Source organism: Cinclus cinclus, chromosome 4, assembly GCF_963662255.1.
Source record: "Cinclus cinclus chromosome 4, bCinCin1.1, whole genome shotgun sequence".
NCBI lineage: Eukaryota > Metazoa > Chordata > Aves > Passeriformes > Cinclidae > Cinclus > Cinclus cinclus.
In genome coordinates, this window is record NC_085049.1 from 61,410,681 (window position 1) to 61,631,219 (window position 220,539).

The following is a 220,539-nucleotide window of genomic DNA, read 5'->3' on the forward strand; positions in this document are numbered from 1 at the left end:
AAGGGGCCCTGGTTCAATTCTTGACACACCTAGGCCAGTGACTCATCTATTTCAAGTCAGTGTCCTGCTGCAGAGCTGAAGTAGGTGGGCTGCACTAGCTCCATCTCCTAAAGGAAACTGAACAGTGCCAGAGCACAGGGAATGTCCACACCAATAAATCATCACCACAATCTCTGGCACAGTTTTGATTTGTGCCGATTTTCTGCCCAGTAGGAATGCTCAACTGGGATTTTTTTTAGGGTTTGGTTTTCGGTGGATTTTTTTGGTTGGGTTTTTCTTTTGTGGTTTTTTGTTTTGTTTTGTTTTTGTTAGTGTTTTTTTTGGGTTTTGTGGGTTTTTTGTTGTTGTTGTTTGGGGTTTTTTTGGTTTGTTTTTTTGAGTGAAGAAGAAATTTTTGAAATTTCTAGGTGTTAGAAAGAAAAAGGGTCTGATTTCTGCACTGACCACATGCATACAGATAGCCCCAGGACAGGAGAGGTTTGAAGTGGTGGCTACTGCTGGTGTTCCTCATCCATTGCTCTGCCACAGCAGCAGCAGCAGCAGCAGCAGAACTGGCTATGGTCTTGTTGAAAGCAACAGTCATAGAAACAGCAGGAGGAGGATTCACAGAGGAATCATGGAGCATGGAAAGGAAAATTAAAAGGCAGGATGGAGTCTTGTTCCCCAAAAGAGACGTGAATGCTCTCCTGCACTTCATGGTGACCATTAAAATGAGGGGCATTTGGATTTGACAGAAACCATCTGGATTTCAGGCTGTCTGTCATGTGTCTGGGACTACTAACAGTCCATTTACAGCATGCCATTCAGGGGAAAATAGGACCAAGCTCACTGAAAGGAACGGTATGTTCCTGGCATGGAATAGAAGGTAATGTACAAAGCAGTGGGTACTGTTCTTCATATCTCTGCATCCATCTCATTCATGCAACAAAAGTTAGGTATGTGGGTTTGATGTTTTGGCTAATTAATTTGTTGCTTTTTTTTTTCTTATTTGAAGTTTGAACTGTCGTAGTATTCATGCAGCTTTAACTTCACTCTCAGGTTCCAATAGAGTCAGTACTTCAGTTATCCATTCTTGATCTCACAGATCCAAGAGACATAGTGTACAAAAGCTGAAACTTTGAAGAAAAGATCTAATAATATCAGCTCCGCAGTGTACTGTAAGGAAAAAACATGTGAACATACATACTCTTAAGCTGCGACTGCTAGGAAGCAGTCTGATTTTAATATGTTCTGTTGAGTGAAATATTTGTGGGTGCCTTCAAAAGAGTGGAAGAATTTGTACAACATCAAGAGACAAAGCAGCCCTTCTTGGTACTTCCACTGTGTTGTAAGCTGCTGGTACCAGCTGCTAAATGATAGATATTCATGAGAAATTTCCAATATTCTTCTATATAAGGAAGAAAAAAACCCCAACAAAACACAGAAAAATCAAACCATACCAACCAACCTACCAACCAGCCAACCATCCAACCAAAAAAAAAACCCAAAAAAATTAATTGATGTTGTAACTGTAGAGATGTTGCTAACACTAAGAAAAAAACAACCAGACAGGACTGTCCTTTCTTACCATAAATTTAAGTAAGTTTTTGGACACCGCTGCTGCTCTTAACACCAATTTGTGGGCCTAATTTATGAACAGATCAAGTAGGAGCCATTGAAAGAACTGTTAAAACAAACATCCTGAAATAATAGATCCCTGTATAAAGATATCTAGGTGGAGACTGACACTTCAGCAATAAAAGAAAAGGAAATGAGCCTCAACCTGCAAGTAAGAGAGAAAAAACAAAAGTTTCTGGAGCAGATGAACTGGTTGCTTGAACTGGGCAAGCATTGACCACAGGGATGCAGTTCACCTCTCTGGCTATAGCTACTGGCTGCACAGAGGGCTAAATTTCACCTGGTGTTCACAGTCAGTAGAAGAAAACTTGCAGGGTGCCCACCAGTGCCTCTTTTGACGTGAGATTAAATGAGCCCCTTGTACCATTATGCTAATGGTACTGTACAGATATAAAGCATCTGCTGTACCAAGAGGTGGAGTCCCTTAAATTCAGCTGCAGCCAGAGTGCTTCTCCTCCTTGATTGCCATTTACTGCTGTGCTTTTTGTGTATCAGATCATTCATCAAGTTTGCAAACTGCTAACACTATCAGATGGTATTAACCTGACTGTTCAGAAGCTGTGGAGGCTTTATGATGCTTTATGTATCAATACAATTTCTTTTTGCCTGTTTACAAAAGCATGTTAAAGTTACTATTTCTTCCCCATTGCCTTAGCCCCAAATCCACATCTTCATCAAACCCCACTCAGTAGTCTATTTGAACACGTGCTAACACTGGATACCAATACACTAAAGCAACAGACATTAGTTTTAAGAGTCTTAGTGTGCCTGGATTAATAAAATCCCCCTGCCATGGAGTCTGGTCATGAAACATGACACATGTCCACTGTCCCCCACCCACCCACCACAGATGACCCACCTCTCCTTAAGCATGCTGCAACAGCCATAAGACTACAAGAAGCTAGAAAACCTATGCTGTGTCCCAGTAGCATATTGGGAGAGACCAAGGATGCTGTCAATGTTTCCATTCTCCAGAAAAAAATAAGGGATTTGCTATTTTAAATGTCAAGATAGCATCAGAAATAGGTGCAACAAATCTCATGTTATAGAGGAAAACAGAAGAAACAAACCAAGCCAAAGTCAACAGATGCAGATGGTTGGACCTGAGGGAGAAACCTCATTCCTTATCTACTTTTGGTGATGGATGTTACTTTGAGGATGTCTCACAAACAAAGCAATTAAACACATAGAGCTGGTGTAAATACGCATAACTGCCTTCAAACATTTCCAAGCAGTATATGTGTCTGTGTGATCTCAGCATGGGCAGCCGTGACAGAGTAGGAGAAGAACTGAAGACGATCAAAAAGGGGTTTTAAAAAGAGACAAGGCACTTGGTTCCTAAAGACATTAAAAATTGGAAGAATGAAGTGGATAGGAAACAGCAGTTTTGGGGGAAATGCCTCATGGGACTGTGGGTGCAAAAAGAAGGGGATTCTTGCAGAAGTGTGAGAGGGAGGAGAAAGCTTCTCAATGTGAAGAGATGGGGGTGGAGATGAAAGGATTGAGGGAGCACAGGGGATTTAGCAGTAGCAATTACAAAGAAGGATGGGAGGCAGATAATGAGGGAGATGTCAGAACTGGTGATAGACACTCTGGATTATGAATAGAAAAATAAATCAAAATAATAAAAAAGCTAGTTAGGTCACTGGGGCAGTGGCAGGCAACATTTTGCAGAGTATTTGGAAGAGGCAGAGTTAGCAGGCTTTTTTCCAGAGGCTTCCTCTGTAGAAAATGCAAAGAGACAGGCTCCTCCAGGGAGCATATCAAAGCAACAATTTCTTTCTGAAGAGCCTGTCTCTCTCCTTCAGTAGGGAGCCAAGCTGCATAACTGAAGTACCTACACGGTACACCTAAAGCAAACACATATCAGAATAACGCCAACTAGAACATGTGAACTGAGATAATTTGGATAGCAGGTAATGAAAAAAAAAAAAAAAGAGGGAAACTACCGAAACAAAATACACATATTCAGAAAAATTTACTCAGGAAAAAAAATCAATTTTTTGTACATCATTCTGGTGAACATTTGACAGCCCTTTCTCATACATTAACTGCAAGTAAGCAAACTAGTTGAATTGTAATTCTGTTGATGCAGAATCGAACACCTTAAATAAACAAAAGATCCCAAAGCCATGGGAATAAAGTTCAAACATGTAACTTATTTATCCATTTGAGTTAAAGAACTAAAATCTATGCCACAATTTTATTCCCATACTAGTTGTTCTCTTGAGCAAGTATTTATCTGTGCTGCATCTCACTGCATGGACAATCCATAAATAAATTTTGAAATTTGTTCTTTTAGATGAAAGAGGAGAATTCTCCAGCAAATGTGTTACAGAGTTCTAGTCATTCAGATTTAAATGCTCAGGAGTCAAGGGTAACTTAAGTACTTACTTCAATCCTGGAGCACTCACTACTGGTTTTAAAAGGTGTGTTTGTATTAGTGGGTTACACAATCTGAATTTGCCTTCTCAAGACCATCAATGACTCATATTTAAATTATTTTTCTTGCAAACTGCATTGAAATTTCAGTGGAATGAGAAAATAGAAAAAACAGCTAAAAAGATGTCATTCAAAATGCCAACATAAACCATGACTTTTATGTTTCTTTGGCTCTTTTCTCCTTGTTGGTATCTTTCTTTGCGAGTCACTCTTTCTGCCCATGCGTCCCAGACATGCTAATTATGAGAGGACAAGCACTTCAAGGAAACAAGTTGTTACCCTGAAAGACTTCCTGATGATTAGGGTCTGAAGCAAAGACCTTTCCCAAATCTACACCTCTTCAAATATAGGATTTGGAGGGGTTGAGGTTTGGAAATGCTACATACATGTAATTAGGGAGCCATGCTTCTTGAAATATTTAACTTGTTATGTTTATGGTGTCTTTTTAAGACATAAGACACTTGCAAATATCATTGGTTCCTTGTTATTGCCCACAAACAGAACATAGTCTGTGCAAGAGGCACTTCTATAAAATTACTGCTGGAAAAAAATTCTAAAAGGGTGCTTGGAAATGTATCCTAGTGATATTGGAAATAAAGAGGTAACAATTATGGTACATCTCTGTAAGAGAAAATCCCTGTGCTCAAAATGCATGTGCCAGGTGACTAGTTATAAGAAACTCATCCAAATTTCACAAGGAATAATGATGATGATGCTGCTCTTCTGAATACCCTTGCAGGGCAATTCTGTCATATCCAAACACTATTAACAGAAAAAGGGCTGACAAAAAAAATAACTAAAAAGAAAGCTAAGAAAATCACTAAACAAGACTATGGGAGATTTCTCTAAGACATTTGCTCTGGTTTTGGTTGGGATAGTTTTAGCAGCTTTTTAGCAGCTGATACAGTGCAGTGTTTTGAATGTAGTATGAGATGAATGTTGATAACACACTGGTGTTTTTATTGTTGCTAAATTGTGCTTACCCTAAGCCAAGACTTTTCAGTTTCCCATGCTCTGCCAGTGAGCAGGTGCACAAGAAACTGCGAGGGACCATGGCCAGGACAGCTGATTTGAATTAGCCAAAGGTATATTCCATACCACAGAACATCATTCCCAATATATAAACTGAGAGGAGTTGGACAGGAGACACTAATTGCTGCTCGGCTGTGGTCTGGGCATCAATCTGTGGATGGTGAGCAATTGTATTATGCATTTCTTGCTTCTTTTGGGGTCCTGCCACCCCCTTCAATTAAAATTATTAATATTGTCATTATTATAAATATTATTGTTAGATTTTATTTTGTTTCACTTATGAAACTGCTCTTGTCTCAATCCATGAGCTTTACTTTTCTTTTTTAACATTTCTCCTCTTCACTGCAAGGTGTGAGGCAGGCAGTGATTGAGTGACTACAAGGTACTTAGCTGCTGGCTGGGATTAAACCACATCAGGGACATTAAACCCAGAGAAGCAAAGCCAATGATCGTGGTTGACAGGTAACTTTGCCCAGCAATTCAAAACAGCAGTGTGTGGAAAAGCATAAAAAGTAAATGAGATTAGGGTATATCCAAACACTCGAACTTGTTTGCACTCCTTCAGGAATTACGTTCAGAAATATGAAACACCATCAGCAATAAGCTTCCTTTACACCAACATGCAACAGGCTTCTCAAGGTGTCAAGTGATTCTGTATAGGAAGCAGTTGATGCAATTAAAATCTTCCGAAAGTAAAAGAAGTACATTTGTTTTAAGTACTACATTGTGAGAAAGATCAGGCAGTCCAATTAGGAATAAATTATTGACTTTGATTTCCTAACAATGTGTGATGTAAAGGAAATTAAACAGGTTGCTCTATGAACAGAGGAGTAAGTGGAACCTAGAGCCTCGCATCACTGTGTCTTAGTGTTGGTCGGCTTGTGAACTTAAGAAGGTGAGAACCTTTGCCTGCAATTTTGTGGTTTTTAAGTTCTTTCTCTCAAATGGTTTTACCATTGCCTAATAGAGGTTCAGCTCCTGCAGCAGTCTTCCTTTCTACAGGAACATTTATGGGATCCTGCATTTTTTCCCATCTACTTTAATGCAACTGGTAGCTCCTTAATCTTTCGGAGGCCCCAGTCTCTCTAGATTTAATGATGGTGTACTGTGGTCATTGCATGAAGTGCAAACATCTTCCACATGCATACATGTATATATACATACAGGGCATGATCCCACATCCCTGATTTCCTAACAAATCATCCATTTTTGCAGATTTTGTTTTCAATTTGTTTGTTTGTTTGTTTGTTTTTACCAACAGCCAGCCATTTTCTGGCAAGGTTTCCAAACTGATTCCTGTGTTAGCAGCAGAGAACAGTGGCCAGTCCTGGCACTACACAGGAGTAAAATTGCCATGTTCTTCATCTGCAAACTCAGCTCAGCTGGTGTAGGTACAGCTGAAGCCCACACAGTCTGAAACTTCACACAAAGTGTGAAGAATTGCTGGAAGTTGGAGAGCTCCCAGGCTGCCAAAATGCAAAGGGTCTTGCATCACTGCTGAACAATGGTTACCAGGTCTCCAAGGCTCTCTTCCCTCACTTACAACTATTTTTGGCTATGCCCACATTTGTCTACAAGCAGGATAATCCCTCAAAGTGTTTTTTTTTTCACAGCTTAGTTCAGAGAGATGGGCAGCATCGCTCCAGGTTCAGGGCTCAATATTTTGTCTCATCTACAGGAGAAAATCCATCCCACTGATCTCCCAATGCACTGTCCCATCCACATCAAAAATAATGGGAAGGGAATGTCCTCACCTACAGACTTCCAGTAGCACCTCACAGAGCTGTCCCACAGTGGAAATGAACCCAATACAATCACAAGGAAGGAACCGTTTGGAACCCATAGGGCAGTCTGGTGTTTGGTCAGATCCATGGCCCTCTTAACTGGAGAGATGTGAATCTTATCCCTCTTGCTATTAAACACTGAATCCCACTGATGTCAGTAGATGTTACAAAAACAGAGTCACAGTGGCAGTGAGATGAGACACCACATAAGGCCAGTGGACATGGAGCAAAGTGTTACAAGAAGACAATGAAATAACACTCTCCGAGTTTGGAAGCCATTTACATATCTATTGTAGCAATGAGAAAAAACAAATCCCTGTAGTTCTGTCTCTGTTACACAGCAAAAACCAACTGAGCTAATTTGGTTCCCTGTGTGAAAAATCCAGAAAAAACATTTAGTCCTATTCTCCAGTTTCACTTGCTGTGATTTAGAACATGGCCATCATACAGATTTGCTGCTCGTTCCAAAAGTGGAAACATCCTCATGGGAGGATCCAGCCTTTCACGCCATACTAGTTATGAAAGACAATTTGCCTGACACTATTGGTAAAAGACCCAAGGAAACCAGAGTGATGTGCATTTCCTCATAGCTGCTTGTGTTTGAGTTAAGAATCATGATTTGTTTTCCAGTACATGTTATCGCTTGCTGTGTTTACATCATGTCAAAAATTATAAGGAAACAGAATCAAAATTGTATTAATCCTATGTAATTAATACTTTAAATGCATGTTATTGTTTGGATGGTTTGAGCAACGTAATTCCTGAAGGAGTGCAAACAAGGGACACTGAGCATGAAGCTCTGAACAGCACAAGCTGTGGATCTGGGCCAGAGCCACTTTATATCCTTCCTGAGAAAAAGGGACCATGCTTTTTGAGAACAAATACTTTTTTTTGGACACCAGTTCATTGCACTGAGTGGGGATGTGCTGGTTTTGATCGAAGCTTTCTTTGGAAGCTTTCTCATCTTTCATGTTGTTAAAAGTTGATTTAGGGCAGCCACTTCAGATCAGGTAAAGTGGTACTTTAAAGTGGTACTAACCACTTCAGGTCAGTAAATCAATAGCCTAATTGGTAGGTGTGGAGCATGAGTTTCTTTCTTGCTCTTCCTCAACAGGACATCTGGAAGCTCTTACTCATTGTATAACTAATTAGAGAGTAATTGGGCTAGAGACTGATGCCCTAACCTGCTGTGGTGAGATTAGGACATACCACTTGCACACCATGGCCAGCTTCTGTCTCTTCAGGGACATTCATACTCCTAGATAGGCATCTAGACACCAGACCAACACAGACATGATTTCACAGCTCAACTTAATAATCCTGCCAGGCAGACTTCCACCTGCTCCCCCTCCTTTCAATATGCACTCAGAAATGACTACAGTAGGCCTGCAATTCCAGAGCTCCCAAGGAGAGAGAAGTGTTCCATCATCTGTGCTTGGCTGTCAGGTGTCTGCCCATTTCTGTCAAAGATACAGAAGGCTGCTGAAAACCATGTCTCAAAATGGTCAGATACAGGCAGGTCAGAGGACCTTGAGCTGAACCCAGAGCACTTGCAGCAAAGATTACTTCCAGCTTATCCAGCTGTGGATAAGAGCCAGAAGAGGCTGGGCAGGAAGGAAAATTATTCTACCTTCCATGAAGGAAAACAGGGCAATTTTTAATCCTCAAACTGGTTCTGACTTTTACTAGGTAATCACCTCCAGCATAGCACTTTGCCAATGTACAGCTCAAGATGGAAAGCTACTCTGCAAAGCTTCTGAACTCTGCTGCAAGGTGTGCTGTGTGCGGCTGCTCTGCTGTCAAGCACATCTCAGTCAGCTTTGACATCCTTTCATCTTCATTCCCCATCTGGGGTTGCTAATATATGGCAAAGTGGCCAAATGCAGTACTTGCTGTGTTAGTCCTGTGTGTACTGCTGCTTAAGAAACAGGCACATCTCCACCACTTGACATGAATGACTTTAAAATCCCATAGGTGTTTTTGATGTATTCCTCTCTGGGTAAGGTGAGTGAAGCTCCATTTGTGATATTCCTGTGCACTTTGACTCTTGAACCTGTGATTAGTTGAAGACTGTCAGTAAAACTTCTGTGAGCACAGTGCAGGTAGTAGGGTTTCCCTGTTGCACAAGTGCAGTGTTTAGCAACTTGCCTTGGTAAATCTGATTCAGTGAGTTTCTTTCCAGACTGCACAACTCACGGAAATGTACATATTAAACGACATAAATATACGTATTAAACGACATTTTTACCTCCGCCTTTTGGGGAGATGGTGGAATATGTTAACAACCGAGGGTAGGTTTCCCATCCTGCGGCAACTCTAGTGTGAAATGCCTTCCCTCCAAAAAGCTCTGGACCGCGACCCGAGTTTGCGGCGTAACCGCGTCCAGGCAGGGCTGTGCCACGGCGCCATCCCGCAGCCCGGAGGCGCGGGGCGGGCTGTGCTGGCCCGGGACCGCCGCCCCTTCCCGCTCCGCGGGGGCGCTCAGCACCGCGGGGAGGAGCGGGCACCGCGGCTCTATAAAGCCCTCCCGCCGTCCCGGCTGCGGCACTCGCACCGCGGCACTCACACCGCGGCTCTATAAAGCCCTCCAGCCGTCCCGGCTGCGGCACTCGCCCCGCGGCTCCCGGCGCAGCCCGCTCCAGCGCCCGGGACCTGAGCACCGCTCCGCGCCTGTCCCGGCGGGACGCACCGCATCGCACCTTCTTGCTTCTGTCTCGCTGGTGTCACCGCACCTGCCCCAACCCCCGGCCGGGGACATCTTCCCCGGGGACCCGTTCCGATCTGCTTTCTCCTGCTTATGCACCCCGTGCCGGCCCTGCGGAGGCAGCAGCAGCCCCTCTGATTTTTTTTTTTTTTTGGGAAGATCCTTGGTTCCAAGGCACAGTTCCTCTGGTAGAATGGCGCGCTTCACCGTGTGGGACTATGTGGTCTTCGCGGCCATGCTGCTCATCTCAGCCGTCATTGGCATCTACTACGCCTTCGCGGGAGGTGCGAGGAAGACCTCAAAGGATTTCCTCATGGCAGGCCGCAGCATGAGTGCCCTCCCGGTTGCGCTCTCCCTCACGGCCAGTTTCATGTCAGCCGTCACGGTGCTGGGCACCCCTGCTGAGATCTATCGCTATGGTGCCATCTTCTGCATCTTTGCCATCACCTATGCCCTGGTGGTACTGTGCAGTGCTGAGATCTTCCTGCCTGTCTTCTATAAGCTGGGCATTACCAGCACCTATGAGGTAAGGTGGAGTGGAAAGAATCCTGCCCCAGCTTTTAGGTTGCTGGGGGGCTTCTCATGCCTACTTTCTACATGTCTTCCCTCCACCTTCTCTTCCCTGCACTCTGGGCTGTCCTATGTCACCTCACTACTGAGAGCAGGCTGCAATTCTCTCTGTTCATGAGTCTGCCCACACTGTCTCTGCAGACAGGTGATGCTCAACCCTGCTGCCTTAGCTCATGAACTGTGTGTCATACCAGATTTGTTTCCTTATGCCAGATACTCAGTTCAGTAGGTGGATTCATCCTAGTGCAGCTTGCATGGTGACATGTCATTAATCGTCTGTAATTAACATATTTAAACCAGAGCACAAAAGCCTCTGCTATAGGAACCAGAGTTATCACATCATGCTCCCTCCAGACTGGTTGCTAAGCTTAGATACAACCACAAAAGTCCCCCTTTGGTGAAGCATATATTTGTGCGGTCCCTAGAGATTTTGAAGACAACCCTTGTAACCTGAGGCTGTTTACACTACAGAATGTCCTCTCCATCATGACTATACAAGGAGGTCAGCAAGTGCTCTGTGTCTGTGAAAGTTTTCTGACTTCCACCAAAATAAGGCTGATGTGATGATCTTCAGCCCAGTGTGTAAGTTAAAGCTGAGCCATCGGCACAACGACAGCTGGGGTAGTGGAATAATCACAGGTCAAGTCTGACAGGGATGAAGAAGTGTCTGGTCAGTGCTTTCCTTCGATTCAGAATGTCCATGCAACCTGTTTATCTTCCTGCATGGAGATAGTCCCTAGCTGCAGATTTGGAAATAAACTGCTCATTTTGCAGAGAACTTTGGGAAAGGAGCATTGGTGCAGGTGAAAGTCCTTGACTTGCTGCTTTGGTCTTTAGCATTTTATTACACTGAACAGAGGCATTGCAGCACTGGAGGCTGAAAACAAGATTTCTGTTGGTAGATTTAGATAAGAATTCACCCACAGAAACCTCTGGTGTCTTCCAGTGTATTTTAATCTACTCATCTTTGGATTGTCATGATGATACTTAAATAGGGCTCTTTTAAAGAAAGGCTTATGATCATGACTGGAAAGTCACTGATTATCTTGGTGCTGAATCAGTAATGCACCTATAGAAGATATAATCTTCTGTTTGTGGACAGAGTTCAGATTTTAACAACCTTTCGTGTCCTGGGGTTCAAGTCTGCTTCCTTGTGTGGACATGCTCACAGATCACATTTTAAATGCTCAGTTAGTGAGTGAGCCCTTTGAGGTGCTTCAGTGTTTGTGTCAATTGAACAGATTCCTCTGGCAAATGAGATTTCTTTTGTAAAACCACACACCAAGAGGGTTTTTAGGACAGATGGTGGTGAAAAATCTGCTCTACAGCATGACAGACTCATTCAGAGGTTGTACTTTTCCAGGCCTGATATCAAAGTGAGGGCTCCTGTTTCATAAAAGGCTAAATTTTGACTTACCAGTAGGTATGCAGGCTGCCTAGGGCAGTGCAGAAGGTGAGGTTAACACTGGGGGAAGTTGCTGACCACTGAAAATCTTTTGCTCTGTCTTGCAGCAGTTCAGATGGTCACACATAATGCTAGAGTTTCCACAGTGACTAAGATGTAGGAATAGTCACAGTGTTTGCTTTTTGTCTCTGATTTCACAAAACTAGTGGGTTCTACTTTTTAGCTGCTATGTCACTGTCAAGTTTTAGGTTTCCCTGTGCAGAGTCAAGAGCTGGACTGGATGATTCTTGTGTATCTTTGTCCCTTTCAACTCAGCATGTTTAGAGGTTCTGTGATAATATGTCCTAGTCTTTTCTGTAGACTCCCTTGTATATTCACTGGCTTATGTCTACTTCACTTGTTTGTATGTTATTACCCAGTGGTGAAGTCTGTAAACAAATACCAAACCAAGTTGTAAGGGATATCAAACAAAGGGGCTCTAGGAGTTTTGGCCATTCATGAAAATGTAAAAACTTCACTCTGCTCTTTCTGTACTGCTCATCACGTCATTCTAGTCCTGTCAATAGTGCCAAATTTCAATAAGCATTTGTTTTTTTCTTCTTTTTTTGCAGTATTTAGAACTTCGATTTAATAAATATCTACGCCTCTGTGGAACGGTCCTTTTCATAATACAAACGGCAAGTAAACTTTGAAGCTGTTCTGTGGCCCTCAGGGCCACTGAAATTATTGGGCTGAGTGTTACTGGCTGTTTTCTCTGAACAGCTGATGAGGTTAGCACAGTACCTGGGTGGCTGGGAGCAGGAGGAACAAAGCTCTTTCTGCTCCACAGCCATGATGTGGGGGAAGGGTGCTGGGCTTACCTGCCTTTTGGGTCTCTGTGGGCACTGCTGATCACCCAGAGTAGTCACTTGACATCAGCACCTTGCCAAGAGATGAGCGACCCTTCACTACAGCGTAGCAGTGTGAGGAGCAGTCCAGCACTTGTCTGCTGGAGAAACCCCTAATGAGTTCAAAATGTAAACGTGTGCCAATTATCTACAGCAGCAGTTTTTCATCCTCTGGTGTGTGGATTCTTGGAGTCTGACTAATTCTCAAGGGTCAGTGAGAGGTGACAAAACAGACTGTCAGGAGCTGTCATTTACTTACTGCACAAGGGTTTTACTCCACCACCACTGGGAAATCCTTAGGTGTCTGCAAACCGAGAAGTAGAAAATTACTGCTCTGGGGAATGTTAAACTAAAGTAATCTCTGAAATTATTGTTGGCACAGTTTGCTGTATCTGGCCCTTTCAAAGAGTCAGTATGGAACCACAGCTTTTAAATGTCACTGAGCATATATCAAATGCACCAGAACAAAAATGTGTTCTTTTCACAGTTTTGAAGTGGACTTTTGGGTTAATTCAAAGTAAGAATGACTATGCAGTTGAAAGCTTTAAGTTACATGATTGTTTTTCTTTGTCCATTTTTGTATTTTTTAAGGCACACCAGAAGGTACAGGGCAATCACACTTGCACCAGTAAGATGGTTCCCAATCCAGTGCTCATTACTTATTTGAGCAGTGCTGCTTAGCTGGTTTTTACAGATACACAAGCTCATGGAAAAAGTAGAGTGCTGGCATGTGTGAAACCTGACACTGTTCCACCAGCACATATGATAACATCACAGTTGCATAAATTGGAAGAGCTAAGCCTAATTTTTGCTTGCAAAGACCAGAAAAATAATTATATGCAACTTAATTATATACTCAAGGAAATTAACCGAAGATTTATATGTGGCTTTCTCTGCCAAGCACTTACAATTTGACCTGAATAAATTAAATACTAGTGAGGAAAGAAAACCTCCTAAGATTTTAGTGGTGCAATTTTAACTCTTCTGTGAATATTAATACTTAAAAGAAGGTAAAGAAAAGGATCTATAATAATTCAACAAAAAAAATTCCTACTGAAGAAGCAGAAAGATTGTATCAGTCCTATTTAAATTGACACAAAAATGTGATCATAGTTGTAACACATTTTAATTTCTGATGCTTCAAAGCTTCTGATGCTTATTCACAAGCTCTCATGTTGAATCCCTTGAATTAACAGGCTTGAAGAGGTGAGAGTTTGACTGAGAGACTATTAGAAGGAAAGAGAATTAACTTGATGATTGCATCCAAAGCATTGCAGTCAACAGCTAAATATTCAGATGGAAACCAGTAAAGAGTGCTGTATGTACTGGAACCACTAGTATTTAATACCTTCATTAATGACATGGATAGTGAGAATGAGGTATCCCTCAGCAAGTTTGTGGGTGACACCACGCTCAGTGGTGCAGCTGACTCACTAAAGGGAAAGGACACCATCCAGAGGGACTTTGACAGACTTGAGGAGTGGCATCATAAAGTTCAACAAACCTGTGGGCAAGGTCCTGCATATGGATTGGGGAAATCACAAACATCAGTACAGACTGAAGATGAACTGATTTGGAGCAGCCTTGCAGGGGAGAACTTGGAGATACTGGTGGATGAAAAATTTGACGTGAGCCAGACAGTCTGGTCACAGCCCAGAAAGCACAGTCTGCAGGTTAAGGGAGGCAATTCTCCCTGTCTACTCCACTCTTGTGCAACCCCACTTGAAATACTGCATCTAGCTGTGGGGTTCCCAGCACAAGAAAGACATGGATCTCTTGGAGAGGGTGCAGAGGATGACCACAAAAATGGTCTCGGGGGTGGAGCACCTCTCCTATGAAGAAAGGCTGAGAAAGTTGGGGTTAATTGTTAAACTTGGAGAAGAGAAGGCTGTGGGGAGACCTGATTGCAGCCTTTCAAAGGGGGATTATGAGAAAGGTGGAGAGAGAATTTTTAACTAAGGCTGTAGTACAGACAGGACAAGGGATAATAGTTTTAAACTCAAGGAAGATAGATTTTGAGTGGATATAAAGAAGAATGTATTTACAACAAGGATAGTGGGATCCTGGACCAGGTAGCCTGGAGAAGTGCAATAGCCCATCCCTGGAAGTGTTCAAAGTCAGGCTGGATAGAGCTCTGAGGCCAGATTTGACCTAGTGGAAGGTGTGCATGTCCATGGCAGGGGCATTGGACTGGATATTCTTCAAAAGACCATTCCCACACAAACTATTCTGTGATTCTGTGATCAGCAGCACATGCTGACAATCACTTTATGGAGAGCAAGTCAAAGATTGACTGGGCTAGGCAGGTGTCAGGAGCTGGCTGGGAAGTGATGTAGGTAGTTCTGAGGAGATATTCACCAGGGGTTAGTCAGGACTGGCAGCTTTCTTGTCATACAAGCTGTATACGGACGCCTAGAGAGGACTTGTGGCACTGAGAGGAGCAAGCATCCACACACAGGGGCAGGGAGCAGCACACAGGTAGGGAAAGCTATTTCCCTAATGGCCCTCCTATCCTTTCTGTCATGTGCTTGTAACAGGTGTGCAGCAGGGGGTCAGGGCCATTAGGTTGGGCTGGCAGATGCAGCTTCTTCATACTAATTTCCTCATACAGCTAGAGCACTGCTCTGTCTCCTTACCTCTTGGCTCTGTCCCCAGCATAGCCTCTGGCCATGTGGTAGAGCTCCACCTTGGGGACTGGCTTTGATCTGCTCAAAAGCCATGGCAAGTAATTCAGTGGTTAGCAATCCTGCTCTGGTTTGCCACCTGTGCCTAGGGTGGACACTTGCAGGAATGGCAGAAGCTGGCTAAATCCTGGATGACATCCGATTCTGCTGTTTTTCTGTGCTCGAATCCTATCCCTGTAAATCAGAAAGTCAGAAGAGTCCAGCCATGGGAAGCTGATGCACGTCAGCTTACGACCCATTGGTGATCCAGATGCTTTGAATCAAGACCACTGACCTTCTCAGAAGTCATTAAGACATTGGAAGCTGTATTCTCCTGAACCATGTCACAGCTGAACTTGTGGCAGTAATAACAGTGATAAAAAAAACAAACAGGGTTTAAAACCATATACAAAAAATTGAGGCTATCAGTGTATGAATCCCATTGTGCCCACAAAGGTAGAGGGAATAGCTCCTTGATCTATCTATGTCTTTACTGTGGTTGAAAATATAATCATGTATGGCTTCATTTTACAGTCTGAAGGTTACAATTCCTTATAACACTATCCATAATGACTAACTAATGTCATATTTTGTGTTCTTACTCACATGAATTACAGCTGCGTACTGAAAGCCATATTGATCTCAAGACTGAGAAAATGATAGTAATAGATTCCCTGACAGACCGTGTGTAAACCTCATTGACTTCCTTTTGCTCTTGTTTCCTTTGCAGTTTTGAAGGAATAGAATAAGTTAATTATAAAAGCCAGGAGAAGATGAAGATAGATTTTATATTTAAGAGCCCCTGGCATATTTTTAAGAACACTAGGCTGTGAGGCTGCAGAGCTTAATAGCCTTAGACATTTGTCTTCTAATTGGAATTATTTGTCAACAGTTATGAATTTAGGAAATGTAGAGTATGTAGATGATTGAAAAGAAATCATCTCAGAAACTTATCACCTTTCCAGGAATTAACATTTATTCTGATCTTTTTTTTTTTCTTCTGCTCTAGACTTTATACACTGGTATTGTCATTTATGCTCCAGCTTTAGCACTAAATCAAGGTAAGATGAGTATACTGCTACTGATCCTCTATTAGTGTAATTTCTTCTGCATACAGTATTTTTTTTTGGTAGTGCAACACATAAAAATATAGCTCAGGGCTTGACTGTGAAGACTTTTAATGGGAACTCTGTAAGCCTAGTCCCCTAATCCCTGCCTGTAAGGAATTACAGAAGAAATTTATGGCAATACTGGCTCTCATTTACTCTACCTCTGATGCAATACCTGTAGAGAATGGCTTATTCAGAAAAGTTGAGAAGACTTAAGTAAATTTTGAAGGCAATGCAGGCACTAAAGACAAATTTAATTCCTCCAGTTAAGTGCTATTCTTCAAGATTCTCGAGAGCAAGGCAAGTACTTAATATATGATTTTGGGCTGCCTGTAACTGTTTAATGCGGTCTGTCCTTTTTCCAGGAAAACCAAATCAACAGCAAAGAGATTGTTAACTTAAGATTTTATTGTGATATTTGCAAAGTTAAATATTTCCATTCTCTACTTCACAATGACTCTTTGATTTGAAAATGAGCCACGTTCATTTCTAAAAGGGCAAAAGCTTTTTTATGGAGCCAAATTAAACTTTTAATCTGAGACCATTAATTTGTTCATTTGGCAAGAAAAGGGAATAACAAAATGCAAATAAAAAATGAATCATTTTAGCTAGAGTCAAGTCACAGTTTTTCTGCTTGTTGAATGGGTTTTTTTTTTCCCTGTTTATTGGACAAAAAGGAAGAAAAATCCCAACATTCTCTGTATTGGTTTCCTCCAGTGTGTAAGTCCCACAGGTTTTGTGTCTTTGATATTTATATTTGCCTTGCAAATACATGCTAAACCAAGCTATGATTTAGCTGGCTCCTAATTAGAATAACTTCTGTTTTTGACTAGTTTTGTTTCAGTGTTTCTCGTTAGCCTGAGCTCTCTGTCAGGGACCCCCTGTGCCCTGCCTGGCAGCAGGTGAGCACGCCAAGCTGGGGCAGTGACAGCCTGTATGGCAGCCACAGCACAGTGTGGTGTAGCAGAAGCACATGATACTTAAGAGAAGGAACAGTAAAAGAAAGGCTTTTACTCTGATGCATTTCTTCCAGACAATGCTCAAACAACCTTTTCTCCATGGAGAACTGTGCTGTTTACTTGCTTAGATCGCTGCCTAAGGGCTGGGTAGCAACTACACAGGTGTTTCAAGGAAGGACATGTATTTTAAAACCTTCCTGAGCTGGGACACATTGGACGTGTTGTTTGGCAGAGTTCACATTAAAAGCAAATAGCTTCCTAGATCTTGAAATGAATCTCAGCTTTTTAGCAGTTTCCAAATCTGTAACAACTGTTTCGGTTTTAGAACTGGTTAGGGTGAATCCCACTAATCTTTTAATTGCCGTTTATGCCTCATACTTTTGCATTTAATTTATTTCTAGATTTTTCCAGTAATTGACCTTCAGTGTTTTGTCCCCAGTGCCTCATTCACCCTGGTGCTATTTCCCTCTCTTCCAGTCACTGGCTTTGACTTGTGGGGTGCAGTGGTGGCGACTGGCGTGGTCTGCACATTCTACTGCACACTGGTACGTGGGCCCTTCAGTTGAGAAAAATCTGTCCCTTTCACCACTCACATCAAATATGGAATTTATTTAAAAAGTAGCCTAATAATCAGGTTACTCTGTGGAATTACATTTTACAGGTGCAGCCACAGGACCATATTCAACCTCTCTGAATGCATAGGCAGCCACTATGCAACTGAAATATTTTCTGTTATCATACACTCAAACTTCTGTTGTTGCTGAAAGAATAGCAAAAAAGGTAGATTTCCCTTTTCCTAGAAATCCTCCTGTAATTTTTCTTCTGATCTAGTAGGGTTTTGCTGTTCAATTTGTAAAACACCTCAATGCAACTGTAACAGTCTTGTGTGCTATTGAATAGAGCCACTGAAAATAGCATGCCACATGAACAGATTGGTCTTTAATTTACTGTTAATTGCCCAAGTGTCTAGAAATTATGAAACGGAACCTCAGTGACAAATTTATTTGCATATGGTGGATTAAATAATGGGTTTTTTAAAAATTCAGATGAATGGTATACCTTCAGGAGTTAGTGGTGCTGTATGTAAATTAAGATGAGCACTGTCTGAAAATTAATCTTTTGATACAAACTTCTGAAACGGGTTATGTGGTAAAGGAAATACTGGATTAAACTATGTGTATGGCTAAAGTAAATTCCCATGCACTTCATAAAAGGGCCAGGATGTCCTGAATAGCTTCCAGAATATAATTCCTAAAGACATCACTACAGAATTAGTTCCACTAAAGATGAAGATGAAATTCATCTATTACCCATGATACAAATGTCAATGTTTCTGCTAGCTGAATGAGAGTGCAAAGCAGGAGTGCTGATGCCTTGCTGTACCTGATACGTGCTGTTCCTCTTGCAGGGTGGTCTGAAGGCAGTGGTGTGGACAGATGTTTTCCAGGTTGGAATCATGGTTGCTGGATTTTCATCTGTGATTATACGAGCTGTGGTGGTTCAGGAGGGAATTGGACGCATTGTAAATGATTCCTACCATGGAGGAAGATTAAACTTCTGGGAGTGAGTTTGTGCTTGCAGAGGATGTGCCTTTCTGTTCCTGCAAACAGAGCTCGTGTGACTAACTGTGAAATTAAACTGCCACTGAAGGAGGAGGAAGGAGGCAGAAGTTGTGACCCAGTTTCTGTGTATTTTTAAACAAGCTTACCTAGTTTGAGGGGTATTTTTTAAATTTCACACCATGCAAAATGCTGGAAAGAGAAAAACTTTTTTACTTTGTCAAGTAGGTGTTTTAAGGATACATTTTGGATTCCACTGAAAGAGAATGGTGAATAGGAGAGCATGTTTGTTTTTATAATTGCAATTTGCAAACAGCTGTTTTGGCATTTCAGCAACTGGACCAAAACAAATGGGAAAATAATAGTTTTTATCTAACCTGAAAAAGGGAAATGTTTCTCTTTTCCCTGAAAGGAAAAATAAAAGTAGTTTAAATAGTATTTAACCCTCCATTATTGTAAGTAAACATAGCCTAAAAAATCACTTTACAAGTTCAAGAATATTCAGTCTGACAATGTTGAATCAAAGACCGTTTCAAGTAAAAAAGTTATTGTACCTTTGGTGAATACAAGATTCTTCTGAGAACCTTCACCCAGTGCTATTAGTGAAAGTTTAGTATGACATATATTGTGATTTGTCCTTTGTCTATCAGTTCACAATATTAATCAGGTTGTTCTGTAAAATTCTTCATCAAATTCTTCAGTATGTAATTCATCTCTGGATATTTTTTCTTCTTATGAACAGTAATTTATTGCAATCTGTTTGGCTCATTTGCAGTGGTTGTACTGCACTTATTCTTCTCCCAGTCAGAGTTCACAGATGGAAAAAGAAAAGGAGTAAAGGATGTAATAGATGAAATAATACTACAACATTCACCAATTTATTGCTATGTTAAAGTTCGATTTTAAAGTAATTATTGTTCATGGCCACCTAAAATCTGCTATGTACTTAGAGCTAAACCAGCAAAATGTTTTATAGAGGCTCTGTCCACAAAGGCTGGGATTGTAAACACACCTTTATACTGGTGTTAGGCTGATGTCCCTCTAGATAAGCAGGCACATTACACTTTTTACTGCAGCATCATTTCATCACAACCATCACAGGCATGATACAAACTTACATAAGACTGTAGTTTATAGGCAAATAAAGCTCTCCAGCTTTACCTTTGGACAGTTCAGAGTGTTTCATTGGCTCAGGATATCAGCTCTGAGTTTTAAAATTTGCTTTCTGTGACTTCACATAGTTAGAGTAACTTAATGTTCAAAATCTGGCCAAATTAAGAAAGTTTGTATTAGAACAAGCATGGAGAAGTTACTTCTTCTAAGCATTAAGATCTTTAAATATTAAGAAGACTTTCATATTCTGAATTTGTTTTCTCTCTTTCCTCTCATTGTAGCTTTGATCCCAATCCTTTGCAAAGGCACACCTTCTGGACGATTGTTATAGGTGGGACTTTCACGTGGACTGGGATATATGGGGTTAACCAGTCTCAAGTCCAGAGATACATTGCGTGCAAAAGCAGATTCCAAGCAAAATTGTAAGTCTTTCTGCAGTAACTGTCTGAATTTAGCAGTTATTAGTCTGTTATTTATAGTAGAGCTTTTCTTAAAAGGAATGTGGGAGTATTTTATCTGTATAAATTACATTTATAAAGGCTAGCAACTTTTGCCTTCTGTTTTGTGGACCAGGTAGAAGAAATTTGGAACAATAAGTACTGGTATGTTAATTATATGTGATTGCTGTAAAATTGAACTTTGTGCCTGAATGTTTCACGGTGCTAGTATTCTCATATAGAAATAGCTGCTTTAAGTTGATGTGCAATCTAAAGACCAAATATTGTAGTCCTTACACTGAAGTCATATCAGGACAGTATCCTGAATTGCTTCTCTACTAAATCTAAATCATTTTGTGGGGATTTTGCATAAGTAAAGACTAAAAAATTTTTCCATAACAATGAATATAGGTGTGAGGAAATCTCAATGATTTATTCAGTGATAAAATCAGTGATAACTCAGTGATTTTGCTGAGTAATCATGTATTTTGTGTTCATAATAATCATGACATATTTTTTAAGGAATTATCTGTGGAAACTGGCAGAGGGTTATGTTTTCCTTGAATGTAAACATTTCTGAGGAGCCTTTACTCTAGAATGGAGTATATTTACTAGCTCTATTATCTTATCTTTGTCTTTAGATCATTCCATTAGCTCACAGCTCAGGGTTTAAGAATTACTAGTGATCCCGTAAAGATTATTTATAGAAGAAATATAGAAGCACACATCATAACTATAGTCCCTATACATTCTATCATTCTATGGCACAGTAATATACAGAAAATAAGCTTTATGAGGGCTTGCAATTCATAAAGTTAGTGAAATACCCACAAAATCATGCACAATTTACAACTAAAATATTTTGGTTTTATCAGTAAAGAAAATCTGCTTTTTAGCCATTTGTGCTGCAGACTGGAATGAGCTGATGCTTGTTATCTCCAGCATTCCCTGCCACACCACCAGCATACCAGATCACTTTGGCATGTGGCTGGCTTCTCGGTTCTCAGCACTGCAGGGGCAGGAGGCACATCCCACACCTCCCTGGAATGACTGTGCACAGAACATATACGTTGTGCCAGATTTGTGTGCCAGTCAGGCTGCTCTTCCCAGCAACTGCTCCACTTAGGGCTGTGCCCCTCTCTTGTGCCCTCCCTGCCCTCTCTGAGAGCAGAGACATCTCCAGAATGTCTCAGAAGCAGAGTGTGACCAAAGGGAATCTGACACCATGGCAGCCTCAGGGTAGGTTTTTTTGAGCTGTTGCAGCAGCTTTGGCCAGGGCTGGAAGTTATCTGGTTCTGTAGGGGATTGGATGGAATTTAGACCCTTGTTTTAATGGTTGCAGAGCCCTAATCAGTAGAGCCCTGTCCTGCTGGCATGGGTGGTTGGAATCTGTGGCACCTTGCTTGCCTCACTTGTGCAAGATACTTTCTCTGCATGGAGAAATAATTTTGGACAATAGCTGCAGCTTGTCACAACCATAAACACTGCTATTCTGTGGTGATTGTCTGGTTCCTATTCCAATGTAATTAAATACATTTGACAGGTAATGTTGTTGGTCTGCACCTCTTATTGCTATTCAATCCGTACACAGAAGTGCAAAATGTCATCAGGTCAAAGTAATAGGGTTTATTACCTCCATGCCATTTACTGTAAGGCTTTTTAGGAGACAGCACAATAACATATCAGAGCTTAGAAAATAATTCCTTCACAGATCCCAGCTTGCAGGTTTTGGGAAGGCCTTAAACAGTGCCACAAGAGCAGGAATTTTCTCAGGCTTTGGGAAAGGATTTCATCCCATTCAAGAAACACCAGTAGGTAGGAGCACATTCTGTCATCTTCTAACAGTCACTAGGCAAATTGAACATAATGCTTATATCTGAATGATAAGAGGCACTTACAGCAGGAGAGCTAACACTGTCAGAAAAATATGGGCTACTAACACATTTTTCTCTACTTTCTTTCAAGGTCATCAGCTGGCATATTTCAGTGCTAAATTCTTAGAGCCAGACTGAAACAAACAATTGAAAAAGCTTTCTGCAGTCAAAATGCCTACTTCACCCAAACTCCACCCCATGTGACTCACACAGAATTAATGAAAGCACCTCCCTCCAACAGTGCTGTAATTATTATTCTCCAGTGCTTAGTCATAGGGTGTACCATGAGCTGGGATGCAAATTAGAAGGAAAAAACCAGCTCTCTGTCAAACACTGACACAGTTTAAAAACAAGAATTGCTTAAAAACAAGACAATTTATTTTGCTTCCATGTGTTTCTCTTGACTTTCTAAACTTCACTACATGCTCTAGGGTAATTCTTTTATTAGATCTGTTCAATGGAGTTGATTTTACTCATTGTTTAAGTTCTGTGTTACTCAGTTTCTAGGGTGTTGTATAGCAACAGGGATTATGCCAGTGCAGGAATGGCTTCAGCTAAGTGAATGCAAGACATCCAATCGATATGTAAGCATCTATGAGAAGAGGACTGTTCAATTTGTTCTAAATTAGTTTAGAGAAAAATTTAAAGTGCTGTTGGTTTTGTGTTTAGACCACCCCTAATTGCAAGTACAAGGCAAAAATGTGGAGCTTCTGCTACTATGTATAAGTCAGTTTTTATTTATATAGGTCTTTTTTTCTGAGAGTTTGCATTGTGCTTGCCAATAACTTTTTGATTGTATAAATCTGATAGTTCAATTAATTAATCTGTATTATGCCTTTCTGAAAATGTCCATTTCAATATCTAACAAAGCTTATAAAGTTAGGTTTATTTCTTTGTTCTTCCTGCTGGTCCTCTACAGAAATACAAAGGCTGTTTCCCCTAACTTTCTTGGGAACTGAAAGCACTAAAAGTCTTCCTGAAGCATTGCAAGCATCAATATATTCACACAGAAACCAAACATCCTCCCAGAGGAGGTCTTACCAATTGGCACATGTCCAGGGTATGTGATCTGTCAGGAAGTTAAATCACTATCAGTGATACACAGATTACCAGGAGGCACCTGCTGGAAAGGAACGCTGTTTTTCAAGGCCTTGCTCCCAATGGGTATGTTTGCTTTAAATGACCACTGTAGGCAAGAAGAACTTGTGACCCTGGAGATACCAAGTGACCCAGGAGACATCAAGAGCTTAGAAATATTTGAGAAAACAAGAGACGTAGATGGAAAACAAAAACCCTCACTGAGCAAGGAGAGCAATGTGTTTTTGACTGCCAGTAGAAGTTGCCTGTTGTGTGGCAAAGACAGCGTTATTGCCTGATGAAAACACATTTCTGGTCTCACCATTACCTGAAGCTGAAGCATCAGGACATGGGGAGCCGATGGAGTTTCTGGATCCCGGACTCCAAGTTGTTTAGTTACTAAAGGGGAAGCCCTGGGTTTGTTGAGAGTCCCTGCTTTGTGGAAGTGGCAGCCAGAGGCAGCTCCAGACCAGGTCCCAGGCTCCAGTTTCTCATTGCTGCTTCCCACAGAGACCATCTCAGGAGGAAAGGGAGATTTGTAACTTTACAAGCCAACTCCAGCATTGTGTAAGCACGCATTACAGCTCCAGGGGAAAAAGAGTGCTAGTACTGACTATAAGGTACCCCACATTTAGATCTGGGACACCCCGCCTTACAAATCTGCTTGGGGTTTGTCAAGGGGTGTAGGCATGGGGAAAGAGCATCCCCTGGCCTGCTGCTTGCAATGCACAACTTGCACACATGATGAAATGTGGGGATTGCTGTATTGCTCCCATCATCTCCATTGTCAGGGGACTGTGATACCAAAACCAGAAGTGTCATTTGTACATTCAGAAATGTGTTCTCACTCCAGGTGAGATGCTGGGACTCATATGGTGACCCCCTTGCCAGTAAGCAGTCACTGACCAGAGGGTCTCCTCAGTGCAGGCATAGGCACTTCCTTGCTTGGCCCCAGCAGGGTCTTTTGTGGGATGTTGAGTTCTAACATGGTGTTTCCATGTGTGTTGGTGCAGGTCCCTCTACATCAACCTGGTGGGACTCTGGGCGATCCTGGTCTGTGCCACACTGTGTGGGCTGGCCCTCTACTCCATCTACAAAGACTGTGACCCATGGATGGCCAACCAGGTGTCGGCACTCGACCAGGTAGGGCCCCACATTTCAGGGAAGGTGGCGGAAAGGGTGTCCTTCCTCTGCAGCCATAATAAGCAAACAAAGGCTGTTCAAGAGTCAGGGGTTTGGAAATAGAGACGTGCTGGAATCCTGTGTCAGGCTGAGACCACAGTGGGAGGGAATAACCTGGAGAAAGCAGCAGCCCCATCCTTGGCACTGTTCAGTCCCTGCATTCCCCAGTTATTGTGGAGCTGCAAGTCCTTCAGCACTTGGTAAGGTGGGCAGCAGGCAGAGCTGTAATGTGGAGAGAGCTCAGTCCACCCACCTCTGCAAATGTGTGGGTTTTTCACCCAAAATGGGTTCTGGAGTGCCAGCATTGCTTGAAACTGATTTGAAGAGAAGTGAGGGGAAGAGAGCAGCGGTGCTCCTGTGAGTGAGTGTGGGTCCTGGTGAGCTGCTTTGTGTCATCCAACCTAAATTCCCCTGTGCTGACTGAGGCAAAATCCATTTCAGATTTAAAACGTACTTGTGCCCAAAGCACACACCTGGAGGAAGGCTATCAGCAGGCAGTTCTTTGTTAGTAGTGGTGAATCCTTCAGTCCTCTGGAGGAAAGGTGGGCAATCAGACTGTGCTGCAAAGGAACCACCTCACCACTGATGATGACCTCTCCCTAAAAACACCTTGAGCAACAGATTTACCTGAGGAACAGAGCTCTGGCAGCCCACAGACTGGTCGGAGTCAGAGCCCAAGGAAATCAAATAAGTTTTATTTGTATCTTTAAGCCTAAGGTAATCACAAGCTCTGGATAAATGGTCCAATGAACAGTAGCTGGAAAGCCAGGAGAAGAGCATGTACAGTGGAGCACCTGAGGCAGGACCACTTGGTCTTTAAAGGTAGAATAAAATAAGAGCCAAGGTGGAAACTGGAAGGAAATTAAGTTGTTCATATCAGTGAAATTAATTTGGTAGAAGCTGAAAGCAAGATACTAAAAATACCAACTTGTCTGTGAAAAAAAAAAAATGTTCATAGGAAGAAAATCTTCAAATTCCTCTCTCCAACATTCAGATCTTGCAAATGTTAAAAAAATGGCACACAGTTTCCAATAAAGAAATTTATCTCAATACCAATTGAGATCAGGCAACAGTATCTGAGGTTATTGAACTATATATAAACCCCTTTTTGTGGAGCCAACTGCAGAAAAAGCATCTGTGGCACCCAGCCCCCCCAAGGGAATGACATACAGTACAGACTACCTGCTGCCCAGCCCTAGCTTCCTCTACAATTGTCACTGGAAACCAAGGTCCTGATGGCATGGCACCCCAGCTAGGTGGTCTCAACAGACTCTCTGTAGCTCTAGTGGACATTTTAGGGTTGGTTTCCTCTGTAAAAAAAAAATCAATAAATAGAAAAAGATAGGGCATTAAAAATTAGAATAGCTGGACAGAATGCCAGTGAGAAGGCTGTAAAGAAACAATATAGTCATAAAATGAAAAATTAGGGCAAGATGGTAATATTTCTTAACCTGAATTTTTCAGTTAATGCCATACCTAGTGCTGGATATCCTGCGTGATTTTCCAGGAGTGCCAGGGCTTTTTGTGGCTAGTGCCTACAGTGGGACATTAAGGTAATTTAATAGTCTGGGAACTACTACCTTATCTTTTGTACTTATTTCTTTGTCTGCCTGATTTCTATTCTTTAAAAAAATCACTATGACCTCTTTGATGATGCAGCTTAAAAATCCATGGTTTCCAGTATTAGGGTCCTAGGACTTAAAGCTGTTTGGATTTCCCTGCTAAAAACATGAGGGAACAGCTAGCCCCATGTCATATAAAACACTAACAAATCCTTCTCTGTGCTTTTAAAGCCCCTCTGCTATAGGGATTTTTGAGTGTTATAGATGGGTGGTTACACCAAATAGCTTGGCTGGGGAAATTTCCTATTGCTCACCTTTAATTTTCCAATTTCAAACCTGCATAACTTCAAAGCCATCTGCCTTTCCTTACCCCTGATCTTTAGAGACTTCTTTTCCAGAGTTTCTGGGCTTCCAATTGTCTTGAATGAATCCCATGAAACATCACTATATATTTGTACTGTAGGAGACAGATTGATACCCTTCTATCCCACACTGGGGAGTGTTTTGTTCAGCTTTCCCAAGGAGTATCTTTAAGAAATATTGTCTCTCTCAATGAAGGCTCTTAGCCATAGCAAGCAGACAGAAATTAAGAAATTTACTAATGTGACACCAGAATAACTTTTTTTTTTCTGAGTACTCGTAGCCACATAAATAGAGGAAACAGCCAAAATATTTGTCACACATGTTGAAGGAAAGCTGGTGGCTTGCAAGAGGAGTGTACACGCAGACAAAGGATCACCTGGTTTGTGCTGGTTTCTCTGATCCCACAGGGAACCTAGAGTAGTTTGGTTTGGACTAGATGCCTAATTCTTAGTTGATCATAATTAGAATATCTGACTCCTCCTCTGAGAGTGCATTTAAAATAAACAGTGATATGGGAATTTTACCTACCCAGATGTATACTGTAGATCATTTGTGAAGGTAGCAGTATACCAGTAGTATTTATAGCCTAGCTAAATGTAATAGATATTTCTATTCAGTTCTCTAGGCCCAGCCCAACTTTTCATCAGTATGTGCCTTGACTTCACCAAGGATAATTACTTTAAACAATTTTTCTAATGAGTTAACAGCATTCTCTAGAATAATAAGTTATTTAAACCTATGCAGCACTTGCATTAGTCTTCTGACACTGTTCTAGAGAGTGGCAGCTTCTCTGTGCCAGTAACTTACGTGTTATCTATGATTTCAGTTTTTAAGATATAAAAAATTGTGTAAATCTTGCCTTTTGTAGTACCGTGTCCTCCAGCATCAATGCTCTGGCTGCTGTAACTGTTGAAGACCTCATTAAGCCCTACTTCAAATCTCTCTCTGAAAAGAAGCTGTCATGGATTTCCATGGGGATGAGTATGTCTGGAAAACAACTTTTCTGCTTTTGCTTTACAAAGTGAAGGTTTGATTCAGATCTTGCTTATGATGGTGTATGTCAGGAGTAAGTAATTCACACCAGTGGGACTCTGTTGCAAAGTTTAGGGGAGACAAGATCAGCTGGGTAGGTTTTACACAAATGTGGGACAAGTGAGTTTAAGGAAAACAGGAAACCATCTTGTTTGGTCCTTAATAAGGAAAGATGCACTGCATCTGTGTTCAGTATTGATTCCCAATTTCAAAAAGCCAAATATCTCTGACTTAAACACCCGCTATTTTTCTTTCATCTGTCAAAAATGAGAAGAAAAGGAAGCTGTTTGTAACAATTTTTTAAATTGATATGCAAGCAATAGCATTGTGTCCCAAAAATATTCCAGATAACAAGAAATTTCACATCTTCTCTGATACACTCTCAGACTGTCACTCTGTTTAGCTCCTCTGCTTAATGTAACTCAAAGAGAATCAGAACTAGACTTAGCAGATGGTTTAAATCTATGAAGTGCAATTGCCATGTCTGCAACTTGTACTGTCTGTGACCAGCTGCAGGTGTAGCCCAAGAAAGTGTTTGTAACAAGAATGAAAATTCCTCAGATCCCATGTAGTGTCATAGACCATACTAGGGAGCACAGCAGACTGGTGGGAGGGTATCAAGGGTTAAATATTTTCACCTGAGAGAAGTTTCTTAAACATTGCAAACAATGCTTATGCGAAAATTGTTGTTTGTGGTTTGAGTTGCCTGACATCACAATGGATAGTGAGATTAACCTCCTGCTAGAGCAGTGAAACTCATCGGGGGTGGAGGAGGAAAAAAACAAGAAAGCCTGTGTTATGGCTCCTGGAAAGAGACACTGTATCCTGGTGACTTGGGATGCTCTCTGTCACTGTGCCAGTTCCCAGTGATCTGCCAGCATTTATTCGTTTGCTTCCTAGCCTTTAGACTGAGAAGTGAAAATCACTCCCTCAAAATGAGGACAATGACACAGGAGATTAGCTGAGAAATATGAACAATAAGTGGGTTATCACCACTATGACTAATCCATATGGCTGACATTTATTAACTAATCTTTAGTAATACACAGAAAGAGGATTTTGTCAAGTTTCCATTATCCCTTCTTAATGTAAACAGAAACCTGAACTTTTGACCAATTCAGGCTCTCTTAGAAAAACTCCAGAAGTTAGTACATTTATTTGGGAGCTGTTGAGGCAATGCTGGCTTAGACAGAAACTTTTCCATTATTGATTTTCACACTTTGTCAGATTTATACATTGTTCTGCCTACATTGTTCTGCCTTCCACACACAGGCCTGTTTTATGGTGGAGTCTGCATTGCTATGGCTGCGGTGGCATCTCTTTTGGGAGCCTTGTTGCAGGTAGGTGTGTCAGGCAGCTTTTACATGCCCATGTTGAATGACCCAGAATAAATTATGTAAGAAAATAATTGCTGAATACCATTATGAGATTAGGTTTTATTCTTTGTTGGGTACTGATGTGAAACCGCCCATGGCTCAGCCTGTGTTTTAAGCATCCATGTATCAAATCCTGGCAGCTGAGTACAGCCACTTTTAAAATCCTCATAATTTCTTTCTGAACATCTTCTCCTCTTGTAAATTTGGAGGCTTTATCTTCCTTGCACAGCAGCTCATAGCAGACTTTCTTCCTTCCTCAGGCTGCACTCAGCATTTTTGGCATGGTTGGTGGCCCCCTTTTAGGGCTGTTTGCCTTGGGAATCCTCTGCTCCTTTGCAAATGGAATTGTAAGTAGACCTGTTCATCCAAAATTTGTTGATCATTTTGGGCATCTCCTTCCCTCTCTCCCACCAATAAGTTGATGTTGGGCAGCAAGGGAGGTGTCTTTGGTACTTTCTGTGAGGACATTTCCCCTTGATCCCTTTCTTCCTTATCCCAACGAACTGATAAATGGAGCTGTATAGGAGCTTGAATTTCCATCCCCTGAAGACATTTACACATCTGGGTGGGGGGAAAATAATATGAATAAAAATTAAACACTTTGACAAGGATTTCTTAAAACTAGTTTTAGAAGCAGGGACAATGCATCTTGAGATGTAGCTGAACAACCAGTAGACTCAAAGAATGCTGGCCTGTCTTAGCAAAATGGGGTCAGGCCAGAAAAATGGGGTCTAAACACTTGCAGAACCAAATTGGGGTATTCTCAGAGTGTTTCCATATTGCAAATTTATCATTTCCAGAGGAAAAACCTTTTCCATAAAAAAAACCCAAACCCTTGTTATTATGGTCCATGGTTTAGTCTGGTAGGATTACTAAATATTAATACTGCCAGGTTTACTAATCACTGACCTTTACCTCTTTGCAGTTGCAAATTTTATATATGTACTAAAGTAAAGAAATTTTAAATATTACTAGTTCTCAGCCAAAACCCCACATACCTCTGATGTTCGAGAGATGTTTTTGCTAAAAAAGGTCACATGAGAAAATTGAAAAATTGCTTCTGTATTTTTCAAGGAGGCACTCCAATAAAGCAGGATTTTCCCATATACTATGCAGGCCAAAGTTATCCTTTGACTGTGAAGACCTAGTGGCCAAATAAAGAGTTATACGCAGGAGCTGTGAGAAAGCACTGCATTTCCCCAAAGCAGAATTAAGTAAACTCCCCAGCACTTTCCAACTGTATATTTAATTTCTGCTATGGAAACTAAAGTTTAGATTATCTTGACTACTTCTTACTCATCTGGTTGTTGTTTCTTTCAAACATCTTTTGCTTTTCATGTAAACCAAGTTTCACGTTTTGTTTCGCAGGGAGCATTTGTGGGTCTTGTCAGTGGCTTTGTTATTTCACTTTGGGTTGGAATTGGATCTCAGATTTATCCTCCACTTCCAGAGAGGACCAAGCCACTCGATCTGTCAACTGCAGGCTGTAATATATCTACAGGAAATTTAACATCAACAGCAATTCCATTAACAACGGTTTTCAGCACACCAGGCTCAGAAAGGTACATGAGTTCATCAAGTGCAGTAACAAAGCGTGTATTTTTTTTTTAAGAAACACAAACATCTGCAGAGTATTTGGGTTGCTGCAACTGTCCTTCTCTGGTTTATCTACCACAATGTTTGCGATGCAGCAGTTTTCTCTGATTTTTTTTTTTTCCTATCAGACTGAAGTTTGTCTGAGTTATCCCACAACAGAAGTCAAAGTGAATCTTCCTATTGATCTGAAAAGCTTCACTTCAGTATCTGAGTTCAAAGGCTTGGAATGCCTTACTTGTGGACCACAGTTTTAAACAAAAATATAATTTATAGTTATTGGATTAACTTCTGCAGTCTGTCTCATGAATTAGGGTAATTGGCAGTTAAGGGGAAAATGCTGGTTAGCAGCTCTACCTACAGCAACTTGTCTGTGCAGAATAGTTCTATTCAGTATATTCAGAATGGCACAAAATAAGGGATTTTCTCTGCTCTGCAGCTACCAAATGTCATACTCTGTATGATCAAAATTAAGTTTAACATGAATGACAATATAGGGAACAACAGGAACAGAATGAAGCTGAAAAAACACATTTCTAGGGTTTCCAAATCCTTAAACTTTAGAGCATTGTACAATCAAGAGATACCCTGACGCACACCTGGGTGCCCAGCATCCAGTTTCATATACCACACCTCCTGCATAAGCCCTCCAGCATTACTCCTGGCTGCTGGGAAGCACCTGTTGCAACAGAGCACATAGTCAGGTAGAACAGAATGATGTGCAAGACAATTGCTCTATTGTTTCGGAATGGTTAGAGCTGCATTGGTTTGATTTCCTTGTTGTTTTTTTGGTGTTTTTTTTTTTGTTTGTTTGTTTTTTTTGTTTTTTTTTTTTTTTTTGTGTCCCTTCCTTTAAGTAACATCACCCTTGCTAAAGAAATTAATCCCTCCATCCGGATAAGTATTCAGCTGTGCACTAAGTTCATAGCAGAGACAGGACTGTGCTGTTTTACTTGCTCTGTCTCATGTATTGCCTCACTGCACTGATTAGCCTTGTCTCTTAAAAGGGAACTTGTTCTGCAAATTTTGGAACAAATTTTCAGTGTGCATATGATTGTATGGAGGCTACAGGCTCAAGATTACCAAGCTGCTTGGTTCAGAAGTATCTCTGTATTTACACACTGTCTGGAAACAAATATTTTCAAGTTGTTTGGGACAGAAAAAGAGAGATTAACACTTTTTTGCTTTATTTTAGGCCTGCCCTGGCAGACAACTGGTATTCCTTGTCTTACCTCTACTTCAGCACACTTGGGACACTTGTCACTGTAGTTGTGGGAATAATTATCAGCCTCCTAACAGGTACTAGTTTCAGAGCTGTGATTGAATGTGTCTCAGATCTCTTTCAAACTAAGATGTCCAGAGAGCCCCAGGAAGTACCAGTAACCTATTGAAACACTGTATAAAGGTTACTATCCTAAATCGAATTTCCTCCCCTCAGTGCTTCTGCATCCCACTCCTGGTCTTTGCTCACAGCAAAAGTTACTACAGATCTCTAATGAGAAAGAAATTTCAGCATATTTTTAAACCTAAGGGGCAAAAAAAGAAGAAAAAAAGACGTCTGTCTTTCCTGTTTTATTAGATGCCTGCAGGGGCTGGAGGTTTAAGACTTGTCCCTGAACGTGGCAACAACTCCGAGCAAGGATATACACCCATGCTTCTAGAGGACAAAAGCAGTTTTACTTTGAGTGAGTTCAGAGCACTCAAGGGCTGTTGTCTGCATCCATAGAGCGCATGCTTTCCACCACATTCTTCAACAATATGCCTAGGAGCTGCAGATCCTCTGCATGGCTATTTTAGCTTCTTTCTCAGTTTCCCAGTACTTTTGTGTAAAGGGAAAAAGCAGCTTGCCATGTGTAAGAGTGAGGAGTTCAGTTCCAGCCCATGGCCTCACTACTTTTGCATCCAGGTCAGATGAAAGCTACACTTGTCATTCACCTCATGCATGGCAGAAACAGCAAAAAAGCAGCTGCTCTCAGAGCTTTACCCAGTATCCCCAGCCAGATTTATATAACAGCCCTCATCTTTGAGGCTGTTTGATTTCAAATTTTTAGACTGGTCCAAAACAGCTCCAGGACAATCAAATTCCAAGCTCAGTAGACAAACTCACTTCCATTAACTTCCCTATGCCTTGCAACTAATAAGCACAAGTTACATTTTTCTCATTTTCTTTTCCTTCATAGTTTTTAGAAGATATGCTCCACACTTTGTTTCAAGCACATGCTCCTCCCATTGCTATAGTGATGCTTGAACCCAAATTTTGCTTTTTACCAGGTAGGGATCAGGTTACCTATAAACCATGAAACAAAGCATGAAAACCAGGCAACTCATTAAATCCAGATGAAAAATACTCAGCTCAAGAGCAGAATCACTTAAGAATTAACCCAGCCACAATGTCAGCCTGCTTCTCATGGAGCAAGATTCCATTTAAGCCTCAGGTGGCAAGCAGAGCTAATTCCCAGCACCTACATCTCTTTCATTTCACTCCCAAGAACAGCTAATCTTCCATACCTTAAAATGCCCAGACATTCCATTAACCCTCATCCCTGCATCCTGGGGATGCCCTTAAATAATTCACTATAAAAATTGCTGGGTAGTTTGGACACAGGAACTTGCTGACAGGGAGCTGAGAAATGGAGCTCAGAGTTCAGGGCAGCACCTGGTCCCACAGTTCCTGAAATGGCAGAGTAGTCCCAGACATCAATGTATGTGATTCCTTCTTTTCTGGTGATTGCCAGATTCACTTTTTTCCAAAATAGAAAATCCGAGGAGGATCTAGGATACTGGGAAATAGCTAAGGCATTTCAAATAGACTTTGAGGGATCATTTTATATATTGAGAGGAGCAGGGTATACATCTTTGTAAAGAAATGATCCCTAAGGTCTGTGATTGCTTGATGACTTTTGCTGCATGACTCTGTCCTGCTTGCTTGGTGCCCATAGCCGGGGTCTGACATATGGCTTGCATGTATAAAGCTGGCTGAATGAAACTTGCCTATTTTGTAGGAGGACTAAAGCAGAACACAGATCCTAAATTCCTGCTGACCAAGGAAGATTTCCTGTCCAACTTCTCACGGTCTGAAACTGAGCAAGTAAGTGTAATTGGGCATCTCTGATTTAAATCAGTCTTTCCTCCTGGGGATAAAGGCAAATAAATTCTTGCTTTACGTTTTTGCAATCAGGATGAATAGCACCTGATGCTGCCTGATAGGACCATCTCCTTTAAGGCAGTAGCAGAGCAGAAGGCAGGTGGGAGCAAGGCAAGAGAGCAGTTTTGCAAAGCTTAGGTTCAGTCCACAACAGAGAAGTAACTGAGAAAAGAGACAGTTTTCTCCACGTTTCTTCTAAAATACTCCTTAACTGGCCTCTGGGAAGTTGCCCTAAGGCACACCTTGGACTCAGCAAAGCTTCCTTAGTTTGTGAACATATGTTCTTTAAAGTCTGAATTTTTTTGTTACTTTGGCTCCTGTTTGAGAGAAAACATTTCTAATCAGTGTATCTTCTTCCTAGCTCTCATCCCAAGAAAAAAGAAAATGAGAAACATTATTGAGTAATAACATCCATTAGAAGGGAGAATACAGGGGAATTATTTTTAAAAAATAAACTACAGATCACTTTTCAATCAATATTGTCAGCTGAACATTGAAGCTCAGCTTTGTTCAGTAGTTCAGACAATCATACCTTTAAGATGGTCCAGCTTGCAAAATGTTTTTCCTCAATACTGACAACTCCTTCTAGAATGGTCCTATGTATTTCAGCTTCTGGATAGAAGCACCAGTGGAAAAAAGGGATATTTTACCATACTATTGTAATGCTGTTTGCCCATGTCAGTACTGAAGATCAGCTATCCAGTTACTATCAGTGTCTTTAATGGGTCAACTTCTTTTTACATTATCTGGGAATTTAATCCCTGAAGTCTTTTAAAAAAAACAAAACAATCCACCATTGACATGGAAGCTAATGTCCACAGCCATGCTTATTTTATGCCTGGAGTCAGAAACAAGTATCTATCTCTTATATGGCTAAGAGCTAAATAGCAAGTGGATGGCATCACAAATAGTGCAAAAGGTTGATGAGATCAAAAAAACAGGACTAACTAAGCAGCTTTCTGCCCATGAAGAGCTCAATATCTCATTCTATTTAACAGAAATGTGACATCAAAGCAATGATGCATGTTAATCTGCTCTTCCTGTCATAGATGGGGTAAGGATGAAGGGTTGGGAGTCAATAGCTCAAAGACCTGGTGGTGACATATCACTAGACATGAAAACAGCAATTAGAGCTTTGCACACCCAAAACCACTTTAGACAATTTGCAGGACAAGAACATTTTGTGTGACGAGAACATTTCACAAAATTAATACCTTATGCAATACAAAACTTTCCATGCCCCTAGAAAAATACCATCCACTGCAATGAGTAAGTATTTGTGCTCTGTCAGCAACCAGCATGTTTTCCTGCAAGGCACCCTGTATTTCAGGCCTGACTGCTGGCCAAAGAGAGGTCAAAGAGAGGAAAACTGCTTCTTCTGTTTCACAGCATGGCTTTTGTCTTTTGTTTTTCAGCCAGAGAAAGTGGAAGTGTTGAACTGGAAACCGTTTACCGTGGCAGACGAAGGAACTGACAACCCTGCCTTCAGCCACATTGAAATGGACGTTACCAGTGACAAGAACAAACTCAATGGTCTTCATATATGACACACGGCTGTGTCAGCCCATGAGGACAGTTTTGTTCATGTAAAGCACTGCTGATATTCCTGTTCTGGGTCAGTTACCAGCTCTGCTGGGTCATGGGCAGGCGTCAGCAGAGCTTTGTGGCACTATTGCCTTTGCTTGACCTTGACATTAGTCAAGAAAGGAATCAGGTTTTTCTTGCACTTCCTCACTCTCTCACTCTAGTTCTTGGTGACAGAGCCTAAAGCATTGTTTCTATGTGAAATATTTGCCTTATATTCTTGAGTGTCCTGGAAAATATCTGCTTTTAATCTCATTTCACCCTCAGAGTGAATTTTTTATTTCTAAAGAGTACTCTTTTCCCAGACATGGCTGTTTTTCTGGCTTGTTTTTTTTTCCTTTTTTATTTTAAGGCATTGAAAGTATGAAGAGATTAGGGTGTGGAAACTTATCAGATTGCAAGAAATAGTGTCTTTTTTTTTTTTTTTGTATGGGAGGTATATTTACTGCTATCTGGTTCCTCTGTGGAACTGATTCTGAGAGCATATTTATTTTGCTGGTTTTGTCATTTATGTTTTTTCTAACCCACTTGATTCTTGGCTACATGCACCTTCTCCTCTGTGCTCACTTCTGGGAGCTGCAAGAATGACTCTGGTGGTGGTAGAGGCAAGAGTCAGTACTGTCTTTCCCTTCATGCCCTATCTCCTTCTTCTCCCCTGTCTTGCCCTTACAGAGCTGGTCCTCATGAAGGAAATAATCTATTTACACTTTTTATTCAGTGCCATATATCAGAACCACAGTAGCCTTCTACTGCATGCCCAGCTTGCTGGCCTAGGATTGTTTTTGCACTGGGCTGGGCACAGAGCAGCAGAGATGTTAATAAAGAAGATTCCCTTTTGGCTGTAGTGGACAAGAGTGAAGGCTGTATCTTCAGTTGCCATAGCAGTTCTCTCCAGGGTTATGAGTTGAAACCTTCCTAGCCCTTTGTGTTCTTGCTGTCCTTGCTTTCACTCTGGGGATTCATGTTCAAGGTTGGTTCAGATCAAGCAAGTGCACACTGTGTTTTGGCAGGTGTGCAGAGTCCCCTGCACAATTCTCCAGGATGGAGAAGAGATCATGGTGGCTGTGATGTGGAGAAGGGTTCTCCAGGGCTGCAGAGCTTATGGAATGGTGTATCCCCTGGTGGGGCTGCCAAGGTTAACAGCCCATCCATGTGAGACCATGCTCTGTGCTGGTGTTTTGGGAAGGTGAACACCCTCTGTTTCTTCTGCTTGCTTTTGGGTACAGTGGGGAACAGACTCTGACCCACTGTATTGTTTTTGTACTTTAAACTTTTACTATGGCTATACAAGAGTATTTAAAACTCTTCTAAAGCAGAAAAATCAAGTTGGAAAATTAAAGCCATTGCAGGAAAGCTGAGCTGTGATGCTTAGAAGGCAGTCATGCTTAGGAATAAGGTGAAAAACTGACTGCATGCCTTAAGTGCTTTCTAAAAGTTATACTGCATTTGTGCCAAGTACTGAGCTGCTGAAACTTGGAATATGACACAGTGCTAGCTTAGTGCTTAGTGACTGGTGCCCTGTAGCATGTAAATAATTTTTTTTTCCTGTGCCCTTGTGACAGAGGGCACTTGATGATCTACTGCATAAGATGGATTGCTAGGGTCAGAAAATGAAGGTGAAAAATTTGGTTCCAAGGACCAGACCAGGAGAACAGGCCAGCCAGACACTCTGTGGGTCCCACCAAGGCCGTGACTCCATCAGTGAACTCAGTGTAAAACTGTGGTGGAGGCAGGTTTCCCCCCATGCTTCCTGAAGCACTTTTTTGTGTTATCCAGTGCAGAGTTTAGGGCCAGCCCTTCTTCTCACTCTCCTCTGCTGCAGCTCTGGGTTCAGTTCAGTGCCTGAAGCCACTGTGTGGAAGGGCTATGACCAAGTGGGATAGATCCCATTACTTATGTCTTGTGTCCCTATATCAAAGATCTGAGTCAAACAATTGCATCCTGCTTGGATTCAGGACAGGAATATCTCTGGTTTGGGACACTGTCAGTTGCTCTGAGACAATTATCCTACTGACTAAATCAATTAGCTCTGCTTTTCAAATCTTAGAAGATAAGTGCAGCTCATTCAGCCTCATGCCTTGTCTTCATCACCCAGAAACAGATATTGCATTCTGTGCTATGAAATACTTCTTCAGCCTTGGAATATAATAATTTATACTTACCAGGTACTTTGAGCCCACAGATCTGAAAGAGGGCAAGTACTGCTATCTCCACGCTGCTGCAGAGTGCTGAAGTGGACTGGTGTGCCTCTGTGTACCTGTGCTTTGTTCATGAGAGTGAGCTGTGAAAGAGAGCAGAAGCCTGCAGCAAGCACTTGATCTGTATGCCTGCCAGTATGGCTAAAGCCCTCCCAATCCAAATGCTGAATTCCCATCTGAATGTGCTTCTTTTCGTTTCCATCTGAATCTGAGTGTGACTTGTCACTGCTGTGTAAAACAGCATCAGCATGTCCTTTCTGCATCACTCTGTGCTGAAATTACTGTGCTGTAGTTGATGCTGCCTTAGGCTGTCTTAGATCATCTGTAACTTCTGCCTGTGTTGTTCATGAAGACTAATCTTCCTGGCTGTCATACTTTAAAAATGTAGTTTCCTTTACTGTGCCTTGAATTCACTTAGTTGTTTAAAACAGAAGAAATTACCATCTTACCTTTCCTTTATTGCTGAAGTCACTATTTAAGCACTGAGTAGTCATTTAACTTGAATTTAGGTATGAAGTGAAAGTTTGTGTCAGATGATATTTATTGGTCCACAATAACAACATCAAGATGAGTTTTCACTGGGAAGTATATCTTGCTGTAAGCGGTCTAGAGACAAACACCCTTACACTTTGCAGGTGACCTCTGCAACTACCCCATTTGTTGCTATCTAAACTCCATGACTGCTGCAGAGCTATAAGATGACTCTTTTGGCTTTATTTTTTCCTATGTTCTTCTTAACTGACATCATTAATTAAAACAATTATTCAATTTTCAATGATATTTTCTCCGGGAAAAATATACTGTCCTCTGCTAGCTGTTCTCTAAGCCTGTGCCTTCCTTGTCTTTGTAACAGCAAGATAATTCTTGGAGTCTTCACCATACTCCTGCATCCTGATCCTTCATCTCTCCCAGCTGAAAGCTCACCTGATAAAGAAATGTGGAATGTTCAAAACTGATTCATTTCACAGGAGTGGGAGCACTCCACAGTGTCCAAATTACATGCAGCATCTGGCAGGGCTGTGAGACAAAACAATTAGGAACCTCTTTAAGTAAAAACATTAAAAATCCCCACGCCTATAACCACAACAGTAAGAATATTTGACTATGTGAATACATAAAAGAACCACAGAGAGAAAATAGTGATAAATTGTCTCTTTTTGGCCTGCATTTAAATTTTACTTCCATATGACTGGTCAGTTTGCTTGTTGACCCAATACGGTAAACAGAAACTCATCATTGACAAGCAGTAAATATTCCATATGCATAATTTATTTTTAAAGTTTATTACATCACGTTATACAAGCATTAAACATGGCTTTATGTTGATGATTTTTTTAAAGTGTGAAAACTTGACATTCTTCTCCATAGAATTTTTCTATTTACAAATAAACAATCTCTCTATATACTTTATATATATATATATATATATAATATATATATGGTCAATAATGTAACTCCCCTCAGAAAAATTTAAAATAAAAAAGAACTGATTTGTAAACACAGTTGCTATTGTAATATTTGGTGGCTCGAATGTAGATGATGTTCTATTCCTAGATTTTTCTTTTGTCAGAGTATCCAGGTTGTTAATTTAAATTTTTTATTCTAAGACCTGTAAAACCAGTGTGGGACAGAATGCAAGAAACTTAGCAAATGGGCTGAAAAACAGTCCCAATGTACATTTTCCCCCTTGGTTTTAAAAACTGGTGTGTAACTGCTCATGGAGTACATGCTGCTGTCAAGAATGGCCTATGGAGAACAATCCTATGCTGACCGCAAGATGATTTCACAGTAAATCGTCTGATGTGTGCTGTCCTGCTTGCTATGTAAAATGTCTGTACCATGCATTGAGGTTGCATTTTTTCTCATTCCCTTGAAGGAAGTAAAGTAAATAAGTAAACAACATACAGGACTGTCACATGGAGATTTAAACAAAATCCGTCATCAGATCAGGCAGAGAATGGCATAAATTCGTTCTCTAAAGACTATTAAAATTAAATTTATTTTTTATTATTATTGTTATTATAATACTATGATTTGAATTTTTTTTCTAATAAATAAAAAGGGGGCATTTTTCCTGAGTGTTCAGCTATGTAGCTCTGAAGGACTCCAGGGAAATCTATGCAGCAGAACAGCAGCAGACAAACCTCGACGGGTTGACTGGTCAAACTGAAGTGACAGAGATGTATTCAGGGTCTGCCAGGGAGGTCAGAGCCCCTTGCAGCATCATATTCAGCACAAGCTTGGCAAGCAGCCAACCTATGGTCTCATTTAGAGCAGAGCGGGACACAACTTCTAGCAATGTGTTGTCAGGAAAATTCATCATTACGTAGCTATCTTGAAAACTACTCTCAAAAGCAATTATTATCTATTGCACTTCTGCTGCGCATTATTTGTTTTGGCACACTTTGTTGCAGTGGTTCCTCTGGAGTGGAAGTCAGTTTATATTCTGCTGTGTTTCAGTTAGTTCTCGGAAGTTACTGAGATCTAAATTGACAAAGCCTCATCTTACTGCAGGGATTTGCAGATGTCCATTTTGGTCATATGGGTGGCACTGATTTTATGCTTGGCTCATGTCTCAGTTTACTATTTAGCAAACAGTTTCTAAGCTCTGGTCATCTGTTGGTTTAGATATTAAACAGAGGGTTTCCAAAATAGTCCAGTTGTTCATGAGAATTTGGTCTGAATATGATTTTACACAATGATCCTGCCCCAGAATCCTCAGGCTGCAACTGTAGGTGGTGGATACTAAATAAATACTAACCCATCTGGCATGTGTGTATTGGAGATCAACATTGCGTGATCCCCACCCTTATTTACAGAGACAGAAATACTCCTATTTCCCCACTGTCCTGTGGGATGTGTCCACAGCTGCTGTAAGCAGAAGCAAAGATGAACAGGTGAAAGATGAACTTCCCCATTAGTCAGAAATGTACCCCACAACCACTAGTTATGTTCCCCACTCAGTTTGTCACTGAGCCAACACAGAACAGACTAATCCTGAAACTCCTTTGGTGCTTACATTGTCTCATGGAACTTTCAGGCTTGGGCCAGCTGATAAAAGGGAGCTGCTATGTCATTTATCCTCTTCAGGTAGGATGGTGGGTTGCTACTGGAGGAAGTTCCTTGCTTTTTGGTGTAGGCAGTCAGTGGCTAGAGAGAGGAGGGTGCTCACATTTTCTTTCATCCCTCTCCTTCCTCAAGTCATATCACCTTTCTTTAAAGCTTCCCCCTCTCATGCAAATAGCACAGTTCTCCTTTGCAATGGAAAAAAGTTAATAGATGTAATTTGGTGATATTTGTCTTGATACAAATGGTCTTGTTGTCATGTGGAGCTTGAGGTATCCATCCATAGGATCTTGCATTGTGTGGTTTGTCCAGAAGGGCAAATTCTACTCCTTCTATCAAATTACTTCCAGAATAACTTTTAGGAACAACTGATTGAAGAGTTTTCACAACACTCAATATTTTGATTCACATTGCTCCATCCAACATTTACGACGTCTTCAAAGCTACAAGTCCAGTCCTTTGGGTTAATAGTCTGGAAATTTTTAATTTCTTAATTAAATCAGAAAATTCAAATTTCTCAATACAAAGGAATTTGCTAAAGGATATTGACAGTGATTTATTTTGCCCAAGTCTAATTTGCAGCCTGTGTAGAATTGCTCTGCATTAAGGATTTCAAGCTGTTTCATATTACAGTCTGTTGTTTTTTTCCTCCACCTCTTCATAGATAATGGAATGATGAATACAGAAAGTGCTACAAGTGTAGATATTCTGGATGACTGCATTTTATTCTGCTGGCCTAGTTCGTCTGTCTTTTTGTTTGTTGATTTTACATAGGCAGATAGGTCTTCAAGACCCCATCTGACATCTGTTACCTAAGTACACCCTAATTCCTGACTATGCCTCACAAATACATGGGCAGTTCTGGGCAAAATGCTCCAACCTGATTTGATTCCTTCAGACACCAGACAGTCCTATAGCTGAAAAGGCACTGTTCAAAGCTTTAACATATATTACCAACATTTCATAGTGTCATTTCCAAATAAAAATGACCCTATAGCTAGATACCTCTGGGCACATTTAGATGCTTGGCTATCTGTCTGCGCTTCTGATGCCTACATTTTTCACCATTGTTAGACCAGTTGCTTAGACTCATGATCATGCACCTCCTTCTAGATAGTACTTCAATACTGTTGAGTAATGGAAATGGTCCACCAACGTGACCTTAACTGGTGGCAAATGCAAACTAATGCAGTTGGGTCCACTGTGGAAGAGAGCAACGCTGCCATGCACGTGCTGCAGGTGGTGGCCACACACAGAGACAAACACTGCCACTTGCCAAGGCGCAGTCACTGCTTGTGAAGTAGCAACTTCATGAGAATGAGCCGTAAGATCACCAAGTTCTGTAGAGCACTGTAAGTTGTGTAACTGCTTTGAAGTTCAGGGCCACGAATTCTAGTCAGGGCCTGGGAGCTTCCTGGCAAGAGTGCAGAGACTTAGTAGTGGTCTGATGTGCTCATGTTGACATCAGCTCTGGAGAAGACTAAGCCTTGGAAACACCTCTGATTTCAAAAGGCTTATGGCAAAATCCACCCTATTGAACAGGGGCACACGTGCTAAGTGCACACAACATTACTGACTATTCCTTTCAGTGCACTCTCTGCTGTAGAAAACCAGGATTTTTTTTTTAATAAACAAGAGTTCTTATTTTCTTTTAAGCAGTTTCTTCCCCATCCTGTCACGGCCACTCATTGTGATATGATTTTCCATTCTTTTTCCTTTCCTTCCTCTCTTTTTGCAGACGTTCTAGTTCAGCTTCATACATCATTTCCTGAATCAGGTACTTTTCTCTCCTCATTCGATCTCTCAGATCTTTTGGAAGATCTGGAATTAAGTAGGAGATCAGATGCTTTATGCAAAAGACAAGGTGCTGTGAACACAAAAAAATGAATGAAAAATTTAAAACCTCAGGAAGAAAATAAGAACTTCTCATATCTTCCGAAAACCTTCTCTTTCCAATTTGCAGACAGACACCATGTTTAAACTGAATCCATTACTAAATTTTAAGAAAACAAACCATGAAGCTTTTTCCCCATGCAAACTCCAGCCAAAGTCAGTGGAGTACGGATCAAGAAGAAACTATGAGCAGGTGGGTTCAAATAAGGCTCAAACCGGTACTATGACCTGTGTCTTCAAAGCCCAGAGGTCATGACTTGCTGTACCAGTATTAGCTCCTGCTCTGCAGAAGAGGAGGCTCAAATGATGTACGACTTTCCTGTCGCCATAAACACTTTGATAGAAATTTGAACTAATGTATGTAGACAGAAGTAGTAATGTATCTATACAAAACCTAAACATTTTTCTTACACTGTGCCTCTTAGCCAAAGACATATATCTGTTTAGCAAACACAACAATTAAATACAAGTTGACTGATCCTTCTGGTCCCTCCTATTTTAGGTGTGACACAGCAAAGCTAGAGTTTGATGCCTGAGGATTGCTTGAGTGTCCTTTCGCATTTGATCAAAAATGCTGCTTGGGGATTTACTCACTTCACTTGAGAGGAGGAACAGTTAAACAGAAAAATCTCCATCTCAGAAAGGACATACATTCTAGATTGGAGGAATAAAGGTATTTCTTCTGCTCCAAGCAGAACCCTTCTTTTGAAAGCCACAGAAAAGAGAATGTAAAATATTTGCCCATGTATTCTTCCTTCATGATAAATAAACTCACAATACTATAATTGTGGGTTTGTTTTTTTTTTCTCTTGCCAAGCCTTAAAAAAGCCTCTTCTGTCAGTTTAGCCTGTACAAATAATTCCTTTTGCAGTGATAGAAAATCCTTTTGTTTGTTTTCAAAGGAGGTTAAGTTATCCAAAACAAACCACCCTCAAGAGTGCCAAAAAGGGGTCTGAGCCTAATTTATGAAAAAACCTACCTTGAGTCCCCTATCTTCTAGGGCAATCTTTATCTAAGCATTTAAGCACTGTAGCAATCACAATACACCCATTAGGGTTCTCACAAAAAAAAAAAAAGCTCATTGTTTCTGCTGCAATTGCCTTTTTGACTTCATGAATATATTTAAGGAGGCAGCTTGCAGTGTCAGTGAACAGTGGCTCATGTGGAGGGAGGCAGCTTTAAGCCAGCCTATGGCTTTGGTTGAGATAAAGCAAAGCCAAATCAGATGTGCTGGTAACAGGAAGACACAAAATGCTATTCCAAAGTAGGTCACAAATTTGGCTGGACACTGAGACTTGAACAGGGCTCAGTTTTCTTGCCACACTTCTCTTTGTGCCTACTATGCTGCCTTTATGTCAAGGGTGTATCGAGAGGCCAGACTCCCTTCAGACTTTAAAATTCTTAGGCTGACCTGCCTAAATTATTCTTGTAGTCCTTTTTGGAGATGCATACCATGACTTTCGGTACTGACTACTCATGAAACTAGAATAGAGTAAGATCAGCAGACTTTTTCTTTCTTTCTTTCTTTCTTTCTTTCTTTCTTTCTTTCTTTCTTTCTTTCTTTCTTTCTTTCTTTCTTTCTTTCTTTCTTTCTTTCTTTCCTTCCTTCCTTCCTTCCTTCCTTCCTTCTTTCTTTCTTTCTTTCTTTCTTTCTTTCTTTCTTTCTTTCTTTCTTTCTTTCTTTCTTTCTTTCTTTCTTTCTTTCTTTCTTTCTTTCTTTCTTTCTTTCTTTCCCTTAATATTTCCCTGAGATGATGGAAGAAATTATTTCCTTGGGAACCAACTGTTAACAAGTTACCCAGTATAAAGGAAGAAGAGAGCCCAACCTGGAGTGCCATATTCCTTCAACTGGAAGGTCTGAAAATTACAATCATGGGGAATTTGCTGAAGTGCTTGGGTTTCTGCTGAGCCATAAAGAATAGAATAATAATCTAGAAAATTCTTCTTCTACACCTTTACTCTAACATAAATGCTTCTGATGTGTTATCCAAAGAGGTGCATTGAAAGCTGAGTTCAGAATGAATTTACATTGTTCTGTGAGTCAGATGCAATATGTGCTCATGAACATTATGCAATATTCCAGTATGGTGACTACAGTTTCCATATCTGTGTTGAATGCCCTCTTGCTATGATTTCAGAGTAGGGGATTGAGTAACGAGTTTTTTAAAATAATGTGTTCCTTCTTTGGCTTCTTCACAGTGTAAAAGGCATTTCAAACTTCCTGTGCTGGAGAGATGTTGAGCTCCTAGATTCTGGTGGGGATATTCAGGCACTTGAAATAAGGCCTTAAGAGCTGAATTTTTTCTTTTTTTGGTAAATCATCTCATCCTATTTTCCTACCCTTCTGTCTCCCTTTTTCAAAATCAGCATGGGAATACCAGTCGTGAAGTTGGTATTATCTCCCTTGGTTTGCATTAAATATGTCTGAGATACTAATGTAAATACTAATGCTATGAACGTAGAAAAAGATATTGAATCCTTTCCATTGTCATCATCTTTGTGATGACAATCATTCTGGATGAATGAAGGGCATTAAAAACAAAACCAAACAAGAACAAAAGCTAGGTGTGCAAACACTGTAACTTTAACTATCATTGTTTCTCAGTTGCTCAGATTTAATATTTTCTTCTCATGCTCCTTCACCCCTATCCTCACACAACAGTCAGCATATGGCTTCCCAACCTAGATAAGTTACTCAAAAAGCAAATAAAAGCTTAATTTATTTCCCCCTCTTTCAGTGTTGTATTCCCTTTTCTATGAGAACCTACATGCCTGTGACTGTTCAGAAAACAAAGCTGAGAATACAAAGCACAATGTAAGTAGAAGAAATTAAGGCAAAAAATGCCTCGACATCTGCCACCATAGATCAGCCCAGTGCAAAGCTTCATAGGGAAATTTGTTTTCTTTTTGGTTTTGTTCTGCCAGCTGAATGGCCACTGACCTCAAATACAATGATGAAAGCCAAGCGTGCTGCTAAGACGTGCCAGAACTGCAGGGTGTAACCGTAGGGCACTGGGGAGTGAGGGGGGTCTCTGTAGTCCCTGTACCTGAAAAACAAGCACAGGATGGTGGTTAGCAAGATCTGCACTGCTGCCTGGCTGAATGCAAAAACAAAACTCATCTTCCCTTGATCACTACATTTCCTGCACTGGAAATGAGCTCAGTTCAAGCTGTACAGGTTACCCCGATACTGCTTGCTTCTAAGGCTGGGCCTGTGCTTTTGAAATCGTGTCCTGATCACTTACCACACTTTTCTACCTGCAAATGGACTTATTTTCAGCTGAAGCCTACCTGTAAGATGCACTCCAGGAGTGCTAATGGAAATTGGGTACAAGGGACTCCAGCCAGTGTCTGTCTGAAGGAAACCCCTGAAGCAAATACACAGGACAGTGGGTGCTTTGACCCTACAGCATCTCCCTTGGCAGCACTACATGTGCCTTTCAGGCAGCTCCTCAGAACCTGGAGAAGGGTGGGATGCTCTGCTCTTTTAAGGGAAACTTTATTCCCACTTCAAGGACATTTTAAACCTATAAATGTCTCCAGTTTTGTCAGCCTTATAGCTCTCCCAAAATCCAAACAAAAATGCCCCATGGACTCCACCTGGCCCTTGGTCAATTAGTTGTCCTTCCCTGGTGTAAAACATGATTTATCCTGACTTCAGCAGAGCCAGCACTGCACCTCTTGGTGTACTGACAAGGTGAGGACCATATGAGAAAGTGAACTAGTGTCTTGTCTCACAGACTGTTTCTTGGAAGACTTTAAGTCTTCAAAATTTAACTGTAGATACCTATTGGAAAAGTTTGATCCAGGAATACTACTCCAAGACTGTATTTACAAACCATGAATCTGTTTAAGTCACACGTTCTTGATTCCTTTTTTACCAGAAATTTGTTCACTCTAAAATAGTACTGTGGAGACCTTATTTAAAAGTAGTGTAAAAATTGTTTGCTTCTTAATCTGTTTTTGAGATGGGACATAAAACCCACTGTAAAAAATATTGAAAATACCATAGTAAATAATACAGGTTGATCACTAAGTTAGTTTTAAGAAACTAATGAAAATTCAGATGAATAAAATAAATGAACAGCTATTTAATCTCTTTGATAATCCGTATTTCTCCATGAAACTTCACCTTCTTAGATTGCAGAGGGTGCTATACAAACTGAAATAAACTGTCTTGACATCTGAGTCAGTACCAAATCTCTCAGAAATTGTAGTATTTCTAGAATAGGTTCTTAAACCTGAGATGATCTTTCCGTGTGCAAGTAGAATTCTGACTTTCTAGTTCAGAATGTTTTACAATATCCAAAGCATCCCAAAAAAAGAGAAATCCCTCAACCAAGTTGCAGTAGAGTGTATATTTTTTTTATTTTTACTTGCTAGGAATCCATTGTTGCACATGAAAAAATGGGGAAACCTTTTATATACAACCAGGATAGCACAGCACCATCTGTGTTTCAGGCAAACAGAAGTTAACTGGGATTTTTTTTTCAGACAAACTTCCTTCCTGGTAAAATGCCTATACTACAACACAGCAGAACATAGTATTTCCTTACCTCTCTATCAATATCTACCTTGAAATACAATTAAAATGACTGATATTTTAGCAGAATGCAGGTGGGTAAGAAGCTGATAAACTCAGCTAAAGAAAGATGTTAATTTTCTTTCAAGGGTGGATATACATAACAATTCAGTGTCTCCCAAAAGAACAGATGTATCTTTTTGGAGATTTATCACACCAATTTTAATAGTGTTCTGTTTAGGGGATATTTAGCAGATTTTTTTTTTTTTTATTGTGGGATTTCCATAATCAGATTTAAGGAACAGCAACTTCATGCTAGAAGTTGGGGAAGAAAGGAATTAAGGGAGGGGAAGAGAATGGTCTGAATGACAAAAAATTTATTAAATAATATTATAGTAAACCATGTGGAATGGAATATTCTCCCTGTGGTTCTGCTCTACAGGTGAATTCAGCATTGGAATACTCTTTCTGCCAAATAAGTTGCAACAATATTAAGTATCAGTTAGTTAAATGAAGGTATTAATGCCACCCCTCCCCACATTTATTATGTTATACTACTCATAATTCTACCTGTTCATAAAAACCTCAGAATGTTGAAAATATCACTGACTTCTGCTGTATCACAGACCTCTGTGGTATCACAGAATATCTTTTGTTCTTTAGGCAGTCATAAAAGGATGTTTTAATTCTTCACAGTGAAAAATACTGGGACTAAGCATATCTGCTAAAGGACCACCAGGTCTCGTGATTGTAATGTAAGATTGCAATTAAAAAATGGTAGCTGTATTTCTTCGGTATTTTTGGTTGGGACACCATTTAAGACCTTTATGTAGATCCTTGATATCTGTGGCCATTAAAATCACTCAGGTGCAAATCTGCCATTAGAGACTTCCTCAGACTGTAATTTCTCCAATCTGTTGTTGAGGTCAAAGACATGCAGATAATTAACTGCTCATCTTCTTTTGCTTCAAACCACAAGAATATGATTACTACTAATAATTACATCAAGTAATAATATTTACATCAGTAAGCAATGACATAAACATAGTAAGAATTCAACAATTTGGAAATGCTGGATTTGAGGTTTCCTAAAGATAGCTTATGACAGAGTCTATTTATGTCTGTCAGACCTGTGAAATAGCTCAGTGTGGCCACTCCTGTGCAGCCTTGACTTCCCTGTGCATGTCCTGTGATATAATCTCATCACAACTGGATCTCACTGGTACCTAAGCAATCAGGCACTTATTACTGGCCTTTTGATACCATATTTAACCATGATGATTGTGTCTGAGTCAAGCTATGACACCATAAAAGTCCTGCATTAGGAACATCCTCCAGATGCCAACTTTTCAGCTTCTCTCTTATCTAAGGAAGGAATCATGCAGGTAACAGCCAAGCAGTACCAAGAATAGCATGACCCTGAACAGAACATATTCCATTTTAAAAAAAATTAGTTTCAACTCCAGACTTATTTTGATGCTTCCCCATTTCAATGTCCTGAAGCAGAGAATTACCTTGACCAGAAACTTACCTGCAATATTTTAATGGTGAACCAGAGAATTCACTTCCATTTGATGTTGGCTCTGAACGGTTTTCAAAGTCAGACACCAGAAATACTGATAAACTGGCATTAACATAGCCAACCATACACCTAGAGAGGACAAAATGCTGTCAGCAGGACACAGCAAGGTTTTTCCATTAACTGTTGTACCCAGGAGGATGGTCTTTGAGTTTCATAAAATCCAAAGTACAATTTTGATGCTTATTAATATTTGAAAGGGATGTTGAGGCAATATAAAAGAAATGCTGAAGTAGGTCAGATGAACAATAAAAGTGAAGCAATGGTAGATTTCTATGGGAGAAGGAATGGTGAAGATTTGGACTGGTTACTTTTTAAAAGTTACCTAAATGGTGACACAATAGGGGCAGAGAAAATAATGAGGAGTGTTAGGAAGATAATCAAAATATTCCCACTGTTACACTCATGGTGCTAGCACAAAGGGAGGCTAAATCAGATGGAAAGATAATACACTTAAAACAGCTTTTTAGAAAACGTCCAGTTAATCAGAGGAACTCCTTTCTAGAAGATCCCAGGGCGACTGAGCACTGTGAGGGCTAGACAAAATTTAGAGAGTACTGAGTAGGAGGAATTATGTCCCCTGCTGAAGCACTGTGGGTGTCAATAGAAGGCTCAAGCTTACTGTCAGTAAAGCTGAGGAGATCTGGCCAAAATGTGTTGTGCTGCTCATGCTGCACTGCCCAAACACAGGTAAGTGTAGACACATTACTCAGCTTGGTGCAGAGTATAATGTATAGTAAGGGCTGGGGGATTTTGGTTTGGGATTGTGTTTTTCTAAATATGAATTTTACAGTCCTCAAGAACTTATATTCAAACACCATCTGGCTTGTCCCCATACTGATTAGATTTTGAAATTAGTTTAATTCCAGTGTTTTCCTAGTATCACTGTGTGTCATATGGATCTAATACCTATAGATGTCTTTTGAAAGAAAAGAGTGCCTCTCTCTTTTAAGCTATTCAATAACAGATGACCTTCACACCTTAATTTGAGAAAACTCACTATTCCTGTGGATTTTTGAATATGCTATTCTTTATGCTTTCCTTAGCAATGAGAGTTGCTTACAGTGCCACAATATCCTGCAGATCTTTATAATGGCATGACCACTGGCACACACTCAGGAACAACTGGCACCAGACCACTTTACACCGATGGGATTTTAACTCTTCATGAAAGTAAACAGAACACCTTCCCTAGCCCCAGCTAAAATGCCCAACTCCTTGCAGGACAGCAAGTTAGCAGATCTGCTAATTGGGAGCTGCCACACCAGATGCCCTTCTTCCATCAGTATGATGAAATGTATTGACTGTCAAAAGATGTCAAAAAAGCAGCAACAGATGAACTCACTTTCTGCAGCAGGGAGTAAAAAATCAAACTGCCATATGTCCAACAGCAGAATGCAAGCTCTCTGTCACTGTCTACTGTTTAGCCTGGGTTTCTCTCAACAGCAGAGTTCCTTGCTAATGGCACTGCTAGAGCATTTACAAACTCTGTCTGTGTTTGGCTGGATTCAGTGACCTTCCTGGAGCCCAACAACTGAGATTTCACAAGTGGCCATGCAGCAACTATCTCATACTTGCTGGTAGTGTGCACATGTTAATATAATCTCAGTGTTTACCAACACTGAAAGGAAATCCACATAGGCAGCAGATCACAAATGTCTCCTGGAAGATTTAATCTAAGAACTCTAGTTTCATAAGAAAAACTAATTACTTTTCTCTGTAAGTATATCTTGATGTATTAGTCGGAAATTGCTTCCTCTTGCTAGACACTACTTTTTTTTGAATAATACATGCTGAATATTACATCAGGAGAAAACCCCAGTGTACAAGTTTAAAATGCTCAACAAATTCTTTACTGATTAGTATCAGCATTGCTTCAGAAAAAAGAGAGGATTGTATCCATGTACTACCAGCTGGGAAGTGCAGCTTGGGCAGCATCCCGTCACACACACTAAATCTGTGAAATAGCTCTGCCATGTTTGCCTTGAATTAACGCCATGAATCACAGCCACTCAGCAACCCATTCTGTGAATATGCAGAGCATCAGTACCTATGGCTGGCATCTGTTACCTAAACACAAACAATACATTTGGTTTAGTGGAATCAGAACATACACAGACAGTAATACTACATCTATTCAAATAGTAAGTTATTTTCTTGCACATCTGTTTCCTCCCCTTCCCCTCCCCTCCCTCCCCCCGCCCCCCCCCCCAAAAAAAAAGTCTTACTTTTGTCCTGCTTCTCCTTGGCCAGCACAAGGTCCATATTTGTAAGCATAAACAAGGCGAGGGATGAAATCTGATGTCACTGCTATAACAAATGCATTTGTGATAACAGAAAGAATTCCAATGCCTTCCAGGATCCCGTACCAGATGCCTGTTCAACAAGGACAGTATGTTTGCTCCAGGAAAAACAAGAACCAAAGCGCCTGAAACACTGCATGATCTGAAGTTGTTTCCCCCACTGCACAAGGTGTTTTTATGCAGTTTTTATCCAAGAGTCACTGAGTAAAAATAAATTTTCTTATTGAACAGCTTGTCATCACTGTGAATCACACTAAAGGAAGGTTAGACATACCCATTGATTAAATGAGGCATCAAACTGCCCATGAGAACATTGCTGAATGCAATTTATTTTGAGAAATCACACCTGAATCAACACGAAAAAATATATTTTTCTGTGCTTCTATTAATTACATTATATAACCTGATTTTTTTTAGAAATTATGTCTGCAGTGCAGCCAGAAATGATGTCTGGCTGTTGTCCAGGCTTATGCCAAAACCCACAGATTCACACTGTTTGCATTAAAAGCTTTAGTCAGACACAGAGTTTAGGCACATGGTAGAATGTTGTAAGAGCACAAAGCCTCAGCTTCTGCTATTTCTTGGTGTGGGCTACGGATTTTTGCAAAGCAGTTGGTTGGCGAGGTTTCCTATTTACCCTTCTGAAAACACCAGGGATTCAGCGTTGGGCAGATGACTTTGTTTTAGAGTTCTTCCTAAAGGTGTTCTGCTTTTGAATACTGCAAGGACAGAAGAGGTTTGCAGTCAAAATAAGTCCAGAGATCCTTTGCAATAGCGTGTGGCTGGATGACCTCGAAATTACATGGACTTTGTGTTTAGCAATGCAGGTGTGAGTCGCTGAGAGCAAGTTGTCTGCTGGGATCCAGACCCATCCTGTCTGACCCACCAAGGACCAGGTGGGAACTGCCCCTGAGTCACTGGGAAGCTTGGTTTCAGCCAGGAAAATATAAAACATACAGGTCCCTTACAGGATGGAGGCCATTTTAACTTGACTTTCAAGTTTTATCTGATCTGTCTGGTTATTATATTCAAGTTGAGCAGCATGTATTTGCACAGTGGGTCTGCTGCAACAAAGCACCTGCAGACAAGACAAAACACTTTATACCTTGGCTGTTAAGTCCCCCAGAAAATAATTAAAAGTCATTTCCCAACATAGACTATTAATTGCATAAGTGGACTGGCATCAGATACTTGAAGTTTTTTGACCAATCAAGGGGTGTATCATTAATTGGGAAAATGTCTGAAAATACCTTAATCTGCTCTTACCTGAAGTGATCAAAGCTTTGACAAATAACAGATATATATATAAAACACCATACAAAGAGCTCACCTATATCTTTGGCTCTTGAAGCTAAAGGTCTTCTCCACTGAGTAACAAATTTGTAAGCATCAAGCCGAATTTCAATAATATTGTTTAGTAAGGCCAGAAGTGGTGCCAGTGGAAAAGCTGCCACAAAAATCGTCGTGAACCCAAACTGAAGAACTGGGAGGAGAAAAGGAAATATCACAGCGTAATTGTTAGGATCTCATCCCAAGGTTTAAGATACCAAGCAGTGTACGCAAATAAGCAGAATGTACAAAGTATACAGACATTTCTTATTATGTCATTCTATATAATGGTCTAGTGGGAGCTGTGCAGCAAGTCCTTGTCAAAAGTTAGAAGAAGGAATGAAAAGAGCAAATGCACATCTGACCTGGAATGGACAGCACCATCTAAATTTTGTCATTTGCATTGAAGTTCAGAGGTGGACAAACCATGCTTTTATAAAGGGACATTCTTCTCTAGCATCAACTAGTATTACTCAATACTTGCAAAGATTAGGGGTGGATATATCCCTTTTAATAGTTCAGATGGGAAGCCGTTTAAAATTCTGTTTAAGTTTCTAGAGGCAGATTTTCAGATTATCAGATTTTCTGTTAATTTGAAAATAATTGTGTGAGGGAGAAAAGAAAAAAAACCATCATGACATATGAAGTTCAGTCACCGAGGGCAAAAGTTAAATTTTTTTAGTACTTCTTTTTTTGAGCAGTTATTCTCCTTCCTCCTCTGGACAGAGCAGTGCCTTTTGGCACCAAGTTACTTTGTAAATGTGAGGTAGTAAATGAGGGAGGATTTTAAACATAAACAAGCATGCAGGTCTGTACCATTCACTTCAAAGTAAAAGCACAAGGCAACTTTCTTTAGCAAATAACAGCAAAGTTCTCCAGAAATGTATGCAGATAAAAACTTGGGCTCTGGTTTGGAAAAACAAATCCAGAATGGGAAGTTTTTCATAGCTGGGAGGTTAGCAAACCATCAGCAGTGTGCTTAACTACATTGGTTTGGTTCTTAAAAAACTTACTCCCATTCCTCACCTGACCTGTAAAAATGAAAACCTTTTTGCAGTCTCCTTAGCTTCATATAGTGATAATTAAAAGAATTCACCAGCTCACATCAACAAAAAATCAACAACATTAAAATCTAGTGAAAGAGAGAGAATAAAGGTTAGAGCCATACTCATTTCTAGGTATTCATCAAAGAGTCCATAAGCATTCATAGGCTGCAGATTATAGTCCTTTTCCCACTGTGGGAAGCTTGTTTTTCCCTGTGTGCCATACTCTTGCCGTAGTTTTCTCCTGGTCCACCAGTTTTGAATTAGCCTAAATTTTAAATTAAATAAAAGAAACAAAGTAAAGAATATTAATGGCTATTTATCACAAAATTGGAAGAGGTTCACTGGGCACAACATATCTTGCAAAATTAATTTCCCAGTGTATAGGAAAATAGGGCATACATGTGGCTGATGACACAGCATAATAAGTATGGAAACAGATACAGCTGATGAGCTGTAATCCCAGCCTAGATTTGTTAAAATCATAAAAGGATTTCGACATATTTTCATTATTTATTTATTTCTTTTTCTCTGCACAAAATGGCAAATCCCTGCAGGGTCTGTTTATACGGCAGAATGCAATGTGGGGATAGCTGAGCTCAGTAAATAAGAGGGCTAATGCTGCTTGATGCTCTCCTGTGTGTGTGACCTGGCATCTCTGAATGGCTCTACAGTGTGCAAGGTAACACTGGGGTGTCCTGGAAGGGAAAAGGCAACCCTGAATGGTGTCTGCAGCCAAACATTCAGAGGACAGAGGGGCAGGAGGAGGTATCTGAACTACAGACAGCACGTGGTGGCTGAGACATGGGTGGCTGACACATGAGCTACCTCCATCTCAAGAAATGGGGGACCTGTACTGGACATCACTGCAAAAGGCAGTGAGCCAAAAGTAAAATGAATTCTCACATCTGAAATAAACACCTTTTTGGGGAGTTGCACTGGTTTGGCCAATAAATGACATTAGTTAAGAGTTAGTATAGAGAGCAAATAAATCCCAAACCACAGTGACAGAGATTTTCTCTGAAGTTGTGGTTGGCCACTTTGCCTTAGCAAGAAATAACATGATAGATAACCCAAATAATTCAGTCCTATTCCTGACAATGCTTCACTTCTTGCCCTCACAGTGGCCTGATCTCTTTGTGAATGGTGCAAAGTGACAAATGGTGCAAATAATCACTGGATTTGGATAAGGGTTTGGCCAGCTTCTTGTTTTCTTGTATCTTAGAGATTATTTTTGCATTTATGTAATTTATCAGAAAGGTTACAGCTTTTCCTGTCTTCCTTAAAGAAGAAGAGTGCAGTTCAACTGAATTCAGCTATAGATTATAGGGTTGCCTCCAAGTCCTCTGACCATCCACATTGTGTTGGCTGCCATCAAGGTCTTAGCAGAAAGGTGTTGTCCACAGAAAAAGATGCACCTGTTTGCAGCATCTCAGGGCTAGAAGGTGGACTGAAGAGTCTGGAGAGCAAACACATCTCTCATCAGAATAAGTTGAAGCATTTCTCAGTGTTATGACTGTGTCTTTTATGTTGTGATTTTCTTTGCGGCTCTGAAGATTCACTTCACCTGAAGCAGTTCATTCCTATTCAATCATTTGTTCTTAAATAACCTCCTCCTATCTCCATCAATCACCTTCTTTTATTTCTCTTCTGTGCTCTTTGTTAAATTTCAAAATCTATATTAATATAAAGCAGAGAGTTCTAATGAAAACTGACAAAAGAGGTAGGGAATGAAAAGAGAAGGATCACTATTGCTGCTACTGTTCCCTCCTGCCCATCCCAACTAATCCCTGCAGCCCTAACAGCTGCAAAATACTGGAAAGGAGAGCTAGACCCAGGAAAGATGGAGAAATAGCAAATCCTTCTGAACTTTGCAAGGGCAAACTTTCTGACAATGTCAGCTCTCTCTTAGATTTTCACACTTGCTAATTTCCCTTGATGACCATCCACGTCTCCAGCACCAACTACACTGATCATATTAAACCTGTATTAATAATAATGAACACGCTCATTAAATACTAGTCAATAAGGAATGAACCAATAGGAAGGGAATGTTTGCCAACCTTTTAGCTAGGGCACAGCTTCATGTTACCTTGAAGATCACAAGGGAACTTGTCTACATACCAGTCAGTATATTTTTCTATCTTTCAGAGTGCATGAGACAGCAGTGCATTTTTTCCAGCTCGTACCTGCTCTTTCAGGCATCTTTTATCACCCAACAAGAAACCAAATTTAGAATTTACCAGTACAGCTAAAAAATGACACATATAATACTTTTCACATAAGTAACACAGTGGTCACGCAGTTATTTTTAAAGAGTTTTAGAACACAGAATACAATTTAACAAAATCAAGTACTTCCTATGTATTACTTACTTGTTAACATTTATATTATATTTTCACTTTTGCAAACTGTGTCCAATGTGGAAAAAAAACCCAAACATCACCTATATATCTGGAGTTCTGTATCCTGGGGGGGGGTGAGGGGGCTTGTCTGTTATAATGACTACTGCATCTTGCTTTTATTAACTGGTGATAAGGAAAGCATAAACTTAGTATTCTGTGACCTACAGAAGCATAGCTATTATATTTACTTACGGATATCCCAATTCCATGAAATTATTCCATGTCTGTTTTAACACCATTATAATACCCATTTGCATACAGAGATCAATAAGGCATCCACTAGGGTGGCACTACCAAAAGGAAAAAAAAAAAAGTTAAACAGGAATTATACTGAGCCTTAAGGCATTTCTTAAAGGCTATAAATGATATTGGATCATTTACTAAAAGGAAATTAAATGCATTTTCTTTATTTTTTAAAGGTGTGTGAATTCATGGGAACAGATGACACTCTGTCATACTGTCAGCATTTTAAGCTTATCAGCTAATTCTCTGCAGAGGTCATAGTCAGCTGAAACCAATGCAGTTTTCAGATTAGTGTTTCTAACATGCTGTGCAACTGTGGGCAGGGCAGAGGCAAAGGCCACCAGGTTTCTCCATTGATTTCAATAGTTTTTGGGAAGGGTGACTATGCATCAAGTCAAAGAATGAAGAGAAAATTCCTCCTGGTTGCACATAAATTAAACAGTTATTGCCTAGAGGATAGGCCTAGAACTATTAGTGGAGCACTGTTTAACATCTATGACTGAGTAGAACACGCAAAGCTATTCTCTCCTTGAAGAACTAAAAATCTCTAGCTGCTGAGCAACAATTCTTAGTGTTTCTTGCTGAGTGTTTGCTTGCTTTAGCAGTGGCTCCAGACCTTGAAGCTGTGGTGCTGCTTTTGGGAGAGATGTTCACCTAGTAGAAATTTAGGTAATTTTTTACTTAGTATTGGAAAAAACAGAAAGGGGTAAAAAACTTTCTACCCTCAAAGAGCACTTTGTGCAATTGGCTTTGCAGATCCAAAGGGTGGAGTTCAAGCTGTATTTTATTATCTTGGGTACTACAGATAAGTCAAACAAATCACTGTCACAGAACTGGAATTATTTCTCTTTAACTTTTAGGGATAGAAATTAGTTATGACCCAGAATAAAATGAGACTTTAATTTCTTATACATACTGCACTATCCAGCTTTCAGAACTTGGACCCCTGCAGAAGTTTCTGTTGACCTAATTTAACATCTCTTTAGATTAATGGTGTGACAGGGTTGTTTTTTATTTTGATTTCTTTCTTTTTCTTATTTTTTTCTTTTTTTTTTTTTTTACTTCTTTGTCATGATTATTAAATCATCATCCTTCTCTTTTTAGGAATCAGTCCTAAATATTGGCAAAAATGTTACGCATATTCAATGAATGAATATACCCTGAGAGAGGCAGGTGAATTGTTGAAGTAGCAGCAATGTTACAACCATAACATCAATAATTTGTAAACTGTGGTCTGAGCATATCCATGGACACTGAACTAGTGTTACTGAATATCAAGCCTGGCTAAATAAAACAGGTGAAGAGAGGAGTTTTGGAGGGGTATCTGGACATGGTATTCTAAAGCAGGTTAGTTCAAATAAGACCTAGCACAGATACAGCCAATAAAGTGAAGACTTTTTTTATTAGACTTCCTTGAATGAACAGAATTCTCTGCAAAATACTTTTGCTTGTTTGTGTTTGTATTTTTGTATTTGAATGGCCTTTATTAACCAAAATATTTATGTATCCAGAAGTGTTTGAAAATTCAAGTTGGCAGGCATTTTCCGTTTACCATTTGTCATTTATCTGCAAAGTTGTTTCAATTACTCATCTGTGAAGTAGGAAAGAAACCATGGGATTTCAGTGTGCACATAGCAGCACTGGAAAGTAAATGGCTGGTCCAGAAACTGGTGCTGTTCACCTCCTATAACTGTCGAACAGACTTTGAATTCTGAATGTACTTATTAAGAAAATAAATAAAATGGGATTGGTCCTTGAGTAATTTGCAAAGCCAAACTCTCATTGCTTTTCATATTAAGTTGATTTTATAGACATAGAACAGTCTGACATTCATGCCAGTAGCTTGTTTGGGAAGTTTGTTTAGTTATTTTGGTCCAATTTCACATATATTTTATGTGTCTGGATTTTTAATTTGTTACTATATTATTTTACTTCTCTGGTCCACAAGGCTAGAAAAACTGAGAAGAAAGGATTTTTATAGAAGCAAAAAGTTGTCAGATTCATATTTGACTTTGATTCATTCCAAGGATAAAATATTTCCAATGTAAATATGTGAGTAATCTTCAAACCATCTGATACCACTGCTCAAATGTGATGCAAACCCTAGAACTGCTAGCATTGAAAAGGGAATATATATGACAATATGTAGATGCTTTTGTAGCAGATGGTAGTGTCAATAGTGTGGAGTCAGACAGCAACTGAAAACCCAATAACACACTCAAAAATGCCTAGGCAGATTAATGTGTCTGCTTCTGCTTGCATTCATGGCACCTATGGGCAGCAGATAAATCAGTGTGCAGTTATCAAACACTCACCTCTTCCAGCCTCCACCGGTTTATCAGCCTTAAGTAGGCACCAGGGTGTCCTGTAAATCTTTAACATAGGAATATATATCAACTACATTGTGTAAGCAGTCTGTTCACAGTAGTAAAAGAAAGCTCACTGTCTTATTTTAATCTGGTGCTATCTTAATGTGACTGGTATAACTATAAAAGATGTTATGCTGTAGAAAGTTTTATGGGTATTCCTGGAATAATCCCTGTGAAGGACTACAGATAATTTTTACTTTTACTTTTATTTCAATACCAATAATCTGCTGTTGGATATTCAACACATGCAGAGCAGAGGGAAAATCTTGCTGAAACTGCTCATGTCAGTTTGGAAAATGGATTTCAGCTGCCAGTCCATTTCCTTACACCATAAAATGTCCTGTGATGCCTGTCTTCCTGTGAAACCAGTGAAAATTTTATTTTTCATTAAAAACCATCATTTTCTAACTATTCTCCCATGCTTACCCCCAAAATTATTCCCATATGCAAATAATCCATACCAATCGATTCTTCTATTCAAACCTTATACTAAAAAGGTCTTTTTTAGGAGAATGACAGATAGAGATATACAAACAATATATATTTAGATAGATACATAGATACACACAAATACATGTATACAAAATATACATTAAAATATAATATATACAATAAACATATATGTGGGAAAACCTCCCAAATGATAGCTCCTATCTCACTCTTAACAGTTCAGATCATGTAATTGGAGCAGGCCTTTCTTTTCCTTTTATTTTCCTTTTCCTTTTCCTTTTCCTTTTCCTTTTCCTTTTCCTTTTCCTTTTCCTTTCCTTTCCTTTCCTTTCCTTTCCTTTCCTTTCCTTTCCTTTCCTTTCCTTTCCTTTCCTTTCCTTTCCTTTCCTTTCCTTTCCTTTCCTTTCCTTTCCTTTCCTTTCCTTTCCTTTCCTTTCCTTTCCTTTCCTTTCCTTTCCTTTCCTTTCCTTTCCTTTCCTTTCCTTTCCTTTCCCTGTACAAATAACACATATAAAGACAGAGTGAAATGACCTGCATGTATAGTATTTTGAGATGCATCTGTTTCTAATAGTGAAATTGTTAATTTAATATTGAGACCATGTGGTGATAGGAAATGAAAACTGCATCTGTTTCTAGGCTTTTGAAAGGAATATAAAACTGCAATCTGTTCTGCTTTGCTAATATGGAATTTGCATTTTGACATGTGTGATAACATGGTCCATTTTGTTTCATTACGAACAATTTTATTTCTTCTCTCTACTTCATTTTGCACATATGAGTGTGCAGACATCAATCCTACCTTCCAAGGAAGAATGCTATATAAAAGGTAGAGCTGTTCAGATTGACAAACTGAAAAAGAAACATTTTCAGAGTGAAGCTGTTCTCCCATTCCGATTCGGTGCGAGGCTGCTCTGTGAAGAAAATTATCAGAGTTTCAGAGGCTTACTTAGATTATCAATTTCCCTTAGCACAAAGGCTGCACACACCTGTAAGAGGTGGCAATGTATTTGTAAATGAGCCTGCTGTTTTCAAAATATAACCTGGCAGAAGAAATTTTATCCAGAAGCAGGACTCAGCAAGTGAGCTTGTGGAGGACTTAGAAATCTATTCTGGTGTATATGTACGTTCCCATGAGACTGTAAGAAAGTGTTTGAGCTAATGCATATATTAAACATCCCATGTATCCCATATATAATACATCCCATGTATTTAAGTGGTCTTTACAGGCTCAGGCTCTTCTCTTTCTTCCTTCTATGTATCCTACCCTAATGGCATTGCCACTCCACCAAAGCCATTTAAGTGTCTTTTTGTTACAGATGCCACACAGAACTGAAGAAAATCTTCCTGGTAATTCTGTTTCATGGATTTGCCCACATGTATCAGAGGAGTGCCACTGGATGAATCTCCTTCCTTGTCTCAGGGAACTCATCACAGAAAACCAAGAAAAGATATTTTGCAGTGGATGGGCTAAGGCAAACAGGAAAGGGGAAGACATATTCTTGCCTTTGGGTATTGTTTCCTTATACTCCATCTCAAGAAACATCAAGACAGAAGTTAACAAAACAATGTCCATGCCAACCCACCAGTACCATATTTTGGAACTACTTTCCAGCTGCCAGGAGCATGTTGTTAGCTGACCATTGCTGTGGACGGGAGTAATCAGAGTGCAGCTACTAATGGGGATTCTGAGTATCATAATGATAGTACTCATATACTGCTTCCAAAGCAGCCTCCAGCAGAGTACTGGAAGTACAGAAAAAAACAATAAACTTGATTCTCTTTGCTCAGAGCTGCTCTTTCATTGGATGCCAGTCTGCTGGAAGGACAAGTTTGACCATAACAAGGTTGCTGCAGCTGAGGCTTTGCTCACATGCCCATCAGAGACAATGGTGATGCTCTGGAGGAGCATAGATGTGAGTTCAGAAAAAAAGTTGTGTAAACAATGAAGAGGAACATCCTCAATGTAGTTCTGCTGCCAGTTCTACTCTGAGTTTATTACACTCATAAAGATAATTTAGATCAAATCAGTTCCTTAGGCCACCAGAATATAAATCACAAAACAGTCTGAACAGGATTGGAAAAACTTGACCCACTGAATTTTCATACAAGTGCTTTCTGCAAAAAAAGCAGACCAACCTTGATGGCAGCCTAAGAGAAAGTAATCAAGCTTCAAGGTCTCTAGAATAGATATTTACTGTCCCCAGGCTGTCAGGACATAGCTGGTACAATTCACAAACTTGGAAGTCCTATTTCTCAGCTGTAGCTAGCAGGTATCTTCTCCATGGGTACAGGATAGCAAAAATATTGTAAAACTACAGCATAAAAATGATGACTCTCAGTTTTCTAAGAAAATTCTATTGTACACAGACACGTTTTGAACACATTACCAATGATTTCTGGGATGTAGAAAAGCCCTGAGAGTAGCTAAAATCAGTTGTTTGCTTTGAGCATCAAAACATCAAAATCTGTCCCTCTGGTTCAAAATAATTTACTGAACATCATCAATGTACACAGGTTTCCAGGAGCTCAAAATAACCTCCTCAAACCACTTGTATACATGTAATAATATGGTTTGCTTAATAGGCCTTCAGCCATGATCTCATTTCTGGCTTCTTGACAGTAAGGAATCCTTGCCAATTGCTGCCAACTACTGCAACCTTCCAAATACATCAGGATCTCCACAGATTTTCTGGGCCATGGAAACACCAATGTTAGCCTAGTATTACCCCACTGACAGTGGATGATCTCCTTAGAAAACAGGTATCCTTGCTGTAGCATAAAAACTGCCTTTGTGAGTGAGCTGAAAGGATTACTGAAATTTAGAACTTCATAGAGTTTAGGTGTAGGTAGAGTCAATGATTCACCTAGTCGTTTTCCCTCCTTTCAGCCCTTCTTAAAGGCAAATGTTTGATAGCCAATCAGCACCTTAGTTTCAAACTACGAACTTGTTTTCCAGAAGTGACTCCCCTTTTCCATGTTTACAAACACTGGAGGTTGTGAGTGCTAAGTCTGTGGGAAAACTCATGCCTTTTCCTCCAAGGTAAAAATTTTACATTTATTTGTAGTAAACAATTTGTTTACATTCTTAGATGGTAGAGGGTTGAAACAAGAACAAAGGTGGATGATTGTTGTCACCACTGGTTGAATGGCATAGTAGTTCAGATTATACATTTTTTTATTAGAAACTTAAGAAAAACATGAATTCCTATAGATTGCAAATCAGTTTGGATTTTTCATATTTATGCAGACCTTTTGAATTTTATCATGGTGTATGAACCAATAAATCAGTACAATATTATTCAATTTTATATTTAACATTACTTACCTAAATTTGTCAGGAAAAGAGCAACCTTTTCATACAGCTGCAACAGAGAAGGAACAGCCTCTTAGTTACACGAGTGGCTCAAAAATATAGAACCGCTTTCTAGAGAGAGAACATGTTAAATCTGACATGCAAATGATTTCTGTGATGTCCTGATAATGACAATAAAACTACATAATAATACAGTAATGATATAATCAAACAAGGAAATGTAAAGTTTTATAGCTAATGCTCATCCATAATATATGGAGAAGAAATGTTGTCACTATCTTACACACAGAGTGAAACAGAGTGAAAAAGGGTGAGAGAACTTTTCCAAAAAGAAAAGCAAAATCAGTAGCACAACTGAGATTTTTGTTTTAGTTATTTACAGAACATTCACTTCACAAGAAAATAAAACAAAATCACCCTAGAAGAGCATGCTATGATATGTTGGATATGTTGGTTATTTGGGTTTTTGGTTTTGTTCAGCACTTTGGTGCTGAAAGGAAAGACACAGTGGGGGACAGGATTACTTCAGAGAAAATGTTAGTAATCCCCACCACCAGACATATTTCCAGCTCTTAGCCAGGGTCATTTTTCTAAGTCCTAAGTGGTACTTTCTGCACTTTCAGGTACCACGCTCTCACACTCTCCAGGAGACTCCAAACCTCATAAAGGTTACAGAACTAACTTGGAGGGTTTTCACAGTCAGTATTTGGAAAGGAGTTTTGAACCTATCAACTACATCACTAACACCATCAGTATCAGAGTAAGTTAATACAATTATTTCCATTTGCTTTAAATGAGTCTGGAGCCTCTTCCTACAAATTGCTAAATGTCCTTAACTCTCACTGATGCCTGCAGGAATACAAACCTTCTCATATTTCAGGCTCAGGTGTTACTTACTCCTACAGTGCATATCAGCAGTTTCTTTTTATTTGCGGTTATTCTTAGAATCTCTTGCTTAAATTGAGTTCTGTATTGTTTACAGAACAAAATGCCTGCTTAAGAACTGTAGTCATCCTGAAATCTCTCATCCATGTTAACAATCACTTCATGCTTAGAATAGCTTTCCACTTCCTTTGGAGTAAATGGTTTTGTTTCAAGTAATGAAAAAGGTGGTTCCTTTTGAGTTTAAAAGCATTTCTTCTGGGTAACTGTAAATGTGATAAATTTCTGGGTCATTTATATCCTGATCCCAGCAGGGAGTGTGTTTTTTTCTTTTTTTTAACAAGTATTCACTGCTCTGCAGAAGGGTTTACCAAAACTTCAACTCACTGCTATTCCATTTGGAACAGTAAGACCGTTAGAGATTCTGTTAACAATGTTTGGATCTAATTATCTGCTACTGTAGTTTATCATTGCTACCCACAAGGGGTCGTGTTTGGGATTATATTCTGTTCTCTGTTTGTATTTTCGATGGGCAGTATTACTGGAATTAACAGTTTTACACAGCCCAGGTAGAACTGGTGAGTGCTTTCAGGTCAGGCTGCAAGAGTATCTGGGAGGCATTATGCTTGAGGGTCATTTTGTTTTGTTATGATGGATGTGTCAGAACAGGTACCTAGTGCTCAGAACATCTGGTCTGGAATTTACTTGTGGTCTAGACCTTTCCTCTGATGCCTTGAGAAGCTGTCAACTTGTATCAGAATCATTGCTGGTTTTCAAGGCTTCTAGCAGTGAATTCTCTACTGCTATGCACGTCTTGGTCTGTTCTGGTTGTATTACTGTATCTTTTCCTGCTCTTCTTGCAATTTTCTTGAGTCACAATTCATGCAGGATTCAACTACCTGAATTGCTTCTGGGGATTTTTCTTCTCCCAGAAGAAATCCACCATTGCCCTTCAGTAAACTAATTAATCCATCATGGGAAGCAAGGGATTATGTTCCTAAAGCCTTCCTTTGAAAAACTCCTGCAGTTTCATATTTTGTGGATCCTTTTCTTCCTTGAGCTATATCCACATCTAAGGTTGTGGTGTTTATTGAATGGTGATGAGTATGAGGCTTAGGAAATCCATCTTTGCAGTTCTCCACTTCTTTGATATTTTAGGTAATAAAAAAGTTCCTCAAAAGGCACCTTCAAGCAATCTTCTGTTATTTAAAAGAAAAATCTCTGAGCTGTAAAACTCTTTGAGAATGAAAAAGTTTCATTTGTGCAGCGTTTCTTTGTTGGTGCTTCACTGCATATACAATGACATACACTGAGAGCTTGAAAATGGATATGGTACTGGCATAGATACATATAGTTTTCTTTTTTTTTCCTTTTATGCTTATTGTGTGCTCTAGGTGGAGTAAAGAAAACCCCCAAAAGCTGGAGACAAAACACAATAAAATAAAAATAACATAAAAGAAGAGAGTCCTCAGTATAATCTCAGACAGAAAACCAGCTTCCTCCTTTCTGCCCATTCCCAGCCTATAGGCCCACCTAAGGGAAAACATAGGAAAAACAACAGTTCAGATAAACTGTCTCAGACACTAATCCAGTCTTGCCTATGCTAAAGGAAGAAGCAAAGTCCTACAGCAAAGACTCTTGGAATTTCCTGCCATATAAAAAAGAACCCATCAAAAATAATTTTTAGATTATGGAAATGCTTGGATATTGCATAGGAAAGAAAGAAGTCTCTAAGCCAGGCTTGGAAATGAGCAGAGTTGAAATGGCATCTCATCTTTTTCCTAGGAAGTAAATCAGCATATCTCCTGGAGTGAAGCCTAACAAGATGCTTGCTACTGAGTAGGTAGAAATACTCCACCCCGGCTCCAGTACCAGGCTGGTTTGTAGGTTAAACTCTCCTTCCCCCTAAAAGGTGTTCTTATAATGTCAGTTGACAAAACCTGACTGTGAAAGGCCATACACCTCTTGCCAAGAGCAACAACGAGCAGACACAGCCCTATCAGAGCAACATACAGGAGTATCAGCATCTCAATGGAGGGAGGAAACTCATTCCCCATCTAATCTATGCTATACTGTCTTACTGGGACTATTGCCACATAGAAATTCCATTTTTTTTCTTTGTCCCAGGTCTGGTTCCAAAACAGCTCACAACAATTACCTGCCATTCCCACTGCAGTACACCCAGACCATGTCTCTGCTGCAAAAGGCTATGGGCAGCTCTAGAACAAATCATGTCTGCTCAAGCCTTGTGAAGCTTTGAGCTCAAGAGAGTTCTGCTTATGGGCATTGTGTCTGCATATGCATATCCTCACTGGAAAACTACCATGAAAACTGAAATTGGAATTACTGAAAACAGTGTCAACCAAAACTAAGTCAAGAACTTAGTTTTGTTGCTATATTTAAAAAATAACATCAAAACATCATTTAAAAGAAGAATATTAATGAAGTGGACTGAAAACTGCAAACCTAAAATAAAAAAGAAAGAAGTGGCAGAGGATAAAGCAGGGATATGATAATGTCTCCCTAAAATATTTTCAGAATATTCAGATATACTTTAAATAATATTTTGGGTTTGGAATTACACTTTATATAAACAGTGAATGATGTCCATAAAAAAAAAAACCAATAAAAAAAAATGTCTGGCTTAGCAAGACACTCCACTCCTGCTGGGAAAGGAAGTGAAAGCATTTGGTTGTCTGTTGACTGAGATATCTACTGCTCTGGTGGCTGAGCTATTACTTTGGATGTGTTAATTTTACTCACCACATTCAGTAGCATGATGATGCAAAAGTTGATGCACACTGCAGTTCCTGTAGTTGCAACCTGAGAGTTGTTCCTGATTAAAGCCCACTTAAAGGCAGCAAAAGTGCTGACAGTCACAACACGGTAAATAACAATGCCAAAAACAGCAGCAATCACCACACAGATCTAAAGAAAGAAAAAAACAGAGAGAAGAACCTGAAAACTTCCAGTGGAACGGGAGTTACCTTCTCCCTGAAACTCTGAAAATGAAAATAAAGACTTTAAAAGTGCAATCCTTTTGATTTCAGAGAAAGGTTTCAACATTATGATTTTTCTTCTTGTTAAGTTCATTTTATTTCTCATAATGAAAAATATAATTGAAATAATATTAAAATAATTTTTAGTTTTAGACATTTTCTTTAAAGTGTTTTTCTTCCTTATCATTAATGTGGGAAACGGTATTGCCAGCTCTGGGAATTAGAAATTTTCCTTATCTGCTCATGATGTGCAAAGGCTAGTCTCAAGCTGATGCTGCAGCTTGATTGTATCATACTTGGGATGGATTTTGTACTTTGGTGGACTTCACACTTCATACAAATGTCTCCATTTGTAAGCACTGCCTCAAAAACAGCCCTGCCAAGCCAGCCTAGCTAGCTGTTTTTTTCCTACAGTTCTGGGAAATGTCTGTCTACCAGGTAAGAAGAAGGTAACCAGTTCAATTGCCCTTGTGATTCCTCCTCTGAAGAAACTTTCAGCAGATGTGACAGTTCAAATGAGAAAGCCACAGCTGAGCCAGGCTGCTTAGTCACTTTATGTTCATTATGCAACAATTGAGCTGTGTTATTTACTACACTGTGAGAGACTATGATGAGAAATTTTGAGAACTGCTCTAACCTGAAGCTTGGTAAGCATTCTTCTGTTAAAGGTGTAATTAAAAAAAAGTATTCGTATCTAAATGGTAAAAAAGGTGGAGTTTTTCTACGTTGCTGGAAGCCCATGCTATGCCAACAGTAAAACTAACTTCAGTGAAAATAATTTGTGTCCTGTTTCAAGGGCTGTTAAGGGGACAATAATTTGTGGTGCATGCAATTTAGAGCAAGGCTACTCTCTCTGGCATTTTGAGTAAAATCTATCACTGGTCTAAGAAGATTAATGACTGAGTTTGCATAGGGTAAAATACTACCACCCTCCAAGAAAAAAAAAAAAAAAAAAACCCTTGGGGAAAATACACAAAATATCAGAGTTGCAGTATGAGTTCTGAGCAGAGGCTGCAGTCCTGAATACATGTCCTCAAGGGTTGAGTCAGGGTGTCCATCCACCTGATATACCAGAACACAGTTCACTTCAATAATGCTCTTGCTTTTCTTGACCTGGATTTTTTTGGACAATTTTGAAGCCATCAGTTTCTTACTGTCCTTTGCCCTGTTGCTGGGTTAGCTCACCTACCTGGCTCTCCACAGCTCCTGAGGCTGTGCACATCGATCATTTTCTTGTCTCCTGGAAAAGCCCTAGTAAATTCCAGGGCAGCCTGTTGATTCCAGACCAGCATTGTGTTTCCAAGACCAGCACTACCATGCCTGTTTTCATGTGAGTAACAGCCCCCAACAGCTCCACTGAAATTAGAGGGTGAGGGTGTTTCTGCAGAAGTGCATGCAGCTCTCTGTTAGGAGAGATTTTGCTGCTCATTTTAGTTTTGCACTTTGCAAAGGGGATAAATGCATCATTTTAGTCAAGGAACATTGGCTTCTCCATTTCAACTAGGGATACAAACTCTCTTTCCTCATCTCCTCAACAACCATTGACTACCACTGAATGTGACAGTGCCACTACTGTGGCATGTGTCACTTCATGCCGTGTCACAGGTGTAGCCCTGAAGGAAGGGATTAGCTCTCTGTGAGACTCAGTGAAGAGTGAACCAGTGTAAGACTTGACAAAAACTCAAGTGATTTGCTATGTAGATTTTCAGCATGCATAGAGCTTATTTCACTTTCAAGCAGTCTTATCTAATATTTATCTACTCTACCAGCAGAGATAATATTTTGCTCTTTTTCAACTGGTAAATAAGTAAAAGTTCTCAAACCATAAAAAATATTCCAGATGCAGAAACGATGAGTCTGCTGCATTTATCTGCAAATGCTTGATAAGGCTCTGGCTTCCCGGATATGGGGTTCATTCGTTCTTTCTTGGAGTATTTGGCTTCAAACTGCGGACGTATTTCCTCCTAAAGAGCAGACAGAAAATGTTCACATACAGCACAGCTAGGAAAAACTCTGTACGAGACTTCAGATCTTTTATCAGATCACTGCTCTGGGGAATTGCATCTTTGAATTCAGCAGCTGGCACAGCTACTATAAAAGCTGAGCTGGGAAATCAGGTCTCCTTCGTGAGAACTAGAGTAAATCACTGTACCCATACAAGTAAGTACTGAAGTATTTAGTAAAATCCCCAATTAGCTATTCCTCTAAATAACGCTCTTTCAAAACTGTGGCCGCTAGACAAATAGTTTTAATGTTGATACCACAGAATTTTTCAGTCTGATATTATCCTATTGATACTGGAAATTTACAACTAAGCAAAAAACTCCCCAACAACCAAACCTCATTTTTCCAAACTCAGTAACTGTTTGTTGGGCATTTGGTTACATTTCCATTTCCAGCAAAACCTCCTCAGCATCTGAAGAAGGATCCATCCATCTAATACTGCTCAATTACTTCTTAACTTGGACAATATTATTAGTAGGATCAACTTTCTGCAGCAGAAATGTCAAGGCCTGCTTTGCCATTAAAAACCCTCTTGTGAAATGAAACCTGGGGATTACTTGGGGATAGGTTTGGTTTCACCTGTTTACAGCACTGCCAGAAGACAAGGCTCACCCCTGGTGCAGGTGACACCTGCAGTAGTGTTACCCCACTGCCCTAGCACGTGGATGTTCCCCAAGAGCCACGTGTCCTGTGCCACCTCATTCCAGCCTGGCACCCAGGACACTGTCAGAGGTGAGATAAAGCTCCAGCCTGGGAACATGGACTCTCACCAATGCTGGCAGATATTAGAGCACTGTTTGTAGTACTCTGCTGTACACTGCAGAGTTGCTCCATGGTGCAGCTAGCTACAGGGGAGCAGACAAGAACCAGCTTACTAATTTCAGTCATTTCCAGCCCTCCAACTGCATGTAACTGAACTCTGAATAACTAAAGCTGGAAATGCCCAGACATTAAATGACTGCATTGGAATAGGTGAATGTAAACTGCTCACACAAGTCTTCAGAATGTGAAAATGTGAATAAAGGTGAGATATCCTAAAAGCCTCCTTTTTAAAAAATTCCCCTGAAGGGGGTGGGGGGTGGGCAGCAAGGATGACAGGGGGTGGAAAGAAGTAATGTTTCATTCTCCTTCTTCCAGGTTTTGAAGATGCTTTTTCAACACAGTTAATTTCCAAATTTACCTGGTAACAAGTTATAAAAGCAAATGAAGAGGCATGCATACCTAGCTGCAATGCTTCTGTAACTAATCATGTGCTTGAGGGAACCAGCCTATACAAAAAGCTAAGCATGTTTCTGTGGAGGTAGGGTAATACCTTGTTCTTACTCTATTTTGCTCAAGCTGTTCCTCCCATATCAGGGCCGAAGGAAGTTGAGCAGACCATAATCTGGCAAGAGGAACAATGTGAGTAGTATTCCTGTGTGCCCAGGGGCATGAAAAAGGACAGAGAGTGATAGCAGTGGAGCAGGGTTCCTGAGAATTTCACCCTGTAGATTGTGCAAGGGCTCTGCCAGATGGCTTGTCAAGAAACCTTTACTTCTCTGCAGCCCTCTCTGAGCCAAAGTTTGATTATCTTTTATAACCTGCAGTGTAGGAAAATTCTTATCATATCCACATGTCCTATAATCTCCAGTTGATGCAGATAATTCAAATGCTATTTTTACAGATATTCTTAAAAAAATTGGAAATCTGGCATGACACTTTGTACCCATTTAATGATACTCAGCAATGCTTGGGCAAGTAAACGCTACTGTGTCTGGCTGAGATTAGTGATACAAAGAAGGTGACACTGAAGAAAAAATAAAAATATGCTACAAATAGCAACAGAAGCTAGATTTCATCTGGGAGTGCCAGGAACTGCATGCAGTTGGTTTCTTGTGGCATGCCACAAGACGCTCAAGACGTAGTTGCTCTCCATGTCTCCCACCTTGCACCTGGCTAACAAGAGCAGGAAACCCAGACAGGTAGGGTTGAAAGAGCCAGAACACATTTGGTTCTTATCCCTAGACTGAGAGGTCTGAACATTGCAGGGGTTGCTGTATGCCTTTCTCGGCTGAGAATCTAAAGCAGTGAGGAATTCACAGTGTTGCATATCCAAATAAATGCAATCCTCCTTTCCATCATCTTCATTGTTTAATTTATTTGTCTCTTCATTTTGAACAGGAAGGTGGTGTTTTTTCAGCGTATATCTGCTAGAAATTAATAACTTTCCCTCTGTAAAAAAACCTTATTTTTCAATTTGACAATTAAAATTAAACCAAGCAAAGGCTAGACACATAATGTTAATAAAAATAACAATCTTCATTATCAAAAGCTTGAGATTTAAAATCATAATTAGAAGTCTAATCGATGCCTTTGAAATAATTACTAAAAGGAATCAGCTGATTTTGTCTAGTGATAACTGAATGGAAAACAGAGAGAAAATTTAATTAGCAGTGATTTTATTAGAAAGTAGCACTTTTAGAAGAAAAATTTTCACCTTACAGAGTCAAAATTCTCATTGACTTCTCACTGACATATAACTTACCAGTGAAACTCCACAGGGAGAATCTTTTCCGATCTACATAAAACAGACTGTTCTCCTTCCTTTCTATTTCTCACACATCAATAATATCAACTTTTTCATAAGAGAAACCATATTGATTTTTGGAGTGAGAAGTATAGATTAATGTGAGTTGCCTTAGACCAGGTATTTGTGCTCTACAAACACTACTCTAAATTTCTCTGTGAAATATCTCCTTTTTTCCCCAAAAATTTTTCTAATCCCTCAACAAGTAAGTTATTGAAATAGTCCCATCCTTCCTAGTCCAAGCATATTTTTGTCTATAGTCCAGAGGTAGAAAAAGAATTTATAGATTGAAAATTTGAATCTTAGGTACAAGCATAACATCCCCAGAAGTAAGACTCCAAGCAAAGCCTATGGTTTGCAGGTGAAGATAATGGCAGAGAGAAGAGGCAGGATTTGAACCAGAGGGCAGGGAAAGATCTCCACACTTGTTCATCCGGAGCACCTGCTTCCAAACTGTGTCTTTCCCAGGGGGAAAGTGCAGTTCCAATGGATAAGTGCAGCGTTAGATACTCAAGCAGAGGAGGCAGTGGCCCATTGGGCTGACCCTGAGGCTGGGACCTGCTTGAGCTGTGCTGTAGCAATGGGCACTTGGGGCTGTAGCATCTTCAGAGAAGATACTTCTGGGAGCCAGTCAGCTCCTACTCTTTGGGCAACTGAATGCTGAACAAAGGAGGAACTGATGCCTCAAATGCCAATGAGATAGTGATGTTCTAATTACTGGACACACAAATCTTTGAGAAGCAGCCTGCTGAGTTCCTGTGAGCATCTTTAACCTCTAATTTGAGAAAGGAACAGTCTGGCACACTGCTTCTGAAAAAAACTTCTACCTCCTGCTGTAGAGACATAAGATTCCCTCTAGAACTCTAAGGAGGTGCACTGAATAGCTCTGGAGTGGATACAATCACCACTGCTCCTGACAGAGGTCTTGTTGACACAGCTTACTGGAAAAACTCTGGTGTGAGAATAAAAGACCAGCTGACAGCAACAGGGACCAGGCATCCTCTGAAAATTACCAGCACGCAAATATCATCCTGCAGGCCAAACTGAAATAATCTACCAGATTAATATAAATATATTTAATTTTAAAAAAAAACAAAACCAACAAAACCAAAATGAAGTGTCACTTAAAGACAACCTTACCAGGAAATTCAATATTTGTAAATGAAATGATCATAGAAGATTCAGGTGGATGGCTTTATAAATCAGCATAATCCCAAATCCAGGTAGGTTAAATGGTGAAAGATGAAGATATATAACATCCCAAACTATAAACATCTGCGAGACCAGGCTTCCTGAGAAAAACATAAAGGGGGTCTCATACTGTACTTTTGTATTTTGTCAGTTTAAAGGCTCCTTCCCATTTCAGGGACACAGAGGAAGCTATAATTATAACTTGCAATTGCAACTTGATACAGCTTATTCCTAGCTGTCAGCACTGGCAGCAGTGGTTTTTTTGCACCTAGCCATGAGAAGACAAGATCCGTGCAGGCCAATCCTGACCTCTATGTGAACCTCAGGAAGGACTGTCTTAATCCCTTTGTGACTTGCCAGCACTGGCAAGAGCAGCCTGCTAATCTCAGAAGAGTTGAATTGGTACTGGAATATTTCCTGTATACATGAAGAGAGTCCAGAGCTATCACCCAGAACTGACTGCGTATGTGTGCAGATAACAATGTTCCTGTTGTTAGAAAGAAATCAATTTCCAGCTGTGTAAGTTATTTCATGTTGCATTCTTAGGTTATTTTCTTAGTAATAAAGCATTTAAAAGAAAATCCTACCAGCAATTCCACCATTTCATGGCCTCATCAAACTCATACAGACAAAAATCCTATAACTCAGAAGTCTATTTCTCTGCTGGCAAGATTGATAAAAAAGAGAATCTTCCACCAAAGCATCAATGTAAAGGTTCAGCTTCACTAAGACCACTACAGCAGCCTCTTACCATCACTCCAAGAGCTTCTGTAGAGTAAGGAGAGCAGATTTGTGGACACCTATATATCCAAATCCAGCCCACAGAGCACTTTTCCTTCAACACTCACTGAATCTTGCTTTTCTCCTGCATAATAAAACGTTCTAGTTCTAGTTCTAGTTCTAGTTCTAGTTCTAGTTCTAGTTCTAGTTCTAGTTCTAGTTCTTCTAGTTCTCACTCCCAAGACCAGGTTGTTTCTTCCTGGTGACAACCAGAGGAAAAGATTAAGACTATTTTCTGCAGTTTAGTTTCCTCCACAGAATGAATTAAGTCCTCTCTCTCTCTCTCTCTCTCCCTCTCTCAGATAACCAGCACCTGAATGTTCAGAATGTTCAGAAGCTGGTAAAAGCCTCAGCACTCTCAGTACTTCCATCTTCCATCAGTACTCTCAGTGATAAATGAATAGATAAAAGCCAAAATTCATGGAACCCTGGGCTGTCAAGAATTTCCAGCTTTCAAAATAAAAATGCATTTCTCCCATAGTGCATTTCTTCCCTGAAATCTCTCAAATTAATTTGTATTTATAAAAGTGTGAAAAAAGAGAACAGTTTGGCCTGGAGAAAGTTTCTTTACATTCCAGAGGAAATATCTGAGGAAAAAATGCTTATTTCATAGTTTATAAAGATTTAAAGAATGAACTGAAAATAAATGCAAAATAAAACCATATGTTTTCAACCAAATAATTTTGTATTAAAAATTAAGGAGTACATGTTTTTTATACAAACCTCTTCTTCTTCCCAGTCTATCAAGTCCCAATCATAAGCAATTACTGCTCGCCTTCTTTTCCAAAACTCCAGAAAAACAGTGGCTAGAGCAAGTAGAAAAAAAAAAAGAGAAGATGCAATATTTTTTTAAAGTCAAGAAAATGTTAATGACTATCACAGAACTGTTGAATGAAGCTGTTACATTATTTTAATTTCTTTGCATAAATGGGTTCCTTTGAACAGCAAATCATGCTGATGATCAAAACTGCTTTCAAAAAGCATTGCTTTCTAAGGATTAGTTTGCTTGCTTCAAGTATGATTGAGGCTTTAGAGATTTCATTTAATGCTAAATGAGAATGCATAATTCCTTACCCACCAAGGGAGGGCTCTCAAAGAATAAAATTTTTCCTGTGAGTCATCACTGCTAGATAAAGCAGATTTGTGATGAATCTAAAGGTTTCTCAGGGCCACTGCACATAAAAGAGTAACTTTATTTCTTTGAAGACCGTTTAAGTTACACAGAAACCAGAACCCAGAGGAAACACAGCCCAGAGCATTTGAAAATCTGTAGAGTACTACTGCAGAAATGGGAACTTCTGGTTTACACTTTTTCAATCCAATCCCTTTTTTTTTTTTTTACACTACGAGTTCGTATATGGTTTGTGGTATTTACATCTGATAATTAAACATTGTGTAGTACAGCCCTTATTGATATAGTTCAAGATGGAGTAACAGGCCTGCACATGACTGCTATGGGAAGATGACTGGGAGTAAAATTAGAGAAAGCTGGGAGGTTATACCCACATCCTAACAGAAGTTCTCACAGTATGGAAATTATGGGGTAAAACACAGCTGTTGCTTTCTGGATGGAATGTGATTGGCATGCCTGAAACCTATTCCACCATGACTCCCCATATAGCCAACCTATAAACTAAAGCACATACTAAGGGGAATGGAATGGAGGGTGGAGCAGGATGGGGACACAGAGGTCAGGCTCTGATGTAATACTTGCAGGGGGGAACTTAATGGTACTTTGCAGCTGATAAAAGGCACAGCACCTGTCATCCAGGGGAGATAAGAAATGTCTGTTGCTGAGCCAGCAACTGTGGTGACATTGTTGTCCTTGGATGAACTGAGTTCATTAAAACCTAACTGTAATATTAACACGCACCTCCATCCCATAGTCACCCACCTTCAAGGTACAGCCTCCCCTCACATATTTCATTGACTATATATTTAAGAGAGAAATGAGAGAATTTTACACCTATCAATAACAAAGGTGTGCATCACTAGAACTACTCGAGCTCCACCTAAATGTAAATGAATAGTATAAAGGTAAGTTAAGAATGGGGAAATATTAGAGAAGACTCCATCATAACTTCTGGGATCAGGGGACGGGCTGAACCTGTCTTCTCCAAAGGAATGTCTATTGGGTCATAACTGTATGTAGGAATCGAGCTGGCTGACATCCCAAGCCAGACCAGTGTTTTTGGTGAGGAGCTGCCCCTCGGCCCCAGACCTTGTAGGGTATTTGTTCAAGTTTATAACAGTTCCTAAGAAGGTTGTCAAAGGTTTTAAAACTGTTCATGTTAAAGCTTTATAACCCTCATTTCCCATTGGTTGCCTCTATTCCCAGTTATGTCATCCCTTTCCTCCTCCCAGTTCTGGAAAGTTCTTGTATCCTTGTACCCCCCATTGGTTTATGTTCACTGCACTGTTCCACCCATCCTACCTTATCGGCCCCTGCCCTGTATTACTCCTCCCTTGCACCACTTTTCCCTTTACCCATTGGATTGTCATCCTGGACCCACCTCTCATCATCCCTTATAAATACCCTGGATTTTCCCTCAGCCTTGTCTTCTACCCTTAGCTCTTACAGTGTGTGCACGTGTTTTGGGCCTCGTCCCACATTTTCTTTTATGGTTATTAAAGTATTTAGTTCCAGAGTTGTGGTGTGGACCCATTCCTCGTTTTGCCACCTTAGCCCTGATATCAGGGGACCCTTAGTGGTTGGTCAGGGAGACTGCCCTCGAGTCTTGCATTTTAAATATTAAAAAACCACAACAACTGTATTCTATGCTTACTGAATGATCATCTTGAGCTAGGTTGGTTTGATGATTAGAGCATGTTTGGCTATTGCTTTGAATACATTTTTGCAGTCAGCTAGTGTCGCTGTCAATCTCTGAACTTAAACCTGTTACGATTTCCCACTCACAGTGTGTATATGAATAGAGTGTTGTCCCCTACACTGTTGGTGTGAGTCCTTCAAGGGCACTGGCCATTGTCAGCAGTGGGTAACACACTTGAATAGACGTGTGGGAGGGGGTTTCTCTTCTGCTGTTGGTATGTGTCCCTGAACAAGTCAGTCAAACCATCCTCTGACCCAGTGGGCAGCTCAGTGGAGAGTCAGGACATTGACAGAGTAATCAGACACAAAGGTATTGGCTTTCCTGGAGCACTGACAGACCAAACAAATATAAAGGATTTGAGGAAATCCCCCCTCTGATGTGACAACTGGTCTTCCATTTTGCGATGGAAAGAACAATAAAGGAAACAGTAATAACATAATATGCTCATAATCCAAAGATTAATATCCAACCTGCTTAAAGCTACAGGGATTTTAAGCATTTATTTTGTGTAAAGGATATGGAAAGTACCTAAAGCTATCACAAATCAATGGGCAGGCTTCCTCTTGCACTGTGAAGTTTGGCTTCTTTTATTGCTCACTGAGAAGCAGCAGATTGATAACCAGAGAACATGAACCTCTTTGTTTCATGAGCTAGCACACTATCAGCTAACAGTAACACTGTCACAATAGTCTGGCAATAGATTTCAGATCCAGTCAGAAAAGCATCTCCTTAATTGACTGCTTGCCCTATCGCAGCATACTGATAAAAAACTGAGTACTGGCATCTGTTTGGCAAAAGTTAGTTTTTAGACAATAAGAATTATGTTTTATTGTACTAGCCAGTGCAGTGAAAGTATGCTTAGAAAATGAACACGACAAGCAGACAAGGTAAGGTATCAAAAGCATGTCTAAGGAAGAAGATATTTGGTTTGAAAGCATTTTCATGTATTATGTACTTATTTTTCTGAAAGCTGGAATTATGTTGCAGCAAGTTAAGAACTACTTTGATTTTAGTCTGATAGAGAGTCATGAGCCTAATGTTTCTATAAATGTTTGTAATAATTGCAGTATGAATGGTTGTGATCAGCAAAACTAGTAAGTGCTAATGAAGCTCCACTGCTGCTGAACCACAACATGGTTCATTCCTCGATTTTATTTCCTGGTAGAACTGCCTCTCTCCCATCAGCTAATATTGAACTATTTTCTTCAGGCTGAACAAGTATTCCTGCACTGTTTGCGAACCTAGGAGAAAGAAGCCTGATTGATTTCTACCACCCTGTTTTCATTCCAAAAACTGTTGGTAGCACAACTCCAGTAGGTGTTTGAGTCCCAGCCCTGAACCTCTCAGATATACCTTTGTTGAACAACACTTCTTTTCTTTCTTGTTTTTTCCACACCTGGAGTGAGGATTTTACACATATTATGTATAGCACATTTAGCACCTGTCAGAGTAAGTATGTGAAATTCCTGAAGCTTCTTTAGAATGTTACTTTCTAATAGTTAAGTAGCAACTATGATGTTGTGTACAATGCTGTTTTAGCTTACACTGTGTTACTCTTTTCTCCCTCTATTCAGGTCAGTATGCATTTCTCCCTTGATAGATATTTTTAAACGTGATATAAATAACCATCTTTGATTGATTCACTGGGCTACTAAGGTCTTCTAAAAGTACTGCATTTTCAAATTTCTCTACTTATTTTCTAATTGTAATTTGAACCACAAATACTCTGTACAAACTTCAGCATTCTTTTCTGACTTTGACATTCAATAGGACACAGTTGTATTTTCCCATTTGTGTATTTTCCCATTTATGTAATCCAGATGCTGAGTTTTCTCAAAAATTCCTGCTTGGAGCTTTGCATTTCCATTTGCCTTAGCTCCCAGATCTTTTACTAGCTTTTCTTATATTACATTTTTCCTACTTCAGAACTTAACCTGGCAGCTGGGTCCTCAATATCCACTTGTACAAACAGCTGTCTTAACATAATTTCCTCGGATGCTTTTGTAACAAGTTGTGATCTTATCTCGTAAAGCAAATGGCCTCTTGTAAGAAATAGCTTTACCCTGACCTTCTCTCAGAAATTCTCTCTCTATTGTATTTCAGAGCACCATTTAACATATCCATCATGATTCCCAGAATATATTTTATATACCAGGAGTATTGTTGAAGAACATCCTTAAATTCTATCTCCTCAGAGAGCAGATCAATGCCAATGTTTTATGCTAGAGGCAAGATTTGTGGGAAAGTAGTCTCTTTTATTAGGCTAACAGATACATACAGAAAAATTGTTTTATGTCGGCATTTATTATTGCTTGAAAAAAGTGTTAAATTCTTCATGTACCAGTATCCCCTGGTACACTTAACAATTCCAACCTTACTTTGATGGGTCTCACTTATGCCACAATGAAGCATTATAAAAGATGGGTCCCTAAGCTTTAGAGCCCTTCAGTCAGGCTCATTGCAGCTCTGCAAATCAAGCACCCCCTGCTGGCACTTGTCGTGGTAATTCCTCTCTGCAGCCTGGCCTCAGCAGTTTGCTTATCGCTTGGAGATGCATTTTATTTAAATTTAAAATGGCAGTTAACCGTTTAATTCATCAACTAAAGATGTCTTTAGAGCAAAAGGATGAAAGCACCATACAGATCTCCTGCTCATGGAAACACCAATGGCCACACCTGGATGTGAAACTCCCAGGCAAATGGCTGAGGCTTCTCTCTCAGGACAGGAGCTTACTAATGGATCTAAAGGCAGTGAAGAAAATACTTTAGATAATAATAAAACAGCATGTAAGCTCTGGCTAAAGAGGTAATACAGCTCTAGCTGCCTTCTTTTTTTTTCTCTTTTGTTCCATTTTTATGAAAGCACTGCCGTAATTATTTAATATGTCAGTGTCTGTCAAACTAGATCATCTGGAAGGCTGAACTTTTCACAGCCAATATTTTATACACTTGCCAGTTGTTTCATGCTGACAGAAAAAACATTTCCACAATCAAACTGCTATCATAGATTCTTCTCTTCCTCTATGATTTACTGCAATGATGGCAATGCCTGCAGCTGCCAATAGGCCTACTGGAGACTGAAAACCCATTTAACACTGGCAGTAAGCCAACTCCCAAATACGCCACCAGAAAATCCCTGGAAAGTGTGTCTTCCCTTATGTGAACGCTGCTTTAGCCCTATCTGCATAGAAAATATCTCCAGAATCTCACTGTTTTCTCTGCTAAGTCTTCTTTATGTGGAGCCAGGGGATTCATTCCCCAAACCACCCCACACTCACAGCTCTTGCTGGTGCCTCCCCTCCCTCCCTCTTGGCAGTCAGCTCCCAAACTCTCACAGTGTGAGCCAACAAAAGTGGTGGTGAAAGTTCCCACTCCAGCTGCTGTCCTATAGGAGTCTCTTCTCCAGTAGCCAAATCATCCAAGGGCCAGCTTCTATTGTATTTTTTTCTTATCTCATTGTGGTCTTATGTGCTGTAGATGCATGGGTGGGCAGTGCACTGCTCAGTCCTGGCATGCTGGTATGGAGATTCCCAGAGGGAATTGGGTCTGGGAGTCTGGCAGTGATGCTGAAGGAGGGGGATGAAGGAGAGGCTAACCAGAGTGAGATGTGGCTCCTGTCAACTAAACAGAGGAAAGAGAGAGGGCCTACAGCATTTTGTAGGAAGGCTTGTTCAGCCTCCTCAGTCCTCTCAAAGGCAGGACCTGGCACAGTTACCTCTGTGAGGGACTCCCCTTTCCTACTTTTCCTACAGCCCTGGATCTGGGCACTGCTAAGACACAGAAGCCATGCTGTGAGCACAGCTGTTTTATGAAAGCATTGTTGTTGTTAAGGAGAAACAAAAGCACTGGTGCAAAAAAATCTGCACTCCAAAGAAATGCTCACCAGCAGTTAGGAACACTTACATATATGTTCAGCAACGTTAACCCATTAATTTTCCTAACTAGAGATGTCCCTGGTTGTACATTGTCTTGGAAATTCTCAACTTCAGTGAACACATGGAGAGAGGGTTTGGAAAATCTGAGTAAGCATCTAAAAGAAATCCTTGAGGCTTAGAAATTTTTGTTGATTCTTAGCTATATGTAGCTCTAAAACAAAGATGAAGTATCAAGCAGAAACATAAAATCTGTATGATCTGTTGATTTTGCTTAAATGTGATTTGTAGTATTTGAATATTGTCAGTATTACATGAAACACCATAAATAGGCTTGATTGGTGTATGCCCTAATTTAATTGGTTAACTAAGACAAAACTGGAGTTTTGGAGGAAGGAACTGAGACAGATAGGCTAATCTGTGTTGTTCTGGTGGCTCTCATGCAGCCTCCTAGACATTTCTTCTGGTTCAGTAAAGAGATTTGCATCTTTAAATTAAGATTATAAGGACTTCTTGGACACTCTTCCAAAGTAGTTGGAGATGTGTGAGTAAGATAGCTCAAGGATTTGGAGGCTGTTTTTGAGTCACCTTATTGAGCCATTTTCTACTGTTGTTAACCTTCTCTCAGAATGGCTTGGTAGCAGCTAAGAGTCTGGGCATGTTTAGAGATTGTTTGAAATAATTTTTTGTGCTGCCAGAAATGATTGGTTCCTCTTGCCTTTAATTCTGCCTACATGACATAGTAGGAAAAATACTTGAGCCAAAAATAGAACATTTCTATTGGCAAAATTCAGCCTCCATGGCAACAGTTAGACCACATTCTGATCAATTTGCTGTTCAATGAAATCTTTTATTTATTTAATCTGAGTTTTGCTTTAACTGCAACCAGCTTGCATGGATTTAAGTTTTACTGCCTTTCTGCAAGGTGGGGAAAAAGATGTTATTTTATTTTAATACTGACACTAAACTGAACTGCTCTAAGATAGGAAAAGCCCTGGGCAGTAATACAGAGAAGGCCTTGGTACCAATGGATTTTTAAATGGTCAGAAATTCCCACAGAATTATACATATATAAACTACATAGACACTACATAACTGCATTAGTTGTTTTGTTTTAATTAAAATTATTTTAAAAACCCCTTTAATTCAACCAATTCCATCTTCCTTCTGCAGAAACAGAAAAGTCTCAAGACTATTTTCTTGATGCCAGATAAAAAGCATGCTGGAAAATAAAAAGGCCTATATTACATCATATTCTTTAAGAAAAAGATGGTGCAATTACTTAATATCAAAATGAAAACTTACCCCACACTGCCATGAAAACAGCAAAAAACACAGTAGCTCCATTGTCAAAAAGGTGGGTTACCTGAAAGACATATTAATAATGTGATCAATTTGTGATAATAGACCTTTATTTTCTATTTTCACCTAATAAAATTGATGTGATCATGAGTTTAGCTGACCTGAGAATCCTGAGGATCCTTCCCCTGACATGTGAAATCCACCTGTGAATTGACAGGACTATTTGCCAACCTGGCCTGGGACTAACCCCTGCCAACACCAGATGAGAGCATCATTTCAAACTCAAAGCATTAATTTTATGGAGCCACATAGAGAGGATGGATGAGAAGATAAAGGCTTATGTCAAGGACACTGTAACACATAACTTGAGGACGCCACCTCTGAGACTGAAGAATCTCAAAGTGCAAATTGCAATCAAATGTTTTACAACCCAAAATAAGTATTGGTGAAAGAGTGTTAATGTTGGCTGAACTTGATCTGTCCCTTCAAGATTTCATCTACCCATGCTCATTAAAGACAAATGCAAAAGGCAAAATTCATGCTTTTATCAGGAAGTATCTCTATTTGCACAGCCTAAAACATACCTTGGCATAAATGCAGCTGTCTGACAACCTCATGAAGGGGCAGTATTTATCACATATAGGACACATTATGATATCTGTAGCTTGGCAGACTTCTTTACTGGAAAAATAGAAAGGACAAAAATTAATAGCTTGATTACTACAACAATCTGCACAACAATCTGTCTGGATTGATAGGCTTTGCTAATATTCAGTTCCTTACTGAACAAAACTGGTCTGCAACCAAAGCCAAGATGTTTATAACTGCATGTGTATAATTAATATTTTTTTACTGTCTAAGACTACAGAGTTTACAGTCATAGCTGCACAGTGCCATTCTCCAGGGACAACCTAGTAGTGTCCCTTTACCATTTCCAGCTTCTCCTTGAGTTGGAGTGACTTTTGGCAGGAAGAGGGTGGGAGTGAGGATAACTTCAGACAAAGTTATTCTTGTGACCTAAGTACACAAAGAGATGCAGCACTCAGCAGAAGGTCCAGGGGTTTCTTCATCTGAGGAATGCCTCTTTGTGGTGGATCTTTGGGAAATGTCTTCCAGAGAGTGAAATTTCACAACTCTTGTGCTGGCCTCTTGAAGTGTAAAGAAGGGGTCTGCTTCTTCCCTACTTTGTTGAGTTGCCAGCACCTTTAGCAACTGGAACTGGGCAAGAAGCATTTCCTTTCATCCCAGTTCAGGAGCATAAAACATGGAAGGTTTGATACTGGGTACCTTATGGCAACTAAGCAGTCTTTTCTAAAAGTCTTTTCTGTTCATTCAACAGTTCAAAATGAAATAATTAACAGCTTGTGGAAAGATCTCTTAAATTATTCATAATAACCCAAAGTTGCAATTTCTTTATAAAAGTTCCCAAGTTACCTGACTTGGCAGTGGTTCAGAGTGGTGACTCCATACAAAAAGACAAACAATCCAATGAAAGCAGCTGGGAAGAGCATCCCTGTGTACCAGCCTAACCAGGCAAAGTACAGCCCAATTTTTTCACCAAAGTACCGTCTGTTTTAAAACAAAACACAACAAAGTTACCTGCAAATTAGAATGATCTACTTAATCTTGCTCATTAGTAGAAAAAAAAATTCTACCATATCTGAAGAGTAGATGAAAGATTAGCAAAAGCTTTTGACTAAGCTTCTAAATACACATGGAGGGACCTGCCTCAGTAATGAATTTAAAACATTAATTAAAAAATTTAATAACCACAGTTTACAGTTAACTAAGAGGAGACCTCATGAAGGAAACACTGAGTTAATTTTAGGAAGCTAGTTCTTTGTATTTGGGAAATTGATGGTGTGCTTTGTTTTTGGCTGTTTGGCTTTACTGGCCAAATAATTGCATTGAAATAAATTGTATCCCTAAAGCTTGTATAACAGCAAAAATTATTTGAGTTCAAATTAGTTCTAAGAAATCAATTAACCAGAGTTCATTCTCCAATACAGTTTATTTTCATTTGATTATTTATTTTCTTAGCTCAGTTCCTGGAAAACAGATTTCATTATTCTACTGCACTGAAAACATCTTGCAATGATTTGAGGAAAGTAGTCTGAATTGATCCTAATTTATTAGATATATTGCTGAAAAACTAGCAACAAATTAGCCAGAAAGTTTCATTTTGCTACATACTAATTAGACATTTTCCTCCTCCCAGACACAACCAGACCTTCATTTATGTTTTAGAGAATGCATCAAGCACACAAAAACCTAATGAGCTCATCAACAGAGGAGCAGGCTCATTCATTGTCCTGTTTCTGATCTGTGCATAGTAGGCTGAGATTTTAGGGGATTATTTGCTAGATTGGTTTTAAAGAATGAGGCGTGTTTCTGACATTTTGTAGACAACTTAAACTGGCATATCCACTCAATTTGAAAATAACTGCTGCTGGAAATTCGCTTTCACCTTTAATGATGCAACTTCTGATCTATCCAGAGGATAAGTGCAGTGAGCCAGCCCTGCTGGCTCCTCTATGCTACCAGGAAATATCATTGGCCAAACTTTCTCAGTGAGAATGGAAAGACCTAGGACTGTCTCTAGTTCTGGGGGCACTGGAGGACACTTGGTGTGGACTACACAAAATCAGCGGTTTCCAAGTTATTATTAAAAATTTCCAGTGTGGGAAACATCTCTCTGGCCTGAGCCCATGCTCTGATGGAAGATACTGACCTGCAGTGACTATTTTCATTTGAGTTTACCAGCTCTATATAAGAAGCCAAGTACTGACATTTTGTTGTTATTCTTCTGTCATTCAACAGAGTCTCAAATTCACAGGCTAAAGAGATGGTAAGCTAACACTAATGTGTTTAGCTCTGACAAGGGCAACAGGTCTGACTAAAAAAACACACTGCTGACTGCTTTTTAAGACCTGACTTAAGAGCGTAAATGAAATATTTGGCCTGACTAGTTTCCTGACACCCAGGATGTCAGTCTGTGTCTGTACCTCCAAAAATGCAACTCACATTTGAGCTTACTTCCACTAAAAATGGATGATCTATTTTTATGCATTTACATAGTTCAAAGTAGTGAAGTCCACCTAATCTTCACCAAGCTTTATTTTTTACTTCATTCCCTATACTCAAGGATGAATGCTTCCTTGTTCCAATCCTCTAGCTGACAAGCATTAATGGCAAAAATAATCTCCTATCCTCTCGAGGTCTTTAATCTTACAGTGAAAATCATAGTATACTTTTTGATCTAGTAATCAAATACCTTCATCCTAGATGAAGACCCAACAAAAGTTTAATGTGTGCATAAAGAAGACAGTCTATGATGAGGAGCAACCTACCTCTGAAAAGTAAGGAAAAGTCATCTGAGCTGGGTTTTAAAGCAAATGAAGGATTTTAACATTACTTTGATATGTATTGGTTTAATCATGGAGAAACCGTCTTGATATTCCATTATTGCCCTTTCCAACACAGCTGGTACTCCACAGGCACAGGCTGTGCTACTGTAAATTGCATCAGGATCAACTTAATATTACTTCTGTCTTCTGGCCCCATAGCTTGCATATTTCTCCTTTTAGTTTCTGCTCAGATACCACTCAGTTAAATGCTATGGCAAAAAACCACGCCAGTAAGAAAGTCTTTGGAGGCCTTCCTAGGTGCCATAGAGCAGTTCCACATTTATTCCAATATATAATTCAGCTACTCTGGACCATCATGACCCTCAGGAGATGAAAAACATGTAGAGACACCTTTTTCACTCCCTTCAATGTGCCCCAAATATTTGTTTGATGAAGAAATTTGTTTCTTCTCTTCTTCTTTCACTATGTAAAGAACAGAAATTTCATATAGCTTGCCTCTATAGTTTTCTCTGAGCTAGAGCTTAGCAACATACACAAAGAATTCCAGAGGTTTTTTTCCCAGAATGTATCACTGTGCATTACTTATACCTAAATTTCACCTGTTATCATTTTGCTCGTTTCAAGGCCTCTTTGAAATTGTCCAGTGTTGATAACATCTTTGTCTTCTTGTTAACTTTGTTTATTTATTACTATCCAATTTTTTAGTTTATTAATATGGACAGGAAAAAAATATAATTTCAGTCTTTAATGTTTCTCCCATAGAGAATTTTGTCCACAACTAACCTAAAAAAGCAGAGACATAAAAAACCCTCAAGCACCTAAAAGAATAATCCATCTCTCCTATCCTTATATATGTATTACCATCAAAATAGCAATAAAAATGTAATTTCAGCTTCTCAGTTGTAAGCTGGCCTGCATCATAACCCTTCAATACCAGTTACTTTAATGGTGAACTGTATATCCCCTCAACCCATTCCAGTGCTAGAGCTATGAGTTAATCGGGTCAAGATTTCAATATCAATATTTATCAATAAGGCACATTTTTGAAAAGTATTAAGCTATAAAGTCTAATTTCAGACCTATGAAATGTGGTATTGGATTATTCTATGTTTAATGACCTTAATTTTGCTTTCAGCATGCCTAGAAGGAAGTCATGGATCTAGAATATAGTCAGATCAAGGCTCAAACCAAGAACCTATCTCTTTTCCTTAACTCTTTTGCAGGTAAGAATGAAATCCTGTACAGAACTTTCTACATCACAGAAACTAGAGCTTTCCAGCAGGAGTTTTGGACACATGAAGCTCTCATATCAGAAGCAATGGGGCTTTACAGGGGACTCGAAAGAGTAGTCAGCTTACAGCCAAGACATGTGATGGAAACATGGAGCAAAATGCAGGTTACTCAGGCATCAGTTTTTGCTTCCAGGTTCATTAAGATAGCTTTAAAATCACTGAAAAAAAACCACTGGTTTTTCTCCCTGTGTTTTTGTCCTGTGAATTACATGCACAAGCAGCAGCAGGAGCAATTTGTGCACAATCAAGAGGGAAGCAGCAATGCACAGAAGTGTGGAGGAGGTGATCCAAACACCCCACGAATCACTGCAACTGTTTCTGTTCATTTACACAGTCCCAGGGCATATAAATATGAGTCCTGTTTCTTTCCAATTATAACCAATTCTAAGGGTCATAAATTATTCCTGTAAAGTATCTATGGACACTAAATTCCAAGAGATGCACAATTAAAGTCATGGTACCACATCTGTTGACTAATAGCAGTGCCTTTACAAATTATGCCAAGTCTGTGCCATCATACTGCCACATGTTTCAAAGCCAAGTGGAAGCAGAATCATGCAATTTTCTTCAAATTACTTTTTCTCATTTATTTTTAGTGGCTAGTATCTCCATAACAGCCAGCTGATGAGATTAAATGAAATCTGTGAGTTGCCAAATTGGCAGCACAGGAGATGGAAACCTCATTATAACATCTAAGGAAAAAATAAAACAGCACGGAAGTATTAACATTTTCACTTACCATTGTGGTAACTTGACTTTGAGGTAGAAACAGCACATCTATTAATGACATAATTGTACTATCTACATCTGATTTTTTTCTTAGCCTTTCTAAAGCATTATGTCAACTAGCAGCACAAGTTCTGGCCAGATGTCTGTGGAAGAATCAACGTCCAGCCACTCCTTTTGTACAGATGACCACACTACATCCTTCAAGCACAATCCCACATAACTCCTCTTAGGGGGAAAAAAAAAGAGATTTTCCTGCTGTGGAATTGGCACTGGAAAAAGCTTCTTTTTAAAGTGTGCCTGCTGAGATACATCCAAGTGAAATGAACAGCAGGTCTTGCTGGTGTCATCAGTTCTTCAAAGAACAGGCTCCAGCTCAATAGACACGTGAACTGCTGAGAGTGGCAGTAGACATGGAAGATTCATTCACGGGTGCTGGATTACTCACATTTCCTTAGCTGCTCCCAAATCTTCGAATCCTCTGAAAACTCAGCAGGAGCTGAGGAAATGTGAGTAATCCAGCACCTGTGAAGTGAGAAGAAAAAGGCATCCCCTTGCCTTTTTTTGTCACCCTCCTTCAGTGAATTCATCACAGCTGGGGACGTGTTCCAGGCAGCAAATGGCAGGCTGGGCTGGGGCTGCAGCTTGGGACCTGCTGAGTTTGGCTGCTGCCAGTGCTCAGGGAATGTCACAGCTCCCCCTGCCCCTTTCCTCTTTGGGTAAATGCTTGCTCTCAACAGCAGCAGGACACTCCTTACCTCAGCTAGAGGGTCTATAGCTATTACAGTTTGGTTTTGGTTTTGTTTTTTTTTTTTTAATAGATTTTGAAAGCTTTATCTGATGAAAAAATAAAGCTTCTTAAAAGATCTTAAAGTTGAAACCCAGGTTATGCGAGAAGGCTGCTATCAAGGTCTAAAATAATCATATCTCTAAGATTGCTTATTCCATTACAATTTATTCTCATACCTAAAACAACCTTTCAGATGCCTGATCATCAAATTAAACCAAATACCAGATATTGCCTCAACAGCATTTTCACAATGAAAGAAGTGATGAAGAACAGTAGCCTTGACCACTATGGACAAATGATTATAAAACTCTATAGAGGTAAGTTATTTGTACTGTGATAATAATATCTTCTTGTGTACTGGAAAATTGAAAGCAAAAAAACCCCCTTCAGTATAACTGTTGGCTCCTCCATAAATCAGCAATTTCTATTGTGTAATTTGACAAAAATTCCTCATTTCTATCCAGTGTATTTAAGAAGAAATAAAAAACCTTTGGGATCAAATTATGAGATTTAATAAATTATTTTGTAAAGCATTAAAAAATTTGCATGACTCAGTAAAACATTTTATTATATTTCTTGTATAAATTTTTATCCATGGAAATGAAACTGTCTTGTTTTATGAAATGGATAGGTTTTATACAGCCTTAATCAGTAACACTGTCTGTCTCCAGAGCTACCCTCTGCATATCTTTCATATGGAAACAATTTTGAGAATAAATAAGAGAAAAGTTTTCTATTAGTTGCAGGACTTATGAAAGAGGAAATTAATAAGCTGGACCAATGGCATGTTGTGGATGACCCTTCCTGATGGGCAATGTATCCCAATATATCTTCAGTGCTCCTGATATATCTGAAGACTTTATTAATAGGCTCTTGTAGTCCTATTCCTCTCTTCAAATAGAAAAAGCCCATTCCCTTCCAATAATAGTTCTGCTAGCACGATCAGTAAAGGCTCTGGTTCTCTCTATATGCATAAGAAATAAATAATCCTCTATTAGTGCATGCAAGGTTATTTGAAAACATTGTTTAAAAGGACTGTAAGAACTTGGAATCACATCTCAGCTTTCTCAGTGGCCTTTTCTTTGCAGGCGACTTCCAAGATGAATAAAAATCTGGACAGTGGTGATATAGCTGGTCTGAGTTAAAGGGCAGTAGTACAGAAGAAACTTCCACCCCTAGTGTTGCTGAACACAGTAGCACACTCAGCAATTTTAAGCTTTGCTCTGTGCCATTTGTAAGCATTATGAAACTTCATCCAGAGCTCATTCCGTGGTTGCTTTTTGGAAAAAGAAAATCTAGTTGGTGAGAGCCTGTCTTTCACCAAAGGCGTGCTCTGAGGAGGAAGAACTCCTCCTGTGGACAGATGTCTAGTCAAGTATATCCAGCCTCCACAGATTTCTCTCTTCCTTTTTTTCTCTCTCAAATATCCTGTGAACACTTCATTACAAAGTACAGTGTCAGGAAACTCTGGAAGGAAACTTCTTTTGCTTTCAGGTCCTTCTACAAACTCCTCTATAAATATTTCTTTGGATGTAGTGTCACCATGAACTAAATGGTTTCCCATGACTTCAGAATCAGATTTTAAAAACTATATAAATTAACTGAGCTTTTCAAGGTTTTGTCAGAAGTGAAACAACCTGTGCTCAAAGCATCTATAATGTGACATAGCCAAAGTAGTTAAGTCTTACCTTACAAGATCCAGTGGCTGGTATTTATACCACACTCCCCAGGAAGCCCAGCACTCATAGAGCAGGTGTCTATGGTTTTCTGCTCCATGGGTTTTTATTGAATTCTTACTTCTGTAACTTCCCTAAAATACAGATCTGGACATTAATGAAAAACAGCAGCAAAAAAGAATATTTAAGAAATCTCTCTTACTAGCAGTATGGATAATACAATTTATGCAAACTCCATACTGGTGCTCCAAAAGCTAAATATGGCATTAAAAAAATATCAACTGATGTCACAAAGGTTTGAGATTATTCTTCTGAAAAAATTTATAATAAATTATATTCAAGTCATAGCCTATAAAAGCAAAGAAAATCTTTGGAGAATCTTAAAAAACACCCCAGACTGTGATATTTTTCCTCTCTGAAAATATGCTGATATATTAACTCAAACAGTTTTTACAGAATAGATCCAGAACAACTATCTTTACTCATCTCTTTTTGCAAGAAAACATGCCCAATTTTTCCCCAAGGAGAAAAGCATTACTAAATGGAAGCATATCAGAGGCAGACATTAATAAGATTGAGGTTAAATAATTACACAATTAAGAATTCATTTTGTGGAAAATGCCTGTTGAAAAAAAACTATCAAAATACCTCATGAAGAGGAAATGCAGCTTCATAGGAGCCATTACTGAGCAATCGATTCAGACCTAAGAATCAAAAGTATTCAATTATTTACCAATAGGAGCAGAAAAATTGCTAAGTAAAATGCAAAACAATTTTTCATAAACTGGCTAAATGAAGATTGAAGCCAACTGACAGTATACAATACATGTAGAAAAATTAATCTTCTATAGATTTTGATAACTAAGATATAATACAAAGAAAGACTTGTTCAACTATGAATCAGAATCTGTCATTTGTTATGCTAGAGCCTTAAAGATTAATTTACCAAATCCATCTTTAGTGTAACTTCAGTGAAATTGGAGAACTCACACCAGGTTTAAAGGTTGACCTTATAAAATACAGTCTAACATAGCTATTTAGATGAAAAACTGCATGTTTTGGGAGCTAAAAACTTCAGGGAAGGTCTTGACATTTTTGAATTGCAGACCACTAAAGCAACAGAAACTCTTAATTTCCGTACAATAACAACTTTCTAAAATGTGTTCAGCTTATGTCTTATGATGGTTGCTGGACAGACAGAAAGGAATGAGACAAGCTGCAGCAGTGCAAGACCAGAAAATAAACAGGAATCTGAACCAAAATAATTCCTATATGGCACAAAAGAGTAACCAAACAATCCACTCACTCAGGACTTTTCCCTCTTTAATGAGAGCCTTGAGAAATAATGTTTGCTGAGACAGTGCTTTTCACTTGGAAAGTCACCAAAATAGGATCGAACTGTTACCAGGCAATGCAAAACAAAATATCCACATTAAGAACCTGAAAGTATTTGAACCCTATTGACCAAGAGGCAAAGAGTCTTGATTCTTTTCCTAATTCACAGGGGACAGACAGCAGCAAGAACGCAGCAATGAGAAGTGTTAAGTCGACACGAATAACATTTTCAGTGGTAACACCAGTATCTGCCTGGCAGAATATGCTTTTTTTCCAGTGGCTCTGTCAAAAAAGTAAAACTTGTACAGTTGAGCTGGGCTTTGCTCTGCCCAGTGATCAATGCAAGGTTGTGTTCATTGTAGGTACAGCACAAGCTGACATGTGAGGGAGATTGGTTGAGGTAGGCAAGGACTGCAGGTGTTTGGGCTAGCCATAACACCAGCTCTGCTCAGGGCTGCTGCTGCCCTCATCCCAGCAGCTGAGAAAGAAAGCAAAAAGTGAAGTTCTGGGATATTGCTCTTCCTCTTCAGGAAAGGAAAGGTTTAAACAGCAGCGAAATGTAATAGACTGCAGAGTTTTATAGAGGTTTTCTCTGCATTTGTCTCTGTGTGGTACTCAAGCAGTATGTACTCTGGATGACTTGGCAGCAGGTGGCCCCTGTTTCATGCTCTATCCCTCCTCTGTCACTGCCTGCTCTCCTGGACCTGCATGTGTGCCACTCCAAATTTCCACTCCACTCACTAATTGAAAATGAAGCCACAGTTATGAATAGCATTCTTTGCACTGAGGACATCAATGGTGAAGTCCTTTCTGACTTACAGCAACAACAGAGATACAGATCTTCCATCTCCTTTAGGGATGGATAGGTATTCAGGGAGAAGCCCTATAGCCTGAGATATAGAGCAGCATGAATCTTGCCATCCTTCCAAGCACATTTTTATGAAAGAGTAAAGGTTTTCCCACATGAACCTCTCTGCTTCTCCACTACTCATAATCTGCTAATATTTAATGTCTAAATCTTCCCTTGCAGAGGTAATAAATCCCATGTGGTGACATGTGCCTGTGAAAGCTGACTGATATCACAGGGACGTGATCCCATCTTCCAGCAAAACCCCTACAATGCAGTGGGTGACATGGAAACAGTCAAAATGGAGGTGATTAAAAAGGAAGGAAAAGAATCTGTTATGAGGCCAGGCAGACTTCTCCTTTATTTTTTTAAACATGCATTTAAAAGCTTAGTGCTCAGTACTTACCAATTTTGTTTTTCCCTTCTTCATATTTCACCCTTTGTAAGATATGATGTACAATTCTACTTCTTGTCGCATTATTGAAGAAAGTATCTTTGTTGTGTATTATGAAGCTACATGAAAATAAAAACCAAGGACAATATGTAATAATAGCACATTTAAGGCAAATGTTTAGTTTCATTTATTTCTGTAGCAAAAAATCTACAGTATGTAAGCAATTACAAGGAGGACTAAAGACACTTGATTAAGAGATGATTAACCAGGTGAGATGCTGTCAGTAACATTATTCATTCTCTATCAAAAAATTATATGGAGAAGTCTGGAGAAAGATAGAAGATATTTAAGTATTCATTATGATAAGCATCACTTTTAGATAATCCACTGAAAAATACAAAATTCTTGCACAAAAATTTGCAAAAGCATATCTTTGTGAGTGCAGCAGTAGAATTTCACACCTGTTCCAGGTTTTTTTGTTGTGCTTTACCATTAAGAGTCAGTTGGAAATATCTACTTGGTAAACCATTCTTACTGAAAACTATTACTGAATACTAGGTTATAAATTGAAAGTATCATAGACTCCTACATTTGGTCCTGGAAGCTAAAATACAGTAGAAAATTAGCTCTCAGAAGCCACTCATCAAGTTAAGTATGAATGCAAGTTCTATGTTTGATAAGTTAGACGGAGTTGTGATGAGTCTGAATAAATTTTAAAAGAACCCAGCAAACCCTGTGGATAGGAGCTAATATTGGTTTCCTCATTTGTGTTTTTGAAGAGATGCAGAATTAAATAAACTGATAAAAAATTTTAATGTCATAGAGGTGCTATAGAGAGATGGGTCTGTAGGAGAGCACACTAGACAAATACGATCTTAAATGAGATCATCTTAATCATGAGCTTGGCACGGATTCACATCACCTTCCCTTTTCCACAATGTGAGATTCATTGCTCAGTTTTCCCCCCAGATAATTTTTCCCAAGTCAATTTTTTTGTTTTTCAGAATGAATCTTTACACATGGGAAATAATATACAGCTTTTCACCTCCACAGTAAATTTGAAAAACGAGGAGTCCAAATCCTGGGCTTTGAGAACTTCATCTGCTCCCTCTTTATTATCAAAATTTTCAGCTGAATTTTCAACACAATACAATGGGTACATAATTTCCTTATGTTCTGCTTCAAAGGCCGACAGTAAAAAAAAATATAAAATCCTAAAATAAAGGTATGTAAGACAAGTTGTTCCAAGAGCACCAGAAGTAATGAAACCTGCTTTTCTAGATGTTACTATCTCATGTCTCCGTTGCCACGCCACCCCAAATATCCACAGGCCATTTCTGTATCTACAATCTACTCACTATTATATTTTGTATTCCTGGCTTCCTCCCATTTCCCTGCTATTCCCAAAGTCCTACTCAAGCCCTACAGTACCTACCAAAAGTAATTTGATTTATGCATATTGGTGACCACTACATGCATGCTGATTTGCCACTGGGCTGCTACCAAACAGCAAATGCAATTGGCATCCACTGGCAACTGCCTTTTCTCTATAGGAACAGTTTTAGGCCACTATTCCATTTCAAGCTACTGTTGTTACTCAAAAGGTATCTAAGACTGAGCTTATCTTTCAGACACAGAAAGATATGTGGATATAAAGATGTATCTTTACTGCTACACCTGTATCAAATTGAGCTGAAAATAATCAGTATATAAAATAATAGCTATGAAAAGCATTTTGAGAAAAAAAGAAATAGTCATAATGCATCTTAATGCTGATAGAAATTATATTTAAAAAAATCTAAACTCCAAAGCAGATATAACAGTGTTGCTCCAGCTGAAGCTGGAACTCTGATTAGACTGTTTTGGTAGCAGCAGAAACAAATTAAAAGGCAGGAGTAAAATAGAAATGAACAATTAGAGATTTTTCCTCTTTATTTAATTTCTTTTATGACTGACTATCCAAGACCTCATCTCACAGAGAGTACTAAATGTTAAAGAACTGTGAAGAGAACTTCACAGATATCAAAACAGCACAGTAATTTTCATTCTGACTTAGCTACAAGTTCTTGTATGATTCAACTGCAAATTGAATCGCCTTATCCGGGAAACCTGCAACATGGAGCCAGATAATGCCTTAATCTATTTTCCTTGTAATACAAGGTTATTTTGCCTATCTCTTATCACAACTGTCTCCTTCTGTAACTAGAGGTAGCCATTTCAACATCTTTTCTGAAGAACTCATTTAATAGATTCATGTGTATTTAAGCATTTCTATTTTCACGAGTCATGAATGCAAAAAGGCAAAAATCAAGGATTATGCAATCCCTAAAAAGCAAAGAAATAATCACTTGTCTAAAGAAACACTTTAGTCATTTGCATTCATTTGCAAACTTAGAATCATGTTGTTATAGCTTTTGATCTCACGTGGGCAAGAAGAAATAACCAGATGTGTCTGTGAAGCAGATGCAAACACCTGCGTATAACTGCCATGAAGAACTCTGCCTATTCCAGAATAGCTGAAGCAGTCCTAAAGCACCTGTGAGGATATGAGCTGCAGAGGTTCTGCCCTGCCAGTCTTGTGCCAGTAAAAGGCACCTGAGGGCAGGAGGGGGAGAGAAGAGGAGAGGAAGAACTCACCATGATCAGAGTTGGCCAAGAACATGTCCCTGAGTGTTTTCCAAAGTTATTCACAAAGACATGGATGAAGAAGAGATGCTAGAGTTCAGCAAAGATGAAAAGGGATTGCCAAAAAATGAGTCCTCTGGATATCCTGGATCATCCATAACAGAATAATTATTTTGGGATAGAATTGCATGTGGTAAAATTAAAAAAAATATCCTCACTTTTTTTGAAAATAAAATTCATCAGGGCTTTTAAATTTGCCTAACTCAAATACTAAGGGTTATTGTCTGAAGAGTAGACCCAAGAGGAGCAGCATCACCATAATCAATGGGGCACAACAATCAAAGAGAGGCAGACATGAGTGGGAGGCCTTGAAAGGCTGAGAGTATTTCAGGCAGTTGTATCTGTGTTACCACATCCCAGTTAGACATTGATATAAATTAGGACAATGTCAGGGAGGTTTCAAATAATTTCAAAAGTCACAGGAGTTGTCCTTTTCGGGTGAGAATCAGGCAGCTCAGTGTAGGACTTACCCCTTGCAACCACCACCCCTTCTTCCCATGCTTCATGGATGCTTCTTCCCCCCACATTTTTGTACTTCAGTTTGTCTTGTTTCTGAATGTGGGTGGTAAATCCATATTCACAGAATAACCATCAAAGCTATTCCATGTTTTACAGCATTCAATGAAGAATTCAGAGGAGAAAGATTTTCTCAGTCTGTGAAGAATCTCACATTTCAAATTTTAGTTCACATGGGCCAGAGCTGAAGACAATTTCAAACTAGGTACACATAAACATTGCTCAGACACTACTGTGCTATAAACTGTATAAAGCAGAGGCTTTCCAGCAAGTTTTTTAACCCCTGTTGCTTTTAGGTGGAATAATTTCCTCAGCTGTTCTGTTTCTACTGCCCTTGTTAGATTTTCAACATGCACAAGGATTTGAATATTCATAAGAGCAATACAGCTTGTTTTCAGGCTCAGCAAGGTTTTAGACTTTATGACACTCTTCACTGAAGGTTTTGATCATTTTGTCGCCTCATTTGTAAGACAAAAAATAAGTAAGGATTAATACATTATAATGCTTATTACCTGTAAAGTTAATATATAGGTAGATAAAGTGATTTGTTCCACAACAGCTACAATCATTAACTCGGTCCTGTAAGCCTTGTTTGTGTGAGCTGTCCTTACTCAAAAGGAAAATCCCAATGAAGATAATGAAAGTACTTTTGGAAGGAAAGGTTCCAGAGTTGATCCTTAATTAAAGTCCCTTTCAGAAATGTCATTCTGGAAATACTGCTCTTACATTCACTCTGTAAGGGACATGAAGAGTCAGTGAAGGTTAATTGCTTTGAAACCGTATTTGCAGCCTTAACGAAACTGTGAACTGGAAATTTCAAACTATCTTTCTGTGGATAACAAAGCGCAGCAAAGCTAATTGTTGTCTAAAGAAAGGCCTCAAATTAGTGCAAATTCAACCAAGAAAAAATTACAAATGAATTCCTGTTCATACATTTTCTTTGGGAATTTTGCAGGTTGTGCAAACACTTAAAGGGTAAATTTAGCTCTTGAATCTTTGAATACATATTAAAAAAAATGGGTTAACTTTTCTTGCTTTATTTTACTTTATATATTTTTGGAAAGCAGAAGGAAGGAAAAGGCTGTTTTCTGCTTTAGTGGCAAGATAAACAAGCTGAAATCTGAACACCTGTGGTCTGGTGACAAAGGTACGAAGGGATGATGGATGCATAGACAGATCCATGTGTATCTTTGCACTCTATCTTTGCACCACAGACAATGAAACATTTGATGTCTGACAGTCACCATATCTAAAATTACCTTCTGCTGGAAGCACTACAAACGATGAGCACAGATGTTGTTGTTGGAAGTAGTGATCTCTATGTGAGTAGTGTATTCTTTAGCACAGGAAAAATTCTCAGCCTTCTGTACTCCCAGGTAAATCACTGAGCCAACAGCCAACCTCTTGTTGGCTGAGGTAATAGCAGGTTTTTAGCTCATTTAACACAGAGTAAGAAAATCACCTCCTGTGGCAGCAGCAGCAACGCAAATCTGTAGTATTCCCCTGAGAATAATACCACACATTTCTCTATTTGTTTTAAAAATGGTTATATTATTAGCACTTGCTAATTTTCATTTTGCTTGACTTTTAAGGCTGCAGCTGACTGCCTTGTTTATGTAAAAAGACATTTTTATTAATGGTTAGTAGGTGGTTTTCATATCATATGCCTTAAACAGGGTCACTTTGGGGTGAAGAATGTTGTAGTGGCTCTCTCTGTTTCCAAATTGGCAACACAGCCTCAAAACTGCCAAAGTAAAACAGAAGGTCATGAAACTGCTGAACCTCTCCTCCACCTTCCTCTGCCCTTCCCCCAGATCAGTCTTACCCCCAGATTACTTCTTAATTTAAATTGGTTTACTCAGAAATATTCACCTGAGATAGAAGGAGCCTTTTGTATTTTTTCAGGGGTGACCTGTTTCCCTCTATTTGTCAGGCAATTAAAACTTCCAGAATCAGAAGGAATTAAAAAATCTCATTGCAGGGCATGTCCAAGTTTGGCAGCACAAAGATTTGTTTGAGAACAGGGTTTACAAAACTGTGATTCCCCATTTATAAAATGTACAGTTATTATACTGTAGATGTATTTAAACACCAGAATGACCATCCTGGTTCAAAACAAGTAAGTATCCATGCAGCCCTGTGCCATGTCTCCAGTAGCAGCAGCTCCCTGTTCTATCCATCATTTTGGGGTGAGGAGGCTCAAGGGAACATGGACACAGATTGTCTTGGTAGAGATGGGATTTGTTAAGATCAATTTGAACATCAGAAAAAGCTTGAAAAGTAGCTCCACCCCGAGAGACACATATCTTGGAAATCTGGAAAAAATACAAGACTCATGTACTACAAGGGGATATAATACAAACAAGAAGAACTCCATTAATATCTGGTATGCAGGGCCATTTTTTCTTAATTAATCAAGTTACTATCCTAGTCCTCCTAATTGAGTAAGTTTTAAACCTTATTTTCACGAAGCAATAAATATTCATTTTAAGTGGTTATTCAATTACATATTAGATTAATATTTAATCAGACAATTTCTCTCTTTTGAAAGAAAAAACAAAGGGGAAAATAGCTCCCAATATAGAGTTTGAAATCTCTAAACAGCAATTAACATATTTTCCTAGCTAGTGTACAGTTATCTTAGAAATTGCAGTTAATTGCTACTGTTACTAATCCCAAGTGACTAGCAGCTGACTACATGAGATAACTAAGATGTAGCAGAACAACTAAGTACATCTAATGGCAAACATTTTCCACATACTGTGCATTCTTGTAAGTGATAATTTTCAGAAGAAATATTTTGGTATAAACATGGCCTTGCCAAGCTGTGGATGCAGAAAAAGGACACTACTCAGTAGTCTATTTTGAAAATTATCATTTTGTATTCCACGCAATTAAAAAAAAAAAACAACTAAAAAACAGTGCTTAAGTGCTTAGCAGAACTCTTTTCCTCCGAGAACACATATTCTATTACTGAAGAAATTAGATGAATTTTGGTCTTCTCTTGCACTGACAGTTTTGTGATACACCCTATGAAGTATGCCATAATCCCTTTAAAAGAGAACCTGAAGCCATGCTGCAAAAGTTACAGGCACATCTCACCAATGTCATTCTTGTGTTTTCTTTGCCTGTTTTGAAGGAAAGCTGTGCCCCTTAAAACAAACTGAATTGTTTTTGGAAAGCTACATTTTTCCACGTCTGGCTTTTTTACTATCTGAATGGGAAAGAAAAAATGGAAGAAAGAAAAAGACTACTGATATGATCTACTAAAATAGCACACACATCAATATTTTTAAAATATTAATTCCTATGGAAATAAGGTCTGGTGAGGTTGTTTTCTTAATTATTTTCCTTCCCAGGCACTAAATTGTGAGTATTGCCAGTTATTTGTCTTTCCATGCTTTTAAAAGAAACTATCACAAAGGAAGTCTCTACTCAGATCATGTCATAAAATCTGTACCAGACTGGAGCCCTTTAGGTGGAAAGTGTGGCTAGATCACAAAAGATAAACTGCCTGTTCTTTGATGATGTGAAGGACACCTGAAGCTATGAAGAAAGGAAGAAATAAGGAATTTTAGACCCAAATTGCAATATTTGGACAAAATCAAACACAGCCAAGCTTATATGAATATTTAAGGCGTAATATTTTAGAAAATTAAAAGCACACAAAACCAGGAGAAAAGGAAGAATTTGGCAGCCTCCAGGTAGGGTATGTGGGAAAATCTACTGTGAGGCCATGGAGATCTTATCTGAAAACTAAGGATATGGAATTTTATGCTTCCAAGATGGTTGTAATTGTGAGTGATTTCCTTCATGGTCATTAAGCATGCCTTGGCTAAACAGTGATTTATGGCAACACAGAAATCCAAAATATTTTCAGCTGCCAAAAGTACATTTCTTGCTCTCCAGAAATACTTGTACAATAGCCAGAAAAATACTCATTAGCGCAATTAAAAGACCGATTATTTATTTTAGGCTCCTGTGGGTATTTCTCAAAGAACAGCTCAATGTACTTCCCACTCATCTCTTCCTCTCACTTAGGATGCTAGATTTGCAGGAAAAATTTATGGCTTCTACTATAAATTTAAAGCTCAAAATGTGTACATTAGTTCTGACAAAAAGCAGACAGTAGTGGCATTTTCCAGCTGCCACCTTAATACGGTGCAAAAGAACTAAAAGTCTTGCATTTATTCTGCATTCTCTGAGGACTTCAAGAACTGAATGAGTTACAAACATTGTCTTTGCTCAGAAAATGGCCATTTGTTCAATAAAAAGTCTTAAACAAAACTGAGGTCAGCCAGCTGAGCACTAGTGTGGTACTGGGACCCCTCCTGCCCTGTACCTGTTCTCTCTGAGTCAGTTTTTGGCACAGCTATGTGATGGAAGAGGAGGCAGAGTCACAGCTAAAGGCTCAAGAGTAGCAAAGAGATTGTCACTGTTCTTCTAGACCACGGGGTGATGTGCTTGTGGAAGGCTGATCTCCACAAGTAACTGCCCATGACAATTTTGTAGCCTCCAGTACAATTGCATTGTGCTGGTAATGTGGTATGGTGAGAGCACTCTAGCAAAACCTTAATTGTCACAAATATCAAAATGTGTGGTCTTTTCTTACCACTGACAAAATGCAAGCTAAATTATCATAACATTACTGTAGATGGCAATTCTTTTCAGCATCTCAACAATTTCAGTGATTATTTATCTTCCCACTCCTAAAACAATATTGTGGATCTCTGGGTTAAAAAAATTGAAATAGCTGCATGAAACTCACTAGAAAAAATATTGAAGAAGTAATTGTATTTCAAAATTCTAGTGAAAAAAAACAAGCCAGACACAGGAAACGGGTTGAAGCATGATAGGAACACCACTGCTGTCAGAGTCAGCATCTTTGGGGAGAAGGAGGCCAGCTCAGCCAACATTTTATAAGCCCCCACACAAAAGGAAAGGAAGATTCTACTCAGAAAGCTAAGCAGAAAATGTCAGGCCTGCCAGGGAGTGAAGTTTCCAAGTTTGCAATGATGTACAAGAAGTGCCAAACAACAGCAGAAGTGTTAATGAATCTAACACTACTTAATAAACTCTGCTGCCAGTTTACCAACACAAACATGAGCAAGGCAGAAGAATGAAAAAAAAATGAATTCCTATATGTCAATTCTCCTTTCAGCCACAGAAAAACAAGCCACCAACCCCTTTCCTATGTGCAGCAATTTTAAGGGAAGTTAGCATTTAATAATACTGATAATAAAAACATTAATGCTGACCTCTTAATTTGTTAATTTTTTAGTATCACTGGTCTATTCTCAAACTAATTTGTACCTACTCTTCCTCTTGCAGGGCACAATAACTGACCCATCTCTGTATCAAACAGACTTCTAATGAAATTTCCCTGGAGTTTTGCACCTGTTCTTGTTTTTCTACTGTCTTTGGAAAGATGCCATTCATGGCAGAGGTTTGTTTTACTCGTTTTTATTGCAGCTAGTAAATCAAATCCCTGAAAAATTATTCATTCAAAATGAGCTATTTCAGGGCTTTATCAACCTGGCTTCTCCCTGAATAAAACCTCATATTTCAAAATTTTGAGCAACCTGTAATTCATTCTGTGCCTTCTTTTAGTATCCTCAACAGTGCTGCCTAATCTTTGTGGTTTTGCTCTCAGTCAATGACTGTTTCCCATATCACAAATGATCTAACTACCCATAAGACATCCAAAATCTGAAATCCCTTAAATTCCATATGAGTTCTGAAAGTTATGTGGGGCTTTTTTCTGTTCTTCATTTTGCAAGTGAATAAAGGCTTCTTGTAGCCAAATTATTTCTGTGACATTTGTGCAACGCTGGTGCTCTTGATGGAAAAGTGCCCCTGCTAGCTCTAAATGCTGCCATTTTGCAAGCAGTTTTGCTTCCATAAAAGTGAAAGAGAAACACAATCAAATTAACATTGTCTGTTTTCTTTAGAGTTTTGTTCTGCAGTCGTAACTAGAAATGAAATGGAAGTACCAGCATTTCAGCCATCACTGATGAAGGACTCGTTCTGATTATGCTAAAGATGTAGGAGTGCTGAGAAAAGTTTTAATCACATTTTTATGTGAAAAAGAACAACTGCAATTCTGATCTGACAGAAAATAGGCATTTGGCCCCTTTAAGGATGTAATTGAAATTTCAGTGAATTAAAAGGAACTTTCTCATTGATTTCCTTAGCTTTGAGCTGGACCTTTAATTCATAGAAATGTAGACTTGTTCTCTCTCCCTTTTTGTGAAAAAGGACAAATATGAAGGCCTTAAAACATGAACAAAAAAATCAATTTTTTCCAAGGTGAATCCAGAAGAAATAGTTTTCACCTTGCAACTGAGATATGTTAGAATACTCACTGATGGATCCTTTGCTGGCTGAATGGAGCAGTATAGCAGTCATTCTCCTCCAGATCTGGCAGTGTTTCCTTGTCCAGTTTCATTGGCTTTCTGGGTAACCATCCTCGGAACCTGCTTATCTGTTTCTCGATCCTGCAGCACATGATAAGTATGAGCATTTGTGAAAATGTTTTTTTTCACTACATTATGAAGCACAGGTTGTCAAACCAGGACACTTAGTATTTATAACTAGGAAAGGTGCAATATCTTTTGACTTTTTTTGAGGCAGACCAAATTACATATGCTGAACTTGATTAGTAATAAGCAGCTTTCTGCAGAGGAGCATTTATTTTGCCTCAACAGAAAAGCAGTGCTGATGGTACATGCTGCCATAAATATTATTAAGCCCAGCGTGTGCTTGGCATGTCTCTAAACATTTATTTCTGAGATTTTCAGTTAGTTTAAAATTCAGACTTAACCAACGTTAGATTTTGGCCATCTAAGTGTTAGAATAGCGGAGATTGTGACAAAGATCTTTGGCAGCTAAACCCCAGCAAGTTACATTCCATTACTGCTCTCTGTGTGGATTCTTACCTTGCAATTGATGCTATTAAGAAATAGGCTACTTTGTGCATTTTGTAGTTTCTTGCAATACTACAGCCTCCATGACACCAAAACTCTGAGTGTGTAGGCTAACAGTTGACTGCTATGCAGATTCTTACATAGGTGAAGGTGAAAACAAACAACAACTGAGCTGGAGAAAGGGCAGACGTAACTCTAGGTGCACTCATGCAAAGATACACAGTGAAATGAAGGGAAGAATCAGAGCTCACTGAAGACAATCTAAACCAAATTCAAATCCATACTAGAATGTTATAATGAAAAACACCTAAGAAAGCTATGTTTAGCACAGTGAGCCCTTCTCCAAGTCCTAACCACTGATCCCTCCAAAAATCGTCGACTACAAATTATGGAGTGTGCCCATACTTCAGTCACTGGATCAATGTTTCCAGAAGTGGAGCTGAAGGACAAGAATTTAATTCCTCTGAACTTAAAGCTCAGTTCTGAAAGAAGCTCAAGGACTGGAAATATGGTTGGGGGGGTTGTTTGTCTGTTTATTTGTATTGTGGGACTTTTTGTAGTTGTTGTTTTTGTTTTGTTTTGTTGTTTGTTTGTTTTTACAGAGCCAACATAAGAACTCTAAAACCTGCAAATGCTGGTACCTCTGCACAGTCAGTTTGAGGGAGGACAACCCATATCCAGGCAGCTGAATATATGGGCAAGTGATGTGAAAATCTTACATGTTTTAATTTAAAATTAAGATAGTTTTTTTTTTCCGGGAATTTTCAGCCTTCTTCCACCAGGTATTTTTATCTTGGATAAGGAAGCTAATGCTCATTTTTAAACATGGGCACATTTCAAAACTGTAAATAAACCGGCTGTACCTGTTTTGGTCCCATATGAGTATTTCCAATCTGGAATAACATGATGGGGCGAGGGGTGTCAGATGCTGCATATGTGTGCAAATTTATCATCAGGACTGTTTGGAAAAACTGGAATACATAGGTAAACTTAGAATAAGATTTACACTTAATTAATCATAACCTCTCTGTGGGCAGTATTTGCACTGACCCAGCAGTTTGGAGCACAGGAGGAGGTAGTTTGCAAATGTCTGTGCTGAATGCAGGTGAGATGTCAGATCCCAGGGCTCTAAAGGGCCTGACCAGTTGTAGCTCTCCAGCTGCAGCATCTAGCCTGACAGCCTTGAGCTAGTGTGTGTAGCCACTGATAGAAATGCCAAGGGAAAGTAAATTCTCTCCGGGGGAAATCCCTGTCTTTTGGCCTCCGGTTTTTCCTCTGTAAATTCAGTAAGCCCCGTGTTACTGTATATCCAGCAGGCTTAGTGTGTGTGGGTATGGAAAAGGGAGGAGGAATTAGGAAGAGGGTTTTTCTAAATATCCTGTTCCATTCTTGTTAATTAAACTCGTTTGAATTCTCTAAGCTATTTACACCCCTGCCCATCTGCAATCCCTTCCCATTCATGCTGCAAGGTGCACATTGGAGATACTGTGACTGCAGGTTTATCACACCACACAAGCGCAGCACAGAGGGACTGAGTGCCTTCCCCACTTCACAGCAATGCATTATTCATGCTGGCTTCTCACCCAGTCTAGCCAGAATTTGAGTGGTTTGCCATTCCCAAGACTCAGATTACTTGGCATGCTCAGTCAGCCTGCTGGCAAACGGGTCTGACAAGGTTGCAAAACCTTATTGCAAAGCACAGAACATGCAGTACAACTTTCTGCAGGGAAAGCAAGACCCCTTAGTAATCTCTTTGGAAAAGAAAAATGACAATTTTTTAAAAATTCTTCCAGCTCATTTCAACAACGTCATCGGTCAGCAGTGCAGGTTTTGTACTCTACAGGAGTCTCACAAAAGGAAAAAGCTGAAAGAGTGGTGTTGGTGCTACCAAATACAGACACATAGTGCTAAAAATCTTTTTTTTTTTTTTTTTAAATATAATTTCTGCAAGGCTAATCCATATCTCGTTTTCCCCATACTCAGCTGAATAGGGGAACAGTGTTTAGAAAGCAGTGTGACCTACCCAGGAACAATGAGGTGATGGAGATAAAGAGGCAGCTTCTTCACACAGTGCCACAAAGAGTCTTTCCCACTTCAATCCTGCCCCTGCTCTCCAAGTCTAGTCTTTACTCAGCACCCTCTTTCTAAAGATACATATTGCATTTAACTCACACAAAGAGTTTCTCAAATAATTTAAAAGAAACTGTTTTCTCATCATAAAATGAGGTAGGGATAGAACCATTTTTCAAAGGAAAGTTAGAAAAACAAAAAAAAAGATTTTGAAGTGAGACTGATTTTTATGAATGCGTCAGCTTTCATAGAATTTTATGCATATTGTAATGCTAGCTATTATTAGTTTAGTTTTTAACCATGATGAAGGTGCTATAAGGTGTCTGATGCCCCTAGTTTCCTTTAAAGTAGGGAAGTTTTGAGACCACTGGAATTTTTCAGAGAGAAATTTAAGTCAGGTTCACAAGTTACAAGAGACCTGTTCAGGGCTTTGCTTTGTGATGAAACTCCTCTCTAAAATAAATTTTGCCCAAATGTGAACATAATGTTTGCATTAACTCAAAAATTAGACAAAGGTTTTGGGTACTTGTAATCTACACTGAACTAGGAGTAGAGGAAGTAGATACTTTTATTGAAGCCATATATCTAAGTTTCACATAAGTGAAAATGAAGTTGAAATTTTTTTTCAGTTTTCCCCCTCTGGAGCTATTCAGTTACAGCTTTTCTTCCTCAAGTAGCTACTTATAGACCTGAACATAAAAATTGAATTTAGCCAAGTGTTCTCATCACTCAGGAGCTAAATACCAGAAAAAGATCATACCTCTCTTCCCATACTGACTTCAAATTGCATCCTGACTCATAAGGAAATGAACATGAAGGAAAACTCCACATAACACATATAAATGATGGAACCTTCACCTTCTCCCTCCTATCTATTGCTTTAGTCAAAGCAGACATGTCTTCTTTAAAGTCAAGGCCAAAGCTAACAGCTCTAGTATCTATTGTAAGGTGGGAATGGAAAGTGGGACAGCATCAACAGGTTTTAGAAGATTTGTGTGCACCTGTTACTCTGTACCAAAGAGGGATAAAGTGTCTCAATGCCACAAAGTGCTCATTTGGTGCTTACTCATATGAAAAGGCAAGTTCTATGATGCAATATCAATGCTGGGGCTGTCAAGTTACCAGCACACTCTGACATAATATCCAAAATGCTTTTTGGTATGCTCATACTGCACATTGATCATCCCATGGATGTAAATGTACCACCATTTTGTGTAAAATAGTATGTCTGTTTTCTCCAAAATGCAGATTCTTCAAATTTTATTTTTTTCTCTTAAAACTTCTTGGGAATATTTCTGCTGATCTCAGTAAAACTGCATCATTAAATGCCACATAGAGTGAGAGAGATAATTGTAGCTATAAAAATGATCTGGTTTTTGCCAAGCCTGTATATTTTTTAGGCATTTTGGAAATATTTTCTTTTAATTTTCCAAGATATCAGAAAGAAAACGGAAACTGCTGAAGGGAAAGAGTGTCATTGAATCAAGTCAGGCAAACTGGGCATCAAGCAAAACCTTAAAGGTATTTAATAATTGAGTGAAAGCACTTCAAAGATTCTTGGAAAAGACATCTTTCAAGTTTGGTTCATTGGCTTCCTATCTCCCAACAAAGTACTAAGCATCCTCACGGAGGAAGCAATTAATAAATAATGCCATCACTATTACAAGTAAGCAAGGTTCATGGAAATGAAAAAAGCCTGGTAAGTGTGGTACTCTAACCCTAAGAAACTCCCTAATGAGCTACATGGAAAGAAGGAGATAGAGCATTTGCACTAATATATTACTATTTTTTTGAAGACTCCATCAGTTGAGAAATATTTTCTTATTCCTAAAAAAAAGGCAAAACTGATAAAATTGATTGCTTCTTTCACAATGTAGATGCCTTAAAAATGCAACTTCAGTTTGGTTTCTCTGCAGATTTCCTAGTATGTAACCAGTCCCTTCATCATTTCTACAAACACAACTGATAAACTTTTCCTTCCAGCTTGACTCTAACCATTATTTTTGCTATTGGGTCCAATTGAGCATAAACTGGACTGGCATGAGAATTGTACTCACCTATTCATGAACTTGTATCGGCGATGCAGGTAATAGATTTTTCTCCTGGAAGAACAGCAAAAATGAAGCCAGTCGAGAAGAAAACCCATCGTCAGTTACAGTATGAACTAGCAAGGAAGGAAAGGAGATTGAAGACAGAAGCCTGTAAGAGGTGGAGGAAGAGACTAAAAGAGAGATTAACAGAACTGTCACAGGAAGCCACACAGACACTGGTGGCATTTGAATTGCCAGAAGGTCATCATATTCACATTGTCTCCTCCTTTTCTGCTATTTGTCATGTGTGAAGGATGGGGATCCGAAGATGTTTCTATTTCAGAGTTCATAAACTGTTGCAGGAATTCTATAGGACTGACACAAGTATGGGTAAATTATATGATGTCTGCTAGTGAGTTATTAAAGCTGGATTTGGTGAAACACGAGGGGGTCTCACTTAGAAAAGCCAGGAAAGCTGTACTTATGCTGCAATATGCTGTAACACATGCAGTACCAAGCGGGGTTGGTGATTGCTGTTGGGACAACAACACTTGAAACAGAATACAGGCTACACAAGCAAATGCACATGTGCTCAGCACCCCACCAAGTGTGCAGCCCCTCCCTCTGTCCTTCATACAGGCTGGTTTCTGCTGTCAGTGCAATAAGCTGTGTGTGAGAGCAGATGATGAGCAGGTGAGCAGACAAGGGGGCACGAGCAGACACATGCTGAACCCACTCCCAGCCTGCCTCCTGACCAGCCCTGCAGTGCAGAGCAGCCCCTAACCACCATGTGTAGATCCAGGATAGGGAGTCCACCTCCTGTGCCACTCCCCTGCTGGCAGCTCTTGTTCTTCTCGTAGATGTCTATCATACAACAGCTATCAGGATTTGACACATTGCCTTCAGCACAGAGATCACATCCTCATGAGAGTTAAGAAAATCTGAGGGTTCTTGAGTGTGGATTTGGGACTCATACTCCTTCCTGGAAGATTTGGTTGCCTGACCAAACTCTGATTTCCTCCTTCAGAGGCTGACTTTGTCATCCACTGAAGGTCATTGCTAAATCAAGATGGTTTCTGTGCATTCTGTGAGGTTCCTTTGTGTGATGCAGAACTGTACCACTTCTGGAAAATGAAGGTTTACACCACACATGTTCTAAATATTGTAGTAGATGTAGTGTAGGAATGCTGTTAGTGCCTTGGAAGCAAGTCCTTTAAAATAAGACAGCATGAATTCTTTATAAATGATTAAAAAATTGGTTAGTATTCCAGGTTAATTTTCAGAACTTTTGGACATTTTTGTTATCAGAGTCCATATCGTTCTGGTGAAGTAATATTTTTAAAACTATTTGCTGTTGGCCGTCCTTCTTTGGATAGGGTTATTTATCTTGCTCTACCCAACAGGAGCAGAAAAAGATCAAAGCTAAGTGTTTCTGAAGATGCCATCCACTTCTTGATTTTGCTTCCAATATTCAGTGGTATCCACCACTTTTTCACTCCTGCTTTGAAACAACAAGGATTTCATTCAGAGATGCATGGACCTTGCACAATTACAGCCTGAATAATCAGGAGCAATAAGCAAACAGCACCTCTTCAAACAAAGGTTTAGACAAAGGCATCTGGAAACACGCCATCTAGACTTGTGGACATTTTTGTAAAATTGTTTTGAAATGGTAAACTATACTGTTGTTTTTAAGGTAAAACTGAAGGGTCTGGCCAGTAGTCACTAGTGAATTACCATGATTTCCTCTTAACAATGCTGTAGTAATTCTCTCCCTATGGGTGTGGAAGGAATGAAGACATGATCCTGAAGCAGGTCAAGAAAACCTCAATATTTTCAAATCTTTCTATATAACCTGTATGACATCTACTTTGCTATCTGCAGAGTGATCAGGAGAGAACAAACTGCTCCATTAATAAATTCAAAGTTCCTGGTATATTTCTGATTTGTGAGACCTCAATATTGCAAGAGCAGGCCCATCTCAAGGAATGCCACAGAAGTTGAAGAAGGCACGCTTTTGGCCATTCTTTCTATGACTAGAACACTTTTAAAAAAGAAAATTACTATCCTGCAATGACTTGTGATTGCTTTTAGAATTTTTTCTTTAGCAATGAAAGCAGAAAGAAGAACAGTTGAAGATTTGCTGTGAAAATGAAAACAAAATAAATACAAAATAAGCCTGCAATTTTGTCCTTTATACATATCCATTTTTCCTTATGAGTTCTCTACTGCTACAGGGTGTCTCATACCAGAGGCATTTTTCATACTTAGGTAAGAAAAAGCAGAAGGAATCCTACAAAGGCACCAGCTTACTAGTTGCATATTCTGGGTCTGATTCTTTTCTTGTTCAGGAGTAATTCCATTAAAATCAATGGAGCTTTATATTGCAAACCCTGCTAATTGAAAGAAGAATCAAGGTCTCTCAGTACATGGGTAATGGTCAGTTCCAGTGGAAGTCATTATGCTCCTTTAAAAGTTCTGATAACCAGCAGAGTAAAAGCAATATTTTACATAGAAAATTTCATAGCCCAACATGCAAATAATATTTAATTGGTTATAAAACTACCCCAAATTTCAGTGTGGAATTAATCTGGTTATCAGATTTAATACAAGTTCTCTAGAAGAAAAAGCATTTATAGCTTAAATTGTTTTCCTACTAGATGAGATAATTATTTATACTTATCTATGAGATACTGATTATATACTATACAAGCAATTTACAGGTGCATACCAGATACGTCAAACAGACATGCACTGTCTGTGCTGCCTTACGTACCTGGATCTTCTCGACCTCCCATTGATTTCAATGAAATGTCCATTTAAAAAACAGCAGCGCACAAGTATGCAGGGGGCTCCAGCATTGAAGGGGTTAAAGGGCCTAAGGACAGAACACCCCATGAAAACAGCTGCACTGCTACAGCCCATCTTAGTCTCTAACCAGTATTGTACTGAAACTGTAGGCTTTAACAAGAAACAGCAATGCATGTGGTATCTAAGGAACTCCATTAATATTTTCTATTGGTCTTTTGGTGTTGTTATCACATTAACTTTACAATAGTGTGGCTTTGGAGGTTGAGACAAAATACAACTACACCTACCTGAAAGGCATTCTTACATTCATGAGTTCAGCATATTTGCCCAGGACCTCCCAAGGGGCATGCAGTTTCACAAAGATGATGTCACTGTTTGTTAGGGATGACTGCAAAAGAGAAACAGAACACCCACCAGAGCATACTTTTTCAAGTGAAAAAGAAAGAAACCATAATGAGTGGTCAATATGATGTCTCACCCTTCCCAATTCCTATTTCTTCTTGAAATGTTCTATCAGTATTTTGTCAACTCGTTTTATTTCTGCTGTCCTGGAAGCCGTGCTGTGACTCCCTTGTGGCCTGCATGTGTGCTTCCTTTACATGGAAAAGAGGACATGGAGGGCAGACAGATGCCTCTAAGGGTTAGCTGAGTGCACATAGCTTGAAGAGAACTTTAAGCAGGGCATGCTCATCAGCGTGCTCACCTGCTGCCTAACAGAAAGCTGCCTGGCAAAGACTGGAGGATGTTCAGCAAAGAGGAGAAGAGGAAGAATTTAGCTCTGTTTGCACTCAGGATGAGACACAGTGCTCTGCAAAAAAGCCACATGAGTTTTGGCAGAAGCTGATGTGAGAACACAATGATGATGATAATGATAATGATAATACTGGAAGATTAATATTAATTCAATTTTCATGAAGTTACAAACAATACAATTTCAGACAATCAAGAGGATGGCATCCCAAGAAATAGGTAAAGGTGTACTTAGTATGAGAAAAGGAAAGTATGATGACAGAAAACCAGGCAAGAAAATTGTTAGTTATCTTTGGGGATGATTTCCTAGTTTTTTAGATGTTGTCTTATATTCAGTGTTTCTCACACAAATTCTTAGTCAATGCAACTTACTAGGAGTTCTTAAACCTAGTATTGTTTATCTGGAAACTATAGTTACTATATGGGTGGGAGGCTGACACTTATACTTTTCACACTCTCCCTCCACTATCCTGATAGATGCTGAAATTATTGAATTTGCATGTCCATTTCCTTAGAGTAGCTAATAAACTATTACTAGTTTGTGATATGACAGGAATGAAAATTCCAACATTTAAGATACATATATATTATTTTCTTTAGCACATAAAAAAATCAAAAACAAAAAAGCAAACAAAAAAGCCAAAAACAAAGGGAAGAAACCCCAACCACCTAATGCAAAATCCCAACCCAATCACTATAGAGTTACAATTTTATAAACAAATATAATATTGGACCATAATGGACATAGAGAAAATATTACTGGGGTGCAAATTTGGATTTAACTTTAACAGTGAGTGACTTTCTGGTGCTAAAAACTGTAAAAAAAAAAAATCTATCTTTTTTGCTGATAAATTTCTGAAAATATTACAATACAAAATAATACAACAACAACACAATGCCCCCAAGAGACTTGCTTCAGATATAATGAATTCACTTGCACTCTTTCCTTTACTTTTATGGATTCTAAATCAGGCTTTAATTATATTTTCTTTATAGGTACATTCCACAAATTAGCTTTTATTTTCCCATGAGAATTTAGCAAGGCGATACCACAAAACCAAAACTAAACTCTAAAAATCTCCTACAAACTGTTCTCTCGAAGGTCAGTTTTAGTCAGCAGTGGATTGGCAATTTTGTCATAAACAGCTTGGATTAAAAAACAAAACAGGACAAAATTCATCAAAATTCAAAAGAAGCATCTAAGAGGCCCAATATACAGAAATAAACTACAGTACTGACACCGTAGTGCTAATACTGATATCAATAAGAACTGAGAAATGGAGGAAATTTATTAAAAACAGCTTCTAAACTTAGCGATGGCTTTTAAAAAGGAAGCTATAGGTATTTTCCACCATACTGTAGTTTAAGCTACGCTAGATATGGGAGCCAAACATGACTTGTGAAGATGCTGTTTCACAAGTGAACACTATCTAAATTTGGTATATTATGTGTTACATGTTTTCATGCAGAAACATGAAAAACTTCCAAATAGCTATCACAACACAGATGTTTATATATATTTTTTTTTTACTCTGTATTTTACAGTGCTGGCACATCAAAATGTTTTCAAAATGACAATCAGCTTTGCCAATGGAAAATCTAATCAACAGAAAATCAAAATACACTTGGCAGGCTCATTTATATTCATAAAAAAATAATGTTAAATTATTAATATAAAAATAAATTTCTCTTGGATTTGCTCATATTAAGTGTTCATAAAGGGAAACACTAAGCAAGGCTGGAAAAAACCATGACTGGAAAGAGAATAACAAATCCAGATGGAGGACAAATTGAATGAGATGTCACACTCACCTAATCTAAGGAGTAAATAGCTAAACAAAATGTATGGGAAAATGATAGCATGAAGACCATCTTCATTATAAAAATACTTTAGTGAATGGAATCTCCTAAACTCTCTTGGTTATATTAGTATTTAGACTCACTATCCTTCATTTTATAAATATTTCAACTGAGAATAAAGGAACATTCTCCTGTTGTAATTGACTTTCAAGGGTCATTAAATCATTAAATCATTAAATGATTTGGAGAAGTAAACTCAATTTCACATTATGGGAACACACAAACAAAAATCAATATAACATTACTTCCCTTGGAAACTTAAATAAGACAACTGTTGACAAAAGCAATCTGCCACAGAGCGATGTCCAGATGACAAAGAGAAAAAAAAGAGGAATTAAGGGGGCAGACCAATTAGATAACACACTTAGCAAACACAGAAATGGAATAAAATGTTTGGAATCAACCTGTAGCACCGGTGGCTATAGTTATCACCATGCAATAATGTTCAATGATCAAATAAATTGGCTGCTTTGAACTGATTTATTGAGGAGGAATATCCATAAAACCTGGTTTTCTCCTGGCCGCCGGCAAACATTCTCGGCGGTCTTGAGAACAGCGCAAAGCCAGGGTGACAAGAGGCTTCCCAGAACCTGCCAGCTGTAGACTCATCCCGGGTGGAAGGAACCTCTCAGGTTCATCTGGGCTAAGCCTCTGGCCAAAGAAGGGCTGACTTAGATCAGCCTGCTCGGACACGAGGTTGTCCCAGTGAGTACTGAATACCTCTACAGGCAGAGATTTCACAGCTTTTGGGCAACCCACTGACCGAAACCGGCTGGAGAAAAGAATATTTTCTGTGGAAGAGCTGCTCTATTCCATAGAGAAATGTTGGCTTAAATCTACCATTTTCTAGACTTGTTTTCCTTTAAAAACACCCTTATTTATTACAAGAACTGTATTTAATTGTTATTCTCATTCAGAAGTGGTAGTAAGGTATACTGAGTTTAATTGACCTGATCTTCAAAATAGGTTTGCACAGTAGAATTCAGTTTACCAGTCTGGGTTAGATAGTCAATATACATTTTGGCTTCACTGACAAACAACGTTAGTACTGTATCATTGCTGCCAGTCCTAGAATGCAGGCACTGCTATAAGTCCAATTACTATAGACTTGCCCTTCTGGCAAGGCCACTTTTCTATTTTACCATTAAGTTTATAAAGACATTCCTATTTCCTGAAGAAATCCAATCAACTGCAAACACATTTAAAAACAAAGCCACATTTTCTTCTCCAGTATCACTATGTAAGGAGTGAAAGAGACTAAAACATGGGCCATTTATGTAACTCCAAAAGCAGAAATACCTGCTGTGGTGAGTTACAGTCATCAGTTAGGTACAGGAAAGCTTGTAAAGGTCAGGTTGTGTTCTCCTTCTAAAGTGGGTGCAGAATTGTGCTAACTGCTGGTTAAGTCCTGGCTACTAAATTCCCATGTATTCCTGAATGGATTCTAATGGCAGGATTTAAATATATATGTATTTGCTATTGTCCTGACTCTGCTCATTCTGAACTTATCATTGCTAGTCTGAATAGAAGTTGAGTTAGACTGACATGGAATGTGTCTCAAAAAGCCTGTATTTTGCTCTGTTTTCAGGCTGCCTTCCAGGGTCAAAGCTAAAGGTCAGTTATCTTTTGTCAAATACCCCCTTGTATATTCTCCTCGGCCTAGCTAATTTTAATTCACTATCAATAATATTGTCAAGTCATTTTAAGACAAAAGCAGCTGTAGGTACTCACCTTGATATAAGTATTTCTTGAGTCTGAAAGTTAACAAAGTTGAGAAAACCTATTCACAGCCTATAACCTTGAAGAAGGATAAAATTACAGCATCTCCAATTGAATGGTGCCATTGTTTATTTGCCTTGAGGCTACTAGACAAGTTTTCATTCATGTATGTAAAACAATGGGGTGAAAAAAATAAGTCAGGATTTACCATTAAGGTGTTTTCCCTATCATCAAGAGAAGATTTCTCAAGGCTGAGTCTCTCTTCGCCTTTAAAAGCCCTCCTCATAAGAGCAAAATGAGATAAGTAAGACTTTGAAACAGATTCAACAACCAGAGTTAATGTCTCCTACTTTAGGAAGATCTTACAAGGTAAGTTAGAAAGCCAGAACAGGAGCAGTTCTTCACATTTTAGCAAATCTAGCTAATTTCTGATAACACCATAATGCAGGGGAAAACAGAAAAGGAGACAAAAATCAATATACTTCCTCCAGTAAAAATTCTCTTTGTAACCTAGCTATTTATGATGTCTGAGTGCAGAGTAGTAAGTAGCAACTTCTACATGTTCCACTGTTTTTGAGACTTGCTTAACAGCACAGATTGATTTGCCATGTGGAGCGAATTAAGTGGAAAAACAAACCCCAGCAAAGTTTAGTTGATTAAACTGTTCTTCCTCTGCAAAACCGAAGTAAATGTAAATTCAAGTGGGTAATTCCACAGAGCTGGAAAAACAGAAGGTATATTCTGCCAATGCTTTTCTAGTGCATACATTACCACAGGGCAATTATTTAGATACTGTCAATGTACATCCAGTTTCAGGGAAAATACTGCATCCTCACAAACATTAGCATTCGGGTCCATGCTTCTGAGGAACTAATGAATAACAGTGCCAATATCTTACACACATGTACTTTTAGTCAAAGCATAAGTTTAGTGGAAAAGAGGAATATATAGTTTGCATTTTAATTAGGACATTAAGAAGCCTTTGACTGGCAAGAAACTGTAGGTAAGGCTGAAAATAAGAATAAAAAATATGCAAAAAATATGAAAAAAATAGGAAGCCATTGATAAAAGCAATTTTGACCTGAGGACACCGGCATATGAAACACAGAATAATTTGTTGTAAGAAGTCAGTGGCATATGATTACAATTTAGAATGATTTTTATGTGAAATCTCATGACAACATGTGATGATGAAGTAAAGCTTTGTTTTTATTTTGCAAAGTACTTGCAGAGGTTCTGCTCCAGTGGAGTTAGCAATGCAGGCAGGTGGCTGCTTCCTGCCAGCATTCAGGCAATGTCATCTAATCCAGCTCAGAGCAGGTGTCATTGTTACAGTGCCCAATTTCTGGCTGCATTTGACAGGATCTCAGTTCTGGAACAGAACAAGGGGAAATGCTTGCAATGTCCTCCTATGTAAACAAAAATATGTGGGTGGGAGGACAGCCTCAAGAACAGGGTAGGTTACTTGAATAGAAGTAAAATGCAAATACTATCTTTCTGTTGAAATTTACTGTGCAATGATGAGCTCACAATCTGCAGTAGAGAAATACAAATTCCTTTACGATAAGAAACTACATCAGAAGGAAGAGTTTAATTCTGACAAATGCAATCTAAATCCACAGAATGGATCTCACAAGGTAACTTAGATGTAGTAAATCAACTGTGCAAACTTCCTCTGACTTGGACTGCACTTCTGACAGAAAAGAATTATAAATACCTGCAGCATGACCATCTTAATGGAAAGGTTAGTATGACTGTGAGGTAATGATAAAACATTTCTTGATAATTCCATCAGTAAATACTGAATGAATACTGGTTAGACCCATCTGGGTAAGATCTCTGTGACAAAATAACTAATACAGATTTTATCTGGCAAATATCTTCTAATTCCTCTGGACTGGAAAATTGCTATAAACTTGTGAAATCATTATTTGCAGATTTAAAAATACAGATAGCGAAAATCTCTGGGCAGAATCATTCATTTTTACTTATGAAAACACTATTTGTCATTGTCTCTTTACATGAAACGTCTGTTATGGGCTCAAATTTCAGATCAAAAAAGTTAACATTTTATACTGCGATAGCTGACATCATCAAACCTTTCTGACTGTTCTATGGGCCAAATAAAGGTCTCTTCACTACATTATTTTACTTTTGACATCACAGGCCATTAAAAATACATCACACAATTGAACTACATTTTATAAGGCAGCTTCCTTTGTGATTTATCCCAAGAGTAAAACATAAAGCTGATGTTTTTCAGATATGGATTTATTTCTCATTAATATTTTTTTCAAGTGGAAAATACTTACATTTAATGAATTGTCCATTAAATATTCATATTTGCTTTTAGAGGCTTATTGGAAAAACATTGCTTTGGTAAAGAAAAAGGCAATTTAATTTTTTGTCCAACAGTTAATTTCACAAACATGATAATTGATCAAACACACAAAAAATGCAGGCAGGTTTATGACAGCTTTTTCATACAAATAACCTAGACAAAACTCAATAAGCTGCTTATTGCATCATAGAATAATATAGGCCATCTAGTCAAATCTCCTGCTCTAAGCAGGGACAACCAGAGTGGTTTGTGGCATTTTGAATACCTCTGTGGATGCAGATCTTGCAGCCTTTCTGGGCACCAGAGTGTCTCTGGACAGAAAGGTCACAGCTGAACCTCCACGTGGATGCAGAAGCGTTGGCAGCAGCCCAGGTTCTGGGCACCTGCCCATGCTCCAGTAGTGTGAAGCTCTTTGGATGTTCAACTCCCTCTTCAGAGCCTTGTTTCTCAGCTCGTACAATCAAGGCAGACAAGAAATACATGTAAGACTATCAGACCAGTCTCCAAAGTCTTTTCAGCACCCACACTTTCCAGGATGCAGTAAACTGCCCTGGAAATACGTACACCGATATATTTGATGTACATACACCTCTGTATTTGATGGAGCAACTCAGAATTCTTTCTAAAGGGAGACATGCACCAGCTCAACAAGAGCACAGCTGAGGAAGAGACTACTCTTAAGGTCACTGTCAATTCAGTCCACATGACCCAAGCCCCACGTTCTTCAAGCCAACTACACAGCCACTGCACGAGGAATTGCAGGCAGAGGTGTTAGCCCGTGCTGTAGGGGAAGAAGTGGGGTGATACATAGGCTTGTTAGGGCAGATTTTTATCTCAGGTGCTGGCATGACCAGAACAACTACCTCGACTGGCAGCACCTGGGTGGGTTTCTGCAGCATTCCTGGCTGTGCAGAGACATATGTGCCTCTACTCTGCAGGAGAGTCACAGAAGTGCACTCTGACTGCTCCTTCTCTGACTTAATGCAGCTTCCCATTTTCCAGGGAAGAGAAAGCACCAAAGAAAGACCAAGACCCAGTTAAATGAAGGGGAAAGATGCATGTGAACAATGTGAATCACTCACACCTCTACCAGTTGCAGCTACCCATAAACTTTGCTAGTCTGGGTGACTCAAATGCTTGTTCACTTGACTGTCTCAGGTTTCTGTGCCTTACTTATCTTACTGCAAGGATTATTAGAATTAGAAAGAGTTTAAGAAGCCATCTTCTAATAATTCATTTCACATTTTTCCAATCATTGCTGCAAAACTTTCCTGTCTTCCTCATTTAAAGGCAGAAACATGGGCAAGCCATTTTTTCTTTCTTCTTCCCCTTTATGCAAACTGTTATGCAGTTGTTATATTTCTTTAGTAAGACAGAAAGAGTGAATTTCTGAGCATCTGCATTCTGTAGTCTTACTAAGGTACCCAAGAGATCTGATACACTAAAGGATGCAAACAAAATTTTACAAAGAAAGTTGTCTTGTAAATATGCCAAAGCATTTGGTAGAGCAGCCATCTCTTCAGATACTCCACCATTACTACACGAAAGGGAAGTTCTTTCCAAAGCAAAATGTGACGGTGAGAACAGGCTTGATTACCACTATTCAGTTCACAATTCAGGGTAAAATAATTAGATAGATTTACTTTCTTTTAAATCCCAAACCATGGGATTATGAAAGACTGTATGAAACTTCCCACAAAAAAAAAAAAAAAAAACAAAAAAAACCCCAAGAGATGAAGGCAAATCCATCTTAATATGTTGTCTTCAGCAAGCCACAGTTTCATGTTGATCATAAAAAGAAATCTCATGGTTTAGTGCAGAGTAGAAATTTCTGTCTGCTCAGCTAAGTTCAAAGTAATTTGACCTCTGAATGTAACTAGATCATTTGGTGTTGAGAACCCACGCATCAGAAACAAGAAAAAAACCCACTTTCTTAAGCAAAGATAGAGTAATTAGAATCTGACTGGAGACAAGATAAAACTGAAATACATAATGTCTCTAAACTAAGAAGGCAAAGCTCTGGGTCCTTTGTGCATCTGTGTACAAATCCCCTCATTTGTTAGACAAATGGTAAATGAAACAAGGTCGAGGTACAACAAGGGCAAATTATGAATTTGCTTTGGACTATTCTGATTTATTGTGATAAAGCCATGCCCATACATGGCACAATGACTTGTCAAGGCAGACACCTAAACATGAACTCTGCTATTGATTGATCAATTATTGCTATTCCCAGTGTACCTACTGACATAAAGTACTGGATGAAAACACCTCCTGTATGACACAGAAGAGCAGAGTAGCACCAGATGGAGCTCAGTATCTTTATGGTTCAGATAAATGTAATAGAGTACAGAGAGGATTTTCTCTCCCAGTTTGGTGCTCTGCCATGAAGATTTAATGAGAGGAGTTGCAGAAAACAAACAAGTCCTCTTTTTCTTGAAAGACAGCATCACAATAATAGGAGATAACATTAGTTTTGATCTGACTGCATATATTGCAAAGTGGTGGTACTAATCCTGAAATTGTTTGCAAAAAATTTTGGATTTTGAGATCCCTATGGTGCTGTGAAATGAAGACCACAAATAACACATACTGGCAAAGAATCCCTCTTTCCAAATTCACTTGTGCCATGGTACCGTGGAGACTCCTGTAATGAAGATTCTTTGCTTAATAGACAGTACTGTCCTTCTCTAGAGATAAAAAAATATTATTGTCTTTAAGAAGCCCCCAGCTTACGAAAGGCAGCTTGCTCAGCTCATGAAAGTACAAATGTCTTATCTATTGACTGATAAATATTTCTATTTTTTTAAAATATTTTGCCTATTTTTTATAAGGGTTGTGCCTCTCAGAGCTGCAGCAGAGAATTCGCAGTCCAAAACTGAAACAGAAGTTATGAGTTTTTAGCTATATTGTACTATTCAGTGAAAAATTTTGGAGTACAATTGAAATTTTCATCTACTGTACCTCTGGAACAGCAATAAGCATTTCATTCTCTTCTACAGGGAAGTGTAAAAATGTAACATGGAAATAAAATTAAGACCTCACTTCACTTAATAATCCCAGTTTTTCAAGGTCTTTATAGATAGACACACTATTACAGATATTTGCTTCTATTACAAAGATTTTCTGACAGGAAAATTATAATTCCACTAGATAATTTTGGAAATAAATCAGTATGGTTCATACATCAAAGGCTCTATAGTTAAGAATCATTTTTTGAAATGAATTTTCTTAAAAAAGCAGCATTTTGGACCCAATGAATACTATAAAAGGCATTTTAAAATTGGAGGGAAATTCCATTATTTTTACATCACTAGACGGCAGGGAAAATTTTGCAAATTGCAGAACACTATCTCGACAAAATACCTCTTAGGGTATTATAATTGCACATACACTGCAGGCTGTTGTTCCTGTCAAATATTTAAAATATAACATCCAGCGTGCCCAAGAAATGTAGTATAGAAATGTGCTTTGCATCATTTGATTCAACTGTGCAGAGTCACTATAATTACTTGTGCTGTACAAGCACACATACACCATCATGCACAACCTCTTTGAATGTCAGAGAAGAGTGGTGAATTGGTTAGGGAAGAAATGGTATGAAAATTGGATGGCACATACCTCTCCTAGTTCTTGGTACTAGGGGCTGAAAGCTTTGAACTGAAATGTAATCATCACAGTAGCACAGCTGGTGAATTTCTTTTCTAAAAGAATGTTATTGCCCCACAGTCCACAATTGCCGTATTGCTCTTCCAAAAAGGAAAGATTACAAAATTACGAAAATTAACTAATTTCTGCAGCACAATATTTTAAAGGCACTCCCCCTCCATCTTTCTGTATCTTCCACGCATACATCCAGAAACACAACTGACAAATACTTCTCTCAGTGGCGTATGTGTTTCCTCCTCCAGAATCCAATCTGCATCTTGCTTGCTTATCTCCTAATCAATCAAAGTCACATTTCTCTTACCAGGTTCCTCTCACCACCCCAGAAGGCAGCTAATCCTGCCCCTCGCTCTGGCTATGTGTGGTGTACCATGGAGGCAGCTCCATCCAATGTCACATCTCTGCCAATGGCAGCCTCTGGAGCACAACAAATTAGAGATCTCTATTTTTTAAAAACTTCAGCTTGAAAAAGTAACTGGAAGTCAGCTTAACTTTTGAACTAGAGGAACATTGTATGAAATACACATATATTAAATTTCCCAAACTACCAAGGGAACAAGGATGTGGGGATTCTTGCTTTGTCCGGATGGTATTTAAGCACAAAATGGGAGAAAACTGAAAGCTTAAAAATATTGTTTTTCTGGCAGATTTTAAGTTATAGAAGAGCTCATATAATACAGATGCCATCTCCGCTTTTAAACATGAAAGGTTAAGAGGAAGATATCAAAATACCAATAAGGAGAGAGCTCTGGGTAACAACTGAGCAATCATCACCACCGTACATCATTGGTATAAAGTGCAGCAGCAGCAACACTGACAAGAAAATAGAAAATCTAATGCTGGAAATGTCACCAAGTGCTTAAAGTGATTCACTTACCTATCATGAATATTTTTAATGCATAATGAAGAGCAAAGGAAAATGGGGGAGGGGGAAGCTGTGGTCTGTGCTTAGGTAAATGGCTTCTCATGTTACACTCTAATGTCTGACAAACACATTCTTGTAGCACAGAAGATAGAGAGGTGGCTGAGAGTTAAATACAGAAAAAAGATGAACACATAAAATATCACTGTTAGAATCAAGAAGAGAAGCCAGCAACAGAAGCCAGACTAAGGTAAGGTGCATGAAGATTAAAACAAAAAAAAAAAAACAAACAAAAAAAAACAAAAAACAAAATCAAATTAAGAGCATACAGAACTCAAATTCCCTAGTCCTTTATTTTGTATAGCTATTTAGCAGGGGGTAAAGTACAGCCTGAGTAAGAAATAGATGTATTAATTAAAGGAAGATCAGAGCAGAATAATAAGAATGATGAAGAGTTTTGGGAAACTTGAGCTGGGGGAAAAAGATTGTTCAAAACACAGATGGAATTCAAAACACCAAAGAAAATGCTAAGCAGAGACTACAGTAACATTTTGAAAATAAGTAACAAATAGTTATGAATAGGAAGGGAATGAACTCCATTTTTCTTCTCAATCAAGTAAGAAATAACTGGATTAAATTGTAGCAAAGGAGTTTTAGGTCAGATGCTAACACCACACAAGAATTTCTAGGACTTGGCATGTCAGGCTGTAAGGAATATATGAGTGGCTGAGAGTGCTTAGCCTGGGATAAAAAGAGGAGCCCTGTATTTATGCTCTCATGTGTATATTACTGTAATAAACCCTGTCAAGAAGGCAGAAATGGTTCTTAAACTCTTTGTCCACATCCATACACGCGTATTTTGCTTCCACCATACTAAAATAATTAAAAAGCTATTTGATAAAAATCACAGAGGACTCAGGCAAAAGTGGTATTAAAAGCATAAGTTTCTTCAAATACATCCAATATTCTTCAGAGTTTCAACAGTACCGGTGTACTTACTGTGGAATGTTATTATTTTACTTTAAATTGTTTTCTGAGATCTTCGGTTTTTATAGGCTTCAAGGTCAAAATTTAGCTGTTAAAGGCACCAGAAACAAAACTCCCCTTTGTTAGAGGCATACACTTAAAACAACTCAATCTACAAGAGGCTGGGAACTCAAGAGTAACACAATGAAAAAGATCAGTGCTTTTGGATATTGGTAATAGTTTGCTGACAGTGCTCTTTGCTGTAAGTTACAAGGTCTGTCAGGTGATTACCGAGGTACATATGCACTGTTTAGAAAATACAAACTCTAGATGTTCAAGAAAACCTGACACATATTCACATTCCCTTTTTATTTTTAGGAATTTTAGGAACTGACTGTGATAATATCTGAACACAGGATAAGGAATGTAAGTGCAAGTAATCTGTTCATGTTCATGTACATCCTGATGAGACCTGAACCAAATTGTGGCCCAGACTACATCCCAGGATGTTGATCTAATTTCACCTTTCTGTAGTCACATGAATTAAAATGCTGGCCCAGAGACACTGATTGAAAAAGCCTCTGATAGATCATTTCTGCATCATGAATCTAGTCATGAGTTTAGAAATGAGGTTTTCTTTACATGGCATGTTGTCTAATGGAAAATATCCTTTGTGCCCTACAAGTAATCTATGAAATTAATTAAGAAGATAGCATCTAAAAGCTTTGCTAGCAAGGCATGGTTAATCCTGTATGAACATTCCAGTCATCAGCTGTGATGCCATTTAAAAGAGAAAACCATTTTGCTGCAACACCAAACTGAAAAAAAATTATGAAAACGGAGGAAATTGGACAAGGTTTCTAAAAATTTGTCAGGAAACATGTGAATATTTTCACTTCGATTTAGTTTAAAAAACTGTCCATACAAAACAGCATGTTTTGGTATTCCACTGGATTATATCTGTTTTCTCTTTTGTAAAGATAGCCTTTCTAACAACTAGCACAGCATTTTAATATCAGCAATTTAATACTGAATCTGTTTAAACGAAATATTTTCACAAATTCAAAATGTTTCTCTTTCCTTAACTAAAAGTCTTTGCTGAGTCTAATCTATACTAGTGGTTATTAATTCCTTGCCTTTCTCCTTTGCTGCATTCTGTTAAGATGTTCTCCATAAATACAAAACAATTGTTTCAAGATGTTAAGGGCATGTGTTGTACTTCCAAAGAGATTTTACAATCACATTTTTATAGTGGGAGCTATATAATGAGAAGGGAGCTTTTCTTACATATCTGCCATAATTTAATGTAGATATGCCTCCACATTTTGATTCTAGTGTCCTCTTATGCTTTCTTACCATCATTCTAAATTCTTCACTCTCAAAACTCTAATGCGCTCATTCTTTCCCAAATAATTTTCATGTTGTGCCTTTTAGCTGGAATAATACATTAGTAGGAGACAAGAATTGTCTTTCATTTCGTAAGACAGACAAAAAAACCAGCCCAAGATGGAAATATAAATAGGCCTGGCAAGCAGCCATTAATTCCCAGCCAAAACATCAAAGAACAAAAAACGTCAAATAATGGAAAAACTGCAGAAACATTATTCTATTCTGTACCTTGGGGGTTTTAGAATGGAAATTTTCAGTTGTCATGCAATTCTGCTAGTTGTATACTTTACATTACACCAGTACTGGGGATGACCTTGCAATCCACAGATCTATTAATATAAACCTATGGCTAACACCTGGACAGAGGGCAAACAAAGGCTTGTCTTGAGCAGTTCATACATATGGTGTGTGACAGGCATCTGACCCAGTTTCCCCTGCTGGATGCTGGCAGGTCACTACATTTGTATCAAAACACTGGCACTATCATGTCTCTAAGACCACTGATCCTGAAATGTTCCCTGAAGGCTTTGTCCCAAGGAGCAGACACCACAGGTGTGATTCAGGGCAACTAAGTTTAGATGTCTGCAGTGGAGAAGAGCAGGCACCTTCAAGGTATAATTAATTTCTTGTATTTTCCTCAGAACGAGGTGAACTGATGCATATTAAGGGCTTGTCCCAACCTAGTCAGATTATGTACATTGTCAGTGGCTACAGTCAATATGGTTTCTTTTTTTTCCTGTTGGGACTCTGCAGTACAACCACCTTATTTTCCCTGGACTCCTGTTACCTTCCTCACCACACACATCAACTTCTGCAGTAGCAGAGACACATTTCTTCCTATAACCATGTCTTCATGTGTGCCTCTAGTGCACTGCTCAGCTGTCTGGGACACATCACGGCAGCAGCATTTGATACAGAGCATTTTAAAGGGCCTTAGCTGCCAGACATTTCTCCCATCCCACCCTATTCATTCTTCTGAGAAGACACAGAGAAATGCAGACTTTTAAATAAAAAAGCCTCCTGTCGGTGTCCTCTGTGCTTTAAAAGACATTTTGAATTTGGTCAGTACTTCCTGTATTTCATTACTTGAATTCTTCTCTCCTGTGAATTTCTGAAGCTAATGATAAAATTCATAAATTTGCATAAGAACATTGACCTGGAATGTTCTAAAAATCACAGCTTCTATCCTCTCAACTGCTGTTTCAGGACATTTGTTTAATCCAATCTTGTATCAGAAAGTCACAGTTTCCAATAGCAATAGCACTCACAGTACAACTTCAAGAGCTCTGGTGATGAAGGGCCTTCTATAGAAGATCTATAGAATTCTACAGAAAAAAAAAAAAAAACCATGGCCATCCTGATCTAGCACTGGTGAGAGCTCTGCTTCACGAAGTTGACCTTCAGACATGCCTTCCCACCAGCACTCTGGAGCTTCTCCAGATTCTCCAGAAAATGAGGTCACGGAATAGTTTACCAACTTATAAGGCACAAAAAGATGCAGAAGTCTAAATATGAAAAGACAAATTTCTTGAGGATAAGAACATGAATTTTGCATATTTCAAGATCAAGTATAGAGTCATGGTTTCCAGATGTATGTCTCCATTTTGTTCTTCTCCTATCTACATTTTCACTGTGGAGGCTTTACTGTTTATGAAAAAATTTGAAGTTTAGGAAGGTCTAAGAGATGGCTTTTAGACAAAAGAAGTAAGCACTAAATTCTTATATTTTAAGAAAGGGGAGTCAATCTTGTTATAAATGGAATGGTCTATTGGAGTCTATTAACAAAAATAAACTGTACCTAAAAAGAAGACCTCCAAGAGGAAACAAAAAGTTTTTTGTATTGTTTTGTCTAAAATGTACTTACACAGAATCTTTCAAGAGGTTTCAGATAACAAAATACAAGATAATTTGTGCACAGAAGAGAGTTTTGTTAACCAGATAAGACTTTAAACAGAAAGAAATGACTAATTGGCTGATAGAAGTTTTAGTTACTGTGGCTATCTCAGAAGCATTTTTCCCTCAGGTCAGGCTTTTGAAAACTTCATTTACAACACCACTTCATTACCATTCAAGCATCAAGAAACAGATATGTAAATATACAGTGGAAAATTCTGCATTTCCTTTGGGCCCAGAGACCCATAAAAAGAAAGGTCTTTTTCAAGAAAGTTTTGCCCTGATGTAATTGATTACTTCTGTTTTGTTCTGTTGTCACAACTGAAATACAGTTAATCCAAGGCACAGAGCACCCATGCTCCACTTGCTCCATCACTGACTTAACCCTGTACAACAAAGAAAATCAGAAAATGAGAGGGACTGGAGTCCTTTTGCCCAGAGCAGTGAGAAAGGGAACTGTCCCATCCAGGTTCAGGCTTCCCTCTTGGCACTACTTTCAGGGGGCAGCCCCACACCACCTCAGATTTTAGAGAAAGATGTAAATGTTCCCAAGACCAATCATTACCATTTATTTCAGATGCACAATGATGCAAACACTGTGCTATCTTCTCAAAACAAGTTCAACACCAAAGTCATTAACATAAAATGGGAACACAAAGGCTGCTGCTGGGTTTCTATATACTCTGTCTTTCTGTTCCCTGGAGACAACTTTAGCTTTTTTGCTTATTAAGCCATTACTATAAGGGAGTGTTGAAGCAGACCAGTCATGTCACCTTTGGGCAATGAAATCTCTCACTGTGCACTAAGTGATTGTAACCTTGTGCATTATGCTTATTCCTGATGCTGCTGCCAGGTGAAACAACACCTCAAAAATAACTGCAGTTTAAGAGCAGTTATTGTAAGGGAAAAGGGAAGTTTTGACACACAGGGGACATCTCATACATAACCATCAACATTTTTTCTTAATCTATTGCCTGTCTGATTTCTTTTCTTCAAAAGATTTTTGACATTCTGATTGGTGGATTTTGTTGACAGTAAATTCTTTGACAAGAAATTTTACCTGTTCCTAAAAGAAGTATGTCAGGGTCTTAAATTCCTGTTCAGTTATCTATGCATTTTCTGCATTACCTCCCCATTCCTTGAAAATGCCTTTTTTTTTAATGGATCAAGTTTGCAGCAACATTTGCTTAGTCTACTAGTGTTACAATGCCCTGTTAAAGGCTGGCACCTGCCAACTCAGAAATGTATTTATTTATGGGCTCCCTTAGATAGTCAAGAAATTTACCTTGAAGAACTGGATTCTGAAATTTGAATTCAGACCCTGTCTATCCAGACTTTCATTTATCTCCTCAAATTTTTCTTCTAAATTGCCCTTGTGCAGTACAGTAGACATAGCATCTGATATCTAAAAGTTCTCCCTCAGAATTTCAGGCAGCTGGAAACAGAACACTCCCTGGGAAAGGATATTATTCTGCTTGTACCAACACATTTGTCTGTAAAACACTGCTCAAAAGACTAACTCCTTTTACTCTGTGCATGAGATAATAAGACCAGTCTGATTTCCACCTGCTATGGCTGAATTGAGATGAAACGAACAACCCAATATTTCAAATTAAATAGCTGGAAGCACTTTCATTTATAATGCTTGTGGTAAGGTTTGCATTTCAGTCTCATTCCCTTTTCACAGGCACAGTTTGTCCTGTTGATGTCCCTGTCCATGATTTGTGGATGCAACCAGATGCAGTGCTTAAAACATTAAATAACAAACTGCACCTGCTAATAATAGTAAGTTATGCTGCTCATGAAAATACAGAGCCTACAGGCTGCATAATTTCTAGCGTAAGTTCATTAGCTGTAGATATTTGCATATTGAATAATAGGATCAGAAAAGTGAGAGACAGAAACAACTTACTAAAGTCCATGAAAGCCATGGAATTTTTGTTACTGGTTACAATAGTGAAATAACACTGAACTACACCTGTGGTGGGTTGACCCTGGCTGCCTGCCAGGTACCCACTAAAGGCACTCCATCACCCCCTTTTCCATCAGGATAGAGGAGAAAATAGAAGAGGAAGCTCACAGATCTAGATAAGGACAAAGAGAAATCACCCAGTTGTCATCATCATGGGCCAAACAGACTCAACATGGAGAAATTATTTAAATTTATTATCAATCAAATTAGAATAGGACAATGAGAAATAAAACCAAACCTTATAGCACCTTCCTCCAGCTCTTCCCTCTTTCCAGGCTCAGCTTAACTCCATCTTTTCTCTACCTCCTCCTACCCAGTGGTATGTAGGGACAGGGAATGGGAACTGCAGTCAATTCTTTACATGTTGTCTCTGCTACTCCTTCCTCCTCAGGAGGAGGACTCTTCACACTCTTCCCTTGACCCAGTCTGGGGTCCCTTCCACAGGAGACAGTGCTCCACTAACTTTTCGAACTTGGGTTCTTCCCATAAGCTGCAGTTCTTCACAAACGTCTCCAGCATGAGTCTCTTTCATGGGATGCAGTCTGTCAGGAACAGATGGTTCGACTCTGAGTCTCTTGCACGGGGTCACAAGTCCCACCAACAAATATGCTCCAGCATGGGCTCTTCTCTCCAGGAGACCACATGTCCTTCCAGGAGCCTGCTCCAGTGTGGGCTTCCCACAGGCTCACAGGGCATCCACCTGCTGCAGTGTGGTGTTCTCCACAGGTTACAGGTGGATATCTGCTCTCCTGTGGACCTTCATGGGCTGCAGGGGCACAGCTGCCTCACCACAGTTTATACCATGGGCTGCAGGGGAATCTCAGCTCCAGCAGCTAGAGCACCTCCTCCCCTTCCTTCTTCATTGACCTTGGTGTCTGCAGGGTTGTTCCTCTCACATATTCTCATTCCTCTCTTTTGGCTGCTGTTCTGCAGCAGGTTTTTTCCTCTTTTTAAATCCTTTATCACAGAGTTGCTACCACTGTTGTTGATGGGCTCAGTCTTGACCAACATCAGGCTCATCTCAGAGATGTGTGGCACTGGCTCTGATAGATGAGAGGGAAACTTCTAACAGCTTCTCACAGAACCCATCCCTGCAGTCCCACTTACCACCAAAACCTGGCCATGCAAACCCAATACAAGGTCTCCTCTTCTCAAGATCAAGAAAGCCTAGTTTTGTCCAAATGCCAGTCTGGCCTGAAGGAAACCTGTTAGCCATAGGTGACATCCTGCATGTTGCTTGACCTACCATGCATGCACAGCAGCGATAATCACCACTCTCATTTTCCCAGTGCTTCCTAGTGTATATCTCACATAGGCATGCTCATACCTATCTTCCTCTGTGACAAAAAGCTCAGAGGACAGCTGATATCATTTCAGTGCTGGAAGCTTTACATGACCACCATTTTCCCTAGTGGATGGGTGCTTTTGATGTGTGCAGAGTAAGCTCAACATGACACAGAAAGGGTATGAGCACCAAATGAAAACTAGCAGCCAGGAAAAGATTCTCCAGCTGACCTGCAGCTTGCTCCTGCCTACCACACAAAGTCTCCTGGCAAGTTGTAAAAAGTCAGTTGACCATAGACTAAGCACTCTGGTTTAAACTCTACACCTGGTTGATTAAATTAACATCTATGGGAACAATAAACTACAGAAAAGTTATTGTTCTTTCAATAACTGGATAAACTGAATCATAAGTGAAAAAAAACTTGGAATCAACTATAAAGGCGCTGAGATTTTATTGTGCGCTGCTCAGAGAACCAAATTATGTAAGCTATGCTTATAAAACACCTTTTCTAACTCAGATCTGCAAGCGCCACTTGGGGTCTGGAAGTCAGTTTAATTCTTTCCTACCTATGAATCACAATCAGAAAAAAACATTTATGTAACAGGAATCTCACGAACAATTGCAGTGATGACGCACAAACAAGGAAAAAGCAGATCAGCCTCTTAAAACTGTTCTTGCTCTGCAGTACTAACAATAACAACAACAACTACAACAAAAAGGAGTAGATGTATTTTTTTTTCCAGAAATATGATAGTATTTGATTAAGTTCAGAAGCAATAGCTGCTGATTACAATATCTTTTTAACTTCATAACTTTATGACCACACTTAGTGCTCAGAAGTTTCAGTCTTTATTTCTAAGTTTTACCTCACTTTGACATGGTCATAAGTCTATTTTCCTTTACACTCAGGGATGTGCTGAAAGTCACAGAGATACTCGGCGTGCTCTTTCTGTCATCTGTAATTTCCCTCAACATTCATCATCTTGAAGGCAGACTCCAACTTGCTGCTAAATATAAGTATCTTACTGGATACATGTTTCTAGCTTATGTCCTGCCCCATTAGCACAAAGTTACAGCCAGATTTAAAGAAACTGCTTTACACAATTATTACTAGCTCTTCAGGAACCTATTTACATGTGCTTGCAAACTTGAAAAGTCATGAAATACTATTATTCTGTAATTATATTTCATCAATTACTGAAAAAGATATTAAAAGGTAACTTCTAGGGTCATGTCAACATAACTTAAGACTCAGAGTATACCCACTAGTAGATATTTGTTCATACAACACAACTGAAGCTTATACTGTAGTTTTCTTCCTTGTCCTTTTGGGTTTTCCCCAGAGAACACCTGTAATATATTCCTATTGCCTATTGTATACACCAGCTGTGTTTTTGCTGCCAGATGTTGCAACAGAAATGTCAGCTGCTGCTTGAGGCAGAGAACGAATGCAATTAGAGGTGCCCTGATGACAGCTTGACACTTAATGGTGTCAAAGTTTAAATTTTAAATCAGGCATGTAACGCAAAAACCCACACAACTGGATTCTTTTGAAAACTGGACCAGCACTACACTGACCCCTTTCTATCAGGGAGATGCAAAGATCAGTGTGCTGGTAGAAATCGAAAGGGATTGGCTTTTACTTGTAAAATATCTGAAGCTAGTTTCTGAAGAACATTCTGCATGCAGTAGCTGTGAGGTGATCTGCTTTCCAGGGCAGTAAGGAATGCTATCAGTTTAAAGTAATTAATAGCTTTTATACAGAGACTTTAGTTACCATAAATATAAAAACACTATATAAAATAAAAGGCCTGAATACTATTTTCATGATTTATGTAGTTAGTTCCCATTTACTACATTTCTATCACTCACTTTCTACTTGTTTATCAGTTGCTTCTTCAAGTAAAGTGCATGAAATCAACTTATAAATTAAAAACTGTGAAGCATAATGTATCAAGTACATTTAATAGTAGAAGTATTCTGGATGGCTTAGTTTAGTTAGTCATAAGAACCAGAAAAACTAAAAACAATAATGCCAAGTTTAAACTAAATGTCTGTTCCTAGGGCTGATGATCAGATCCTAGCCCAACATCAGATTCATTTTGGATACATTGTTTTTTAGTTAAACGCAAGAGAGCATTCTTTTTTTTCTCTTGTACAAATTACAAAAGCAAGTGTGGTCTATGTTCGTTCATCCAGCATAAATTTCCTACCTCAATCCTGCATTTGCATTAATTTACAGTGCAGCTTAAAAAGTTTGCGCGTGACTGAGGAGTACAAGTTAGCTGCTGCATGCTGGCTACTTCTGTGCATGATCTATTGTCATAGTATAGTTTAAAGTATCTTACTGAAAGGTTTTTATCATACTGTACTTGTGCACCAGAACTGCATAGATACTCTTGACAGCAATTTAGTTCTACCCAGTCATTTAGGACAGGTAAACAGTAATTCATGCTGCAGGAATAATTTGGGAAAAGGGTACTGCTCTAGATTTTGGCCAAGAGATTAAGTTTATAAATATTTATTGTTGTGAAAAAAATATCATGTGCTCAAAGTAATTCTGACTCTTCATTCTCTCTTCAAAAGACAGGTTTTCCAGAAACTGCTGGGCCACAGGGATGAAGATTTAATTTGGAATGACAGACACTATCTACATTTTCTCTTCACATAAAAGTGGTCGCAAGTAATTCTCTTCTGCATGTCAGTGGGTTGATCTAAATCTCAGGTTTATCTCGTATTTAGATAAATTTGAAATGTACCATCAGAATGTGGACAGCAGCACACTGTTAACCTTTTGCCCACCAGCCCTGGAAGGGATGAGTCTCATGTGATATTTGCAGATGGTATCAGTGCCTACAAACTTACAGTGTGACTGGTACCTCATCTCCCATAAAAACATGCTCCACTTGGAGACTGTCCTCTCCATTTTCCCCACACATAAGTTTTTTTCAAAGAGTATTGATAAATGAGAGCAGCAGGGTCATCAAGGATCCCAGAGCCAGGATATCATACTTCCTTATCTCACTTGTGAGACATTGGAAAAGAGGATATATCAACAAAGGAAATTTTACACATTGCTGAAAAGAAAATACTGTCTCTTTTCCAGGAGTGACCTACATTGTTCATTACCTTATCTGAGCATCTCTGCATGCTGGATGTGGTCTGGAAGTGTCTGTCTGTGACAGGGTCAACACACTCATCCTATCCAGAGCCAATACACACAGAGAAGTGGGGGGAAGCATCATAAAATTACTTGTGCTGTACCACTCAATTAGCATTCACTCTTAGAGCGTTGTTTTCAATTTAAAATCTTTACTATTTAATTTGATTTTTACTGTTTTTAAGGGGTTTTTTTTCTCTTTAAAAATGTTTTATCGCTATTTTCTCTATTATTTCATTATTTTAATTTTTTTTGTTAAAATTTTCATTATTTTAATTAATGTTCTTCAGTCTGGGATCCCCTCATTATTTATTACTCTATATACTGAGCACCAAATCTGTCAGAGCTTCCAAGGCAGAGTGGTGTGGTACAGCTGAAGACTGTGAGTGTGAATTCATTGGGGAATATCTGCAAAACATTATCACCTTTTCCTAGCATCAGAAACAAGTAACTGTTCAGACCTTTCTTAGCTACATGATTCTGACATTGTGCCTGAAATTTTCTCAACTGTTGTGAATTCATTTCAGATTCACTTTCTCATTTCGTGCTGCTAAGTGAACACTCTGCTCCCTGCATTCACTGCTTCCTGGGAATTTCACTGTGCTGCACTTGTCAGCGAGCCATGCAGTGCATTGCTCTCTCCCTGCAGTGAGACATATGGGTTTGAAATTGCAGTGTGGATAACTCTCTAAGTTTTCAATGGTTTCACATTAAAGTGACAGGGAGAAATGCCAAACTATGAGCAGCCAGTGGTCAAGAGAGAATGAACCAACAACCACACAAAATTCACGGAAGGTAAGAAGTTTCTTTCACTCCAACAGTGACTACCTATTGCCTCTGGATATGTTCTGTGGCCAAAGCCACAGACAGCTTTCTTGTTTCATCTGGGAGCAGACTTTTCTCAGTGGAAGCAGTATATTGAACGTGAACATCTTGGAAAAAACCCTGCAGCTGACATTTTTCAGAATTAACACTCAAAATTATGTGTAGTCTGAAAAAAAGGAGAAGCAAAAATAATGAGAAGTAATCTAGACACCAGGTGATCACTCAGTTTAAAGCTAAGTGTTATGCAGCATCGTTCTTAATCTCTGGGCATGAGGGAGGGAGTGTACTAAGAATGTACATATTTCCTTCAGGATTATAATTAAATTTAGAAACTAATGTGATCATAAAATGTACATGCTAGGGTTTAATTTTAGGTCAGAGTCATATGTTAAAAAAAATTGCTACCATAGATTTTAAAAACACTAGCCCGAGTCATGTAGTTCAACCTTATTTTGATCATCCTGAGTTTAGAAAATATACAATTACTGATGCTGGCAAGAAGTCACACCAAGGGCAAATGAGAATAGTAAGAAATAAAACTGCATGTCGCTAGCAAAATAGAAACTGAACTGAATAATCAAATTGGCAGATCATTCATGCAGCCTAGGCAGCAAAGTCCAAATGAATGGTCTTGAAAGCCCAAAAAAACCCCTCTACAATAAGCACTTAAATCATCAATTTGAAAAAGTTTTCAGTGCAGAATGTTGCAATAACTTTCATAGTACTTAAAATACAAAGTGATTTCATAGCTTTCACTTCTGACCTTAGCACAGTAATAAATCTGCAAAAGCCAAAAAGTAGGAAAAAATTATTTGAAACCATTGGACATATGTAATAATAGGGAGGATTCTAGGATTCTCCACACTGCCCAAATTTCAGAGACTTTGTCAGCATCTCTCTTGGTGGAAGCAGGGCACAGTTCTAGGATGTGAAGGTGAATAGCTGCAAGAACACTCTCGTGTTCTTGGATGCTGCTCTTGGCAGTTGCATGTATACAGGAAAAGTAATAATGAACAATCTCTGGCATTGAAGGCATCTATCAATTACTGCAACACTGAAGAGGATGACTTCCAGCTTGTTTGAAGGACTAGTTTAGGGTAACTTTTGGTGTAACCAGTGAAATGCTCTTAACACACTTACATACACAAGTAGCCATGTACAATCAAAAACATTTGAAGAAAAGAAACGTTCTCATTTTTCTGTAAAGGTTTCCTTTTTTTCCTCCCCAGAGTTCTCCAAAGAAGTGTGCACTTCAAGTGCAGGGACAGAATACATACACATGTACCAAGAATTCAGTGAAAGAAAGGGAGATAATGTGTAACACCTACATAATTGATCAAAGCCTGTATGCTGAAAATTCCTCTTGTGTTTACCTCAGTGGCAGTATGACAATGCATATTATCATGAGCGTGGGTTCACCAGGCACAAATAAAAGTAAACACTCAGCAATACCTGTTCTGGATGGAAGTGAGGTTTAAGCCCTGCTTAAGCACATTATCAAAGTTTAAAGAAGATCATAGGCTTGGCAAAAGAGATATGATTTCTTCAAACCTTGCTTCTGCTACCTAACATATCAATACCTTTTAGACATTTTGCATTAATTACTACAGTCTTGTCCATAAAAGATCTATTGATTTAAGACATTATGTTGGAAATAACAAAGATATGAATGATTCATATGTACTGTCCAATTATTTCAATGCTTAGGGTTAAGACAGAAGGAGAAACTTTAAGCTGATTTCAAACTACTAAAATATTTCTCAAGTCACTACGCCTAAGATGACAGATAAAGAAAGGCAGGGATCTATTTAGGCCTCTGGAAAGCATACCAGGAACCTCAGCAAGTAGTGGAGCACACAGCTAGAAGAAAGCGTAGGTATATGTAGAAATATGGATTGCACTCAGTACAATTAAGGCCATTCGAACCCAACACTCGGGGTTTTTTTGTATTGCACAGCACACTGGATGAAACTCGGTGGCCTACTTGTGCATAAGGTTGAAAAAGATGACTGTAATGAACTGTTTTGGCCTTTAATCCCTGTGTCTGATTTTCCTTTAGGCTACACTTTTGCACTGCTCTGGCCTATATTTAGGCATGCTTAAAAGCATTTTTCTACTGCTACAACAGAGTGAAAGAGTTTCAGAGTAAACAAAACATACCCCCAGATTCTATATAGCTTCAACATGGGAGGTTTTTAAAGGAAGAACTCTTACTTCTTTTTCCATTTGAAGTCCTTCTGCTCTGATATTTCTCTCAAATACTTCCCTCTTCTCTGTCTGTGGATTAGATTTTCTATACACAAGGATGTAGTCAATCCGACATTTCCCATCTCTGAAATATAGTCCATTGGTTTTGTTCTTGTCAGGTACTTCCTGCGAAGAGAAAATCAAACAATTCAGTAATGCTAATTTGCCTTGATAATTGCTACATTGCTGTCTGCGTTATCAGTTTTCAGTAATACTCAGCAGGAAAGATAAGGAATCACAAGAAGCTGTTCAAGTTTTAGATTCTTCACACGCAGTGCTTCTGACTTCATCTGAGAGGAGCACAGACTTCCCTGCTTAAGGGGATCTTAAGGGCCACCAGGAGGTCTTAGGAAAATGCTTGGACATATGGGGATGGGGTAGGAGAGAATGGAAAACACAAGAGAATCTCCCTCCCCCACCACCCTCCATAAGGTTAGGAATAATTTCTTATAAAATAGAGCAGAGAATAGTGTTTATGAAGTGTAAATTTAGAATTAAGAACTTAATATGGCTGAATGTCTTTGTATATGTGAAAAGAGTAAACATTAACTTTATCATTAACATTTACTGTAGTGAGAAATACTAAAACCTGGCACAGAGATTTTCATTACTTTGCCCCATAGGACGCAGACAGCAATATGAAAGTTCTGTACCAACCTCAACAAACTAAATACAGAATATTCTTTGCTTAAGGAATAGCCAAGGATGGATTTATTTGGAAAGAATTCCTGGTGTTAGGTGTAGCAGCACACAAAAACAATACAAGCAATAAATACTGTCTCTTTTCTTGAAAAAAGCCCAAAAAACCAAAACAAAAACAAAAGCAAACAAACAAACAAACAAAAAAACCACCCCAACAAAACAAAACAAAAAGCCTGTTAAAATGTTTGGTCTGACAGAAAAACACAACTTGATTTCACTGAGAGGTCGAAGAGGTCACTCTCCTGAGATATAGAAGACAAACTACTGGTCTTTTTCCAGTGAGTCATGAGATGAAATTCTCTACAGATCCTCCTCACAATGTAACACTACTTCTACATTATACAAGTCCTGCCCAGGGTTTGAGTTTTCACTTCCAGACAAGTTTGAATTGCATGGTAGTTGGCAATGGTTGGAGTGTTTCATACAGGAGATGTACACTGTGAAGGATATGTGGGAACAAACAGCACTCCCTCTGAGCTATATGAAGGACAAGGACCTTCAGGAACCTCAAGATCAGTCCAACTCTAAGGTGAAGGGAAGGTTAAGATAATTTGCCTCTGTTTTTCCAAAACTCGCTCTGCTATTCCTGCCAAAAATAACCCTGCCCCATAATATGCAATCAAGTCTTTGAAAAAAAAAAAAAGAATATTTTGCCTTTCACATCTGGGGGAAGGAGGGAATTTTCAAAATACTTTCTCCATAAGAAAATGACTTCTGAATTTAAATCAAAAAGTGGACATTGTAATAGAAAAAAATATTTTTACAGGAAAATCCTCCCAAAACAATTTTCCAATTCAAAGAGTTTAGTGTAAGCTATCTTTCTGATTCTCAGCAGGCATTTTGATTAAATGGAAATGAAAGCATCCCAAATACCCCATTCCCTTTGTACATCCAATTCACTACATGAAGAAGGGAATTTTTCTAACATTCTTTCATTTCAATGCCTAACTTCTGACGTAACTTAGGGCAGACTTTATGGATCAGTTCTTAGAGCCCAAAAAGAAGACAAGAAAAGAGATTTAATCTCTAAGGAAAAACAGTAGCAAACGTTTTATATCTGTACTGCATATCATGCTGATAAATGATATTATCAAGAAATGAGAAGCATTTTTCATAGAACATTAAATGTGAAAACAGCTCAGGAGGCACACTTTATTTTTTTTCCATTAAAAATCTCTTTATGTCGAGAAGACATAAAAAGAGCCCCAACAGCCCAAAGGGTATTTAAGGATATTTAAATAAAGGAAGGGTGTAGATGGAGAGGCTGTGGGTCAGCTTGGTGGTCCCATTGTGATTTCTAACCCTCCTGGCAAGCCTCCTGTTCAGTAGTCAGAGTCAAGCTGTATTTTTGGCACAGAAGGAAAGGAGCTGTGGAGCAAAACAATCCATGCTGAGGATCTATGTATGCTATGTAGGCTTAAGGGCTCACCTTGGGCCCACTGTAGTCTGGTCCAAAAGACTCAGTGGATTTACATTCATAAGGACTACAGGTTTAAAACCCAACACTGCTCTGGACTGCAAAGAAATCATGGGTAGGGGCAATTGATGGATCCACTTCAAATGTGCACTCCTCATCTGAACTCAGACCTATCCTGAGAGTGCCTTAAGGAATGTGCCCTTCTCTTCATGCAGTAGTGACTCCCCAGGAAAAATTCATTTGCCCTTTCCTATGTTTCATCTTTCCCTGAAGAAAATTGGTTTGCCCTGCCATGACTCATCAGTGAACGCAGAACTCTTATATTAAAGAGTATCTATGAGATTTAGCCAAGGTATTTGACTTCTTCCACTACAAATAAGATTGCCTGGGACAATTACTCCTCTTGGACTTGTGAAACACTACCAACTACAACTACAGTATTGTAACTTTTCACTCAGAAAGGCAGCTTGGACACCCTTATGTGTGTTTGAAAGCCCTTTCTATTCTAGGAACACTGTATGTCAAATTCAGACTGGTAAACCCTATTAGACTCTTATGGCCTCTGGGAAGGAAAGCTTCCTCTGGCCCTCTGTTACAGGTTCTAAGGCAGCTTTATGGGCTGAGTCTGGACTTGCAAGAACTCTTGGGGATCTAGCATGATACAGAGACCATCAGGGCTGGCTCAGCAGTGCCAGCTGCAGCACTTCTGCATCATCCAACTATTACAGCCTTATGCCTATTCCAGACAGAAGTTTGTCCTACCTTCCTCCAGATATTACATCTCCCTTACCTCCTTTATCATATCAAAATTCAGTTTTCCTAAACTGAGGAAGAAAAAAAATACATAGCACTAGGTCTGACTGCTCTTTTTTGGTGAAAAAGTGGTGTAGTCACATATGTCAAACCTCCATTATTTCATCTGAAAAAGGATTCTATAAGAAAGTAGAACACTGAAGACTCCACTCTAACAAGAAGCTTAGCATTTGTGTCTATCTTCATGACTGTATTGTGATACGTGTTGTATAATTTGGACTTGTTTTCCAAAGAATAAAGTAGTTTTTATATTCTCAGGTGCTCAGCTGGGAACCATCAGCATTCAGATATGACTCACATATATGCATACACTAGGAGAGCTTTAGGCCAAAGAGTTTACCCACACATATCCCTACAAACCATACAACATCTGAACAGCGTATCTTTTCCTTCTAGAGTTTGCCAGGGACCAAGTACTTTGAAACATTTTTTTGGTAGTCTGCAGCATCCCTGGAGTCCCACTACGACTTTCAATTTTCATTTTTTTTTCCCTTCTTACACTTATATGTGACTTACATTGCTATTTTCCTCAGTTATGGTTACAAAAAGACCCCTTAAATCTGTTCATATTCCTCAAAGGTTTTCCCTTTCCCTTAAAAAAAAAACAAACAAACAAACAAAAAACCCCACAAACAAAAAACCCCACAAACACATCTAAAAGAAAACAAAAAGAGGATTTGAGGTATTTTTTTTTCAATATTATTACATTAACAGCAGCATGTCCTTCTGATCATTGTCTGTTAATGTTTCCTCTTTAACTCACAAAAATAATATGCCTTTCACCTATTCCTTTTTGCTAAAGACCATATGGTACATGGCCCCAAAATGCAACATGGGAATATCATGTCAGATAAACCTATTACAGTGCAAGAAGGCAAAGAGAGTCCTTTGTATGTTGTATGGGAAGCTAGGGAAGAGCTATGATTAAAGAAGATGAAATTGTGAGCAAGGTCAAACATATTCAGGGTGCCCTGAATTTTGTTGCTTTAATTATCTGTCTAAACATTCGAGGAGTGAAGCTCTCTGTGGGCTGAATTTCTAGGACAAAGAAAATCTCTGTCTCTCTCCTCAGCAGTGTTGCACAAAAGAACTTGCACCACAAAACCCTCTAGCTCCTGAAAAAGATAATCTCTAATTGCCTCTTCTAAACTCTATCAAAACTAGTAAACAAAAGAGAGTCAGGGCAGGGCCCTCAGCAATGTCCTGTGGTTTTCCCCTCCTTTTAAATACTGGCATGGCCCTGCCAGTTCTGATCAGCTCCACTCAGCCCTCTGTCAAAACTTCCTCAGGCACGGCGTGCAGGTAACATCAGAGCAGTCCAGCAAGGAGTCCAGATGTAGTCCCATTCCTGAGTGGAGGAAAGGAGAGAAGTCCCTGGTCTCTTCAGCCACTGGAAGACAGCCCTAACATCCATGGGTGACAGGGCAGTGGGAGGCAAAGTTAAAGGGCATTGTGGTTATTTCTTCGCAAAAGGCACGGGCAGAAATTAGGGCCCAAATTTTCATCTTGGGTCCATGACACTTTGCCTGCTTTAACACAGATTTTAAAAGGGACTATGTGCTGGAAGTTCCCTCCCTGGTCTACTCTCTGAATCACCTTTATGCACCATCAGGTCAGAATTGTTCTTCATTGGGAGGGAATGTGTCTCTTAACTGACACCTAATGCTTCTCACAGGAGTTGTAGATAAATCCCCTCCACACTCTTTCACCTTAAAGGATGAATATAGGGGAAACTTTTTCAGCATTTTCAGAAGCATTGAAGCCTTAGATTTCTATAGGTGTTTCACTGAGGGTGTATGGAATCAAAACTTTCAAATTTGACATATTTTATATTTCAGCATGATAATCTTAGAATGGAAAACCAGTTCTCATGGGAAGGATTAGACACAATTTGGTGGTAGAGAATGAGATTTAAAATCAAATTACATTTATTCCATCTTTATAATGGGCATGAATAGATATTTTATTAATAATTCTGTGTGTCCTTACCTCTCCCACAACTTCCAGCCTGCTGGCATCATCAGAAGTACTGGTCAAGTTACCATGGTGAAGCAGGGAATCATCGTCTTTGGAAGGGCTGTTCACACCTTCTAACTCATCAAAAAAAATATTGACATCCTTAGCTACTAAAAAACAAAAAAAAAAAAATACACATTCAAATCACCAAAGAACCAAATGAAGACAGCAAGTATAACCCTTCAATAATTTCACTTTTAATTTTGGTATAAGTATCTACTACATTAATTTTAAAATCTGATGAGCATTGTTGGAATGCTTTCTTCATCAGTGAGCCACATAAAAATTTAGCATACCACAATACCCTCTGATGAAAAATAAGTAATCTGCTGTCACAATAAAACAGATATTAGCTATCTTCTCAGCTTCTTTTGGGGCAAATGGCTTAAATGACAACCTTCTGGATTAGTATTGTATCTGAAAGTTTCTTATTATAACGAGGCAGAATTTTAACCTACTATACAAAGTGTGAAGTTTGAAGTTGTACAAAGCTGTGGGGCAGCCAGAGGCACAAGGCCTTAAACAAATACTGCTTCTTGAAAGGCATTGAGTAAACAAACCTGGGCAGGTATTTCTCTTTTCACAGTTTGGCATGTTTTGATGCATATAAATCTGACACTTTCAGATCCACCTACCACACAGCCCTCAGTCTTGCATGAAGAAATTGCTTACATCTACAGATTAAAGCTGTGGTAAACCAACCTGATAAAAAATATAGATATTAATGTCTGGAGTGACTGGCAGATGGGAGGAGCAGGGCAGGCAGATTCACTCTGCACTCCATGCACTACAGTGAAAAACATGATGGAGAGATGTGTGCCAGGAGAAGAAAAATGCCTTAGCTGAGGATCACGCTTCAGCTGTGGAGGGACTTTAGGTCTCCAGTTTCATGCTTCATAAGCAAAATCCAAAATTATGAAAATAGAATTATAACTTTTAGAAGGGACCCCCAAAGGTCCCAGCTACTGAGCCTCTTCCACTGACTACAGTGGGAGCAAATATCTAATAGTCTTGACAGAAATTAGCCTGACCCCCTATCCCTATTCAGATTTCTTGCAAGCTTGACGGACTTTTGGAATCATTCTTCTTTTGTCCAACAAACTCATGTTGCTTTTGCTTGTCCTCATCTCCACTAATTTAGTGACAGGCAATTGTAATTCCTGTTGGTGAGAATCTATATTAGCAGCCAAAAACCTCTAGTTGCTGGCAGCAACTATTTCCATTTCTAACTACTGGCTGCAAGGGGTAAAAATCCATTCCTGCATTGTGGAGAGACCAGATTGCTACCAGAAATTAATAGCCACTAACTGTTCCCAGCAATCATGTGCATTTTGTGACCTCCTTTTCACCTTTCCCTTCTTCAGGGGTCACAGTCCAGTTTCAGAGTTCTTTAAAAAAATTGCTGATAATACCAACTCCCCAGTCTCTGCAAGTGGCCTGTTTTTCATGCTCACAATCAGGAGAGTCTTATCCATAATATTTATCCTTAAAACAGACATATGCTGCAATTTAAATATACTACTCTCCCTGTCAATCATGATCACGGAAAAAGGTTTCCTCCCTTTTTGTATGCGTCTTTTGCAGCATCTAAAGTCTATTATTACATCTGTAGGTAATAAAAAAAGAAAAACCTGTCAAAATAATCAATAATCCTTTATCTTCATTTTCATGCATAAAATATGGACAAGGTTAATGAAAGACATTTTGTTTTTAATTACAAGAGTTTTGTTTGGAAAACAACTAAAAGTTTCATAAACAACAGAGGAGTCCTCGTGTCAAATTAATCCACTCTAAATACTAAGCTAATGTGCCTCATGTAACCTAAGCAGCATAGTTGGTAAGATAGATTCTGAGTTTCTGGTGTTGTTTAGTTATATGTGATGTGAGCCTTCAGCTCCTCAGTGTCACTGTGGCTGCCTCCAACTTGTCCTAGCGGAAACCACAGAGGCTTTAGGAGTCTGAAAAGGCAACAAACAGATTCCAATTTGTAGCACACATGCAGCAGTAATATTCCAGACTTCTTTTTCCACCTTCATTCATTTCAATCAAAATCCTACTAGAGATGCTTATAAAAGAGAGGGGAACTGCCACAACAAAGCACAGCACAGCCTAACGTCGTGTCCTTCACTGTCCCTACACTTTCAAAAGTCAAGACTAGAAACATTCCATCCCATCAGATAATAATTTGGATGTAGATCATGACCAGATTTTGCACGCATGTTCATATGAGAAGAATTAATCTCAATATTCAACAGAAAGAATAACTGAAACAGAAAACATTTTGAATTACTTGAACTTAACTGAATTAAAACCCATCAGTGTCTCCATGACAGTGACACGTGAATCTGTATACAATTGAAACCTCAATATAATCTGAAAACAACTGAGGAAAACACCCCAAAAGTAATTAAATAGTGAAGCTTTCTGAAGATTATTCAAGATACATATGTCTGTTGCAGACACTGTCATTAAAAGCTGTAAAAATGAAAGTTTCGCCTCTTTGCTACACTTGAGGGAATTTAAACTTTGTTCTGACATTATGATTGCTTTGGTATAAAAGATGAGTCCTCTGAAATACTAGAATTACTGCTCCTTGAAGTGCTGGTAATGCTTTGGGTTGCAAAATATGTATTTTTTAAGTGAATGTTTTGAGATACAGAAGTTGGTGCATAAGAAAGTGAATGTGTCTGGAGGCTGAAAACACAGAATTACTGGATTATCCTGAGGACTTGTGAGAAGCCAAAAAAAAAAATCTTATTTTAAAGTAGTTTTAAAATACAGTCCATCTCAGCAGTGAAGAAATTGTGGAAGCAACGTTCGGTTGGTTAGTGAAATTAGTTACCAGGATTCGTCCAGATTGCCCACGGTGGAAAACTGTTTATATCAGAAATACACAGATAATTGGTGTGTTGGTTGGTCACTACAGAAAATATGGGGCCCCAACATTTGCTGAGATAATTTTTCTACCCCAAGTCTCATTATATACTAAAAAATAAATTAATAAAATACTGTTTTAGGAAACCAAATAGATAATTTATATAGCAATTCCTGTTTGCTTTACATTTGTAATGGTTATGGTACTTCCAAAATAACTCTCCTGCTGCTTGTAGGTGGCACAGCCCTTCCACTCCAATGGACTGAACACCTCCATGGCCAAATGTTGCTAAAAGGATAATCAAGGCTCCATTTTCCTTGTCCCCTTCAGACCCTGACATGCATGTACCCACATATGTTCTTAACAGAATGATATATAATGGCTTTACGATATATATAAATGTTATTTGAGAGACAGACTGATGCAGTCAAGTATTTTTAAGCAGTGAAATTTGACAGGAATACAGAGCAGCACATGCATTGCTACAGGAGATATTAAGAATTCTCCCTCTGGTTTTATATCAGCTTAAATATGCAAACTATTTTCTCCCCCTCATGTTCTATTTTGCAGGAAAAAAATCAAAATGACTTGATACTTCAGAATCTCTTGAAGAATAAAAGGGAAAAACAAGTGGGTATACAAATATTTTTATCCCAAATATAGTAGAAGTACATATTCTGAAAACTGGATAAATTCTGACTAGGAGTCCATGCACAATCTCAGTGGGTCCACAAGTCACTTCAGATCAAGATGCTGACCTCAAAAACAAGATAATTCCTTTAACTTTCTGAAGATGTATACCGAAAATAAAATAACAACTTTCATTAAAGAATGGGACCTGACTACGTTATTATGTGAGAAGATGGAAACATGCTCGGATATAATGTTTCTGTTCACTATCCTTTTATTAGTAAAAGTCCCACCAAGCCGTCAAGTATACTCTCACTTTGGATAATGCTGGCTGAAGGTCAATATTCCAAAGTTTATCTTAGCAAGAAAAATTATTTGGTTTCTAAAAGCATCATTAGCCTGTTTTAAATTATCATTCAATGCTAACAACTGTGACTAAAAGTAACATTGACTGTTCAGAGCAACTACCCTAGAAAGAATATTTAGACATATTTATCCCAATTAGATGATGTTTGCAGCAGACTGCAGGTTGCAATATCCCCTTGGACACACAACAAGCCTCTTGTGGGTTGTACAGAATTCCTTTAGTCTTTGATGAAGGAGATGAAGGTAAAGGACATAGAGGTTAACTTCCCAACAGCACCTGTGTCTGTTCTGAATAAAGGAAAAACACTCTCCAAGGCTGTAAAGGCTGCATTCGTCTCAAATAACTTGTGGATAATCCATAAATCAAAGTGTTAATTCTTGAAACACTCCCAGATTAAATTGCTTTTCCATCTTTAGCCCTTTTATCTATTCACCCCGAAAGGCTCTACAGTGCCTTTTCAGCCTCTCCAGTCTGCATCCTGAATGCCTCCAGGCCTATATTTGGATTTTGCTGGTGTGGAGAAGGGAGAAGAAAAAACCTAATATTAAGATTTCCTTTTTAAATCAGAAAACATGAAATTAATCCTAAACCTGCATATTAAGTAGTAAGGTGATTCAATTTCAAATTATTACCCCCATCATCATACTAACCTGAGCATTTTCCTTCCACCCCCAAACAAATACCACCATTAAACAGCGTGATTCTACCACTGTGTGGTTCCTTATTCATGTGGCAAAAATCAGGCAGACTCTGAGTTTTTACACCTTCTTATTCATCCTTTAGCACTCTAAAATGTAAGCTGCTGTTTCTCACTCTAGAAAATTGCTATGCCAAACACCTAGTTCAAAATCAAACTGGAAAATAAGGAAGCAAGGAAACCATGCCTTGCATTTTGATTCTCAGCCTGCATAAGAATTTCAAACTATTATGAAAAATTCTCACTGAATTTCCAGATTCTATCTGATTCCATAATTGGATCAGTTTTGGGTAGGGGGAGTGTCTTCCACCGTTATAAACAAGAGTAGCACTCCTTCTAGCACAAGTGTTGAGATCATTCTGCAGTTGCATTTAAGAAGGGTGAGCCAATTAATTCTTAGTCCACAGACCATAACATATAAAAAGAGATAATTTTGTGCAGCATCTAAGGCATGCAGACCTTCACTTGCTGTGACAACCTCATGACTTCTCCCAAAAAATACCAGCTGCAAAAAGGTGACTACAGCCCAAAACTTTGAAACAACTGGAACTTCAAATCCAGTCTTCAAACCCCAACTGCAGCATTTTAATGACATTATTAGTTCACACAGTCACTCAGGAGTGCAAAGAATTGATTAAACTATCAGGAATCTTACTATTTCTGATTATGTCTGCATAGAAAATATATATTGCTGGAATCCTTTGGCACACAGCTATTCAAATCTTACTGTGACTTCTCTGATAGTAAAAGATTTCTTACTAGCCTTCAATAATCCATTGAACTTCCTGAGAGATTTTAATAATATATACTTATCATTCAGTTCATCATTTTGTGTGTGCCTTCAGTTATAATTTCAATACATCTCAATTGAATCTTCTACCGTAAACACAATTTTGCATCCAAGGAAGGACTTACTTTCTTGTATTGCATTAAGAATTTCTGAAAAGTCCACATCTGTCTTCTGGATGTCTGGTTTTATCCATATTTGCGTTTCCAGCTGGTTAACCTGCAAATCCTCTCTTCCTTCTGAAGAAATTGAAGAGATTGATGGGGTTTGTGACAGTGCAGTAGAAAATCCAGCCAAGGGGCTTCAGGTGAGGAAACATACACATTGAATGAAGGTATTTCCATTTTTTCCTGCTTAGCAGAACCAAATTTTCTTCAAGCCAAGGAGCTTCAGATAGAACATGGACTGATTTAAAGCTAAATAAAATGAAACAACAACACTCTCTGCTATCAACAATATTGCAGAGTCATCACTGGCAACTCCCTCGTTCAGGTGACCTTATGCTGCCATAACCATCACCTCACCATACCATCTACAAAACTAACTCCCAAATGTGAAAACAAACAAGAGATGCTGTTACAAATGACGTAAGAACAAACAGACTAGAATAAAACACACACGGAGAAAGTTGCAAGAGAGGAAACAATCATAAGGACAAAAAAGAGCACGGACAGTGTGTTTCAGATGCAGGGCACTGTAAATTCATGCATGCCAACCTGATGACATGACATAGTCTAGGAAGAAGTCCAGCACTGGAGTCCATTTAAAACGGATCCACACTGGTATGTAGTGGTTGCTGTTTAAAAGCATTGAAGAATTAAAACTTATTCTGTTGGGTCACAGTTTCAAATCTATTTACACACAAAAATAGACACAAGATTTACCCATTTAAATGCTCTTTCAACATGAGCAAAGACAACAGAAAGTTTTGAAAGCAGACACTTTCTATGCAGAGAAATGTTGCTGCATATCAAGAGTAGACAGAAAATGGGCAAACAGGCACAAGGTGCTGGCTACAGGGTATTTGGCCACAGACAAAGAGGGAACTACTGGGAATACCTCTGGTTTTCAAAGAGCAGCAGGAAAACCTTTCACAAAGTCATCTGTTAGACATGACGTTCTTGAGTACCTAATGCACAGAGTTGGCAGAGACTTTCAGTGGTAAGGAGGATATCTGGGAAAAGAGTTCATGACAAAAAGGCCAAGGCTGAAGAGCAAACCTTCAGGTCATTTAGATTACAGTGCCTCACTAGATGCTATCACTCATTCTTTAGAAAGAAGCATTTTCCCTTCATCTACAGTCTGCCTGTAGCAAACTGCTCTTACTTTGAATTCTGGCCTAACCCATTGTGTTTTCCCCTTCTCCTTGCCAAATTACTACCTCACTACTGGCTAGATGGGAGCAACAAATAATTTTCCTAGGCACAAAATTACTCAAAAGTATTTTACAGGCCCTTCTTCACTTTTTTGGAAATACAGATGTCAAAATGGGTACACTTCAACCAGCTTCATCCTTTATTATTTTTCAGTGTTAAAATATTATAAATTCAAATTGTCTTGTGCTTGCTTCAGTATATTCTTTTGTTCCACAGCAAAGATTCACTGTTAACATCAGAGACAAGTCCCCTTGTAGATTCCTGCAATGTGATCTGTCATAGCAGCAGCAGGAGTCAGCATTTAATGAAGTAGAACAAAGAGAATTTCTTAAGTGAGACAACTGATTATTCATACAATAGCAGCCTAGGGAAATGTGCAGATGGCCTCAGAGATGAGAGACTAAGATTTGCTCCAAAAGAGATTTCTAAGGCCCAAGAAAAATTACTCCAGCTGCTGAAAAATACATACAAACTATATGATGGAAGTAGAAAAGTAATCAATGGACAGCAATTCAATTAAGCAGCTTTGCAAGTTATATAATTCACTCTCTTAAATACTCAGCTACCACTTTTAACATATACCATTTCATACTTGCATCCTCACATCCAACAGCCTTTTTTCTTCAACCCTAGTTAGAGGAAATGACAATATGGACAAATATAAAATACCCTTTCTTCCCCCAAGCTCTCCATCCTTGTTACATTTAAGTCACTGTTCCTCAGAAGAGATGAAGCTGGCAGGATCCTGCAGCATCTCCAGCAGACCTGAACCAATTGGGCCAGGGAGAAAGGAAGGGCCAGTCAGCTGTGGAGGTCCCAAAGTGCTGCTATCTGATGGACTATCTAACCATACACTTGCTAAGAAAATTAAACTCTTGTAGAATGTACATAGCTGACTTCAAACCCCTCTTTAAATAACAAAAACCAAAATATCTAGGAAGTGGTCAGAAAATGACCAGCCTAAACCTGGCTGTATTTCAGACAATGAAGTCAAGACAATTTTGCTGCATTCGCATTTCCTCTCCTGTATTTGATCCTCTTGCAGTATAGGGAGCTTTCAGCAATCCACAGAAATGACAATATTCTATGCTTGTCTGATTCACAGTAGCCTTAATATCTGGCCTCACTGCACAAATTTCAGATTAACAGCATCCAGCCTGATTTCAGCCAAAATTGTAGGTGTAATCTTCTACTAATAATTTATAATAAAACACATAGCTAATTACAAACTTTTCTTCACCAACACAAGGAAAAATAATTTACCAACAACACAGCTTTTAAATTAGGGATTGCAGGAATGCTTTCTTCTTCCATGACCTTAATTATGTCAATAAAGGCTTGAATTAGGGCACTTGGGCTTCTATCCTCTTCCCTTTCTGTCAGCATCTACTTTTCAGGAGTGACTATTGCTTTTCTTTTTGGCTGAGAGAAACACCACCTATGTGGTAGTTTGTGGACTGGCCTAATTAATGATTTCTGGCTTGTTGTCAGACAGAGGTTTTAAACTAGATGATCTTTGGAAAAAGCCACAGTGACCTCACCCATGTTCCAGAGATTTATTTTCTTCGCCTTACCACAGATCTGCAATACTACATGCAAAGACAGTATTTGATGTCACTGCTGCTGTTGACAGCTCACTAACCTGCCTTTAGCATTTCCCTCTTGCTTTAGCAGCTGCTGATTTATACTTCATCAATGACATGTCCCACTGAGAAAAATCTAAGCAGTATTATCTGAGAGGATGGTAAATACTCTCTTTCCACAGAAGTATGAGAAATAAACTCATATAAAAGTAAAGTAAATATTAGATTTTAAATTTCTTTTTTTTTTTTTAAAAGATCAGTCTGATATTTTTCCCAGTTTACTGAGACTTTCTAGTTCAACTGAAACAATATTTTAAATTACCTCATGGCACTACCTTTGATTTGCTGAGTGATGCATAAAGTTGTGCATAAAATAACATGCTTCTTCCTTTATATGTCTTGAAGGGTCCCAATTAATTACGTTAGGAAAAAAATGAGATTTTTAAAAGATCTTTAATTTTTAGAGGCTAAATGAGATGGCTTTTTCTAAGTCAGAACTTTAACATACTTCTAAATATAAAAATGACCAAATGCATCAGAGAAGGGATTTGTGTACCAATGTAGCTAATATTGTACTGATGTTAAACAAGGTCATTCCAACTTGTAGTGAAAGAGATTTTGCCATCTACCATGAAGAGGATGGCAAGAACAAATATAATTCTAACATGAGCAGGTTTGTGCTGCTACACTAAGTACTGCATGTAAGTTCTACAGAGCCTGTGCTCCTTCTTAGCAGACCTGCCTCTTTAAAGCAAGCAGAAAGTTGCTGTGCATGGTGCCCTTGTCAAACCCATGTCAACATGGGTTAAAGAATCAAACCTTCAGGTACATTTTCTATTGACGTCTTCCTGGGAGTTCTCAGCAGGTCATCTGCAACTAAAGCCAGAGTTTCAAAGGGAAATTGCATTAAGCATCTCCTATGTATGTTAGTCAGGGGTCTGCCTGTGTGTGTATAGCACAGCTTTACTGCTCTCAGCTCTGGCACTTCTCATTTCTGTGACAGGAGTGGAAATAAAATGCACAACACAGCTGGCCTTCCCAGGATCTGCCCCATGACTTCACTGGAAATGCAACTGCAACAGATGAAAACCATTTTGGTTCAATTAGTGCTTCAAAAAAACCCCACAAGCTGCTCTATGAGTCATAGAGTATATGCAAATATATATTAATATACACATGCCTTCCTAGCAATATAAAGTTGGCCTAAAAGCAGTAGCTCAAAGATAGATAATTATTTCATTAAATGGAAGGCTGATGTGTATCATAACAAATCTTTCAGAAAGAACTGCTTTTGCTACATTGGTCAGAGAGTGTTTTCTCTCAGAAATCCTACATCATGTTCTTTTTTGTTCCTCACAAACCAGTATTGTTATATTCTTTCTGCCTAGGCATTTTTCTCTCCTGCAGCATAACGTGAATACTGTACACATCAATTGTACTTAAGTGATTATATTAGATAGATTTCAATATATCAAAAGTATTTAATTTTTTGTTTCTGACCTTAAATGTCTCATATACAGTACTGCAGAGTTTCACAGTGCAAAATTATAATTGCTAAGTATGTTCTCAGTGCAGGATGCAGAAACTTGTTTTGTGTCCTGCCTTGAACTTCATCTTCTCTGCACAGAAGAAAAAGTCTTCATTTGCCAACTGCAACTTTGGTTCACTAGCCCAACACTTGACTCCTTTCTGGTTAAAGATTGTTACCCAGAAAATTTCCTTCCATCCTTGCTCCTTGCCAGCAGCACTAAGCTTCCTCTACCTTACAGCTTCAACACAGTTTTAAATTTCTGCAGAGGAGATGGGGTGCATGCAGCAAGTTCCCTTCTCCTTTCATTTCCATGCTTGTTTCCAGTCCTGGGTTCCTTTTGAAGATGGCAGTGGGGATAAAGACAGGAAAACTCACGTGTTTATTTCTCTGTTTCTGAGAACTTGTTGATGTATTACTTGATGTATTTATTTATGTACATTTTAGGCAGTGTAACACCAGAGTAAGACCAGCTGTCTGCCACATCTACACTTGCATGTGTAGTGACATAAAGGTCTCAGTTTCTCACAGTATGAGGTACTTACCTTTACCAATATATGCCACAGGACAAATAGCTGTCTAGCTACAAAAATCCACAGTTTTGGAAACATTTTAAGTAATTGTTAATGATACACACTGAGAGCTCTTTGTAGACTTTTGATTTAAGACAAAGTAATCCATAACAATAGCATTAATACTCAATGTGTTTCGAAGACTGAAAAGACTGGATATACTGTGGAATTACTTGCAGACCTTTGAAAAACTTCTGACCTGGTAGTTTGCCATAGATGTCTATAAATACATAGGAACTTTCATATAACTTTTGATATTCTTATTTGGTTTATCAATTAGCTTAAAACAAAAGTGTATAGTCTATCACTATTTGGTATAGCTAAACATATCTTCTAGTATTCAGAAAACACCATTTATCTTAATGCCTTTCACATTGTTTATGAATAAAATAATGTGTCTGCCTGTTAGCATGCAAGCAGAGTGTAAAGGCACAAAAATGTCTTTTTCATTTTGAAAATTATAGGAATAAAATTATAATCTATATTCCTATAATATAATTATAATATAATATTCCTATAACATAATTGTAGGAATAAAATATAAAAATGTAATTAGGAATAATAATATAATAAACATATAACATAAAAATATAATAAATATCTTCTTCATTTTCAATAAGAAAGTCCAAGGAATATTAGGAAAAAAATTTCAAACCCCAAATCATTCCAGCTAAAATGAGGTACCTATGCCATAATGTGTCTGTGCATGGTCATGTGCACAGTCATGTCAAAGGCAAGCAGTAAAAATACTGGAATTATTTTTGAGAGGAAATTTAAAAATAGATTCCCTTTGCATTGTAATTAATACATGACATATGCAAGACATGACACATGTTTAAATATGTTAGAAAAAACTCTTTTCTTATCTTCCAGAAGCAGCAGCAGTGGAGATTTCTGAACACATAATATTAGTGATTTATCACAGACTATGGTATTTTGATGGCATATGGTGTCCACTCTCCCCTCCATTAAACCCTGGCTGACATCAAACATACAGTTTGTGCCATTTAACTGCAGATATAGGGAGTTCTATGTTCAGCACTTGTTCTTTCTCTTTCATGCTATTAATGCCTTTCCAGAAACAACCATAGGAAAAAATGGACGGATAGCCCTAGGCACAAAGCAATACCTTGAAAATGTCCTTTACTGTCACGATAGCCTGAATGCCCTCAGTTCTCACATTTCCAGTTCCATCACTGCCCAGAATGAGCTGTAGGCATGAGTGCAGTCAAACCCACCAACACTGCACTCAGATCATCAAGGGGGAGGCCCCTCTAAAGCAGCGAGTTTGAACAGATAACAACTGCAGAGAGCTGATAGTCCACGTCTCCCACATGGGCAGAACCCAAATGGGAAAGCTACTGGACTGCTCTGCAAAAGCCCACAACCTCCTGCTTAATTTCCCTTTTATGCTCATAGGATACCTCAATGTTCTGATTATTGAAAGAACCCAAATGTTCACAGAGAAGCCCCAAGCACAGAACGTCACACATTCCTATGCCTAACATTTCCAATCTCTTGGCTGTATTTGGCCCTGGTTCAGATTCTTCGGCAATCAGGAAAGGAACAGAGTTGCACAACAAGCCTTTGGAATTGCCTCCTAAAAGGACTTCAGTGATTAAACAAAGAGACAGGGCACCAAAGTATCCCTCCTACAGGCAACAGAACTACCTTCTTCAAGTGTCACAATGCCTGAGATGGGTATTCACAAGATACAGTCTGAAAATGGCACAAAGCCACAGAACAAAGACATTTCTCCACAGTTGTACATTGCAAATAAAGATCTTGAAAGAAGTCTAAGATCAAAACACATTGAACAATTCAGTTTATTTCCCACTACCCTTATTTCTATTAAAAAAACACTAAGAATAATTGTTAGCTTCTCCTCTTTCCTCTTATATTGTGAGCACGCATATAAAAACACAACTATCAAAGATCCCTATGACACGTGTTCAAACATTTGTCTGTGTTTGAAAAATCTAACCAATTGTGATTGATAAATCCCTTTAGCAATATCAGGAGTCATTAGCAGGCAATTAATAAAGGGGAGGAGAGGAAAACCTTTGCTGAACAAACAGTTTATTGCAAAACCCTCACCCAGTTCTCAAGTCAGTAATTTATTAATGAGACAAACAGAAAATCTGGCTACACAGGGAACAATATGACAGAAAACTTCACTGAACCGAAGATTTACTTTATTATAATGTGGGACATCAAGACAGTTTTTAAAGATACCAGGTGTCTGTTTCAGGTGTGTTTTAATGTAACAACCAGTTGTACTCATAGTGTACCACAGCACTGCCTTCACAGTCTAAACATAACCTGGTAATTAATTCTGGCAGAAGGTACCAGCAGTGAAACCATTTGGGGAATTTCATCTGTCCTAAGACTGCTGAGGAATGAACATAACATAGGATTGTGAAAATGCTTATACTGAAGACGGGATAGTAGAGCAGGGGTCTATCCAGGTCAGGCTCCTATTTCTGCCACCAAATGCTTAGCCAAAGGGAGTAAGAACAGTACAAGTACATCCAGTCCATACCCAGACTGTCCCTTCCAATTTGGAAAGATTTAGAGATTTCTGGAGTGGAAGGTTTCATTTGGATGATAAACATTCCCAGCTACCACCATCCATTTTCCCACAAATCTGTTCCTTCTATATTCTCTGTCATTTCTGAGCTAACAGGTCATCACCAAATTTCTCTCTCCCCTTTCTACTTATCTTGTTTCCAGTTTTCATGAGCTGGAGGGCCTGCTCCTCAGTTACAGCATCATAAGCCCTTTCCCAGGCCAGGACCATGAAGCCCAGAAATCCACTGCCATTGCAAAGTCTTTCTTACTTTTGTCTCTGACAAGAGCTGCCATGAATACCCCATGAAATATGCTTTTTGTACAGAAATTAAATACAGATCAATGAATCCTACCCTAATCTATCACAGAGGATATAGTTCCAAACCTACCAGCCTGGGTGTGTGGAGATCTAATTAGGGAGAGGTTATGAGGTTATGATAAATATACTCATTCAGTTACAAACTGGAGTGCGAGAATGGGACCAATATTTATATAATATTTTGTAAAAAAATTCCTTCTCAAAATTTTAATTTGTCTTTGAGAGAACCTTACAAACAGCAGGAATCGTGCCCTTTACACTGGTGTCCTGGTGCACTTGACCTTTCTTATACAGCCTTGCAACCTACTGTATTACCAAAACCTGCAAAGGAGAAATAGAGCACTTTGACATTAAAATGCATGGAGTAGTATTGGGCTGTTCACATAAGATGCCTACCCAAAAACCATTATTTTCACCAACTGGCACAAAGCAGAATCTCCCTCACAAACAGTAGGAGAGTATCAGAATAGCAAGGGTCATAATTTCCAAGCATTCTGGCAACACAAAATGTGAAGTTGAAAAAATATGATGACCTTTAAAACCTTTCATCAGTGGAACAGGTCCTGTATTGCTTTTCTGTGTTTGGTTCATTCCTAAAGCAAGGTTCAAATAAAGTACCAAACTGTAGTGCCATCTCCGTTTTTCTATTTTAACCACCCTGAATGTTGCCAGTAATGAAGAAGACCTCTGAAAGTCATATGCTTTGTGCTCCATTGGACCTCTAAAGCATAAAATAGTACAGCACTGCATTCCCAAGGATGGGAGCAGCAAATGTTGTGTCTCTGTGAAGATCCTAGCACACAGAGAACGTATTTGCTCTCCTGAGACATCCACCCATGCATGGCACAGGAACAGTCCGTGGTGTGTATGACCCAAAGGAAGTTCTCAGAAACAAAGGACACATTAGAAATGACATTACCTTTTTGCTCTGCTGCTGACTCATACCTGGTCTAAGTTGTGATGAGTTTTATGCAACTATTTAGGGCTTTTGAGCTTTTTCGGCACCACAGTACCCTGGTTGGAATTTCTAATGGGTCCATTAGAACCCTAGAAGCATTTACCTGTAGCATATCTACTCATCCAAGGAATAAGCCCCTCCTCCTCCTGATTAGTTTTGTTTAGGTTTAGATTGAGAAAAACCAAGAAAAAACTTGGTTGATTTGTTTTGGGTTGATTTTTTTGTTTTGCTTGTTTGTTTAGTTGTTTTTTTTGTTTGTTTGGCTTTTTGTTTGTGTTTTATTTTTATGATAAAGGAAGATCTGGCTTAATTTCAAGATACCAGAGTGAACCAGCAGGCTTGGTGTTAGGAAAGAGGTCTTGCTATCTTTCGGAATGATAGAAAACTTTTGTAGAAATTAGTAACACTACACAACCCTATTTTAGTCAAATCCCTTTTCTGAATTTAAAAGCATCTCTGCCAAAGTAGAAACCAGTTTGTTCCATCTTTTGACAGTCTTCCTGCAAGAATCTTTCTTTGGAATATATGCAACATATTTAACATTTGAAATAGAGTCTTACATAACACTAAACTCCTTTAAGCAAGAACTAAAGAGCTAAGAAAAAGCCCCATTTTCTCAGTCAAGCATTACAGGAACATAATAACTGATTCTTCAAAGTTTCTCTCACTATTCCTTGAATTATAAGTTATTTTTTAGAGTAAATGGGTCATTACTTTCTTGGAAACCTTGCAAAATTTTACATATTGTCTATTTTCTTCAGAACAGAATGGTCAAGTTGTTTTAAGTCAGCTGTGTTACACTGGCCTCAGGACACTATAACCTTGTTCTAGGATCAGTGAGTTTAGTCCTAAGCCTTTTCCTGTTTGTTCCTCTTGTAAGGAAACTCTCTGCTGGTAGAACAACCAGGAACATCCACAGAGAGCAGCACTTAGCAGCCTTTGTGACCACATATTGCAAACTAACAACAGCAAGGAGAGGTGAAATCTGAGGGTGAACTGTATTGATTTTAAAGCAACCATGCATAATTGATTGCAGGGCTGAATGAAAGATTATTTTATAACAGTGAACAGGAGAGTGATCAAAGAAGGAAGGAAGAAAAATAAGTCTTTGGAAAGAGTTAAGTTTAAAAACACATAGCCCCCAGAGAAGCAAAACACCCTCAAAGTCACCACTTAAAATTATTAATATTATTTTTGAATCCCCTTATTGAGGGCATGCACAGGTCCCCACCAGATGGATTCAGTACTTGTGTGTGTCACATGCAGCACAAATTGATACAGAGGGATGCAATTTCTGCCTGCATCAAATACATTTAAATTAAGCAAGACAGATAGTACTGAAAACCAATGCCTTTTGTGCTTGCTTTTGTTGTTTTTGTTAGCAAGCTGCTGCAAAAGTGGTCTCCAAAGTCCTAGAATAAACATTCCAGAAGACTTGATACCTTAGGACCAGGAATTTTCAAAGAAGTTACCTTAGTCATAGAAAATTGAAGGGCTGAATAAAATAGGCTGAATGACTTAAGCAAAGTGATAGATCTCAGGCTCTGCATAACTTGCTATCTAGTTCAGCTCTTAATTTCAAAGTACTGCATAAACTGCATCTGGTACTGCATGTGGTGTCCTGCCACTCAGTCTGGTGACAAAAGGTCCTCATGGTAATTGAGCCAAACTATTCTTGTTGTTAGGAGCTTTGCAGAGGCTGCAGAGCACCAATAGCTGGGAGAAGGAGCAGTCTGTGTTCAGCAGGGACATGGTCACAGATCATGCTTGAAGCACCAGCACGGGAGGAAGTTTGCTCCATTTCTCCAACTTACATTGCTTTGAACACAGGCTGTAGGTAAAGGGAAAAATTAAATATGCAGCCTGGTTTCTTGGACATTAATGTTCCTTCTGCATAGGAATGACTCCTGTAAACATGTGGGGGTTTTAATATGAAAATTATCTTAATGAGGGGAATACAAAACTTTTTGGAAATTTGCTTGCATTTTCTATGTCTCGTTCCACATGAGAGAAAGTTCTATATACACCCAGCAGAAGGCATATTGAAAAAGATTGTTCCCCTAATAATGTTAGACAAGTAAGATAACAGCATTACTGCTGGTGTGAATTCAAATTTCCAGATGAATTTACATCAGCCATCCCCATGCCATGCATGCATTTGCTGCCAAGAAATACTTGCATGACAGAGGTTCCTGGCAGAATTATTTGCAGAGTTTTTATTCTTTAATCTGGGAGAGATGCATGCCCCACGTCCTGCCAGTCAGCAAAGAAAAGAAAAGTTGATTTAACCAGAAAGACACATCTAACTAACACAGATCTTCTAAAGACCATTTACAATCAAATGTGAATGCTAATAAGCATATGCATGTTTTGTGATGAGAAAAGGATATATTTTGCCCAGTAAATTATCACTGTTGAAGGCTTCCATTCCAGATTTTTGATAATTCAAAGTTAATTAATTTGTGACTAAGCTTATTAAATATGATTCCTTCTTTCATTTAATTTTGATTGCTAGTTTCAAGAACCATGCCTTTTTACTCAATTCCCAAGTCTGTTTTTCTGTTGGCCAAGCTCCCTAGTTCTTCTTTCTTATTTACAAGCTCAGTAAGTACAATCTTCAATAAAAATGCTACAGATTGATAAGCAATAAAAAAGGGGACCCAAACATAAAGGAAAACCCGTCCAAGACAAACATACCTTCTTTTAAACTTGTAATTTCTCAAATGCTTATTATCACAAAAAACAAGAGAGTACTAGAAAAGTTTCTCAGTGAATTCCAATGACCCCAGTAGACTTTCACCATAATGCCAGAAACCAGTCCTTTCAGCACATGAAGTTCTTTCAAGTATCATGGGTACGTCTACATCATTTCAGCTAGCAAGGAACATCCTTTCCAAAATGTACAGTTCTTTGGTTTTGAAAAGCATCTTTTTGAACATTCTTGAAATTTTTTTAAATTCTTGAAAGCAGAATTTTCTAGAATATTTTTATGTGTTTCCCAGAGTGAAGAATCTTTACACGTTGACTAAATTTTAAAAATAAATTATTTCAAAGACATGCCTTCCTTCTGGCTGTGTAGATTGTCTGCAGTACTGATTTGTGTAAGTGATACAAATTACAGTCTACTTTACTGTACTTACACTAATACATATAAACCTCAACATGCATTAAGGCTTTACCAGCAGCACAGAGAGAAAACATCTTGCCAGGGAACCACATTTGCCTAACCCTGACACTGAGGGAGTGGACAGGGATGACAGCTTAACCCCCTCCAAGCTTGTTTCATACTTTGTTCTGCTGCTCTTACAGAGAGCATAAACGATGACACCATTGCTTTCCAAGTGAGGTTTCTGTGTGCAGCACAGACACAACTATTGTACACTGTCTTCAGGAGCATTGTGCCAGCTCACTGCAGCCCAAAGCCTGCCCTGATGGCTTTGAACTCCCCACCTCAGTAGCTTTGTACCCCACTAGCCACAACACACCACAGCTGCTCATATAAATGGAAGATGATAACTGGAGGTTTCTCAAAACTAAAAACATGCTGTCCCCGACTTCGGAAAGAAATGCGTATTTGCCATTACATCTAAATTTATCATCTGATTCCTATACTCATCTTTGTTTTCCCTCATTCTAAGAAAAAGAGGGTGCACCTATGGGTGCACCTGCCAAGGTGTCAGGAGTCTTCCCTTCCCCATTAATAGCCATTTTCTTCCACTTGTTTCTCCATTTTTCTCTGTGTTTTGTTTCAGTTACTTGATACCTTTATATCTGCTTAAAATCCAAGCTCAGAAATTGTAGCTCTGCTCATGGCTGAGCAATATCTCTTTGCAAGCTTGCACAAAACAGGTTTTAATTTTTATTTTTTTTTTTTAAATAAGGTACAGTACAGACAACCCACTGCTCCCTAGCCATTCTAACACCCAGATTAGTAATAGAAGTCATGAGCCTCAGGCTCCTTACTACTTGCAAATAGAACTGTCAGGCAAGTAACTGGAAAGGAATGCTGGAACAATGAACAGTATCTATTGCTGCTTGTCCTTAGAATACAGCTACCTATGAACTTCATTCAAAGGAAACTGCTGTCAAATAAATGGAATTCATGATAGATTATAAAAGTTGTCATTCTTGAAAGAAGAAAGAGTGCACAAGGGAAAAAGGTGCTGTGAAGAAAACAGAAAGTAGTGTGCTGTCAAAGAATAAAATACTCTCAACTTGCACTTTATCAAGGAGCTTTTATTTTCATGATTCTAGTGTCTTTTACTGATAAGAATTAAAATGCCATTTTAAATCCTAAAAATACCTTCTATTATGTTAGACTGCCTTCATGTTTGGAGTATTTGCTAACTGGACAGAGAATTTTGGAGCGAATACAGCACACATTACTCCAACAGTCAGAGTTACTTGATTGTGGTAATAGCAGCAAATAGAAGCAAAAACCCAAACTGTATGAGCTATTTAAAATTAGATGGAACATAACCCTACAAATTTACTGCATGCAGTAACAAGACAATAGCTTAGAAAAGAATGTTGTAAGATCTGGTATCTGAGTAATTAATATACATAAGAACATTGTCTTTCTAAAATATCAAGTTACTTGTATCTTAGATAAAGTGCTGCCATTGGACAAATGATGTCTTAAGCTAATTATGAAGCTACAGCAGTTAATTTGTGACTGAGTCTGAGTGAAAGACATATAATTTTTTGTTTAACTTAGAATTTTCTGTTAGGAGTGTTATTCATTGTTGTTGCTGCTGACTATAACCTTTCTAGATCTACTTGCATACAGCTCAAATGGTTGCAGTTTAACTTGGACACAAACACAAATTTAGTGGTCTCAAATAGAATTGAAAAGGCAGACACAAATCATAGAAATTATACTCCATTTCAGATGAAAAAATGAGGCTATAAGTTAGTCAAGAGAAGACTCCTGTTATACAAAAATTGTTCTCCATAGGTCATAGATGCTCTCTCTTACTGTCTTAAGGGGAGAATAGGACAGATAAAACTAATATCATACCCTGAAAGATAATCATTATCCAAATGGTCACTAATAAGCCATTTCAGGAAACCTCTGGGGTCTACCTAAAAAGGGATGTTTTTCTCAATCAGAGGCCAGAATTTCCTGTTTGCACATAATTTAATATTAAAGCACAGGCCATATTTTTCAACACATAGCTGTAGAATATGCAGAATCTCAAAATAAGTGTTGTTATTGTGCACGTTCAAGTTATTTTTTAAAAAAAAATTGTGATGCAGGACATTTTGTCGAACTCTTAACATGCTGCATGCATCATTATGCATCTTTAGCAACAGCAACATTTCAGTAGTAATCATTTCTGTACTTCAACAGAAAAGACAGAGGCTGAAAAAACAGGACAAACAAGTGAACAGGACTGAAATAAACAAAGCATATGGCTATGAGTCACTGTAAATTCTTTAATCTGTGTTGACAAAGATTATGAGTGACTAAATACTATGAGTGCATGAAACTCATGGCAGTAGACCTGTATAACAACTTACAATAGAAAATCTAAAATTTAACTTTCCGTAAAAATTAAGCCATTTACTACATCTGCAAGTTAAGAGGGGTGGGGGGGGTACACTAAGAGATTGCAGGTAGAACTTCTGTCTCACACAATTAGACTCTGCCTCCTAGCACCCTAGTAGCTGCATACATCATATATTATGCTCTTTTCTGGGCAGCAACCCTGGAAGATTATTGAGGCCCTCCAATAAATATGCTACATAACTGACTTCATGGACAGCTTTAATTTGCTCTGCTCAGGAAAGAAATTTGGAGCTTAATTTTCATTGTGAAGAATGACTGAGCATGGCCAGTACAAATGTACTCCCCTGCTATAAGAAAAGATATTTCTAAAATAGCACTGGCAATTATCATAACAAGGTATGAAATCATGATGCCAATTAGAATCTGATGGCTCCCAGGAGATTTTGACTTTCTTTTGAAAAGTTTAATTTTGTTAACCAGTTAACCTATGCTGTAAGATCTCTTGAAGATCCACAGGTTTTGTTAGTGCTATAGCAAGAAAAGGTTTGATCTACATCCTTGATTGTGTATTTCGTCAAAACCAATTTTAATGTCAATTACTGAATTCCATGGGGTATGCCGGAAGCCTCTAGAGCAATTAGCTCAAGGCATATCAAAATTAAATATATATAAAGGAAACAGTATTAAAAAGCAATATCCCTTATCTCTCTACATTAACATTTTGGATACCACTTTGGAAACCATTGTAGAGGTTTTTTTGATTGAACTTACATTTTTATTTTGCATTTTCAGCTGTCCCAACCTCTGTTACTCCCTATAATCTCTAATGAACAAAAACATCAAATGTAAACAAAACATCCACCAGTAATTCTGACAATCAATAGATTGATCTCTACACAAGCATGATCTCTTGCTGTTAACACCAGCTTTGCCATGTCATGGCACGTCACACCTGAAATGGAAAAGTTATCAAGGCATGTCTGTTACCTTGCTGATGAGCTTTTGGTTTTCCACCAGTGACTGATGAAATTGTAGATCCAGAAGATGAGGCTTCCATTTCTATTGACCCTCTGACTTGTGGGATTGAAGGATGCCCATCCACAGGTGGATGCTGTGACACTGGGTAGCTTGCTGCAGTTCTCCTCTGACAGACTTGTGCACACTTTTCAGCCCCATGAATAGATAAATTTATACCTGAAAGGAATAAGAATTAGTGCTGTTAGAAATAAGAGATCAACATGGAATAACTAAAAATGTAAATTGTCAGGGTTTAAAATGGAGCTGCAACAACCTTCTTAAAGGAAAAGAAAAAGAAAAGCAAAAAGAGAACTCTAAAAGATTAATTTTCTTGTAAAATTAAAAATGCAAACACCTTTTGTGCTAAACTGTAAGCATCAGATTCAGCCACAGTAATGTATATTAATACACAGTCATGGTTTACCATATTGTTCTGCAGGGACAAATAACTTCTATTTATTTTAAATACCCACACAGCTCACAAAGGACACTATTAATGAGGCAGGTATCACAGATTTTATTAAATGACAGCTTTCTGATCGATGGATTAGAACTTGTCAGAAATTATTTCTTTTCTTCTGAGCCTTTACCACTACTAAGAAGTCTCACCATATGGAAAAGATGCTACAAGTGAGGTATTAACTAGCTTTTAAGGCAAAAATAAAGGACTCTTTTGAGGAAAGCAGTAAGACTACAGACCACCATAATAAGGCCTTAAGCTTGAAAAAATTCCACTTTCTCCTGCCTTGTGAAACCTTACCATCAGTGCTGGAAATTTTCTTTTACACCAAAATTCTCAGATTTGTTATATAAGGATTTTTTAATACTGAATTTGTGATTTAAAAGCAGGCTTTATCTTTCCAAAGGGAAAAGCAAAGTTAAAATGTCCTATGCTGCTAATGCAGAGTCTTAGAAAGAAATGTTATCTTACAGTGAATTGCTGATTCTGACTTCCTCCTGTTCATGTTGGTGCAATTGCTCTAACTCCACTTGAACAGCTTTCAGCATATTCTAGTTGAAAACCTTCAGACAATCTTTTTTGGGAAGAAATCTGAATGATAATTCTACCCTACTGTTTTGCACTTAATTTACTTGTGACTCTTATTGCTTCTGTCAGTAAACTATATTTGTTTTTTTAAAAAAACCAATGAAACACCTTAACCAGAAATAAATACACAAACTAAAAAGCAGATGGAAAGCAGACCCTAAAAACTGAAAATGTGGATATCATAAGCACATTGTAAAGTGCAGTCACTCAAAATCGTTAGATATAATCCATCAGATTGCTCAGTTTGTGAACTTCAGTGTCCAAGAATGCATTCACGAATCTGCTCTTCAAGCTCCCTTGGAAGCCAATGTATGTGAAACCCCAAGTCAATGAAGAGGTTTAGAATCTCTGAAACATGAATGCACTTTGATCCATAATGTACTAGCAAGGGGAAGAGAGCTACGACTTCCATAGGCAATTTGTGAAAACAGTGGGGTTGCACACAGAAACAAAGGCTGTGCAAACTGCTTTCTTTTGCCATGGCTTTGTGCCTTCAGAATTGAAGCTGCACACTCAATCCTTTGCTTCTTGACTCCAGAGCTGATCTCCTGCAGGAAATGTGAAGGCAGGAGGAGATTCCTGCAGCAACTGCTCACCTACTTCCTGGGTTTAGGACTAATGGAACTGCCAGCTTCTAAAGACTGTTGTAATCACATCCTTAGGGTACAGAGCAAATCCCAGTCACCTTATTCTTGGGAAAGGCAGCATATCCATCCATGTGAGCAGAATGACAATGAGCTTGCCTGGACAACATGTTTCTTTGACCATGCTAGTTGTAAGGGGCTTCAAAGAGTGAGAAGCTAAACCCCAGTTGTAAATTGAGCTCTTTACTCCTTTTGCAGTCACTAGAAATTGTGATGCTCAAAATATTGAGCAATTATCCCTAAGGTATTAAAAAAATAGCTACAACCATTTTCTTTAAACATCACCATGGGTTGTTATATCTTTTAAAGCAATCATCCCTCTGAAGCTTACAATGGAGTCAGCCAGTGCTCAGCACTAAACCTGAGCTTGCCATCAACACACACTTTCTGGCCAGATCTCAGTAAGGCTGTGCTTTCATTTGGTCATGAAAATAGAGATCTGTTTTAGGAACTGGTTCCAAACATAAACTGACTGCTACATTTCTCAGAGGTTCAAGTTAAGTTGCTTCTGCACATTCTGAAAACGGTCTATAAATGCTTGTGCAGCTGTGACTGAGCTTCCTAAAGTATTTCTGCAGCACGTTCTTTTTCAGACATCAAAATAAAGTACACTGCTGCCAGATTGCTATTCCCAAGAACTGCAAGATTTGCAGATTGATCACATCCAAAATTATGTTCCATCAATAACTTGTTCCTGGTTATATGCAATCTTTTTCTTCTTCCACTAAAGAAAGATGATAAATCATATCTCCAAACTACATGAAGAAGAAGGTTCCAGCATCACTGAAAATTTTACATTTAAAATATTCTTTAGTAATATTTAAAAGTGCCCAAAACCAACCACACCAAGTGTGTCACAAATGTATACAGTATATTTGGAAGTTCTTCACTCCAGTCTCATTAGTACTGCAGTTATTTTTTTTTCGCAAAAGATATCCTTTTATTAGGAGAATAAATTTCCATTATTTTCCTGAGAAGCACTACAGGACAAAGATGCAAGTGTCCTTATTTAATTATAATTTCAGATTTTTCCAGAGAAAGATTAGGTCTTGCTTTTCTATGTCCTTTTCTTTTGTTAAACTACAAGTCTAAAAAAAATGTATGACAGTAATACTGAAGTAAGTTGCATCATTACCTTGTTTTCATGTGGGTGAAAGTTCCTTTAAAAGAGATTTTGGCAGTCAAAAATACATCCCCAGATAACATGAAGAAAAGTACAGACAAAGGGAGGGGGAGTTAGAAGTAGAAAAGAGATTGGGAGCAATGCATTTAGCTAATGGCAGATGAAAAACTGGTGAACTACTGGTACTAAACAGACTCTAGAGCAAACTCTCCCTATTCTTCCTGCAAATAACCCATGCTGCTGATGAATTCCAGGGTTTGTGGATCAGAGATGTGAGAAAACAAAAAAAAAGATCTCTGAAGAGTAGATGTTAAAGTTGACATCAGTTACGTATTTGCAGCGTGACAATGCCTACACAAGACATCTAGAAAAAGAGAGAAGTTCTCCAGCAGCATGGATCTTCAACTAAATGTATTCAGTGGAGTTCTTCTGCCTTTAGGCTTGACCATATAGTTACTGACACCAAAATCCCCTACCATTGCAGCCTATGGTTGTACCTGTCTCTGCAGTATGGTGATTTTTAAGTGAGCTTGGCATTCATATTCAGTAGCTGGGTAAAATCACACTGGCATTCTCTGACAGGTTGCTCACGAGCACCACTTTGACCCTGGGCTTCAGTGTAAATGCAAGAGAAAAACTTAAATACTGTCCAGCATCCAGAGCTGAATTTTCCATTTGGAGGACTGGCTACTGGGCAGGGCTCAGCCATCTACCCCTGGCTGGCTGCAGTAAGAGTGGGAAGTAGTTTAGTGTTCTGAAGCTGGATGAGATTTGAGCCTCTAAGTATTGTCCATATCATTCAGCTCTTTGCCTTTCCTATGTGCATCAAAAATCATTCTCTGTATTTTCAAATTTTTATGTGCCTTTCTCTTCCTTACCTGTATTTCTATATTTTTAATTTTTTTTCTCATACAAGCTTTTTGTCTCCATGAGGAGCTGCTCTTCCACTGACCTCTTGTTCTCTCATGACTGTGAGCTTGCAGGTTCATGTAAGACAAACACCTTCACTACCTTCCTGCCAAAACATCTCAGCTGTGTAGTTTTCCAGCAGAGAAGAGCAGCTTCTATCCTGCTTCTGGATAACTTTTATCAGTCCAATTTTAATATAGAATTTTTCAAACCATCAATCCTTCCACATTGAGCATATTTTGTCTCTTATACAGTGGTAATATGCTTATGACACTTAGGGATTTATAATGCTTCAGATAAAACCTGCATATGAGAACATTAAAAAGGAGTAATGAAATACTTCCAAGTCATGAAGCAATAAAATCAAACATAAAGAAGAAAAAGGAGGGAGAAATTATGAAAGTTCAAAACACTGCAGTGTGCCTGCATGAAAAGTTTTGTGTGACTGATATTTGATTTGTTGGCTCATCAGATGCTAAAAAGGTGAATAACAACATCCTGCACTACTTGGAAATCACTCTGCTGATGCATCTGATGGACATCTGCTTCGGTTGTGCACTGTGCACCACTGCTACGTGACTGAGCACAGTGACATGGCTCTGGGGCCAATGGAAAAGACACTTGCACCTGAATTTGGGTCAGAAATTGTCCAAATTACAGTGTGCAGGAACTGAAACACCTCTCCACCTGGGAAGGCCATGGGCCTCACAGTGACTGTCAGGCTTGTGCCAGCCCTGGTTTTCTTCCATCTTGTACGACGTTGGGTTACAGGTATTTATTTATAGGTTCCTTTCTGAAATGTTTGTCTCTAGACAGAGATTATATGGATATGAATAGGCAATAATGATAGAATGAAGACTTACAAAGTCATACAAACAATCCATTAGCTAACAGTGCATGATAGCCTCAAGTGCCCTGACCTGCTCTGTAGACTTTCCCTGGGATAACAAAGTAGTTCTGGCAGGTGCAGGAAGTCCTTTTAGTTTTGCATCATTAGCGTCAGTGCTCCTGTTGGAGACCAGTTACTCCATTTTTTCTCTTTACCCTGTGTGTCTTTTGTTTTGTTTTAGCCCTAGGTGGAGTGCCTTAGGAGCAGATTGAGGTAGGCACTATTTTCAAGGCCCTTTTCACAGCAGACCAAATACAGAGGAGCACAGTGAAAGAAGTGAAGAAGAAAATCTCAGCTGCTACATCACGTAGGGCCACAAATCTGGAAAGTCCGCAGTCATCAAGGCACAGATAAGCAAGATCATAAGGAAGCACTTTGTAAGCGTGAGCAGAGAGCAGAGAATGAGACTTTAAGGAGCAGTATATAAAAGGGAAAATTAGATATTTAGCTCCTTTCAACTTTTACCCGCAGGAAAGGAGAAAGCAAGCTAATTTGTCCATCTTAATAAGCTAAGTACTCCTTCCTCACCTTGTACAAATTGCCACATTTCCCATTAAAGTCAATAATGCTCTGCAGACAGCTTCAGCTTTTTCACATTTTAAAGATTGCCTTGATAAAGGGCATCTCAGAAAGGGAAACAATGTAAAAGGTTTCTCATGCAAACCCAGTTTAATTTGAGACTCAGCGGGGAAACAGCTGTACTTGATGCCATGATGGACTCTTTTGCTTGCTCTGAATCCTAGGTGGAAATGAAGGAATACGAGAGAAAAATTCTCCTGCTGTCCTCTGTACACATGCCTGAAAGCATAGTCTAAAGGGAGTTCCCTTTTTTTTTTTTTATTCTCACCTTATATACTATTTAGGGAACAAATATATCCAAGAGCATCCTTAACTTGATGAAAAATGTTACAACATCATTAGGATTCCCATATTAGATAAAATCAGTTCTCAAAAGTTAAAATATCGTCTCTTTAACACAGCATCAAGTCCCTTGCCACTGATAACATGTGATTATGAAATCATATCTAATATCAGATTATGCTTCAAGTGTAGCTTTGGAAATATTGAAATACTTGTGACTATATCAGATGTTAAAAAACACCTCACAACTGCAAGCCTTCAGGTAGGCAAACAGAAAAGCTTACATACAGAATTCCCCAGGAACTGCACTGACTGGAGAGAAAGACTAATACTGTACATCTTGACAAGTTCTATGTATTCCATTCGCTGAGATTTTGTGTGATTGCTCCTCTCAACCTGCTTCCTCCCAAATATTGGAGACATTAAAGGATTTTCAAATATGTAGCAGTTTCACATGATGTTCCCTAAATGTTATTTTTTTTCTTATTTTTTTATCAATTTTTTTTTCCAGTTGGCTTCTAAATTTACATCCATTTTTAGCATATATAATTTTCCATGGAAAGAAACCATAGAGTTTAGAGATACAGTTGGTGGAGACATAGCTCTTTTTTTTTTTTTTTTCTGAAACATGTTGTCCATGGAAATATTGTATTAAAAGAGATAATGAATGACCTCTTCCCTTTCCAACTCTCATGACACTCATGATACTACAGAGCTCTATCATAACCCCCACTCCATTGTCTCTATTCCTGAGTTTAGGAGACCTAGCTTAAACTGTTGCTCTGTACTAATAAGCTGTTGTATATCTCAAATCATCCTTGGTCACTCTTCTTCTCCTTGCCCTTTTCAAAGCATGAAAACCTGAAATGCACATTAAGAAAGGTTAAAGAAGCAACATCAGATATGCCAATGATGCTCAGGCTGTGCTTTCACCGAGGATTTACACAGTGACACAATGAAGCGTCTCATTTTATTCTTTCTCTTGTAACTTCATTTGCCCCAAGATACTTGTAAATGGATTCTGCCTCCCTGTCCTATTTGCCAGCTCTTTGGGCAATTTTTCAGTGACTCAGGACTCTGTCTTCTAACTATTTCCTTGAGGTCCCTATGTCAAGCAAAGACTGAGTGGAACAACGCTGCATTATTTCTCTCATTTCTATATTGCATCTTTTTCCAAATCAGTTGCATTCTAGATCTCATGTTTGCCACTTCTCTACAAGCATTGCTGTATAGACTTTTCTATTAGAGAAACAAATCTTCACAAAGGTGTATTATTTGCCAGTGCATTACCTTTTTCTCCATTACCCACCTTTAAGAGGAGGAGGATATAATCCCAAACTTGCAAGTCACTGATGATGTTAGGATCTGCATTTTGAAGTGGGATCAAAGGCACATCTGAACTGTAACCAGGACTCCAGGAAGGGGCTTGTGGACTTTTAGGGTTTTATTCAGTTTTATCTACTCTGACTTAGAAATGAATTGTTAATGGGCCATAGATTCCAGGGGAATATAAGTTACACTTGTTTACGTGCTTTAGACCAGAATAGCTTATTCTTCTCTACAGAAGTGGCTACATTGCCTGTGGTAAAACTTCATCCAGAGCCAGTATTAACTTAAGTCTGTCAAAGTCCTAATGAATAAAAAGATCATGCCCACCTTAGGCCTGCTACCAAAGGCTTGTTTTTATAGCCCTGAAGGTGGTTTATCAAATTACAACAAGCCAACATTCAACAGTGATTATTTAGCATAACTGAAAAACTCCTATAGTGCTCCCTGAGAGGCAAGATAACAACCTGAAGTCATGAAAATGTCTTGGAGAGAGTCATAATAAACCTACTTTAATGGTCTACATGTCACTGTGAAAAACCGCTTGTCTTCCTTTGGTATGAAAACTTTGGCTAGGGGAATATAAAGCTCTTTAGGATTGCTGTTGAACTAACAGTGATAGTTGCAGGTATTTTGCAAGGCCATGGTGCTGAACACAAAGTGGTGCCTATGCAAACTGTATAAACCCAGCTGAATAAGCTGAACTTTTTTCCAACCCCAATGTGCCTAATTTGATTAATTTTTACGTCCTGAACTTTTATTTCTGTCTGACAATTAATTCTTTAGGTTGTCTGTATAAAAAACCCCTCACACTGTAGAGTACATATATGTTATATTTACCAGGCTACAGGAATAAATGCCTAATAATTGTGTGCAAAATATGCCTCACTTCAGTTCACCCAGCAACCTGAAACCAGTGTCATTTGTCACCATCCCAGCTGCCTGAACTCTTCCAGAGATTTCCTGCATTTTTATTGTTACAGTTTTTACTGTTCTCTTTCTGTTTGTTTGGCATCTATTTTGATTTACTTTATTTTTTTCTTTTGGACTTCCACTAGTGTTAGAACCACATGCATGCTGAAGAGTAATTTGACAAAAAAAGAGAGCATTTTAAAAAGTTCCTTTGCTTGCCTGAGTATGAAAATTGCAGTGAGGAAAAACACCGTGCCTTGAAATCTGATAAACGCAATAGAAATCAAAAACTGAGGCTGATAAAACATATTCAGTAAAGTGTTTTTCTATCAAAAAATTGTCCTTTTTTTTCAGGGAAAGAAAACCCCAAAATCACTAACTACTGTCAGAAAGTTTGTTTAGAAAATTATTCTGAACTTATCTGGACAGGAATGTATAGCATTTTTTTTAAATTTGATTATGTGAAAGATGTAATCTAACAAATTGAGTAGACTAAAAAATTACAATGTAGAATACCAGTTGCCTCTGAGCAAGCCAAAGAAACAATTGTCATTTCAATTACTGAAACACTATATACATTGCCAATCATCAATTAATATTACTTCAATATACAAATAGCAAGAAATAATTAAAATCATAAATATTCAAACCGGAGAGCAAAACAAATCCTAATAATATAAAAAAATACAATGAATAAAGAAGTCAAACCAAGATTTGTCCAGAAGCAAATTCTGACAGAAATATTTTAAGCATTAGGTAGAAATGTGCTCAGAATAAATTCAAAGTGGGGGAACAGTAAGCAAGAATATTAGAATTTCTGTGGATTGGATATTTTGGATTTTGACTCACTGTTTCTAAAATCAAGTGGAATAGACTTGCATTAGAATGAATGTAGGATCATACAATAAACAATAGATTCATATTTCAGTTTCTGTCACAATAAATAACATTATGACAACATTTCTCTCTTTGAGGCAGTTTTTCCTTAAAAAAATAATTGAAGATTGAATCTGTCTCCTTAAGTGTCTCTTATTGATTTGGAAATTATAAGAGGCAGTTAATCATGTCTTATTCATTTTATTATATATGCACAGCATTTACTAGCTGAAAATAGACTCAATAGTGAGATGATTTATAACTTACTTTCACCTGTGGTAAGCACTGCATTGAAAATAATTTTTTTTCTTAGCAAGTAGACGTTATTCTGAACTTCTAAGACAAGAGCACTCTCATTAAAGCTGTTGCACTGATTTTGAGTTTTTACCCATAGGATAAAAGGTAAAAACACCCACAGCAGTAATACACGGTACAGACATTGGGGCAAACCACAGTGCTCTGTGAAACAAAACACCAAGTCACATGCCAGATGATTTTTACTGGCCAAGGAATGAGAAGCAGCACTAACCATGCAGATGTATTCTAAGTGGTGGACGTAAATTTAAAATCAGAAAACTCTCTTTTCTTCCCCCATTTTAATTTGCTGCCTGAATGTCAATTGCTACATTGCAAATACCACAAGTCTCATTTAATCTGATTTAATCGGATATTCTCCATAATGCAGAACAGGGCAATCAATCTGAGAGATCGTCTGCGAAAGAGGAAAAAAAACCTCAGGAGACTTCACAGATGGGAAAAGAAGATATCTCAGGATATGCCTGAATGTGTCTGCTCTATGGCACAGATAGTAACAATTTTCAGCACAACAACTAGGCTTAATTTATTTTTCTCTTTTTGCATCCTATTCCAGGGGACATGGGTCTGTCAGACCTGATGGTGTCTCATCAGTGTCCTCTTGCTGTTCCAGTGCCAGGCTCTGGTCATGCTCTCTGGGACATCCTCAAGCAGCAGATCAGTGCACTTCCCTCCCTTCACCCAGCCTGTGCTATAGCCTGGATATGGGGCCTTTTACAGGCTTAGTGTCTGAATCCTCCGTGCTCACAGTTAGCTTTATCAACCATCCATTTACTTTTACTTTCACTGATAAATTATCATCGAAGTTACGCAGTCAATGTCTTTGGGGGCAGGCATTAAGACAACAAAATTTACTTCTACTTCTCCCTCTGCCAAATAGGAAAAATTATCTTATAGATAATGATGCAGCAACGTATAAACTTTACTAAAATGTTTTTAAAGTAAACATACATCTGGACAGACATGTATCTGAGTAAACAGATCACATGTGTTGGGTCCAGTCCAATGCCTGAGTGGGTTTTTGCCCTCTGAACCAACCGTCCATTGTGGGCAAGTCCTAGGCTTTTGCACCTCATGTGTGCAGACTTTGATGCTGGATCCCCACTGGGAGGAGGCTGGGAAGTCCCCCACCTCTCCTGGGGCAGGCTCCCATAGGGGCTGCAAGGACATGCTGTGGTAGGTTCCACCAGAGATTGGATGGACATTGCTCTGCTAGGAAGAAGCACCAGCCTCCACAGCCCTGCTTGCTGCAACACCTGTTGTCTGGATCAGGCTCTTCCATGGCAGACATATTAACAAGTTTACCAGAAGTGTTTTACCAGAAGTGTTTTACCAGAAGTGTTGAGACATGTGTACTACTTGTCTTTCTTTTGTGCATCATTAGACACATCGCACTCCCTCTTGGAGTAATGATTTTGGTTGCAATAAAGCCTATGGTGCCAAGCTCTCCAAATGGCCATAGAGTGAAGGAAGGTGATCCCCAGAAGATAAGGCAAGATGCAGCATGCAGCAGATGCCAATGAACATCTAAGTTCATCTGCAACCTCATCTTTCTGGCAATACTTCAGATCATTAACAGTAAAAAATACCACTGAAAAGAATACGTAAGCCTGCCACGTTTACATATATGTTCCTCAGAAGCATGGTTGTTCTCAGCTTATGCTTATCTGGATAGAACAAAGCACAGGCCTTGCTCACTCTTCTGAGCTGGACTGTGTTTCTGCTGGAAGACTAATAAACCCTGAATGACAACAGTAGTCACATAATGATTGGCTGAATTTGGCAGATTTCATAGAGATGGAAAAAAAGCTCTCTACTCATAAGTACCACTGGAATTTCTTGAGCTCTTTGTAGCAGAATGGGAAGAAATGGTAGAACACTATAAAAATTCAGTAGCTACATTGTAGGATGCAATGTCTCTAACAGATTTGTTTTATAAAAACTTCCACGCTCTAACTCCTTTACTGAATAATAGCCTGGTGCAAGGGCAAAGCCTACTGTCCTTTCATAAATAATTTTCTGTTATGTTAGCCATTCAGCAAAACATGCAAAGTATGCAAGATAGACTTTCAGGTACGTTTTCTTCATAAAAGACTGGATATTAATTTGATGTTCCTACTTTTTAAGAGGAGGGACAGAAGAGACATGAATTTTCTGAATCCACCTAAAACAGCTTGATTATAGAAAGAACACATAAAAAAAATAATCTGTGCCTAAATTTAGCTTGTGTGACTGACATCTTCTCAGTGAAAGGGCATTCATAGATATTCTTTCACAAAACTTTTCCTTTCCTCACTCATAACCCTGACACTCTATGTCCCATTACTGTTCATTCAGTTTAAAAACCACCAAGTGAAAGTAAAAAACAATATTTTAAAAAATCTCAATGCATATGTAAAAATATTACAAATATCTCTAATCTGCACTTGCAAGTATTGCAAGTATACTGAAAATTATATTTTTAAGAGTGTTTCAGTCTGACAATGATGCTGAATTTGTTCTGAATGTCACAGTGGTTTGGTGGATTCAAACTAACATACATTTCAGGCAGAGTGTTAGTTTCTCTTCTCTTCCACAGCTGAATATCTTCTTTATGAACAAATCCTAAATTGAAATTTCATCACCAAAACTGCCTATATAATCCTGAAGAGATTCTGAGATCTTAGGATGTCATAACTGGGTCTGTCTTTGAGCAATATGCAGTATCTGAACAATTAAATGTGGTTGCCTACTCTGCTCCTATGATGATACATCATCCACAAAAAGAAAATTCAAGTACATGGGCTGCAGTCTATTGAGAAATCAAGAGAATAGTCTACTAGTAGGGCAGTTAAACTTAAAGAAACTGTTGGGAAGCTGGTCAGTGAAAAAAAACCAAACACAAACAGCAAGCCTTCTACATGCAAAATGCATTTTTGTTAAAAAAAAAAAAAACAAAAATCCAATTCCCAAGAACAGAAAAATAACCAATCTACCTGTCTCATTCCTTCCCAGAGGAGATGCCTAGTTAGTTATAACTCCATAAAGCTGCTCTGTATACTCTCTGAAAGAAAGAGTCAAGAGTATTTCTTCATATTATATCTGATCTACAGAATCAAAATGGCACTGAAAACCACAGGTGCCACTAGACTCATCTTTTCCCTCTAATCCTTCAAGAACACAATTCTAAATCCTGAAAAGTCTGGGTTTAGAAAGAATATTCTTGTTAAATTTTTATGAGTAGTTAACCACCAATCAGAAATATTTTTCTTCATTTACAAAGCAATATGAGCCAGCTAACAAGAGGCTTTTGATGAATCACAGCAATCATAATTACAATTACATGAACAGAAATCTTGGAATAAATTTCTACATATGATTTTAATGCTTCAATCAGTAAAACATACTGTCTGTCTAGAAGTCAAATATGTAGATGAGTTACAACTGAAGAGGATAAAAGTGTAAGAAAATTAACATTAGGTAAGAATATAATCTGTTAGCATTTTCTCTAATTCTGAATAATGTTTGTGATGTTTTCCATCTCCTTACATGGCACCTCTCCTTGTTGAAAACTGGGCATGGTCTTCTTTTAATGGGCATGGTCATCTTTTAATGACTTCTGACAATAATACCTTCAGGGATCAAACCATGGCAAGGAACTGATTGTGACACATTCTCTTTTTCAAAAACTGCTGGGCTTTGGGTTTGCTTCTTCCTTTGCAACTCTGAAAACTTATTCCTTTCAAAATGATTTTTTCTATTATGGGACATTTAAAAATTAAATCTAAGCCAGTCAAGATAAAAACAGTTTCATCATTGACAATACTGAGGCTTTCTTTATTTTTCTTCCAAGTCTTCCAGTTAACAATCCATTTTATAGATAAATATATCAGAACCAAAACATGAGGCCAAATACAAAGATCATGCATAAATATTCGTAAGTGCTAAAAACTGCTGTCCAAATATGCTTGAGATATTTGGTGCCCCTATTAGTTCCATGAATGTTTTTTCCTTCTTGGAATTTAACGATATATGTCAAAATGTTTTCTAAATTATCTTCAATCAAAAGAAAATATCTCAAAGCAGTTACTTCAATTCATTCTCTGAATACCTGCAATTTAGAATTCAGTGATAATTTTCACTGACTCTAAATTCAAATTCAACAAATACAGAGACCATATATGTTCTTAACTCATGCAAAGTGATAAATCCTTCTCTGCTTTCTTTCTCATTTTTACAAATGCAAGATATTATAAATGTATGAAAATTCTTTTTTCCCCTCTCTTATTGTACCAGGGCACAGCTCATTTCATCTCATCTCCTTTATTGTAAAACTGTAATTGTTATTTATGATGCACAAAGTCTACTGTTCATCCTTTCAATAGAAATGAACAGGTATTGTCTGTAAATGCAGGACAACATGACTTTCTCAGTAACAATGATTATGCACTAGGCTTTACTACATGCTGATGGACTGTGTCAGAAAGATTGCAAACTAGCTATAATCCCAACTATCAGAAGGATCGGGGAAGGAGAACATCTGCCAACCTGCATATGGTCAATCTGCCAGCCAATTTTTCAGAAACCTGGCCACCATAATTCACAACAGCCACCTCTTTTTTGAGAGATTCTTGTTCAACTTGCAGTCACTTGGCATGACCCACTATCAGCTTTCTTGCAGACACCATCCCATGCCTCAATGGTATTTTGCAAATGTATTATTTGCTGAACTGCTTGCTGACCTAACACCCTGTCAAGCTTCAGCTGTCTTTGGAATTGAATATAAAGCTCTTCACAAGTCCCTGTACACATAAGAAAAAACAACCCTTCAGATCACACTGATCCTATCCTCCATTACAAAAGCCCAAGAGGCAGTCTTTTACTTACCCACATTTCACATGAAATAAAAATACCACTGCATGATGGTAGAAATATCTCACAAGAGCACGCATTTCAGATAAGTGTTAATAATTTTATTGCTAAGTTTGTTCTAAAAGTTAAACTTTTCTGAAGATATTACATAACATGAGTAATGCAGTAATTGAGCTTATTTTTAACTACGCTTATTTTTAATTGATCTACTCAGGTATTGAACTTAAGGCTGTCACCTTTAAATGACTTGCTACTTTAATGTAATAAATTTTTGAAAGACTTTCTAAAGCTTTCACCCGCTTAGAGGCGCTTTAAAATCTGTTTCTTCCTGATATGCAGTGCATGGAGAAGTACTGGAGTGTTTACAGCATCATCTAGCCCTAATTCCAGCAGAACCAGCTTGCTTTTTTCAAGCAGGGAACAAGACCAGTGAAATACAACTGTGGCTATACAGCCAAATAAATAAACCTGGGTGGTAAGGTCCTGGAGGAAGCCCACCATGCCCCTCCAGACTCCAGCTGTGGGGCTCAGACCGCCACCTGTGGGGAGCTCAAGACCTCAAAATTACAGATTGCATGAAAGGAGAAAAGAAAGTCCTCTTCTGCCCTGCTCTCCTGCTTCCTACATGCAGTGTGGGAACACTCCCACACACCCTGGTACACTTTTGGATCATTATATTCAACCTTGGTAGAACCAATGGGATGGCTTTTTTTTTAGTTTTCCATAGTATTTTTGCAATTTGATAAAAAGTGTCTTTCTGTTGCCAGTCCATCAGCCTCCTACCTGAAAATCTGAAATCTGCCCAGAGACTGAAGTTCTCTGAATGTAAGCTCCTTCTCCCAGTCTCACAACTACGTCGGACACAGAAAGTTTTAATTCTAAAATGCTCTTATTTTGATTATTTCAGAATGACACACCCGAGTTACCATTTCGGGGAAAATATCAAGATTCCATCTGATGTACAATATGTTCACTGGGGAAATTCCAGTGGGAAAAGAAATTGCATATTCCTTGGATCTAATACATACTAAAAATAGGATATAAAATAATCCGAGTACTGAGAGAAATAAGAGATGACTGTTGAAGTTACATTTCACTGGACTCTAATGTGTGAAGGATTTTCTTCTTTTAATGCATAAGCAACTTGTTTTCTCCCTCTCTATTTTGTTAGCCCACTTTCATTTCCAATTTTAAAAAATATTTCTCACTAAGATTCTGAATATGCATGAAAAGGCAGTCCAGAACTAGAAAAAGAAAAATAATACTTTATGTGTGAGAGAAATGTTGGCAAATGGTTAACTAAACATCTACTTAGATGAAATCTAGTGATATCACAAGTATTACCACCAGGCTCTATCTAGTTCTTCAAGTCTATTTTAAGCCAGCATTATGATGAGATTAGTTAGCATACAGCATCTTCTTAAAAAAAAAAAAATAAAATCACCAGGGTCATTTAACTTCCTTTTGCATATAAAAGTCCCTCTAACATATTCTTGCAAAACCTTATATCCTATGGGAACATTGCTAGAAGCTGTAAAAACTCACCTTTCTCTTAGCTGAGGATGCTTCTTAAAGGCAACTTCCTATGTTTGGAAACTCACTGTAAAGGTTGCCATGGTGATTGATTTTAGAAGTGAAATTCTTCCTTTTTAAAGTTTTTTCTTTAAAGAAGAAATGTGCTAGGGCTCAGTTCTCATCAAAACAAATGGGAATGAAAATTCCACCTTAATCCTGAACATTAAAGGACATGACCTCTGTGTAACTGCAACTCAGCAGCAGAGATGTCTTCAGAAAAAAAATTTGGAAACATCTATTTCTATGCAAAAATGAAAGAAAAAATACATCCATAGGAAAAAGAATTGAAGGGAAAAGCAACATTTTCCAGTGGTCAGACTGCAGCAGCAGGCCAGGTTACACTAGTGATAAGATGGAGGAAAGGCAAGGAACGTCAGGGTAGCTGAAGCTCAATAGAAAAACCAGCACAGTCAGCTAGGGATAGTGACATTATGTGGCAATGAAAGAGAGAAAGAAAGTGAAAGAAGTGGAATGCATCCCCAGAGGAAAAGCCTAGAAACCAAAGGTCGCTACTGAAGAGCTCTTTACCTAAGGCATTGTCCGTTTTATATCCATGGCTCAAGATGTAATTTCACATGGGTGTTTCCATCTATTGACTTCTCCTCTCCCCAGTAATGTGCAGAGCTACATTAAACCTTGCCTGTCCACACAGCTGTATTAGCTGTCAGGGAATAGACAACTGCACAGCTCTGTTCCTGCATTTGGAGATGGAAAAGTATCATTTCTACTCTAAAACCATACAATTTCAATATCACATCATCCAACTTGTCCCTGCATTAGCTGTCACTGAAGAAATCACTGGCAAATTAAACCGGGAAATGCTGTGCCAGTTCAATACCCAGGCAATTTATGCTTCTTTATTCACATAAAGATCACAGTACTGTGAGAAAGCTGCATTATTCATCATGTGTTTTATATTTTATCTCTCTGGGCAGAAGTATCTGTACACGCACAATTAAAATGTCTGACATAGACGGAGTTGATTTTAATACAAAGAGTCAAATTTTTTTCAGAGACCTCCTTGACCTTAAAGCTCTATGGTTTACACCAATAGAAGGAAAACCAGGCTGAGAATTATGTGGTGCAGTGCCTGACTATTACTCATTTTACCTGGAATGAGGCATTACTCCTTTTACCTTACCCAAGAAAACCTTTTTACTTGATCTTACTACATTAGTCGTGATAAATGTAAGATATTCTAGTTTGTATAGAATTATTTTACACTTGACACACATGGTCATGATGATAATGGAAGAAAACACCTTTTTAAAAATGGCAGAACCTGCAAATAATTACTGTTGCCCTTTGCCATTATTACAAAGTTTATAAATCCATGTGCTTTGTAATTGCCTATTATGACTTCTAGGGGAAAAAAAATTATCTGCATGACATCAGAGTTACAGGTATGAATACAATGCAAATAGAGCAGGAAACAGTCACCATGCATTCCCCAGACCCCAGAGAAGCAATGCTACTCCTAAATTAGTGATTCCCATGCCTTCGTGCCTCCTCTCACAGGGTCAGATCACACCTATTGGCAACTGCATGCTCCCTAAAGAAAATCCAGTTTGTTTTTACTGTCCAGAGACCTGTGTTTTTCAGCCCACAGAGTTTAAGTTAATGAAAAATCCATTTTCTGATCAAGGGGAAAGCTGGACTTCAATGTGCAAACATCTGGACTGGTACAAACATTTCAAGGCTGTCATCTCTGTCATTAACACGTCCATTCATTCTTTTACCCACTAATCTTTATAAACAATGTAGTTAGGTTAAACTACAACTGTTCTCAGTACTCTCTCTTGAGTAAGGGTCTTTGTAAGAGTTATGGAGAACAGCTACACTCCAGAAATTCATCCTTAGGAGTTTCAATCTCCTTATGTACTCGTAGCAGAGAAGTTGTTGAAGGTCTCCGAGCACCTGAGAGCTGAGAACAAAGCTGAGATTGACCACACTTAAATCACGTGATGTGTCTTAAGGCTGAGGCTAATTTTGTGTTCAGGAGTAAGTTAAGCTACAAAGACTAGTGAAGCATCATTCCTGTAGTTTTTAACTTTTCTTTTTTTTACCTGTATTTTTCTTTTACTTTTCCTGTGTCTGTCTATTTTTGTGACTGGTATTTTCTTTAGGCCATTATTTGCTTCTCATTTATTCAACATGAGCAAGTTGCAGAACAATAAATTATCTTAAATAGAGTGTCTGTGATATTCTTTGGAGCCTGAAGTTGGAAGTGTGTTTTTCATCTAATAAAAGTCAAAATTAACAAAAAAAAAAAAATGTAGAACCAAAAAAACCAAAAGAAAATGTAGTGGGTTTAGCTGAACCTTCTCTTTCACCACCCTTGCTCAAGCTTATGATGTTTCCCTCATGACATCACCAATATGTTAGTACCAGCTGCTTACACTAAAACAAAAAGCAATCCAAGGAAACCCAGCACACAGAGGAAGAGAGAATGGCACTGGGGGCAGGCCACTGGGGAACCAGCTTGGGAAATCCCTGGGCCAACACAGGCAGATACACAAGCCAGCTCAGCATCATATTGTGATTTCTCTTCCCTCCTTAAGATGTATCTGAAGTCTTCCCAAGAGCTTGCAGACCCAGACATGAAGGTAAAAAGCAAGTGAGGACACAGTGGTTGAATGCAGTGTCTGAAACATTTGACTACACAGTAAAAGTGCTGGACAATTTTTGTTCTTGCACAGAATGGGTCTAAAAACAGATGCTGGATTGTTTTACCTGACTCTTAAAAAAGACATAAAGACTCAGCACTAGAAAGAAATACTTACATTATAAACTTGGAAGTTCCATGCCATAGATAACCTTGGAAAAATAAAGGAATCATTTACTCAGAGGCAAAACTTTTAGATGGATGTTTTCAGCGTACAAGGCAGCACTGCAGAGAAACAATCTAAATATATATAAATACTTCCAGATAGGAAGGTCACTCTGGGACTAACTCCAAATGAGGTGAAAATGAATTTGCCCATCAAGGAGAAGAAAGATGCAGCTTATTTTCTTCTGCCAGCATTTCCTCATTAGCACTGGACAGTGTGACTGGTCAACATCTTCCCTTCCAATCCACACCACAACTGTACCTGTTTCATCATTTCCAGATGTGAGTGTGAATATAGCAAAAAACGATGTATTCAGCATATGAGAACAAGCTGCCAGCAATTAGGCTGTTAAAGTTGCAAATTTGCTGTTAGACCAGCAGGACCATTTAGTTTTCTAGCTGGATTGGGGGAATCACTGAAATGTAATCTCCCACAGCATTGCTAAAATGGCACAGTTAGTGTGAAGAATGGTGGCCAAGCACTATTAAAATGTCACAGAGGCAAACTCTGACTGCTACACAAAAGTATGGCCCCTAGGATAGCCAGGAAAGAGCAGACTGCACTTCAGTGTAGGCAGGAGTAGACATGAGGGACATCCTCCACATTGCATGGCACAAGTGTAGGGTTATCCAAGGTCTGAGAGCAGTTTTGGCTGATGACAACAAGATGGTGCCCTCAAGGTGCTGGATGATTGGAGCTGAAGCAGTAAGTCTTCTGCTTTCTCTACGCAGCCCAAGCTTCCTGAAACATTTGATTGTGTTAACCACAGAGGAGTCATTAAGATCGGTCTGACAGTAATGCAATCACACCTACTGAGAAAGTCAACAGACTACTTCCAGGGAGGAGACCCTCCGGCTGGAAGGCTTCACAGTCCTAAAATCAAAATTCTGAATATAATTTCCTATTTAGGAGGAACAGTTCCTATCTAGGACCTGTCAAAAAACCAACACCCTGTTTACCCTAGGACAGAACTATCGCTTCCTGTGGTATTGAGAAGTTCCATCACATTGAGAAAGGCAACGAGGCTCATCAGTTTATTTGATAGAGATTTCATAAGTACTGCTGACTTCAATCTGTTTTAAACACCAGCCAGGGTCTAGAGGTGAAGTGTAAACTGAACCAAGTGTCAAGGACATTTGCAGGAGAAATAGAGCTGAGGTAGGGACAATCCGAGAACATTCAATTCTTTACAAGTATTTGGGGGTGGGTCTGTCTATCCATCAAACATCAGGTATCTGAGGTCATGTGAAAGACTCCAGCCAAGTCATCCAGGAAATGCTCAGACCAGTGAGACAAAAGGACTCAAATAACAATCTGTTATACCTCCGTATCCTTCACATAGCCTAGCAGACTCTGAGGGTGCTCAAGGCAGCTAGCACATGCCACTGAACAGCCGGGATGGTCCAGGACCTGGCACCAGACATCAATAAAGGGCTCATAAGGTACTAAGCAAACCAGTAATTGATGATTATTATTAATACTAGTGAAGAGCTCACCCATTAACTAACCAGTACTGAACCACTTTTCCAGAGAGGCCAACCATGGCAGCCTTAGTCCAGAGCCACTACCCAGCACATATGATAGCAGTCCTGATAAAACAGGAGAATTCATAGAGACACTGAAGCCTCTTGCTCATTGCTGGCAGCAGAAACACCAAGCAGCGTGTACTTTCTACATTGTCACACCATTAATCCTTGGAATAGAAGAAAAAGACTTGAGCCTCTGTCCTTAACTTATCATGCCTTGCTGAAGGCTAAAGGTAATCTAGGGAAATGGCAAAAATTAAGTGCTCTGACAGGTACTCAAAAATTTTCACTGCATGGCTATGCAGATTGCAAGGGGCAAAATCCACATCCTGTATCTCCTTCCATCTGCTGAGAGATGAGGCCTCCACTCAAGACTGGATTTTGTCTGAGGGGACTTGAACACTGTCCCAGCAGAATTATGGAATGGCATCCTGAGATGAACAGTATCTCATGAGAAAGGACAGGGAAAAGCTAAGCAGTATATAAGTATACCTGCCTTGAAATATGCTGGCATCATACAGTGCAAATTGAGGAACAGAGATGAGGGGATTCATCAGTCTGGGACAAAACAGAGAGGGTGTGTTTGCCTCCAGTGGCAGGAGGCATGTAACACAGCCTCCTTCACATCCTAAGACCTGGCCTATGCAAATGCATTTTGATCCTTTGGCCAGAAATACCATGTGTGAACAGAACCCTTTTCTAATACCCAACCTGAACACCCCCTGACACAACTTCAGGTCATTCCCTTGTGTCCTGCCACTGTTCACCACAGAGAAGAAATCAGTGTTTTCCCTTCCTCCTGCCCTCACAAGAAGCTGTAACTGCAGTGAGGTCTTTCCTCAGTCTCCTCCATGCTGAACAGGACAAGTGACCTCAGCCACTCCTCGTACACCTTCCTCTCAAGGCCCATCACCATCTTCGTTGGTCTCCTTTGGATGTTCTCCAATTCAGCCCCATGGAGGGCCAGTGAGAAGCTCCCCAACTCCATGCAACCCAGAAGAGAAACTTTAAGATGATAGAAGCAATTTTTACTACATCTCAGAAAGGTGAACTAGAAGTGATAGATTATTGAGAATTTATTTAGAGGAATTTGAAACCTAGAAGTTTTTCTGGGTTGTTCTGTGAAGCATTAGCAACCTCTGACCTCAACAGAAGAGTAAACATTTTCAGAAAAAACCTCACCCATCCAGCAAAGACAAAAATTAAAATAGAAACCTGTATCAATCTGCATACCACTTGAAGGGAGAAATAGACCTTATAGAAAAAGTAGGTTGAGAACTGATCAGTCTACAACTGTCTTAGAGGATGGTACTGCAGCTATGCATCCAAAACCTCTGCAAACAAGTAATTCAGGGGCACACTGTTACATGACTCACCAAAAAAAAGTGATTTTCTTTTCCTTGCTGGGAAAGATGAAAACATTACTTCTACATATACAATACAAGGAATTTTGAAGTTATTAAAGGTGAGCTTAAATTTTCCCCTGCTGTGTTCCACTTCTGTGATTAGTAATTCTTAGTTCTCTCTAGTTCTCATTTTTCCTCCCCAGGTTTTAAGTAAAAGAAAAATTCTCCTTTCCTGCTTTTATATCTGCTACTGAATTATCAAAGACAACAGAAATTACATAACCCCTAAAACTCAGTCATGTATCTACCAGTTCTGGAAGCTGCAATATATAGTGTCAGAGAGAGTAAGAATAAACATTCTCGTATTAAATATTAAAATTATTATTAATATTACTACACACATTGAAGCAAAGGTAAGAACAGATGTAGAATCCATTCACCACAGATTCTCTTCACTGGTTTACATAGAATCATGAGAAATAGAAAACTCACTGAAAAGCAACTTAGGAAACAACACAAGAAACAACAGTGAAGGTGATGATTTTTCTGTCTTACACATCTCTATATCAAAGTCACTCATCTTCGAAGCTGGGAGGGGCAGACCTCTCCCCACAAACAGAAAGAAAATGCAAAGAAAAAGAAAGAAAAGTCCCTGCCAATTATTATGTATGTTTTATTAAGAGACTTGTTTGGGATCTTATTAAAAATTTTTCATACCCGAAGAGTCATTTTTCCTCAGCAGAGTTACACCATAAGCAATGTCACATTGTAACAGACCATGCAGCACCACTGACATGCTGTAATTTTCTCTGAATACAGACATTTATGGTTTCATACTAACATATCCCATGCTGGTGGTTTAATTATCTTGACCTGCAGTTTTTACAAGGAAAAAAGAAAGTAGTAAATGACTGACAAGTGACCATAATAGCAAGCATCCCTGTTCCTCAGAGGTGCTCTGCTCTTGTTGTTAATGACACATCCTGTTAACCAGCTCAGTTCCAAATGCCCTGTTTAACAGGTGGAGTTGGCAGTGTCATCCTGGAGGTCTCACTGTCCACTGCCCAGAAGAAACGTGTCGTCCTATGCAGCAAAGACCTTGCAAGGAGCTGCTGGCAGGAAGGGGCAGTCCTGATTCAGGCTGATGCCACCAGTGCTGTGACCTCGGGCCAAGACAGCAGAGGGACAAATCAGTCCCAAAACAGGGAGAGCTGGGGTCTGCTGCTGAATGAAGGGGGTGAGGTGTGGAGCGCAACCTTATTTCTGAAAAGACATCTCAACCACAAATGGTGCTGCTTCACACCCCCTTGTTTTCCCACAGGTCACTTCCCAGGGCTTGGGCAGAAGCACAGAAACTAAAACTGGCTGTACCCTCCTGCAGTCCTCAGTGACTGTCCAAGGTACCTCTGCCAGGAGCCAGCCCTGCCCTCCTGGCACTCTGTCCCTGACTTTGCCCAGTTCTAGCCCACGCTGCATCACCTCTGGGGCTGCTTTGGCTTCCTGGGCAGCTCCACCTGTTGGGAGCCTGACACCCTTTTGCCATCCGGTCTCATCTATCACTCAAAGATTGTTCCTTCTTTCAAAAAATGTCTTCCATTTCACTTGTTGTCTGCCTCAGTTCAGATCACTTAAAATGTACATTCCTCCCCTTCCTCTGTCTTTGATCTTTTAATTAATCTGGTTGTTTTTGTTCAAGTGCAGTACAATGTCTTTGCAGCACTGGTTTTTGTACTGTATATTGCCTTGGCTATTTAATTCTCTAGAGCCTTCTGGAGACAGTTTATTTACAGGACATCATGTAATTATAGAAAGGTTTTTAGACTGTGCTGGAAATGAAGCTGTCATTGAGAAAGTAGCTCTGAAATATGCTGTGGATTTAACCTACTGTTTCAAGTCTTACATCCAGATACAAACAAAACCTAAATGCCAAAACATTTCATAGTAAAAACAATTTACTCCCAAAAAGAACAAAAACTTCCTCATATAACTACCCTCACTAAAAGTATCTATTATTTACACTTTAAAATCAGTATCTGGAAAAAAGCATTTCTAGAAGGTGGTAAACTTTGCATTATTCACAAATATTTCAGTATGCTGAGTATTATTTAGGTACAGTATTTAATGAAAGCAAATTCCTGCTTCTCCTCTAACAGCTGGGAAGTAGCACTGCTGGGACTAGGACAAATTTGTTCTGAAGCCTGTGTGGCCCTCTCCTCTCCTGATATGCATGGGAATCCTTAGGTACCAAATCCAAACAGAACATATTTCTGCCTCAGGCTGCCTGGCTTCCAGAGAAAACTCACCTTTCTTTAAATGAAAAAATAAAGAAGCATATTAAACACCCCCCCCCCCCCCCCGCAACCCAACCAAAAAACAAAAAAATCCGGCAAAAATCAAACCAACAAAAAGGAAAAAAGAAAAAAAAAAACAACAAAAACCCCCAGAAACAAAACCCTAGAGAATAAAAGTAGTGTATTAGAAGCCTCTGTCCTACCCATGGGAAACTAATCAGAAAATTAAACCAAAGTGAATATGCAGAACAGGGATTTTTTTCTGCCTCTCTCCTTCTGTGTATATACTCTTACAGACATTTTAAAAAAATCCTATATATATATTTAACAAGTCATCAGCGATCATAAGTATTACTACAGTAGCAGTCATAGTTGCCATCTTTACAAAATATAGTCATAATGATATTCTAAACCCAACAACATTAACATTCCTGATTTCCCTAGGGAACACTATGGCAAGAGGGAAGATCTGTCAGGCTACAGCAAAATGTAGAACACTGCACAGTTACCTCAGGGTAATAAGTTTTTTTTAAAAAATAGCAAAAATAATGACAAGGAAGGTAGAACAACACTTCCAAATAAAACTGCAGAGCATCCCAGAGCTGAAGGTTAACCATGAGGTTAACTTGCATGGCCCTTGGCTAAGCAGACCATTTCTAGTGACACGGGTTCATTCAACATAGAGCTTTTGAGTAACTGACTGCAACATAAGTAATTTCAAGGCTGAAAAATATGCAGTGTGTAAATAAGCTTGCACGAGCTAATAAAAATGTATAAATACCAACAGATGTCAGGGAAGGAGGTGGGGTTAGGAGACGTGCAGGATGGGTCTCTTGCCAACACTAGGAGCCTTTCTACAAATGTAGGATTTAAAATTACATAAAAAGCCACTCCGTTTGTACTAAGGAATCTGACAAAAAAAATAAAATTTTTACATGACATCCTTTCTTGAACACATATTTTTCTATAGCACCATTGCATTTCCTGCAAACAGAGTAAAAATTACTATTCCCAAATCCTCTGCAACAAAGTTCAAATTTCCTGTGAAAAATTCTGCTACCTGTAAGCTATGAAACACCACAAACTAATGGAGCCTTCTTCACTCATAAGTTGTCTCACAAAGGAAGATTCATTTTAGTTTGAGTGGAGTGATTTTTGACTACAGAGTTACCACCTGGGATGCCTCTAGAATGATTTTGCTATACAGTTCTTAAAAATCTCAGTGCATTGCTTATCCAATTCTACGCATGTTATAAAACTTTTCTTCAGATTCACAATAGCAAGGCAGAAGTAATAGTAGATATTGGGCCTATACAAAAGCTGAAGGCAGATAAAAGATGCCAAGTGAACTAACCCTTCTGTTGTCAACACAGATCTGAGTTAAAATTCCATCAGAAGTTCCTTTCACAAAGTTTAATGTCATTTACCACCTTATACCCTTAGAATCCATCCCTTTTCTTGTTTAAAGCATGTAAGCATCGCTAATAATTTTACTTAAACCTATTCAGTTTTTCTGGGTTGTGACCAGCTTTTACTGGATGAAGACATTTTTGAAATTGTCAGTTAAAATGTGACCCCTGTACAACATTCAGGCCCTGTTGAAACACTGAGTGATATTTGCTCAAATGACAGCAGATTGTTGTGCAGTGCTGCAGGGACAGCCTGCGAGTGACTCCAGGTGCAGCCAAACTCTCACAGAGATTTGCACTGTAACCTTTCAGGAAGACCTGATTTCTGGACCCACAGCTGTTCTCTGATGTAGTAAGGGATATTTTAAAAGTAAGACATAAAAGAAAGATAAAATTCATTATATGAAATGAGGTTACATAGTAATTCTTTTAAATGTATGCCTGGAGACATGCACCCTAAAGGAGCCTCACACCCTGCAAACTTAAAACATTAGCAAGAGTTAGACTACTAATCCTAACAGACAAAGGACCACAGACATGAAAGTACACCTAGCTCACAGCCTGGATCCAAAAGGTCAGAGCCTAGTCTGACATAAAGCTGATCTGCAGCACCATAGAAGATACTCTGAGATCTTATTTGTTTAACAGGACCAGGTAATGCCTGAAATGATATTAAAATGGTGCCCGAAATCTGGTTCTGTAATAGTGCCCCAACAGCACCAGGTGGGTGATGCTCGTGTTGAGCTGTCTTCCTGTGGAGTTAAGCAGGTGACAGCTTTCCAAGGAATTACAACCCTTGCTTTGCCACGGCTAGGGACAGAACAACACAGGAAACAGGGAGGAAAGGAGCTTGCAAGAACACCCAGGTTCTCCTCTACCTTCTCTACTGAGAGACCAAACCCATGCTGCTACTTTAGCCCACCCTGGAAGTCTTCCAGGAGAGATGGCACAGGGCCCTGACCGTTTCCAGAAGTCTCCTCTGGTATCTCACTCTTCTCATGATTAGAAAGTTTTCCTTCATGTCTGAAGCTGCAGGTTAAGGATTCTTCTCCTTCTCTACTTGCTGTGGACAGAGAGATCAGACTACTCCTTTCCTCTTTGCCACAACCTTTGATGTAACATAACTGAAGGGACAGACACACTCTCAGTCTCAACTCCATCAGCAGCTCCTTGGCTGAAGTCCTGCATGCCTTGTTATTCAGCTGCTTTTGCTGCTCTCTCTCCCAAAATTGCTTCCATCAGCTTTTCCACCTCCTCCTAGAAGGGGGCTGCCTCAAACTAGGCAAAATACTACAGCTGAGATCTTCTGTGTGCCAGCAACAGAAGGAGGATTTCTCCAGGTATCTTCCACACAGCTCTCCTCCTCCTACACCCCAGTATGTTGCCTGTTTGCAGCAGTACAACATTATTGGCTCACACCCAGTTTTTATCACTGTAAATCCCCCACTCCCACATCTTTTTCCAGAAAGCAACCACTTCTTGTTTCCCATCCTCCACACTTGCAGCTGATTTTTTTTTGTGCCTAAATGTGGTCATTGCAACCGAATAGCATCCAGCTCTTTTCCAGACAATTTTTGCAGTTTGTCACGGCTACTTGGGTCTGACTCCTAGCCTTCAATGTTCCTGCAGCATATCTAACAGGTTTGTGTAATGTGTAAATGTACTCAGAATCAAATAGATATAAAATACAAAATGCACTATCATATTACATATGCCATATTTGTATAGTACCAAACTCCAGGCGACCTCTGTGAAAAGTCCAGTGCTGCACAGCATTTCAGGGCAACTGGTTTGACATATATTCTGTGCCTGTTCTCTTTCAGAGCAATGTAGTACAACATTACACCTTGTAAGAATTTCACAAGCATCAGGCTTCAGTAGTTTGCAAATGAGTGTCACGAAAGATTCTGTGAAAACCTCTGCTGAAGCCAAGAAATATGCCAATTATTATTTATCCCATATCCAGAAAACATGATGCTCTCTCATATGAGAAAATCTGATGGCTTCCATGTGATCTCTTCCTGACATAATCTAAGGACTGCTGCTCATCTCCTTGTTACCTTCTAAATATGAATTAACAGCTTACTTACTCAGTAACTTTCCCTGTTTTTTTCTTTTCAGGGATTAATCCCAAACTAACTAGTTAACAAATTCCAGGCTTCTCTTTTTCTTCATTCATAAAGCTGCTATTTCTTTTCCTTTTTTTTTCTTTTGCCAGTATAACAGTCATGTACTGTATCAATGGATCAATAATTCTCTAACATATTAAGACCAAATTATCTCCTCTGCCTGCACATTAGAACAGGCAAGCTGCCCTGGCAGTATTATGCTTTCCCTCATTACCCTAAATAGCTCTTTATAAGTCAGTCTCTTCTTTTTTTCTTCTTTCTGCCTTTGAAAGTGTCTTTCTCTTAGTTGTTAAAATGTACTCACTTTCTACTCAGACTCCACAGTGGAAACCACTTTGTTTGAAACACCTAAAAAACCATTTTAGCCTGACTTAGAAGTGCTTTGCTCAGAGGGTTCTTTACTTAATTTATATACATACCTACTTATATATATTTACTTAATTTATATTTATATAAATCTTGCCCATGGCCCTTACCTCCAAAGTGCCAGAATACTGAGACTCTGGAACTTCACAGAGACAATTCCTTTAAATATTGAATTGCCCTCCAGTGTAACCTTACTTGCTGAGTGCCAGAATTTGGGATGTGGGGGAGGGAAGAGTTTAGAAATTACCTTTGTTCTACTAGAGAACACAGCAACATTTTGCAGCTGAAGTGAATGAAGACAGGCTGATGGGCCTCACTTCTGTTGAAACAAGATCTCAAGAAAATGTAATCTCAATTATTTTCTTTTTTTTCATGAAGCTCTAACAGCTGCAGTGGACTTAAATTTGCAAATAATTTAAATCAACAAAACATATATGCTGTCATTTATTTTTGGGCAAATAAATTCTGAAATGTTTGCTTTGTTCCTGTTTTTCCTCTCTCAAAGCACAATTTTATAACTTTTCCTTTGCCTATGAATTAATTCTGATTTTTTAATGGTTTTGTGTTTTAGCAAAACATGGATAGTTTTTCATCAAAGCAGCAAAGACATACCAACCCGTCAAAAAGTGTTTGTTACAAACCAAAAATTTGCTGCGAAGAAAAGATTCCCACAAAACAGTTCAACAGAATTTAGATTAATGTCTTATTAACATTAACAAAACAACATTTATGTAATGGTATAAAAAATAACTAAAAACTTTAGCAGATGCTTCAGAGAAGCAAAAATATCTGGCAGAAAAAATCGAAGGGATTTTTTTATGTAATCTGCCCTCTTCCCTCACACTGTGCTGCTGCCACTCACAAATCAAATAACAAAAAGCCCAACTGCTCACAGATGCACAGATGAGTTTTGCCCAGAGAACATCTGTTCAGTGCCACCTCTGATACTTACTCATTGCAGCTTTTCAAGGCACCAGGCTAGCACCGTTCTGTTGCTCCTAATAGAAGAGATAGGAGCTGTAAGAGGCATGGTCTGGGGTTTTCACATTAAAAATATAGGGTTTAAGTAACTGTATGTGTGTGAGAAAGGTATGTATGGAAATATCAAGGTTATCAGCAGAGAACAAAAAGCACTAATCCCAGGTTTGACCTGAATTTTCCTATGTTGGATTATCTTAGATATTTAGCACTAATCTTTTCCACCAGACATTTTCATTCTGCAACGTGAAGGTGCCTGGTTTTGCACAGCTTCTATCCTCATCCTCATTACCTTATATTAATTTAAAATTATACATATCTATCTAGAAGATAATGGTCTTCTCTATTTATCTGTTTTACTTCTCACTAACAAAATTGTATTCTGCTTGCCTTCAGCAATGTTATATGTAACCTTCTATTTATTTACAGGCAAGCTGCCTGAGGGAATAAATTCTTGTTCCTCCCAGGAAGATACATGTTCTCCTTGTAGTACATGGCCCATTTAATGAAAAAAAAATTACTACTATAATTACAAATTTTCAGGACTTTGTGCAAACCCTATGAATGTTTTCTTTGGGCATTCACAATGAATAATTTAATGATTTCTAAGTATTTCCCAATTATTTCCTTGAAACAGCTTGTAGGAGAACAAATTCTTTTGTGTCAATTCATAAAAATAACACAGAAAATGTTCTTTCAGTAGATGCAGATTTGGCTGATACTCAGCCCTGTTGTCAAAAATCTTCATGAACAGATTGCAGTATAGCCAGTATATTATGAACCTTATGTGCCTTACATTGATCATGGATAACTCCTCGGCAAGGGAGTTTGGGGGAGCCAAACTGAAGGTGAATAGGAAGAAAAAAGAATGAATGAAAGTAGATGAAGCATGTGCCAGACAAGAAAGAAATAACAGAGATACAGTCCAATGGCAATATAATCACCCTTGTGATAGGCTAAGACTATAGCATTTAGTTAGTCACATTTCTTTCTGAAAAAGGATAAATACATCAATTAAGAGGAGATATACTGTAAGGGAAAATCGGAGTTTCTGAGACACGATGTTATTTTTCAACAATTACACTTGCACAAAGAAATCTTGGGTCTTTTAAAGCAGGGAAATAAATTATTTGTGGAAGTGCCTGAATTTTCAATATGAGTTTTAGCAATCAGAGAAAAAAATGGAAGGACCAGCTGGTAGAGGATGTAAAACATCAGCAGTGCCAAGCTTTCCCTAGCTTCTCTCCTCTATAACCTGTGACCTTTCTCAGCAAGCACTGTTCTCCCTTGCCAAATGGTGTTACTCCCCAGATCAACTTTATATTTTAGAAGGAAGAAAACAAAAAAGGCAATGTCAGGAAGCCCTTACTGCAAAAACATGTGGAGGAAGCAGCAAGGTAAGTTCCTACTGCTGTAGTTAGGGGAGCAGAGGGACAATATAGTGATGAAACACCTTTCTTTCCACTGTATTTCAACACACTTCATGGATCAGCATTTGTTTTGCTATTGAGTAGAGGTGAGAGGGAGCTCTGCTTAATTAAGGTGCCACTGCCTTATGTTCCAAAGTGGTAAATATATTAATGCCCTAAACAAATATTTAAATTTATTTCAGTTTCCAGCTGATTCAAGTTGCCACTGGTTCACAGTATACAGTAGGGTCACCTGGCATTCAAAAATTCTGTACTAAAAAGAATATTAGCAGTACCAAAATCTAAAAATTTCTTATGCATTAAGAAAACACTCTCTCTTCCAGTAGCTGCTGTTAAGTTACTTATAATAACATCATTTTAAGTATCTCCATGATTACTATCTAGATGTCTTACCTGCTGTGTGAACTTCTGCACTGAGTATTATATTCAATATTAACAATAGCACAAGTGTTCTTAGTGTTTATTTGTATCTTGCCTGCAGTTTTCACTGCAACCCTTTCTCTCTTTATCCAAATTTCCTATTAGTTTGGGGATTTCTTCTGAGTCCAGCATCCAGATTAAGTAAATTTCTATAAGACCACAGAGTTGAGAAGGCACTCTGGAGCCATGCAGGATAACCAAAAAAACAGGGGAAGGTGGAAACACAGCCCACTCTCCTGTCAATAGGAGCAGCAGCTGGTGCACTGCCCTTCTCCTGGGGAACACCTGCCAACAGCCCTGTTTCCACCTTCACTGGTGGGACTGTCAACCACCTGAGTCACAGCCCACTTGCTGACAGCAGCTGCCACACTTGGATCCTCAAAGCCACGACCTGAAATTAATTTGTTGTTAACCCATAAGTCTTCTGGAAAGTATTTCCTAACATCATTTGCTACAGAGAGCTAAGGAAATTCTATCTCCTGTGCTGTCCCAACTACTGCTGATTTTTTTCTCCTGTTCCTGGAGATCTGCCTTGGGCATCAAGTCAGCTCACTGAAATATGGGTAAGCAAGGACAAAGGACATAATGAATATTTGGTAGCAAAAGCCCAGGCATTTTCCAGCTAGCCTAAGCCTGTGGCATCTTGAAGCAGGAATGACCGAACAGAAAGTGCATTTGTATCTCTGGTTTTTCTGCTTCTTAATTTACAGCTTGGTCTGATGAATAAACTCAGCACATCCAAAATTCAATTCTGTAAGCAAACAGATACAAAACTGGGAGGAGCAGTTGACTCCCTGGAGGGAAGGGAGGCCATGCAGAGAAACCTCAACAAATTAGAGGGCTGGGCAACCACCAGCTATATGGACTCCTACAAGGGGGAGTGCTGGATTTTTCAACTGGGACAGGACAATCCTGGATGTACAGACAGACTGAGGGGTGAGACACTGGAAAGCAGTACCATGGAAAGGGACCTGGGGGTCCTGCTTGATGGCAAGTTGAACACAAGCCAGCAATGGAGGACCAGGAGGGCCAGCCCTGTCCTGGGGTGCATCAGGAACAGCACTGACAGCCAGGGAAGGGAGGGATTGTCCTGCTCTGCTCTGCTCTGCTCTGCTCTGGGGCAGCCTCACCTCCAGTGCTGGGGGCAGCTTTGAGCACTACAATAAAAGAGATATTAAGAGAGCATCCAAACAAGGACAATGAAGATGGTGATGGGCCTTGAGAGGAAGGTGTACGAGGAGTGGCTGAGGTCACTTGTCCTGTTCAGCATGGAGGAGACTGAAGAAAGACCTCACTGCAGTTACAGCTTCTTGTGAGGGCAGGAGTAGGGGCAGGCACTGATCTCTTCTCTGTGACAGTGACAGGACACAAGGGAATGGCCTGAAGTTGTGTGAAGTTGTGTGAAGTGGAAGTTTAGGTTGGATATTAGGAAAAGGTTCTTCACCCAGAGAGTGGCTGGGTACTGGAAGAGGCTCCCCAGGGCAGTGATCACAGCACCAAGCCTGACAGAATTCAAGAAGGGTTTGGACAATATTTTGAGGCACAAGGTGTGGCATCCTGACCTGGGGATGCTCCTGAGCAGAGCCAGGAGTTGACCTCAATGATCCTTGTGGGTCCCTCCAACTCAGCATATTCTATGATTCTGTGAACATGGATCTGCTACACCAGTCCCTGAAACTGACACCAAAATTACAAAGCAAATGAAAAAATACTTCCAGAAGGATTCCTTGTCAGTGAGAAGAATTGATGCTGCTGCAAACTAGACAGGTAATGTTAGCTTCACAGTGACCTTGCTGCTTGCATTGAATACAATGGTCTGTTTCCCCTAAGACCCCATGACCCTCTAGCCTTGTGGACTTTCTATATACATTCATAAGTCAAATTTTTCTTTCTTAGAAACTAACTCTCAGCTTAAAACCTACAAGTCTGATAATGCCCTTTCCAGCATATTAACTCCCCACAGGAGCCTTGCCTCCACACATAGAGCAGGACAGACCAAAGCTCACAGCAAAAGAGGCACCATAACAGAATGTAGACCCCCAGAATTCCCATTCACAGTTCCAGGAAGCAAACGTTCTCTATGTTATCTCCCATCATGTTCATCTTTGGAATAGCTTTGGTCTTGCAAACTCGTAGACACATCAAACAAAAAAAAAAAACCCAGAGAAAATAGTCACAGGTAGCAGAAATTGCAAGCTCAAGCCCAGAGTATGCAGCTTATTTACCAGAGTACACAGCTTGTAAAAAAATCAGACATTTTTACATTCATGAGTAAGGCCCTTAGGCACCAGGCCTGCTGTTATTATTATTTTTTTTCTATTTATTTTTCATGGACTCAGTTTATTTCTTTGAATTGTTTAGCTTTTGAAACTAATTAAATAATAAAAATGTTCCATTTGCAAAATTGCAGCATGCTACTCTCACACAGTGTGTAGAACCAGATGGGTGTTTGTTTGGCTGCTAAAGTCAGCCGTTTTTTGTCTTGCTCTTGCTTAAGAAACTGTTCAAATTTGGGGCACAGTTTTTTCAGCCTAAATTTGCATAAGTACTTGTTTTTCAGATTACAAATTAGGTTTTTGGTACCCCCAGTACAGAATCAAGCTCTCTCTTGCAGGAGTTTGGGGACAGCTCCTAGTGCTTGTCTCTCTTGGGAATCAGATAATTTGCTTAATTTCCAAAGATACAGGCCGGAGAGCTTTGTTTTTCCAAATGCCACCTTAGTGAAATGAAAGAAAGGCACCTCTGCTGTTTTCAAAGGTATTTACCAAAGTAAACATGTATCCACTTGTTCTTCAACCTATAGTTTTTACAGTGCTAAAATACCAGTGCACTGAGAGAAAAAAAAACTGCAGTGTGATGGTGATCCTTTTGCTGGAAGTACAAATGAAAATAAATACTTACAAATTAGTATTTGGCATATGGCATTCGTTGGCCAGAGAGTCGTAAAAAAAAAATCTTACTCCTGAGAAAAGATAATATGAACCTAAGAATATATGAATAGGTGAGGTACTTTGTAGGGTTTCTAATAACTTACAGTAATCACATTCATAAAAAGGCATCAAAGAATATCTTCAACCTCATGAAATGATGACAGAAAGACATGCTGCTTTTGTTCCTAGCATTAATCAATCTTACAAAGGTGTTTGACTCAGCCCCTACAGGAACTGAATATCTTGGTGTCTTTAATGGGTTTACCCTTATAAAGAAATCATTTGACAGAAAAGTTCCTGACCTTACACTGCTAAATGCACACAACCTCAGTGATGCCACTTTGGTCGCCCTAGAAGACTCTGGGCAGTCCAGAAACATCTACTGTGAAGACCTGTCCATGCAACTTTGTTAAATGTATCACTTTCAACCTATAGACACAGCAAAGTGAAAATAAGTATGCTCAGAAAAGTAGAAAAATTCAACGTTGCCATGTTAATAGCTCATCCTCCACAAGAGTCAGCCACAAACCCATCAACAAAATTAAAGCAGTTATTGACTCTCAGCTGTAGAGTTATCAAAATGCTAATAAACAAGTTCCGTTGATCTCACTAGAAGTATTTAGTTAATTCTCTGGAATTAACTAAATTTGTTGGTGCTTCTGTGTTCAAATAATCCATGGGAACATGTGTGTTTGTATGCAAAACTCCACTTGCATTTTTCATCATTGTCTTTCAAATACTGTCCTGTATTTCACATTTTTCTTCAACTGAAACCATTATACTTCCTGAGAAGCCAGATGGTTTCCTTTAGAACACAATACATGTCAGGGATGCAACTGGTGTCAGGACATGCAGCCATCACTTGAAAGTCTGCAGAGAAATTCTCTGTCCATACACAGTTTAGCTCTGTTCCTTCTGCTTCTTCTGACCTTACATTTACTTCTGGATTCAGGTTTGAAGGATCAATATTAGTAGCAAAATTGCTACATGGTGTTAATGAGTTTGGTATATAAAACTTGCTTTTTGACAGCTCCTTCACTATGATCACTGAAAATTTAAATTAAATGGGATTAGACTCACAAACAATAAGAAATGTTGGGTGACGCTCCTGAGAAGGAACCACCATAAATGGCACAAAATCAAGGCTTAGACAGGAGTCCAAGTGCAAAGTAAAAGACTGCCAGCAAATTCAATAGGATCCCTGCTTCCTGAGCCTGTGCATGTAAATATGTGGATCCCCACTAGACATTTAGATTGGGAAACACATTAAAATTTGTGTTTTCTTGCTTTGGGTACCCCTGATATCTACATTTTAGGATAATTGCCTTACCTTATTATTACCTGCATGTATACTCAGCAAGAAAAGCAATGTCCAGTGCCCCAATCCTACAGGTATTCATAAAGCCAAGTAGAAACTCAATATTTTCTGAGAAGCTCAGTACCTTACCAACAGGACTCTCATTACATTAATAGTGGACGTAATCCAGGTTCAATCCATCTTCTCTTTTTGTTATTTCAATGAAATTCTTGTTTTACAAGGCACACTCCAGTTAAGAAAGTAAGGAAATCCTCTATTTTGTTTTCTGGGCTCCAGGTCAGAAATCAGGAACATAGAGAGGAGCCCAATTTTGTTATCTCTCTATTTCCTTTGGGCATTGCCCCTCCATTTGAGGATGCATCAGCAATTAGCATTTTGGAAGAAAAGGAGAAAGAAGAAGGAAAACACATCTTTTGAATTGCTCGATGTTTTCATTATGTTCTGCAGACTAGTAGCTCTTCAGAAGTAGTAAATTGGCCTGCAGCACTGATTTTTCCCAAGACACCTCTATTACTTTGAATTTGCATCCTTATCATGTATATTATGCATGCCTGTGCGTCACTGTGCCTGAATTAGACTACAAGTTCCTTGCGACAGAATACCTTATTCTGTTCACAGCACTAAATTCAATTTTGGTGTGCAAAGAATACACTTAACATAAGGAACATAATGGCAAGCAAAATCAACCAAAATATGCCTAATGCAAGACTGACTACTGGCCTAAGGACTTCTAGACAAAAATTTATAGACAGCACAGCCTAAAAGGTTCACAGCTGAAGACTTCTAGAAGTACCCTCACAGACTTTGGATGATCATTCCTTTCCACAAACACACACTGTGGGAGCTCTTCTACCAAGGGAGAGCAGCTCTTCCTAAAATAACTTCCTGCACAGAAGTACTTATTCTGAGTTCCTACTAATTAACTACTGTCTCCCCATTTTCCTGGCTCTCTGCAAGGCTGATGGGAGAGGAGGGGTCACGTTCCACCTCGAATTTCAGAGGGAAAGGAATACCCCCTTTGTCTCTCACATAGGAGTTTGTGGGTTATCATTTTTAGTTCAGTGCAAGGTAGCGGGAAGGAAATATCCCAAGGCTAGGACTCCAGGTAAAAAGAGTCCTTCAAGCTTATGCAAATATAGGACAGTTCAAATGAGTTCTTTTATTTTTTCTACTTCTGTCTTGATTCCTGCCCTCCTGACATTAAGAACTGCTGGCTTAAGTCACTGGATCAATAAGAGGTTTTTGGGTCATTTTAGATCCATTACATAGACAATATTCTGAGAAACAAGCACCAATAACACCAACAGCTCAAAATGATTCCTACATGTCCTGGATCAACGTGTTAGCAATTCTGCAAGTTCTGACAATGAATGCCACCTGGGATAATAAACCTTGTTTTTTCAGAGAAATAAAAGATTCATCTCAAAGAGTAAAAAAGGCCTAATTTTCTCAAGTATCACCATAGTAGGATGCTAATCATACAACCTATTATATAACCATAATTTATTCTGAAGAAGCTTCACTCTTCTTTATAGCATTAAGAGCAGTCCATTGCCAAACACAATGATGTAGATGAAGAAATGCCTCATTTAGCAGGTTCTGCTCCACTTCGTAGCATTCAGAGATTTGCTTTATCTACAGTACTGACTTGATAATCTCAAATTTTCCATCAGGGCCATGGTTGTTGAAGGTAAAGAGACCTTCTGTAACTACACTGCTGTGTATTAAATTGGTATTGCCCCAGGCAGTGCCTGGGATTACTTAAAATGTGCAGGATTAGAGGAGGGAAATGGTATTTTCTGTCTAGTGAGTAGTTTTATTCTATTTGTACTGGACAGCCCTTTACGTATAGTTTGTTTCCCAGTGGTGCTGACTCCTTTTTTTTTCATTCAGTGCTCTCCTGCATGAATATCTTGCAAGCTCTGCCTTCTCAGCACAGCTGTGGCTGTCCTGTCTATGACAGAAGTGGATGCAGCCTCCTCATTCAGCAAAATGATTTTTTAAATTTATGCCTGTGTAAAATTTTTATGCATGCTGCCATACTTATGGAGCAAGCACAAGCTGTATTACATGGAAGTGATTCCTTGTACCTCACCAAACATAGAGGAGTCAGGAATTTAATTAGCTGGGAGGATGCATTCTCATTTCCCATCAATGTTTCCTGCTCTCTCTTCACCTGCTCCTGTGGTTTGCCTGCTTGGAGCTGAGCAGAGCACAGGGACAGGAGGAGGTGCTATGTCAGCTGTGAGGTGATACAGCAGATGTTTTAATGACTGCAATCCCTTCAAAATGGAGATCAGAGCTTGATCAGCAAATACCTGGTGACCTGGAAAGGCAGGTAATTTAGTGCTTGGCTGCAAGATTAACACTTAATTGAAGCCTTATCAAATGCTTGCAGAACTTACTCCCAGAGTTTACAAGCAGGCTCAAATGTCCCATGAAGCAAAATAGAGTGTTGTTATCTTACACCATCCAAACCAGTTGACTTGCATTTCTGAAGAGCCAAACAAGCCAGATGGAAATAGATGGGGCTTCCTCACACTTTTCTGCTTTCTTCTGCTGTCAGAATTTCCAGTGATACCAAACTTGTCAAAGACTAAGCACTGCAACATAAGCACCAAAGCTTGACTTGAACAATGTTGAAGTTCTTGAGACATGCCAATATCTGTGCAGCTCATCAGTTCTTGGTTTAGACATGGCTGTAGCAGAATAAAAACCATCAGTCTATTTCTCTTCTACCACTCAGAAGGTGACCTCTAGCCTTGGGCAGGCTTCAATGCACAATCAAGCAGAAAAAAAAAGTTCAGAAACTAGTGGATGTGCTGATAAATATTGCCTACTCTGTTAGGCCTACTCACTCCTGTGGACTGACTTGGAAAACTGTTCTTTGGACTGTGGATGCTTTTATAGGTACTGCTGTAATGTCTCCAGCTATCTTTGCCTCCAGGATAGCACACTAAAACCTCCAAATCAGAAAAAGCAGGAGGATAAAAATCTTGTACCATTTTTCCTGGAGCTTCAACAGAGGGATAGAAATCTTGTGCCATTTTACTTGGGGCTTCAGCACAGTTTATTTGCCACAGCTATTTGTGGGGGGAAAAGACTTAAAGTATAACTGAGTAAATGTCTCCTTACTTTACTGCCCATAACTCCTTTTCCTTGATGTCATGTCAATGTTTGACACAAGAAGATTAATTTCCCAGGGAAGATGCTTTGTTTGAAAATTTTGCCAGTGTTTATTTGCTGATCAGCACAGCTTCAGAAATACTAATACAATGATCACCAGCTCTTATCCAAAACAGAAACATATGTTTATCACATGTGCTATAATCAACTAGAGGCTGAAGATGTGCTCTTTTGTTTGCTCACCCTAGTAAGTATATAAAGAGAAATCAGCTAGCAGTTAACTCTGCCACGTTCTAAGCGATTTTATTTTTGTGTGTGTGCATGCACTGATAAGAGTCACGAATTTAATTTTTCAATAGACTTTGGGAATGAATAAGAAATGTTTTGAATTATCCCCTAGGGTAACAGCACTCCCCATGTGGAATAAAGCCCTGTCATTGGTGGTGTCAGCCAGAAATGCCAAATGTCAACTAACAGAAATGCCAGGCTTTGCAGTGGTCTTGACCAAACTAAACATAAATCTGCACTGTCAGTTCTTTAACCTCTACATCATCTGAAAAGTACAAATAGGGCATAACTTGGCATTGGCTGCCAAGTGGAGATCAGCAGTGATGGAGTGGAGCAGGCAGGAAAATAGCCAATGCTGTGCCCTGCAGAGCAGGCAGAGGCAGCGGGTTAAAGCAGAAGGCAGAAATCCTAGCTTGCTCTTGGCTGGTGCTGACCAAGCAGAGGCTTCTGCTGAATCAAGATGGCAGTACAAGAAACAGGAGCTTTTGCTCTGACTATTTTTACCCTTCTTCCTAGCAAAGGACAACATTTGATAAAATCTGAACTAATACTTTGAATATTTCTCCTTATAAAGACAGGAATTGATTTACAATTTAGCAACAGGGTTCAGCTGTAAAATACTTGTTTTGTGCATGACCCTGGATATATTCTCCAGAATACAAGATTATGATGAAGACAGAACTTTAAATATCTTCCTCAACAAGAATAGTGTAGTAATGGAAATCTCAGCAACAATATGGGCATGAACACCACCTGGCTGAGGCATTCTAACCTTGCCACAATAACTCAGACATTAGGTTGAAAGTCAAAACAAAACCACATTTTCTGGAGGTTCATTAGTTTTAATACATCGTTAAAGTTTTATGGCCTTTCGTTATGATTCTCTCAAATATGAATTATTGTAGAAATGGATGAGACGCTACACTCCAGCTCTTTTGAAACTTCTGCTGTTGTTGCAAAATACACGGTCAATTTAGTTTGCTGCACTGGATTAGAGATAAACCTGCTGATCTTAAAAAGTGACCTTCAATTTCTTTTTATCAGAAGCTCAGGAAGTCTTGGATGTCATTGGTTTGACAGCATGGCAGAACATTTCTCTAACTCACTTGAAAACATAAGGAAAAATGCACTAAAAGTGAGGTGATAAACTCCAGTTTTACTCAAGGATTGTGCTCAGTGCATCATCCAGTGCTGAATCTGCACACTACACACTGCTGCATCACCAGTGACCTTCTTCCCACTCCCATTCCCACAGCCCACTGCAGATGCTAAATTCTGGTCAGGTACAGCTATTACAGATACACATCCCTGTAGGCAGATAAATAAATTAAGCAAACTTTTGCTATTTCCCACAAGATCTAGAAACAAATTCTTTTCAATAGAAATTCACAACTTCAACTTTAGACATTTATCCTCTATTCGCAAACTTTGGCTGATCCATCCTCCAAACCTTTTCCACAAGCCAAACTTTACATTACACACAAGAAGATAAGATGTGAAGGACTGTCTGTACTCCAATCACCAGTGTGGTGAATGTGTTCTTCTTGTGGAATCACAAGAAAAGCTGAATCTCTTCTGCCTGTGCTGCTCATTCCTATATGGATCTGGTATAGCTACAGCAGTGTCTTTTACTGAGCCTCATCAGCAAAGCTGCAGTAAGGCCCAAGTTATTTAACCAAAACTCAAAAAAGCAAAATATTGGCAGAATCAGACTAAAGGTTCCCATCTTCTAGATATGCTATGCTGAGATCAGCCCTCTACCTCATTTTATGTCTCTCTCCAGAAAAAAAAATAAAATAAATGAGCCATTAAATAATTTAGGAGAACCTCAGTGATTCACTAAAGTTTCAAATACTGATCTCATTGTAACAGGAAATTGATCTAAAGAAATTTACCAACAATGCATTTTGCTAAAAAGATAGCCCAAAGGAGCTCATATTTAAAATTTACAGATCTTCCTTCATCTGCTGAAATATTAGGATGGTTTTGTCATCATCCTGCTACTGACACAGTTTCATGCTGTTTAGTATGACTGTGGTACTAGTGAAGAGGTTTTGTTCAAGTTGATGGTGAAACCAACAGCAATGTCTCTGTCTTTGGGAAACAAATAAATAGTCAAATAAATTAACACAACACAACACAAGTTAGCCTAAGTGGACAGATGTCCACCAAGTCAGTGCTTTTCTCTCCCAATCTGCAGCCTGTGCAGTGTTTCTGCAGCTCCTCTGGATCTGGGTTTCAAGAGCAGGGTAAGAGGTTTGGCTGCTTTGCACTGCAGCTTTTCAGAAGCAAACACACACTGCAAAATCCGTCAAGATGGATTACAATTGTAGAAATGTCTTGCTACACTTTGGGGTGGATTTCTGAATAAGAGACAATTTACTGTACCTATCCTTGGATCTCCCTAGCAAGAATCCTTGATTGTTCCATATACCCCATCCTAGGGGGTATAGGACTTCCCTCTAAAATCCTATAGATCCATATATGTCCCACATGAAACTGCATTATGCAGTTCAAAAAGTCTTTCACCACTACTTCTATTCCTTGCCTAAATCTCAATATTTTGCTTTCTCTTTCTTTGAAAAGTTGCAAACCAGGATCATATACATGAAAATTTTCTTTTAAAATTATTGTTCCAAATTATTTTGTAAAATCAGAAAAAAGTCTGAAAAAAGGCAGTTACTATCAGAAAAAGGTAGAGATCTACAATTTTTTTTCTCTGTAAAAAGGTAGAGAACTACAATTCAATCTAGATTTTCAAGAACACTCACTTAAAAATATGTAAAATCCTTCATCTTGAAGCTAGCATTCATATTTTATGTTTCTTATACCATCTTGTTATGATTGTGAGAAGGTCACAGTGTGGGAACTGCAGTATTTTAAAAAAAATCCATAATTGTCTTTTACTTTTCTCCTTATTTTAGTTAATTCACTGCCTAAGGGAGATATAAAAATGTGCAAGCTCTGTCCAGATACTTTAAGATGTTTATAGGAAGAAAATGGTTTTTATTTACTAGCTTTATTACAACTTTTTAGTGCCAGGTTTGGCCTTTGTATTTATTTTCACACCAGCATAAAATTAACTAAGAGAGGCAATTCAAACCTTGTTTAGGACAAGGTTGAAAAGTTACTATGGGGCAAAAGAATTTAAAACGAGCTTCACATCCTTGTGATAGCACTTAAATTATGTTCAAATTAATTCTTTGCAGATTGAACTGCAACTTTTGTACAGCTTTACTGCAGATCTGCACTGAGCCTGCTTAGTTTGAGTGGGTTTTTTTGCCCATGCTAAGGTAAGCCCTGTGAGCTGTCAGCAAATGTTAGGATGGTCCCAGCTAAGCATGGTCAGCATCAATAGGTCTAGAGATGGAAATCTTTCTTCTCAGTTTCATTCTGTGGCAGAATCGTATTTTTTTCCCTTCCAATTTCATCACAAAGGCACCCCAGAGATCCCACTGTTACATTCTCACAGACACAACCACAGCAAGAAACACTCTGCATTTCAACCCTGAATTAAGCATTGTTCCATGCTCATCTCTGGAAACTGAAAAAAGAGTGACTGTGGGTTAAATCAGAGCATCTCTGAACATAAACTCTCACACTTAAGGTTTCTGCAGTAGAAGCATGTTGACTTAAGCCCACTGAAATTCACTGATATTTTGTCCCTTCTGGTTGGGAAAGTGCCCAGGGCTAGGATTGCCTGAAAACTTTTAAGGTTCGTTTTCTCTAGGAATCTGGAAGCATGTAGGTTTTAATCCAGAGAAAACAGGATAACTGCTTTCCTCCATCAAATATCATAGCATAGGGTGCACACCACAGCACAGAGGACAACATCAATAAGGTCACCAGTGAGAGAACAAAATCATCAGGGTCTTTATCTCCAATGACCAGAACACAAATCCAGTGATTCTCTGAGCTAGAACAAAGGCACTCTTTCTGTCTGCAAGGGAATGCCTCACAATAAAAATGAAACATCAAATTAAGCTGTTGATTAATTCAGGGCTATTTCTATCCAATGATCTTGAAATAATACTATTAAAGCAGAAAAGCAATATTTTTTCTTTTCTTAGTTGATCATTTTATAGACTTTAAGCAAGGAATTGTTAATTACTAGCAATTTAGCCTTCAGATTCAATGTAGAATTTAGAGGCCATAAAATCCATGGGTCTTCTGTGATTATAACATGAAGATTTAGACCATTTATTTGACTAATTACCTATTTTTTTTGTGCTGACTTAAGTATGGCTCTGAAGAGTAAAATGTACATCAAGAAAAAGTTAGAGCTTTAAAGCAGTGAACAATGCAATTTTCATTACATTATATCCTATCCTCATTCACACATTCCACAATTTTTCTGTGCAAATGCTATATCTAAAATATACTTCCTGCCCTAGTTCATTATTCTTTACCTTCAATTTCCTTTTAAAACAAAATACATTTTTTCATAAAGGAAGAGAAGGGGGGAAAAAAAAGTACCCTCCCCTCTCACCTTTTTATTTAGTTTTCTACCCTGAGGATTATAAAAGTCTACTTAAACACAAAATGACACAGCACTGATTTTTATGGCCTTATACACTGTTCCTACTGCAGGTGACTGCTCCATGCAGACTATCCTTGTATGGACCAGGAGGTGTCCTGCCTCTGGACTCCTAGATTGTCCGGGAGGCTGCATGATCTATGGAGCAAGACTAAATCATCACCATGAATAACTGCTAATTAACATCACTACATGACCTTTCTGCTGCAGGCAAGAGAAATTTAAAAAAAACCAAAACTCTGCTTGTTTCCCAGGTACCTGACTTCCTGAATGCCCACAGCAATATCTAGATTCAAGTTCTCTACATCCATGCTTCTCACAAACTGCAGACTGTGCTGAGAAAACTCTTGACCCTGCCACTCCTCATTGTTCACACTTCCACTTGTTACTGCCATTCACTTCTGCTGCATTAGCAGCATCATTCCTCTTCAAACAGCAGAAATTAGAATTAGTCAAAAAATTGCATAGAAATGAGGAGATATCTCATGTCTCAGCTTCACAAAGAATTTCTACTCGACAACCATTCATTGTCCAAACCAGACACAGGGTTGCTCAATCCTTGTCCCCACTGCACCAGCTGCTGTGTTGACCTCACTACTTTATGGGAATGGAGATTTCCCTGTCAGGACTTTGACATTACCCAAAACAGACTAACGAATGTTAGGATCTTAGAAATCTGTTCAAGGCACAAAAATTATTAGGTTTCCAGCAGGGTTCAAGATCGTGCAATCTCAGGCGCTAGATATCACATGTTTTTAAAAAAACCCAAAAATCTTCTGTCTCGAATGCTTTCCATCTTTGTATGATAGAGACAAACTAAGGAAAATAATGAAACTAGGGTGTGCTTTTAATGTGCCAAGCAGGAATGAGACAAAGCTCATTTACTCTCATTCATTCCCTGTTAGTGGTAATTGTATGGATCATTTACTAAAACTTTCAAAATAATATGCTGTGCTTTATAAAAACTGATACCCATCTATTAAGTAAGATGTGACTACAATAAAAAATATTGCACCAAGGTAGGTTTGAATTTTAAACTTTTTGTTGTTGTTGTTAATTTATTTGTTCTATAATTAATTTATTCCCAAATCAACCAGACAGGTATCACTGTATGCTGCAAATTTCAGCTACTGGGATGCTGTTGACTACAGGTTCTGCCTCAGCCAGACAATACTTTTGCATTCTCTCTCACTTTTTCAAAAATTTCTAATTGTATAAATTCCTCCTGACACACAGAAAATCTGCAGTGCGTGTTGCGTTACTCCTTTTCTTGAAAGCACCTGTCTCTGAATTATTTTATTGCACTTGCAGTCTGAGCTTGCTCAGCAAAATGGCAACACTAGGCTCAGAGGATTAATGCTGCATCAAAGTGCTCAGCATCTGGCAGTTAACGGGGTATAATATTAGTGGTGTGTCAGGCTTTTCATAAGAAGACTAAAGAAAAATTTCTTAAGACTTTCACAAAGCAGGAAATTCAACACAAAGGTGACCCTTGGCTTAGTTATTGAAAGTTGCAAGCCTGGCTTGTCCTAAATCAACTAATAAATGCCTGCTTATGCTGAAAGGAAATGGTCTGTGTGGGAAAATGAGCATTTTATGTATATTCTTTAGAGGAAATCAATAAGTCTCTCATTTCCTCGACACAGAATTAGGTGCTTAGTGCCTTAAAACTGCTATGTAGAGTAACTAAAACTACCATCTTGCTCTGCATGTTTGTGTTTATGCAAATGGCTCCCCCCACCTCCTGAGCATTCGTATTTTTAGCATACAATTGTTAGTGCGATTGCATGTAAAAACATTTAAATTATGCATTCAAGTTACACTTCTAAGTGATAAACAATGATTGGAAGAACATCCTTAGTTTGCAGAACTGTTTCCCGTGTTCTGCAGCTCTCTGGTTTTGGCTTCAGAGTATATTCAGCCCATGATATTCCCCCGATACATCTCAATCCCTAAAGCAATTAAAAGAAATTATTTTAAAGCATGAAAAATTAGCTCATGATTTTCCTTCAGCTGAAGCCAGAGTATGGTATATACTGAACCCCAACAGAAAGACAGCTTCAGGCCCTTTCCTGGGATTATGCATGAAATAGAATTCTTGTTCTTGCCCTAGGACAGCAAAATGCAGGTGACAAATCACCACCAAGCCACAGGCATTGTAGGATGCCATGCTGTGACATCTTCCTGCCAACAACATTCCAGCAGCATTTAGCAGGCAATTGCTGATTCAAAATCTGTATTCCCATAACCTTGGCTCGCTGCTTTACTCACAGTACTTAAAACAGGTCAGAAGATTTTTTTTTTTTTTTTGGTGACTTGATCAATTGCAATTTTACTACTTGTGTAAAGTCCTTTGCTAAAACTGTGTTAATGAGAAGGAATGAAAACACTTCCACAATTTAACTGGATTTACTTATAACACTGAAACTGTAAAGATAGAATTTGTGCTCACATAATAGCTAATCAACATCATTTTTTCATTTTAAAAAGCAGCTTTAAAGTATTAACCACATCAGTGAATACGCTATAAAATTACTAACCATGCACATATAAACACAGATGCCTCAAGATTTAAAATGCCATTTCTGGCTTGGGAAATCTGCTCTAGCAAATTTAAAAGCAACTTTGTTGGAAATTCAGAGGGAGAACATTAGGTTTAGGATGGACATTATGAAGAAGTTCTTCACAGAAAGAGTAATTGGGCATTGTAATGGACTGTCCATGGAGGTAGTGGAGTCACTGTTGCTGGTGGGAGGTGTTTAAGAAAAACTGGAGGTAGACATACTCAGTCCCATGGTCTGGTTGACAAGGTGGTGATAGGTCACAGGTTGGACTTGATCTCAAAAGTCTTCTCCAACCTAATTGATTCTGTGGCTATCTATCTATTTATCTATCTATCTATCTATCTATCTACTATCTATCTATCTCTGAGAGACAGATATTACTGTAAAAAATGTAAGATTACCTGAAGTTATAGGCTGTAATTTTTTTTTTTTTTCTGTCAGCAATAGGTGTGGTGTATTTTTCCCCTCTTACAGCTCAAGGGCATCACTGTAATGGTAGAAGAGTAAAGATCACCTCTCCCAGGATCTCATGGCTAGCAGCCACATCATGAAGGAGGAAGAATTATCCTAATGTCAGGATAAAAAGGTCTGTGGCAGTAGAGGACATTTAGTTCTATTAAAATGCCATCAATAGGGAGCTTTGTAGCAAATATGTACTTCCCTCTTCTGACAGTTCTACCAGCCCTGGAATGTCAACCACAGCCACCAAGCTGACCCCTCACTATGCTCAAGACAAGGAAGAAGAAAACTGAAGTTCTCAAATAGCTTACATATACAGCCAACATTTTTCTCAATATCAGAGGATGAAAATTCTGGATTTTATGAAGTCTTTTAAAATATGTAGGTGTTGACACATAATACAACTATATCAGGCTGTTGAGTTTGCAGTATCAAGTGCCTTAGGAGTGCCAGGATTAAGGCTGCATCTGTGAAATACACTCAGCATTTCTGTGCTTATGCAACATGATTTGGGTTTAAATTTCAGACCACACAGAAATTGTTATCCCCGGTGTGCACTTAGGATGGACATTTCTGTGATAAGCATCAGCTCCACCTGGCCTCTGCCCATCTCTGTGCACACAAAAAGCTATACAGAAACACACATGGAAACTGCATGAAGACCAAGGTTGGTCACAGGGTCAAACAATTTGGGTTTTAATGTGAGGTACTCAACTGCATACTCAACTCCTCAGCTGTCTGTGCTGCTGAGGAAGTGACTTCAGAGGGGGTATGTCACTGTCCAAGCACCCAGCAGACAACACCAAAGTTATGGTACTTGTAGCTACAGTCAGCGTCCACTGAAACCTTATTTTGATTGTATAAAATGCTATAATGTGATAAAGACATTAAAAAAGAGCATCCCCTTGATGTTTCACGTTCAGGACCCTAAGCTAACAGGCATTTTTCCCTTTTACATCAAAAACCTCAGCTCTTTATTTATGAAGTAATAAGAACAGTTGACACCAAGAATGGAAATAATATCTTCTTACATCATCATTGCCATCCAGACATTAGCACAAGTTGTGGTGATCGCAATAAAAATACAAATATCAGGAAATATTTGTTTTAGTTTTTGTTCAGAGCCTGGTTTGGATCATAGACAGAATGGAATATTTCACTAGGAAAATAAAAAGTAACAAAGATAACTCAAAGAAAACGCTGCATGTGAACATATGACTAAAGTCACCAGGATATCACATAAATATAGCAAACCAAAATTCCAGCATTTAACAATTCTTAAATGGTCAAAGCTGCCTCCTCCCACAGTATTCAGAAAAATAAAACTAACACTAATAAAACTATCCAAGAGTGCAATGAATTACTCACAAAGCCACACCAAGGTTTAAGACTGATTGACAGGCTTACAGATGTTTCTAAAAATGCAGTTCAGAAGATGTAAACACTGACAGCATGGCCTCAGAACACATTTTCCCCTGGACTCCATTCAGCAAAGATGACATACGTTTGACAACAGTGAAAGAGAAACACATCAATTGCAAGTTACTTAGCCTGGAGTGCACTGCAATCAGAGCACATCAAAAACTAGCCAGGAGTCATGGGATGCCCTGGAAACAAACAACTGGAATTTTTAGACAGGCAGTGACAAGCTGCAATGTTATCAAAGTTACTGAGAAAATATCCTAAATATTTCTCCACATTTTGTGACAATGTGATTTTGTCTTTAAAAAAACTTATATGTAAAGAAAAAATTCTCTGAGATCCTTTATTGTTTTAGAAACTAGAAGATCAAAATATTTACTTTACCATGTGTATTTGAATGTAGCTTATTTAGAATTATTTCTTAGTATTAAAATTTTCACTTTCCCTATATTGTCACTCTTGGAAAACAGGCTAGCCTGGCATGGGTAGGGTACTGGCACAGCTTTCAAGAGTCCTGGGTTGAACCAAGACATTTCTGTGTTATCTTGAGTGAGACACTTAAATCTTTGACAATGAACAAGCTCATGTGCAGTAATTGCCACGCTATCACATGATAGCTGAAATCCCACAGAAATTCTCAGATGCAGAGTTTCTTCCATCACAACCTGATCCTGAAGCAAAATGTCAAAAAACCCCAAACAAAACAAACCAAAACCAACCCCCCCCCCCAAAAAAAAACCCAACAAAACCCAAACAAACAAAACTCCCAAAACAAAACATAAACAAACAAACAAAAAAAACCCCAAAAACAAAATAAAAACACCAGTGGACATGTGCCACATCCATATTTCTTCTTTCCTCCTTGTCCCTCTTAGAACTGAAAGTACATGTCCTGAACTTAGCTCCCTTCTCAACTTACAAGCAGAAGTGAAACCCTTTAGCAACCAATCTTACACAAGGAGAATCAGGACAAGCACAGACCTATTAGCTCTCCTCACTGCAACATATTTTAAATTTCAATTCGAGCAGTGTATCTTAAGGTAAGGAAATGGCTTAATCATGTTGAAATCTGAGCCCCCACTTCTGCATTGTAATGTCACCTTTAACACCCATTGCATTCACAAACCATCCAGAGAAAGTTCTGCTTGCTGTTGCAAAGAATGGTGACATGCACAGCAAGCACTGCTGAAGTACCACAACTCCATGGGCTGCGTTCATATTTTCATTACGGCTCAAAACTTCAAGCAAAAAAAGAAACACCAGTATGCAAGTGGGATACCCAGACAGTCTTGAGGAGCAGGTAAAGAACAGGAGTAGGAGGAGAAATGCTGGAGGGAGAGTGGAGCAGAGCTTGGAAGAGAGCCAAAGGACAGGAGGTCCAGCAGGAAGCAGAAGCACAAAATACAGAATTGTAAGAAACAAGATCAGACATAGAAGCTGAAGTATAAGAGGCAGAATTAAAACTGCAGAAAGAGAGTTCATCTGAATGCTGATGTGACTGAGCTTTACAGGAAGCAGCTGGATAATTTAGACCTAAATTTTGTCACAAAAGTTGTGGTATATAAACATAATATATAATCACAAAACAGTCGACTCATGTTAGCATTTCAGTAAAAAAGCAAAATAAAGTAGTATTTTTCTCACATAAGAATGCATACATTTTTTGCAGAGCTGTTCCAGGTGGCAACAGTGCAATGAGAGGCTGCAGTAACAACTTCATCACGGGACACTGAGTACTGATGGAACCTTGTACGTTTCATCAGAATTGTGCCAGAATACATTAATCTGAATACTCCGGAGTATGCTATTTTTTGGAAATATGAGCTAAGTAAACTTCATGAAGCATGCTCAAGTAGAAGGTTATTCAATCTTTTACCAAGACATTTCTGAAATTCAAATCACAAATCCTACATTATAAAGGAAAATAGGGAAATTCTGTCTATGGCTCAACAGCAATTTCAGTGTGACCAGTTAGAAGAGAAGTTCTTATGTTTAGGCTCATCTGGTGGTTATCATAAAGAGGCAGATAATAGAACAACTATTAGCAACGCTCAGCATCATTCAAAACAAAAATAAGTCTGTGAGTAGAAACTTGACTACCCTACATTTAATTTAAAGGAGATCAGGAATTTTCACCAGTCTGGAAGAATTTATTTAAATGACATAGGCTGGAAAGTCAAATGCTGCCGATGTTTCTCTGGGAACAAGGGACAAGAAATTAGAGGAGGTAATACTTTTCCTTCTCCTGAGGGTAGAGCAGCATTCAACTTAATTAATTTTGTCCCCCTCATCGAAAATAAAGAACTTTTATAGCAATAGCCTCAAAAACACTAAACATAAACCAAAGCAGCATTGCCTGCATGAAACTGCAGAGGTTGAAATAACTCAGACCAGTATCACCTGCTTGATTCCTCTTTGCTATGGCTCTTCGATCTCAGATTCCACAGCTACAAAATATATTATTTTCCTGCTAGATTAAGGAAAAGAGCATTCATGTTAACAAGGCTGACATTTTACTTGACTCTTAAGTTCCAGCCCTTTTGTCCTGCAACACTTATTTGTTGTTGCCCCTTGTTCTCCATTTTCCTATGCATGCTTCACAATATATTGGGACTGCAGACCAAACTCTTGGAAAACAGCCTTTAGAAAGAGCAACATTTGTTTTTCCCAAGGCACTGAATTAAAGCAGTAATCTGCCTAGATGAAACTCAGCATAGGATGGCTACTAGTACAGTTGTACACCCTGCCCCCACCCCCCAAATACAAAAGAAAACCAAAACCAAGAAAAATGTGAAGGCAAATCAATATGTAAAAAGGCAAAAAAGTACATACCAATGGAAATCGGTGGAGAGTGACACAGAGCACAAACAAGAAAATAATTGACTAGATAGATGAATAGGGGATATATGAACATGTAGAGAGGCTGCAGGTCTGCCAGGATCCATGGACAAATACCAATGGACTTCACAAAGCTCTGGATTTTAATTGGCATTTTACAGGGAGTGGCTTCCCAAGAAGTATCAAGCCCATTTAGAAAAAGTCTCTGGTGGTTTAATGCATCATGTATTAATTATCATGCTTAATTTTAATGAAAACCAGTTTCTTCAAAGAAAATGATCTGAAATGGGAATATATCTCCTGCTGATCCAAAGCAGCTAATCACCAAGCCAGCTAATCACTAGCTTCTCCATACAGCAAACTTTCAGAGGAGATTCTGTCTTTCTCTTCTCAAGTGATTTTGTTAATTAACTTCCCCATCCAAAAGTGAAGGGAGGCAGAAAAAATTTCTATAATTGAAGGCCTTAAGAACTATATAAAATAAGAAATTAATGTCAGTACTGCAGGGGTATGCAACAAGACCAAATGGATGAAGGTAGAAAAGCTGTTGAGATGGAGGATCTCTTTTTAAAATCTCTCAGCACTAGTGACATAAACCCTATAGATAAATTATACAGAAGCTTATTTGTCCTAGCTTCATACTGAACAGCAAGCATTTTCTAAAGAAGGTTAGGACAACTCTTCTAGACATATTTCCAAACACCCTCTGGAAGTGCAAACTTTTTGGTATTCTACCTTTGTAGAGAGCACAAGAATCTCATCTCCTATGATCATCATCAATACCAACATAATCCTAGAATCTTAGAACTCACTTATGTCCAGAAAATGCATTCAGAAGATTTAATTTGTTTATCTTTTAAAAAATATTTATCTATGGTAGTACGGGCTTTTGTGGGACGAAGTTGTCCAGACTTCTTGGATAGCAAGCCTCCCTTTGGACGACCAGATTGCAAATGCTGAGTCTGGAAATCTCTGGATTTATGTTCAAAGTTCACCATTTGGTGGGACCTGTCTTCTCTCAGAGCTGAATTTGGAGGCCCGTTTGAAGGTGAGACAGCTGTAACTCTTCCTGAGGAACTGGTCTTGCAGCATTATTAGCAACTACATACAGGTCTTAGAAATATGAGGCTTTTCTGAAAACATTCACTCAGATTTATGCTTTCCTAGAGTAAAACCCATGCATGTGCAGAGAGCTGCACATCAGCTCCCTAATTTGGCGATCTAATGGCAGCTATAGTGATATTCATCCTGCTCAGAGTGTTATTCGCAAAGATTAAAACACTTGCATTGCCTGCCCCTGTGCCAAGATTCCTTCTACTGAATACTGAAGAATTAACCCATAATTCCTAACAAAACTGTTAGAGAAGTTCTCAATTCTAAACCAATATCCCATTACCAGAATGTGAACACGTAATGTTGGTCAAGTCAAACAGGCCTAGTGCTGCTCCACTGTTACCACATTGAGTCTGGAATAACACAACCGTGACTTTTGCTATGCAGGAGAAAGTTCTGTAACACTCAGAACACCTCTCGGTTTATTGTCCAGTGTTTCCCATGCAGAAGTTACATAAGAACAAACCTGCACAACATGAAGGGGAAGACCACGGTTTTCACGAAGAATCAGACAGATCTACACAAAGCACTATGCACTTGTACAAAAGCAGAAAATGCAATCCCCTCCTGAGATATGACAGGCACAGGATGCAAGCAAGCATTTATTCAGAAGGCAGGATATGCACAGGAGATGCAGGACACACATAACAATGCCTGAAAGCTAATCCTTGCCCACAGACACAGAGAAAGCACGTAGCACACACACACACCCTGCCTAGCTCTTCCCCAAAGCACTAAACTTCTGAGAGATTATGCAGCACAGTGTTCACACAGAGGATTTCCAGACATCCGTGAGCTGTAGAAGTAGCAACTGCAAAGTAGAGAGTTCGCCTGTTAAAGCTGCAAAACATACAGAGGCAGGTTTGTAATATCTGCAACATTAGAGTTACAAAGTCCTTGAAATAATCCTGGACAAAATCTGCCGACTAAATGGGAAAATATTTCCAGGAACACCTTAAAAGTTAGCACTATGAATAAGGGAGAAAGACTAGAAGGTGCAATCAGCTTTTGAATATTCATGTGGGCTTATTAGGGGGTCAGGATGGGTGAAGAAAGAGACAGGTAAAAGCACAACTGATACAGCATGAAAAAAATCCCTAGCCAGAATGCTGCCTCATACTGATGACTTCAGCTCTGCAACATGCATATCTCAGTATTACTTTCCAGTCTGGGGCAGAGAGAGAAGTTGGAGCATGGCTAATTCACTGCCTGACTTCCTCAGCTAGTGATAATCAATAGCTGTCTGCATAGGTTTTGTCAGAAAGTATATGAGCAGATGGAAAGCATAAAATTACTGAAGCACTATGGATGAATGAGCTTTCTGTAAAAACCCATTTATATTCCCAACATAAATGTGTATTCTGGAATATTTGTGGAGTAAAAAGCTTTAAAGAACTTGTTTCTATAGACAAGTGGATTGAAGAATGCATATTGATCATACACATGAAAAAAAATGCAATGACTTCATCAGACCATTGGGTGATTTTGGCTGGCTAAGGAACAGAGCTTTTTTTTTTTTTTCTTTCCCTGCAGTTGTTTTCTATGCAGTCTTCAGCCACCATGCAAAGGAATTAACATGACACCATGCTGTGAAACAAGGAAGTACTAATCATATATTCCCTATTAGAGCTTTTATACAATTCCCAAGAAATGAACAGCACATCTACCTACTTGAATTTTCTGTATTTTGGGGAATTTCACTCTTCTCTGTACTTCTCAAGACTGTTATGGGGTATTGCATCTTTATTTTTTAAGCCTTTAGCCTGCAACAAGATGTGCTGGCAAGGATTTTAGATGCATAGATTTCTCTGTTGCAGTCCACAGATGTTAGGTTCCAAATGCCAACATCCCATTGCAAGCTCATGTAATTTAAACTGGAGAAAATACTTCAGGATCATTTTCCTCTCTTCCTTTTGCCTCAAGGTTATTAAAAATCACATTGTGCACTTTGGCTTTTTAACTTTTATTGGAAAAGACATGATATGATAAAATATATGATTATGCACTTATGTTAAGAATTAGCTTTTACAAGATAATTTTATTAAATATTAGTAATTTTTGAGTGGCAACCACACTTCTGATTAATCATTCGGTAGATTATTTTAGGGCATAAGAATATCTCATTTTACAATAATATTTTCTAAAATAATAGTATGCAGTTCTGTAATTAACTGTGAGGTTTTCAGGATATTTTAAGGGGTGCACATATTTTGCAAAACCTCTTGCTTTTTAAGTTTGCAATAATTTTATATGGAAAAAAATAGTAAAATCTCCAAGTTCAAATGCATGCACCCAATTACTTTTTTTATTTTCATTTAATCAAGGAAAGCCTAAGCCTAATTCCTCCAAGGCAATACCACAACCTCCAGGTTGTGCAGGGTCTCAGGATTGCTTCTCTGTGTCTGTTACCAGGAGCCCTGGTATCTTCCACAGCAAAAAGTTTCTTTGCTGCTGTCATTGCATCAGCACTCTCTGAAACTGGAAGAAAACAAACTCAGGCACCTTCACAACTGATAGAAAAGAGTTCAGTAACACATGGACCAGTCATAGTGCCAAAGCCTTTCTCCAGTAGACCGTGGGGAAGGCTGCTCTAGAGGTAAATGTTTTTAGGCAGTTCTTTGAGCTTCAAAATTGCCCAAACTGGCCTGGTCCCTACCAGAGAAGGAGGTTTGCAGTGTGCCCTCACTGCATCAATGAGAAGGGAAACCAGGCTTAGGATCAGCTGCACCTGTGGTGCCTACGTGATGCCAAAACACAAGATGTGATGGGGGAGGTGACTCGTACCACTGAGATCTGGGCTACCTGCTGGCCATTACTGCTTGCTCTGAGGGCAGTGCAGCAGGTACCTCACTGCACCATGGAGTCCTCTACCACACACCTGGCTAAGCCTCCTCCTCCTCCTCCCTCCAGTGCTTCTTGTCTAACCTGGGCTTCCCCCTCTCCCATCACACACATACATGCCTGTCAATACAACGGGACAATACATCCAAGTACAGAAAAGAAATTAGGGGTATTGAAAATAACAGTGCTGTTCTAAAGTTTCTACTCGTTAGGGAGGGAAAAAGAGGTACACAAACTCTGTTCAACTAATCAGCTCATGCGAAGCAAAACTCTCTGAATTACAGGATAAATCAGGAATAAAATGGTTTTATTAAGTCACAATGTAAGCTACATTAAACAAAGAAAAAAAATCCCATACACCAGCATGTCTCTTGTTAAACCCAGAAGAGACAATGCACAGACAGATTAAAAGCTTTATCCTTATCCTACCCGAGTAAAACAAAGGTATAAGAACACATCTCCTCTTTGCTCTGCTTGAAGTCAGACCACCCTGTGACAAGTTTGAGCCAGGGTTATATCTATGCCTTCAGTGGACCTTTGAAGATGTAGCAGCATCTTTATTATTCCTGCAGTCAGTAAGGGCTATGCATAGTCAATCCACATAATGAATCCCAGCATGAAACACATTGAAGTTAAAAGAAATACTTTTGTAGTTCTCTCATAACAAAAGTAAATTAAAATATCTATCTACCAGAAACTGCATCCTTTGCTTTAAATCTCATGCAACAAACTAGAAAAAACCAAACAAACAAACCAAACAAAACTAAGGGCACTGTCTACTGTGGTCTAAATAACAACCTTTCCTATTTATAAAATCAGAGCTTTTAAAATAGCTTAGAGCACAAATTAAGCCAGAACAGATTTTCAGACATTTAAAAGCACTTCTTTTCTACTGCAGAATGTAAAAGCATTTCAAAAATCTAATAATTTGCAACTGTAAGGACTAGACGGGGATGAGGGTTATTAGGTTGCCTATTCTGTAACTTCTTGTCCCAGCTAGTCTGCACTTGTAAGATGCAAAAGGTCCAACTTAAAAACACCTGATGGCATAGGCTTATATTGAAAACGCTGCAAGAGCCCCTCTGTCCCATGCCAACGACAGCAAATACCAGCTCAAACCACATGTATGCTCACACTTGAACCCTCAAGGGCTTCCGAGTTTTCTCGGTGGCTGCTCAAGCAGGGGGTATCTGTGCCCTCAGTGCAAGGGTACAGCCCTAGAGGAATGAGTCAGTCACCTTTACCCAATCTCTATTCCAGCTCCCCAGAACCGTACCCCGTTGCTGCCACAGGCAATCGGGAGCAACGCTCAAGCTTCCCGTTTCAAGGACAAAGAGGCAATACTCAGCTTGCAGTCAATACTTCAGAGCTCTGGGTCAGAGGAGGGAATGCACAAAATAAAGAGAAAACTTGTTTTTTACTTAGCCAGTATCTGCTATGAAGATGCTGAAAATTATGACGAGATATTAAGTGAAGGTCACGAGGCTCATCGAAGACTACGGGGGGAGAAAAACAGATGGGGAAGGGGAAGGGGGAGGGAGAGAGGGAGAGAGCACGAGCACTGCAGCAAAGAAGCTACGCTCAGCCAATATATGCTGGCACTTACCATAAAAATAGAAAGATCCAAAGAGAATCAGATTAAGGATCCTTTTAATCTCTCTTCAATAGAAAGATTTCCACCTGAAGCTCTGAACACAGCTGTCCAAGGTAAAAGAGAGGTAATAGGATGACACACAGAAAACACTAACGCACAAAGGGTAAGTCCTCTCACAGCCTTCGAAAACCTGCAAGCAGTTTGTGCCGAAAAACCGAAGGTAAGAAGTCTGAAGACGACTCCTACATAACACTGCAGCTAAAGCAGACTGCTGGATTTCCAGTCACTCACAGCGCACTGTTTTCATCTCCCTCTTCTCACCACTACTTACATCCTAGAGGTGGGCTTGGGGGTGGGGATAAGAGATTTCTCCTCCAAGTGGAAAGGATCACAGAAGCCGCATCAGCGTGTGTAATCAGTCGCTGGGAGCACCCAATCGGAGGAGCTGCGGGGCGGCAGAGTGTGAGAGCTGCCCGAGGCAGCGCTGCCAGCGCGGCATCCCCCGGGGGCAGGGGCTCCTCTGCCGCGCAGCCAATTCTGCGGGCGCTGTGCCCGCTCCTGCGCTCACGGCCGCGGGATGCTCCGGGCTGCTGCTCTCACGGGCTCCTTCCGACAGCCCTGCAGACCCGCAGAGGCCAGAAAAGTTCGGAGGTTTGAGTATCGGTGGCTTTTACTCCGTGATTTCATCACCCGCTGCCTCCCCTATGTAAAACATACGTTAATCGTTGCTTCTTCTCCAAAGGTATCCTTTTGAAGGGGAGTCTGTGAGGGATTTTACTGCGTGGTCCCGTTGATGTGAATGGCCTTGTTAGAGTCACTGCTGGTTTTGACATGACATCACAGACCCCGGACAGCGCCAAAACCACAGAAAATACACGACCGTGGGTCCTCTTCCTGCACCTGCCAGGATGACAACTGGATTACATGTTTTGGTTTTTTTCTACCATATTGTTTGACACCAAAAAAAAAAAAAAAGAATAAAAAATAAAAAAAGACAGACCTCTACTTAATTTCCAATAAAGATATTCATGATCTGGAGAGAAATATTCCTGTGGTATTTAAACCATTGAATAAAGTCACACAGCAAAGGGATGCGGTCAGATTTAAAGCTGCCAAGCATGGTAATTTTCAAGGGATGCTCCTGATTCTAAGATACAAATGACTGCATTTCACTATGGGGGAGAAATTATTCAGACCTATTTGCAATGCAGTCCATACCGGAGGAAACCTAAATACAGCATGGAAATTTGTGTTTACTTAAAGCCGAAGCTCTGCCAGTAGAAAAAGTTAGATGCTTACGTTTCCCAAGCACTTTTAGAACAGTCACTCCTGAATTTTTGCTGTATCACAAAGTAATCATGAATATCATACGTCTGATATTTGCATTTCAGAAGATGAAAAGGCCATGTAGTGTAAGGGGGGAGCATGGGGAAAACAGACATCAAAGCATTCATTGCCAGCAGTGGTACCCATACTACTGGATCAGTACCAAGTACTTGCAGATCACACCAGCTAACAACATAAGCCTACCAGGGAAAGAGGGGGCCTAACAACAACAGCAGCAACATTTTAAAATAATAGTAAATCACAGCTTCTACATCTTGAAGTGCAGACTAAAAATCTAAATGCCAAATTAATACAACTAATCTGTTCTAAAATGTTTGAAAGTGTAAATATAGTGCAAGAGCATACAAATTCCAGTAGCAACAACAGCAGAATACTAGGATGTCATCCCATATTAGTCAGAAGATATTACCTTTCTGTATATGCTTTTTTTTTCTCTTTTGTTTTGTTTTGTTTTTGGAAGGCCCATTATTTTTTTTACATTTTATTTAGATTTTAATTAGCCGATTTCATACTATCAACAGAACATGCCTGATATTTATTCCTCCCTTTTCATAAACATAATTAGTCCAAAATACATGAGAACTGCTCATGAGAGAGTAGGCACAGATGAAGGCAGATCAAAAGGATAGAAGAGAAAGGAGGGCAATTACCATTTACAACTTAATGCACATAAGATATATACGGATAATAACATCTGTAGATGTGTACAGATAATAACATATAAGATATGCACAGATAATAACATATATAGATAACCAAAAATTTAAATATAGCCAATATAGGAGTGAACACAAGAAAAGAAAGAAGCTGCAGGAGAAAATACATTTAAACTCTGCAGTAAGTTTCAAAACAGACTGCAGTGCTAGCAGAAAGATTCCTACTTGACACCTGTGAATGTTCCCAAGCTCAGCTCCTGTGCCTGGTATTGAGGAAGATGACGAGAGCAACAACTTTATCTTTCTGCTAACTTTCTCTTGCTGAAAGTGACAAAAGAAAATCAGCACTTGGTACTGCTCGACTTGAACGTCCTTCAAATTTTTGATTTTTCTATTTTTATTATGCATTAAATTGAAGTGCTTTCAGTGATCAGATTTTTACATTGATCTATTGAGAATTGGCAAAAATCCCTGCTTAGCTGTCATATTGGTAAATGTAGAGATTTTCTGATCTTTTCCTCTGTCACATGGTTCCTTTGCAATTTTTCAGGACTGTTTTGTTTTTTTTTTCACAATTAGGAAATTTAAACAATTATTTTAAAGTACTAGAGAAGAACTTATCTTTCTACTTATTCTAAAATAATTGGTGGGTTGTAATTACAAACTATTTGATAAATACTGGAATTAAGTATTTCAGGTTATGGTATCAGTTTTCCTCTTACATACAGAACAGAAATATTCACTGAATAATTCTGCTTTCAATATTGTCATGGAAAAATCTGCTTTTCTGTGTCAGAACTCTAACAGACCAACATGTTTTGAGTAAAAAAATCAATTCTTAATATACTGTTTTTTCTGGTTATGAGAGAAACATTACTTAATTTCTACTGAATTAAACATGCATTAATATTCATGGCTCTCAATAAAGCAAATATTTTTCTATTTTATCATTTTTATCTTACAGTTATGAAATTAATATAATTTTATTGTTAGGATTTCATTCTTCAAAATGTCATTTCCTTGGAAAACGTAAAATGTGCTTAAATGACTTCCAGATAAAAAACATCATAATTATAAAAAAATGACTTCATTTTTCAAATCTCTTACCCATCAAACAGGAATTATCAATGTCAATTCAAGTAGAAATTTTACCAATCTCTTATAAAAGAAAATGTGTGGTCCACAAGCTTTTGCTCATGTTGCTGCTGCATCATTTGAAATTGTACAAGGGAGGTTCTGAACAACACATGCATATGGATAGGAAGATAAAAAGAATGATGGACCTCAAGAAAAAGGTGTTAGCTAAGCAAAATCAAAACTACCATTAATAAAAAAAGAAAAATCCATACAGCCATTTCTGAAGAACTAAAAATATCGAGATAGAGGAAAAGAGAATATAATCATCTAGAGAGACTTCCATTTCTGCAGTGCAAGTTTAAATCTAATGCAGGTGGGAAGCAGTATAGAACTAACAGGACTGCATGGAGAGAAACTGCTGCTGCTCACTGAGGCATCTTTCATTCTGGCAAGAGAGCTTCTAAGACCTTTAAAAAAAAAGGAAAAAAAACAAACAACAAACAAGCTTTTTAATAATAAAGCCAAAGCTCTGGCAGAAAAGCTGTCCATGAGAAACCCCCAAAGCCTCAAGAAAGCCCCTCAAACCTACATCTCTTAGCAATCTTTTGGCTGAAAAATCAGTAATGTCCCTGTCTGCATTCTAGAGACTTTATCTAAAAGGAATTTATCTAGGGAACAGTAGCAAGATGCTATTTAAGGATTGTTTCTCTTATACAAAACTTCCAGGAAAATTCTCTGCAAGAGAAATAGCCTCATTGTGGTTACCCATGTATCTACATGTGGCTCACACACCCACAAAAAAAACAAAACAAAACAAAACAAAACAAAAAAACCTAACTAAAAGATCCACATCAAAATGCCTCAAAATTCTACAATTTAGGCACAAATAGACAATGAAAATGTTCTCCCCACCTTCTCTCCTCCTCCCTAAAGAGACAGTAAAATCAATGCCACACAGAGGTAGCTGAGGGGCACAACTCGTACCAAGAACACCATTACCAGTTCCAGTATCTACAATATCATTTGTCTTCAACTCAGGACTTCACAGCAAGACTTTCCATAAATCAAGTAAGAAAATTACAGACATGCAGTATTACTTAAAGCATAAAGAACAGATTTTGTTAAAGCAACTTCAAGGTGGCTCTAAGAAATCAATTGCTGTCTGAAGCCCAACCTTGTAGGTATAAGCTGTAAACAGGCATGAACCAAGAAATGAAAGTTTTGATTTAAAGTTGTTCTTCAAGAAATGGAAAAATATTAGATATTCAATGATTAAATATTTTAAAACTTTAAAAAATTAGTTATACTACTGTTACATAATTCCATATTAACTATACTCTGTACTAACAAGAAACAAGCATCATAACAAATGAAGCGGTTAAAGCACACTTAACAGATTGTAATTTAATGGTACAGAATAGTCAGTTTATTTCTAGCTATTTCCTTAACGAAGTAAATTAAACTCATAACATCAAAGCAAGTTTTATGATAGCCCAAAGAAAACTACCTTTGTGAAGTTTTTAAGCACTGAACTACCAAGGGTAGAAGACGGTGAGATAAAAAGTTGGTGAAGATTCAGAAATAACAACAAGCCTTTAACAAAGCAAGTAAACAAACTTTTATATGCATATATATTCTTCACCTCTGGATCATGCAGATCTTTTTCAGACTGTAGACTAGAGAGGAGTTGGTAAGACTTTTCTAAGCTGCAAGGAGACAGGCAGGTTACATCAGGTCACATAGGATGGAGAGGCTGCCATACTGAGAGCCTGACAGGAATAAGGGGAACGATGACATCTAGAAAGCAAGGGACCACCTTCCCTGAGCAGACAGGCCCCCAGACACTTATGAGGGCTTTCCAGTTCACTCTTGAAGCAGGTGCTTTAGAGCTGTGTCAGACCTTCAGTCAAATTGCAGGTGACCATATACTAATCCTTCAATGTCACGGAAGTAAAACATGACCTGAAGTTAGTGCTGAAGCGGAGAGGAAGGACCCAGCACAGGTAAATGATCAGAGCAGCCCCAATAGAGCATCTCCTGGTAATCTGTGCCCTGTATCCAGGGGTACTGCTGGTTCTGCGACGCTGTTTCATAGCTGCATCCAGACCTACTTCTAGTATAATCTGGAAAATTGTTGGTGAGAGAATTTGCAAACAGAACACCAAGAATGTAGCACAGGGAAATGGGGAAAGAGTTAGATGCCATGAATAGGCCACTGAGATCTGAAGGGCCTTTAGACACCCCCACATGACATGTGCACATGTGACAAACATTTGGGAGCTCACAATAGCAGAGAGTGCTGCTGAGCATTTAAGAGGTTAAAATAAAGAATAATGTAGAAAAAAACCCATAATAATTAAAAATGCATGATCTCTGTGAAAAGACAAAGTGTTTTATTAATTTCTGATTTGAGGTTTACCATTCCTTTATTAAAGTATAGGAATTAATCTCTTTTGAAACAGTAAAAAATCTAAACTGATCTAAGCTGTTCCTGTTTCCAATGTGGGAACTGGACAAGATTGTAGAGGAGACTAATCCCTCTGCAGATACCTCTGTGAGGACCCCTAGGTATTTTCTCTGAGATAGGAAAAACTACTTAACCAGAATGACGAATGCTAGAAAAATGTAGACTCTCTCTTATCTTTTTAGAATATTATTAGTTAGATTTGATTCTTTATAATTGGTTGTCCCAAACAAAGAAACCTGTTGTAGTTAGCTATGTGTTCTAACTCTGAACCCTATTAGTTTACTTTTGATCCCCCCCAAACCCTAAAAAAGTACATGTAGTACCCCATATGTTCAGATTGCTGCCAGACCCCTTTCATGGGAGAAATAAAGCCTGTGAAAAAAAAATCTGAGCTGCTCTCCCGATCTTTTTATGTCAGCTGAAGAAGGTCCCTGTGAGCAAAGATAAAATCACAGCAGAGCTGACTGCCTGATGGGCCAGCCCTTACATACCTTGTAACTGACCCCTGCCGGAGAAAAGCAGAGGTGGGGGGAAAAATAGTTACACAAGATGATTTCAAGATGCCTTCTAACCTAAATTACTCTGCAACTCTAAAACACCCCACCAAACGTCAAGTACAATCAACCAAGGAATCTCTCAAATAGAATCAAACAGCAGCAAAACTGTTAGTGATAACCACTAAATAAAAACAATAATAATAATATCCACTGATGAACATACAGACACATATGCAGATCATAACCAAAGAGCTTGAATTCCTGTAGTAGGTATTTTTGGAAGAGTCAAGAAAATAATTTTCTTGACCAGATTTTTATACTGGGTTCTTTCTCCAAGCAAGGACCTGCATAAAAGTACTTATCATACTGAGAAATTTCAAAAGTTGGCTGATCAGACTCTGAAAAGTGTCTCCATTTGATGATAATGGCCTTTAAAATACCACCACACCTACTGAGGCTGGGGTTAGTTCCTCATATCTTAGTCCTTTATTGAAGTTTAAAGAAGTTTTTCTTCTATAGAAATATTTTAAGTGCATCTTGGACATAGTGATGGGATTAAGTGTTCTTTCAGAAAGAGAAGTTATTTTTAAAACCAACTTACTGCCTAATTAGCAGCTTCAGTATTTCAAGCTCATTCAGATGCACAGATCGTTTTCAGACATTCAACCATTAAAATGTTGGGTATGAAACAGAAATAAAACAACCACAAATTTGATTATTTATTTGAGCTTTCCAGGTTTTTATGGACTTCTAATATAAGAAAAAGAAATTCTAGAAATGTCACCGTTAAAAATCCTGTTGGATCTCTATAATACCAAAAGCACAAGGAAATGAAAATAGAAATCCTTAAGTAGTGGATATCATTGAAACTATACTTGTAAATGCATCTCTACAGGACACATTCATACATACTGCCAGCCACTGCCAACAGTAATTCAAAACAACCTTTTGCTAACAGCTTGCGTGCCCCTGTAAAATGCCTTATAAAAGGAGCTCAAAAGAACTGGGTTCCCACCAAGAAACAAATCTAATCACGTGGCTCTTAGGACCTAATGCAATGG

The 220,539-nt window shown here is 38.8% G+C and overlaps 2 protein-coding genes across 2 annotated transcripts; one reads left to right on the forward strand and one right to left on the reverse strand.

The window, feature by feature from the left end:
- The first annotated feature begins 9,628 nt into the window (after positions 1–9,628).
- Positions 9,629–35,032, forward strand: SLC5A8 (solute carrier family 5 member 8). The gene is made up of 15 exons (XM_062491410.1): positions 9,629–10,105; positions 12,166–12,231; positions 16,114–16,165; positions 17,650–17,717; positions 18,581–18,735; positions 20,126–20,266; positions 24,246–24,375; positions 25,879–25,967; positions 27,208–27,320; positions 28,644–28,711; positions 29,008–29,094; positions 30,116–30,309; positions 31,536–31,639; positions 33,343–33,428; positions 34,901–35,032. The coding sequence occupies exons 1-15, from the start codon at positions 9,773–9,775 to the stop codon at positions 35,030–35,032; spliced, it is 1,818 nt and encodes a 605-aa protein (XP_062347394.1). The 5' UTR covers positions 9,629–9,772.
- Positions 35,033–42,008: 6,976 nt separating this feature from the next.
- Positions 42,009–200,998, reverse strand: ANO4 (anoctamin 4). Its single transcript, XM_062492530.1, has 27 exons — positions 200,862–200,998; positions 143,042–143,214; positions 137,531–137,667; positions 132,577–132,735; positions 107,962–108,062; positions 107,640–107,741; positions 104,891–104,935; positions 100,203–100,334; positions 90,649–90,755; positions 88,709–88,764; positions 88,073–88,194; positions 81,643–81,777; positions 80,793–80,889; positions 80,212–80,272; positions 72,928–73,010; positions 67,487–67,627; positions 65,428–65,592; positions 61,795–61,831; positions 59,269–59,380; positions 57,966–58,023; positions 55,600–55,697; positions 53,128–53,270; positions 51,961–52,113; positions 50,556–50,703; positions 48,280–48,399; positions 45,168–45,273; positions 42,009–42,200 (listed from the first exon to the last, which is right to left on the reverse strand). The coding sequence occupies exons 1-27, from the start codon at positions 200,996–200,998 to the stop codon at positions 42,009–42,011; spliced, it is 3,120 nt and encodes a 1,039-aa protein (XP_062348514.1).
- Between the last annotated feature and the right edge of the window lie 19,541 nt (positions 200,999–220,539).

Coding starts and splice junctions, on each gene's coding strand:
- ANO4 (XM_062492530.1), bottom strand. CDS start 200,998: ATGGCAGTAACAAGTGGAAGTGTGAACAATGAGGAGTGGCAGGGTCAA. Junction 73,011..80,211: donor TGTTTTCATGGCAGTGTGGG/GTAAGTTTTCAT, acceptor TACTTGCTCTAG/CCACTGTTTTTCTGGAGTTT. Junction 55,698..57,965: donor ACCGGTGGAGGCTGGAAGAG/GTGAGTGTTTGA, acceptor TCCTTTTGGTAG/TGCCACCCTAGTGGATGCCT.
- SLC5A8 (XM_062491410.1), top strand. CDS start 9,773: ATGGCGCGCTTCACCGTGTGGGACTATGTGGTCTTCGCGGCCATGCTG. Junction 12,232..16,113: donor TCCTTTTCATAATACAAACG/GCAAGTAAACTT, acceptor CTTCTGCTCTAG/ACTTTATACACTGGTATTGT. Junction 27,321..28,643: donor ATGGATTTCCATGGGGATGA/GTATGTCTGGAA, acceptor TTCCACACACAG/GCCTGTTTTATGGTGGAGTC.